The sequence below is a fragment of the Oenanthe melanoleuca genome, chromosome 5, assembly GCF_029582105.1.
Source record: "Oenanthe melanoleuca isolate GR-GAL-2019-014 chromosome 5, OMel1.0, whole genome shotgun sequence".
Taxonomy (NCBI): Eukaryota; Metazoa; Chordata; class Aves; order Passeriformes; family Muscicapidae; genus Oenanthe; species Oenanthe melanoleuca.
The window spans coordinates 45,488,631-45,776,988 of record NC_079339.1 but is presented as its reverse complement, the minus strand read 5'-3'; the positions used below and the strand labels follow the sequence as shown (position 1 = coordinate 45,776,988).

Genomic DNA, 288,358 nt, shown 5'->3' with positions numbered 1-288,358 from the left:
GAAATGTTACTGACAGGTTTTAGTTAAGAAGTAACAGGTAATGAAAACCTATGACTCCTACTGTGAGATCTGAGATAACATTAAGAGTGTCGGCAGTGTCTTATTATGAGAGAAAAAGTGCATGGAAAATCATACAAATACTGACAATAAGATTCTTATGAGTCTTTTAAATAAGAATTTAAGATGAGGAGGTCCTGCATGAACATAGTGGAACCTGTTATATTCATGGGATAACTTCTGGAGATGAGGGACTATATCCCTAGAACACTGCAACCAATGATTAGAATTTGCTGTACCTGCCCACAACATATATGGAATGGGTAGTATCACACATCCCATGAAAAGCTTCGAGCTAACAGCCAGAGTTACAGCAATTGCCTGAATGAGATGATTGCTTTGGAAGCCCCTTTTAAATAGAAGTATGTTTAAGCTGTGTCAGATGTTGACTGATGATTCAAGGGTTTTTGTATGCAGAGTGTAGGTGCAGATCCTAACAGATAAAGTGAGCCCTGAATGCAGTAAACTGAAATTGATATCACATCACAGTGATTTAAATTAATAATGTGCTGAAAGTCTGATTTTGCTTACGTTTCAAGATTTTGACTCTGCCTCCCTTTTTACCTTTGATGTTAATGTTCACTGCAGAGTGATCTTTGTTTTCTCCCAAGCACTTTCATCCTCTGCCTCAGGCCATCCCATGTACATGGGAGGAGATCTGTGTGAAAGGTTTTTTCAAATCCCTCATTAAAATTAATTTCTGCTATGAATCTTATAAGCAATGATAAGCTGCTGCTGTTTGCTGTGCTGCATGTGGTGTTCACCTCATTACTCACCACTTTCAAAATAAAGGAGCCTAATGTGCCAAAGTGTTACCTTGGTAAGACCAGTTCTGCTTCTGTAGACCTTTGCAGCTGTCTGAGGATGTTAAAGCATAATCTGGCTATGAAAATTACGTTTTAGGGTAAAGAGATGCCTCTGAGGCTTTGTTGGGACAGTAAGCCCACCAATTACTTCTGTGGAAGAAAAAAATAAATTACTGTCAGATCCTGATAATTTTCCCCTTGGTGTTTGATTCTCCTCCTAGTCACTTTCTAAAGAGTTATTTTATTTGACCTGTTTAGATTCTAGCCTAGCTCCTAAAGTAGTTTGTATATTGCTATATGGATAGCACCCAGCCTTGTGGAATAACATCTACTGGCAGTCCATACCCTGCTGAATTACACCTGTGCTCAGGAGAGACCAATCCAGGATTAGTCACGGTGATCAAGTCTTTTATTAGAGCAATGGAAGTAATGCAGCCAAGCTGTTACATCACTGCTTGGGGATATTAACCTAATTCCAAGAGTAGTACAGATATTTAGCAAGGTGCTGGGCATTTCTTTGCAGCACACCAGAGATGTACCCTTACATTCCTACAGACTGTATTCACATTCAGTCTAGAATTCTCTGCAAGCAAACATTGGAGGTAAAATGACTGTTGCAGGCAGAAGACAAAAATGCCAAAGACCACCAACTGGAATGGATGGCCTGGCTCTGGACTGGACCCAGGATTACAGTACCCTCCAGAGTTGAACATGGCAATTACTTTGTGATGCTTACCCATAACAGCAGAAAAAGCCAAAAGATTTTGTGTTCTTGAGACCTCATGAAAAAAGATACAATCCTCTGGTGATTTTAAAAGTAGGCACAGTACATTTATGCAAATTGGATGAATGGGGGTACTGACTGGCTTGCTCTTGCAAGCCAAAATCTGATAACAATCAGCTATTGGGATGAATTTTTTATTGTCTTGTCCAAAATCCAGTGTGTTGAATGATCATACCATGGGTTGTCTCTTCCCTCTGTCTGGGTTGGCCCAGTGCCACTGCCCTCAGTTGTACAATGCCAGTTTATACCAGCTGGGACTCCCGACTGTGATTTGCTTGTTCATCAGGTTCCAAGGGAAAAATATACATAAAACTTAGCTCTCATACTGCTCTTAAAAAAAAAAAAAAAAAAAAAAAAAAAAAATTCATCTACATTTTAAACAGAAAAGAAAAGTGAAATACTGTTCAAGGTAAAGTACCGAAATTTTGGTGTCTGAAAGAAAAATCTGATATTGTCCCACTAAAATTGATAGAAACACTGTCAATGGTGGATGTAAGATAAATCTTCAAATTGTCATAAAGGCTCTTTAGGAAAGGCTTTCAGAGGAATTCAGCATTTCATTGCTTCTATCACTGTTAGCAATATATTGATTATTTTTGTGATTGCAAAAAGGGCAGCAGCCAGTTTGGGTCTTCACCACCTACAGAAATACCTGCTGGAAGAACTTGCAAAATGCTCAGCTTTTCTCAAAGCAGTTGCTTTGTATTGGATGTGAAACAGAATCGGAAGCAGAAAGCAGCATCCTCCTTATCCTGATGGTGCCTGCACTTCCAGGAAGCACATTTCAGTGTCTGGGGGGTCAGCCTGCCTGTCAGCCCCCAGCACACCCAGGAGCAGCCAGCCACACTGCACTGTACCATTCAGAAGCTCAGACTTTCAGCTGGGTCTTTGCTGGATTTAGCTGTGCCAGAACCGTGGGAGAAATCTTAGCCTAGTCATGTTAAGTAATCCCTGTATCCCAGCTCTTACACCATTGACTATTGTTTGAGCTTGCAGAACAAAAATGTTGTATACTGCATACAGCAGCCAAAAGCATGGCAGAGAATATCTTTTGTCCAGGTTTCAAGCAAGTTTTAAGTTGTTTCTCGTGCTACTTAACAAGTGGATAAAAATCTTATCCTTCAGTAGACCAAAACTAGAGCAAAGTCATTGTACACACAACCAGCTGTAGGTAACTGAGCCTGCTTGGTGTTGCACAATGAATTAGTGCCATCTACAGTGTGAAATGGGTCTTGAAGATGGAAAGCTGTCAGTGGTTTAAACTACACTCAAAGCAAAATAGCGTGCACAAAAATTACCTTACAATTTAAAAACAAATAAAGACATGATAAAAAGCCAGAAGAAATTAAATGAAAAGCTTGCAATGTATTAAAATAGCAATAGAAAATTTAACATTGTTTAATAAAAGTTTTGCTTTTGAATATGCTTGATTCCAGCATAGATCGATGTATTCATATGTTACAGAATTTTTTTCTCAGCTTGTTTATTTTTGTTATTGTTGATCTAACTGAGCTTGAAGTAAATAATAAAATGTCACCTGGTGTCCCTCTTAATAAGCTTTATGCAATAGCATGTCAAACCTGCTCTGGGTCCTCTGGTGTCATAGGTATTTCTTACCCACACTTCAGGAGGAGAGAATCTGAACTCAGTCAAGTAAATTTCATATTGTGTAATTTTCCTTGTTAGTGCAGTTAATCAAAACCTAAGAGCATGTTGCCCTTTTGAGGTGCTGTTCCCTTGATCAAGGCACATGAACTTTTGGTTGGGCTTTAGCTATTCACCTGGGAAGTTGTCTCCATTATCTCTTCTGTGCTCTGTTCAGACAGTAAACTAAAAGGGGGGATTTTATGATGATAAACTGAATTATTCTTTTCTTTCTTCCCTTGTACAGTCTCACAGCAAGAGGGCTGAGCCTGATTGCTCATCAGCCTTTACATGCCATAAATATAATTTGGGATGGAGAATGAGTTTCTGACGAGTTTTCTCTGGATGTGGAGTTATCCTAAACTCTTACACAAATTGGCAATCAGGTTCTGAAGGCAAGAGCAGTGTCCCAATTTCTGCAGTACCTCAGTGCCTAAGTGGAACCTCTACAATGATCTCTGAGAGACACCAATAGAAATGGACTTCTCCATTTGCCACTACTGATATTTCTACAATTAAATGGATTTGAGAATAGGAACTGAGTAAACAAGCTCTTATCTCAAGGTCCCTCACCACCTTCCTCACTACTCCCCTCTCCCTCCTTTCCTCTTTGCTCACATTTCTCCTCAGTATTTATATGTCTTTGCATTTGGACCCACTGTTTTCTTCTGTCAGTGATATTATGTCTATTTTGCTTAGGGTAATACATGGCAAATTCAAGAACATACTTTGTCCTTTTTTATACACCCTATGCATAGCAGACTTATTAATATTGAAGAAATACATGCAGTAATATAATGTACCAGCCATTCTTTCCATGAAATTCATGAGTGATTGGAAATACCCATTCTCATTTATGAGTATGGATACTCATAGATCCATTCAGAGAGCCCACACCAATTGTGAAAACCCTGTTTGTTTTTCTGAGCCTGGGAGCAGTCAGGCATCAATTCATGCCATCAAATGTCACTACTGAACCAAGTTGTCTTTGTTAGGAGCAGAGCCTCTCTCAGAGTCAGTAGAGGAAAAAGGCAATATGCATTGTAGATTCAGATTTTAGGGGCACAGTGGTAGAAAGGGAAGAAGATCTATACAATTGAAGAAATCAAAACAATGATAGAAAGAATTTATGGTGTCCATACTCCTAACTTAGATACTCCAATAAAGTCTAGGGGATTAATCCACTGGGACAGGATCTGAGAGGAAGGACACTATTAATTTTCTTTTCTTTTAGAATCAAAACAGCTGTAGAATTATGAACAAGAAGTCTGTTATGTCTGTGTTCAAGGACATGAGAATTAAACAGCTGTTTTTCTTAGAACGATTATGTTAAAGAAATACCTGCTTTCAATTTTTTCTTCTGTTCAGAAACTGTAAAATGTCAAATACTCAGTAAATGCTCAAGGCAAAATGCTATCTATAATTAGCTTGTAAATGGTTTGTTTATTCAAAACACAGTGATGACTTCAGTATTATTAAGCCTGCTTGGGCAATGCGCTTGAGCAATATGTATTCCAGATTATTAATATGCAGCATGTGATCCCAGCATTTGGCTTTTCTCTCTGATACATTCTAGAAATTCATGAGAAACTTCACTCAAGGGAATGAGATTTTCCTTTGTGAAACGGGAGCGGGGCTGAGCTCTGCTGTCCCCAGGTGGCAGAGTGAGCCCTGGAGAGACAAAAATGCCCCGTTCACAGCTTGGGGACACTCAGAGTACCCTGCCTGGGGGCTCCCTTCACCTCGCCAAGTCCTATTGTTGCATTGAAAAAACCCACTTCCAGCCTTTTCTTTCAAAGGTGCTTCCCATACAGCTTAAACAAATGTTCCAGTGAGGTTCAGAACGAAAAGGTCATGAATGTTTATGTTATAACTCATCTAGATTGTGTCTATTGCAAAGCGTGTTGTTCTGTATCTAAAGAAGCAGATCACAGTAGAATCGCCACCAAATCTTCTGTATTCTACTATAATTATTGAGTTGCAATTTGTGGAAAAACTATTACTGTTATCAGGCACATTTGTAAATGTCAAATGTATTTCATTTTATTGAAGGCAGTTTTAAAAAATGTGTCCAAGGTGTAGAAATAGAATCTATTTTCTTGCAATATGAAACTTATTCAGGGCAGGTTAAAATGCTGAAATTTCTCATTAAAAGAAAATAAACCCCAGCCTTCAAAAAACTTCAAGATAATTACAGTTGCTTCATTTTCAAATTCTTACATTTCACCATAGTTATACATGTTAAATACTATCATCATTACAATTTTCCTAAATTTATATTGCTGTAGGACTCATCTTTTTGAGTTCTTCCGTATCTCAATGCATCTTTAACCTTCTGTGACAGTGATAGTTCAGAAACTTGTTCATTCCTACTGAAAATGTTTTCTTCTGTGAAAAAACAATCACAAATAGTCTTTCAAATATAACATCAAGACATTTATTTGTAGGAGGATTATTATAGACAGAAAAGGGAAAAAACCCACAAACCCCTCAATGGTTAAAAATTATCCCTCCAATAATGTAATTGGAGTAATTTTATCAGGACTGTGGATCTGAAGATTAGTGATAATGAGTGATAATTTTCAGAGAAGCTTTAACATGTGTTTAGTTCTGTATGTTCTATTCTCTTTAAAATAAGGATTTCAAAGTTTATGTTCAGGGAGGGTTAACAATTTATGACCAGCATTAACTTCCTGCACACTCAACTCACCTTTTTAAATAAAATAAACAAGTAACCTCATGCAGAAATCAAACTGCTTGAAGAGCCTTACACTGTTATCCACAATCTTCCCCAGGAGCAAATGAGGGAGAAAATGAGCTACAAAATCAGGGGGTGGCTGCTGTCTCAGTGTATTAATTGAAAGTGCTTTGCAGTGGCACTAATGGGAATGTTATTGCCTGCATCCCTGTACCAGTGGCTGGAGAACCTGCCCTAGGACCTGCCCTCTCTGGGAAATGAGGAAATGAGCTAAAGAAAAGGGACCTCAGCAATTCAAAAGCAAATTATTCCAATGACAGCAGTCTGAAGAGCAAATACTCTTAAAAGCAGGGCTCTGAAAGAGTGAAGGAGCAAGGAACCACCCTGTGGGATTTGGGAAAATCCCACATATTTAGGGAAGAATACAGAATGTATTTTCATGGTAGGCAAGATGAAGAAAGCACCCAGATAAGCTGTGCCAGGGGAGCTTTGACATCCTCCTGCCATTCTGAAGGGACCAATAACAAATCTAGGAAGAGCCAAGGGCTTTTCAAATCTAAACCTAATGTGAGAAAGCTCCTACTTGTGTTCACAAGTGTATAAGTACTGTCTGGATGGTTGGCAATGTGAGTATGGGGTTGGAGCAGGCTGAGCATCCCCAGGCACTGAATGAGACAGACTGAGAGAGGAACAAAAGGGCCAGTGCTGAGCCAAGAAGAGCTGAGCCTTTGGGGGGCACTTTTGGCAAATATTGTTCAGTGCCATGTGAAAATAGCAGTGGTGTGGCTGTCAGTGCCAGGTGCAGCACTGTCTGAGCAGGGGCTGTGGCAATGGGGAGCAGTGGTTTGGATTTACAGCTCAGTTAGTGGAAGGTGTGTGAACCAAATACATGCAGGCAACACCAAGGTGACCACAGCTCATAGCTGAAGTGGAAAAAATAGATTTATTCCATCATCTCACTGGCTGGAGGATTCCAAAATCAAACAGAGACAGATTCTGCTAAGTTCATTTTAGCAGGGGCTAAGTGTGGCTAGGCCTGAGTCCCGTGTTACAGGAAAAAAGGGTCTTGGGCATGCACAAATCTTCCCCAGGCCGTGCTTTACAATCTCTGAACTCTTATCACCCTTCCCCCTAACAAAAAGGCCGCCAGCCTGTCTGAGGAATGTTATGTTTGTTAACAACACTTTGTTATCTGGGTGAGAAAGCTCTTCTGCAGCAGACAGAAAACAGCCCAAATACAATTCAAATTCATGAGTTGTCTCTCGCTGTGAGAAGTATCTCCCAGGTGCAAGGTCATCTTGGAGCAAAAGCAATTCTAGAAACAACTTATTTTCCTTTCTCCTTGCCAAGCTTACATTTTTAACCCTTTCATCCTCACAGAAGATTTGATAGAAGAATAAGATTATATCTCATCTTCTAGTGAATGTTCAGAAAGCTGAAAAACAAGTGCCAAGCATGGCAAAATTAATGAGGCACTGTTGCTATTGTAGGATTTCATTTTAATAGCTAGAGTAATCTGAGCAGGACATAGAAAAGAGAATCTCAGTATAAATATATGAAGTTTCCAATCCTCACAACTATAGAGAAAAAGAAAGTCAATGCAGAGAGCACGAAACACAAAAGCAAATAGCTGAAAACAAGTAGCAGAACTCAAACCCTATTATTTTAAAATCATGTATCATATATCTAGGACAACCTCTTGCTAATAGAGGGTCTGTCTCAGGAGTTTGGTTGCTTAGGGTTATCCACCGTGTGCTTAGCTGCAGTTGCCTGAGCTGATGAATGTAAATCAGTCTTTTGCTTTCTGCTTACTTTAGACAGGTAGGATATTTACTGTTTTTTGAGAGAATTTACAGGAAAAAAAAAAACAAAAACTTGTTGTCTCATCCTCCATAAAATAAAGCAATTAAATTTACCGAGATAACAAAACCACAGCTCTGGCAAATAACATGCCAGATATGTGTATTTAATCACTGATCCACTACTGTTTGTTTCTGTAGACTTCTAACTTCTTGCTCTTCACACCTTGCTAATATATTCTGGACATCATCAAAAACCCTCATGCTGAGGCTCTCCCCACCATCAGGGTGTTGCAGACTGTCTTGGAAGTGAGCTTCAAGGGTGTACTCCGACAAGAAGCCTAGAGAAGGATGCTATAGTTATATGATTCAGGATTTGATAATTAAAAGCAGGAGAAAGCACAGCAAAAATTAATAAAATGTATTTAGAAATGGGCAAGGAATCCAATAAATCACCTGTTTACTGCAGCTGAGCAAAAATCTTCATGTCTGCATATAATGAGCACAGAATTTATCTATCAAAAATGTCCACAGTCTATAGCTGAGGGAGGATTATTTACTTCCCTGCTTCTCCACCTCTAAATGCACAAGTGACACATTTTAAACATATGCACAGACTGTCAGATGTCTGATTGCTATGGCTGAAAGCTGGCTAGCTATAAACCAGCCCCAGTTTGCAAGATGAGTTAACCAGCACAGTGCTGGTTCTGGGCTAACAGCTCCTAAGCTTAGGCCCAGTGCCATGGCACTGTAGCTCTGCAGCTCTGCAGAGGAGTAGACTTGTCCATCTCTGTGTCTGCCCAGCTACTTGTGTGCTTGAATAATCTCCTACCAGAAATGCTGATAACATTTTTCTGCCTCTGTCTGTTACCCAATCACACATTTTGCTTTGATGCTGAACCCAGGCAGGTGATTCAGATTTCCCTGCTGTGGAAGGCTGTTTTCTCAGCAGGGAAACCTCACAGCTCCACTGTACAGATGGATTAATGATGGTTTGGGTAGGGTGTGCAGGAAGGAGATATCCTCTGCAGTGGGAGCAGGGAAGCATTTTATTCAAGGTACTGTCATTTATGGGTCAGTATGAATGAAAGTAGTAAGTGAACTGCAAGCAAGAATTCCAGAGTGTGTAATTGGGGTGCAAGCAATTTGTGTGGAGACACATATGTGAAGGAATGCTGGAATTGTCTCTACAAACGAGCTGTGAATCTGCTGGTAGATAAGGCTAGCACTGGGAGATAAAAGGAACAATGGGATGGATTCCACTGATTGATGAATGGAAAAAGATATTTGCCTTTACAAACAAACTGTAGGTTTGCTGATAAACGAAATTGGATATTGGAAGATGAAAGAAGCAAAGGGGAAAAATGATGAATTCTATAAGAATTAAAAATTAAAAGGAAGGGTTATATATATTAGAGGGGAATCTTAGGTGTCAGGCGTTCCGGGAAGTCTGTGCCTCTCGAGTACCTCAGCCAATGGGGAAAGGGAGAGGGAAAAGCGGCCGGGAAAATAAGATAAAAGGAGTCCTCCAAAAATCTGAGAGATCCCAGGGGAATGCCCCATGGCCTCTCCCTTTATTCGAATAAAGCAAAAAGACTCCTCTGTCTACTTTTTGGACATAAACCTCTGGTGTTTTTGGATTAATTTTCCTGACATATGTATAGGGGGAAAATGACTTTTAAGGTTCTTGTAGGTGGGAGGACAGACAGCTTTCTCCATTTTGCTCCCCGAATCAGCAGAGAGACTCCTCCCACCCCTGGGCTCAGCACAACCCAAGGGAGGAGGCTGCAGGTCCCCAGGTGTCCTCCCAGCCCCGAGGCACAAGCACTCCTGCTGCTGCTGGCCCAGGGACGGGCTGGCTCTTCTCGCACCCAGCTTGAAAAAGAAGGGAATTGACTGTCAAGAAGTCTTCATTGAAGAGAATCCAGCGTTCCACAGGCTTTGAGGGGTAGAAAATAGCGAAGGACTGACATTCCCGGCAGCAGTAATCCCTCCTCAGTCAGGACATCCCGGCTGCGCTCCCTCCCCAGCGCTGGAACGATGGGTCCCGTATCGCGCCCCGTGTCGCGACTGCTCCGCTCCAGGTCCGCCCGCGGCAGCCGCTGCATCCACAGCTCCCCACCTGAGGACAAAGTGGGACTGATGGTGAGTTCTGTCTTTGAGCCTTTTTTTTTTTTTTTTTTTTTTTTTTTTCTTCCTCATGCAAGTCCATCTCGTTGGAAGAGCTTTCTCTTGCTGTTCTTTTTCATGTAGAAAATATTTGTTTTCTTCATCCCGACTAGAAACCAGCCCTCCCCAGGAACTCCCTCCACTCCTCAAAGAAGTTTGTTTCCTCCTACTTCCTAGAAGGGAAATTTGTGCCTGAGAGGAAGGGAATGCTGTCATAGCATCCTACAGAGACGTGTCACAAAATTCGTTTCTGTGGGGTGCCTTTCATAATCTTTGATTATAGTCCCCAGCACAATTATTTCAGCATGTGATTATAGAACACCAACTAAATTTATTTAGCTAAATAATTTAACTAAAAATTTTGTAGCAACTCTCTGCTCTATTGTATCAACTCCCAGTGTTAGTAAATACCCAAAGATATTTTATCTGAATAGTGGTAAGCTGTACTACTTTAACTGTTAAGCAAATAATCCTGTTTCTATGAAGATTTTATTTATGAAAAGCTCAAGAAATAGGCACAAAATGTACTGAATCTGTAGGAAAATAAGACATTTGCCTAATATCTTTTAATGCGCCTTTTATTGTTTTAAATGTGGCTTGTATAAGCATGTTGGTGCCTGGAATGGACTAAGATACTTTTTTTTTCTGCCTGCCATAGATTGCTAGTGCTTTTAGTTCAAACATGTAAAATAATCCTCTGTGGATTATTTTTCCTTTAGAATCTGTCATATCTCTGGAATTATAGCTGCAGAAGTTCAATAATACCACATAATTTGCTTGGCAATAGACATTTTAGTCTGGGAGCATTTCAATTTGTTTAGCTTTATTTAACCTTATTTCTTTAATTTAGGAGACAATCATTGGATTCTCAGCATTTTCACTGGCAGTTCTTGGACCAGCTGGATGGTTCCTGTGCCACCTTTCAAGCTATAAAAAGAAATAGAAAACATCCCTTCAAAATTAAGATCTAGAGGCTACAAATACTCCAATAATACTCCAAACTTGGACTCTCTTCCCAGTCCCTGTTCCCACACTGTCACTTATCCCACAGGCCAGGTCCCAGAAAGCTTTTGCAGATATTGTAGAGCTGGACTTACAATGGTGTAAGGATACAAAATAGTTGTAGGTGCACTCTGCCATCACCTGCTGCCTTGGACCAGTCTGGATCTGCCACCAGAGAAATCTGCTGTGAGAAATGGAAGATTGATGAGGAGAGCTGTACACACGCTCAGCTGACCTGCAGTTTGGCTGCTGAAAAACACATATATCATACTAATTGTTGTTGGACCTTGTGTTTTAGACACTTAGAACATCTGTGCCTAGGAAACATAGGCCTGGGGTAAACTTAGAGGCACCTATCAAACGTGCTTGAGAATCCTGCCCTCCTGTGGGCAAGATCAAAGCACGGTGGTAAATTATACTTGTGTGAATCCCTGAAATACAGGAAAAAGCAGCAGGCTTGCTGGTACTCCATCAGGGACCAAGCTTTGCAGAGCCTGTGTTTCCACTTGTGTGCCTCTCCTGTCTGCTTCTGTGGGGATCCCTGCTTGGTGAGGTAACAAAAGGGAGTTTACTCTTTGCCATTCATCCATGGTTTTGTCATTGTTCCTGTGTCCTGTCTGCACCAGCTCATATAGGTATCATCAAAAGTTTAAAGTAAATGGGAAAAAATACAGAAAAAAAATTATAGTAATCTCAGACTAAACCTCTGAGAATTTAGGGTGGTTTTCTTTAGAGTTTCTCTTTAATCTTTACATGTATTCTTTTGGTGTGTTCCTCTTCCACCAGGATAAATGTTTTTCTGTGGGCCATGATTGACAGATGTTTCAATTTATTTTCAGTTTTTAGATTAAGATTTTTGACCTTTGAGGCATGATAAATACTTTGAAGTCTAGACTAAATTTGAGAAAAGTATAGTAAATAAAACTTGTTATGCCATGTTGGATGTGTAATAAAAGAATGTCTTCTAATGAATTCAGTCTGTCTTGCTAGAAAATACAGAATATGAACCTTTTGTGATGCTTAAGTATTAGTTGTGATGTTTATGTATTAGCAGAATCTAATTTAAAATTCCATTAAGTAATTTATAATATCAAATATCAAAACAGATTCTGAAAGTAGGCTGTGAAAGTGTATATTCTTGCTGTACTTCTAAAGTATGATTTTCAGATAAATTGTTGGAGTTCCCTTCAGCCTTGTAACCGTGCCTGAAGTTTTCAGAGCGAGAATGGAGACATTCATCCTGTGTTTAAAGAAAGTCATATTGGTTTATTTTTTTCCCAGAAATGATAGCTTTGCCACTTAGTTGAACAGTCTGATGTGAAAGGCCAGTTGTGTATGTGGAAATTTCCCATAGATTTGAATAAGTGTTGGATATGTGCCTGCATTCCTGGTATCCAGAGAAAAAGCAGTGCCAGTAACTGAAAGGCACTTGGATAAGCAATCTGCAGCTTTGCTCCTGCACACTGGGAGTGCATCCTTTGGAATAATAAGGCTATTTTGCAGAATCTTTTGTAAAAATAAGGTTTGGACATTTCAGTGTATCTGCTTGTTCTATATCTGATTTCATAATCCTTTTCTCACCTAGTATTGCTTAAATAAATCTGTAAGATATTACATTTCAGTTGTTGCACCTGTCCTCTTAAATTATGGCAATGAGTAATAAGATTGCCTGCTTATAATACATACTTGGGGATGTGATAAAGCACTGAGAATTGTGTTGGGTGAGATGAGGTAACAGATATATAGGGGTGTTTCTATTGAAGCAGTGATAATTTTTAGAAACACTTACCTGAAGAGCTCTTAAAATTTAAGTGTTTTATGCAAATACTTTTTTTTCAGATTTTCAGTCCACTTCAACAATTTCTTCCTAAAAGTACTAATAATTACGTTTTACTGGCATTTAAAAATGCTTCAATCTTCATGTAGCCCTCTGTACTGATTGCAAATGGATTTTTAACCCTGAGACTGGAAGCTCTGGGGAATGTGGTGCATAGAAAACCAAGATTAAAAGGAGAGAAGCCAGGTCATTGCAGGCACCTTTACTGCTGTTAGTGTGGTGTGGATGTGCAAGTGTGTTTATTTATTAGTCTAAACCAGCCAGAACTGGGCTGATAAATAGCCAGCTATGCCCAGGGGTCTGGCTCCAACAGCTGTTTTTTTTCCTCAGGCTTCCTACGTCTCCCGAAGGTGTTTGGTGAAAATGGTTGGTGGGTTTTTCATTTCACATCAGTGACCCTACCTGCAGCTTGATGGGTACCACTCAGGCTCACTGAGTGATGCTGAGTGCTGTGGTGGACATCAGTGGAGTCCTTGCAAAGAAAGGCAAGAGACTCCCTCCTGTAATTCCACAGATGGGGAGCACCAAACACGAAATGCTTGCCCAAGATAAGGCAGCAGGGTAGCAGGAAGTGGAAACAGAGAGCTGGAGGATGGTTCCCTGCCATGCTTCTCATGGTATCTCTACATCAATGGTTTGCATTTCTTTGCTGGGCCAAAGCTGGTTTTAAGCTGACTATAGGTAGCAGCACAGCTAACACATATATTCCTAAGGGGAAGTGGCTGAAGCATCTTCCATGGGAACACAAGTAGCCATTCCAGGTAAGGCAGAAGATCTAGCATTGAACTAAACTTTGTAACATTTACATGCTTCGTGATTATGGTACAATTAAGCTAAAATACTCATAGTTCTGAGTAAGTGGAAGTGTCTTTCAGTCACTCTGTTGTCTCTTCTTAAGAATGGATGCTCTGGATGAGCTTACACTTAAATTAAAGGCCGAGTAGTGTTCAGCTTATGGTCCATAAACACTCTGGGTCTGCAAAAATTAGTTGGGGAATATTATGCAATTGTCAGTACTCCTGAATTTGGAACAGATAAGACAATTTGAAAAGATCTGTAGATGAGAAAAATACATCCCATATAAAGTGCAGCAGCTTTCCTACAGGCTGCTTTAGGAGTGTCCCAGTTCCGTCAATTCACTTCACTTTCTGTTTCCACCAAGGTTCCTGTCTCAGATAGTCCACCCTTTGTATGGTCCTAGGTTACCCCTCGACTCCTGTGTGGAGCAAACCAATTTGGAGGAGAGATTAGGCAGCTCACTGGTCCTAGGGAGGCAGCCTCCAGATAGGAGCAAGGTCAGTCAGCTTTAGCTGGTCTAACCTGTGACCCTGGCATGGGTCACAAACTTGGTACCAAGGGCCTCAGCAGCATTGAGTGTCACATGCTTTCTCCTCACTTCCCTGTGGAAAGTCTCACACCTTTTGCTCTCTGTAACTGTTTTTGTCCAGCAGAGACATTTTATAAAGTTTTTGCTTGACCGTAGGAATACTGAAGCAAAGTAAATATCTGGTTTTCTTGATTTCTCTGTTCATTTCTCTGCCTTTGGGCCATGATGCTGTGATAGGTTTAAGAAGGCAGTATTTTGACACTTGTCATTCTGATTCCAAAGCATTGCTACCACTACAATGTGCTTTTATTTTAGCCATGTAGGTATGTTGTATAGTCAATTCTGCACAAGTCCAATATTAAAGGTAAGGAAAAAACTCAGCTTTTTGTGGGAAGATATAATTCAGCCAGTTCTAATTTCCATAAATTTGGCATGTTAGCTGTCACAAAGACTGTGCCTCTTAGAGCAGTATATCCAGTCTCTGATTTTATTATAATCTTAGTGCATGCTTCTCAAATTTGTGCTAATTCTTTATCAGGTCACCATGTATTTCTCAAACTCCACTGCTATAGCAACAAATTAGGTATTTTGTTCACTTAGAGGCTAATGACATTACTCTAGAAGAGAAATTGAGGGCATTTATCAGAGTTTTTTACAGTGACAGATGCTGACAAATGTAATAATAAAGCAAACATCCACAGACTTAGCTGATGTAATTATCAGAATAAGAGGAAAATTACAGTTTTGTAAGTACAATCAAATAACCACTGTATTTCTTTGCGACATTTTGTTTTTCCAAAGTCTTAATTATTCTAAACTGGGGAAAGAAAGAACAAATATCAGCATCACGGTCTGGCTACTCTGTTGGAACCACAGTACTAGCAGTGAGACACAGAGCCCTGTGCTGCTTCATCTCTCACTTTAAAGCAGCCCAAGCCAGTGATGACTGAAATGAATTTGTCACATGCCAGATGGCATAACTGATATGGGTCGGTGGCTTCAGCCAAGCTTCTGGTCACATCACCATCACTTCTGCCATTACTGCCAGCTCATTCTCTATTCTATTCTAATTCTCTACCCCATCCAAATGTCTATCCTACTATACACCTTCCTTCTCAGGAGAGTTACTTTTCTGCCCTCCCACAGGAGGAAGGTCAGTTCATATTTTTTCCTGTACATAGTGCTGTGTGAGAGTATCACTAAAGGAAGCTTTCCTTTCATCTTTAAGTCTCAGCACAGAGGCTAAAATTAGATATCTTCACTTCAGAAGAAACTATTTCCTTGCATGAGAATCTACAAAATGACAGTAACATTGTGTTACTTTTGTGCAGACATCATTTTCTGTGAGCAAGAAGAGGTGCTTTTCCTGTTCACTGTCTCTTGGCTCATGCTGGTTGATCCAGTTGTCAGAGCCCTGAGGAACTGCTCCAGAAACCATCCTGTGGCAACCAGGATACACGCTGTAGCCTATCTGAGCTAAGCCTAACTGTTCTGTTTAATCCCAAACAGACTTTTTCTTCAAGCGATTATATATTTTACAATCATTCATGAGGATTAATTCTTACACAGAGCAAAGATTTAGAGACAAATCTAATTTAATATGGTGTAACTATTGCTCTGAAATACACTCATCTGAGCTGAGGGACTCCATCTGCTGTTTGAATCTGACAGGGAGGAGGTTGGTCCCTATGCAGGAGCTGCTCAGGGGCTCCAGTTCCACACCAAGACCCTTTCACTGGCATTAGTTTAGCCTTGTAAGTATCCAGAAAGCACCAGGTGGATTGAAAAATCCCAAAAGCCAGAGGAACTTGCCTCTTCCTGTTCCAGTTCACTCTGTTTGGCTTTTCTTATTCCAATTACCCTTGCCTCCCTCCATGCCACAGCCTTCAATTCAGATAGGCTTGTCGTGATTAAAGGAAAAATTTGAGACATTTCAAATTTGTCCCCAGTACTGCAGTTTTTAATATCCCTGTCACAATGTAGTTACTGATAATCTCCTGCCAAAAGTGGTGAGGAAGTTTAAAAAATTGAGGCATTGGCTTAAAATAAATGACATTGGAAGTTAGCTGTTTGTTTTGTGTTTTGATAAACTTACAAAGCACTTAGGTCCTTGCCTTTTATTCAGGCACTGAAATCCTCATTTCAAACATTGTTTGTGTTGTATTAGAGTCTTTGAATATGTGAGGCAAGAACAGTTTTTATTTAAAATTCAAATAGAGACCCAGTAATTGCATAACTCAGGAAGCTGAGCCTTTAAGGAAAACACCATGAGAATGTTTTAAGAGTTGGTAAGAGTGAACATGTCTGGATAGAGATGTGCACATATATATCCCTGTAAATGGATACATTGATTAATTTGTATGCGTGTATGAATTCATCAGTTTATGAACAGTTTAATAAATTTTCTGTACATGATTCAAGGTAGGAGGGCTTAGGATTTGTATTTTTCAGAAAGGATTACCTTTCTAAAAGTAGATTTGCTAATGCTTGGAGATTTAAAAAAAAAGGAACAACACTAGGCTTTGTCTTTTCAGACCTGAATACTTGAAAATGTAATTCAAAGTGACAACAGTCACATAAATAGTGACTTCTGCTTTTGATTACTTCTTTTCTCCTTACAGGATATTTCATTAATTTATTCCTGAATTATTTTGTAACCACACTACACACTCTTAGGCAGGCAAAATTTAGTTAAAAGCTAGCACAATTCATAGAAAAAATATGTTCCACATCCCTTCCACACCTTATCTACTTTATACTTCAAAACTCACATTTCAAAACAACCAGACATACATAAGTCCATGGGACATGATAGGATGCATGCACGAGTGCTGAGGAAGTCGGCCAATGACACTGTAAGACTAATTTTTATTATATTTTGAAAAGGCCAAAGTAACAGGGAGTATCCTGAGAAATAGAAGAAAGCAAGTGTCACTCCTATTTTCAAGAAGGACAAGCAGGAGTATCTGGGAAATTATAGGTCATTTATCTTCACTTTGATCCATGGGGAGATGATGGAGCAAATAATCCTGTGAACCACTTTCAAACACATTAAGGACAGGAAGGTTATTTGGAGTAGTCAGCGTGCATTTGCAAAGGGAAAACCATGTTTGACCAACTTGATGGCCTTCTGCAAGAAAATTACTAACTTGGAAGAGAAAGCAGTGAAAGTTCATCTTTAGCAAGACTTCCATCAATGCTTCCCATCACATCAGCAAGGAGAAACTGATGAAATATGGACTAGGCAAGTTGACAATGATGAGAATTGAAAATGGCCAGACAAACTGCCAGGCTCAAAGGGTTGTGTCAGGGCTAAAAGTCCAGATGGAAACCAGCTGCCAGTGCTGCACTGCAGGGGTCAACCCTGGGCCAGTGCTGCTTCATGTCTCTGCCAGAGATCCAGGTGATGGGACACCCTCTGCAGATGATGCAAAACTGGGAGAAGCAGTTGATGCACCAGCAGCTGATGGTTGTGCTGCCATTGAAATGCATCTTGGAGCTTGGAGATGTGGGCCAACACAAGTCTCATGAAGTTCAACAGGTGACAATCCATGTTAAGCACATCAGAGGGAATAACTAAGCACCAGTACAGGCTGGGGCTGAGCTACTGAAAAGCAGCTCTGCAAAAAGTGACACAGGGGTCCTGGTAGACACCAAGTTTTCTTTGAGCCAGCAATGAGCCTTTGTGGAAAGAAGGCCATCAAGATCCTGGGCTGCAGCAGGAAAAGCACGGCCAGATGGTCAAGGGAGGTGTTTATACTCTCTACTTGGCACTGGTTAGACCCAGCTGGAGTTCTGTGTCTGGTTCTGGGCTCACCAGTATAAGAAAGACATGGCTATACTGGAGCAAGTCGAGGGAAGGGCTCAGTGATGAAGAGACTGGAGCACCTGTCATATAAAGGGTACTGGGAGAGCTGGGAGTGGTTAGCACCAAAGCCAGAAGGTTTGGTGTGGGGAGTGCATCTTGTCAGTGTGTAAAAATACCTTAGGAGAGGGACTAAGAAGATGGAACCAGGGGAGCTCAGTGACAGGACCACAGGCAATTGACACAGACTGAAATACAAGAATTTCCACTAAAACAGAAGAACTTTCTACTGTGAGGATGGTGAAACCTTTGGACAAGTAAGTTGCTTAGAGAAGCTGTGGTGCCTTCATGCTTGCACATATTTGAAACCTGGCTGGACATGGCCCTGAGCAACTTATTCTACTGACCTTGCTTTGAGCAGGAAGTTAGAGTAGGCAAACTCCAGAGAGTCTTTTCAACCTTGAAGATTCCACAATTCTGTGAAATTTCCACTCATGAACTCAGTTGCATTTATTCTTTCAGTTTTCATCAGCTGGAATGTAAATTTTCCACTCCCCATTAATTTAATGTTAAAAATATTTTCTTTCATTAATGATTTGTGGGCTTTAAGATGCCTGAAGCTTTTATGTGTTCTCTTAACTGAGTCTGTGCAGAGGAAAAACCATATGGACATAAACCTTGGCTGCTTAAAACGGTTTCCAGTGGAGCACTGTACCCATTTGGTTAGGCATATTCATGAGGATCTTGCTGAGAAATTATAACTTTGGTTCAGCCCAGAGACTTGACAAATTAATTCCCACAGTACCACATTTCTGTATTTGCGCCTTAATGACATTTGTTCACAATTTAAAGTGTCAGTCTCTATACTTGAATTAACAAATTAGGCAACCATTAAATTGTTTGACTGAACAACAGACTACTTGTATAGGATTTATTTAGGGCTTAGACATTGATTAGACAATGCAGAACGACTCATAAGCAACAAATTGTTTACCATGAACCTGAACTACATGCTGTACTATTGTTCAGTAAATGCAGACATAGCTGCAATTTTCAGGCACTTAAACCAAAGAAGAAATTTTACATGAGAAATGAATTAATATTTTCTCAGTATACTTCTGCTTTATCAACCTGAGTGTTTTTAATAAGCTCACCAGTCTGGTATGTGAACACTTGGTATATTTCAAAGATACTTATGGAAGCTCAGTTCCCCTCAGTGCAGAGAGTTCCCATTGTTCAGTAATGAGCAATAAAGCAGTTCAGATTGATTTGTTGCATCAACAGACAGAAATTCAAAGATGAAACCTGTCTTCAATATCTTATTTCAATTAAGTCTGAAAGTCGTTTGTCTGTATTTTCATCACTTATGTTCCATGTTGTGAGACATAGGGTTAGGGGAAGCAGGTTTGTAACACCACATGACCTCTCTGTGCACTTCACTAAATAAAGCTTCTAATAAAAGAAAAAAAATTAAATATTTACTCTCAAGTATTTGAATGTAAGAGAGAAACAGTGGTAAAAGTTGGCTTTGCTCTATCTCTGGGGCTTACAAGCAGCAGGGAGTGTGGAAAAACTATGGCCTCCAGTAAGAGCTCTGTTTTGTACCTAATTAAGTGGTGTTGAAGAAACATTGCCCATGCACTATTTTTAGAAAATTGCTTTCAGTAAAAAAGCTAACCAGTTAAATGCCAGTGAACAGCATCTGCCCCTTCCTCGTGATTCATGGCACGGAATGTGCATTGTCCCCAAATCAGGGCAGCAGTAATTTAGATGTTCTGCCTTGTATGATGAATAGCAAAACATACCTATTTTCCTCCACCTCCACAGCACAGTTCTCTTTGGCTGCCACAGGCCTACTTACCTTATACAGCCCAGCATTTTGAGGAGAGTAGGTTGCAATGAATTTTTTTTTTTTGTGTGTGTGTAAACATCAAGACTGCCATGTCCTGGCTGATGAAATACTGCTGCTTCCACATAGCTTTTTCAGAGGTGTGAGGTTCTGAAAAACTGGTATGGAAAGTTTCAGAAAAGGAACTCATAGCTAACCATTCATTTCTGAGACATGGTAAGGTCAAGTCAGGACACTGGGGAAACTGACAGGACGCACAGCAGTGAAATAATTTCTCTTGGAGCAAATAATTTTATTGTTATTGCTATATTCCCTCCACAACTGGACAAAGGACTTATCCCACCTCGGTACTGGGGCAGTCAGCATGCTGGGATGCGGTGACGGAGAGGGACACAGTGGGGCTGAGCGCAGCCCTTGTGTCCTCTGAAAGGCGTGGCGGTCCCGAGTGCGGGAGCACTGTGGAACCAGGCGGGAAAGCGGGGCCAGAGGCACTGACAGCCCGCCTGGGTGCACAGCTGGAGCCCAGGAATGGAGGGGAGTACGCCAGGGAGCAATTCCTGTTCCATGTCCAGGATCACACGGAGCCTCGGCACGGCTCCTGGCAGTGCTGTCCCGCTCCTGCAGCTCCCGCGGGCACCGCCAGCCCCTCCGCAGCCCCGAACGCCCTGGGGCCCCGCCGACGCTTACCCAGACCTTGGGCTCGGCAGCTCCCAGCTCGATGCTGTGACAAACCCGGCGGGGCGGGCGCCCAGGAGCGCCCCGGGGCCAGCCGGCCTGCCCGTCCCCACACATCCCATCGCGTCCCAGCCCCCCGTTCCCGTCCCGTCCCCCCGTCCCTCCCGAGGTGCTGAGTGCCGCGGCCGCCGGGCGCGCTGCCCCTTTAAGCGCGCTCCCGCCCGGTGCCGCCCGCCGCCGCTCCCCGGCCCGCAGCCCTGCGGCACCGGCGGCGCACGGCAGCGGCACCGGCGGCTCTAGCGGGCCGGGCCGGCGCTCCGCGGGCACGGCGGGCCGGCAGCATGTCCACCAAGGCGGAGCAGTGTGAGTGGGGCCGGGCGGGGCCGGGCCGGGGTCTGTCCGAGGGGAGCGGAGCGGGCCGGGGGCGCGTCCCGCCGGTGGCGCTGCCCCGTCGCCGCCCGCCCTCCCTCAGCCCGGCGGGGCAGCGCTGCCCGCGCTGCTGCCCGCGCTGCTGCCGGCTCTGCGGCTGGTGCGGGAGATGCAGGCGGTGCAGGGGGAAGGGGCTGCGCCGTTCTGGCTCTTTCTGTCGGAGCCGCCGCCGGTGCTGGCGGCCGCAGCGCGGGAGCCCCTCGCTGTCCGGCGGCCCGCGGCCACTCAGCACCTCGGGAGGGACGGGGGGACGGGACGGGAACGGGGGGCTGGGACGCGATGGGATGTGTGGGGACGGGCAGGCCGGCTGGCCCCGGGGCGCTCCTGGGCGCCCGCCCCGCCGGGTTTGTCACAGCATCGAGCTGGGAGCTGCCGAGCCCCAAGGTCTGGGTAAGCGTCGGCGGGGCCCCAGGGCGTTCGGGGCTGCGGAGGGGCTGGCGGTGCCCGCGGGAGCTGCAGGAGCGGGACAGCACTGCCAGGAGCCGTGCCGAGGCTCCGTGTGATCCTGGACATGGAACAGGAATTGCTCCCTGGCGTACTCCCCTCCATTCCTGGGCTCCAGCTGTGCACCCAGGCGGGCTGTCAGTGCCTCTGGCCCCGCTTTCCGCCTGGTTCCACAGTGCTCCCGCACTCGGGACCGCCACGCCTTTCAGAGGACACAAGGGCTGCGCTCAGCCCCACTGTGTCCCTCTCCGTCACCGCATCCCAGCATGCTGACTGCCCCAGTACCGAGGTGGGATAAGTCCTTTGTCCAGTTGTGGAGGGAATATAGCAATAACAATAAAACTTATTTGCTCCAAGAGAAATTATTTCACTGCTGTGCGTCCTGTCAGTTTCCCCAGTGTCCTGACTTGACCTTACCATGTCTCAGAAATGAATGGTTAGCTATGAGTTCCTTTTCTGAAACTTTCCATACCAGTTTTTCAGAACCTCACACCTCTGAAAAAGCTATGTGGAAGCAGCAGTATTTCATCAGCCAGGACATGGCAGTCTTGATGTTTACACACACACAAAAAAAAAAAAAATTCATTGCAACCTACTCTCCTCAAAATGCTGGGCTGTATAAGGTAAGTAGGCCTGTGGCAGCCAAAGAGAACTGTGCTGTGAGGTGGAGGAAAATAGGTATGTTTTGCTATTCATCATACAAGGCAGAACATCTAAATTACTGCTGCCCTGATTTGGGGACAATGCACATTCCGTGCCATGAATCACGAGGAAGGGGCAGATGCTGTTCACTGGCATTTAACTGGTTAGCTTTTTTACTGAAAGCAATTTTCTAAAAATAGTGCATGGGCAATGTTTCTTCAACACCACTTAATTAGGTACAAAACAGAGCTCTTACTGGAGGCCATAGTTTTTTCCACACTCCCTGCTGCTTGAAGCCCAGAGATAGAGCAAAGCCAACTTTTACCACTGCTTTCTCTTACATTCAAATACTTGAGAGTAAATATTTAATTTTTTTCTTTTATTAGAAGCTTTATTTAGTGAAGTGCACAGAGAGGTCATGTGGTGTTACAAACCTGCTTCCCCTAACCCTATGTCTCACAACATGGAACATAAGTGATGAAAATACAGACAAACGACTTTCAGACTTAATTGAAATAAGATATTGAAGACAGGTTTCATCTTTGAATTTCTGTCTGTTGATGCAACAAATCAATCTGAACTGCTTTATTGCTCATTACTGAACAATAGGGAACTCTCTGCACTGAGGGGAAACTGAGCTTCCATAAGTATCTTTGAAATATACCAAGTGTTCACATACCAGACTGGTGAGCTTATTAAAAACACTCAGGTTGATAAAGCAGAAGTATACTGAGAAAATATTAATTCAATTTCTCATGTAAAATTTCTTCTTTGGTTTAAGTGCCTGAAAATTGCAGCTACGTGCATTTACTGAACAATAGTACAGCATGTAGTTCAGGTTCATGGTAAACAATTTGTTGCTTATGAGTCGTTCTGCATTGTCTAATCAATGTCTAAGCCCTAAATAAATCCTATACAAGTAGTCTGTTGTTCAGTCAAACAATTTAATGGTTGCCTAATTTGTTAATTCAAGTATAGAGACTGACACTTTAAATTGTGAACAAATGTCATTAAGGCGCAAATACAGAAATGTGGTACTGTGGGAATTAATTTGTCAAGTCTCTGGGCTGAACCAAAGTTATAATTTCTCAGCAAGATCCTCATGAATATGCCTAACCAAATGGGTACAGTGCTCCACTGGAAACCGTTTTAAGCAGCCAAGGTTTATGTCCATATGGTTTTTCCTCTGCACAGACTCAGTTAAGAGAACACATAAAAGCTTCAGGCATCTTAAAGCCCACAAATCATTAATGAAAGAAAATATTTTTAACATTAAATTAATGGGGAGTGGAAAATTTACATTCCAGCTGATGAAAACTGAAAGAATAAATGCAACTGAGTTCATGAGAGGAAATTTCACAGAATTGTGGAATCTTCAAGGTTGAAAAGACTCTCTGGAGTTTGCCTACTCTAACTTCCTGCTCAAAGCAAGGTCAGTTAGAATAAGTTGCTCAGGGCCATGTCCAGCCAGGTTTCAAATATGTGCAAGCATGAAGGCACCACAGCTTCTCTAAGCAACTTACTTGTCCAAAGGTTTCACCATCCTCACAGTAGAAAGTTCTTCTGTTTTAGTGGAAATTCTTGTATTTCAGTCTGTGTCAATTGCCTGTGGTCCTGTCACTGAGCTCCCCTGGTTCCATCTTCTTAGTCCCTCTCCTAAGGTATTTTTACACACTGACAAGATGCACTCCCCACACCAAACCTTCTGGCTTTGGTGATAACCACTCCCAGCTCTCCCAGTACCCTTTATATGACAGGTGCTCCAGTCTCTTCATCACTGAGCCCTTCCCTCGACTTGCTCCAGTATAGCCATGTCTTTCTTATACTGGTGAGCCCAGAACCAGACACAGAACTCCAGCTGGGTCTAACCAGTGCCAAGTAGAGGAGTATAAACACCTCCCTTGACCAGCTGGCCGTGCTTTTCCTGCTGCAGCCCAGGATCTTGATGGCCTTCTTTCCACAAAGGCTCATTGCTGGCTCAAAGAAAACTTGGTGTCTACCAGGACCCCTGTGTCACTTTTTGCAGAGCTGCTTTTCAGTAGCTCAGCCCAGCCTGTACTGGTGCTTAGTTATTCCCTCTGATGTGCTTAACATGGATTGTCACCTGTTGAACTTCATGAGACTTGTGTTGGCCCACATCTCAAGCTCCAAGATGCATTTCAATGGCAGCACAACCATCAGCTGCTGGTGCATCAACTGCTTCTCCCAGTTTTGCATCATCTGCAGAGGGTGTCCCATCACCTGGATCTCTGGCAGAGACATGAAGCAGCACTGGCCCAGGGTTGACCCCTGCAGTGCAGCACTGGCAGCTGGTTTCCAGCTGGACTTTTAGCTCCTGATCACAACCCTTTGAGCCTGGCAGGTTGTCTGGCCATTTTCAATTCTCATCATTGTCAACTTGCCTAGTCCATATTTCATCAGTTTCTCCTTGCTGATGTGATGGGAAGCATTGATGGAAGTCTTGAAAGATGAACTTTCACTGCTTTCTCTTCCAAGTTAGTAATTTTCTTGCAGAAGGCCATCAAGTTGGTCAAGCATGGTTTTCCCTTTGCAAATGCACGCTGACTACTCCAAATAACCTTCCTGTCCTTAATGTGTTTGAAAGTGGTTCACAGGATTATTGCTCCATCATCTCCCCATGGATCAAAGTGAAGATAAATGACCTATAATTTCCCAGATACTCCTGCTTGTCCTTCTTGAAAATAGGAGTGACACTTACTTTCTTCTATTTCTCAGGATACTCCCTGTTACTTTGGCCTTTTCAAAAATATAATAAAAATTAGTCTTACAGTGTCATTGGCCGACTTCCTCAGCACTCGTGCATGCATCCTATCATGTCCCATGGACTTATGTATGTCTGGTTGTTTTGAAATGTGAGTTTTGAAGTATAAAGTAGATAAGGTGTGGAAGGGATGTGGAACATATTTTTTCTATGAATTGTGCTAGCTTTTAACTAAATTTTGCCTGCCTAAGAGTGTGTAGTGTGGTTACAAAATAATTCAGGAATAAATTAATGAAATATCCTGTAAGGAGAAAAGAAGTAATCAAAAGCAGAAGTCACTATTTATGTGACTGTTGTCACTTTGAATTACATTTTCAAGTATTCAGGTCTGAAAAGACAAAGCCTAGTGTTGTTCCTTTTTTTTTAAATCTCCAAGCATTAGCAAATCTACTTTTAGAAAGGTAATCCTTTCTGAAAAATACAAATCCTAAGCCCTCCTACCTTGAATCATGTACAGAAAATTTATTAAACTGTTCATAAACTGATGAATTCATACACGCATACAAATTAATCAATGTATCCATTTACAGGGATATATATGTGCACATCTCTATCCAGACATGTTCACTCTTACCAACTCTTAAAACATTCTCATGGTGTTTTCCTTAAAGGCTCAGCTTTTTTTTCCTGAGTTATGCAATTACTCGGGTCTCTATTTGAATTTTAAATAAAAACTAGTTCTTGCCTCACATATTCAAAGACTCTAATACAACACAAACAATGTTTGAAATGAGGATTTCAGTGCCTGAATAAAAGGCAAGGACCTAAGTGCTTTGTAAGTTTATCAAAACACAAAACAAACAGCTAACTTCCAATGTCATTTATTTTAAGCCAATGCCTCAATTTTTTAAACTTCCTCACCACTTTTGGCAGGAGATTATCAGTAACTACATTGTGACAGGGATATTAAAAACTGCAGTACTGGGGACAAATTTGAAATGTCTCAAATTTTTCCTTTAATCACGACAAGCCTATCTGAATTGAAGGCTGTGGCATGGAGGGAGGCAAGGGTAATTGGAATAAGAAAAGCCAAACAGAGTGAACTGGAACAGGAAGAGGCAAGTTCCTCTGGCTTTTTGGGATTTTTCAATCCACCTGGTGCTTTCTGGATACTTACAAGGCTAAACTAATGCCAGTGAAAGGGTCTTGGTGTGGAACTGGAGCCCCTGAGCAGCTCCTGCATAGGGACCAACCTCCTCCCTGTCAGATTCAAGCAGCAGATGGAGTCCCTCAGCTCAGATGAGTGTATTTCAGAGCAATAGTTACACCATATTATATTAGATTTATCTCTAAATCTTTGCTCTGTGTAAGAATTAATCCTCATGAATGATTGTAAAATATATAATCGCTTGAAGAAAAGTCTGTTTGGGATTAAACAGAACAGTTAGGCTTAGCTCAGATAGGCTACAGCGTGTATCCTGGTTGCCACAGGATGGTTTCTGGAGCAGTTCCTCAGGGCTCTGACAGCTGGATCAACCAGCATGAGCCAAGAGACAGTGAACAGGAAAAGCACCTCTTCTTGCTCACAGAAAATGATGTCTGCACAAAAGTAACACAATGTTACTGTCATTTTGTAGATTCTCATGCAAGGAAATAGTTTCTTCTGAAGTGAAGATATCTAATTTTAGCCTCTGTGCTGAGACTTAAAGATGAAAGGAAAGCTTCCTTTAGTGATACTCTCACACAGCACTATGTACAGGAAAAAATATGAACTGACCTTCCTCCTGTGGGAGGGCAGAAAAGTAACTCTCCTGAGAAGGAAGGTGTATAGTAGGATAGACATTTGGATGGGGTAGAGAATTAGAATAGAATAGAGAATGAGCTGGCAGTAATGGCAGAAGTGATGGTGATGTGACCAGAAGCTTGGCTGAAGCCACCGACCCATATCAGTTATGCCATCTGGCATGTGACAAATTCATTTCAGTCATCACTGGCTTGGGCTGCTTTAAAGTGAGAGATGAAGCAGCACAGGGCTCTGTGTCTCACTGCTAGTACTGTGGTTCCAACAGAGTAGCCAGACTGTGATGCTGATATTTGTTCTTTCTTTCCCCAGTTTAGAATAATTAAGACTTTGGAAAAACAAAATGTCGCAAAGAAATACAGTGGTTATTTGATTGTACTTACAAAACTGTAATTTTCCTCTTATTCTGATAATTACATCAGCTAAGTCTGTGGATGTTTGCTTTATTATTACATTTGTCAGCATCTGTCACTGTAAAAAACTCTGATAAATGCCCTCAATTTCTCTTCTAGAGTAATGTCATTAGCCTCTAAGTGAACAAAATACCTAATTTGTTGCTATAGCAGTGGAGTTTGAGAAATACATGGTGACCTGCATAAAGAATTAGCACAAATTTGAGAAGCATGCACTAAGATTATAATAAAATCAGAGACTGGATATACTGCTCTAAGAGGCACAGTCTTTGTGACAGCTAACATGCCAAATTTATGGAAATTAGAACTGGCTGAATTATATCTTCTCCACAAAAAGCTGAGTTTTTTCCTTACCTTTAATATTGGACTTGTGCAGAATTGACTATACAACATACCTACATGGCTAAAATAAAAGCACATTGTAGTGGTAGCAATGCTTTAGGAATCAGAATGACAAGTGTCAAAATACTGCCTTCTTAAACCTATCACAGCATCATGGCCCAAAGGCAGAGAAATGAACAGAGAAATCAAGAAAACCAGATATTTACTTTGCTTCAGTATTCCTACGGTCAAGCAAAAACTTTATAAAATGTCTCTGCTGGACAAAAACAGTTACAGAGAGCAAAAGGTGTGAGACTTTCCACAGGGAAGTGAGGAGAAAGCATGTGACACTCAATGCTGCTGAGGCCCTTGGTACCAAGTTTGTGACCCATGCCAGGGTCACAGGTTAGACCAGCTAAAGCTGACTGACCTTGCTCCTGCATCTGGAGGCTGCCTCCCTAGGACCCAGTGAGCTGCCTAATCTCTCCTCCAAATTGGTTTGCTCCACACAGGAGTCGAGGGGTAACCTAGGACCATACAAAGGGTGGACTATCTGAGACAGGAACCTTGGTGGAAACAGAAAGTGAAGTGAATTGACGGAACTGGGACACTCCTAAAGCAGCCTGTAGGAAAGCTGCTGCACTTTATATGGGAATGTATTTTTCTCATCTACAGATCTTTTCAAATTGTCTTATCTGTTCCAAATTCAGGAGTACTGACAATTGCATAATATTCCCCAACTAATTTTTGCAGACCCAGAGTGTTTATGGACCATAAGCTGAACACTACTCGGCCTTTTAATTTAAGTGTAAGCTCATCCAGAGCATCCATTCTTAAGAAGAGACAACAGAGTGACTGAAAGACACTTCCACTTACTCAGAACTATGAGTATTTTAGCTTAATTGTACCATAATCACGAAGCATGTAAATGTTACAAAGTTTAGTTCAATGCTAGATCTTCTGCCTTACCTGGAATGGCTACTTGTGTTCCCATGGAAGATGCTTCAGCCACTTCCCCTTAGGAATATATGTGTTAGCTGTGCTGCTACCTATAGTCAGCTTAAAACCAGCTTTGGCCCAGCAAAGAAATGCAAACCATTGATGTAGAGATACCATGAGAAGCATGGCAGGGAACCATCCTCCAGCTCTCTGTTTCCACTTCCTGCTACCCTGCTGCCTTATCTTGGGCAAGCATTTCGTGTTTGGTGCTCCCCATCTGTGGAATTACAGGAGGGAGTCTCTTGCCTTTCTTTGCAAGGACTCCATTGATGTCCACCACAGCACTCAGCATCACTCAGTGAGCCTGAGTGGTACCCATCAAGCTGCAGGTAGGGTCACTGCTGTGAAATGAAAAACCCACCAACCATTTTCACCAAACACCTTCGGGAGACGTAGGAAGCCTGAGGAAAAAAAACAGCTGTTGGAGCCAGACCCCTGGGCATAGCTGGCTATTTATCAGCCCAGTTCTGGCTGGTTTAGACTAATAAATAAACACACTTGCACATCCATACCACACTAACAGCAGTAAAGGTGCCTGCAATGACCTGGCTTCTCTCCTTTTAATCTTGGTTTTCTATGCACCACATTCCCCAGAGCTTCCAGTCTCAGGGTTAAAAATCCATTTGCAATCAGTACAGAGGGCTACATGAAGATTGAAGCATTTTTAAATGCCAGTAAAACGTAATTATTAGTACTTTTAGGAAGAAATTGTTGAAGTGGACTGAAAATCTGAAAAAAAAGTATTTGCATAAAACACTTAAATTTTAAGAGCTCTTCAGGTAAGTGGTTTCTAAAAATTATCACTGCTTCAATAGAAACACCCCTATATATCTGTTACCTCATCTCACCCAACACAATTCTCAGTGCTTTATTCACATCCCCAAGTATGTATTATAAGCAGGCAATCTTATTACTCATTGCCATAATTTAAGAGGACAGGTGCAACAACTGAAATGTAATATCTTACAGATTTATTTAAGCAATACTAGGTGAGAAAAGGATTATGAAATCAGATATAGAACAAGCAGATACACTGAAATGTCCAAACCTTATTTTTACAAAAGATTCTGCAAAATAGCCTTATTATTCCAAAGGATGCACTCCCAGTGTGCAGGAGCAAAGCTGCAGATTGCTTATCCAAGTGCCTTTCAGTTACTGGCACTGCTTTTTCTCTGGATACCAGGAATGCAGGCACATATCCAACACTTATTCAAATCTATGGGAAATTTCCACATACACAACTGGCCTTTCACATCAGACTGTTCAACTAAGTGGCAAAGCTATCATTTCTGGGAAAAAAATAAACCAATATGACTTTCTTTAAACACAGGATGAATGTCTCCATTCTCGCTCTGAAAACTTCAGGCACGGTTACAAGGCTGAAGGGAACTCCAACAATTTATCTGAAAATCATACTTTAGAAGTACAGCAAGAATATACACTTTCACAGCCCTACTTTCAGAATCTGTTTTGATATTTGATATTATAAATTACTTAATGGAATTTTAAATTAGATTCTGCTAATACATAAACATCACAACTAATACTTAAGCATCACAAAAGGTTCATATTCTGTATTTTCTAGCAAGATAGACTGAATTCATTAGAAGACATTCTTTTATTACACATCCAACATGGCATAACAAGTTTTATTTACTATACTTTTCCCAAATTTAGTCTAGACTTCAAAGTATTTATCATGTCTCAAAGGTCAAAAATCTTAATCTAAAAACTGAAAATAAATTGAAACATCTGTCAATCATGGCCCACAGAAAAACATTTATCCTGGTGGAAGAGGAACACACCAAAAGAATACATGTAAAGATTAAAGAGAAACTCTAAAGAAAACCATCCTAAATTCTCAGAGGTTTAGTCTGAGATTACTATAAATTTTTTTCTATATTTTTCCCATTTACTTTAAACTTTTGATGATATGAGCTGGTGCAGACAGGACACAGGAACAATGACAAAACCATGGATGAATGGCAAAGAGTAAACTCACTTTTGTTACCTCACCAAGCAGGGATCCCCACAGAAGCAGACAGGAGAGGCACACAAGTGGGAACACAGGCTCTGCAAAGCTTGGTCCCTGATGGAGTACCAGCAAGCCTGCTACTTTTTCCTGTATTTCAGGGATTCACACAAGTATAATTTACCACCGTGCTTTGATCTTGCCCACAGGAGGGCAGGATTCTCAAGCACGTTTGATAGGTGCCTCTAAGTTTACCCCAGGCCTATGTTTCCTAGGCACAGATGTTCTAAGTGTCTAAAACACAAGGTCCAACAACAATTAGTATGATATATGTGTTTTTCAGCAGCCAAACTGCAGGTCAGCTGAGCGTGTGTACAGCTTTCCTCATCAATCTTCCATTTTTCACAGCAGATTTCTCTGGTGGCAGATCCAGACTGGTCCAAGGCAGCAGGTGATGGCAGAGTGCACCTACAACTATTTTGTATCCTTACACCATTGTAAGTCCAGCTCTACAATATCTGCAAAAGCTTTCTGGGACCTGGCCTGTGGGATAAGTGACAGTGTGGGAACAGGGACTGGGAAGAGAGTCCAAGTTTGGAGTATTATTGGAGTATTTGTAGCCTCTAGATCTTAATTTTGAAGGGATGTTTTCTATTTCTTTTTATAGCTTGAAAGGTGGCACAGGAACCATCCAGCTGGTCCAAGAACTGCCAGTGAAAATGCTGAGAATCCAATGATTGTCTCCTAAATTAAAGAAATAAGGTTAAATAAAGCTAAACAAATTGAAATGCTCCCAGACTAAAATGTCTATTGCCAAGCAAATTATGTGGTATTATTGAACTTCTGCAGCTATAATTCCAGAGATATGACAGATTCTAAAGGAAAAATAATCCACAGAGGATTATTTTACATGTTTGAACTAAAAGCACTAGCAATCTATGGCAGGCAGAAAAAAAAAGTATCTTAGTCCATTCCAGGCACCAACATGCTTATACAAGCCACATTTAAAACAATAAAAGGCACATTAAAAGATATTAGGCAAATGTCTTATTTTCCTACAGATTCAGTACATTTTGTGCCTATTTCTTGAGCTTTTCATAAATAAAATCTTCATAGGAACAGGATTATTTGCTTAACAGTTACAGTAGTACAGCTTACCACTATTCAGATAAAATATCTTTGGGTATTTACTAACACTGGGAGTTGATACAATAGAGCAGAGAGTTGCTACAAAATTTTTAGTTAAATTATTTAGCTAAATAAATTTAGTTGGTGTTCTGCAATCACATGCTGAAATAATTGTGCTGGGGACTATAATCAAAGATTATGAAAGGCACCCCACAGAAACGAATTTTGTGACATGTCTCTGTAGGATGCTATGACAGCATTCCCTTCCTCTCAGGCACAAATTTCCCTTCTAGGAAGTAGGAGGAAACAAACTTCTTCGGGGAGTGGAGGGAGTTCCTGGGGAGGGCTGGTTTCTAGTCGGGATGAAGAAAACAAATATTTTCTACATGAAAAAGAACAGCAAGAGAAAGCTCTTCCAACGAGATGGACTTGCATGAGGAAGGAAAAAAAAAAAAAAAAAAAAAAAAAGGCCTCAAAGACAGAACTCACCATCAGTCCCACTTTGTCCTCAGGTGGGGAGCTGTGGATGCAGCGGCTGCCGCTGGCGGACCTGGAGCGGAGCAGTCGCGACACGGGGCGCGATACAGGACCCATCGTTCCAGCGCTGGGGAGGGAGCGCAGCCGGGATGTCCTGACTGAGGAGGGATTACTGCTGCCGGGAATGTCAGTCCTTCGCTATTTTCTACCCCTCAAAGCCTGTGGAACGCTGGATTCTCTTCAATGAAGACTTCTTGACAGTCAATTCCCTTCTTTTTCAAGCTGGGTGCGAGAAGAGCCAGCCCGTCCCTGGGCCAGCAGCAGCAGGAGTGCTTGTGCCTCGGGGCTGGGAGGACACCTGGGGACCTGCAGCCTCCTCCCTTGGGTTGTGCTGAGCCCAGGGGTGGGAGGAGTCTGTCTGCTGCTGATTCGGGGAGCAAAATGGAGAAAGCTGTCTGTCCTCCCACCTACAAGAACCTTAAAAGTCATTTTCCCCCTATACATATGTCAGGAAAATTAATCCAAAAACACCAGAGGTTTATGTCCAAAAAGTAGACAGAGGAGTCTTTTTGCTTTATTCGAATAAAGGGAGAGGCCATGGGGCATTCCCCTGGGATCTCTCAGATTTTTGGAGGACTCCTTTTATCTTATTTTCCCGGCCGCTTTTCCCTCTCCCTTTCCCCATTGGCTGAGGTACTCGAGAGGCACAGACTTCCCGGAACGCCTGACACCTAAGATTCCCCTCTAATATATATAACCCTTCCTTTTAATTTTTAATTCTTATAGAATTCATCATTTTTCCCCTTTGCTTCTTTCATCTTCCAATATCCAATTTCGTTTATCAGCAAACCTACAGTTTGTTTGTAAAGGCAAATATCTTTTTCCATTCATCAATCAGTGGAATCCATCCCATTGTTCCTTTTATCTCCCAGTGCTAGCCTTATCTACCAGCAGATTCACAGCTCGTTTGTAGAGACAATTCCAGCATTCCTTTCACATATGTGTCTCCACACAAATTGCTTGCACCCCAATTACACACTCTGGAATTCTTGCTTGCAGTTCACTTACTACTTTCATTCATACTGACCCATAAATGACAGTACCTTGAATAAAATGCTTCCCTGCTCCCACTGCAGAGGATATCTCCTTCCTGCACACCCTACCCAAACCATCATTAATCCATCTGTACAGTGGAGCTGTGAGGTTTCCCTGCTGAGAAAACAGCCTTCCACAGCAGGGAAATCTGAACTCACCTGCCTGGGTTCAGCATCAAAGCAAAATGTGTGATTGGGTAACAGACAGAGGCAGAAAAATGTTATCAGCATTTCTGGTAGGAGATTATTCAAGCACACAAGTAGCTGGGCAGACACAGAGATGGACAAGTCTACTCCTCTGCAGAGCTGCAGAGCTACAGTGCCATGGCACTGGGCCTAAGCTTAGGAGCTGTTAGCCCAGAAACCAGCACTGTGCTGGTTAACTCATCTTGCAAACTGGGGCTGGTTTATAGCTAGCCAGCTTTCAGCCATAGCAATCAGACATCTGACAGTCTGTGCATATGTTTAAAATGTGTCACTTGTGCATTTAGAGGTGGAGAAGCAGGGAAGTAAATAATCCTCCCCTCAGCTATAGACTGTGGACATTTTTGATAGATAAATTCTGTGCTCATTATATGCAGACATGAAGATTTTTGCTCAGCTGCAGTAAACAGGTGATTTATTGGATTCCTTGCCCATTTCTAAATACATTTTATTAATTTTTGCTGTGCTTTCTCCTGCTTTTAATTATCAAATCCTGAATCATATAACTATAGCATCCTTCTCTAGGCTTCTTGTCGGAGTACACCCTTGAAGCTCACTTCCAAGACAGTCTGCAACACCCTGATGGTGGGGAGAGCCTCAGCATGAGGGTTTTTGATGATGTCCAGAATATATTAGCAAGGTGTGAAGAGCAAGAAGTTAGAAGTCTACAGAAACAAACAGTAGTGGATCAGTGATTAAATACACATATCTGGCATGTTATTTGCCAGAGCTGTGGTTTTGTTATCTCGGTAAATTTAATTGCTTTATTTTATGGAGGATGAGACAACAAGTTTTTGTTTTTTTTTTTCCTGTAAATTCTCTCAAAAAACAGTAAATATCCTACCTGTCTAAAGTAAGCAGAAAGCAAAAGACTGATTTACATTCATCAGCTCAGGCAACTGCAGCTAAGCACACGGTGGATAACCCTAAGCAACCAAACTCCTGAGACAGACCCTCTATTAGCAAGAGGTTGTCCTAGATATATGATACATGACATTTTAAAATAATAGGGTTTGAGTTCTGCTACTTGTTTTCAGCTATTTGCTTTTGTGTTTCGTGCTCTCTGCATTGACTTTCTTTTTCTCTATAGTTGTGAGGATTGGAAACTTCATATATTTATACTGAGATTCTCTTTTCTATGTCCTGCTCAGATTACTCTAGCTATTAAAATGAAATCCTACAATAGCAACAGTGCCTCATTAATTTTGCCATGCTTGGCACTTGTTTTTCAGCTTTCTGAACATTCACTAGAAGATGAGATATAATCTTATTCTTCTATCAAATCTTCTGTGAGGATGAAAGGGTTAAAAATGTAAGCTTGGCAAGGAGAAAGGAAAATAAGTTGTTTCTAGAATTGCTTTTGCTCCAAGATGACCTTGCACCTGGGAGATACTTCTCACAGCGAGAGACAACTCATGAATTTGAATTGTATTTGGGCTGTTTTCTGTCTGCTGCAGAAGAGCTTTCTCACCCAGATAACAAAGTGTTGTTAACAAACATAACATTCCTCAGACAGGCTGGCGGCCTTTTTGTTAGGGGGAAGGGTGATAAGAGTTCAGAGATTGTAAAGCACGGCCTGGGGAAGATTTGTGCATGCCCAAGACCCTTTTTTCCTGTAACACGGGACTCAGGCCTAGCCACACTTAGCCCCTGCTAAAATGAACTTAGCAGAATCTGTCTCTGTTTGATTTTGGAATCCTCCAGCCAGTGAGATGATGGAATAAATCTATTTTTTCCACTTCAGCTATGAGCTGTGGTCACCTTGGTGTTGCCTGCATGTATTTGGTTCACACACCTTCCACTAACTGAGCTGTAAATCCAAACCACTGCTCCCCATTGCCACAGCCCCTGCTCAGACAGTGCTGCACCTGGCACTGACAGCCACACCACTGCTATTTTCACATGGCACTGAACAATATTTGCCAAAAGTGCCCCCCAAAAGGCTCAGCTCTTCTTGGCTCAGCACTGGCCCTTTTGTTCCTCTCTCAGTCTGTCTCATTCAGTGCCTGGGGATGCTCAGCCTGCTCCAACCCCATACTCACATTGCCAACCATCCAGACAGTACTTATACACTTGTGAACACAAGTAGGAGCTTTCTCACATTAGGTTTAGATTTGAAAAGCCCTTGGCTCTTCCTAGATTTGTTATTGGTCCCTTCAGAATGGCAGGAGGATGTCAAAGCTCCCCTGGCACAGCTTATCTGGGTGCTTTCTTCATCTTGCCTACCATGAAAATACATTCTGTATTCTTCCCTAAATATGTGGGATTTTCCCAAATCCCACAGGGTGGTTCCTTGCTCCTTCACTCTTTCAGAGCCCTGCTTTTAAGAGTATTTGCTCTTCAGACTGCTGTCATTGGAATAATTTGCTTTTGAATTGCTGAGGTCCCTTTTCTTTAGCTCATTTCCTCATTTCCCAGAGAGGGCAGGTCCTAGGGCAGGTTCTCCAGCCACTGGTACAGGGATGCAGGCAATAACATTCCCATTAGTGCCACTGCAAAGCACTTTCAATTAATACACTGAGACAGCAGCCACCCCCTGATTTTGTAGCTCATTTTCTCCCTCATTTGCTCCTGGGGGAAGATTGTGGATAACAGTGTAAGGCTCTTCAAGCAGTTTGATTTCTGCATGAGGTTACTTGTTTATTTTATTTAAAAAGGTGAGTTGAGTGTGCAGGAAGTTAATGCTGGTCATAAATTGTTAACCCTCCCTGAACATAAACTTTGAAATCCTTATTTTAAAGAGAATAGAACATACAGAACTAAACACATGTTAAAGCTTCTCTGAAAATTATCACTCATTATCACTAATCTTCAGATCCACAGTCCTGATAAAATTACTCCAATTACATTATTGGAGGGATAATTTTTAACCATTGAGGGGTTTGTGGGTTTTTTCCCTTTTCTGTCTATAATAATCCTCCTACAAATAAATGTCTTGATGTTATATTTGAAAGACTATTTGTGATTGTTTTTTCACAGAAGAAAACATTTTCAGTAGGAATGAACAAGTTTCTGAACTATCACTGTCACAGAAGGTTAAAGATGCATTGAGATACGGAAGAACTCAAAAAGATGAGTCCTACAGCAATATAAATTTAGGAAAATTGTAATGATGATAGTATTTAACATGTATAACTATGGTGAAATGTAAGAATTTGAAAATGAAGCAACTGTAATTATCTTGAAGTTTTTTGAAGGCTGGGGTTTATTTTCTTTTAATGAGAAATTTCAGCATTTTAACCTGCCCTGAATAAGTTTCATATTTGCAAGAAAATAGATTCTATTTCTACACCTTGGACACATTTTTTAAAACTGCCTTCAATAAAATGAAATACATTTGACATTTACAAATGTGCCTGATAACAGTAATAGTTTTTCCACAAATTGCAACTCAATAATTATAGTAGAATACAGAAGATTTGGTGGCGATTCTACTGTGATCTGCTTCTTTAGATACAGAACAACACGCTTTGCAATAGACACAATCTAGATGAGTTATAACATAAACATTCATGACCTTTTCGTTCTGAACCTCACTGGAACATTTGTTTAAGCTGTATGGGAAGCACCTTTGAAAGAAAAGGCTGGAAGTGGGTTTTTTCAATGCAACAATAGGACTTGGCGAGGTGAAGGGAGCCCCCAGGCAGGGTACTCTGAGTGTCCCCAAGCTGTGAACGGGGCATTTTTGTCTCTCCAGGGCTCACTCTGCCACCTGGGGACAGCAGAGCTCAGCCCCGCTCCCGTTTCACAAAGGAAAATCTCATTCCCTTGAGTGAAGTTTCTCATGAATTTCTAGAATGTATCAGAGAGAAAAGCCAAATGCTGGGATCACATGCTGCATATTAATAATCTGGAATACATATTGCTCAAGCGCATTGCCCAAGCAGGCTTAATAACACTGAAGTCATCACTGTGTTTTGAATAAACAAACCATTTACAAGCTAATTATAGATAGCATTTTGCCTTGAGCATTTACTGAGTATTTGACATTTTACAGTTTCTGAACAGAAGAAAAAATTGAAAGCAGGTATTTCTTTAACATAATCGTTCTAAGAAAAACAGCTGTTTAATTCTCATGTCCTTGAACACAGACATAACAGACTTCTTGTTCATAATTCTACAGCTGTTTTGATTCTAAAAGAAAAAAGAATTAATAGTGTCCTTCCTCTCAGATCCTGTCCCAGTGGATTAATCCCCTAGACTTTATTGGAGTATCTAAGTTAGGAGTATGGACACCATAAATTCTTTCTATCATTGTTTTGATTTCTTCAATTGTATAGATCTTCCCTTTCTACCACTGTGCCCCTAAAATCTGAATCTACAATGCATATTGCCTTTTTCCTCTACTGACTCTGAGAGAGGCTCTGCTCCTAACAAAGACAACTTGGTTCAGTAGTGACATTTGATGGCATGAATTGATGCCTGACTGCTCCCAGGCTCAGAAAAACCAAACAGGGTTTTCACAATTGGTGTGGGCTCTCTGAATGGATCTATGAGTATCCATACTCATAAATGAGAATGGGTATTTCCAATCACTCATGAATTTCATGGAAAGAATGGCTGGTACATTATATTACTGCATGTATTTCTTCAATATTAATAAGTCTGCTATGCATAGGGTGTATAAAAAAAGGACAAAGTATGTTCTTGAATTTGCCATGTATTACCCTAAGCAAAATAGACATAATATCACTGACAGAAGAAAACAGTGGGTCCAAATGCAAAGACATATAAATACTGAGGAGAAATGTGAGCAAAGAGGAAAGGAGGGAGAGGGGAGTAGTGAGGAAGGTGGTGAGGGACCTTGAGATAAGAGCTTGTTTACTCAGTTCCTATTCTCAAATCCATTTAATTGTAGAAATATCAGTAGTGGCAAATGGAGAAGTCCATTTCTATTGGTGTCTCTCAGAGATCATTGTAGAGGTTCCACTTAGGCACTGAGGTACTGCAGAAATTGGGACACTGCTCTTGCCTTCAGAACCTGATTGCCAATTTGTGTAAGAGTTTAGGATAACTCCACATCCAGAGAAAACTCGTCAGAAACTCATTCTCCATCCCAAATTATATTTATGGCATGTAAAGGCTGATGAGCAATCAGGCTCAGCCCTCTTGCTGTGAGACTGTACAAGGGAAGAAAGAAAAGAATAATTCAGTTTATCATCATAAAATCCCCCCTTTTAGTTTACTGTCTGAACAGAGCACAGAAGAGATAATGGAGACAACTTCCCAGGTGAATAGCTAAAGCCCAACCAAAAGTTCATGTGCCTTGATCAAGGGAACAGCACCTCAAAAGGGCAACATGCTCTTAGGTTTTGATTAACTGCACTAACAAGGAAAATTACACAATATGAAATTTACTTGACTGAGTTCAGATTCTCTCCTCCTGAAGTGTGGGTAAGAAATACCTATGACACCAGAGGACCCAGAGCAGGTTTGACATGCTATTGCATAAAGCTTATTAAGAGGGACACCAGGTGACATTTTATTATTTACTTCAAGCTCAGTTAGATCAACAATAACAAAAATAAACAAGCTGAGAAAAAAATTCTGTAACATATGAATACATCGATCTATGCTGGAATCAAGCATATTCAAAAGCAAAACTTTTATTAAACAATGTTAAATTTTCTATTGCTATTTTAATACATTGCAAGCTTTTCATTTAATTTCTTCTGGCTTTTTATCATGTCTTTATTTGTTTTTAAATTGTAAGGTAATTTTTGTGCACGCTATTTTGCTTTGAGTGTAGTTTAAACCACTGACAGCTTTCCATCTTCAAGACCCATTTCACACTGTAGATGGCACTAATTCATTGTGCAACACCAAGCAGGCTCAGTTACCTACAGCTGGTTGTGTGTACAATGACTTTGCTCTAGTTTTGGTCTACTGAAGGATAAGATTTTTATCCACTTGTTAAGTAGCACGAGAAACAACTTAAAACTTGCTTGAAACCTGGACAAAAGATATTCTCTGCCATGCTTTTGGCTGCTGTATGCAGTATACAACATTTTTGTTCTGCAAGCTCAAACAATAGTCAATGGTGTAAGAGCTGGGATACAGGGATTACTTAACATGACTAGGCTAAGATTTCTCCCACGGTTCTGGCACAGCTAAATCCAGCAAAGACCCAGCTGAAAGTCTGAGCTTCTGAATGGTACAGTGCAGTGTGGCTGGCTGCTCCTGGGTGTGCTGGGGGCTGACAGGCAGGCTGACCCCCCAGACACTGAAATGTGCTTCCTGGGAAGTGCAGGCACCATCAGGATAAGGAGGATGCTGCTTTCTGCTTCCGATTCTGTTTCACATCCAATACAAAGCAACTGCTTTGAGAAAAGCTGAGCATTTTGCAAGTTCTTCCAGCAGGTATTTCTGTAGGTGGTGAAGACCCAAACTGGCTGCTGCCCTTTTTGCAATCACAAAAATAATCAATATATTGCTAACAGTGATAGAAGCAATGAAATGCTGAATTCCTCTGAAAGCCTTTCCTAAAGAGCCTTTATGACAATTTGAAGATTTATCTTACATCCACCATTGACAGTGTTTCTATCAATTTTAGTGGGACAATATCAGATTTTTCTTTCAGACACCAAAATTTCGGTACTTTACCTTGAACAGTATTTCACTTTTCTTTTCTGTTTAAAATGTAGATGAAATTTTTTTTTTTTTTTTTTTTTTTTTTTTTTAAGAGCAGTATGAGAGCTAAGTTTTATGTATATTTTTCCCTTGGAACCTGATGAACAAGCAAATCACAGTCGGGAGTCCCAGCTGGTATAAACTGGCATTGTACAACTGAGGGCAGTGGCACTGGGCCAACCCAGACAGAGGGAAGAGACAACCCATGGTATGATCATTCAACACACTGGATTTTGGACAAGACAATAAAAAATTCATCCCAATAGCTGATTGTTATCAGATTTTGGCTTGCAAGAGCAAGCCAGTCAGTACCCCCATTCATCCAATTTGCATAAATGTACTGTGCCTACTTTTAAAATCACCAGAGGATTGTATCTTTTTTCATGAGGTCTCAAGAACACAAAATCTTTTGGCTTTTTCTGCTGTTATGGGTAAGCATCACAAAGTAATTGCCATGTTCAACTCTGGAGGGTACTGTAATCCTGGGTCCAGTCCAGAGCCAGGCCATCCATTCCAGTTGGTGGTCTTTGGCATTTTTGTCTTCTGCCTGCAACAGTCATTTTACCTCCAATGTTTGCTTGCAGAGAATTCTAGACTGAATGTGAATACAGTCTGTAGGAATGTAAGGGTACATCTCTGGTGTGCTGCAAAGAAATGCCCAGCACCTTGCTAAATATCTGTACTACTCTTGGAATTAGGTTAATATCCCCAAGCAGTGATGTAACAGCTTGGCTGCATTACTTCCATTGCTCTAATAAAAGACTTGATCACCGTGACTAATCCTGGATTGGTCTCTCCTGAGCACAGGTGTAATTCAGCAGGGTATGGACTGCCAGTAGATGTTATTCCACAAGGCTGGGTGCTATCCATATAGCAATATACAAACTACTTTAGGAGCTAGGCTAGAATCTAAACAGGTCAAATAAAATAACTCTTTAGAAAGTGGACTAGGAGGAGAATCAAACACCAAGGGGAAAATTATCAGGATCTGACAGTAATTTATTTTTTTCTTCCACAGAAGTAATTGGTGGGCTTACTGTCCCAACAAAGCCTCAGAGGCATCTCTTTACCCTAAAACGTAATTTTCATAGCCAGATTATGCTTTAACATCCTCAGACAGCTGCAAAGGTCTACAGAAGCAGAACTGGTCTTACCAAGGTAACACTTTCTGGCACATTAGGCTCCTTTATTTTGAAAGTGGTGAGTAATGAGGTGAACACCACATGCAGCACAGCAAACAGCAGCAGCTTATCATTGCTTATAAGATTCATAGCAGAAATTAATTTTAATGAGGGATTTGAAAAAACCTTTCACACAGATCTCCTCCCATGTACATGGGATGGCCTGAGGCAGAGGATGAAAGTGCTTGGGAGAAAACAAAGATCACTCTGCAGTGAACATTAACATCAAAGGTAAAAAGGGAGGCAGAGTCAAAATCTTGAAACGTAAGCAAAATCAGACTTTCAGCACATTATTAATTTAAATCACTGTGATGTGATATCAATTTCAGTTTACTGCATTCAGGGCTCACTTTATCTGTTAGGATCTGCACCTACACTCTGCATACAAAAACCCTTGAATCATCAGTCAACATCTGACACAGCTTAAACATACTTCTATTTAAAAGGGGCTTCCAAAGCAATCATCTCATTCAGGCAATTGCTGTAACTCTGGCTGTTAGCTCGAAGCTTTTCATGGGATGTGTGATACTACCCATTCCATATATGTTGTGGGCAGGTACAGCAAATTCTAATCATTGGTTGCAGTGTTCTAGGGATATAGTCCCTCATCTCCAGAAGTTATCCCATGAATATAACAGGTTTCCACTATGTTCATGCAGGACCTCCTCATCTTAAATTCTTATTTAAAAGACTCATAAGAATCTTATTGTCAGTATTTGTATGATTTTCCATGCACTTTTTCTCTCATAATAAGACACTGCCGACACTCTTAATGTTATCTCAGATCTCACAGTAGGAGTCATAGGTTTTCATTACCTGTTACTTCTTAACTAAAACCTGTCAGTAACATTTCATTTACCTCTGAAATGCTTTGTGGCTTGGTGTGGAGTTGCAAATCCCCCTGGCACCATCATCACTACTACTGTCATGAAGCAAAACAGGTCAGTCCCACCTGTAGAACAGCCCACACTGTTTTCTTACACACGTCTCAGTCTGAAAAAGCAAAATATCTTCAGTCAATGCTTCAAAGCTTCTTTCTTTCCAAGACTTGAGTCTTCATGAGATGAGGAAGCCTCACCAGTTTATTGATTATTTCCTCATGCTCCTAATCTACATGAGTGCCAAGGATACTGCTAGAAGAGAGAGTGAAGGGACAGGAAGTTACTGCAAGGTGCAAAGAGTGAGGGTGAGGCAGCAGGGGAGTCACCTTGAATTCTTTTTATTCTTCCAGTTGTGATTTAAGGGCAAGAGAGTGAGAAGGACATCTCGAAAATGAGCATTTGTCTGCATAAATTGTAGCAGCAGAAGAGCTTGAGTTCCTGAAACGCTGTTCTACAAATTACTGGATAGATGTTCAGTCCACCTTGTCAAGAAGTGGGGATCTTTGCTTTGCTTTCATAAGGGTCATAAGAAGGCTGCAAAGGACAGTGAGTCAATTCCCTGAACATCTCAGATATTTGTTTATTAATGCAAGAAACACAGGAAAAGAACAAGAAATGCTGGGAATCTTAAATACAATAAACCAGTTACTACTGAAGTCACACAACTGAGAGAGGAATAATCCATGTTACTGTAATATTAACATGTGCATAATGACAAAAAGGAAATGCACAAAGGGTGGGATCACAGAAACACTAAACCGACCAGATGATGCAGACAAGGATTTTTGAGACCAGCTAGCAGGTACAAAGTTGTAAGCTATGGAGATTTAGTATCTCCATATTTATTAAGGAAAAAAAATATATAGAACAGATTGTCCAAAAAACTCATAGAAGATGTTTAGTGATATGTTTATTCTGAATACAGGTAGAAGAGCTCACTTTCCATTTGATTGCAAGCAGTAGAGAGAAACTGGTTGAGTATGTAGAGAAAAGGTAGCTGAGACTAGGATGTAAAGTGTTCCTTATTTTTGAGAAGAGGATGAGGAAGAGCAGCAAAATAAAGACCATAAAGTGTGCTTTCTATGAAAATCAGTGAACTCACAAATCCTAAGGAAAATATGACCAATAGGAAAAGAAGTCTCAGAAAATTTGTACTTACTCAGAATAACGTGAATGGCATAGTTGCAGGGTAATGCAAAGAGAGACAGAACAGGAGGTGTGTGTAATGAAGCCAACTTGTCTCAGCCACAGGCAATGCAATATGAACAAGGAAAAATTTGGACAAATAACAAAGGACAGAATATTCTGCACCCAGGATAACTGATTGCACAAAATACAAGAAGGTAAAATATTGGGAGATCTACACAAAAGCATCACCTGTGAAGCATTTGAAGGAATCCCCTACAGCACATGCTACTGGTATAACCTGCACTGCAATCTGGCATCTAGTTTGGGACTTGGACTTCAAAAAAGTTGTGAACTAATCACAAAGACAACAAAGAAGTGTAAGGAAAACAACTAAGAACCACAACATATCCACAGGGAAAAGCTGAAGAAGTTTGAATTATTTAGTCTAAGTACAGAAGGAGGGGAGAAGGTGACTTATTTCAGACTTATACTAAGACAATAACCTGTTTCTTGTGTTTGCTGTTGACAAAACAAAAAGTAGTGAACTTAAATTGCAGTAAGGAATATTTACATTTTCCTAGGAACATGGATTATTGTGAACTTGGCAGTGCTGAGTTCATAGCTGGACTCAATGATCTTAAAGATCTTTTCCAACCTAATTGATTCTATGATTCTATGCATAGAATAGAATGCTTTATCTGCATGTCATCAGTTCTTGTACAATCAGTTAGTTATTTGATCCATACATTAAATACATAGACAAATTCCAGTCAGTGCTACAAATTCAGCTGATGCTATGTAATCAAAAGCTGTGTCTAAGTTCCAGTGGAAAACTATTTTTAACATCAGTAACTGCACTTTATGACATCCAGATCCAGCTGGGCCATAGCAGAGTCTAAACAGATAGATGATTTATAGGATGAAACTATTCTGGGTATAAATCAGGGGTGCATATTTTTAAAAAAATGTCCATAAACATATGGTCTTTGGTCAGCATGCTGCAGAACTTGGAAGGCACAGATGGCACGAGGCAGGAAATTTTAGGATGAGGAATTACTGTCTCCTAGCTAAGTGCTCTCCTGGGAATCCAACCTTGCCTCTGCCAAAAAATAACATTGTAATAATCAGCTTTTACTTGAATTTCTCATAACTTGTGGTTAGCTGTTTGTTCTTCATGTTCTGAGTGCTTGACTCGAAATCCTGGAGCCAAGTTTGCAGGAGGGCAGGCTCACAGCTGCAACTGAACAGAGCAGGACAGAAGCCCTGAGCACAGCAGGTGCTGCAGTGCTGCCCAGAGCCCACAAGGGCCTGGGTACCCAACTGAGCCCCTGCACCAAGCAGATTCTCCATCTGAATAATTCTGTGCCACATGTCATAATCTACAGGGTGGATATAGAAACTGATTTTTGAAAATTCATTAGTGTTTGTGAAGGGCTTTAGGAAGGAAGCAACTCTGCATTTAGGCTGAAGTGTGCTGCAAAGTAGACATAGTGTCACACTGAAGTGTGAGGAGTGATCAGTGTATTGAGTAACTGCTCATTCCACAAACATCTTATATTGTGTACACTGCCCAAGAAACAGGGGGAAAAGCACCATTTGATAAGTACTGCATGGCAGGAAAAGACCAGCGCAGGTTTACACAGCAAGGCAAGCAATTGCCTCATCATCAGTGGTTTGGTTTTGGCATCTTTGTTTGTACTGAGGAATTACAAAGAGTATTTACCAAAGAATGCAGCCACAGGATGAATGATTATACCCTCACCAAGATCATCAGTGACACTGTAGCATCAGTAATAACAACCAATCCCCTCATGTACATATAACAACCTCCAAGGACCCAACTAAAGGTTGATCCAATTGAAATTTGGTTACAATAAGGCAACATTGCTTTCAGGAAATGCTTTGGTGATCAGAGTGAGAGATATTCTGTTAATGTGCAGAATTTAGCTACATAAAGGTCACATAGGCAAGCCAATTAGTTTTGTGTGCTTAAATTTGAGATCTTTATTGTACCTCCCAATGTAAGTTTGTCTAAATATAATGACCATGGGCTGCCCAGCATTGCTAGCCCATGGACTCCAAAGGCCATTAATTCTGTAACCTTCTGGCAAAAATCACCACCAACCTTGTCTTAATTTCTTAAGGTGCTGGGTTGTTCCACAGACAGCCACTTATCTGCAGATCTCCTCATTTACCTTGGAATCTGATGCTCCTTCTTTCTCTTGTGGTCCTTTAAAGACCCGTGATGTAAATGTCTTTTCTACCACAAGCTTGGGCCAGGGCCTGTTTAACATCTTCATGGCAATAGTCTGCGCTACTTTTTTCCTGCTGGATACAACTCTCTCACCTCATTCAATTCACCAGACTCCCCAGCAGAGCACAGTGGCTCTCTGCCCTTCGGCTTTCCCCTGCGCATACTGGGAGGGAATTCTCTTCATCCCAGAGCAGGCAGAGAGCTCATAGCACATCCCAGTTACCTGCCAGCCTCCATCACAGATGCCCCTGGGCAACCTCCTTCTCTTCTGCTAGCAGCAAACAAAATCATTTACCCTCACCTTCCTTCCTCAGCTCTCTTGCCAGAACACAGGGCTCTCTCTGGCTCTTTGTGAGGATCTGGTGGTAGAAGAAACGAGCAAAACCAGGGCAGGAAGAGCATTTCTGTTACTGCTGTGCTTCCACAGCACCTATTTCACACAAGGAAGCACAGGTCTTGCTCTGCCATCACTGGTTACAGAAAGTCAGTCACTGTTGCTTGCACGTCAACTGCAGTCTGTTCTCTCAGCTGATGTGTAATGAGCAATGTGTATATGAGAATGGCAAATAACTGACCACAAAATTTTAAAGTAGGTTCAGATAGCGAGAAAAGCTCATATAGTAAGAAAGGCAGCAGACAAAGAATAATATTAAATAGCTAGTTATGGTCCAGATCTATATATTTGCAGAATCTCATCAACACCACTGATAAAAAGTAAGCCTGTTTAGAAAAATAAGCTTCAGTCTTCAATCTATTTTTCAGCCCTTGAACATACAGTTATTGTGGAACAGTTACCAACAAACAGATAATATTTTAAATATTCTGAGCTTTTCTTTAGCCATTTACATTTCACTCAGTGCTTTAAAATTCAACTAAAATAAAACTAATTAAAAAATCAGGATAAACTGGACTTTAAGGATTTTATCTTTAATGACAGAAAGTCACACTTGAAATGGGTCATGAATAAAACCATGTTATTTACCACAAGACAGAACCATATTTTCTAACTAATGCAACTGCCATTATTTCTGTAGTAGGCATGTACCTAGAGGTACCTTCTGCAACATGTGGCATGACCCAGCTCTCACTGAAAATTACACACATCTGGTTTTCTCACTGGTTTGCAGGAGGTACTTTCCATGATCACATCTTCCAGTTAACGAATACATTCTCTAGACCATGTACTGTGATCTGTGTTTGGCATACACAGAACGACCCTGGGTTTGATTACAGCCTCCACACCACACACCAATAAACATGTTATTAATAATCACAAACATTACACATTTGGGATGAACATCAAATGAAATATCTAAAAATCTAAGAAATTAAGCACAGACAAAAAATGAAGCAATGGAAGTGAATTGGTTGGAGTTTTTTTTTTCAAGTATATTTTCTCTTCAATGAACTCTGATAAATATCATCCAAAGGGCATTTCAAAGCCTGATCTTCCTAATGCAAATGAAGGGTAAGTAAACTACAATAGACATTGGGGTTGGTTTTATCTTTAATAAGTCGTGGCACATAATCAATTTTTCCTAACACACTTGAGTTTGTAGATAAAATGCACTGTATATGTACAGTGATTATCATCAGCAAGTATTTTATAGAAGTCCCTGCAAAACCATGAATAAAGCACTGAATCATTCTGTATGAGCAGAGGTACTGAGAACTGTTTTGCAGCTCAGACAGACTCTCACTCTGCTCTCTGTTCTAAAGAGGAGATGACATTTTACAATATTTAAGGCATATATAAGATCTTATTCATTGGGACATCAAGAGATTATTTTAAATTGATCAAACCAAACATATTTCAATCCTGATAAAAACAGAAGATGAATTTATTTCTCAGAATGTGGGGTGAGGATTATAACAAAATGATCAGGGAAGTGATGTGAGTGCACATGCTCTTGGGGGTGTTTGTCAGACAGTGTGAATCTCATATCCTCTCATCTCAGAAAACACATTACCTGCATGTAAATGCAATTAGCTTCCGTTTCCCACTCCTCCACAGCAAGTTTTGTAACTCAGTGTTTTATAACTTGTCTTCTGCACTAAGATCTCAGGTGGCAGAAGGACTTAGTCAGCTTACCTTGGTGTGCTTCCAGCTGTCTAGTCCACGAGACCACACAATCCTCAAAGACAGTGACAGTGTGCTGCAGTCAAGGGCACACTGACCTCTGTGCATTAAACTCTAAAGTAAAAGAAAGCACATGGTAGCCATCCTCGCTTCCAACCTGCCAGATGTCTCCCCTAAACTGTTACCCAACACACTGTTTGTCTCTGAGTCATAAGAAAGAAGGTTTATTTTAGCTACTAGAAGGATGACTATAGCAAAGCAAGATCTTTGTACTTTAATCTAACCATTCATTTTGACTCCATTCTAGTTAATGGTATTAGAATACTAAAAAAAGGCTACTAACAAGACAAACATTCAGCCTGCAAGACTTGTTTTTCTTTCTCATTTTCATAACCTATAAGATTATGAGCCAGGTTTGTGGAGAATTGACTGGTCTTTCTCACCCAACAACAGAACTTTGGGAACAAATTCATGAGTGGTTCCTCTCACCTGCAAACCAAACTGGTGTACTATTTCCCTTCAGTCTAAGAGCTCTGTGACTTGAACTTTACTTATTTAACTTCAATTTCAACTTTGTTCTTACTTCTATGCTGCTCTCAGTAAACCACTGCTATAATTGTAACAATGATATTGTAAATCATGAATGACATGGAGAGGCTGGGGTTGTCTCACACTGTTCATATTTAAGAACCTCATCTGCAACAATTTCTCCTAACAGATATATTTAAATTAACAGTTCCATGTGTTTTAAAACTACTGCAGTTTAATTTTCAATTGTTTCTGTCTGTTGGTTGCCTGACTTTGGTGGCTCAGCTTTTCCTGAAGTTGCAGTGTGCATAAGGACCCAAATGAGAAATGGATCAATGAGTTAAAAATATTTTAGCACAGAGGTCTTAGACCCAAATCCTTATCTGTCCAGGCAGGCAATATGAACATATATAACACAATTCTATTAAAAAACAGGGTAAAATAAAACTAAGGTGAACACTGTGTATATGGTATTTCATATCAAGGCTCCTAATAGCAGGAAATGGAAAGCAGGCTCAGGGCAGGTGCAAGAAGAGAGACAGAAATAGAAGGTGGGAAGGCTCTAGTAGGCACTAGCTCACTGAGCTCTGCCTGCCAGTCAGTTTTATAAGCTCTCATGACAACAGCAACAACAGGAACAACAGCTTGCAAAGACATCCCATTTACAAGAAATAGCCCCCCTTGGACAGGTACAAGCATAACCCTGGCTGCATGAACTTCATCGATTAAATTCCAATGATAAGGATTCCTTCATCTCTGGTACTGTGCAGATATGGAAGTCAAAGTTTGTGAGGCTCTGGTATACTACAATATCAGAGAACATATAAATAACCAAGATGGTTAAAACCCTGAGTACATAATACTGCCTATAAACCCAACTGCATTTTTCCTCTGTTTTTAAGCTGAAACAAGCAAGAAAACAGACTAATATATGGGCAAATATATTAGAGGTTGTTTTATCCTGAGCTTCTTGGTAAGCTGCTGAGCACTATGGGATGCTATGCCAAGTGGTAGTTAGGGAGGTCTGCAGCTTTCAGGCAAGTTAATTACAGAGATGGAGGCCAGCAGGATGCCAAGTGGGAGGAAGGCTTTCCTCCAGAAATGGACTGTCAGCAGAATCAGGAGGGGATGTGATCAGTCATAGCTTGCTTTTACCAACCAGGAATGATCACAGATTTGGCTTTCAGCTTGCTGAGTATTTTCTAGCTTGTGATTTAATCAGATTTTTGGCCCATGAATGGAACTTCTCTCAGACCTTCTCATACACAGACATGTGGTGCTTCATTCTTTTAGCAGGCACAAGTTGTTCAGTTCACTGAAGAGTTTTTATGGTTATAATAAAATGCTGATACGTGTTTTTGGTCACTCTCACTGATTTAGCAAACAGTGATTTTACAGACATGGTAGTAGATATGTGCTGAACCTTACTGCATCAACATGCACCTTTCTTTGGAGAAAATGTAGTGTGCATGGTACCAGCAATGGTGGGAACAGCTAAAAGCGTTTTTACTGCTGGCACCTACTTTCACCTAGACAAGTGAAATACTAATTTCTCATGCTAAGGTTATCAGAAGTTGGAAAGGTGGTGGGAGTTTATTTCCAGGTGAGCAGTATATATTCCTAGTATGAACAAAAGAACTGGAATTGGACTGTGCCCTGCCTCTAACAAGCTCATAGCAGTTTGGCAAAGCAATGAGACAGACATAGGCTTAAAGTAAGCGGCTTACGTTAGTCTCAAGGACAAAGAACATGTGCTGACACACCATTTACACTGCAGACACCTCTGCATCTGGGCATGGCAACAAGCCTGGGAGATATGTCACACAGAGCAGGCAGTGCACGTTGGAATGGGGACCGTGTAGAACACACGCTGGGCTACGCTTTTCCCCTCACCAGTTGTGCGGGAAAAAGAACCGAGGCTCCAGAGCCAGCTAGACCCGCCCCCGCCTCCCGCCCCGCGCCGACCCCTCAGCCCCGCCCCGGCCCCGGCCCTCCCCTCAGCCCCGGTGCCCCGACGCTCCGCCCCTCAGTTCCGGCCCTCCCCTCAGCCCCGCCCCGTGCCCCGCCCCTCAGCCCCGCCCAGTCCACCCGGACCACGTGGCTCGCGCTCCGCAGCGCCGCGGCCGCGCAGGCGCCGTGCGCGCTCCCGCTGCCCGGCCGAGCCTGGGGCTCGGGAGCAAAATGGCGGCGGCCGGAGCGGGGCCGGGCGGGAGCGGGCGGCGCTGAGCGGGAGGATGGCGGCGGCGAGCTGCTGCCGGAGGTGAGGCACCGCGGGAAGCCGGCTAGGTGGGGGACGCGGGCTTGGTGTCACGACGGCGGAGGGGAGGGGGCAAGACCGTCGACGCCCCCACGGCGGGGCTCGGTGCGCGCCCCGGCGGGCCGGCTGCGGGCAGCTTGTCCCGCCGCGCCGCTGGCAGCCCGCAGCTCCGCGGGGCCGCGGGAAGGAGCCTTGCTCCCCGTGCCGCTCCCGGCCCGCAGGGTCCGCCGTCCGGAGCGGCGGCAGCGGCCTCGGCTGTGCCTGTCCGCGCTGTCGGGTCCTGCCTCGCCGCCCCTTCCCTCTCTTCTCCCCTTCCTTCTCTCCCTTCCGCCCCGGCGCAGCTCCCGCGGGGCTGGAGAGGCGCTCGGAGCCGCCGCCCGCAGGAGCTGGCGCGGGGCTCGTGCTCCCGCAGCTCCGCCCGTGCCGGGCCGGTGCGCTCGGGGCTCCCGCCGGTGCCGCTCCGCCCGTCCCGTGCCCTGGCCTGGAGATCACTGTGCCCCGGGATTCGCGGGTTTTGTCCCGCTCCTCTCTGTACAGGTGTTACCGCGCTGTTCCTGGAGAAACTTGGAGAGCTCTCCAGGTGATGTGCTCGCTCGTGCCTCTGGAATATTCCTGCTGCCAGAGGGATAAGTGCTTTTCTCTTGGTTCGTGTTTCTACTTGCTCTTCCCCGCCATCCCATTTGAGGCCGTTGGGTGAAAGATGACACACATGTCGGCTACTAACATAAAATACGATAGTAGGATAATAAAATACGTGTTGATGCAATGATAGTTTGTGTGAGAATTTACCTTAGGCAGTGTAGCATCGCTTGAGGCTTTGCTTCAAACCAGTGTAATATAATAACAAATTTAAAGTGTTTGGCAGATACACCATTGGGATTTGATCACCTCAGGTTTTACCACATATTGCATGCTCTGTTTTCATTTAGGAATGGAGAAAATAAAAACAGTAGCTCAGATAAAAAAATTTTAAACCTTGTAACTCGTGTTGAGACATTGAAAAGCTTGAGCAGGTAAAGCTTTACCCTCTTTGTCTGAAAGATCTTAAGGAAGAGAATGAGTCTCCTAAGCTTCACCTTTATTGTTTCAAATCTTTCATCCTAGTTCTGTATTAGTATCCTCCACACAGTGTGGGGGGGGGGAAATTTCTTCTTAGATCCTTCTCCATTTAAACCTTTTGCTAAAGAATTCAGTGAAAATACTTCTTCCTCCACCCCTTGTTGACTAAGATTCTACTGCCAATGTAACAAAAATTATTCTGTAGATATTATGTGTGAGGATGTGGAACAGAAGTCTGTTAGTAACGCAGAGATTTGTGGACCGTGATGTGTACAAGGCAAGGTCTGTGTGCTTATTATGTAGAATATCTGTATGAAGATAATGTACTGGGAAGGTATGGATTGTGATGTTTTCTCTCTTTTTGGAATAATTTATATATAATATATATAAATATATATATATAATATATATATATATAATAATTTATCAACAGATAGCTAGTCTCAGTTGATGGACCAAAGCATTATTGGGCCATTTAAGAACTTGCTACTTTGCTGTGTCAATTGATGTCCTGTAAACAGTACTATCTGTTCGTGCTTATATGTAAACATGTGATGAATGTCTCAGTAAGCCGAGCTTGTATCTTAAGTTACAACACAAAGCTGCCAATTGCTCACTGGCTTGTATTCAGCTCTAAAGTCAAACTTGCATAGTTGGGCTGCACACAGGTAATCTTGGAAATGGAGCTCAGTGTTTTGTGTTGAATGTACAGCTAGTGCTTGTTTTTGTTCATTGGAGGTGAAAACAGCTGTTGAATCCTTTGTATTTCAGCTCAGCTGCATTAAGCATTGTTTTACTTGCTTTCAAACTTTAGCCAATCTATGAATGGATTTGACATTCTAATCTAGTTTGTTTGCTTAAACATACAAGGGGCACGGTCACAAGTTGTCTTGGTTCATTTACTGTGGCATTGTTGTAATTGTTGCCATTTTAAAAATCCTTACATTAGGAAGTGAATTCTCTTCATGTGTCCAGATTCCCTTGCTGAGTCATAGATAAAGTGGTGGTATAATGCTTATAGCTGGCATGGACTTTGCAGACTCGTACATGAAAGAATAGAGCTACATTTATAAGCTCTCCTGAAAGACTTGCAGGGATTTGTCATAGTGATTTCTAATTTTTTTCCCCTCTTAGTTTTCAAGCTGAGAAGCCTGAAGTCTGATGAGCTCCAAACTTTGTGTTGTGAAGCTATGTTGCTTGCTGTTAAATTGGAGTAGAATGTGCTGCCTTTGCAGACAGCTTTTTAAATTTAATTCAGTGAAACTGCCAGAGCTTGATGAATTAACAACAAAATATTGAGTCTTCGTTGAGACCTTTCAAGTTGTTGCATACATAGTGTCAGGTTTACAGATTAATTGTCACTGATGACAATTAATCTCAAGGTTTGTTGGGGATGAATTTTAGGCTGGGACAACATCTCCTTCTGTCCTGTTAGCAAGCTGCATTGGTGGTGTGGTGTCTTGGGGTCCTGCACATGGCCATAGGAGGAGGTGAGGCACTAACCCTGCTTGCTCCTCTGCCATCCTGATACTTGTGTGTTCTTGATACACCAGACCACATGAGGAAAAGGGGAGTTTGTTCTGATGTTTGGGTACACTGTGGTGATCAAGATAGTTGTGGCTGGCTGCCTTTCAGAGGCAAACTGTGAGATGAATGAAAACATCCTATGAACATATTGATGGGCTATGTGTAGTTCACATTAATCAATAAATAGATCTATAAGGAAACTGGGATTGCATTTAAGATGAAATAACTATATTCCTAATGATACTGATGAGAATCTGCTCTTACAGCAAATTTTGATAGAGAACTGCAAGTTTTAGTATTAACTCTAAATTTCTTTTTGTTTGTTTGCTTTTTATTAACATATTTACATGGCTTTTGATTTCTGTTGCCATTATCAATGGCTTTTCACATTTTCTCACACTGGTACTTATTGTACATGCAGTGGGGACCAGGAATCGTAGTTCAGATGTGTTAAATGAGCTTCCAGTGAGTCATCTAGCTATTGCTTTGTTTCATTTCCCAGGTTCTTTGAAGGATAAGTCTTGTGAATATCTTTAAATCTTTGGATAGAAGCTGTAGTGGATTTTTAGAATGCTCTTTCCTGTGTTGGCTTACCAGTGTGCCTGAGCTATAAGAAGGGACTGCACATGCCACATTTGATTCTAGTCTTGCATTTTACACCCATCCAGTCTGTCCTGCATGTCTCCCAAGGAGGATACAATCAGTAATGATGCTTTCTATGTAATGAATGGATGCTAGAAGATGTAAATTGCTATTATAATATGATTATTATATTTTGGTTTATTTCAATTTTTAAACTGTCCTTATCTCAACCCATGAGTTTTACTGCATTGTTTTTTCTTTGCCTTCTGATTCTGTTCGCTCTCCCACTGGCAGAGGGAACCCACAGTAGTAAGGACACCTATGAGGCTCTTGGTAGATGCTTAGTGGCAAAATTGGTGGTTTAAACACTTTCAGTCCACTGCTGCTTTTCCTTACTTCCTGCACTGTCCCCTCAGCTGTGTTGGTAGGGTTGTTTACATGGTTTCACTCGGAAACATTCAGGAAATTGATCTGTATGAAAAATAAACCACTAAAGCACAAAATAACTTCATGTCAGATCCTTCATCTGGGTCAGCACATTGCTGTGGGAAGTCAGTTTGCTTGCACAGTGTAGAGCTGAGGCCAGGGAGGTAAAGGGGATTGGGGTGGAGCTGTGTTGCTTGATGTGTTGGATTCAAGTACATACCTAACTATGTACTTAGTTAAATTTAAATCTGGTTTGTTTGCTCCATTGTGTGCAGGTGTTGTGCAAGCTTACACCAGACACTACTGAATATGAACTTTAACTGCTGGTGGCCTTGCAAACATGTCCAGCCTGTTGGGGATTTTCTATCATCGGTGGTTTTGAACTGGTTATTTAGATTTTTGAGTCCTGAAACATGCAAGAAAAATTTTAACAGCAGTCAAAACTGATTAAGAAGAAATTTCAGTAGTAAGTGTGGAAGTATAGTGTTTTGGGCAACATCTTCTTAAATCAGTTTTGTGTTGCAGAAGTATCTTCTAAGTGATCTTTGTTTTTTGAACTTTTGAACCTCTATAACTGACTGTTTTCTAAATCCTATGTGATCTTTGTCCTCAGATTTTGTCTGAATTCATCCTGTATATTTTTTATGGCACTCAAACATCATTGTATGTTCAGTTCTTCCTGTATTAAAAAGACTGGATGTTTTGTATTCATCCTTGCTTTTCTTTCCTGTTGTACCCTGTTTCCAACCCACTGTAGTAAACAGTGAAGGGTAGAATTTAATTTTTTAAAATCTCTTTTAAAGAATATCTTTCTAGTTCTGCAGTTATTATGATTCCCCTATTGTTAAAGAGCCTTTTTATCTGTACTTTCTCCTCTTTCTTACAGGATCCTTTCATTATGATAACTTGTAGCTTTTAAGATTAATCTCTTTTTCTTCATTGTTTCTGATCTTTGTCATTATCTAGTGGGAAGTGCTTTGGAGAGAGATCAAGCTATTTAATGATATGCAGGATTCCTCTTGTTTGGAAACCTTGTCCAAGATCTGTTAAAACCTAGTCTGATAACTATCAGGACATTTTACCATTCTGCTGATGGTAACAATGGCTAAACTCGAAGGAGTTGATGGAAACAGTAATGTAATAAGTGACTGCTGCTTGGTTCCTTAGTTTGGATTATTATTTTGTGACCCAGAACCTGCAGAAGCTCTGTGGGTTCAGTAGAGCTGCAAAATGTATCTGTGTGTGCTTGACTGTGTATTTAAAATTGCAGTTTGGGTGAGAGAAGATTGTTCTCATATTCTGCCGCTGAGATTTTAATCAAGGTTTCATATACAAAGAGTAGTAATACCATTGTCTTGTGAAGGCATCCAGCATGAGTAAAACTTTATACCTATTTATATGAAAATTGAAGTATTTTTGAGTGACTGAGTGATCACATTGTATTAGTGAGAAACTAAAGTGCTGCTTTGCTTATCATTGCTACTTCAGATCTCTGTACTGCAATGAAGAATATAAAACACTTCTGTAAATGGGTAGGTTATTTTAAGTACTTTAAAAATAATCAGTATGAGTGACAAAAGTTTCTTTTCATGCTTTTTTTCTCCTGACCCCAATATTGGAAATGCTGCTTGAGAGCTGATTAAAAGCGTTCTAACTTAACAAATACAATCAGAATGCAGCAAGACAGTATTTTGTGGACTGGTGCTCCCTTATTCTTTGATCTCTTTTGATCTTCTGCTTTAGCTTTTTTTCAAATGATGATTCTTGATGTAAAGGTGGGGGAGAAATGGTTCGTTGACTTTTAGAACTGGGTTTGCTGTGGATTTGGTGATTTTTTGACTTTGTCTAGAAAGATATCTTATTTAAAGCCTTCCTGCTGCTGTGATAATTATAGTGCTTATCCACTTAAATTCTGCAGTGTATAGGATGAGGTTGTGCTGAAGTTCTTTTTACATGTGGGGATATTTAAAGATTTTTCTCATGTACCCAGATGTATGTCTTAAAATATATAAATGGCTAATAACCTCTAAAGCTGCTTGTGGTACTTAACTGAGTGACCAGAAGATTTCATCTTGAAGAAGGAAGGAGTGTAGGCATATACACAGTGGAATTTTGTATTACCCATTTAAAAAGCCCCAACAAATCCCAGACTAACGAAGCACGTGAATATACTAAAGGCTGCTGTCTTGTACCTCATTCTATACTGGACATCTCAATTTCAGATATTCAGATATATGCATTTCAGAAATGAAATGCATATAAAATGTCTAGCATGCAGGTAGAGAAGATAATAGGTTCATGGATTTCTTCACAGTCGTTCTGATAGTGACTGCTGCTCCCTGAAATACATCAAATTGCTTATACTGTCATTTTAAGTTGAAAATATGTTTGCCAGTCTATAATGAGGTACTTCTAGGGAGTCTTTGAAATGTTTTTTTTTATTATACCACAGAGACAAGCAAGGTATAAGAATGCTGAGTTGACAAAATGCATGCTGGAGATGGGAAGCTTTGTGTTACTCAGTGTAGTGATGGCCTTGGTACTGAATGAGGAATAATCTAAGCTGTGTAGGTACTGAGAGGCAATAGTTGTTACTGGTGAGCTGGATGTAAGCACTGGAATTTCTGCAAAGGGATGCATGTGACAGCATGAGGAGCTACTCAGTGTCCTTGTGAGCCCCCCTACACTCCCAGTGTATCAAGTGGCTCCATCTTCTCTGCAATTTATTTTCATGAGAGATTAGCTTATCTAAATTTTGGATAAGAATGCGTGTTTACTGCTTTAAATTCTCAAATACTGGCTTGGCAAATAGTTTTCATTTTTAGAGGTTTTTTTGTACAGCCAAAGATTATGTCGAAGAGAATAATTTGATGTATCCTTTTTTAAAAATACATTAAAAGGTACATTATTTAGGTCAAAAAGTACCTCCTGCTTATTTGGTCAATAAAATCTCTGTGGGGCTTATTCCTCCATTAAGCACTCCTGGAAATGTATATTTGGACTTGAAATGCCAAAATACCCTTCTAACACAGTAAGGTTAGCATACAGTATATGACCTATCTAATGGTATTTTGTAGTTCTAGGCATGGATCTGAAGAACTGGTAACCTCTGGTAAAGTGTCTCCTATATGTATTTCTGCACTGCATCAAAGCTGCTTGTCTTTAATTGCATTTGACCACAGTCTTTGATGTTATAACCAGAGCAGTTACTACTTGAAGTTGGTTTTAAAGCTTAAATTACATGTCTTCTGAAAATGATATTAATCAGAAGCACAGTCTTATTACAAACTTTCTGAAATAGCTGTTCATACTACTCAGGGCTTTTCCAAAAACATAAAATTTGTTGTGTCTTGTTCTAAGTTTCTCAAGACATTTGAATTTCTCCGCTGAGAAGATCTGAGGTAATTTTGTTACTGCATAATTTCTCAGTTAATTTTTTGGCTCTAAGTTTCACCTTTGGATTAACAGATTTGTGCCAATCTAGGTATTTCCCCACCACTACCTTGGGCATCTGCTGTCCTTTCTCCTTCTTCCCTTCTTTTCTCATTCTGTTTTTAGTACCAGCTTATTTTTGCTGGGGAATTAATTTGGAAAATGCCATATTTTGTGACTGAGTGTTAGCTGCATCAAAGCTTGATTGTATTAGGTACTAGCAATCTTCAATGAGGGTGCTTCTATTTAAATATCTTGTGGATCTGGAGTTTCATCCTTGTTTTATGTTTGGAAGGAAAGAGAACTTGCCCTTTTTTCCACATATACAAGATTAATGTGTTTCCTTATTGAAATGAACCTTTTATTTTTGTTAATCTGAAAACTGATCTAGCTGAGAACTATTCTGTTCACTGAACATGAATGGAGAGTTGAGTGGGAATGATCATCTAGGTAGAAAGGGAAGGGAGATTTTTTTTTTTTTGTGGTAATGTCTTTTTATCTAAATATTAATGAACTTTTCAAATAATGGAAGAATCAAAGGAAGTTTGAGAAGTAGAGCACAGACTGGCAAAGTTTCTTCACTTTCTTTGAATGTGAAGGAATTTTGGTATCCAGGACAGTTGAGTATGAGAGAGAAAGATGAAAAAAAAATTGGTCTAAAATTACATTAGGAGCAATGGGTTTCTTTAATGGAGCAACTTCTGTAATTTGTGCAATGCAACAGACTTTTGCTTTTCTTCTAAAAGTTTTGTTTGATTTCTTTGAAAAATCTTTTTTTTTTATTATTTTTTTTTTTTTTTTTAGTGTTCTGGGACATCTGAAAAGCTTCAAATCTTGTGGGGAGAGAAGGAAGAATTAAGGCATATCAACAGTCTGCTCAAAGGGCAGATTTGCCTTTACAAATAATTAAACAAAAACCACTCCATAAGCTTTTCTAACTCTGCAGCCTTTAAAAGTCTGTGTTCATGAGTTATGTGTAGATGTTGCTGAATTAATTAAATTAAATGTGTACATGATTGGTGCCTGTGTTTTCAGAAACAACGTTATGTCAACATGTGTGATGTTCTTTTTGACTGTTCTGTAAAACTTGCATATTCATGTTACAGAACAAAAAAATGCTTTGGGAGTGCAGAGAGAGCTTGTTGCAGGAAATGTGGAAGACATAACTTCCTTTTCTTGCCAAGGGGAAAATGTAAACAAAGCTCCAACTTAATTGTAGGCTAAGTACTAGTCTGGTTTTCTGACTAAGCCTTTCCTTCCTTAATTGATTCCTTTTATCATTGAGAAAGTATATTTTCTGAAATGAATTCCTGTCATTTTGTGCAGGACATTCCTTAAAGTTTTAAGCATTTAGTTCTTGCTACACTTCTATAAAACTAAACATAGGTATTAATGAAAATAACTACTGAAACTGAAGCTACTAGTGTGACTCTTGAGGGTTTTGAGGGGAAGTATTGCAATATTAATGTATTTTATTACTATCTTCAAAATGGCTGAAATCTTTGAATATACAGCACAGAAAGATTTCTTGGCATCAGATGTTATGATATAAATGTTAGTTGGTGAAATCAGTGTGGCTCTTTAAATTTTCTGCTGAAGTTAATGAATGTAAATTAACCATGCAGAAGAGTCTAACCAAAGGAGACATCTTTTAGATGTGTAGGTTTTTAAGTAACTGTTAAAATCCTAGTATATACTGATATAATTGATTTATAAGAACAGGTATAAGATCATTGTGTTAGCTGTGGGGGCGTTGTCTTAAAAACCTCTAAATAAAGGAAAATGTTCTTTGGGTTTGACCAGGAATTTCACCCATGCTCAGGGAGGCAGCAGTGCTTAACCAGTTTACGTGGTCTCAAATAAGGCAACTGTTGTATAAATACCATGTACAATCAATTTTAAAATTTGATTTTCTATTTTTTCCTGCAGCAGTGAGCAGAATAGACTTGGGAGTGACTGTGAATATTAGGAGACAGGGAAGATACAAGTGTCAACACTGGTTCGAGGCCAGAGTGACATGAAGAGTCACTCAGAGAGAACAGAAAAGATGACTACAAGGGTGTAGTTTTGTAGAGTTGTGAGGTAGTCTAATAGGAATAGTCTGCTCTCTTCATATTGAGAGCTGAGAGATGGTGTTCCAGTTTTAGCTGCCTGTAAGACAAACATACTGGAGTTCCCTCTTCCTGTGTGTTATCTGCTGCTCTCCAGCATGGGGTGATGGATCAGCCATTTGAAATAACTTAGTTTGTAATAATAATCTCTGTATGTAGTGTGAGAGGAAACAAGAAAACCCCTTGGCAGGTTGGAGTGTGAAGGAAAAGTACAGTTCCCCGTTAGTTTGACTTTAATGGTGGTACCAGATCACCCTGATGTACCTGTGAAGAGCTGACAGGCACTGAGTCCTGCATGCACAGTTAGTTTAGCTTTCCCCTGTCAGAGGGCATGGCATCATCTTTTCTCTGGCATCATCTGGGTTCCTTGAGCCATTTGGTAAACTGGTGCATGGAACTAATTGGGGAGAAAAAAAAAATCTCACAGGAGAAATATACCTATGTTTAGTTGCTGCCAAGATAAAGTAGCTTTGGGGAGATGCTGCTGGTAGCTGTGGTGAGCGCTGGTGCTGAGGAAATGTGCATGGAACCAGTGTTGGAGAACCAGCTTGGGTTTGTATACATCAAATAATGTATTCTGAATCCAGATTGTAACTGTGGTTTTGTTGGATGCCAGACTTGTCGTGGCTTGTGGCTTGCTGTTGAAAGTATTTAAACTGTAGCTGTAATGAGTCAATTTTATGGCTCTAACTTAATGTCTTCAATGAGGAAAATCAGTGTTCCTTTAGTAAAATTCCTGATGTCTAATGAAATGACTGGACTAGATTGCATTTTGAGTTCTTTACCACACCTTTTCATGTTTCCCCTTCTAGTTTTTCTGTTGTATATGGATGTACCCATTAGTGTTAAAAGTGTAAGAAACTATGGTAGCCAATACTTCAAAACTGTTTTGTCAAAGAGAAGATTCTGAATGGGTGAAATTGCTGTTGTGTGATGATGAAGGACCCACAGAGAGGAGGGTGTACAGAAAAAAAGGAATAGTGGTGTATTAAGGCCTAAGGTGTAGAGAAAATTGTTTTGGATGTATGGCAATATTGGTAATAGCTTTTTTTTAGCCACAGGCAGGGGTTTCAGTGGAAACAGGTAAGTTGTGTGTTGTTACCAAGCATCTTGGAAGCTTGAGTATAAAGGAAGAGTATTGTATAGAAACACTGTAGTCATGAGGAATGATATTCCAAGCAACAAAAAATACCACACCATGTTGTTACTGATGCAAGGACTGGCTGGCAGGATGAAGAGTTGATTGCAGCCAAATTAAGATAGAAATAATTTTTCATCTGATCTATTAAAAGAGGCCACCCCTATGGAAAGGCTGATCAGTATCTGGGTCCAAGACTTTTTTTGTTTGCTTTCATGTTGGAGCTATTGTTGTGAAAACCTCAAGCAGTGTCATCATCAGAGATGACTCAGGCTGTGGAAGTTAATAAGGGAACTAAAGCTGAGTGATCAAAAGGTTGCTTTTTTGAAGATGGGTTGAAAATAGTAAGTCATAAGATAGGATGGAGTACTGCTTGCCTGCTTACACTGGTACAGAGCACAGTGTCTGGATTGTCCTACTGGTGACTCCAATGCACTCTCAGAGGCAGCGTGCTCTGAGAGGAAGTGTGAATGTAACTGTGCACTGAATTTACAAGCACTATTGTGTACAGGAAGCTCCCACGTCCTCATTCAGAGTAAATGGCTTTCTGTGAAATAATTGGGTCTGGATAAAAAGGGAAAATTACTCCAGTATGAGGAAAACTGTAGGGTGTATAGGTCTTCCATATGATTGGGGTTTGAGCCAAGATTTTCCTGTCTTAGTAGATTTGCTAATTGAAAACAGGATTTTGTGTTGTGGCTGGATTACAGCTTGAGCAGGAGGGGGAATTCCCTTTCTTAGAGAAACAGGGATTTTTGGGGGGTGCTCTTAGACTAATTAGAATAAAATTCCATGGAGGTAGAAGACTGCAGAGATGAAAGACTTCTCGCCCTATTCCAGATGAAGCAGCAATCCTGTTGACAGATAAAGGGTACAGGGATAAGAAGCCCATGAAATAACACTGTATAAAGGTGGTAGAGCTTTATGTGGAAGGTTATTGCTTCTGCTCCACTTCAGCCTTTTCCAGGGGGAAAAACGAACAGGTGACCATGGGTATTGCTGAAATAATCTCCATTATCTGGAAACAGATTGAGGAGGGCAGTGGTCTCACCAGACCAGTATTTCATCTCAGTATCTGAAGCTGAATGTAGCTGAAATCTCCATGAGTTAGGTCACTGCCTGACAAGACACAGTGTTAGCTTGAACTTAGATGGAAAGAAAAAAACCAGACTATTTTTAAAAAACAAAAATTAAAAAAAGTCTGTTCCTTTTTCTGAGGTACTTTTCGTGTAATTTGGAAGTTCCTTTTTTAACCAACTGATGTGTTTATATATCTAAACCAAAGAATATTCTTTTTAAAAAAAAATGTGGGTAATTTCTGCTCAGAAGAGGCCTTTTGAAACACATTTAGACTACTCAAAATTTATCACAGTATGTCAGACTATGCTGCAATTATTCTAGATTTGCTAAAATGAATTATCCTCATTTTCCCGTAAATGGATACGTTCATACCAAATTACTCTGTTTAGTGATATTGATAAAGATTTGGTGAATAGGATTTCTCTGATTTTCTTATAAAGTAGATTTAATGATGTTTTTTATCTAAATCAGATAATGTTCCTTTCAAGTTAACTTGTGAAGAAGTGGAGAGTTATTGAAGAATACACGCTGTTATTTCACTTCAAGAGAATCCTAGAGGGTCATAAATGAGCTCTTGCTCATTTGACTGAAAGAAGTATTTTGAATTCATCTTCAGGAACATTAGTTAAGTCTTTCATATGAATGTTATCAATCAGAATAGACTTCTGGTAAATTAGTGTGTTTTTGCAACCAACTGGAAGAATCACTGATGTGGAGAGATGAAAATTTATTTGCCAGTATATGAAGACATTTAAGTTGCTTGGGAGGAACAGCCTATTCCATGCTGGATTTTACTGCTGTAATTCAGTTAGTCACGGTGTGCTTTATGTGTTTGAATTTTTTAGCTGCTGGAATTTTTTGTGTTTAAATATGTTGATGTGCCCTGCTTCCACACTGCTGTTAGTGATTTGACCTGTCAGTCCCTGTTAATGATATTGTTTATTTGCTTCCACAATGTGACATGTTCATATCATGCTTGAAATTGCTTTGCTGATCATCAGAAATACTACTTTGAGTGCTGTTTTCAAAGACAGCATTGAAAAGATTTTTTTTCTGTAACTTCTGTGGGTTTTCTTCAATTGTTGAAATGCTGCTCAGTGTTTTCAGTTTCTGAAGTGTGTGAATCTTCAAGACTACACACCTGTGTGCTCTGTTTGAGCATAATTCTTTTAACTTTCACTCTGATTCCTCAGAGAAAACATTGAAAGTCACTACAGATTGTTTGTTGGTAGGTTTTCCCCACTAAAACTCAATCCCGACTAAAACTCAACTAATCTAGAAATAAAAAGCTAGGACTATTGGTCATGTTTTTATCACCTCCATGTTGAAAGAATGTCTTGATGGAGAAGCATACTACTTCATGGAAGAGAAAATGCTGTAAATTTCATGCTTAACTGTAAGAAAGGGTTCTTTGTGATAGCTGGAACACATGATTCTCAGCAAAGCACTGAGTAATGCAGTCACTTTCGTAATCTAGTTATATCTGATTTTTCTTACCCTCTTGAGCTGGTAGCTGCTGATGTGGCTTAAGTTCTCGTGTTTTGCTTATTGGATATTTCTTTCTTTCCAGTGCAGTGAATAACAAAATAACAGAGATTCATTAGCCCATGTCATAAGGAATATTACCCGTTTCTTATTTTTGTACAGAACTGATCCAAACCACAACCTTTCAGCTGTTTCAGTTGCATCTTACTATTGTATCATCCAGTTAATTTTGAATAAAGGTTGATTGCTTGACTGGATTATAAAAAAGAGTCGAAATAGGCTTTGCTTGGATTTGCATGTGTGTCAGGCATAATCAACTGAGCCGTCAAATTTCAGTTGTTTCCTTTGAACAGAAATTCACTTGCCAGTTGCACAGTTCCTTTCAGGTACGCTGTCCCATATGCATTCAGTCCTTAGCGTGTATGTTTCTGAGATTGGAGACTCTACCTCCACAAAATCTGACAGTGTGCCAGTACCTCTGAGTGTCTCATCCGTGGGAAAAAGAGGAAGGTCAGGACAGGTTGCACTTAGTTCTTGTCAACTCCTCATACTTGGACAAGCACCTTCCAGTAGCACAGTAAGAAAAAGGAGGTAGGTATTCCATGCACATCTGAACAAGGAGTTGGAACTCCAGCCACAAGCAAGTTTGTCTTCATTTTTAAGAGCTTGTGCCTTCGGATGGTGTTGACTTGTAATTCCAGCATTGTACTGCATTACAACCAACGTGGCCAGGGCTAGCTCTGGAAACTTCTCAGTGGATAGGAGCTTCCTTCTGTTCTTCTGAGCATGGGATTGTTCTTGAATCACTTTGTGATGGCTCAGAGCTCTCTGTTGGTCACCAGACCACTGTTCTGCTGGAGGCACATTCATGATGTTAAGGAATGCTGGTGGGATGTATTTTGGGCATGATAGTCCATTTTGGGCATGATAGCAGTAGTCCATTAGCATGAGTTCTTTCTGTTTTAGTTATTGATCTACCTAGCTTCTATGGAAATAAGTTTGTCCTTGCTGAAATTTAGTTGATGTGTTTCCTTACTAGGGTTGGTGCTTTTTACTGCTGGATCTTGTCATCTTATCTTGCAGTAAAGTTGTGCTTGTTACTTGAAATGAGCTGTTTGGACAAAATAGCATAGCACTTTTGGTCTGGATAAAAATCTAAGCAAACGTGGATAAGTTATTCCTATGATACCTGGGTTGTAATTTACTCATAGTAAATTTAAATAATGTTAGGTAAAATGGGAACCTGAAATACTGTGTTGTTACAGGTATGTGCATGTACTTGGTATAATTTCCTACTTTGTTTTTAGTATTATGCTATTGCATAATCCTATGGCAGCAACTGCAAAACTTATTAAAATTTTACTGAGGAAAAATAAAATGGTAGTAAAACCTGTTGTAGCACTCCCTACCTTGCCCTTTTCATTAATTGAATCCCAGTGATTTACAGGAAATTTTATGAAACGTTTGTATTGAGTGATGATATAAACAAGTGTCACTGTTAACCAAAGTCCATTCTGTGCAGAGACTTTTTGCTAAATCAAAGTTCTCAGTCCAGGAATACCTGGCTGTCAGCCCAGATACCTCAGATGCATGTCATCTGGGTTCTTAGGATTTAGGTTCAGTGTGACAAATATTGGGTTTCAGGTACTGAAACCTTTAACCAGACTTGTACTTATTTTAAATTTTATTGTGTATCAGTATAATCTGAAGGTCACTTTTGTATTGTTTTGTAGGATTTGGGGTGGTAGTTTTGGTTTCTATTAACTTCCTTATTTCACATAGCTCCATGTACTTCTTCTGCAGTACAGGCTTTTTTAAACAAGCTTTGACATAATTTAACACTTTTCCTGTGTATGTGTGAATGTTCATAACACATTTGTGTGTGTGTCACTACTCAACAACTGGTTCAGTTGGTCAGCAGATGTTGAATTTAGTTTCATTTTGATAATGCTTGTGGGGATGTATGCAGGCTTTTAATAAAAAAGAAAGAAAAAGTTCACCTGATGGTAATTTTTAAAACAAACAAAATTCCATGGCTGTATTCTGAAGCTAAAATGCAGTTTAAAAATTCTTCAGATAAGCTGAAATAAGGGAACTTTTGGTATGCAGGATAACTTCTGGAAGAAAAGATGAAATCATTCTTTCCTTTTGCAGCTAAAGATCTAATTGTTTGTGGTTTGGAGGTTTTTTTTCTTCATTTATATGTTCCTCTCCTTTTACAAGTGCCTTTCACAGTGGAGAAGCTGCATTCTTGACTTGGCATTTTTGTGGAAGCTGAGTTATATTGACTAGACTCAGCTAGTTATATGCTAGACTAACTGCTGTTTGGGTAGGCTATGTTTAGTACAGATGCTGGAGTGGACAACAACAAAACAAACAAAAAAAGGCATCTGAATCTAAGAGTGGTTCAAGTGCACTTTGCTGTCAAAAGACAGAGTTGTGCAAGTATTCATGTGATGCTGTAACAAACAAATTGGGTGACTCATACTGTTTCAACTTTTTGTTTAGGTTGGCTCTAATGTGGGTCAGTTTATCTGGTTTACAAAACAGTTGGGACAGAACAAACAAGGTAGAAAAAGTGGTTATTAGAATGAAGAGAGGAAGGCAAGGCTTATTCCAGGACAGAGTTCATCACTGATGCTAGCAGAAGTGTTTGGGAAATGCAACATGGATTATATAATATTGGCTTGTAACGTTTAGTGGCATATTAAAAAAGAAAAGAAATGTACTTTTAGGTTAAGGACAGTAGTGGAACTAAAGCTATGCTTTATGAACTACAAAGTGCTCAAATTCAAGATGTCAAATACTCTTAAGAAGTCAGCCTGCACACACATGGCTTAGCAGTGCGTGGAAGCTATGTATTCTAAATTAGTGAATTTGTTCTGCAGGATACTTATTTGGGCTTAATATGTAACAATGTTATTGTGGTAAACCTTCAAATAAAATAATTTTATCTGTTGTGTATTTTAGGAATCTTTCATGGTGTTACTTTTTTAGTTTATGTAAATCCTGGTTTGCAAATTCAAGCATTGACTACTAATGGTATTGAGCAGTTGCATATATTCCTTGATTGTGTTCCTTCCATCTTTTGGCATGTATTTATAGCCAAGTGGAAGGAGGTGGAAGGTATTAACTTCAGACCTGGGACTTGGTTCTATATATTGAGAGCTTACTTATTTAAAAAAAAAAAAAAAAAGCCCAACATTTATTTTTCTTCCCTCTTTTACTTAGCTCCTGGGCTCTTTCCTGTGTCAGGAAGAACTGAAAACTATTGTGGACATCTAATAGACAAGTTATCACACTGCAGCGAAATGCAGAAAAGTGGAATAACAATGACATTATTCCAGGACTCAAGTCCAAATGAACTAAGTCCAATTTTAGGTGAGAAAAAAGGAAATTGTTGGGAGCAAGTTAGCATTTTAACTGAAAGGTAACTTTTATCTTCATAAGGTTTGTCCTGGGTGTAACTAATTCCATCTAGAAATTTACACCACATTTAAGCAACACATTCTTGGTGCATACAGAAATCACTTGGAGTGTCACTGTTTTAATGAATTTCTTTTCCCAGTGTTTTTTCTTAAGTCAGTGAAGTTTTTCTTAAATGAAGTAGAGATCGGCACCATATGGATTCAGTAATCTTTGAATAGCTTATTTCTTCACATGGGAGAAAATGAGTGCATGCTAATGGCTAAGACTGAGCTGATCTAACAGCTTGTGTTTGCTGAGAGGGTTTGCTGGTATTCTCTGGTGTGATGTTGCCTGTTTTGCGTGGGCTCTGGTTCTATCTTCATCCCAAGCAGGCTTCTGTTCATGTAGGAGGGTATTTTAGCTTTGTTTCCTGGTGTGTAGCAGGCTGAATCTGGAGACAAGTTCAGGATTGTATGCAGTTGAGATGACCTGGCTGTCTCACTGGGGAAGGCAGGCATGGGAGCTCCCTTTTCTCATTTACAAGCCTGTGGGTTGGCTCAGGTTGGCTTGAAAGCTGCTGTGGTGGTTTTGTAGCTGTCTCCTGCCCTAGCAGAATACCACTAGTGCTCAGCAGGCTGCAGATGTGTGAGACCACCCTGGAATATGCACATGCCAGGGCAGAAATTCTGCCTGATAACCATGTCTGTAAAGCCAGGTTTTCAAACCCTGCTCTACTCTTCCTCCTCATGTACCCAGCCCTCAAATCCTGGAGCACTTGTTCCCCTCCACTCTGTGGCTACAGCAAATTGCAGCCTTTTCCTTCCTGGCCTGTCTCTCACTCTCTGCTCCCCAGGAGCTGCACTGCACATTTCCTTGAAACATGCACTTTGCATGTCACTTTCTTGGCCAATTTAACATGCCAGAGACTACCAAGAAAGTAAAAAAATTCATAAGCATATAACAAATGTGTTTGTGTTCACTATATTCAAGGGAATCTAAAACATTCTTAGTATAGATTTTACCTTTGTATCACTCTTTATCTTCATGTTTGTATTTTGGAAGGGGGCACAAGTGTTCAGTTGAGAGTAGCAGTTCTTCATGTGATAACATTAATTTTTCAGTATTAATACTTTAATGCTGCTAATATTGGAATAAATTAGTAGGTCTTTGTACATTAGCAATGAATCCTGGTTCAAATTACCTCAGAACTGGTTTCTAAGATGTTTTCGAATGCCAAAAGAAAAAACATTTAATGAATCCTTAAATGCCTTATTTTTACTACTTCAGATGTACTTCTAGGACTTTTCAAGTCTCAGTTTGAGAAGCAGTACTGAATGAGAACTATGTAAATGTTATTAATAATAATGCAGCTGAAATCAGCGATGATGGTATAATCTCCAATAGGACTGGCTTATTTAGCCTTCTCAATCAGCATAATTCAGTTTGGGATTTTTTTAACCGTGTGGGAATGATATAAACAGGTATGAAAAGTCTTTCTTGGTATAGTCAAAGGAGAATACTTAGTCTAGACCAAGTTCTTTAAAATTTCTTTGCTAAAAATTTTATAGCCATCCTGTTCCATGTTGCAATTTATCATATGATTTGTGAATGGTTTAGAAAATTGCAGGTAATTGTGGGGAAAAAAAATATTTCTGATCTTGGTTGAATCATTCAGATAAATGGCTATCTTGAAAGTATTTTAGGTTTTGTTTTATAAAAATAACTATGTGCTGGAAGCTGAGATTATTTTATCTAAATGACTTAACATTTAGTGACAAATAATGAAGTACCTTATTGGTGTTTTTGTTCTTCAGAAATGGAGGAACATAACGCTGGACCTGGGATTGAAGATTTCTAAAGGATTATGGGATTATACATTGAAGAGCCAGCAGGCGGAATGCCTGAGTGACTGAAGAAAATGGGTGCTAATGCATCTAACTACCCTCACTCGTGTTCCCCAAGGGTAGGGGGGAATTCACAGGCACAACAGACATTCATAGGTAACTCTTTTCTGTTATCTTGTCACTTGGGTAAATGATATACACTGGATTTGATTTGCTTGCAGAAATGTTATGGAGAGCTTCTTTTTTTCTAGGTCACCAGTTTGAATCCATTCAAGCTCAATCGTGCATGAAATTCGGGACTGTCCATCTGTTTGGCCTATGTTTGCAATGAGTTGATCTGCCTTTTGCCAGTAAACAGTTGCCAGGCTATTTAAATAAAATAAGTGGAGTTTTTTATAATTAAACTATGCATGCTAGTTTGCCCAGTTCAAGAGCAATTGCATTCTGTTAATACTTACACTATTTTCTGCTCTTCCTCAGAATTTGTGTCAAACTGTGTCAGAGCATGTAAAATCCTTGATCGTCAGTATTCATTGTAGTATTGACATTGTGTCTAAGTGAATTACCTCCTTATTGCTAGAAGGGTTATCTCTAGTAATAAACTTGTTAAAGTAACACACTGGCTTGAAGACAGCTTCTCTTCCTTTTCCTGTTTGTGTAAATGGGGAATGGAGGTACTTAGTGTTCTAACAGTATTATTTACAAGCCAGGACCTTGCTTAGCTGGGACATGTGCTGAAGTGCCCTTAAAAAGTATTTTCTCATCCTAATCGTAACTGGGGCAGGCATTACCTTTGTTGTGTTTTTCAGTCTAGTACAAAGAGACCTCAGTGTAGATCTAAGTACTGTCACACTATAAATAATAAACAGCTATGTTATGAATCTGAAAGAAGGCAGTCTCTGAGGAAAAAAAAAAACCCCAACCCTGACAGCCTGAAGAATGATCTTAGCAGTAAATAACATCAATAGTTTATAAATGCTTTTCTTCTTTATGCCTCAGCTTGCAACACTGCATAAGTAGTTATTGATATTCAGTGTTGCTTCTCTTTTTAATCACCACTGAAAGCAGAGTGATATCCTTAGCAAAGGAAAAATAGACTTTGTACATTTTCTCTTTTTTTCTCATCTTTCACGGCATTTCTCACTCTGAGGTCTCATTTGAGGACAGACCACAAAATGTTACATTTAAGGATGTGTGTGCTGTCACAGTATGTCAAGGAAGAACTTTTAGTCCTAACATCATGGATATCCATGGTGTCAAGTTCCTCTTGAGGGTTTATATATTTTCAGTGTATCATAGCTGACTAGTAAAAGATTTGCTCCAGTCTGCATGTATGCTTTCTAAAATTCAGCTAAAATGCTTTTCTTACGTGTCTTGGTGTTTTTTAATCTGCCACTATATTGTGTGAAGAGAAACCCTTAGAGACCTTGAAACAGGCAGATTTGTAGACTGAAACACCTTTTGAGCAGATTTGAAGAGATTTCCAAAGGCTTCATTAAATTCCCAAGAAACTTTCTGAATGATATGTGGAAGGTTTAGTTGATGCTCTTCATTATTAAACTCAAAATAGAAACCCATTATGTAGTATGTCACAATAAATTTACTGACCCCCATTACCTATGGGAAATTGTGGCTGAGACTCTTTTTGAGGAAAGCCTGAAAGAGCATGCTTGTCAACTTAGGGAAGGCACATGAGCGTTTTGGGTGAGATTCTTGCTGAAGTACCCTGATATTATGGGGTTCCATGAGTGTGCTATCTTCATCACTTGAGTACATCTCTTCTTCCCACTTTGTGGCATTTGGCTCTTTCTCATTTCAGTTTTTATGTCTGTGATTGATTTTTGTAGCTGTCTCACTAGAAGATAGGTATAATCTAAAATTGATAGCTGATGTTTTCATCACTTGCCAGAATAATAATGTTTTATCAGCTTTTACGTGATTGGGGTTTAGGTGTTTAATTCATTTTTTGGGGGGAGGGAATGTCTCTTTATTTTTATTGTATTGTGTTTTTTTTATGTAGAAGGCATTACATCTATTTACTGCCCTAAAGCAGAACTAGAGTTATAATAGAGTTATAATAGCTACATAATTTGTATTAGTTGCCTTATTCCTGGAAACTGGAATTAGGTCTGTGGGATTGTTTTAAATATGCTGCTTTACCATTAAAGCACTGCACCATGTTTCATGCTAAATGTGGGATGAATGCTGAAGTCTGACAACTGATATGGCAAAGCACAGGAGCCTCATAGCATTAGCTCCTCTTGTTAGTTGACTTCATCCTAGTTTGCTTATAGTTTATGAAGAGGAGATAAATCAGTAAAAATAGTGTAGTGTGCTTACTGGAAAACAATACTTTTGTAACTTATCTAGTCATCTTCTTGCTGTTTTGTCTGCAGCACTCAAGAGGAGGATTTTACACCATTTCCTAGGGTGGTACATCTGTTCAAGATGTTTGCTTTTTAAAATAGAACTCTATAATTGGATATTAAAATGTGTGGGCATGCAAAGGACTAAACAGATCCCATTTTTCATTGTTAAAGTTCCCAAGCAGCTCCCCTTGGCAGTCATCTGTTTGTGTAAATATTTGTCCCAAGCTGGGTATGGTCTAGGGGCATGAAGTAGCAATTGCTTTTGAACAGCATTTAATAGATTGGTGGCTTTTAGTATTGTGCTGAGGAATAATTTATGTTTTTCCTACTTTTAATGCTGCTGCTTTATGAAGGAATACAGGTAGCCCAAAAGTGTTCTCTTCCATGTTCTTTCTTTGAGGGATATGGAGCTTCCAGCTGTTGTGAACCCAGAGAGGCTATGGTGGTGCATCTATTTCTTACAAAAAGCAGTTCTGTGGTGCTGCTTTTGCAGCAGTGCTTTATCTGTTTGTAAGGGTTAATAGCACTGTTTGCAGTACATCCAAAGTTAAATCTTTTAAGTAGCTCAGGGTCCACAAAGGTTTGAATGGTGTTTTAGCATTTTGTGGTGATTCATGTGCAAGTAATACCTCACAGCAGCCTTCCGGGAAGAAAGAAATTGAGACTTGCACTGTCCTAGTTTTTCTTTAGTGGAATGTTAGAGAATGTTCTGCACTCAAATTTGCCATTAGAATCCAATGTACTTCAAATAGAAATAAGCTGGCATGTTCTCTGGAAACAGAATCTGTCACTATAGAGTGACCAAAGTGTAATTATACTTTTATTGTGAAATGTACCTCTTTAAACGAAGCAGAAACTCTACACTTGTCTTTATCAGCATGAGGCTGAAATCTAGTCATATCTCATATAGCATGTGGAAGGAATTTTTATGGTGGATTTTGCAGAACCTACCTCATTATTGAAGTTGTCTTGAGTTACTCCTGTTATTTTCACTTAAATTTATATTCACTTTTTGAAATATCAATATGATTAATAACATGTGGCCTGATCAAGCAAATTTTAAACTTGCGTGAGATGGTTAGATGCCTTTCCTCAAATAAAGCAAAGTTCCTTCTCCAAGTTTTTATTAATAGTAGAATCATAAAACCTCTTCATTGTGTGATTTGTAGGAGTTTTAATTAGCTGACATAAAAGCCACTGTGTAAGTTTACTTAGTTATTGAGGCTTAAACAAAAAAAAAAATATTACAGAACTGTTAGATTGCTACAGCTGCCTTAGTTTCAGATACAGCTTTGAATTGCTCCTCTATCTTTCAAATTCAAGAAATACTTGAAATCCCATGGTAACTAAATGCCCTGTTTCTTGTCCGACTGGCCCATAACATCATTGTTGAAATAGCATCACAAAACAGTATCACAGTGAATCTGCCTGAAACAGGTGGAGCTGTGAGATTGCAGTGATGGAACAAGTTGAAAAAGGCCCCAAAAGCTCTGGCTCTAGGATAGGCTTTGGAAGATTAAAAAAAAAGACAGCAGGTAGTAAATCTACACAAGTGTACTGAAAGAAGGATGAACTATTCCTGACAGAAGACAGACAAATATTATTTCAGACGAATCTGTGCCTGTTATTGATCTGTGTAGCATTTGCAAATGTTTTCTTCTCATTCTTCTTTGGTCCAGAAGTGAGAGTTGGGTTTATGTACTTTCTTTTCCATTTTCTTGTCAGGTCTGAGGTTCTTCACCATCTGGCTTAGAGTGAAAGCCCTGTAAACAAACTTAAATTAGAAAATAACCCTTAAGTATGACTCTCATCTTAAAGGCATATTTTTTTAACTCCTTTTTTTTCTGACATACTACTTTGGTTTTCCATTACTTGTAGAAATGCAGATTCTAATTGCTTTTATTCTCACTGAATGGCTGAATTATTAGTTCATAAGATAATTTCCCTATAAATTATTTTTGAGAAGAAAAATAATGATATGTATACTTAAATTGTATACTGCTTTGTTCAAAAGAAATCTTTAATAATGCAGTAAAACTCTCATTCTCCATATTTTTTTTGACGGTGTGTAGTTCTGTGGAAAGGAGCCCATTTTATGTTTGGCATTACTTGATTTTCAAATGACAGGATTTTTACTTTTCTTGCAAAATTTGCTCTGAAAATAATCCCTGAGTGTTTTGGTACTGTGTTCTCTTTTTTTTTTTTCTTGTGACTGTAATTGTCTGATACCAGGTATGTATCTGTTGTTTTAATGGCGCTTAATGCTAGAACAGAATTTGAAAACACTTTGAAGAGGAGATTGCTAGTATTTCACTGAGATAGTAGGCTTAGAAAAAGTTAATACAATTACACTTTTAATATTACAACTGCAGTATTCTCTTCCTGCTTAGGTAAGAATACAATATGCTATAGAGCTGTATCAACTGGCACTGCTTGATTCTTAAAATTGAATATATTTTTTTAAAAACTCAACCTAACAAAACAAATTAAAAAAACAAACAAAAAAATCCTGAAACCCAGAAAACTATAAACTTTGTAGATGCAAATAAAAGGCTTTGTTCTTAATGGCTGGAAAAGTCAGGTTTTCAGTTGTCAGATTATCTGATGTGAGGAGAAGGAAAAACTATAACTTACAGAATCATTGATGGAGTATTTACGTGTTATGGACCTTCCTGTTAAATTTAAAGAATAAATGTGTTCTATTTTCCTCTTTGCCTTTAGGGACATCATCCTACTCTCATCAAGGTTTTGGCTGTGAATCAAAGCTGTATAGCCTTGACCATGGCCATGAGAAACCTCAAGACAAGAAAAAGAAAACCTCTGGCCTTGCCACCCTCAAAAAGAAATTCATTAAGCGTCGGAAATCGAGCCGATCTGCTGACCATGCCAAGCAGATGCGCGAGCTCCTCTCAGGCTGGGATGTCAGAGATGTTAATGCATTAGTAGAAGAATACGAAGGAACATCAGCCTTAAAGGAACTTTACCTACAAGCTAATTTGGCAAGACCAGAAGCCAGGACGCTACAAAAAGACATGGCTGAACTTTATCAATACAAATACTGTACTGATGTAGATTTAATATTTCAAGAAACTTGTTTTCCTGTGCATCGTGCGATATTGGCGGCAAGATGTCCATTTTTTAAGACGCTGCTTTCTTCCTCTCCAGAGTATGGGGCAGAAATAATAATGGATATTAACACAGCTGGCATAGATATGCCTATGTTTTCTGCTTTGTTACACTACCTTTATACGGGCGAGTTTGGAATGGAGGATTCGAGGTTCCAGAATGTCGATATTCTCGTGCAGCTTAGTGAAGAATTTGGAACACCAAATTCCTTAGATGTTGACATGCGTGCACTGTTTGATTATATGTGCTACTACGATGTGGTTCTTAGCTTTTCATCCAACTCTGACCTAGTTGAAACTTTTGGTGGTAATCAGAACTGTCTAGATGAAGAGCTCAGAGCTCACAAAGCGATTATTTCGTCCCGATCTCCCTTTTTCCGTCACTTGCTGCAGAGGAGGATACGAACTGGTGAAGAAATCACAGACCGAACTCTACGGACTCCAACTAGAATTATATTGGATGAATCTATCATACCAAAAAAATATGCTAAGGTCATTTTGAACTGTATGTATACAGATGTGGTGGACCTCTCCGTTTTGCACTCCAGTCCTTCGGTGGGCAGTTTAAGTGAAGTTCAGGCTCTTGTAGCAGGAAAACTGAATATGACTAGGGCTGAAGAAGCTATGGAGCTTTATCACATAGCACTGTTCTTGGAGTTTAACATGCTTGCACAAGGTATGTAATACTGTCCTCGCTGTAGAATATATGACCTTATCAGAACAAGTTTTAGCAGTTTTGCACTGTAGGGATGCTTATTGTTAACTGTCAATGGCTGACAGTTCCTTAGAGATGGAATTTGTTTTCCATCTGTAAGTTGTCAATAATGCATCTATTTTCTAGGGACAGAAGAAATGCCATGCAAGAGATTTACTTGTATAGTGCGTCATTGTTGAAGCATGTTAATTTTATCAAGTATGTATAACTGGTCTGGATATTTCTAATGCTTTCTGTCATCCATTTTTAGGTAATTTTTCTGTAATCCAAAATCCAGGTGTAAACTACAGAGATCCTTGTTGAGAGGAGGAAATATTTAGACTTGTTTAGGAAGTGTCTGTATGGTAACGAGGCTGTAAACTTGAATGACTATTTCTGTAGTTTATGTCAAAGATACCAACCCTGCAATCTTGCTGTTGTGGAAAGAAAACTTAAATAGCTTAATTGCACTAGTCTAGGTCTTTAAAGTGCCCCTCTATGAACAGAACAAGGCAGGCTCAATCAGTATTTTCAGACATAGAGTTTAGAAAGTTTTACTACTTCTATTATTCTTGAAGATTATTCAAATCTTGGTTATATACAATCTCCTGACCTGAATTACTGCAATCTTAGGTGAGGTGTCCAAGCACTGATAAGTGAAGTAATGGTACTTCTTGTGGTGGCAGCTTTGCCTGCAGTTTTGTCTGTTGGTGTTTGAGCTGTTTAGTGGCCATATGATGTATAATGAAGTATGGGAATTGCTTCAGTATGGGAATAAGAATTTTACTTTTGAGCTGAGAAAGGGAAAATGGAGCTCACTGGTAACACATAATTTGTTTAAACTAGTTTAATTTTTTTTAACAAAAGTAACTTTTTACAGTAGATTTGTACATCCATAACTTCTAGCTGTCAAATTTAATTTGACAAGATTGAAACTTTATATTGTAAGCTATAAAGTAGTTCTAAGTAAAATAGGAAACTTGATAAAGAGATGGACAGGAAAGAGCAGTAAAAGCACTGCAGGAAGAGGTCATATTTTTAATGGATTCTCCTAATAGTTACATGAAACGGAGAGTGATAAGGATATGAGAAACTAATAGAACTACTGTAGCTCATGTGGAGTTTGCCATTAGGAAACTAATTTTCAGATTGTGATGAAAGCTGAAATAATTGTACTGCAATAAAACTGGCCTAGATCAAAGGGCATGTGTTTTCTGAGGCAACATGCTACAGGATGTAATTGGGCTCAGAATCATCCAATCATAGAGCTGCCCAGGACAAAAGAGGCCTCAAAAGATCATAGGATCCAACCTGTCCAAATGATAAATGAGCCTAGGTGAGATTGTCCAGCATTCTGTCCAATCACTTATTGAAAACAACCAGCAATGGGGACTGTCCTGTGTCCCTGGGGACATTGTCCTGGTGAAGTGATTGTTCTCATTGCAAAAACATCTTGTGTTGACATGTTTTCCAGTGTAGCTTCAAATACTTGTTGCCCCTTGTTCTCTTCATGTGGCTTCTTGTGAGAAGAGAACCTCTGTTCTCTTCAGCTCTGGAGTAGCTCAAGGTCTGGGAATACTCTGACAAGGTCCCTTGGACCTTCTGTTCTTCAAGAAGAGACCTAACTTCCTTCAGTCTTTCCTTGTGGGCTGAGTTCTCCAGTACTTTCATCAACATCATGGCACTCCTTCAGACCCTCTCTTGTCTATCTGCATCTTTCTTATTTTTGTTGTTTCCTTCTCAGTACACCAAGAAATTTAATGTTTCAGAAGGAGCAAGAAGTTTTACTATAGTTGAACTATGATGTTAAGTTAATTTCTAAATGATATGCACAAGGTAATAGTACTTGAGAACAACTCTGTAGATCAGCTGAAAGCCAGAAAGGAAAATGGGTTTAAATTAAGTGCAGTAATGCAGTTTCTCAATTTTGGTCCATGCATATATACAACAAGTGCTAAAAGGATTTAACGTGCTCGGGGAATACTAATGAGAGAATTAAATGGTGAGTGAAACCCTCAGTGAGACACTGAATAATTATGCACTGTTACATAAATGAACAGGGTGCTATTCTTTTCCTCAGATTGAAAACCTAAACTGGAATAACTGTGATCTGGAGGTGCTCTGATGAAGTTACAGCAAAGCAGAAAAACAATGACAGATAAAGAACTTACAAGAGAAACTTAAGTAAACTTATAGATAGGAAGATGGCTTTTATTTTCTATGTTAATAAATACTGAAAAATGAGCTGCTATTTTATTTGGTGCTGAGTTTGTTTCTTCTTGCTTGAAGTTGAGCTTGCTTGGATCAGTAAGTCCTAAACTGATACTCTTTTCAGTAATGCACTACAGAACAGTGCTGCTCTGGAATGTATATTCCATGAGTCAGTGGTAACAAGATCTCCACTTTTTCCTGGAAGTTTTCCCCCAGTACTACCTCTGAGAGAGTAAAAAGAAAGGCAGCAGCAGGAGTTGCACTGAAGCAAGTGCAGCAGTGCAGGCATGGTCTTGGTGACCCTCTGGATGAACTGGAGCTGTAGTGTTTTGGGGGTGGTCATAGGAAGAAGGTAGAGGGATGTAGTGGCATTCAGGGATTTTCTTCATTCCGTAGTAAATCCCTTTCTGACCACAAAAGTAGTGAGATTAAGGGCTGGGACTGTTGTTACACGTAGGGGAGAAATGCAGTAAAATCAGCGACTGTTGAAATCCATTAAATTATCAAATACTAGAAAATGTAGGTTTGGCACACTTTCAGATATTGAAATTGTAGATGTTAGCTTCACCTAATTAGGATTTCACAAATTGGTGCTTCATTCCCTAGCTACAGGAGAAAGCAGTAAGCACTCTGTAGATCTGTATATGCCAGTGGAGTCAGAATCTAATAGTTTCATACTTAATTTGCAGAGTTCATGTTTAGGTCACTGGTACTGTGCAGACACAGAAGAACTGTTCTGGTATAATCTGGTATAATCAAAATTAAAAGGAAGCTTATTTGGTCAGGGAAAACTATATGCCTGCACATGACATGAGATCACTTAAAGAGATGCTTTAGTCGTGACCACTGTTCTTGTTTCTGACTCATTTGTAGCATCTTGTCCTCACTTACTGCGATACTTAACATGAGGTAGATGGGAGATCTTAATTTCAGTAGTGTCCATCCATTCCCTAATTTCACAGCTAGCAGACTTGTATGCTGGAAGCTGTCACTCAAAACATCAGACTTCTGGATGTTCTGCAGAGTGATGTGGAAGAGACAGCATTGTGTAGGTGTTGGAGGCCACTGGAGAGGCAGTTCTCCTGACATCTCTCAGTTTGGACCACTGGCAGTGTTTTTCCACTCTGTAGTGCAGCAGGTGTCCAGTTCTGGCCAAGTACTGACTGATCCCATCAGCTGGCTTCCCAGTAGCTGATGTCTTAAGTTTCTTCTCTGGATTTCCACACCCTCAGCTAAAGTTTTTTGTTTCAGCTCACTCCTGCTAGCCAATTGCAAACTTGCTAAGGCTTGTTTCCCTGGTTTCGTGGAAATATTTTGGGCTTATGTTTTTTAAGTTTGGATACTCTTTCCAATTCATTTTTCTCTATTTCACTCAGTTTTGCCTGGGTGTTTGTAACTGAGTGTCAAGTGAAGTTGATGTATTTTAAAGCTTCTGATCAGCTGTTTTTATTTTCAACAGATTTTAGTTTGATTTGTCTTTAGGGACCTTTTTAAGTATCCAGATGTTTTAATTTTTCTTCGGTTTCAGCAGATGATTCAGCTTTGACTATTTCCATGGAAATTTTCCCATTCCTAACACAGTGATACTCCTTTTTCTGACTATTGTAATTTAATAGATAGTTTCCCTAAGGTGAAGACTGTGATAGTGTGAGTATGTGCAGTAAATCTTTACCATCCAAATAAAGCAGGACAACCTTTATTTAGAATTTCCTCTGCCTTCATCTTGATTTGTTTTAGCTGAGGATTGTCACTTTTGTTTCAAGAGAAACTGAAATGGATCTTTGAGCTAATTTGAGTAAATGAACTAATCAGCAAGTATATCTGGTCAATAGAGCTGATCATACTGAAACCCATTTGTACCTGGTAGAATTGACACTGCTTTTAGGGGTGCTCTGGTAGTTGTTACTGTCAAAACTGAGACTCTTCAGGGCTTTCATAGAGGTTATGAGGATTAGAGCCCTCTCCAGGAAGTTGGAGTGCATCCCTTAGTGGAACATTTCTGTGCTCTTTCTGCCTGTTTCTGCCCTCTGCTGCAGTTTTTCTGTCTTCATGCTACCTTGCTGCTCTCTGTCAACTGTACTGGTGCAATCATTTTAACACACTGACTCACAGAGATTGGGTTTAATATCACTTAACCCTTGCTCTTCTGTAGGACAATTACTAAAACCAGATTAGTTCCCTAGTCCTATTCATCACACACTGTTAAAATATTCCCCACTTCCAGTCTTACTGTACTGCCCTGCTGTTGCAGGAAAATTTGACTTCAGGCATGTCAGTTTTATGAGATAGCTGTATTACATATGTGAATCCTCTACTGCATCTTGATCCTGTTGCCCATTGTCATGAATAGTCCCACTGAGGTGGTGGTACAGAATGTTTTGCTGTGATAGGCTTTTGGATACTGGGACCTTATGAAATAGTTTTGCCTGAGAATCTTTTCTGTCACCTGATTCAAAGAAGTTTTCTAAAGTAAGACTGACAAAAAATAACTCAATTTCCAACTTTTTGCTTTCCTTTACTTTTATTTTAGGTGTTGAGTTTACTCTTGACAAGTATAAGAACTTAAAACTTTATTGTAATGCCATATTCAGCAGCACAGTGTTTGATCCAGAAGCAGATACTACCTGACATCAAAAGTGCTCTTGATCTTAGGAGGACTGAAATACTGAAATGCCAGGGATCCTATGGTAGCAGTATTAAATCCACATTCAGAAAAATTCAAAAACTATGGTTCATGTGATTGCCAGCATAGTCTCTCCTAATGTGACAAACTTAAAAAATTCTAAATTCCAGTTTAGCCGTAAGATGAAATATTACCACTTTTTTTTTCATTGACTCCACTGGTGTGCACATGTTTAGGGGGAAAGTCTTCACCACAGAGTGAGTTATATCAAACTAACAGTTTTGTAGTAAAAACTTTGCTTAATGCCACTTTTGCTAATTGTTGAAGGCAATTATCTTGTCTTCAGTTGGTCTGTCAACTGTCCAGATCCCAAGCCACTAGCTAGAATGCTAAACATGGGCTCAAGCTATTTCTGTCTAGAAGGACTGTGAGACTGCACTTGAGAGACAACTGCAGCAGCAGACAGGACTTGATGGTAGGCAGGGTCTATTGGCATCCAGCAAAAGGAATGCATGGAATAGCAAAATTTGTGCAAAATGATACTTATCTTTCCTTTTTGTAGATTCCAGGTTGAATCTCTGAAGGATAGTAATGGTCACAGAAGCCTGTGGGACACTTGAGATGGATCTTGGGAAGGCTGTTGCTGCCTGAGTATTAAAAAATAGTATTCACATGAAAAAATGTTCTATTCCACTGTGAAGAGCAATAATGTGGCTATTAGATGACTACTTTTTTTGCCAAGTGGCTGATTGTTAAAGCAGAAAAAAACTTCTGCCAAAGAAGAAAGGAAATTGGATTCCTTCCATAGCTAGAATTGGGTTGCCCCAATTTATTTAGGAGCTCAAAAAGCACTTTAATTATTACCTTATGCTTACTTCAGAAGAAATACTTTTAATAATCCCACACTTCTGACCCATTGCTAAAATTACTTGGGAAAAAGACTGTTTTATTTGTTAGTCATCCTTAATGAGCCTTTCACCTGATGTTATATTATTATTGTTAGTTGTGCAATAATTGAACTTGACAGAAGAATTGAGACTGAGCTGATGCACTGTTTCTATAAATCGGTGTTGCTCAGATCTTTGGAACTGCATTTCTGGTGTCTTTTCAGGGGGCAGGCATCTTTACTTCAAAAATAAATGTCAGATGAAATACTAGGAATGGCATTAATTTTGAGATAAGTCTCTGCTCTTGTAGTTTGAGTTTCCTGGTGACTGATTTCAGTGTGTGGGTTTACTGCCTTTGAAATGGAGCAGTCTTTATGTGTGATGTTAGAGTTCAGGGGAATGCAGTTTCTGCTGAAGTCAGCTTGCATGCAAGCAGAATAATTGCATGGAAAAAAATTGTGTTAGGATTTAGCAGGGAAAGGCTGAGTGCAGATGACCCTAAATAATAGTTTCAAACTATTTGTTTTCTTATTCATGGGAGTCAAACTCCTCTCTTAAGCAAATTGCAGCTAGTCACTGCTTTCATTCATGTGCCAGGTTTGTTGCTAATTTAACATTTTCCTTTCTTGAGCCCCAAAAGGAAAGCTGAGAAACTCGCATGACAAAGTTAAATGCAATGTCAGCCCTTTGCTGTTTGGGTAAAAATGGCTCCTGAAGTGGAAAGCTTCAAACTTTACTCATGTTTCTGACATATGCTGAAGTATTTTGAGCTTTTTTTGATGATAAGTTGGGTTTTGGATGGTTGTTTCTTGTTTGTTTGTTTAAGACTGTTTCTCAGATTCTTGACCAGAACTTTAAAGACTTAAGACTTCATCCTTTAGGAATCTGGGGAATTCCCCTATCTAGAGGGGGCAGTTTCACTAACCTGTACCTCAACCCATGGAGTGTATTTCAGAAGCAGTTCTCATCCTCTGCTCTTACTGTACTGGTGGTGACTGGAGTGATGTTCCAGGTGCCTCCAACCCATCTTTGCTGCCTGTGCACTATTCACTTAAGGCCAGTGCTTGTTAGAGGTCAATACCTATGAGGCATCTATTCTTACTGGTAGTGGTAATGATAATGGGTAACCTCATGGAGATAGGTGGTTCTGAGAAGTACCATACTGTTTCATTAATGGTGAAGGACAAAGCACTTGTGTTGAAACATGACTCACCACTCATCCCTTTGTGAGAAGCAAATGGAAAGTCTATCTGGGGATACACAGTGTAATGCTACATGTGCTGCATTGGTCAGAAATGTGTGTGCTTTGTAGCCCTTCTGTCAGTGACTGCATTCACTCTTCCTTTTCTCAGGTGAATCAGAAGAGAAAAAAAAATCGTCCAGTTGCTTGTTGAAGAAAGTTTTACTTAAATATCAACTGGTCCAAAACTCTGTACATTCAGGCATATTACTGAAAAGCTTAGAAAATTTTATTGATAGAGTATTGTTCTTACAGTTACCACATTGTAGTTGTTATGGTATTGGGTATAAATATGTGTGTCAAATAGGACAGGTAAATTTATAACCAGTCTCATGCTTAAACTGTTGCTATCTACTAGCTTCTTAACCTTCCTGTTTAAATTCCCATTTTAGTGACTTCTAAGTAGTAGCTCCTTTGACAGATTCCCTCCTACTTGAAGAAGAAGCTTGTTCACTTTTTACTACCTACTCCTTAAAAACATGTATTTCACATTATTAGCTACAATGGAAATGGAATGAACGCTGTATATTCTGTATGCTGTCCTATGTAGAAAAGTAAGATTTCTCTTTTGTTTTCTCTTGTTGCTGGTGTGTTTTATCTGTGTATGCAGCCAGTGCAAAAATATTTAGCATCAGGAGAACTGTCTTTGTCTTGACTAGGATTAAGATTGCTGTGTTAGACAGTTTTTTACTCAGCTTTGTTCAAGAGCTCAGTAATGCGATACATATCCCTAAAAAATGAAGTTTAGTTTTTAGGTATCTTTGAAACTGAGAGAAAAGTGGTGATGTATAAGAAGTAAAATTGCAGTGTAGATATGTAGCTCTCAACTGTCTGAGGACCTCTTATAGGCAGGCATAAGCACAGCTGTAATTTTGTGGCTGTAGTGGGTTGAGACTGGAATGTATAATTCTGAGAAATTTTCTTTAAATTGCTATCTTTGTGCTAAACCAGAGGTACAAATGAAATCAACAAAGTGCTGTTGGGAGACTTCAAGTTACCAACATTGTGGTACCATCTGTCTTAACTCCATAGTCCCAGGTACCCATGTTTTCAGCCCTCCCAAAGTATGTCTTCCCTCATTTCTTCCAAATCAGCTCCATTTCCCTTCAGGAGTTTTAACTATACTCTCTCTCATTCAGAAGATATGTACACTCTGAAAAAGTAGATCCTAGTAAAGCAGTGGATAGGGAGGGAGCTGTAGCAGACTCCATAAATCTGGCTCCCTTCTGCTTCCCTGTCAGAGAATGTGCTCCCTGTTCTGGCACGCTCTGTGCCTTGCTGGATACTGAGGCCATTGTGGTGGACTGGAGCAGCCATCCACTGCTTCCTGCCTTCTCTGTGAGTCAGAAAATGATGCTTTGCTGCCCTCATCCTGTACCAAGTAGCTGAGTACCAACACTGTTACAGCTTGTGTTTCTTCTCCTCTGGGTGGTCTGTCTCAGGAGGGTCCATGACCAAAGTGATACAAGTGAAAATTCCACCTTTGTTACAGTGCGTGGGTTTCTGTGACTCTGCTGCAAACAATAGTGACTCAAATTTTCAATGTTAAAAAGTGTTAAACGTTCAGATAACCAAAGGGGGCTCTGATTGGGTTGAACCAGCTTTCCAGTTGTTTACCCAGGCATGCCAGCAGCCATGATGCTTCATGTGCCTTTAGAAAGTAAATAATGTATTTTGGAATCATAAACCACGGTTAAAATGATTGTATTTTTAGTCAAAATATAACCTTGTTTTCAACCTTGACCTGTAGGGCACCTGTCTTTACTCTCACTGGGTATATATAACCCTTTCTGTTACAGATATGCCCACATGTATTATTCCTTCAGGGTCAAAGGGTCTATGTAACAGCACTGTTGATTGCTGCTCTTGTTCTGTAGGTTGTGAAGATATAATTGCTGAGAGCATCTCTCTGGACACCTTGATTGCCATTCTGAAGTGGAGCTCTCAGCCGTACGGTTCCAAGTGGGTGCATCGCCAAGCGCTGCATTTCCTCTGTGAGGAGTTCACCCAGGTCATGACTTCTGAGGTCTTCTACGAGCTCAGCAAGGACCACCTGCTCACAGCTATTCAGTCTGACTATTTACAGGTAACCTGCAGTGCAGAATACAGCTGGTCCTGCTAGAGGCAGGATGTTTTGTACCATTGCTTGGAAATGCTTGGGAGTAGTTGCTTTTAAATTGTAGGCTGAAGAGAGTTTGTATGCACTAAGCACTCCTTCTGTAATATGTGGAAAAATGAAATGGAAGTGGTGATTAAGAAAATAGTTTTGTTCTTGGCTTGTAACACAACCCAAATGTGGTATATGCTGTTGCTTACAACTTTAATAATAGTTTATAAATGGATGCAAGTTATTTTAAACAAAGCATTTCTGAACCTAACATTTGCATTGCCTGTTTAAGAGATTTATAAAATTATATGGTGGGAATAGTTTTGCTGTAACAGCACACATGCTAATTTGGGGCAGTGGGAGCTAATAAACTAGAAGTTATTCAGAAAACTCAATTTATTTTCATGGAGAGAGAAAAATACCTTCTCTGACAAGTATTGCAGAATTTTTTTTTTTCTCTCTGACTTGCCTTCAGTGATTGTGTGGTTCTAGGGGGAGAGAATCATACTGGCTAACAAAGATTCTGAATTTTTGCTGATATTGCTCTTCAGGGGAGACATCTGTATAATGATGACCACCCTTTAATAGCTTAAAGATTACTATTTTTTTAACTGCATTCATCTCAATTTCACTTTTTTGTAAGAGTTAAGTGCTAGAGATTATATAAAGTCTTTTATAAAAAGTTTTGTTCATTTGAAACACTTCAGAAATTACAGTTAACAGTACTGTTGATCTTCCACAAGAGCTTATATTGCTGAATTTGCAATGGTAAACAAAAGCTTGAAATACTCAGAGGTGGAAGTGCCCCCTTTAATTAAATTTAGTAATTAAAACTTTATACTGTAAGTTTCCATACTAAATAATTTTTTTCCTTCTGTACAAAACTTCTTCCTCTTCCTAGGGATTCAGTAAGTAATGTGTATCTAGAAATTATGGTGGTGATATACCTGTAGTACAACTTAAAATATTAGGAGAAATTGGAAAGCAGATCATAAAGTGCAAAAACGTCATGCTTAGGTACAACTGTGTTTCTTTAGAGCTGTGAAAGATCTGTGGTTTTCTTTTCTTTTGTGTGTGTGCATGTGACATTAAGCATATATAGATTACTGACTTTCTTTTTCTACAGGCAAGTGAACAAGATATTCTTAAATATCTGATTAAATGGGGAGAACACCAGTTGATGAAGAGGATAGCAGATCGAGGTGAGGATCCTTTAAACCATGCAGTACTAAACCTAATAAACCAAAATTTATGGCAGTTCTGTTTTGTGAGTCCTCTGTAACTTAGGGAAATTCAATCTACTTTGTCCATAGTATAGTAAAAACAAAGCAAATGCTCTTGCTTTCTTTAAAGGTTTTGTTATCTAAAATGAGAGCACAGCATTCTGAGGAAGATGGGATTGTTTAGCCTGAAGAAAAAAAGGCTTAGAGGGGATCTTAGCAGAGTCTATAAATATCTAATGGCAGGAAGCAAAGAAAATAGAACAGCACTTTTCACTTGGCACCCAGGAGAAGATAAGAGGCAATGAGGCATTAACTGAAATACAAGAAATTGAGAAGGTGGTCAGACACTGGCACAGGTTACCTGGATTTGTTGTGGGGTCTTCATCCTTGGAGGTATTCACATCCCAGCTGGATGCAATGAAAGGCAATGTGTTGTACCTTGCCTGGGGAGGTGTAGGAAAAGGCAATTGGTTGTGACTGAACCAAATTTGTAGAGGTCCTTTCAACCTCTATGACTGTCTGATTTTGAAGTCTGGTTTCCTGTTGTCTCAGAATTATTTTTCTTGTAACTAATTAATCAGATAAAAACCCCCTGCAGTATCTTGTCATGCAGGCTTCTCACAGTAGTCTTATTCTTAGTTTACTGTGTCAGCCTTTCACTTCAGTTTTGAGTGTGTTTCTGACAGGAATCTGTGGTAGTGAGAAACAGCCAACAAGTGGTACCAGTGTTTTCCCTAAAGTAGATGTAAATGTATTTTCATGAGCCTAGATGCACATTGTTGCTATAGTGGCAAATAGCAAATGCAAGGATCTTGTAGTTCATCTGCTCTAAGTGTCAATCACACAGTGCCACGAGTGGGACAGAAAGGAAAGAACCTGCCTGAGTGAAAACAGAGCAGTCCTGGTCTAACTACTGTCTTGGGAAGCTGGCCATGGTTTTGAAGTCCACTGTTATTGCTTGCAATACAACTGCTTTGTCATGGATATGTTTTATGAAATATGACAAAAAGTTAGTTCAAGGATGTGCTTCTATTGTCCTGAGTACATATTTACCTATTTCCAAAACAGGATTGACTTTCCAGGTGTTTGTCCTAGGGCACATTGGAGCGTAATGGAGCCAGTTAAACAGTAACAGACCTGGGCTGGGACAGAAGCTGCTCCTTTGGGATCACTGCACAGCTTCTTGCTCTGGAATTCATTAAGTAAACAGCTCACATCTCTTATCTGGGATCGTTAGATAACACAATGAACAAAAGCAGAAATAGACGCCAAATTCTGTCAGATTAGGGCCAGACTTAGTCTAGTAATTTCATCCAAATTCCTCAGTGACACTCCTTATATTGCAGCTCTGAATGTGTGATGGTGTCACTAAAATGCCACAAAGCATTAGAGAATGTAGTGAGCTGTGGGCAGAACTGGAGCTGTGTGTACCAAGGGAGTGTGGGTATACTTGACAGGTTTCCTCAAAAAGGGAAGCTAGTCAGTCAAATTCAGGTTAGGCACAATGCCTAAAATACACAGGGTGGGCTCTGTGACCATCTTGCTGTCTCCAGAAAGATGCCACCTCTGGTACAGATAGGTATCCTGTGACCATGAGAGCAATTTGACTGGGCTTGACACTCTGTTACTGAGGTGGGTTACACAAGAAGCTAGAATAATGTATCCCTGAGGACTCTTCAGACCTTAATTTGTAGAAAGTCTAAAAACTGCTAGGGAAGAGCAGAGGAGCTACAGGAAAGAGTCCTTGGGGGAACTGCTAGCAGGAAAGTACAACTGCTTTCATAGCATAGCTCTAAATACAGCTTTCCAAATGTTTATTACAAATGCTATGTTTGTATTTTCTGCCTGGCTTACACTTTGAAACTGGCAGCTGTGCCAATGAGCTGTGCTGGTATAAACTGAACCTATCTCTGAGGATGCTTCATTTAAGATTTTAAGGTGTGAGGTAGAATTATAGAATCCTTTAGGTTGGAAAACACCTCCAGGATCATGGAGTCCAACCTTTGACCAATCCACCACCCTGTCAACTAGACCATAGCAAGTGCCATGCTTGGTTGTTAGTTTTGTGGAACAGTGCTGATGAGTGCTACTGATAAATAAATGAGCATTTTCCTTCCTTTTCGGTAAGCCCTGTACCTCCCACTGTCCTCTTTAAACTTCCTGATGAAAACTTAGCATGTCTTATTCCTTCCCACAGAGCCTAATTTACTCAGTGGTACTGCTCACAGTGTGAATAAAAGGGGTGTGAAGAGGAGAGATCTTGATATTGAAGAGCTGAGGGAGATCCTGTCTCCACTTCTACCTTTTGTCCGCATTGAGCACATCTTACCCATGAATAGTGAAGTACTGAGTGATGCAGTAAGTCAGTAGTCTCATACAAATACCATCTCTGGGTTCTTTGTACTTCACATGTTACTTCACATGTTTGGGTGTGAGGGTTTTTTTGCTTTGGTGGGTGTTGGTTTTTAGTTATTTTAAAGATGAACTTCTAAAATGTTATCATTGAGAGTAATAGATGTATAACATTCTTGTTCTGGTAAGGTTTTCTGTTCTTTAAATCTATCAAAAGGGTAAAGAAAAATCAGTGGTGTAAGGATTCAGTGTAAAAAATGCATTTATTGCAACTTTTTACCATATCAATATTTAAAAACCCATAAAACTCTTTCTTGATTCTTAAAGATGAAGAGAGGCCTGATTAGTACTCCTCCTTCAGACATGCTACCAACATCAGAAGGTGGAAAGTCAAATGCCTGGCTGCGGCAGAAAAATGCTGGGATATATGTGAGGCCAAGACTGTTCTCACCGTATGTGGAGGAGGCTAAGGTAATATCAGCAACACTTGACTGTTCTCAGATTGGAGTCACAGGGGGTTCTGTAAACAGGGAAAGATTTTGGGATGTTTTGTGTCTCTTTTCATGTACTGGCCTAAAATACTAACATTTTCAGTTTAACAAGACTTACAAGATTGATCACCAGGCTCAAGTCTCTAGAACTGGTCAGAAAAATTTCAACAAAATTTTTTTTGTCGAAATTGAAATGTTTGCAAGACAGATCTTGATGAAATTCCACCGGAAACAAAGCAGCGTTCTGAGGGAAACCTCCCTGGTTTCCAGCCAGTTTGCCGGCCCAGCTCCTCGGCAGCCCTCCCGGCAGGCGGATGGCAAGGTGAGAGCCTGGGAGTCCCAGTCTGCAGCTAGTCAGCAACCTTGGTGCCAGCTCTTTCAGGCTCCCCAGCTCCCACCAGAGCTGGGTGGGGAACTGCTGTTCCACTCAGCAGAGGACCGATGTTTCATCTTGTTTGAATCAGAACATACCCAAAATCTTGTGATCCTCCGCAAAATGGAATAAATATCCTGTGTCCAAGTTGAATGAAGTCCTTTGTTTCCCTCTCAGGCAGTCCCTTCCCTATTTCATTTCTTGCATGAGCACTGTCAAACCAAAGATCTTGTTGCATCTCTGGTGGCAGCGTTTGTGGCAGGGTGGAGATGGTGCTGTGTGGGGCAGGAATGTGCCACGTTCTGTTTGACAGATGGGAGCCTTTTGTGTCACTGACCAATGCCACCACTTCAGGTAGCTGTGACTTGAGAGCTTGTGGGACCCAGCAGAGCAGGTGACAGCAGAATGAGGGTTAGGCGAAGCTGTGTACACCACATCACCTGCAGACTCTGACAGCTGCTCTGGTCAATTTGGAGCTTTTGCCCTGTGCCTAGGAGAGAAAATGTTTTCTAAAGGCATAAAATGTTGTTGATGTCCTCTGTGAGGGAAGGCAAGAAATAAAACTATTTTGCATTTTGGGCACAGCGTGTAGGGAGTGCCAGGTGGCACTAAAATAGCAAAGGAGGACTAATGGTTAAAATGTTCTCTTTGTGTCTTGGATTGCTAAAACCAACAAAAACATGGTGAAAGCTTTGATTCTTATTTTTCAGGTATATGCAGTGGGAGTACTTTAGTATTTATCCAAAGTAAAAAGTGCATTCTAGCAACCCCCATGCCCCTGTCAGAATTCTACTTGATAGTACTGGTTTCATAGGATAATGTTTAATATTTTTTAAAGCATTTTAAGGCTTTTTAACCTTAGGGAGAGGACTCTCATATGTAGTCTCTGGTAACTTTACTGCTCCTATAGATAGAAAAAATTGTGAATGAGTAACATTTGATTTTTTTTCACTCCCCTGTTAGTCTCCCATTTTTTGAAATAAATTTGTTTGATTTTAATTAAGAATCTTCAAAGGCTAGGCATAAATCCTCTTGTATTCTTTAAGATGTCTGAGGAAAACATGTTTCATTTTCAGGCTAGTGCCTTCTGCTCAATGGCACAGAAAATTGAGACTCATAGGCAGTAATTGTTTTAAGTCCAGAGGGGGTCTGGCCTCAAGAATCTGACAGGTTAAAATAAACAAAGCATCCTTCCCAAACCATTCTCCTACCTGCTCATAGCTCTGAAACTCAGCTGTGATCATGACTGGAAAACTGAATAGAAAATGCTGCTGCAAAGCCAGATGTTGCTTGTGAGTGACAGAGTTCCTGTGGTGTAGGCATGGCTGGACTAGTGTCGCTGGGCTGTGCTTGCAGCAGGGGCAGGGCTGTGTGCAGTGCCCTGATGAGAGCCTGGGCTGTCGTTGCAGTCGGTGCTGGATGAGATGATGGTGGAGCAGACAGACCTCGTTCGCCTGCGCATGGTGCGCATGTCCAACGTGCCCGACACGCTGTACATGGTGAACAACGCCGTGCCCCAGTGCTGCCACGTCATCACCCACCAGCAAGTCAGCACCAACCAGACCAGCCCTCCCTCAGTTATAGCCAACGAGATCCCAGGTGAGCTGCTGACGGCTTCCTGTGCATGTGTGGGTGCTTGGGCCTGGGGGGAGAGAGTGTTATTGAACATCATCATTTCCTCGGAGAGTAATTCTGCACCAGCAATAGTCGTTTTGCTGTGGTCTGTCCTAAAGACCTTAACTGGTTTTGGAGGGCAGAGTAACTAATTAGAGAACAAAACCCTTGGACTGGTTAAACAGTAGAACACTTGCTGGAGCCTGGCTCTCTATTCTCAGAATTTTCTACAGGATTCTCAGTTATCTGCAAACCGATCGTCTGCTATAGGTAAGATCTGTGAGTCTGGAGAATTTATTTCAAAAATCAAAAGCTAGAGAACATAATGTGAAAGGAAATCTGCTGAACTCAGTATGCCAAAAAAGTACTGGAAGTGGGCACTCAAAACACATTTACTTCAATTTACCAAATCCACTTTAGCTTTGAAGCCAAACCAACTTAATTCCTTGTGGAAAAATGTGTCAGAGTACATTTTTATAGGCTCAAGTAAATATGTCCTCTCTTGACTTCAGGATGATTGGTGTGACATTCCCCACAGGCAAGCTAGGAAAATACATACTAAATATATTTTGTCATTTATGCACATGATCTTTTTGTGTCAGACTAGAAGAATGTATCTACTGGAGTTCCTAAAGCATCTAGCTCTTCCTTTCCCCTGTCCCATTAATACTCAGTGTGCATAGAGAAAACACTGGCAAAACTTGCAACTGATGACAAGTTGGAAGGGTCAGTGGATGTTTTAGAGTGCAGGATTAGATAGCTAAATGACCAAGATTAAATTTTAATTCAGTGAAGGAAGTGGAAAACACTGTGCCTATGGCATTCCCAATTTTATAAGCTTTTTGTGTATCAATTATGTCTCTCCTCAGTCAACTACATTGAAAGGAGGTAGATAAACTATTCTTACAGAAGCTGGAGCCAGGACAAAAGTAATGGATTGAAATTGCTGCAAGAGAATTTAATTTGAAGTGTTAGGAGGATTTGAAACACTGTTTAGTTACAAGATTTCTAGGAAAATTTGTAAAATGGTTTTGATCTGTTTGCGTCTTGTGGTCTGGGAAGAAGCTTGATAAAGCTGAAAAGGAGCTTCTGAAAACTTCTGTTTGAAAAATTTGATAAAAGTACCAATTGTTTGTTTAGTAATTTGGAGCTCTCAGCAGTTTACTTGGACTTCCCTCCCCATGAATTGAATATAAAGTACTTAACATTAGATAGGGCTTTGATAACACCTTGCTCCATCTTAATTTGCAAAGAAGTTGAGAAAGGCAACAGGTCCTCAGAGGTCTTCAGTGTTCTCATGTTCCTAAAAAATCTGGCTCTATTGGCAAGCATGAGACATCTTGACCAATCTGAAACTCCCCTGCATCTTGGTTCTGTACAATTTAATAGGTAGGAATTATTGCCTGTCCTTTGATTTGAACACAGATATGAGCTCTGAGCTTGGCCAGTAGTTGGAGTGCAGGAATTGTGTCCTGGCAACTGTCTGCTCTGCTTAGTCCTGTAATTAAGCAAAAGAATTGGTTGGTTTGCCAATGCCTTTTTGCTAGAATGGGCAGATGGGACCCAGTTAAGTGAGGAGGTTAAAGGCTGTACAAGCTCTAGCGTGTGCAGGAACCCCTCCTGAAGCTTGGATGGAGCACGGGCAGTGCTGGGGGGAGAGCTGGGCAGCGTCACCTCCGTGTCCTCGGGCCGGGCTCAGGACTGGGGGTTCACAGCTCGGCTGCTGCCCTCTGTCCCTGCCTTCTCCTTGGAAGAGCCCACTGCCTGAGGACTGTGTTTGCACAAACCTGCTGGCAGCATGTGCTAGTGCTCCTCCTGCAGCCCTCTTGTAAAATGAGTTCAGCTGGAGCCTGCTCTGTTTGAGGCCAGGTTCTGCAAGTGGTTGGGTTTCTTTACGCATTTTCCAGTTTCAGTCTGAATTAGAAATGCTGCAACTGAGAGAATTGTATTTTTTTATATACATAATCTTTCTTCCATGTGTTTCATATAAATAATAGTTTATAAAAAAACCCAAAATAAACCCGAGTTTGAGAAGACATTATTTTTTAATGAAAACCTTATATAATTTTTATGCCTACTAGTTTGGAGAACTGCTTCAGACCTCTCTTAGATCCTCTTCTTTAAGTATTAGCAAAATGCTGACTGTAGCTAAACATCTGGCTGCTAAATCAGGATTTTTCAGAAGAATTTAAGTGTGGGGGGTACCATAGAAGACTTATTTACAAGCCTTGAAGGCTGGTTAGAATGAGTTTCTTCCCTCCCCTCTCAGTACAGGAACTCCACTGAGGGGGGGAATATTTTGCACTACATATATTCCTCACGTACCAATGTAAACTTTGTGAAATTGGGACCAGTTGTAATTGTGTGATGTTGGGTTTTCTGCTTCTCTATAATGCAAGTGTCCTTTCACACTCACTGTATGATCTGCTTAATTTTTATGAGTTTTCATTACAGACATCTGGTCATGGTAATACATAACACTTGTAAAGCTGGTAAAGATCAGATGCCAGGACTTAAACACTCAGAGATCTGGATTTGTCTTCCCTATTTATATGCACATTTTCCTTAGGACAGAAACACCACAGAGAAATATAATTCATCATCAAACAGAAGTAAGAAGTGGCATGAGAAAGTTTTGCAATAGGATAAATACCCAAAATTATACATTACTTTCTTTTGGAATGGTTTTTAAAAAATTATTTCAATATGACTGCATAAAACAACATAATTTTAACAGGTTTTTGTTGGCTTACAGTTTGTGTAACTTTTGTAAAATGCTCTTTCTCTAGTTACATGCTGGTGTTACGGTCTTGTGATTGTTGAACTGCGTTAGAAGTATGAAGTATGCCAAAAAAATCAATGAATTCTTGGCCTGTGCAATTCATGAGGGAACTTTCAGTTGTTATTTAAGATATCCTGCCCCCACCTCAAATTATGGAATTCCTGCATCATAAGGAGTTTACAAAGAAAGCTCCATTTGTGGCTCATTCTAGCAGAAGCTGGAGAACTGGTGTATGTTTTTATCATTTGTATGATATGTGTCATCCCATGTGGCTTAATGATGCTCCATGGAACATGTGTAAGTTGAACAGTTCTTGGCAGAATGCTTCTTAAAGAAAAAAAAGCCAATTCAGCCTGATGTTAGATTTTTCCTTCAGAGTAAATCTAACTATTGCAATCAAACTTACTGTCTCACAGTTGAAAAAAAGGACTCTGTCTTACCCCTACCTCCTTCTCTGTCATCCCTGCAGTTCCCAATCTCCTGGTTGTGAAAGAGATGATCAGGAGGCTGCAGGAGCTGCGCCACACGGAGCAGGTGCAGAGAGCCTACGCTCTGAACTGCGGGGAAGGCGCCACCGTCAGCTACGAGATCCAGATCCGTGTGCTGCGCGAATTCGGCCTTTCTGATGCTGCTGCTGAGCTCCTGCAGGTAGGAAGAGTGGCTCTGCAGGACCATGGAGGGACTTGGTTGTGTACTCTGCACTAGGAGGACTTGCTGTGTATACATGCAGGTGCACAATTGCTTTGAAATACCTGCATGACCAGGTGCAAACGCCAGTTGCATTTGATGTATGTGATGTTATAAAGCTCTTAAGTGCAATGTATAAATAGTTTTCTCAAGAGTCATTGTTGTTCAGGAGGCTCTTATTGACACAAATTTTGGGGACAAAATAAAACTGCAAAAGAGAGAGTTGATGAGAAAAGTAGAGCCGTAACTTGAAACCTAGATTATTATTTATTCTTTAAACAGAGAGGAGAAAATATGGTAACTTGTGCTGTAGGTCTGCACAGTACATGTCAGTACTGGGAAACTGAAAATCCCTCTTCTGTTTATACATTCATGCTAAAGCAAATGCATTTGTTGGTCAAATTAGAGTGAATCTGATGCTGCTTGTCTTATTTTTAAAAAACTCCAGTCTATTTTGTGTGGTAGCTGTAGTCACCTTGAGTGTTGGTGACTGGTATGTAGCACAGCCAGGCAGTTACAGTATTAGCATGTTTCTGAGAGTGTTAGTTCAGGAGATTTTTCTAGATTGCTTCCTACTTTGTCTTGTTACATGCTGGGTTTCTTACCTTTGCAGAACCCTCACAAATTCTTTCCTGATGAGCGATTTGGGGATGAAAGCCCACTGCTGACAGTGAGACAGTCTGGACGATGTCGCGTCAACAGCACTCCCACTGCAGAAACCATGTTTACAGAACTGGACTCTTTCGTGGCCTTCCATCCACCACTGCCCCCCTCCTCCACCTCCATACCACCCACCAGCAACTCCTCTTCACAACCAGTTCAAAGTGGGCTGGAAACAAAGGGTGCCAAGTCAACATCCGTCCCGCTCCTTCTCCTACCCGTGTAACCACTCTGTGTTCCACTCGCGGGGCGCCCCCAAGGCGGCGCCGCCCGTTTACCTGCCCGGCGCCAAGGCGGCGCCGCCCGACTGCACCAACCCTGCGCTGGGCCGCCAGACCGTGGCAGCGGCAGTGATGGCAGCTGAGAAACAAGCAGTAAGTGCTGGCATTGCTCCTCTTTGGCTTGTTTCTGGCTGCTCAAAGTACCTCATCGTAGGAGCTGGAGAGAATTCTTATGATGAAGTAACTTGGCTTTGTTAAATAAAAAGAGCGTCTCTCTTGGTTAGGTTTTTTCCCCAAACTGTCAGCATTCTCTGTCCCAAAGGCATGCCCTAATCCCTGGGAGAACAGACATTCCAGGGCAGGAACTTTAGTGGAGGGGCAAATGGCACTCAGGAATCTTCTGAACCCATAGAATCACAGAATATTCTGAGTTGCAAGGGACCCATTCCAGTGCCCAACCACTCTCTGGGTGAAGATCCTTTTTTCTAATATCCGATCTAAACCTCCCCTGACACAACTTCAGGCTATTCCCTCAGTCCTGTCACTGGTCACAAGATATCAGTGCCTGCCCCTCCTCTTCCCCTCACTAGAAGCTGTAACGACAGTAAGGTCTCCCCTCAGTCTGCTCCATGCTGAATAGACCAAGAGACCTCAGCTGCCCATTGTATGACAAATGTAGCTTGCTCTACACTAAAACAAAGCATAAACCAACTTCAGTAGTAGACTGCACACTGTAATTCACTGTAGAATATTTTGGCTATTTACAGGTAAGTAGTCTGAAGTAAACAGGTTACGTTTATACATGTGTGAACAGTATGAAAGCTTTACAGCTGGGAAGTATTTGAAAAGGAATTGGCAAGCAGAAACTGGTAATTGCTGATACAAAGGGGTTTGTTACAGCATTTAAAAGCAGTCATTATAGTTGCTGAACTACAGTGTGATGCAATAAAAACAATGAGCTATAAGATATCCAGTAAAGACATAGTTTTGTGAAGTACAGGAAGTGCTGAATGAAGAATTTGGTAATTTATTTCTGCAGTGAAAAACTGTCAGTGCATAGTTGAGGCCCATTAGATGCAGATTTGATCCTTGATCTTTCTGATTGGAAAAACGGATTTTATTTTATTCCCATTTGCAGTTGTCTTAAATATATTGCACTTCTTTTTCTATTTTTGAATAAAATTCATAACTTCATATTAGAAATGTGGGCCATTGTTTGGTCAAAGGTGGGATTCACAGCATATCACTCTCCTTTGATCAATACTGACTTCCCTAAGGAAACTATATAGTAACCCTTTTCATATCAGAAATATTTCTGCTAGAACGTATCCATAAGTAATGCAAGAGGGAGCATAGGATTAATATAGGTGATATTTTTGTTCTGTATTCTTTCTGCAATTTGTGAATTAATATTAATCAATGATTACTAAAGTTGCTTTCATGAGCAATGATAAATGTAAGTAGAAATTCTCACTCTTCTCTCTGGAAGGCTGTAGAATGAGCAGTTCTGCACTGAGGCAAGCATGGGGTAGGTGAGAAGAATAACAGCTTCCACATACTCTGTGGAACTAGTGAGCCCTCTAACTGATGCTCTCTCAAGCCCTGAAGCTCTCCTGCACATACACGTGTCTGCAGTTTACTTTAAAATGGGGAATGGTAGCAGAAGGGTCCTGTCTGTAGTGATGACATGTGTGAGTTGTGGCTTCCCTGCACTGGAACTGGGTGCTGTGACAAACCATTTGTTAGGCTCTGCACGAAGTACCTGGTTTGGATTGATAACTGTAAGTGGCTTAAAGCAGGCCTGCCTTTAAGAAGTTCAGCATTACAGTGTCCTTCACTGCATGTTCAAGGCAAGATGCATTTAAGAGGAGCTGTAATTGTGACACAACAGCTTCATAAGGGAAAGAAGCAGAAAGGTTGGTGTATAGATGTGCTCTTTAAACAGTGCAGGAAAGTTGTAGGCTGAAGTTGGCAAGACTAAAGTAGATCAAGAAAATGCCATTTTGAGTTACAAAAACCACCCTAAATATAGTTTGTGTTTAGCTCTTGTTTTTGTTTTCATGGACCAGTTTCTTTTCTTTTGCAGAGTACTCAGCCCTTGCTAAATGAACTGATGCCAGACATCGCAATGGGTGTGTCAGCAATGTCTTTGAAGGACAGAAGATTACCAGAGCTCACGGTGGACACGGAGCTGAGCCAGGCAGTTACAGAGGTAGGGCCTGGCCCACCCCAGCACATTTCATGTATTCAGAACAGACACATACCTACTTCTCGAAAAAAACATGCAATAGAGCAAAAAATAGATGCTCGAGAAAATCCGCAGGAGTATCCTGACTTCTATGACTTCTCTAATGCTGCATGCAGACCCTCTACTCCAGCACCCAACAGGCACAGTCCCTCGCCTTCACAAGGCATTTATTTTGGCCCAGATTTGTACAGCCACAATAAGGCATCACCAAGTGGCTTAAAGTCAGCCTATCTACCTTCCCAGATATCTCCTAAAAAGCAAGAGGATTCTAGGAGGGAATACCTGCTCTCACAAGATGGGCATCAACACAGGCAAAAGAATGAGCCAATACACCTCGATGTCTTAGAGCAACCTCCCCAGCGACTGGACTTGGCACTGGCTACCCAGGAAACTGCTGGGAATGGCCCTGTTCATGTCAGGGGAAGGGCAAAAATGGAAACAGATTTAACCTATGGGCTAACCTCCAACAGACCTTCGCTCTCTGCGTACAGCTCTGACGTGCCCGAAGAGAGACCTGGCAGGAGACTGGCAGATGATGAGCCATTGGAACATGGAGCACAGAGAAATGCAGATTTGGAAAGGGAAGATGGAGTAAGCAGAGGAAGGAGGTCTCCAAACAAACCAGACTTCCTGTACAAAAAATCTGCCCTATGAAAGCAATCTCCACTATTTCTCTGTGCCTAAGAGTTGTAAACATCCCATTCCTTGCAACTTTTGGCCTGACTTCTGTCAGAAATTCTTTCATGCCAGCAGAAAAATTCAGCTTTGCTCACTTCTTTTGTACATACATTGCTTTATTAGAGACAGCATGTTATCAGTTTGGTTTTAATGCTGCTTCTGGGTTTATTTTGTTGCAGTTTTTTTTGGAGCAGATTTAATTAAGCCTTTTAAAAAAAACAGAAACTGGTACCTTTTTTCTACAACCTGGTAGCCTTTTGCACCTGTACATCTATTTTAGTGTATTAGTTTTGTACTAATATGTTAAACTTTAATGTCACATTTAAAGGACTGTATTTTCATACTTTTGCATTTACCCTTTCACATGCCGATTCCCTATGTGCATTGGGTTGCACATTATGAAATGTATTTTCTTATGAGATAATAACAATGCGTTTATTTTTTAATTATAGGAATTCCAAAGAACAGCACATCAAAAAACCTACATTTTTAGTTGGATTTTTTTTGTTTGTTCGTTCAGATTGAAATCTTCCTGATTTTTAAGACTATGGCAAGAATCCAATCTAATATTTTGTTTGGAAAGTACTGGCAGCTGGTCTTATCTTTATATACATAGCAAACCCACTTCAATAATTATATTTGGGGTTTTAAGAATCCAGAGGGATATTTAGAAATCCAAATTCCTGTGAAATTCACTGGAATATCACAGTATGAGTCTGTTTACTTCTGTTTTGGCTGTGACCGTGGAGGGACTCCATGGTCACCTAGAAGCAGGGAGCACTTACTAGGCAGACTAGAATTGAATTATTTAGAAATAAACCTAGCAGTACTGTAAAAATTACAGTAATTACTTGTTCTTCCAGCTGCTCACGCGTGGGTGAGCGCAGACCAGGTGAGCGGATTCCTGCTGGCTGTGGAGTGTCAGGAAGATGAGGCAGGGAACCTTCGCTGCTGCCTGAACACGTGGGAGGGTTCCCTCCCCAGCCGTGCTGGGTGACAGCCCCTGGCCTTGCTTTCTGCTGCCTGTGCTTACAAAAGGGCTTCACTCTCAGTGACGTGTTCAGTGTTCCTTACCTGCCTCACGTGGTGCTGGCCCCACAGGTGCAGCTGTTCTGTGAGCAGAATCCAAGTGAAGAGTCACTGCTTCAGCATCACCACACCTGTGAAACCTTGGTGCTTTTAAATTGCACCTCCATTGCCTGATTTGCTTTTTGAAAGCACAGAAATGAGATTCCCCTGTTAACAGGATGTGAGGATGGAAGGATGCTGATCTGGGCTGGCTCCTGCCACTGGGGCAGGATTCAGCAGAGCACCAAGGGAAGAGTTACAGTTATGAACTACATCCCTAATACTGTGCAGTTTTAACACAAATTCATTGCATTCAGGATAGGGATCTGATGCCACTGCAGAGTAGTGATTGCTGGTAAAATCCTGTTGGGAGGGAGAGTTAAATGCAGTTTCTATAATGAGTTTACCTGTAGCAGAAAACTAGTCCCAGGTGTGACCTAAGGACTGCTTTAAGGTTAGGTTGAATTGTTTCTTGCAGCTCAAAGTGCTTAATACTGTTTAACAGAAATCTTGCTGCAACTTTACTTTTGGTTTTAGTTGATGGCAGATACTTACCTAATGTGTTTCATTGAAGTATGAAGGTCCTGATAATGACACAGTGTTACTGAAATATATTGAATACTGCATTTCCAAATTACCAAATAGCTTCTAGATAAATGAAGATGTGGGTCTTCAAACAATAAACTCTGTGTCTCCTGTAGACACATCTATAGAGACCTGCTTCCGTGGTAGTTCTGCAGGTGCTCCTTTTGAGATGCAGCCATGGAAAGCATGGTGTAGGATTGGAGCAGAAACTTGCCTAAACTCTGCAGGTGATGTGTCTTGTGGGTGACAGGAGGTTTTTTTCCTCTGTCAGCATTTTTTATTTTGTTTTTTGCCCAGTCAGGGCAGTGGGTGGTCTGTGCTTCATCACCCATCTGTGGGATTTCCATGGAACTGTGGTGTTAAACATTGTTAAATGCAAGATGTCAATGAGGGGATGGTGCTGCTGCAGGTTAAGGGGCTGAGGCTTATTGGGCTTCTTCAGAAGATTTGAGCACAGTGCTGTCTGACTGCATACAAGGGTCTCATCCTCACCAGCCTGAGACCAGCTCACTAGAACCAGTAACTTCCAGCGCACACAAGAGCCCTGAAACTCCCTGGACTTGTATCATGTGTGTGTTGGCAGCTTAACTACTAAAAAATTATAGCTTTCCGCAGAAAACTTATTATTTTCAATATTTTTGCCTAAAACTGATAGATGTATTTCAGGAAAACTACTTTGATTATCATAGTTTGATGTGGCACTGTGTACTTGGGCAGAGGTGGGACTGAGATCTACAGACAGAACTTTAAAGCTTGAAATTTTAGGGGTGGGGGGTGGCTGATGAAGATGAGAAGTTTTGAGGTTATGGTTTGAGGGAAATCATGAAATGCTTTGGCTTTGGAATAAGCTGGTGAGAAATGCCTCTGGGGAGGACATGTCTGCATTTTAGAATACAAAATTGTTTCTGAAGTCTCAGGAACTGAGCAGTATTTTAAAAAGAATGAATAAAGTGTTTAAAAGTAGATGCAGAATGAAAGACAAGTCCTTCTGAGGCCTCAAAGACAATCAGGCCATGTAGACAATCTGTGTTTTCACTTGCATATTTTGAATTGGGAAGAAGATGGCAGCTGGTTTGAAGTGGAAAAGAAGGATTTCTTGAATTACTGGAAGTTTATTTTTGTACTCCAGAGCAGGATTTCCTACTTGGGATGTGCAGAGGGGTGAGACCATTTTTCATGGCAGCATTATTCAGAAGCCAGTGTTCATCCTGCATCTCTTGCACACCATACACACCTGTGCTACCTGCTACTCCTTGTTCTCTGTCTACTGAAACTTTGGTGCAGAAGCTCCTTGTTTACATGAAGCACTTTCTGATTAGGCTGGAAATTGACACCTTTTCCTCCTGTAAATTAGATGGAGATGATGGATTATTGACTATTTTGCTTGAGGATAGAGATATAAACATTGTTTTTTTGAATGAGGGACAGCCATGCTCCTTGTTCTGTTAGAGAGCTCAGATTTGCATTTAATGAGCAACATACAAAAAGGTCTTATTCCCCTTCCCCCAAACCCAACTTCTCTTTTCCTTAATATGTGGATGAATAACTTAATTCCTAAAACACATTCTTCCTTTGAAATATTTTGTTGTTCACAGAATTATTGTAGTTGTGTATTAGTAACTGCTGTGTTGATTGGCAGTTTCATGTTGTGTTTTCCTGTTCTTAAGGATTCTCACTTAGGAAAATTGAGGCTGTGGCCACCTGTACTTGTAAGCCTTGGGTTTTGGTCCTGGAATGTCCCAAATGTATGTCTTAGGGGTTTCTTTGGTTTGGGTTTGGGAAGGGGGGGCCTAGGGGGATTGGGGTTTTGTGTGGGTTTTTGGGTTGGTTGTTTTGGTTGGTTTTCTGGTTTGTTTTTTTTTTTTTTTTTTTTTTTTTTTGAAAGAACACTAATGCTGTTTGAGGCACTGTTCTTCTAATAGTTCTATGCTTCTATGGTAGAGGTGGTGCTGAGCCCTGCTGAATGCAGGGAACAGCTTAGAGGGAAACTTGTAAAACCGCGTTTGGGGTTTCTGTAATTACCTGTACTGCCAGAAGGCAGCCCTGCCCTCGGCAGTGTTAAGAATTTGTTTCTTGTCCTTGTGTTGTTACTGGTATAAAGTCAAGTGCCTTCAATGCTAAAGGCTCAGAAAACTTTCTTAAACTGACTTCATGTCCTATGCAAGTGTTTTTCTACAACCTGCATAACCAGTACTTTGTAAAACTTGTTTACGCTTCAATTGTACATAGTGTTTTTTTAAAAAAAAATAGTATTTTTATTTAGGTACCTCCAAACTTGAATTCTAGTCTTGTGTGATGCATTGTAAAACAATACATTTCTCTTTTGAGTATCATTACAGTTGTAAAAAGGTTTTCACTGGTTCTATTTTTCTACTGTTGCTGAGAAGCATGTAACACTGACTTTATCCTACGTATAGTTGGCATTTCAAATAAATGGCTTGTATAGAATGTAGTTGTGTGGCTGCTTCCCCTGAGCTGCTGCTGCCTGGCTGCACCCACCACCCTGCCCTGCTCACTCCAGACTGCAGTGACTGGGGCAGGGGAAGGAACCCACCAATACAAACAGAAGGGTGCCCTTCAAGTGTAAAAGTTTTGGGAAAAAAGGTGCACAGTAATGCTGTGAACACCAAAGACATGATATAAACCAGTGTAAAAGAGAGATTTGAAAATGGAGATTTCTCTGATCAGGCAGTTAATAATAGCAGCTAGTAATTCAGCAAAGTACTTCTGTGAGTTCTGTCTAGAGCCTGACTGACTGAAGGCCATGCCTTGTGAAAGGCAATAGGGCTGCTCAGAGCTGGGCCTTGGGGCGCAGCCCTGGCTGCAAGGAAGCGTGTGTTCATTTTCTCATCAGAGCAGCTGGACAGATGTGTTCAGTACCCAGCATTCCCAGCTTGCAGTTTCCCTGCTGACGATTCCAGCTGACTGTTCATTACATCTCTGTCTCCGGAACAAGTGCCTCACTGCTTCAGAGCAATGACTGAGGTTCAGAAGTGTCATCTGGCCACTTGCTGGTCTCACTCTGATGTTCGAGAGCAAAATACTGCAAGTTACATCCTGACACAGAGCAGGTGGGTGAGGAGAGGGAGAGCTGTGTGGTCCCACATGTTAATTACTGACACCTTCACTCCCACACCTAGGGAGAGTTCTAGAAGCTTCCTAAATTAGACAATTTTAACACTTTTTCTTACAGGCTTTCTGTCACTTTGCCACAGTGCTTCTAAGCCTGCCGACCTCAGAGGAGAGGCTGCCTGATGCCACTTTGCTAAGGGGCAGCTTTCACCATTGGAAAGGGGCACTGCTGGAGCTGGGGCCCTTGGGGTGGGCCCTGCTTTAGTACAGGCTGATGCCAGGAATGGACCATGCTCATGGCCAGTTCTGGCCCTGTGCTCTGCAACTGGAGCCACAGGAGTTCCACAGTTGAACTCACTCCTTCCATCACTGCTGTATTTTCTCAAGCACAGCAAGGCTGGTGCTGGGTCATAAAGCATTTCTGTCATCACTGGGGCCTTTCACTGCTCTTTTATTTCCTGTGGAAGACACAATTGCTTCTCCCCCACTCCTTCAGTGAATTACAGATACTGCGACACACAGGAAACATGACCCATCCTGCTCTAAATTGTACTCACCAGCAGGCTGCAATCCCTTGTTTCACACCTGGGTCAGGTAGAAACAAAGATCTAGGAATCCTGGGCTTGAGTAGCCCCCACTATATGCCTTGGTGGCTCGGCTAACAGGCCATCACTGGGCTCCCTGTGTCTGCCTAGATTGTGGATAGAAACAAAACACTACAGCAGCACTGACAGAAAACAAGACAGTACACAGTGAACAATTATTTTAATTTTTTATATTGTAGTTAGATGTGCAGTTACAGTTGCTACCAAAAAAAGAGCATGTACAAGACCCAAAGTTAAATTAAAAGCAACTAGGAAGGGGCCCTGGGGGTTGATGACACATTGAGCATGAGTCAGCAGTGCCCTGGCAGTCAGGAGGGCCACCCATGTCCTGGGGGCATCAGGCACAGCCCCACCAGCCAGGCAAGGGAGGGATTGTCCCATTCTGCTCTGTGATAGGGTGGCCTCACCTCAAGTCCTGGGGGCAGTTTTGGACACCACGATATAAAATACATACAAAGCTGTTAAAGTGTCCAAGGAAGGGCCAGGACCTTGAAGGGCCTTGAGGGGAAGCCATGGGAGGAGTGGCTGAGGTCTCTTGGTCTGTTCAGTCTGGAGGAGACTGAGGGGAGACCCTACTGCAGTTACAGCTTCCATTGAGGATACAGGAGGGGCAGGCACCGAGCTCTGCTCTGTGGTGGCAGTGACAGGACTGAGGGAATGGCCTGAAATTGTGTCAGGGGGAATTTAAGTTGGATATCTGGGAAAGGTTCTTGTTCAAGAAGTGTTTGGACAATGCTCTCAGGCACATGGTGTGACTCCTGGGGTGTCCTATGCAGAGCAAGGAGTTGGAAGTGATGACCCTGGTGAGTCCCTTCCAACTCAGCATATCCTACGTTCTATGAAACTGCTCAGCTGAGCATCTATGCTAAACTACTGTTTGTAAATAAAGAAACAGTTAATAGTGAGAATGATAGTAGAATGTAGCAGAATAGTACCCCATGATATACAAACCCTCAAAAACTAGAACTTTAACCTATGTTTTGGGGTCTAACTACATTAGGATCCAAACTTACAAAATCTTAATTTTTAGTTGCAGCTAAGTGTAGTCTTAAAAGTCAGTGAAATATCTCCTGTCCCATGATTATCACTGTGGTTATAAAAAGAATATTCCATACTGTAGCAAAATACCAGGATGCTGCACTGTTTTCAGCAACATTTATAAGGTAGAAGAATATGTTGTAGGCTAGTTTTTAAAATCAAAGCATATAACAAACCCCCCCATGCTTAGTTTGTAATTTAGTACCTCCTCCTAGCTATTGTTTATGTTCTGAGGAGTGAATTGAGATCATCTGACAATTTTTTTTTGCCATGGAAACCATCCCTGTGCAGTAAGTTTTTTAAATGTATAAAACCAGATGGAACACTGTTGGATCAAGCCTGAGCTCTGCTTTCCCATTTGTGAGCAACCTGGGGAGGGGGAGGCAGCAGCGCTGGGTTCAGCACTGCCAGGGTAGGAACGTGCACCTCCTTGGTGCTGGGCCCTCACCAGAATCGCTGCAGCCCCAAGGGAGAGGCAGAGCCACCCCCGCAGGAAAGCCGGGAGCGTTCCCTGCCGCCGGGGGCAGGGCGGGGCGGGGCCCGGGCGGGCCTAGCAAAGCCACGGCCCCAGTTCCGGGAGCCACCAGGAGAGGCGAACGCAGGGAAGGAGCAGGACACAGCCCCGGGAACAGCCCTCCTCCCCTGGAGACAAGGGCTTTCGCGGGAATGCGGAGTCGATCGGTACTGAAAACCCCCTAAGCGCAATGTAAGGATTGGTTACGTGTTTTAGGTGCTACGAATGAAGGAAGTGTAAGACAAAATCATGATTTTCTTGGACAGCAGATTTTGATGAGAAGCCAAAAACTGAAGATGCCTTTTCTGTTTGCCAGTGAACATTTTCTGCCAGGTGTTCTTTCAGACCCAAGCTCTCTCAGTCTAACTACAGTAGTACTGCATCCTGTCAGTCCGTCGCCTTTTCCGAGACTGAAACTCTTCAAAGAAGTGCTGAATGTCTTCTCTTTTAACCACCTAGGAGAAGCAGTATCAAACCCAAGTAGTGGTGCAAGAGCTTCATTAAAAGATCCTGTTTTATCTCCACACATAATACACAACGCACAGAAAAGCAAACAGCCTAAAATTTCTCTGGTACAGCTTTCCTGTTGCACCCGAAGGAGAGGATTAATGCCCAAATTCTATTGTAGATAATACAAACAGGGAAACGAGTTCCCAAAAGGCAGAACAAACACATGGAGCAAAGCCCCCAATGGTATTTTAATGACTTTGACCTCTGATGCTTTTACCATCAGAAAATTTAACACAAAGCAAGATGTTCACTAGCTCACTTCAGGGTTACCCCAATGTAATTAAGAATGGCAATACATCAAGTCAGCCAACAAAATGCAAGTGTTACTTAATAACAGCATGCAACTTCCTGCAGGAAAACAACTGACAAGACTGACTATCATAATCAGTCCTTATTCTTCTAAGGGTTTAGATTCACTCTAAGAAAAACCAGAAAAGTTAAGAGCTTTTCTTCCTGAATATCTTACCCAGAGCAACAGAAGTTTCATTTAAATGTAAGAACTGCTCTCAGTATCTTGCAGACAGATTTCTGTAAAGTTCCCATTATCTCTCAATAATGTCATTAAGGAATTGTTAAACTCAAATGAAATAAGGGATTTCTGATTTCTACGGCACTACCAGCAACTCCAAGAGACAAGAAAAAGCATTACAACAGAATATCATGGTATTCACCACCCAGCCCTCAACAGTTCTTTAAAACACATTTTCTGGCAAACAAATTCTGGAAGTTGCAGCTTACCGTTCCCTCATCTGCAAACCTCCTGAGATAGTCAGTCAGTTCTGTCTTTAAATCATTGTATTCTGGATGGCAAAGCAGAGGCAAAGAAAAAGATAAGATAAAGATAAAGATAAAGTAAGATACCCAATTTTAGTTTAACACTGGCTCAAGAACACAATTTGTTCTACTTCCTCTTGTAATTTGTTAGGTTTACTTCAGACAAATCTAGGTTTGAATTAGATGATGAATATTAAGAACAATAATGTAAACATGAGAAGGTTAATAATTTATGAGACTAACCTATGTAATCTGAGTGTTTGGGTTGATTTCAGAGAAAGGTATAGAGATCAGTGAGTGAATCAGTACAATTAACTAAAAGACTACCCCTGCCAGCTTCCCCCTGCAAAAGCATGTGTGGGTCGTGGTGGAAAGGCTCAGCCTGTAACTCAGGACTGGGACACTGTCCTCGCCAGAGTGCAGAGCCCTGAAAGGGCAGGAGAAACACAGCTCCAGGTATGAAACACCTGAGCACTGCCTTGTCACTATGCTCTGCAGCACAGCTACAGGGGACGCCTGGCTGGCACTCCCCAGCCAACAGACTGCCAAACAACAGAACAAGATAAGGTAAATCAGCCAGACTGCAGAAGTTCAAACTAATGTTAAAATATTCCTGTTACAACAAATCACTACCATTACAATATCTAAGATGTTAATCAGGGTGAAAGTTCACACACCATCGTGTCTCACTGTAAATTAAAGTTGTAATGATGGGCCAGAGAGGACCAATCCTGACTGAGGTGTGCAACTTGTCACACAGTTCTCTGCATGTTACTTCAAAAATAGTTTGACACTACAGTACAAGGTCTGCTATCAATCACTTGGGGCAAACTGTTCCATTAAAGTGTGTTAAAGCAGATTCTAAAAAACGAAGCTGTATTTACCACAGATGAGTTCCACTTGCTGGACTCTGTTCATACTGTTAAGGGTGTCCATTAAAGGATCTCTCCTCTCTGTCTCTTGGTCACTGGTGCCCTTATTTTCATAAGCCAAAACAGTGTCACATTCGTCTGTCAGGAACTGGACTTCAAGCTCTGAATACATTTTCTGGAGAATAAAGTAAAATTTACTTTTATGTGAGAAAACTTCTCAGATGGAGATGCTCTCCCCCAATCCTTGTTGTGTTCAGTATCACAAATAACAACAATAAAAATAATAAGGTGAATCTGTATCCAGGATTTCAGAATCTCCTCATAACAACTTCCAAGCAATACTGATTTAAGTAGAAAAATAAAATACAAACACTTCGAAGCCCTTTCATGCTATATTAATTCCATAGGATTCAGTGTGAATCTTTATCTTGAGTGAAGGGAGGTTTCAGCGTTAAGAATATTTACACAGATTTTACCTAAAGCTTCTCCTCAGTGATTGTCTGGGAGCTCCTCCCAGCCTCTCCCACATCTGTGATGGTAATGAAGAGAACATACATACCAAACAGTCTTCACAAGTGCATAATTTGCTCCTCCAGTTCGATGGCCAAAAGGTGGCAGTATCTTTTTTCACAAATGGCTTGCTTTGGAGCTCCTTCAGCTTGCAGACTGGCTCCTCGCTCTTAGTAACTACCTGAATTAAAATGAGAGTGTTCAGCACTCTACAACGTCACCTCAAAGAGACCCTGTTCTTTTTTGCATGTTCTTTTCTTTAGGCAAGAATTTTCTTTTGTCTTAAACATACTTATTTTTACAAACAACCTATATTATCATCCACATGAGAATTCTGATGTGGTTTCAGCAATTTCCATGGAAAATTTCTGAAGAAATTTACAGCAATAGCTGTAAGTATTTAGGAATTCAGAGCTGGACCATCATGCAAGTGCAGCTACACCACGTATCAGAACAAACAGAAGTCACCTCAGTGGCTCAGGTGGCTGAGAAGAAGGGACAGATGTAGCCCATCTGCAAACAGACATTACATCTGACAGCCCTGTTCCACAGCCTAAGCTGTGCTCCACAGAGACTGCAGGTCTGAGGAGCAGTGACTTCAGTGACTGAAGAGCAACATGGAACAGACTGAACACAGGTCTGTACTGAGCAAGGTGGGCTTCACTTCAACTATTAGCAGTGTGAAGATGTGCAGGTCAGAAAAGAAGGCACATTTTACCTCAGGACAGGCAGACCCAGAGCTAGTGGATGGTTCATTAAATTGTTCTGATTGCTTTTCCTCTTTTGTGTCATGGTGTTCCACTCCACTTTCTTTTTTTATTTCTTTCTTCTGCTCTTCATTTTCCTCTGCCTTCAGGACAATCCCTGCATCTTCAAGGGAGTTTGCTTTGGTCAAAGGAGGAACTGGAAGACATATACCCACAAGTAAAAACACTGTGCCAGAAAAAGTACAGGTCACTACAGATGTTCTGCTTCTCCTATTCTAAAATCCTCTGCTTCCCAAAATCTAAGCCCTAGGAGAAGAAAGAGGGTATCACAATTTGAGAGTTCTTTACTAAGATGCTTGTCCTTCCTGACATCCCTTGCTAGCTATCAGTTTCAGTAACTGCCATGTGCTTACTTGCTAACTGTGTCAGTGTTTTTCATTTTCTCCAAACACCTCAAAAACACCACCACAGATTAACTACACTACTCTCTTGTTTATTTAAAACTAGTTTCTGTTTTGATGCCAATTGAAGTATGTGATCTGTGACAAAGGTGGTTAGAAGGAGGAAAACCAAAAACATACAAACACCCCATTCTGTACTACTTACATTAGAAGGAAAAGAACTGCAGGCAGCCATCCTTGAAAATACCACTGAAATTTTGGGCACCCAAGAAATCTATCAGCACTTGATACAAACAGGATTTTTTAGGAGACTATGAGAAACTAGCTTTTTCCACAGAATCAAGTCATCTATTCTTCTAAGTCCACAGATCTGAGATAAGTCTGGTATGACAACAGGGAACATGTGTCCTGAGCACAGCCCCAGCCCTACCCAGAGTGATGTTAAACATATTCATTTCAGGTCCCTCTATCATTCACTCTTTGCTGCTCAGACCATCTGTAAGATCCCTTAGGATGGCACTTCAGTTCTTTTATCCAGTTTAGAAATTAAGTTCCTTGAGTCAATTATTAAATTTTCATCCATTTTGTGCTAGACATCTTTGATAAAGTGACTAAAAGCAAGCAATACAGAATTAAGAATGAAAACTGCTTTTTTTTTAGACAAGTTGCTGTCACCCCACACATTCCACTGCTGAAGGTGATTGTCCAATATAATTAATGAGTAACATTTTTCCAGCCACTTAAAACCAGTATTATGCCATTAACCAACCATGCATGAGACATACATGCTCACAAAATACTGGCTCAGATCTCTTAACTTTCTTTACCTGCTAAACACGATGCATAAGCCCATAGAAAATGGCAATGTTTCATGCAGGCCTGGCACACCATCTCATGGAAGTCTCCACTTTCAGGGGGAACTGCACCAAGATGCTGTCAGAAAGAAGAAAGCACACATTAGTGAAGCATCCATATTGATCACATACTAAACATGAGAAGAATTAAGTCCCAAAGCTGTCCATAAATTGATGAGAACTATCTAGGTAATAAAAAGCACTTAGCAACTTTCTTCTGAAAAAGCATTTTTGCAAAGCTCATAGTATGCAACACAACACTCTTCATTCATACTCTTAATACAAAAGAAGTTTATCTACAAGAACCCATAATTGAAGCCAATCATATTTTTTTTACTCTTTGATCCTGCAGCTTCAAACACAGAATTTCACTTTGCCCTTCAAGGCACAAGAGGCTGAATTCTTAAAGCTTACCCATTAAGTAGGGCACTCACTACAGTGCTTGGCTGCTTTCAAAAGACTTCCCCGAAGTCTGAATTGAAGAATGAACAGCACAGTCTGTTCCTTGCTACTTAAAGGAATTAAGAGCTTAAAAGGCATTCTTTTGAAGGAAGAATAATTCAGATAGTTGATAATGATGTGCCTCAGTAGAATCTTTTCCTCACCAACTATACTGATTTGAGTTTTCTAATTAAAGAGACAGTTATAAAGTTATTACTTTATTCTGCAGTGGAAATCTTCAAAAAGGTAGGACTCTTCCCAGTATTTTTTAACATTTTTAACATTATTGAGTGGACAGCACTGCAAGATCAAGACTTTCAGTGCTCCTTTGCATAAGCTGAAAACAAATGCATTGGAACTCATGTAATAATGTCTTCTGAGAACAACAGCAAACTTCCCAAGTAAGAATTACCATATAGACTTAACCAACACCAACTCATTTCTGTGCAAATGGCAGTTCTGCTATTTATAGTTTCCTTACCCTTCCATGGAACCAGTCTTCACAAACTATGCATTGGATCATCTCATCTGGAATCTAGATGAACAATCATACTGTTAGCATAACAGCAACCTCCAGAATTTTTCACAAGTTTCCACCTGCAGTATCATGCAAATCCTGCTCAGTGAATTGCATTTCCCTCTGCACCTCTCACAGGGAGCTGCTGTTAGTAAGTAGTTAGTGCTTTGTTAGTCAGTTTGCTTCCCGAAGGTTCAACAGCACACCATCTCTCATATGACTGAGACTGTGGAAATCCCATTTATTACTACAAAACCAGTCTTCCCAGCAGGGCAAGACTTTCTCACAGAAAGCTGATAAAAGATGATACACTACAAGTATCCTTCTTCCTATAAGCAGAAATGCATGAACAGACAGCTCAGCAGAGGAAAGATACTGATATTCACACTGAAAGATGCCAGAACCAAACTTAACTGGTCACCATACAGGACAGTATAAAGTGCTTTGTTGTGTTAATGATATCTTCAGAAATGTTTTTTGCTGTCTCTGAACTTCAGAGAGGGGAGCTTATAAAACGCTTTTTTTTTTTTTTTTTTTGTATTTGAAAGACTTGTGCCTTCCCTGTTCTTTAAAACACCTGATTTCTGTGTCTACAAACAACAGCACACATGTGCAAATCCAGTGCTGTGTCAGAGAGACAAAAAAGTGTTCTAGCTACCATCAATAACTGCAGCTAGTGCTACAAGACAGACTCTCCCCACCCCAGAAGCCTTGACAGAGCATTGCTGCAGGCTTGGGGAAGCAGGTTCCTAACCATGCAACACATTTATTCTGTACTAGCCACATTTCTCAAGATTCTAACCCTGTCCCCTAGGGGAACTCTGCAACTTCAGGGAACTGCAGCACCATTTTGTCCAAATGTGTCTTGTTCTCCTCATCTGTCTCTAAGGAATAAACACACTTTACCATTAAAAAAAAATATCAAGTAATTACTTCATACAACACATGACAACCAATATGGAACATAAGATTTCTTGACGTAGGATCTTCCTTAAAAAGCAGATCAGTGACCACCCCTTACACAGTATTTAACATGAACACCATCTATGTGTGATTACTACTGGATTTTGTATTTCTTACCTCATCTTCAGGATCAGGGTAAGGTCTTTTACATGTACAGTACAATCCATAGAAATTGTCATTATATTTATTTCCTGAATTCACCTTGACCTTTTCCTAGGAGAAAAGAGAGAAAAGTCTCAATAGACAATACAGTAAAAAAGGACAGTAAAAACATAGTTTCTGATCCCCCTTAATTCCTAAAAGCATCATTACTTTCATCAGCCTGAATATACAGAAAGAAATATATTCTCCAGACACTTCTGCCTTACACTGAGCAGTAGATAGGGCACGTGAGGAATGCTAAAGCTCAAAAGCATAGAAGAAAAACAGTCTGCTCACCTTTGTAACAAATGGTAACTGTGGTGTCAGACAGACTGATATTAATGGACAGATGCTGAAGCTCAATCTGTGTGACTGAATTTTCACTGAATTGAAGCAGAAGGAACAACCATGTGATCCATTTCATTGACTCAAATAAGAAATGGCAACATCTTAAAATTGTCACAGGTGTCTCTGGAGAGATCACTGCACCGTGACTTTGCTGACTAGCTCTGTATCCATTCCAATTCTCCCAGAACAAAACAGGCATACACAAAAACACTGTCTGTTTTGAAGCTTGGACCGTTATTATCCTGGCAGCACCACCGCAAGCGAGCCAAGCAGAATTCTGTTACTGCTTCCAGAAGATTGCCAGCTACTTGACAAGTTCAAAATGCCCAAGTGTAAAAGCAAAGGCAGCTTAATACAGTAAAAAAAACCATCCCATCAGTAAGCTCCAGTGACAAAATATTAGAGCACTAATGACATCACAAAGAAAGGGAACTGTCCCTCTGACAGCAGCGCAGTCAGTTTCTTCAAAACTGCACCCCAAAAGGTTATTCTGAAACAGCTTAAGGCAAATGAGATGTATTAGTGGAGAAACATCACAACCTGCTGGAACTGCACGGATCAGGGATGCAGCACTGCTGCACTCAGGGATGACAAGGACAAAATATTCCTTCTCCTCCCAGCATTTCCCTTTGGTCCCTCAACAGTTTTTATACCTTTACAGCTTTTTTAACCTCCTGGGAAGACTGGAGGCGTCACATGAGTCAGCACTGGCTGAGGCAAGGCATCAACCTCCCAAAACTGTTATTCTGACTCCGAATGCCTGAAACCTGCCTGAACTTACCGGGAGTAACTTGCACTGCAGATTTTTGAACTTGCTATTTCCACAGTCACAGCGGAAATTCCTAGAAAGAAAAGCGTAGCGTTTCAGGGTTTATATTAATGAGAACACGCTGGGTTTTGTATTCTTAACAATTCCCAGCAGTTTATCGGGAGTCACGGGAGCTGTGAGGCTCCCACACGGCCGTACCTCTTGGTGTAGAGCTCGAAGAGGCGGTGGGTGCCATGGCACTCGTAGCTGCAGGCCAGGCAGATGCCCGCGGGCTCGGCGCCGGGCGGCGTGCAGGTGCTGCAGGCGTAAAGCGCCTGCCGCTTCACGGCGCCCTGCGGAGACACCGACCGGCCGCACGGTGAGGGGCGCCATGAGGGGCAAAGGGGGGGGGGGGGGGGCTGCCCCTCAGGCCCCGCCCCGCCCCCAGACCCCGCCCCGTACCGAGGTCACGCCCTCCGGCCTCCGCCCCAGCCCCGCCCCTCGAGCCCAGGCCCCGCCCCCGGCCCCGAGGCTCCGGCCCCGCCCCCACCTGTGAGTAACTGCAGCGCTCGTGGTCGCTGCCCCCCAGCACGGCCCGCGCTTCCTTCTCCAGCTCCTCGTTCTCGGCCAGCACCTCCGCCAGGGACACCACGGGTTCCTCCGCGCCGCTCCCCGGCTCGGCGCCCTCCGGCGCCGCCGCCTCCATCGCAGGGCCGCGAAGGCCGAGGAGCGCGAAGTGAGGCGGGAAACACGGGGCCAAGGAGGCGCCAGGGGGCGCCACAGCGGAAGCGGAATGGCGCGCGCCCCACGTGACCGTGGGCGGTGTGTCACCGCGGGGCGGGGCAGGGCGGCCCGCGCGGGCTGCACGTGACCGGCGGGCGGTGATGGCGGAGCTGGCGGCGGAGACGGAGCCGGGCCCGGGGCGGGAGCTGGTGGCGGAGCTGCGCGGCCGCGACGGGCGGACGCGCACGGTGCGAGTGCCGTACCCGGCGGTGGAGGGCGAGGCGGCTCAGCTGCGCGGGCTCCGGGGGGCGCTGAGCGAGCTGCAGGAGCGGGTGGTGGAGCTGCTGGCGCCGCTGGTGGAGGAGGAGCGGGCGGCGGCGGGCGACGCGCGGCGCGGTGAGTGGCGGGGGAACGCGCTGAGGGGGCTCCGCCCGCGCCCCGCACCGCTCACCCGCGCCCGCTCCAACTCCGGCAGGTGGCGGCGGGGATGACGATGACTACGATGACGAGGAGGAGGATGACGGCGAAGATGAAAATAACGTAGACGCGGCGGCGGGCGGCGATGACCCTCCCCTGAAGCGGACGAAGGTGCAGCAGCCGTGAGGGCGCCGCTGGATGTCTGTGCCTTGCCGGTCCCGTTCGGCTGTACCGACTGTAAGTGTCCCGGGCCCGCCGCACGGGCCGGCTCCTGCGGCGCTGCTGCTCTTGTTTAACCCGAAATGTCCATCTCGACAGTGTTTTTCCGAAAGGATGCGCCTGGGTGTGAGCAGCGTGTTGCTTACGGGGTGCCAGTGTTATGCTGGCACAGTTTTTTGGTAAACTAGTTGACGAGTATAAAACTTTTTTTACAAATCTTCTGATTGGTATGGTTTTTAATAACTTATTCTGAGTCACAGTATTTCTTCATGCGACATCATTCTTAAAATAAAGCAATAAAACCTGAAAACATTTATTTTTTCAAATGTGATCTTTAAAAATACAAGAGAACTTGTGTTTGTATGGAGAAAAAGCAATATAAGACTACTATAAGTATCAAAATTAACAAGCATGTACAGGACTGTGCCTGTTCCTCTGCCATGCTACGGTGGAAGATTATTTTTGCCTGTCATCTACAAGGTTTAGTCACCTATCGATCAAGAATGCCTCTGTGAATAGCTAAAAAACACTCTTGATAGTTCATAGAACCTAAGAGTTGCTCTCTAGCAGAATTCAACTGCTTGAATGAATAGTGCAGAAAGCATTTTAGCGGGTTATTTTCATTTTCTTGTGTTCTCCTGGCAGCTTGTTTATATATTATGGAAACTGAGAAAACCTTGAGACTTACATATGTAGGACAAAGTGTGGAAATAAATGTACTTCTATGAGGACAAAATTGTTGGCATTCTTTTAAAATGCAGGGAGGAGTCAGAAATGAGGTCCAGTAAATGTTGACATTTATGTACTCAGATACACTAAGATAATCTGTTGACAAATGGGATAGAGGCATAATTGAAAAGACCAACTCAAGACTAAGGAGGTTAAGTTGCTGAGAGAAAATTACAGTTACTCTGATCTCTTGTCAGGCTGCAACTTCATAAAGTGATAAAATGCCTTAAGTGTTCTAGGATAGATAATTTATTGCAGGAAGTCTCTTATCAAAATGTCAAAGGCAACACTTTGTACAAGTAGTCTGATAAATGTATCAGAAGAGCTCTTTCACATGATCTGTGTTAAAGTGATGACATCTTTTATGGGCTTTGTTCTGCAGCTTTAGAAGCTTGTTGTACACCTACATCTGAGAGCAGTGTTTTCCCTTCTCCTCCAGACAAACCCTCTAGAAATGCTATGAATATTGTGAGGCTGTAAAACATTTCACATTAGGCAAGAAGTTGTGGCCTTTACCTATAAACTGTATGAACAGTCCACTGGCATGCCATGGGCTGAAAACCTTTAGTCTAAACCAACAGACCTAACTTAGCACAAGAGTAAGTGCAGGTAACATTCCAATAATGGGATAATTCTTTTTTTCTGTCAGGAATATGCTGCACCTGAGCTCAAGAAAATACCAATGAGCATTGAGTCAAAAACTAACACTCAAATTCGTGCCTTTAAAGAATCCTTGCTAGTCCTTATTGTAGCTACCAAAACTTTCAAGTGACAAAAAGAGCACTGGAGCTTCAGGGGACCTTATGCAATTCTAATTTGTAAGTTTGCTTGTGGCAAAAGTGCCCTAACTTCACAGACTTCATTTTTCTGAGGGTTGCTGCGAGGTTACCAGGCACAGGAGGCTTTAGTGTGATGTGGTTCCCTACCCTCCCAATCCCCTGTAGCTGTGTTCTGAACCCCATCTGGGGAGCCCCTAAATCAGCTGTGACTCTGAATTTTAGACAGAGGAGGTAAGCTTCAATGGAAAATGATGCTGTATTCTTCACCTCAGAGAGATGGATTGCTTTTGTACTTAACCAGCCTTCAACAGTCACAGAACAAGCTCAGTTCACCACATGTGCACTGTTCAGTGCAGAACTTGGTTTTACACTGGCCCAAGGGAGCCCAATGGATTTCCTCACTAAACTAAAGGGGAAAATGCTGGTATGTTTGTATGGAATTAAAAGAGCTGATGTAATACTAAATTCTTGGCAGTAGTTAGATGAGAACCAACTACTTTTGCTTGTTACAAAACATTACAACAAAAATGTCAAAAGCATGTCTCCTTCACAAAGACTCTGCTATATACTCTGTTTTGAAATACTCAATTTGCTGGTTCAAACAACTTGAGGCTAAATTCATGAAGGAACTTAACATGTTGCAGTGTTCTGTGTTAAACAAAACAAAACAAAACAAAACAAAAAAACCAAAGCTTTAAGTCTCTTCTGTGAGGGAGAGGAGGCAATCCCATTAATCCCAGTAATTGGGGCATTGTGTAAAAGTGCAGTACCTTTCCCAGCTCCCAGGAGAGAGATCCACAGTCATCATTTTCATTGAAGGATTTGAATGCCATTCACCCATGGCAGCCCATTTAATTCCCACTCACTTTGTCTTAAAAGGTAATTTATATACAAGCTATTATGAGTATCAGATTCTCTGTAAAATACCTAGTAGTCTGCCAGCTGGGACATCATGGGGCTTAATTTGTGGTGATTAGGTTAGCACTCAGCAGTGTGAACACCTGAGCAGTGGTTCTGGGCACATGCACCAGCCAAATGGACTAGACATGGGCCCTGAGGAATGAGTTGAGCAGAAAAACTTTCTTATGGTTGTAGCATGTTCTTTCTTGCCAGAAAAAACCTGCACCATTGGACATCTTTAAGGAGAGCTGAGATAAGTCAGTTCTTAGAATTTAACTACATGATAAAATTATTAAACTGCTTTTGTGCATTAGGTCATTTGTAGAAAAGTGATTTTCATCAAACTGTGATGTAAAAAAGGATTTAAAAAAAAAAAACCAGTAAGAGAAACTAAAAAAAATCTCCTTTTAAGAAAACAATGGATCAGGCAAGAGAAAATAAGGAGAGTTAATACATATTCTGCACCAACTGGAACGTTTTGTTCCAGGGATAAGTCAATCCTCATATTTTTAATTTAAAAAAAAAATTTTAATTTTGATGCTGGATTGTAACTTACTTTTGTCCAAGTTTGAAGGGCTGCAGCCTCATGTTATGCTCTTCATTGGACCTGCTCCCCCATGGCAGGAAGGGAAGAACAGGATCAGTAGCACTTACAAATATGTAGCAGACACATTCCCGAGATAGGAAGGGACTGTCAGATGAAGGTCAAGCAGCTAAAGAAACTGAGACTGCTCAAGTGATGTTCAAGCAGTCTGACAATGCCTTATCTTGTGACACAAATGAATAAAAAGAAATCCAGGTTAAGTGGCATACAGATGATCATTAATCACCCTTGTGTTACAGCTACTCACTTTGTTGGCAGAACATTAAAGCTCAGAACGTTGCAAAACTTCAAGCTTGATTATCCCAAAAGTTTGTAGATGATGTCATTTTCTGTTACAGGCAGGTCTTTGGTGACTCAGATAATCAGCCTTGACAATACCTATAGATTTTCAGAATAATCAAGCTGGAAGTTATTTCACTACTTTTTTTTTTTTTTTAGTAAAAACTAATTTATCATTGATTTTTATAGTCTTTATTGACCCTGTGGGTAAGATTTCACCTGTTGATGTTCCCCTGGTACCAAAAATGCTGGAAGCACAAGCAGAGCTAACTTAGCTCTTCTACTCCCATTGTCTAGTTGTATACCCTATGTTAATAGTTCTCCACTGCTGTTTCCCCTTCCAGCTGAAATCCTTACACAGACAGCATTTGCTTGATTTAGACTGTGTGTTTTTCTGTAGTTAGTTGCAAAGCACATGCCTGTCAACAGCTGTAATCCAAAACTAGGCTTCTGATGGAAATTTCTACGAACACGAGCCTGTTTTGCAGGTCCCTGCCATGCCCAGCACATGTTCCACATCCAGACAGCCTGGGCCACCCTACCAGGCCTGCTAGTGAATTTGCTAAGGGTCACACGCTTGCATGACAGGAAATTAGGCAGTTTTTCCTATCATTATCTATTTTTGATGCTTCCTTTTATGCTCTTGGCTCTTTAAATAATTCCATCTGCACTCAATGTAACTCTTCAGTTTAAAACTACAGCATCAAGTTAAAAACAGTCCAGCTAGAGGCACCTCTCTTACACAAAATTAAAGAAACAAGGGGATTCAGCTTCACCAGCAAGCCCTGAAATTTCAGGCTACAAATGAGTAATTAGGGCACAGAGCATGAACTGAAAAAAAGATGAACTGAACACGTACACTGAGGGAAGGACATGAGCAGAGGCTCCAGCAACTGACCACCAGCACAGCTGTCTGGCACCAAACAAGCAAAGAAAACCCACTAAACCAAAAACAAACAAAAATAAAAAGCTATTGATAAGTATCTGCATTCATAGACTTGTGTTTATAAACATTGAAAAGTTTTTATTTTATAGATAAATAGCATGGTGATTTTGAGAAACAACACAACTTAAAAGCTCTGACTCCCCAAGATACTAACTACTCATCAGAGTTTATAATTTACTCTTACTCCAGCACACTAAGATGGCAGCTTCCTCCTTTTCATATTGCACTTAGAACTCAAAACTTTCTTGCAAAGGCTACATTGTTTTCAGGTCCTAGCACCAACGCTGACAATTGAAACCAGTGTCTCCAAGTATCTCCAAGTGCAAACAGAAAGTTTAGGTGTTGGAACTGCCGTGCTTAAACACAGCAACAACTGAAAATAGGGTTCTCTTTCCAAAACAAGAGAAAGACAACACTCCAGGATTCCCTTAAAGCAGTCAGAAATTGATTAGCATTTGTTTTGATTAGGTATGGACAATCTCATACAGTTGAAGTTATAGTCGAGGAGTTTAGCTCATAATTCTTTTGAGCCTACTGCTTCTGAGAAGTGTATTTTGCACTGTTTTCATATTTGTTACTTCCATCACGGCTGGGACAAAAATTTAGTTATTCTCAGAAGAAACAAAAATGGACAGAAATAAAGAACAGATTCAGTCTTATTCAAAATATGCTATTACAAAATAGCACTGAAAAACAGAGGTTGAAACTATGGCAAAGAAATCTAAGTGGAATTTCAGTATGACTGAAGAAATTTGCATTCATTACAAGAATGAGAAGAAGGTATCTTACTTCTTTGAATTTCTGGAAGAAACATGATTATCTGTCTTACAACCAGTTTGTAGCATCCCCCAACCAGTTCCTTTCCCAAATTCTAAGTTTTTCCTAATATATCAGTTCTCCTGGAACATGGTTTTGCATGATGTCTGGAGTGGAATTAGAATGGTCATAAATTTCAGTAACTTGTAATTTTATCAAGCAAGATGATAGGAGAAAAACACAAAATAATTTTTGTTCAGACTACAGGCCAACACCAGCATAGGCTGCTTTTGATGTCATAGGAACAGTTTAGAGCACCAAGATCCAGGCCTATGCCACTCCTCACTGCCTGCCTACTACAGTGTGGGACTCTTGGGATGACTGAAAATAAGTAGGCTACCAGTGGGAAAAAAAAAATTTCCCTTTAAAGGTTTGCACAAACTTTATTCTTTGCTTCCTGTTTTTATATCTAAACTTATTTTTTAAAAATTCATTAAAAACAGCACTGATGTAGATAAATAAAAGAAAAAGCAAAGAATTATGTTAAGTGCAGCTTTTATAATCACGTTCTTAATTTCTTTTTTCCTTTTACATTTACCACAAAAGAAGTATCTTTCCATTGATTTCACTCCAAGGGAAAACATAGGAAATCATTTTTTTGCACAGAGGAGTAAAGTTGTGGACCAGAAACTTGTTTCCCCACAGGACATTTCAGATGGAGAGTCGCAATTTTGCATCATTAAGGCAAAATGAGGAATACTTCCATCACGTGTCACACAGGGTGCTCCCACTCTGGCCACTTCATAGATCCATAATTAAAAACCTTTGTAGTTACTTGTTTTAAATAGAAAACAGTCACTCTCTTCATTGCTTATCAGTTTGAAAGAAAAGGCTCTTTCCGGCCTTCACTCAGAACTTCAGTCTTGTGATTAGATCAAGCATATGCAATTGCTTCAAATCAGCAACAGAAACTAGAAGTTGAGCTAAGTGTCAATCAGTTGTAATCTACTGATCTGATTAGAGGCCTTCACAAATGTTTGGTGACGATTGCAAATAACAGCCAAGCAGATAGGAATGATGCAATACCCCACTGTTTTGGGGTCAGCTCTTGTACAGGAATAGAGGAACAAGAACATTTGTAAATATGGTATTAAAAATATTATCGTCCACAGCCAAAACGGCAAGGATAGCAGTCGTACTTTTAAGGAGTGTGTCCATGTGGCTCCTTCCTGTGGCTCCTTGGGGTGTTGCTGAATGTGCTCCAGTGCTAGTTTGTTGTAAGTCTCATTGATTTCAAAGACGTAATAAAAAGCTGCAGCACTTGCTAGCAAGAACAGCCCCACACCAATCCAGCCCATCCTCTGGCGGAAGTTCATCATTCTCCATGCTCTGCACCTGAAACAAAAGGTGACAGAAACATTCAGTACAACTTGGAAAAAGAGGGGACAGATGAACCTTGGTTTTTGTAAGTTAACTTTCTAAAACTTTTCATTACACATTAGTGAAAACAGCACACACATCAACGTCTGAAGACCTGAGTTTTTTTTTCTACATCATAGAAAATCATTACTCTGCCAGCAACATAAGAAGCTCCACTGATGGCTCTGGATAGTTTAGGGCCTGCTGGCTATCAGGATATACCTGGCTGAAGCCAGGTACTCAGGGAACAAAACAAAACTCATCAATTGGGTAAGTTACTTACCTCATCTGCCCTCAATGTCTCTAAACACAGAGTGGGGATAATGTAAAATTTTGTATAAATATGTAAAGTTTGGAAAGTTCTTTGATGCCTGCAAGACAAACATGCAGCTAAACAGCCAGTAACAGTACCATCACTGCTTGTCTGTGGTACAGCTACATCCAGTTGTATTAAGCTCTAGCTGAGTGTCCATTTTTGAGCCACAGAAAGGGATGTTTTCAATTTGAACATGAGGTTCAAGAGTTAGGCTGCACTACTGTACTTGCACCCATTAAGGTGCTATAGCCATGTGACTTGCTCCTAGCCACATTCCCGCTGTCCCTGTGTGGACAATTGCCACAGGAACTGAGGAACCGAGCTGCACTGCTCAATGCCTTGGTGCACAACAAACCAGACAATCACCATTGGGCACTCTTCAGAAAAAGCACAAATTATTGGAGCCCCACAGACACTACTGGGCTCCATTTGAACAGCTTCAATTCTCCAGCTGGCTGCATGGCTCTAGGTAACTGGAAAGACAATTCAAACCAGTCACAAACACTACAGCTGGAGTACCACCACATGAATGGTCATCACTTCTTTCCCTCCAAACAGCCCTTGCACAGGGCAGGGAGAACTACTGCTTCTCTGTACCTAATTATGGTTCTCAAAAAAAAAAAGCTTTTTCAGATCTTTGGGCTTTTACCTTTCATACCTTTTCCTAGAAAGGAAAAAAAAGGTAAAATCCATCTATGTAGTGCTGTTTTAAGAAAATACATTGTGCCTTTAAAATACCAGGCAGAAATGCTTACTGAAAAATGAATTGTATGTAGAAAAACATTAACAATTCATGGAAGCATTAGAAAATTTACCATAAATTATACAAACTCATTACACCATTCTAAATCACCTAAATCTGCCAGTTTGATTGGCAATCCTGAAAAATTTACTTCCTGGTTTTACATAACTGAGGGATATCCTCAATCCTGACATGACAGAATCTGGTCAAGGCAGCCCTGGAGAAATTGTTCTGGTCCTCAGACTGCTGCATTCATAGTGACTGAAAGAGTCGAGCATACAGGGACATAAATACCTGAGAAGGAACAGTAAATACCTAAAAAGGAACAGTAAATACTCGAGAAAGCTATTGCAGACTTAACTAATGGCAACTTCTCGTTCAGCTGATCCTTCTATAAAACTCAGCTTCCCTTTATTACCCCGAGTCAATGCGTTTAGTAGGACAACTGAAAAATTCGTGAGGAGCTGTTAATCCACAGGGTACAAACTCGAACCCCAGGTCTGCGTTTACCCGCTAAACAAGCAAGCCGCTGGCTGCTTTATCCAGCAGTTCGGCATATCCGAGCTGGCTCACGAGTTGTCGCCTTCGAGGAAAACAAACAGACACAAGGTATGTACATATGGAAAGCACAAACACTATCAAAACAGCAATAGATTTAAGAAGATAAACACCAGCGCGTTTTGATCCTGCCCTTGAGCAGCAGCGAGAAGAGAAGCCCTAGCTCCCGCTTATACGGAAAGAGGCTGAGGTAACAGTTTTCTCATTGTTATTGTTCGTTCTCAGACCCAACTCCGACTTGCAGCTCTTGGGCCCACCCGCAAAGGTTCTCGGACCCCTTCACCCCACTGGGGCTCTCCTCCCGCGACGGCCCGCGCACACCGCCCGCCGGACCTGCGCTCCGGGCGAGACGCGCTTCGCCGCCACGGCTCCTCCCCGGCGCCGGCAGCTCCTTACCTTCCTCCGGCGGAGAAGGAGGGAGCGGGAGGGCGGCGGCGGGCGGCCCGCTCCCCTCAGCCCGCGCCGCGGCGCCGGGAGGCGGCGAGTCCCGCGGGCCCGCCCCGCTGCCCGCCCGCCGCCATGGCCGCCCGCCGGCACCGCCACTTCCGGCACGGGGCAGCGGCCGCCGGGGCGCGCGGCCGCATCCGGGGCGGGCGCCTTGGCCGGTCGCCATCTTGGCTCGGGCGCGCGCCCCTCTGTGGCCGGGGTGGCCTCGCCCAAAATGGCGGCGTCGCCCTGAGGGGGCGCTCGGCTCCTCAGCGGGGGGACACGTACAAACTCTGGTGTTTTGGCGCAGTGGCGGCGTGAGACCGCCGAGGGAAGTAAAGATAAAGATTACTAAGGAAGTTACAACAGAGACTGAAATAATCCAGCAAATGGCAAGCGCGCAGTCAAACCCCAGAATATGCTTATACATAAACATGACGTAGTGGATTATTTCTAAGAAGTTAAATTAACAGGAAATATTATGTGCTTATTATCTCATGGTAGCAAGGGTTAGGGCCAGATGATCTTTAAGGTCCGTACGTTTCTGTGATCTACTGGGGAAACTTTTAGTGACGCTAAAAGATCATTTAAATTGACAGCAAAATGATACGGTCAGGTGTATTCAATGACAGCGATGATTTTGGAAGAGTTTGTGTGTGCAGAACGTGTTTGCCTGAATTCAGGAGCTGTGGGACGTGAACTCCGTGACAGTTAATGCCGAAATTGCATCGCCGTACATATGAAGTGAAACCTGTTCTTAAATTGTATCCTGAAGTAATGAGAAACTTCTAGAGAAAGCAGCAGTGGTCACAGTTCACTCTCATGCAGCTGTTGTTAAGAACGAGGCTAAAAAAGGATTTTAAAAGAAGTGTCCAATAATAAAAGATACTACAGAATGACTTTTTTTTTTATGTCTAAATACATCGGATCTTCTGCACTTTTCTTTCTGTAGTAGGTGCATGTGACGGTATATAAGAGCTGCTGCTAAATCAAATCTATGATGGTTTATCCTGCTATGTTTGATGTTTCAATGGAGAGCATTAGGGGCTGGTGTTTTGGACTATAGTCAGGACAGCTGAAGAAGTGCACAGAGCTGAAGATATCCGTAGAGAAAAGGAACACTGCTGAGAGCCCCCAAGAGTCAGAAATGCAAATCTGTCACAGAGCAACTTCACCTTAAGTCGTACTGTTTCGGGTTTTTTTTTTTTTTGTTGGTTTGGTTTGGTTTTATTGTTGATTGGGGTTTTTTTTTTCTGTTTTTTATTTTTTATTTTCTGGGGGTTGTTTTTTTTGTTGTTGTTTGTATTATTATTATTATTATTATTATTATTATTATTATTATTATTATTATTATTATCATCATCATCATCATCATCATCATCATTATTATTATTATTACTTTAATGCTCATTGAACTAAACGCCTAAAAGTGACACGAGATGGCGCCCGGCACCACAGGCAGAGTCAGCCTGAGCAGCACCCTGATTCCCACGTCAGAGATTTTACACTTTGCTTCAGTTGAATGAAGATTTCATTATCTTTCCTGAAGTTTAATAAACCATTAGTGTAGTTCTGATGACATATGAATAGCTACATACAGCTAATTACCCCTGGGATACTTCTCTCAACTAAATGCTATTCTTTCCATTCTTACAGGGGGTGAAGTCCCAGTTGATCTAAAAGTGAATAAAGCACCCGTGGAGCTGAGAGACCTTCCTTCCACTCAAGCATGGCTATATTGCATTTTCTTATATTGAGGTTAGATGTAATGATGAACCAGTTTATTTTAAAATACCTACCTAGATGTCAAAGAGAAGGGTTTCAATGTGAATTAGTATGACTTGTGTGAATGTATGGCTTGGCAGTGCATACATATGCTAAGTGTAAAGCCTGCATTTGCACTTAAGATTCTGATGAAAAATCAGTGAAATGTGGAACTTATTCATATTTAAAAAGCCTGTCTTTTCACTGAATGGTCAGAGTTGGGAAGAGAGGATGGTTTAAGATTTACCTGCTAGTGAACCAGGTAGATTAAAAAACTCAACCAAGGGTCTTCTGTGATAATCATAAGCCCAAGATTGTGGCTATAAAGAGAAGGATCTAAAAAATTTGAAGAGTTATTGTAGCAACCACAAGCTACCTTTGAAAGCTAAGGTATAACACCAAAGAGAGTGATTTGTAGTATTTTTAGGCTGGATCTCAATCTGCATAAATTCAGTGTTATGCTTAATCTCTGTCATTGTATAGGAAGGGACAGAGCAAATAGCTCAGCTGAGGGTTTGTTGCTTGGTTTTAGCAGCAGGACTCTGAGGGGGGAGGGAAAAATACCAAAATTAGTATAACAAGAGCCAACTGTTCTGAGCTTTAGACAAATTCCAGTCACAAGTGCTGGTAATAACAAGGGGAAAGAACTCATAACTCTGCATATTGAAATGAGAACATACACCTGGTGAGACTCAAAAGGGTAACATTCAGCTTGGGAAACCAAAGGAGAAGATGGAAGTCTGCTTAATTCAAATGAAATAGTACTTAAGGACAGAATCAGAGAATTAATCATGGGATTTTGTAGCACTAAAAAAAAAGTATTTAACTTAGTTTTGACATGTGATGTATTTTTATAGAAGTATTTGGTTTATTTTGAAGGTAAAATAGAAAAGCAATGGAACTGCAAGAGCTGGCTGCTCTCTAGAGGGCAGGAGCCAAGCATAATAACACAGGTGGTGGGCCAGAGCTTCTCTGCCCAAGCTCAGTCCCACAGAATCTGAGCAAGACAAGCAGGGCACACCAGATTCAGCCAGGAGAATGGAGCATCAGGCAAGTCACAAGGTAGGTCCAAGGCCAAGCTGTGAAGGTAGCCCACAGGCTAGGGTCAGATCCAGTGAGAACTAGGGTCAGACATCATCTAGCAATTGCCATGAAGGCCCATACTCATAAAAAAGACTGAAGTCAAGCTAGGAAGTCAGTCTGTAACTCCATATCCAGCTAAACATGGCTTGGCACAGTCATGGCTGAGCCAGGGGCACATACTGATACAACATAAGTCAGGCATGAACTGAAAGCACAAGGCTTGTCTAAACTGGGGCTCCTGAGCCCATGGGAGAGGTCAGGTGAGGATTATTTGGGCTATTAAGACCTGTTAAGATGCTCAGGATCCTGACAAACTACATAGGATAAATGAGGGCTGACAAGGGGAACCAGAAGGGTTAGTTGTAATATTTCAGTCTAACAAAGTTTTCATAACTCAGTGTTAATAGAAAGTCTTTCCTAGCCTTAGATTTTGGCCAAAATTGAAAAGCAAATGTAGAATACCTGAGATGATTACAAAACCAAAATTAGTTTTCTTTCAAAATGGAAGGGAGAAGCTGAAGGACTGAATGCATCCTTTTGAGTGGATCTTAAGTTTATATTTAGCAGAATTTTATTAGGTTCTCACTAACAAATAATCAAGAAGTGAGAGTCTAATTAACAGAGACATTTCTGTCAAGCTGGCATTTGCCTTCCACTTTGTAGGATGCTGATTTTTGATTCATCTAGAACACCATGTTCCCAGATCTTTTCCTTCTTAATCCTAACTCTAAACCAAACTCTTGGCTAGAGAACTACGATCCTTACAGACTGCATATATGTTGGGATTCCAAGGAGAAAACCGGCATGAATGAGGAGAACAGGGCATGAGCACATGTGTTGGTCCTATGAAGATCATTCCTAACCTTAAGCAAAGAGAGTTAGACTAGTTGTAGGGTAGAGATAAGATTCTGAGGAGTGAAGCATGAAGCACAAAGCTCCTTGAAAATGCTCACTTGCTGATTATGAAGGAGGACAACTGAAAGAAAGAAAGATTTATTCAGACTCTTAAAAGCTCACATCTCTTCCTCGTGCCCCAAAGGCAGGGCAAACTGAAGAACCAGTGCTTTGATTGGAAAAAGAAAACACACATGGAAACCCAAGCCTCACATGACATCTGCCCTCAGCTCCAGATAGGTCAACTTTCCTCTGTGTTAAAAGTGGTGTTAGTGCTGTGTTTGTACAGAAATACAGAAGGGAAAGGTTTTTAAGTGAATCTGAAGTAATACATGAAAAAACTAAGGATGTACATTTGGAAAAGAGAATGTCTTTTTTTTTTTTTTTTTTTTTTTTCCTTAGAACAAAGCTTATATGCTCATGTGAATTTTTATCATGACTGCATACCCCATGTTTTTGCAGCTTGTAGCAGTTTTATTTACTAGATACAGTTACAGTGAGTTTCATAATATCCTGTGTGGTGTAATAAGTTGTCTTGATCAGTTTCTTATAATTTAGTGTGAGTCAAGAACATGAGTTTGCTTCAATTCGTATGTTTTATTTATGATTTATGAATCTTTAGTTTGTGTTTTAGAACTTTTGTTTCTTCTAAAAATAAGGCTATAATCTTCTGATTTCCTTTTTTTCTTGGGTGGTTGTTTTGTCTGTACTGCTGTCTTTCTTTGAACTTTTTTGTTGGAGACACTGTTTTCTTATAGAGTGTATCACAGTCGTTTGAGAGCATGCAAGAAACTTTTCTATTTTTATTTTTTCTTTTTATATTTTTCTAATTTGTTTCTTCTCATTTCGAATTGAAATAGTATATTTGCTTGGTTTGGCTACACTGACCACATGAATGCTGAATGGTGTTCTTTTCCACTTTTGACTTGCTTTGTATACTTTGTATTTTTGGGACCTTAAATTGCCTTAATCTTTAATTCTCAGTTCCTGAAATTCTGCTCCTACCATTTGTATTTTAGCAGCAGCCACATCTGAGTTAAGCTTCAGGCAATCACGTTATTCAGGTTCTTTGAATACCATCCATACTTTGTTCTTAGTTGTAGAAATATTTATCATCTTTCCAACAATCTTTTTAATATTTACAAATTGAATAGTTATCTCATTCTCTCAAAACGTCTACAGTAAACATCTGCCAAAGGAAGAATTACACATTACTACCCTTTGTCAATGTGCCTGTAAAGAGCTGAGTCTTTTATGAAGAAGAGCCTTGGTATTTTAGACTGGCCTCAGTCTTCACTACACTGATGCTCCTCGTTCATTAGTTACCTCTGAATGTACCCCTCATGGCTGCATTGTTCGGTAAAACAATTCCGGCAGGAAAGAGATAAAATCTTTGCTTTTACCTTCTCTTTTTCAGCCAATTATGAAGTGGCTGCAAAGCTGAGGAAGAACTGACAAAACATACTGAAAGAATATGGGCAGAGGTGTCTGGTAGGTGACTGTTCGTCTCCGTGGCATTTATTTGAACAGAGGACAGGTACAATTTATGCAGAAGCAATGCAGATATTGATCTCACATCTCCGGTGATATGACCCAGCATTGTACTGGCTTTGGAAGAAAGAGAGCTTTCCTGCAGAATTTTTGTCAAACCAGTTTACAGGTATAAATTTCAACAAAACCATTATTCATTACAATTTATTGTTTTTAATCAAATCCCCACAAATAATATAATAAACCACCCCAAGTCCACTTCCAAAGCTGCCGTTAAACTCCTGAGAATTCTGCTTTTCCGTGTTTTCAACTAAAGTCAGCTCATATTGCCAGAAAGGAAAAGTTATTGAATTTCCATGCTGAGTTTCCTGCTGTCAACCTGTTTGGTCATATAAACAAGTTAACTGAGAAATGACCCATGTTAAAAAGAAAACAGAATCCTTCTTCTGTCCATATAGATAGAAACATCTACCATCTCAGAGAGTGACTGCTCCATCCTCACAAGAGTAGTGATATTGTTTTAAAAATTCCACTAATTATCTCTCCTTCAGTGGTGCTTATGTGAAGCAAGTCAGTAATACCAAGTAGAATTATTTTGAAGAGATTTAGTGTTTTTCTCTTCTGAGATTGCCAGTTTACAGGGTGTACCTGTCTTGCTCTAGACTTTAAACTGTATGCAGCAGGGAGTATCTACATTTAGATTTTCCAGAAACATAACTTCCTCTTACTAAACAAATAATGAAAGAACTATGTTCTGATCAGGCCTTTTCCCAAATTCAAAGGATCCCAACTTTTTTGCATAGATCAGGATGGAGGTTTGAAAGAGGTAGATAGTGTATTGTTTAAGATTTTCAGAATTTAACCTTTCAAAAACAAAACCAAAACAACAACAAACCAAAAACAAACAAAACCAAAAAAAGCCCCAAAAGCCAACCAAACCAAGCAAACAAACAAAAAATGTCATTTAGGAACCTCTTCCCTCTGTCCTGTTAGAACTTAGGAATTACCCATAGTTACTAACATTAAAATGTATTCCAAGAGGCATATGTGTAAGATATCCACCCATGTAACATGAAGGTTGATAGGTTCTTAGTCACAGAAATGCCTGCATAGATAATAAAAAATCAGAACTTGTCTGAGGCAATGGGAAATCACTGTCAGAGGTAGGCTGAATGACAGAAGTACTTGGTGGTTTATCCAAGCTCCAGACCTGTAGAGAACATCATTACTCATTGAAGTGCTCAATGTCAGCTCAGCTGTCACATGTGCACACTGTCAGCTCTACTGAGAGGCCGGCGTGAGAGGGGAGGCTTTCATGCAAATGTCATCAATTAGAAGTAAGTCTTCATCCTCATCTGTTTGGACGGCTCCTGTTGTTGTCCTGTAGTTTATCTTCAGTGAAAAATAAAATTCACTTTACTGTAGCTGTGAAGCTTTTAAGTACTCACCTAGCCTTATACCTGAATTTGCCTTTTTCTGAAGCCCATGCTAGAGGTCTGTACCAGAAATCAGCACAGAGATCCAGAATAATTTGAACATTTGAACAGAGATATTAACAGCAGTTGATGGTTACTCTCAAAGAGAAATTTTCCAATAATTTATTAGTAAGTATTTGTATTTCATTTAACAAAAGCGCATTAAGCAGTATTTGCAAATCTTTAAGGAAAAAGGCATTACATTTATTCTTTCTGTGTATAATTTTTAAGCTGCTGCTCTGTGCTATATAAAATTTCAGTAATGCCTACTGTCATACTATGTCATAAAATTCCAAGTGAATATTTAAATGTCTCCAGTTTAGCACATTTATTACTGCATTTGTTGGCATTCTTAAAGAGGGGAAATGTCTATTTCTCGACACAAATGTGTGCTTGGTTTGCTTTTCACCAACAGAGTATAAATATAGTCATCATAACAGCATGTAGGTACTGGGAGAGTAAGGAAATGAGCTGCTATGAGACTGTAACAAGTTTAAGTGCATCCAAATCAACACCTCCTCCACATGAAAAAGTATCTGGCTTAAATTAGTGTGTCACTGGAGGTGCATTTCTGCACTGCTTTGTTTAATAGGAGTTAGAGCACCTCCATTCTGAAATGATGCCTCTCCATAGTTCAGAGCTTGTTTGCCAGGAGTTTATGGTGTTCTGGGTAACTGTTACCAGTTGAAGTATTTCACCAGTGAATTCAGCCATAAATGATGATGTTGCAATGGATTGTGACACAAACTTAAACTTATCCTGATCTGGGTGTTGAAGCAGAGGTTACAATTTCAACGTTTTTTCATCTTCTGTTCTGTCACTCTTTTTTCACTAGCTAGAAATTGTAATTCTCAGGTTGTTGCACGTTTTTGAAGTGCTACTTCTAAGTGCTTTGTCAAGACAGCCTCTGAAGGAGTAGAAAATCTTTAGCCTGGTAAAATTAGGCAGTTTGATACTCTTCTGGAGTGGCTTCATACAGTGAAAATTCTTAGAGTCTTGGTTAGCCAGCACTGCACTGGTGGGTGAGAACAGCCACCCTAACCCAGGAGGATCAGAAAGAACAGCAGAACAGAAGGTGTAGATGCCCTTTCTCTGGAAATCTGCACAAATAAGGCCCCAAAAACCCCATCAGTGTTAGCCAGCAACACAGGAGTTTTGTAACTGTAGAAAAGTCTGTGACAGCTGCAAGCTCTCCTTTCCCCAGCTGTGTGGAGTGATAGGAAACCAGTCTTTTGGGGCTATTGTCATTGATAGCAAGTGGAGATGATTAGCAAGGAGTTCAGGTTTGAATTCTCTCAAGACTGAGTAGGTGAGATCCTTTGACAAGACCCACATGCCGATTATTCTTCCCCACTCCAATGATGACTTCATCATCTTCAGAAGATGTCCTACAAATTGTGGTAAATCATTCTGGCAGGTTCTTTTGGTATTGCAGAGTAGCCAAAATCTAACCTGAAACCACTATCAACTTTACTCTCAAGATATCTGGGCTAACTTCTGATTCTCTGCCTTATAAAACCATTTTCTTGAGAGAACTCTATAGTCCAAGTAGCTGAAAAATTACTTAAGTGCTAGAAACACTCTTATGACAGCTCCTTGGCACATCCTGAGGCCTCTGCTGTCTAAATGGTGGCATGAGTGCTTTCCTCTGGTTTAGGTTGTTCCTCAACCTCTTTGATTTCTCCTGGCTGGCCTCCATGTAAAAAAGAATCCCACTTCATAGGCTTGGTGCAAATGGAGCAGAAGTAACCATACACAAAGTGATGAGAGTTCAGGAAGAACATTCTTCTATCTTGTCCTCCATCTTGATTTGTTTTGCTTATTTACCCAAATAAGTAAAAGAGGGAGTGTGTATGTATCTATATTTATTGCACAATTTCAGAAACAAGTACGTAGGCCTCTCTTAGACACTGAGCTTCTATATGTATTGGGACAGTTGGCACTTGAGTAATGGAAATTGGGTTCTGATGAAGGGAATAGGTACGATGCTACCTCATCCCTTATCAAACAATGGGAATATTCATAGGCACAGGTTAGGACAAACTTTTCATCCATGTGAAAGGCTTTGTTCAGAGGTTACACCAGAAAACTGAGGCTCAAGGCAAGCAGTTTTCATCTGTTCAGTCACTAACATTCCTTCCCCTCTCCAGAAGCTCTGAGAGAAGGGAGGATCCCAAAGGGCAGCATTGGCATTTTATGTTCAACTCTAGAGGCTGCTCTTGTACATGCGGTACATTAATATGAAGCACAGAAGTGGCTGTTCAGAACCACTAGGAATATTTGCTGTGATCCTGTCTATGGAAGTGTCCCTTTTAGCTGTCAGAAAAGTGGTTTGGAAGCAATGCCTGTGCAGACAGCTCCATAATGACACTATGGGATTATAACAAGTCCCGCATTCAGATGTGCTCATTGCCTGAACTTTATTTACAGACTGTCAGGCACTCAGTATGTGAGATAATAAATTTAATAGCGCAGTGATACAATAAGTATTAATGGAATTTATAATCTATGCAACTACAGGTGTCTTACAGGATGTAGGAAATCTGAAATGACTGAAAGTCTGTGATTCTAGATGAGCTATCTATTTCACTTTACAAGCCTGAGTATGTAGTAAATGCTCAGGGCTATAACCAAATTGTGGTCTCAGTTGATTTATTCCAGCTCTTTTTGCTGATAGTGGTTTGGCTTGGCTTTTTCCCCTTTTACACTACAGCTGATTAGCTCCTGTTTTCTATAACTTACTTGTCTTCTGAATTTCTAGTTCTTTTCTACATGACCTTTTTCTTTCAGAAGGGCTGCATGTAGCAGGAGGAGAAATGGGATGTTACAGGACAGAGTGTTGGTAATGTGGAGGAGATGTATATGTATAGTTTAATTGTTGGATATGAGACTGATACATGAACAAGAAGGGAGAAAAAGCTTCTTTTGATTATTGAGTGTGGGAATTAGATAATGTTATGAAATGCACTCTGAGTGGGAAAAAGCCAAAGATGAGGGATGACTGGTGGAGCAAGACAGGTTATATTCCTGCCTCTAGGAAAGTAGTAAGTAGGAATCAAGTCAGTGCACCACTGGTGATTAAGTATGAAAGGTTTGCAAGTACAAGAGGAACAGCACCTGACTCAAAGCAGGGTTTTCCCAGCTGTGCCTCTAAATTATCACCCAGGAGCATCTTTAGTTAACTTCAGGATAGTTGTGTCATGTCCAAAAGAGCTCTTGCTTGTCCAAGGGAAGCTCATTTTTGTTAGCATTGGGGTTGTTTCCAGAAGCTTCTCTACATCTTGTTGAGGAAGCTTGAGTTTCATCTGTGTGTCAGTGGCAAAAATGAGATGTGTCCTTCTGCAACATGCTCATGTGCTGGGGATACTGTCAGATGTATTTGGTTTGTTTGTTCATCTGTTTTCTTTAACACACTCAAGTTGGTTGGCTTTGGAATACTGCTGATATGGGCTTTGGAAATGCTTTTCTGCATCTATTCTTTTTGCACTTGTACGACTATACATTGTGGTAGCTTTTGGAAAAGATGGAAATTGCTGCCCTTCCCAGAGAGGAAAACCAGTCTCTGTTGATGGGACTGTACAAAATCAGCAAGCACAATGGCCTGTGAACTGTTGGTGAACTTTAAGGAAGCATTTAAACAAAACAGGAAAAGGGTCCTCAATCACTGCAGCCATGAGCATGAAAAGAAAGTGCAAGTGATGGTGTGGCCCACACCGGACTTGTATCTTTCCTGTTTTCTCAGTTTTAGCAGTTTAAAATGTTCAGCTGTAATCCCAAACAACTGATGGAAGTGGAGAACCACTGGAATGAGACATGTAGGAAAAGGAATGGTGATCCAGATTAAATGGTGATCCAGGTTTAGGCTAAGACTTATATACTTTTGTCAATTTTCTGGGTTTGTTTAAATCCTTCTTAATTCCTGGCTCCCTTATTCTGTTCTTGCACAGCCACATAAGCACATCGACTGTTGTGAAGGAGGGTGTGGCAGAAAGTGAGAACAAGTGGCAGTGTTTGGAGGGACTGTGGCTTTGAACAGTAACACCTGATTTAGCTGACTGTGCAATGACTGTCTGATTTCCAGCTGGCAAGGCCGGTCCTGTGCCAGCTCCATGGGCACCCAGTCCTTCAGAGCAGAGCAGCTGGGCAGCATCAGGTGCTAGAAGGGGGTCCCTCCTGGGAGCTGTGACCAGAACCCCACAATGGGCAGGTGTTATGTGGACCTTGGTGAGGGATAGCCATAGCACATTTGAATTCAAGCATCAGAAATTCGCTTTCACCCCCAAGACTAACCTTCACTGACTTATCATTTAAAAGCTACTGGACAAGAGTACATTCAGAGAAGTTTCCAGACAATAGTTGCAGGTATGTGTTTTGCCAGAAATTAGGCAAAAAACAACCATAAATTGTAGAAATTCAGCTTCTGTCACTCACATTCTCTGGTGAACCACTGTGGAAAGAAGTCCTATCTGTCCTTTTGATGAATCTTGCAATGATGAATCAATTGTAGATGTAGCAGAGACCTGAGGAAATGGCAGCTCACCATGCCTCTCATACATTTCTCTCTGGCTGCCTCACTGGTGAGGACAAGTTCCACATGATGTGCAGCACCTGGACTACTCTCTTTGAATCTCTCTCAAGGCCCAGAAGCTGCAGTGCAGCACATGCAGAGTTTTCCTTGAGTTCTTTCCTACCTACCTCATTCCAGCAGTGCTGTGTTAGCACATGATCTGATTTGGTGTTTAACTGACTGGTAAAAGGGAAGACCTGTTCTGGTACAGAAGACTCAGCCCACCCTCCTGCCCATCCACAGCAGAGTAACAACTATCCTGTAATAGTAAAAAATGCAAATAAAAGTAAAAACCCTAAACTGCAGGCAATGTAAATCACTTCACCACCTTTCTGCTCATTGCAAGACATCCTATTGTGACTTCTGCCAGATGCTGAAAAAATAATTCAAAAAATACTGAGAAAATATACTTTGGTAACTAATTAAGTGGAGATCTCATATTATTCCGAAATGAATTTCCATGGAATTTCACTTACTTGTGCCACACTGCAAGTATCCAGCCTTGTCAGAGCCCCTGTATTTGTTGAAAGGGTTAGAAGACAAGGTGTGAGAGGTTCCAGCTAAACAAGGGAAACCTGCTTTGGCCTGTAGCTGAAGCTAAGATGAAGAGGAAGATAGTTCTGATTGCCAGAGGGCTCAAGATTCTAATCAACCCTCACCCCTTTAATTAGCATGAAGCAGCTCATGAGCTGCAGCTTACAGAGTTGGGCCACAGAAAGTCACAGGAATAGTCAGTTTGCTCCTGATGAGGAATTGCATAAACATTACCCTGGGGCTTCCTGTGGTCGCAGGTTTGGCATTGCCTGAACAAGCTCTGCAATGTAAACAGAGGATTGTAATTTATTTAGCAACATTGTACAGCAAGATGCAGTACAGTGGCACATTGGGTGAAATGTTTCTCACATCTGCAGTTTAAGGGTTAAGATTCAAAAAGTGCAGTTTAAAATGAAGGCATTTACCAGCTTTCTCCTTCCTAAGATTGAACCTGGTCTTTGATATGTCATTCTAGTTTGTCTATATGGGAGCAAAGCAAATTCCTCCTTTTTAGTGCATGTGCTTCATTTCCATAGGAGCTAGGAATGCTCAATACATCTAAAAACCTGCTCTGCATCTGGAAAAAGTACATAAATATTTCTGTCTCTGCAGACTGTGTTTTAGATTGATCTGAAGCTGTTACATTTCTAAAGAAAAAAACATTCAGAAAGAAATAATTCAGGAAATTGGCTTCAATAATTTCATGTTTCAAAACAGTCCTATTCCGATACAAATATAAACTTTGAGCTTAATATACTGGTGCAAATTTTAATAAAGTTTAAAATAAGTCTAGTGAAATGATAGCTGAAATAAAGCACTGATGTTGGCAAAATGAAACACTTCATAACAAGAAACTCAAGTCAATTTGTTTAAGGATTCTTATATTAATTTGATAATGCTTGATAAAGTCTTGTGGTTTTGAGTTAAAAATTTATCCAAAATTACCATGCTCCCATAAAATGTTTAAATATCAGTGAAACATTCTGCAGCAGGAATCATGCTATCAAAATACATTTACTAATTCTAATTACATTAATTAATAAACTGTGAAAAAATGTGTGAATATGATTAAGATAAAGTGTTCTGTAAAATAAAGGTTAGAACATATCAGTGGCAAATAAGATGAAGGAGGAAAAGAAAGACATTTATTCCTCAAAACAATCACAAATTGAGAAAAAACACAATCATATAAATTTTCACAAACCATTGGTATGAGCTGTTTGCAGGTGTTTCCATTCTTTGCCTGTTTTCCAATATACCCTTGGGTCAAGATGACTGCACTGTTCATGTGAGCAATGACAGGAATGTAAAATGCTTTCTACCAACTCCCTAAATCAATTACCCCTTTCATATTTCTTAAGGCTTTCACCCTTCTTTCCTTCCTATGGATACTTCTTCCATTTTCCCAATACTCTGCTGAAGTTATAAAACCACATTTGTTGTGGCACAGTGAGTCAGCAGAACTCGCTGAGCAGTTCCCACTGCACAGGGCTCCAGGGCTGGTTCACAGAAAGCGTCATCATAGAAGCATCATCTGCACCTCAGCTCAGGATTGCAGGTGCTGCAATCCAACCCCTCTGTGAAGGACATCGTTATTGTAAAGTCCATGTTTTCCATTCCAGGAGAGACAGAGAAAAATGTTCAGGCTGAAATCATGATCGTTTCAGATGAAGGGGAAAAACAAAAACAGGGAAATGATACTTGGCTGTGAGACAGCATAGTAATTCAGACTGAAAGATTCTTCCTCTGAAATGAAGCACAGAAAGTCTGCCTCAGTATTTAGGGATGCACAACTGAAAAATTAGAATGTCAGTCCATGTTCTGCCTCCTGCAAAAGAAAGTTAAATAGAGATAGCTAATTATTGCAAAGTCTGTTTAATCCCTACAGATACTTGCAAATGCTGGAAGAAGGAAGATTCTTGGTTTTGCATGAAGACTGATGTTTACTTGGAACCTTTTTTCTGTGAAAGGTGTACTGACCAACCACTTTTAGTAGCACGAATAGTAAACCTAAGTACCGCGTAGAACTGTTCTCCCCTAGGAAACCAGAATGCACGGTGCATCCCCGGGCCACGCCCCCGACCCCCGGCCGGGCCGGGCCAGAAAGGGGCTCTGTCTCTTTAAGGCGGCGGCGCGAGCGCCCCCTGGCGGCGGCAGCGCGGAGGCCGCCGGGCCCCTGGTGCTGCGGCGGGGCGGGAGCGGCCCGGTGCCCGCCCCGCGAGGTGGGTGGGAGCGGAGCGGAGCGGGGCCGAGGGGACGGCCCGGAGGAGGAGGAAGTGGAGGCGGCTGTGAATAGCGGGCAAATGGGGAGCTGAGCCGCTGCAGCAGCAGCAGCAGCAGCACCGCGGCCGCGCAGCAGTAGCAGCAGCAGCGGCGGCGGCGGCGGGCGGGCACGGAGGCGAGCTCGTCGGGGTCCGTGCGTGCGGGCGCTGCGGGCGTGCCGCGGGGCTGGGCGGCGGCGTGGTGCCTGCTCGGCTGGGCACTACGGGGCTGGTGCGGGGAGCGGCTGCTCTGTGCGTCGGCGAGCTGCCCGCCGGTGCGGGAAAGGGCCTCTCGGGGCTGCCCGGCCGCCGGGGGCTGCGGCTCGGCGGGGCGGGCGGGGGGCAGCGCCCGCCGCGGGGAACCGGCTGATCCTCCTTTCTCTGCTTCTCTTGCAGCCGTCGCTTGGCAGGAGCCGAGTGCGAGCGGCAGCCGCGCTGCCCCGCCGCCCCGGACCGGTCCCCTGCTCGCGGGGCGGCACCATGCAGACCTTCCTGAAGGGGAAGCGGGTGGGATACTGGCTGAGCGAGAAGAAGATCAGGAAACTGAATTTCCAGGCCTTCGCCGAGCTGTGCCGGTAAGGAGGCGGCCCTCGCCGCGGGGAGCGCCGGGGCAGCGGCGGCCCCGGGATGGGGCTGGGGCCGCTCCGCGCTCGGCCGTGGCCCGCGCGGTGCTCGGGCGTACCGCACTCGGTGCGCGGCTCGGCGCAGCCGGCTCTGCCCGCGGGACCGGGGCCGCAGGGCTCGCAGTGCCCGCAGTGCCCGCAGTGCCCCGCGCACCCCGCCCGCTGCCGCCGGGCCGGGCTGAGCGCTCCTGCCGCCCGCTCACCTGGGCACTGCCGGCCGCTCCGGGGAAACACCGCCCGGGATGGGGCAGCGTCCCCGTGGGTGTGCGAGGGCCCGGCACAGCCCCTCGATACTGCCCGCCTGCGTGCATTTCTGCCCCCAGCTTCTCGACAGGTCTCTGGTATTCCCGTGAGATGGGGTGATTTGGGATCTTCGCGGATCCTCTTCCGAAGCCGAGTTATTGTTAAGAAGTGTCAAACGTTTGGGAATAACTTTTCTTCAAGTTATATGAAAACACGTAGAATTAGGGTCTACAAACCCCTGAGTAAGCTTGTATTCATTTGGGATGTGAATGAGACATCTGAAGATGGTATAACTGACGTCTGCTTTGTCTGTCCCAGAGGTAAAGGTTAGTTTGATAAGCTGTAATTAGACTTTATCTGAATAGCTTAGAGGATAATTTTTGCAATTTTATTATTTAATTGGGAGTTTAAACTCCATGTGGGTCCAAGGTCTTGTGGCACATGCATTGCAGCTTCTGGTACTGAATAACAGCATTTTCTTATTTAATTATAATTCTAAGTTTATAACAAGGATACTAAGTCAGTTTTGGTAATTGAAAAATATGCTGCAAACCCTGCAGAATATATTGTATGAGACTTCAAATATACTTTTTTTAAAGCATGTCATGCTAAAGACACCGGTCCCTGTGAAATTTCTGTTGGCAGTACTTGCCTCTTTCTGTAAAGATAAAGGAGGCAGAACAGAAAACTTTCAAGAAACTGACAGAAACTTTTACATCAGCTTTTGTACTTGGCATTCTGTATCCCCTCTGTCAAACTTCAGCTATATTTACCAGACTTTTTTGAAGTATAGAAAGGGTTACAAGTTCTGGTTTAATGTCTAATTTCATGTGGTTCTCCAAGCAAAATTCTTGTTGATGAATAAAGCTAAGTTTTGCCCCTGTGTGAGATTTTAGGTTAGTTTTTGTGATGTTCAAAAATATGCTTTTACCTCTATTAGGCATATAAAAATGTAATTTTTAGGGCCTTGATGTTTGGTATAGGCTGTTTTTCATGTCTGGAAACTACAGGGAATCTCAGAAAATCCGTTAAAAACTTTTTGGTATTATGTACTGTACATTGTTATATAGTCTCCAAAATTGACTTTTTCTCCTCCATTGTCCTTGTTTCTCTTTTTGACAGAGTGCTTTGCTTCCTTTCTCTCTACCTTAGAAATTCCTTACACTTGTGTTACATAACATGGACCTACAATTTCTTTGTGTACTGTACAAACTTATTAATAGTTTTGGGTCATCATGCTGCTGTGAAAATTGACCCCAAAGTGTCTCTTTCTACACTTTACTAATTTCTTGGTGAAAATTAGGCTACCTCATCCTATATAGGCGAAGCTCAATTTGAATAGCATTTACGGATGCTGGATAGAGATGGCTGTTCATACATGCTTTGATACTTTGAAAAGCATTATTAGCATTTCTGTACAAGCAGAGTTAAATGTTTGGTTTAAGTATCAGTACAGTCATTGGAGCACATTCTGCTGTTATTTTGGATGCTCTATTTTCATTCCTAGTAACTTCTGTAGATACCAAAGGGAAGCTGCATTCATTTAGGCAAAGATTTCAAGTATTTTATGGATAATATCTACTTAATAACTTGTGTGCTTGTCAGCTTTTTTTTTTTTTTGCTGTAGAAGTCGCGCCAAACTTACCGTACATCTTACTAGAAATCTTGTGTATGGTAAAAGACAAGACAAGCATACTCATTCCTATACAGTGATTCATGTGTTAGAGTGGACTATGTATATCTGTCTACTCTATGTGCTTTATGGTGACTGCTACTTGGAATTTATTTGCCTGTTGCCTAGGGATATACTTTCTGTATGACTACAAAGTTCAGATTTGTTTGTGCGAGTTTGTAATGAAGCAGTTGTATAGTCCAGGAAAGTAAGAGGAGCCTCCTAAGGAACTCCTGAAGCCTGCTGGGTTTAAATCACGGGAATTATTAGGATGGGGAGAATCTTTATTTCTTTACAGTTTGCAAGGGCAGCCACTTCTTGTGCAAAGCACTGACATCCTAAAGAAGTTATGGACAGACATTTCAAAATCTGTTCAACACATTCACTGAGACTCTAAGTGCTCAGCTGCTTTCTTAAGCGTGACTCCAGGTTTTAGGTTAGATTGTCTGAGCTGAGATGAGACATGAGCCAGTGTGAGTGGACCAGAATCTAAGGTGTAGCTTTGGGGTGTAGGCAGTCTGGCTTCAGCTTTCTGCTCCACAAATACTGGGCAGGAACCTTAAATACTTTCCTCATGTTTGTATCCATCTTGAAACTTTCTGTGTGACTGACAAGACAGCTGTTCTGCCTGAACATAGTGTCTTGGGATTTTTATGTTACCTTTTTATCCACAAGGGAATCTTCCTGTTATCAAAGGCCTTTGAGTTCACCTGCACATTTGGTCCTCACTCTGACAGACTAGATATGTCCTACCTGAACTGTATTCCATGTAGAGCATAACTTTGTAGAGATACAGGTAGTGCCTATGGTTGTATCTACCTTCATATTTATAGCCCAGACCAGTGATCCCAAATTTTTGAGTTGCACCCAGTGCAGACGTTAATGCTTCTACATCTCTTTGGGGGTTCTGAGCAGAGTGATAAGCAAAAAGATAGTATGTTTTCACAGGGCCTTTTGCAGAGAATCAGTGATTTCTGAATAGTGCCTTAAGAGCTGTTGACCTTGGATGAAAGAGCACTTGGCCTGTCATCTGGGAAGCCTGGTTTCAAACCTGTGGCTGATGTCTCTCAAGGGAGACCAAGCCTGAAGATGGGCCAAGCTCACTCTGATCCTCTGGCTGAACCTGCTACCGTATATAGAGAGGATTAACTCCCCAGTGCCAGGTTAGTCATTCTCCCTGCTATGTCTGAAGCACTATGGCAAGGGCATTCCTTTGGGATGAGGTGTCCTCAGTCCTGGTCTGTTTCCTGAGGTGGTTTTTGGTTTTGCCCAGCAGCTCTTTTCTATATAAACTGCTTGGTAAGCTGAGGTTGGAGCAAGACTTCTCTGTTCTGTTCCACACATCAGTACAGTTTCAGTGGTGAGAAGAGTTTCTGTCTCAGCCTTGTTGATATGAAGGCATTACTGTTAAGAGTCGTGATACAGAGTTAAGCTCTTTTGCGTGGAACAGGGCACTGGTACATGTTTCTTATACTGTGAATTTATTAGGCAATTTATTGCTATTGCCAAGTTATCTTGTGCTTTCAGTAAAGCTGCTAGAACATGGTGCTTTGTGTTGCACTTGGAATTATCTATATTCTAGCATATATGCTGCAGCTGCAGTTCCCTGAGTGTAGGGTCCTTGCAGGATTGCAGTGTGTAAATGTCTGGTTAGTGCATCTCAAATAGACTTTCTTTATGTTCTGCTCCTCTAAGGTGGCACAGTCTCAGAGCTTTGGGTTGCTGTCTGTTATCAAAACATAGAATATCTATGCCCTGCTGAAAAGTAAAGCAAGGTTTTTAGGCATTCCTAAAAGAGAATTTAGGAGCCTGTGATAGAAGTGTAGTTTAGATGTTGTCATGTGTCCTTGCTGCTGCTGAAAGGAATAGCTCCTGAGTTCCTGCTTGGTCTCATCTTCTGTCTCAAGCTGGGTTTAATGGTTATATAGTTGGCAAAGACTCTCAATCCAATCAGTTCCATGCTCATCACATTGACCTTGGAATGGCTGTCACTGTGGAGGTGCATTAGCACTAATATGAGGTTAAGGAAATGGAGATGCCACACTCCATTATAGAGATGAGAGAGCTGTTGTGTGAATGTCAGATGGTGGTAAGGACTCCTGGATCCCCATGTAATAGTTTTGTAAAATATGCGTGCTGCCGCGTCTCTGTGGATGTTGTGAATGAAAAGACTTCTGTTCATGCCATATGAGGAGTGGCATATATGTGTAAAAATGCATATATCTACTCAGAAAATGAGTTGTGTTTGGCACCATTTAAGATTAGTGATGGGCAGCCATTACAAATGTTTCTTTGCTCTGTAAAAGTCTCCATTTCCTTGGTAGTTGTTCTGCTTGTCAGCTGTTACTATGGTCTCTTCTGGGAGCTCTGGAGATAGGAGGCAGTAAGGTCACAGCAATATGAATAAGTTATAGTAATGTGAAGTGAAATGTGCTTCATTCAAGAGGACATAATTTAAAGTCACCCAATTCTAAATGATAAGCTACTTCTCAGTTATTTTGGACAAAAGAATTCATGTGTGCAGCTTGTAAGTTTGCATGGTAATGTGGTAGATTTTCTGTGTAGCTATATACATTAAAAGTCAGAATTTCCTTTTAATGGCATGTAGAAAACAAATAGAAAAGGAGTTGAAGAATTGCCTGAAGATCTAATTCATGTTATAGTAAATCCTACAGTTTGACTGATAGAAGAGCTGGACTTGAAAGTTTTTCTGGTTTTTGTTTGTTTGTTTTGTTTTGTTTGTTTGTTTTCCGTAAAACAGGGTGAGCATTTGGGAGGACATTCTCAGGAAATGACAGACATGCTAATAAACTCAAATTCTGCCCACAGAAGGCAGTGGAGGCAAGCTGATTGAGTTCTGCCTTCTAGTAAAGTCTGTTTGTCTTGATTTTTAGTGAGCAAACCAAATTGTTATCTTCCCTCGTTGCCAGATCATCCATGACATCAGCATCCCCTGACAGACAGGAAGCTGAGCTGTCTCGGTCCAGTTTGTATTCCCAGGTGCTATGCACTGGTGAAGACTTTTGAAACTTGAGGCCATGTTCTTGAATTGTGTCCTGCATCAATTCAGCAGGCCTGGGATTTAGCACAGAACTTTGGGTATGTAGTTCCAATAGTGCATCCGTCACCTGTGCTGAAGACCATTTTGTTATGACAGGTCTCTGTGGTGTGTTGCTTTGTTGGGCTCTTTTCACTGAGTTATGATGAAGATATTTTGAGGCTGATAACCAGGTCTATCTGCTGAACATAGCTACGAAAAGTTTATTTTTTTTTTCCTACCAAAATATTAGTATGCCTAATTTAAATTTCAGTGTGGCTTGAACTTGTTTGGATTCTTTTTCCTTTTCTTTAGGCTAAACTGATTCTTCAGCTTCTGTCCATTTAATTTTTGCAATGTAGTTAAGTCTTATTTTACCACATGAGAAATCACACTATCTAGTAATCTACCATAAAATGGTAAGCACTGTTGTCAGTGCTGTAGATCTGTATGGTTGTCTTTTTCTCTTCCAAACTTTGTGGTCTCTTGTGTGCCATGTCCTGTGCACAAGAATGTTAACATGAGTTTTGAGGCAGATTTAAGAATAATGCTGGTTTGAGGGTATTAAATGGATCTGTTTCTTTATATAGAAGGCAGGAAGTATATTACATATTTTTTCCAGGAAGAGCTCAGGGGATTTTCTTTAACCCCAATTCCCCACAAAAAAACCTAAATACTACTTTTGTTAAATATCTGGCTTGTGCCAGTTAGCTTTTACAACCTTAAAATCCATAAAAATAAAATGTATGTGTGTTGATCAATAGCTCCCTTTGTTGGTTGTGTTAGTCTGAAATATTATATCATGAGAAGTAACTGGGGGCTAGATGGGTGGGTAAGTTCCTTTGATATCAATTCTTAACAAAGACAACTGGCCTAATGGTAGAAATTATACTAAGCCATGAAAAAGTGTTGAAGATAGTAGCAAAGAAGGGTGTATTTCTTGGAGGAGAAGCTCACTCTATTTCTGGATTCCTGCTCCTTCTTCCTGTAACACATAGACACTTTATGTCCCAGAAGAGCTGGATATGTGTGCATTTCCTTAATCTCTGAGAGCACCTACTGACAGGCATTCTTCTCACACAAAGCTGACGGTGTTATGCTTGCAGAATCATTCCATGGGAACACAGCGCAGCTGCTGGACAACAGAAGTGACTGTAACAATCACCCTTTCATAGCGACTCAGTTTTGTGGTCTAGCAATCATTCACCTCAGGTTCAGGAAGTTTGCGTCTTCCTTATGGCACATCCCTTAACCACAACCTGTTGGAACTGATATGCAGCAAGGAACAATAATAAGCCTGGTCAGGTGACAGCTTTTCCAAGAAAGATCTGCATTCTTTTGCAGATCACAGCCTGAATACAAATTGACAGCGTTGCCAAAATAAGCCCTAAAGAACCCCAAGCAAATGTCATCTTGGGGTGCATAAATTGGAACAGAGCCTGCAAGGCACATGAAGTAGTGTCTCCATTCTGCACAGCACTGATAACACTGCTACTGCAGTAGCCTCACCTACTGCCTTTGGGCTGGGGCACAGCATTTCAGGGAAAAGGTCAATCAGCTGGGAAGTGCCCAAAAGAGAGCAGTGAGAAGAATTGGAGGTTTTGTAAATACAGAATATTGTACTGTGCTGTTCAGCATAAAAAAGAGACTAGAGACAATCTTCACTGTAAAAAGCTGTTGTAGAAAGGACCAAAAACAACACATGCTGTCCCCTCTTCTGCCAAGCATATTCCGCAGTTCAGGTAGAAGAAAAAGTAGTGGCCTGCAACTGGGCCAAAGAGGGATGATAGCTAAGTGTAAAAGATACTGTAATTGTCCAGGTAGCCAGTGAAATTTTTTCTTGAGACCTCTACAACCACCTCAGACAGACGTTGACCTCTCCTGAGGTCAGTGCTGTCCCTGGTTTGGTTCAACCTGTAATAGTGCAGAAGGTACCTTAGATACCATTCTTAGTGGGCATTAAGCAGATTGAAGTCCCTTTACTAATTTGGGAGCCATGACTTGGGAAGTCTAAGCATGCAGTCTAAATGTGTGCAGATCTCTTGAATATAGAGGCTCAGTGTCAGTGGAGTGTCAGAGATGACAGGAAATATTTCCTCTGTCTTAGTGTGCTGCACCTGGGAATTGATAGCATATCTCCTGGTATTGACCAGATAATGTACTATTCATCTTAACAGTTGACACTTTTTGGTGAGGTGACTTTCTTGAACTTGTTCCAAAGAAAGAAGGAAGCAGTGCATGTGAAACACACTAAAATAAGTGTGATAATAGATAAAATAAGCACCTGGGCTGGTCACATCTGTGGCACAATGTTGTAGAACAAACCCTCTCTTGTCTGGTTATCTTCTGTTTTCTCATTTTTGAGTTCAGTGTTCAGTCCTTGAAACAATGGCTTGTTTTGTACTGATGGAATTTAACTCTGCTCAGAAGGAGTTATGTGCTTTATATGATCAAGGATGAAGCTGCTGATACTTTCATACTGTCCAAATACTATGGAAATGCTAGTTAGTATTCTTACTGCTGAGAGAAATCCTATTTGGAGGAAAACCATTGCTCATTAGGAATGGCTTTCAGAATGACTCAGTTTCACTGAAGGAGGTGTCCTTTATTTCTAAGCAGAATGTCCTTACTTGTAGTTCTTTCCTCCTCCAAGCTTCAGTGCTTGGGCTAATTTGACTGGGATATGATTGCCACTTATGTAAAATAATTCCTGTGAATTGGGAAAGCAGAAGTGTGCTCTTTCCCACAGTCAAGGTACTACCGCTGCAGACAGCAGGGTGTGTACGCACATTGAGAAGTTGGTCTGAGGGCTCTCAAGGCTCTGATCTGTAGAGTGGAGGAAAATCATGTTTCCAGATCTAATGGGACTTCTAGGAAAGTAATTGGCAGAGCCAGGCACAGGACTTGGAAGCAGGTTCAGTTCATATTGAGTTGCTTAATCTTCACCCCTCTGATGCCAGTTAGTGAAGATTTGTAACATGTCTTGTAACATACTGCTGAGTCAATTTTCCTTGCTTGGAAGAATTTGGAGCTGGTCCTTCCTCCTCAGAAACAGGCTTATTTTTGCTCTTCATTCTACCACTCACAGACTTTTCTTCCTTCTTGTCAAAAAGACGCATGTCCAGTCTGGGTCCCTAGGCACTGCCTCCTGAAATTGAATTCTCCACAGTGCCACTGGCAAAGAAGGAAAAATAAGTGAATGAGACATGTCTGTAGCAAAATACAGAATACTAAGTCTTGAGCTATGAAGTCCTGATACTCCTGCCTGTCATTCTGAAGGCCCATGATTGGCTCATCAGACTACCACAAACATCCACAGATATTGAGAGAGTTCCCCCTCAGAGAGCATTAATGAGCTCAAAGATCAGTGTTTCGGGAGACGCGGTTTGAGTTGAATGCTTTGGCCATAAGCAACACTGATGTCCTTTTCTGAAATCTGTGTGTTTTAACATGCTGGTCATTCTTTGTACTTTCTGTAATTTTCTCCCTGATGTTAGGTATGGATAAATACATGCAATACTGCAATGTGTTTTATTACAGCAGGAAGAAATAGTTCAGAGGATTCTCTGGAAACCAGGCCCTTGGCACTGAGTGTTGTAGTGCTTAGTAATGACTCTTGCTGCCTAACCTTGATAACTTTATCTTCGTGTTGGGGTTGGGGCAACTGGTTAATAGCTGATAGAACAAGGGATATCTGGGATGATTAATGGTGCTGGAAGGAAATGATACCATAAAGGTTCACTTACAAAATGCCACACCTAGCAGCCACAGTGCTGCAGTCCTTTCTCTCTGCCATTCTGAAATTACTTTTGTCAATTGGTTAAAAATATTGGAGGGATGACTAGACTTATTTCTTATTTCATCACCCTACTTTCCCTACAAGGATGTTAACTGTCATCATTTGTACAGGTGGACTGTGAAATGCTGCCTGCTTCAGCAATAGGGTATGTTCTAGTGAGTCCGGCAGTGACCACTTAAACCCAATAGGCTATGTGTGTTTCAAGGAGAAACTTGGTTATTTCCTTGTAGTTAAAATACAAGCCACAGAGATGAATGTAAATACAGAACACTGTTGTTCTTCAGTTCTATGTGCATGTCATGCAGCTGCACGTAGATGCTGTTTGTTCCAGAACATGCTGTTCCTTTGATTATAAAATCTTGTCTCAGTTTTGGGGAATTTACAGGCGGAGGATCAGACCCCTCTGCCTGGTGTCACTGGAGTCTGGTACCAGTGTGGATGGAATGGGCTCTCCTTGCTCCTGTTTGAAGGATGAGAGGGTGGTGGGGTAATGGTGAGGGTGCTTCCACCCAAGTTCCACAAGTATGCTTTGCTTTGTAACAGAGCCTGTAATTGCTTGGAGCTGTTTGGGGTGACAGGCCAGCTGAAGAGTGTGAGGATGGCCAAACAGACCTGAACCCAGCCAGCCAGGACCTGAAGGGATAGTTATAGCAGATGCTTAGGGAAAGTATGAGGCACAGAGCAGATGTGTTCACCTTCTCCTTGGCAGATCCTCTTCTGTCAGTCACTTCTGGAGACTTTGGTGGCAGCAGTTGTGTCCATGGTACCACATTTAGCAGCCACAGGTGGATCTGCTCCACATAAACCTTTTAGTCCGTTTTTGAGCTCACTTTCATTTATGCCATCACAGGAACATAGGGAGGTTATTTGATTTGTTGGCAATTCTCTAGTTTGGCTGTGAGTAGAAACATTAGCAAATACAAAGTTGCATTTTCTGTGTTGTGGGTTTGTTTTTTTTTAAAATTGGGTTTTGGTTTTAGTATGTTTGTTTTTTAAGCCTATAAAGGTGTAGGTATTACTTATTTTTAAGTGTATGTGTAGGTATTCATTTTACAAAAACACCCTGGCTCTTGACTAATTAAAAAAAAAAAAAATCTTGTTCAAGTTGTCTTGCAAAGTTCAGACGTCAAAAGTTCTTCCCCCAAAAGAAAACACTTTCCTGCTAAAAATAAAAAAGCTTCTAGAAGAGGTAGGAGGAACTAAGATTTGATACAGTTTAGAAGCCATCTTCTAACTTAATCTAGTGCATGGTAATCTGTTACTTGAAATCAACAGTGGAGGGGTTTGTTGAACCTAAAAGCCCCTTGTAACTCAGAGAGTAGTGTCCAGATCCTCCTTTGCTGCCTGACGAAGTTAAGTGCTAGCATAGCAGAGGGGCACTCTCAGAAAGTGAAGCACTGTGTTAGTACTGCAATAGACAGAAACTCTGTCTTTTCTAGCATTTATGCCAAATGTGCAGTTCATTTTTTAAATAAAATCTACACCTGACTTTCATCTCATATTGAGAGCATTGAGTTCTTCTGTCTTCCTGTTGATTTTTTTTTTTTTCAGTTAACATTGCCTTTCTCTGGTCTCAAGTATGACTTTAAGAGTTGCTTCAACTCTACATTCCTTTTACCCTGCTGTCTAAAATGGATTTTCTTTGCCAGTCAGTCTTTAAGCACAGATGTATTTAAAGCACTCAGCCCAGCCTCATGGTTTTAGAGTTAGTGTGCTGTCTGGAACAGGTATGCACTGATAATGTGTTGAGTCATGATGTTTCCAGCATGTATGGCTTTAACATAAGTTTCCTTTGAGATAGATAGTCTGGGTAAACTGTGTTATCAGAGACTCTGTACAAGGCACCCTGGCATGATAGAGCTGTGTGTGAAGCTCAGCATTCAGATACACTTGCTAGTTGGAGGGGTGGGAAGAGAAGGATAGAGGGAGCTTGTTCCGAGGTTGCCTGTGGTGCTGCTCTTGTTTTGTTGACAAAGAGGGAGCTTAATTCACTGGAGCTGTCAATCTGGTAGTTTTCAAGCCTTGAAAGAAAACTCCTGTAAAACTGTGTGTAAGAGGGAGGAAAGGGAAAATGAAACTAAGCAAGACTACTGTTTTGATGAAAGATTGATGATATAAAAATCTCCCAACAATTGTAGTTACTGACCTCTACACTGTTATCTAGTAGAAAAGGAGAAAGCATGAGAGTAAAAGGGAAGTATTATTGCTGGCATATTGGGTTGGAGCACTGTGTGCTGGGGAAAAAGTACGTGATGATAGAATTGAACAGCACCCTTTGTCCCTTGGTAGAAGTTTTCTTTTTCAGAACTGCCACTTTAAAGCTTCTTTAATCTATGGAGAAAATAGTTTGTGCTACACCTTTAGTTGTTGCTGGTTGCATGAACTGCCAGTGGGAACTGGGGCTATAGGAGGAGAAAATACCTATTTGCAAGTGAACAAGCACTGGATGGGGTTATATTTTTTGACTTTGTGGCTTGATGTTTTGGTTCCTTTTGCCTCAAGAAATGGGTCAAAGTCCAGGGATTTTGTCCAGCTTGGAGTGGATTTTGAAAATGGTAGGTCTTTTTTTGACATTTTTCCTAAACCAAAATTTTAACACTCTTTTAATAGAAAGTACTGACTTGCTACTAGATAGGGGATTGAAACTCCATTTTGTTTTTCTTTCTCTTTCTAATGCTATTTTAGGCCCACAGTTTGCAGCATCTGGGAGGATGTGTGCTTCAGATTTTGGTTTCTGGTTTTATGGGCTTTTTCTATGTTTCAGTAGACTGAAAAAATCTTTGGTCATAGGCATCCTCCAGTCTAAATTGCTTTTGTTTGGGGCTAACTTAGTTTCAAGAACTCTCCAGCTAGTTTCCTTTCTGATTCCTTTTTTAGTGCAATGTGACTAGCTTTACTATTTATGTACGCTATAGGGCATTGATCTTCATCCCTTTTGTTGCTTACTAGTGATGCCCATTTTTAACTAGTATTGCACCTCAAAGTAGAGCATTCTTGTGGGTCAGAACTTGCTTTTTTCAGTAAAAATAGTGGATCTTCCTTTTGTTTGGTCTGAATGTAATTTCAAGGCTCCCTTAGATACCTTTAAATACTGACAGGTTATCATTGCTTCTGGATATTATAATCAAACCACATGGATCTTTAGCATATAGCTCATGTCTCCTTAAGAAGGCTCTGGAGAGTAGAGAAGACTTTATTTGATTGATGCTGGTCAGCTGCTGTGTTTTAATTGTGAATATTTCTAGGAGACTGGTGGGCTGTGAGTGCTTATTTGGGTTAAATAGGAGTGGAGCCCACAATGACACTGTGAGGAGAAGTGACTGAATGAGAAAGACATAGGGTCATTGGGGAATTCTGTAATTTTCTCTATGTAAAATAAGCTCAAGTGCATAGCAGAGAATTATGGTTGCAGCTGACAATCGCTTCCAGGTCTTCTGTGCTGGCCACCAGCTCTTGCAGTAAAAGTCTTTCCTCATTTTTGTGCTACTGTGTTCAGTGGTTTCCTGATTAGTGAAGGTCTGCACCTTGGTTCACAATAGGTATTGTTTGGGTGGGGGCTGGCACAATATTTTTGTGTTGTGATTTGATCCCTAGTTTGTCTTGAATAATCTATTAAGATGTAATGCTTTAATCCCCTTCCTTTTTGGCAGGTGTTCCTTTAGTATTTTTAGTAATGAAACAGTGTAGCTCTGCTTAGAAGAGAATCGCTGAAGAAAAACAATATTTTGGGAGGTTTCTTTTATGTCTTTGGTTGTAGAACACAAAGAACAGCCAGAGGCAGAGTAGGTTAGACCTTCAGTCTGAGGCGCTGTGTCTGTTCATATGTTAACAAATAACTTCCCTGATTTTCCCCTGTTCCTTGTTTCTCCTCTTTGTCATTGTGGAAAAGTTCTGTACAAACAGATATTGTGAAGTTTCTTCAAACAGGGAAAAGTGTTTCTGAAATCACAGAACATGGTTAGAACATTTACTACAGCTAATGTGTGTTTTTAAAGTCACTTTGGTACCAGCAAACTGTGGAAAAGCATGTTTCTTCCCTGCCCCCTACCCCACATTACACTAACTGCAATTAGGAGGCCTTAATTAAAATGCTTGGTTCATAGCTTGAGCAAGACCTTAGAAACAAAGTAATTTATTCTAAGACAGCTTTACCAAAGATTTCTTCGAGTGCAAAACTGTTTCCTGGTGTGTAAGATCAAGATCTCTAAATCTTTTCCTTAGACAAATTTGATGGGGCACAAGTTCTTTGTGCAAGTGCTTATTCCCGAAAAAGTAATCCTTGCATACAAATTAGGCTGAGATGTTAAGTTTCTTTAACCTTTTTGGGAGCCAATCATGTTCGCAGATTTTGGCCTAATCCAGCTCCCTCTGAACGTATTAGGAACCTCTCTAGTTGGATTGCTGGGGAACTGGATACTCTGAACTGGTGTTCAGATTTTTTTTTTTTTTTTTTTTCTTAATGGAAGGCCTGAGGGACTTGGAATGGAACAGAAATTGAGTTTGTTCATGTTGGCACAAATTTGATAGCAAACTTGGACCACCATATCGATTTCTTTCACTGGCTTGTTCTTGCCTTGTTGTACCTAGCTACTGACAGCAGACACTTAAAGATGTCATAGCTTGATAACAGTTGATGGCCAAGAATCAAAAACATGGTAGGTAGTAATTAAAACATGCAACCATGATGCCATTGAAAGTACGCTAAGTGCCTGCTTGGCCCAGGGAAGTATCCGGTAGTGTAAGGTTAAGTTTTATTTTGTAGGACCAAGTATAGTATTTGAGTTTCCTGTTACTTGTTAGTGCTGTTGTCACCTTTTCTTATGTTAACTGATACGTGGGTGTGAAAGCTCCCAGGCAGAATAGACTTGTAGCACACTTGCTTCTGGTGGTGAAAACTGAAACACAAAATATTTGTTTCTGAAAATGTGCATGGTCTGTGTGAAATCTCCCGGTTCCCTCTCCTTTTAACTGGAAGGAGATTGCCACTTGTTTAGAGTTGATCAAGGCAGAATGGAACAGCCTAGCAGTGCTGTCAATATTACAGTAAAAGGCTTGTGTTGGAGAATGTTTCTGGTTTAATATTTTTTGATCTTTGAAACAGTAATGTCTGTGCAGGGCTATTTCCAGCAGCTACTTTGGCTTTGAGAGGATAATTGTTGGAGCCTTCTATAAGAGCAGGGATGAAGGTTCTCTTTCAGTAAAATTTTTGATGAATAAAAACTATTAAAAGGTTAACTTTTTCTCATTCTTTGTATGTCTTTGAAAGTGAAAATTTGTTCCTTGGCTTTTTTCCTCCTCTTCAACTCTTCAAGAAATTAAATTATTTATTTGAAATGCCTGATGTTGGTGTTGGATGCCTACAGGAACTCAGAAGTATTTCTTCAAGGCCAATCCCCAAAAAAACCTGAGAGATGGCTTTTTCCTGCCATATATTCCCTAGAATGGGGGTTGTACAGGGAGTTTCCAGATCAAGGAATACTCTCCTATCCCAGAGACTGAAGACCCTTGTATCAGACATAGGCCTGGCAGCCAAAATAGAGTTGGCTTTTTGAGTAGCTTGGCTTTTTACTAAACCTACAGTAGTAGGCTTCACTGTAACTAAAGTAAACTAGTAAATTTTCTAATATATTTTTGCTGCCTGTCTGAAGTAATACAAACCTGTTTGAATGCTGTTCAGTGGCTGAACATTGGCTCTTCTTTGAGATCCAATTATCTATGAGCAATGCACATGCAATGTGTATATTACTTCATCTTATTTTTCAGGGGTTCTTGATTCATATTTAGCTGTTCCAACACACGGTTCAAAATTAAAAATTAAAGTTGTTAAAATTTGTTCTACTCATTGGTGATTTCTATAAAGAAATATCACTGGACCTAGTTGTTGAGGGCACCAAGTTGTTTTCACAATTTTAATTCAGACCTCTTTCAGATCCATTAGCTTATGAATGTTTTCAGTTCATATGTAGAGTAAGTAACTCAGTTTTTGCCAAGCTAAGATTCCATCTGCTTGCATTGACTTTCCTAACTTGGTAACTTAAATTTGTGGTGAAAATAAAATGTTTGAAAAGCAAAGAGGAGAGGAGGAGTCAGGAGGCTGTGTACCAATCCAGTGCAGAAGAGACAGTGATAAGGATTGTTTTCTTGCTTACATTTTGCTGTATTTCTTGTGTGGCTGCCTGAATTCCAAGAAGGCCCTTGTAATTCTGTAGAGCAAGTAGTTGCCATTTTCCAAGTGTGCATGAAACCTGCACAGGAAAATGAAAACTGTGGAAGCTGCAAATAAATTTGAACTTCCACATAAACCTGCTGAGGCTAATGGGAAGGTTTACCTAACACAGGAAATTTGGAAAAAAAAATTCCCCCAAGCAGGAGTCTTAATCTTCTTATAGCAGCTTATCTATGAAGGTGGTATATAACTTATCTAGCTGTGAACTTAAAAAAAAGAAAAGAAAAAAAGAGAGAAATAATGATTTCTCAGAAGTGATTCATTTTCTTTCACATCTGTATGTTGTTTACTGGGACTGGTTCTTCAGGAAGTCTGCACTCCTCTATGTTTATTCTACACAGTTTTACTTGTATTAAACATCTAAGAGGCTCAAATGATTGGCTGCTTGAGGGTTGTATCAGCCATGGTAACAGCCTGGTTTTGTCATGCTTATTTAAAAATTAAAAGATCAGGTATGGTCTTCAGCCTTTTTTTCTAAAAGAAGCTGCTGTTCACCATTGTACCAAGAAACTATTTTTTCCTTTCTAAATGAGGCCTGATCTCCTAGGAGATTTGAAGACTGCATAGTTATTTTCTGAAATATAGGATAATTTGATGCATCTTCTGAAATTGTTTGAGAAATAGCACTACACCTCTTTCTAGTGACCAGCAAGCAGCACACTGCAGTTTTTCAGTCATCCCTTACAGGTGAGGATGTAGCTGTGTGAACCTCTGGCCTCAGATCCCATCCTAACAGTGACAGTGGAGCAGTGTAATCTAAACACTCCCAAGTGGAAAAAAAGGGGGCAGTTGATTTGCTTTAGAAGAAGATCAGTATTTCAAGGTGAGCTCTTGTATGTCAGCTGTCTCAGTCACAGACTGAAAACAGTATGTCTGCAGAGCACAGTGTGTTCAGGTAATCTCTGGGTATGTGGAGGTTTCAAGGAGTGCTCTCATGGGAAAGAATAAAATGCCAAACCAGAATGAAACCTTTATAGACTATGAGGCCCTGTGCCTCCTCCCCTGGCTGCTTTTCAAATGGACAGCTGTGAGCCATATCTGGGAAGGAAGATGGATATGGCAATCAGAGTGGGCTGCCTGCTGTGATGCTCTGAGCTGGTCTGGGCACCCTTTCAGATCCAATACAAGGGTCATGGATGTACTTAAGTTGGGAAGCTGTTTCTAATTCTTGTGAAGAAAGTTCATGTTGTTGAGTTGTCCTGGTGTGAGACTATTTTTTTTTTACCATGATTTTGTGGATTATTTGTGAACAAGTACTGGCTTCTGAAATCGCATCTTTTCATCAGGGAAAGGAGATCCTTACTGCGTGTGTTCTTATTTTATACTCAGACTGGCAGTGTGCCATAGATTTCCCATGCTGTTGATCTGTTGGAGAGTGCATTTCTGGTCTCTCTTCTTGCTTCTGTAAGGTATGATTTTTTTTTTTAGCCTTGATCTCCGAGGTCTTTTCCAACCTAATTGCTGCTGTTCTTCTGTGTGTGATTTGTCCAGTCTGCAGCTGTGTGGTGAGTGGTAAGAGCTGCTAGAGTAGTTTCCATTCTCAGTGGAGTACTTGGTGATGGTATTGGCCCACTGTCCAGCTAATCCAACTGCTGCCTTGAGCATATGAACAGAAGCGATGAAATTGTTCATGGATCATTGTTGCTATTCAACATACCAGTTTATGGCAATGTCCAAAATGCTCACTGATGTTCAAAAACTTTCTACTGGTTGCTTTGGGTAGGAAAGATATGATGGTCCCTAGCAGGTGTTTTTTCCCCAAGACTACCGTGCTGTGGAGGATAGAAAGGACAGCACCACAGCTGCCACCTTTTTCTGTATCACTGCTGTGAGAGAGCAGCAGGAATGGTTGCAGTATTGCAATGCCCTCCCAGGCAAGGGCTGCGAAGGCTGAGGACTCTTTAGCTGTCTTTGGGTCCCAGAATGCACAGGTGTCACATTCAGAGTTTATAAAAACAGTAAATGAAGGCAGTGGTTACTGCAGGATGAACATGGAAGGACTCAAGAGAAGTTTCTTCCTTTTGTGTGGAGTGTAGGATTGATGGGTCTTTGAAAGGAGGTGCAGACATTGCCAAGGTAACTGTTGAGCCTGTGGGATGCATCTCATGGAAGCCTTGGTGATCCAAGTGAGAGCAATGAGGTGGGTGAGAAAGTGAACAGCACCATCAGTAAAAGTGAGGGACAGCATGAGAGCCAGATGTTGCAGTTCTGGCCTCCTGTCCCTGAAATGGGTTTTCATTGAGGCACTGATGGGACTCGATATGCTCTCCTCAGAGGCTGCAGTTTTAAAACCATTTGAACAGTTCATGTTTAAACATTAAACAGAACAGTTTTAAAACCCATTTAATGTAAAACCTCTCCACTGAAAAACTGAATTCTAACTTTAGCTCTTTAAAAATACCTTTTAATCTGGGTTTATAGAAGAAATTCAGACTTCTGCTAGGTGTGTGAAGTGTCTGTCATAGCAAGCTTCACGTCTACAGCTTCTGTTGCCTGTATTTTCTGAGCATGTTCATCATCAGTGGTGGTGTTTGGTACTTGACAGCATAAGCATGCCCTGCCTACTTACACTGCTAGAAAGGTGCAAGACCAGTGATGCTTGGCTTGGTGCCATTAAATTACAGCACACGAACTGTATGGCTGTAGGTAAATACAGACATTAGATCTTGAGCAAGCCAAGCGCTGAGGCAGTGGTAAACTTTCAGGAAGGCTTAAAAGAAACTGGCTTTTTGGTGTTATGTTCTCTCTTGTTTATGAGCAGAGGGAGGAATTTAATGGCAAGTGTAGTACACAGGTTATCTTTGGAATCATCTGTAAGCAATTTTTACTGTAAGATAGGATGCAAGACTTTATGGGTTAGGGCCTTAGTTATAGTGGCATATTTTACAGAGTTACTTGAAGAAGAGAAATATTCCTGCTTTTAACAATATTAAAATTCTGTTTTGTTTTCACATAAGGGCTTTCTCAGTTCATGGCCTTAAATGGCCAAAAATGCAGTTTTACATTTTTTTCTTTTTTTTTTCCCCAATTGTTTGTCTGTAGGCTTTCTTTTTTCACTAGTGATGTGAGTAGAGAAGTTAATTTTCACCAGGGAAAGTCTTCTGTAAAAAGTCTAGGTGTGACTTTATTAGGATTTTTCGAAGGAGAACACCACAATGTGGAAAGACTGTAATCATAAGGAAATGATCTTTTACTTTTCCAGTGTCACTTCTGACTGAATATGCTGAAGACAGACAGGGACATAAATGAAGCTGTAGTGTAGCTCTGTAAGCAGGGTCTGTGGTTTAAAAGTGCCCTGGAGCACTTGGCTGCTGTTGTAAACTCCATTGGAAATTAGTTATTGCAACTGTAGGTGTTATGTCTGACCAGTATGTAGGTCAGTGCCTTTGTCGGTTCAGAAAGTGTGTGCTTTAGTGCTCTACACTGGAGCTGGTCTTCTCTTAAAGCCAGGCCTTGGGAGAGGGTCCTGCTGCAAAATCAAGGCTGGCTGTGATGCTGTTGGACTGCCCTGGTGGGCTATCGTCAGCTGTGCTGGCTGCTCTGCAGCCTTCCAGGTCGGAGAGCTGTCTGTGGCATTGGGGGATGTTTGGCTGGTGTCTGCCTTGGGGCAGTGCTGTGGAGAGAAGCAGGTCAGGCTGGAGGAATTTTTTATGCAACATGCATGTTGATGCTAGAATTCAGATGGAGGCAAAAATGCAGATGTTCACATTATTTTTGCAAAAATATAAGTAACCCAGCAATTTTTAAAATTTTATCTGGAAGTTAGAGAAGATAATTAGGGGTGATGTACATTTCATTGAGATGTGAGGGAGTAGTCCAAATAATATGACAGTTTGCAATCTGTTAAGTGCAACTTTTTCAAGATTTTGATTCTCATTTTATAACCATCATGACATTATTATGGTCAACTGGGATGCTTTTGAAGTGGAATGTTTTTGCTAAATTGGATTAGTTTTTGCACTTATTTAAGGTGATGCCTGTGTATTTGGCACCTTGGACTGTGTGCTGACCAAGCACAAAACTCTGCCAGTCCATCTAGGCAGATAATACCCACCCAGAGTGAAGTCAGCAAGGCTGAGCAACTGCATGCAAGGGGGTTATGTAAAGCTGGGTGTGGAGCAGCCTCCTTCTCTATGAAACACAGCTGGCTGCAGGGATCTGATGTGCAAAGAGCTGTGAAAATGTGCTGCCAGGGAAAAAGAATTCATGGAATAAGAAATCCTGCTTTTGCAGATAGATGTGCTAGTGGAGTGTCCCCACAAACATGAATTCATTAAAATGTTCTGAACGATATTTTTTTTATTTACTAAGAGATTGAGAGGTAAATGTGTACATTTGCAAATTTTAGTAGTATAATATAGTTCAGTCAGTTATATTAACTTGTTACTTGGTGACTTAAGTAACAGCAAATGGGATGAACAGAAGTCATATTACTTACAGTTCAAAGCTCTAAGACATTAGGAATTTTTTACATTTGAAGCTGTTATTTAATGCAGATTTTTTCTTATTATGTAATGATTTTTCAAGTTCTTATATATTTATTTCGGAATTACAGCAGTTTAAAAGTTGTAACAAGTCCTTTTCCTTTATGTTGATTGTATCTCCAATTAACCTGTGATGTAGTTCTGGCAGTATCTTTGAGCTGATCCTGTATATAACACTGTTGATTGTGAAAGCCCTAAATAGGAAACATGGGACGCAGCAGTGTGCATCCGATAAGGAGCAATGTGGAAATCACTTTGAAAACAGCAGAGTAGTGGGCAGCTTCTCCTTGCCTGGTGTTGTGCAGTCACCTATAGGCTTAAAATCCCAGTGCATGGTACTGAAAGCATCTCCACGGTGCTTATCTCTTGTGTCTACAAACAAAAGAAGTGAGCAGGAGAAAATGACTATGCTTGTCCAAGGGAGATTTGTTCTGTGATCATGTGTAATCAAACATGTAATCAAACATTTAATAAACTACTTGTATTTTTCCTTCTAATTAGTTGCTGTCAATTATTGGGATTGAAAGTTGAGTTTCAGGGTGGAGATGAACAAACATAACCCAGAGGAAAACAGCGAGCTGCTACTGTGCCTTAATGTGACTGCCTGTCCAAATCCCTCTCAAAAGCTGGATCAGCTGTTTATATGTCCACCCCCTTAGTGATAAGGACAATGGTAATTTGGTAGATCAGAATAGAAATGCAGCTTTTCCTTTTCCAGTAAGAGGAATTTAGGTTATCTTTTAAAGTCATCAGCATGTTGTGATCACAGCAGTCTTGTAGTGGGGAGGGGCAGGTACCAGAGAATCTAAGTAAGTCCATAAAGGAAAGCAAATGAGAAGATGCAGCTGAAGTGTTGGCCTAAGACTTTTTTTCTGAGAGGGGGAAGTAGGGTATGAGTAATAGAGCTCAGGTATGAGGTAGCATTTAGCTTGTTGAGGCAGCTTCTAGAAATCTGAGGAGGCCCCAGAAATTGTCAGGCTCTCCCTGTTGTGCAATGTAGCAGACCTCCCAGCAAATCTGAATGTGGGCTAAAGCAGTCTGGTTAGAAAATGTATTAGCATTGGGGGGGGGTTGTATATCAGCTCCTGCATGCCCAGGCCAAATTTGGGAAAGTTGTCATCTCAAAACACATGTGTTCAGTCACTGATGGAAATGATGGGTATAACAGCTGCTGTCTAGGCTAAGTCAGGATAAAAAAACAAGGCCAGGATTAGTTAGAGGGCCCTCTGTGTTTGTGTGTACCCCAGAGTCAGTGTGAGAGAGAGGAGCAGCAGCATGTGCCATGGAAGGTCAGGGGTGTGGGAGACAGCAAGGCACGTGCTGTGGGTATTGGCTCAAGGCAGAGCTCTGAAGGCACCTCTTGGGCAAAAGTCACACCTGCAGAAGGGCTCAAGGTCATCAGAAAAAGAATGTTTTGCTCACAGAGATGGGGTGCTCTAAATTTCTTGCAAGCAAACAGGATTTGTGCTGAACTTCTGTCTTTATCATGCACTTCACCTTTCGACAGAGGTATGTTTTTTTAACAGCTTGGATAAAAACCAAGCAGTATTTGTGTTTTATGATTTATCAGAGGGTTGGGTTTTTTCCTCTTACTGCACTGAAGAATCCACTGAAGCAAACAAGCAAATGGGTGTTCTGGCAAACCTATACATATGCTATTCCTTAAAGCAAGAATTCCATGGACTGGAAGAAATACAGAGAATTTTCATCTTTAACAGCGAACTTCAATGTAATCTAGAGTAGATAAAATGCCTGATAAAATAGATGTATTTGTAGCACATACACAGATGAGCTTCTCTGAAATGTTCTAATCACCATGATGGAATTTTCACCAGCTAGGGTGGAGATTTCTTGAAGATACTGTTTTGTGCTTTTCAGGTGCAGAAACCATGGTAAACAAGGGAAACGTTTCATCTCAGTGTCTGATCTCTAGTCCAACTTCAAGTTTGTACTTTGTGACCTTGGCTGATCCTGTGCATAACAATCCTATCCCTGCTCAAAGCTTTTGTTGTATTTCTGTGAATTCTTCATTGTCTATATTGCCTTGATATTAAGAAGTTGGCAGTGGTACCTTGTTCTATATGCTGAATTTCCAGCTCCTCAAACTGCTGCCATATCCAATGAGATCAACAGAAAACTGTTCTCTTACCTGAACATTTTTGCTCTGGGTGTGTGTGTTGGGATTTTTTAATTTATTCTTTTTGATCCCCACCCCAATTTTCACATCAGCTATTGAAATTATTCTGTATGCTTTATAATAAAGAACATTTATTAACTGCTGTCTCTCCATTTAGATACTTTTTATTGTAAGGACTGTACTCAAATATTGCATGTTGCAGAAATTTTATTTAATTTCCAGGATCATTGTTGTCCAATTGCTTCTCAGGGAAGTTGGCCACATGCCAATAAATTGAGTATTTTCAAACAGCATGATCATCACTTCTTGGAAGTCAAGCTTTCATTTTATTTTGAACCTGTCTAGTGAGGGTTCCAAATAAAGTAAAATAATTTTTCTTTGATCCCTGTTGACGTAAAATAGAGCAGAAGAATCAGTTACAGTGGAGGAAAATTCCCATTATTGGTATTGGCATCTGCATCTGTTCAAATGGAGAAAAGCAATTCAATTCACATTTCTTTAATTTGTACTATGTATTTTCTGCTGTACATTTTTTCCTCTCAAATAGAGTACCAGACTGCAGAAGTGCATTTCTGATTCTAACTGCTTGTTTATTTTCCACTGGCGTGGTTCATATAGTGTTTGGGGAAGCTGCATAGCGAAATAAAGGTGAAATCTAGGTTCAGATGATGCTGAACTACTTTCAACAGCTTTTTATTTGAGGCTTAACCAGCCAGTCCTCTTTAAAATAACAGCTGTATTCATAGGTGCCCCCAAAATAAAGGCTGAAGCTTGAAATGCATCTCAAAGGAGCAAACAAAACAGGAGCTGATTGAATGAGTTATATGAGCCTGAACTGATGCAGATTTTGAAGGGAAAAGCTTTTTAGGAATGCTAAACCTTTGCATGGATGTCCTTTTAACCTGCTTGTTATTTGTGCCAGTGTGTTTATCTGGCCACAGTAAGTTCTCTGCATGGGCTCCTGTTATTGGTTATGTCTGTGAATCTATAGCTGATTCCAGTTCCATAGAGGAAAAGTGTTCCTTGCATATGCAAACAGTGGTCATTTGGTGAGTGTAAAAGACAACAAATCACAAGGTTCTCAAAGGTGATGAAACTTAAAGGAGGCTTGGTGTCTGACTTGTACATTGCCAAAACATGATCCCTTATGGAGAGAAAAAAAGGAATTGCAATCAGGTTTCTTCAATGAGCAGACATGCTCACTTTCTCTTATTTGTATAATGAAGTTTTGCACAAAGAAAAGCACCCCAGACACCTATATATCTTACTTGAAGCCTGGCTGGAGATGAATAAACTCATTTTTGTGTGGCAAGTTGTTGAACTTAAATATGTCTGTAATTTCTGCCAAAAAAAATGCCCAATCTGCTTTAGAGATCCAAGAAATGAAAAAAAAATTTTGCACATTTCTCATGCATGTCTCAGTGGTGTCTGGCCTCTATAAAAACTCCCAAAACGTTTATTCAGGGCTGTTTGCCAAAGACTTGGAAAGTTGCAGAGGCTATGCAGCCTTTGGGTTCAGAGTTAGTAGATTAAAAGCCATTTCTAGATGAAAGCTGGTGCAGCAGACATGGCTTTCTCTCTGTACCCCTTGGCTTTATCAAAGTGGATGTGTGCATTTGTTTTCCCGTGTACTGTGCAGGAGATCTGCAGATCCTGCAGTACCAGCCTGGGGCCCAGCAGAGCCTTGTCTCACTGGCCATACTGGTGGTCTTTGTGCAGTGAAGATGAGAGCACCTGAAGCTTCTTCTCAGAGCATCAAGACACAGTTCCAGTTTAGAGATAAAGATGTCATGTGGGACAGTGTCAAATGCTTTGCACAAGTCTAGGTCAATGGCATCAATTGCTCTTCCTTGAGCCACCAAATTTGGCAGGCACAATTTTCTAGCTGTCCCTAATCACTTCTGTATTTTCCAAGAGTCTTAGTATAGTTTCTATTCCGTGATCCTGCTGGTAAGTCCCCTGTGAGCTTTAGGTGTTGTGAATGTGAGGCTGTTCCTATCTGTCTACACAGGGCCTCACCTGCTTGGTCTCCCTGGTCAGGTGGTCTGTGTCAGACCACCACTACAGTGTCACCTGTCCTGCCTCTCCCTCAGTCCTGATCCATAAGGTCTCAGTGTGCTCCTCATCCATTCCCAGGCAGAGTCCTTGCATTCCAGCTGGTTTTTGACCTACAGAGGGTGACTCCACTGCCTGTCCTCCCTAAAGAGCTGGTATCCTCCATTCCAACCAGTCACAGGAACCCTCCCACCATGTTCATGCGTTTCTAGAAGGCTCTAATAGCTTCTGCAGCAAGAGTTTTTTATATATAAAGATGTCTGTCCCTGGAAGAGATGTTGTCTTTTGCCTTGTGATTCTGCTGCCTCTTCTCAGGTCTCTTTGAGCCTTCACTGATATCTTATGACCTTAGAAAGACTTTTGAAAGGGATGGGTCATGTGCTTGCTTTCTGCATATTAAGGGTCATATTAACATTAGAATGGCTGGGGTCATGGGGAGACAAAGGGAACTGGGAGCAGAGAGGACCTGTGTGCTCTTTGCAGTGCTCAAGGAAGCAAGCAGTTTATTGAAGCCAAAGGATGGTGCTAGGGCAATTTAGTCTGCAAATTTGAAGGACTCTGACCTTTGGGAAATTAATGTCTTGTAATGGAAGATACAGTTCCAAAACAGCTTAGTTTGAAGCTGGGTAATAAGGTTATAAAGAGATCATGTGGTATGGCTGCTTGCCATAGCTGGGAACTGGATCTGGTAATGTCTGGTGGGATAAGCCTATGGCTGAAGGCTGAACTCTGCCCAGTCTCTTATAATTGTCATCAGGTACTAAATCCATCTCTGAATGTCTGGTAGGATGAATAACTCATTGCCTTTAACAATTTTTCTGTGCAACTGTTAATCGTTCCTTCTTCCCACTGATGATTCTTCAGGGTTTTTTTTTTCTCAAAAGACTGTGGTTAAAGGTTTTCTGTCCTTGCTGGGAAAGTAGCTAGTAGAGACTCCCAGAACCTGGGGTCACTAGTTCCAAGAAAAGAGTCTGGCAGAGCTCAGTGGCACTGATCCGTCTTAACTGCCTAGTTTAAAAGGAAAACAGATTCTTTTGAGTCTGTATTTACTGGCTTTATGGTTTTTATAACTTGGGATACACGGATTTTATTTCCACACTAACTGGGTTTTTTCTCTGGGTTGAAATTAGGAGCCCTGTAATGTTTCATTAAACAGACTGAAACTTTGTCTTAATATTTAGTGACTAAAGGCAGTTTATTTCCTTTAGTTACTGCTTGCAGTGCTTGTTTTCTTTCTTTCATGGCTTTTTCTGTCCTTCTGCTTGAATGCCTGAAGCATTGATGTTGGATGCTTCACTTTGTCATTGCTCTTTCAGGATAATGGGTTATTGGATTTCTAGCTGTATCTTTGCTGTGAAATGCTAGTGAATATTTGTAAGTGTTATAGTGGGAATTTATGTCACTGCAGGTGAATACCAGAGTGATGCTGCTGCTGCTGCTCTACCAAGATCCTCTCTTATTTTCTAGTTCCCTTCAGGGCACTTTGTTCAGATACAGCACTCTTAAGAAGCATTTTTATGGCTATAAATGGATGATATAATGCTTTGAAGATGTGGAGAGCATCAGAGGTTTCTACGAAATGTCACAAGTGAATGGGGTGATGGTGTGAAAATCACTTACGGTGTTATAGTGTCTGATGTATGATGGCTCCTATTACTTAAACCATTCCCTGTTTATACAAACAAGGAAGAAATGTACAAATGTGGATGCCTTCTGTGGGGTTTTATCCTACTTGAAAGGTCTTCCATGACAGCCCAAAGTCTTAGGGTTTTTTCAGCCTGCCTAAAGAGTACTTGAAGTGAGATGTTTTCTCTCCTGTACTACAATATCTGTACCTACCAGACTGTAAAGGTGCACTCTATTGCCATTCTTCTTTGGAACTATGATGCTTTACATACTGAGGAAATTGAGAACTCCCTCCCCCAAATGCCAACTTTTAGTCCATTTCAGACATAAAACTTTCCAGAATATAGATTAGTGGGGGAAAGCTTGCTAAAAGTTAAGTGTAGTTGGATATAAATTGGTAAAAATAACTGATTAATTGCCTGCTTGATAATCTGTGCAAAAAACCAAACCACAAAAGCTCCTGCAGCTGAGTCTTGCCATGTTTCAGATGCCGTCAGGTAACATCCACATGCACTGATGGCTGTGAGCTGGAGCCCCAGGACAGCGAGCACTGGAGTTGCTGCTTGGTTGCTTCCCTGATAGACAATAAGATGGAATCCATCAGTGATAAAAAATAATAAAAGCAAGCATTGCCACAAATATTTAATTAAAAAAAAAAAGTGGAGTATTCTGCTGATGGAAAGGCTAAGGCAATTGAGCTGAGCTTGCCTTAATGCCAGGAGGCAAATGGGCTGTCCACAAGGTTGTGGCTGTCCAGAATCAGCTGATTTTCACTGTGGTGGAAATTCATAGTGACTGCAGGTTTTTGCTCTGATGTATTAATATTTATGAGCTCCCTTTGATGCCAGTGTATTGCTTTTCTGTGAAAATGTTTTTGGTTTTTTTTAATATCAAAGCAATACATTGTTGTCGTTGTTATTATTATTATTATTAATTTCTTTACATGGAAAATTTTCAAAGTGGTATCTGAGAAAATTAACTTCACTGCATGTACTATAGAAAGATTGCCTTTTACTTTTGAAATTGTAAATTCCATTTAGCATTTCTCAATCTGTCACTCAAACCATACAGCAAAACAATTTGCTTAATTTCACCATGACTATGATATACAACCTGATAGTATTTTTTTCTCTTTTAATTGTCATTCAGTGTGATATTCAGGTCCTAGATGCTGTGGGAATTAGTCCAGACTGTTTACTTTGAGTGTTAAACCCTAATCCCAACCCCAAAAGCAAGGGTTTCAAGGCTGTGGTAAAACATCAATTCAAGACATTGATTAATGTGCTTTTAGTAACTTGATATTGAATTCTTCTTTAAATCCATGCATCATTCTAACTTAAATATGAAGTCAACTAGCATGGTAATTATTTTAATTGCTGTTGCGTACAGGGAGGCTTGCATTATACAGTAGAGTTGTTCACTGGTTTCAGGTGGAGATCTAATAAGTTGGAACAAGCTTTTGGGTTTTATTTGGTTTTGCAGGCTAATGCAACAGTTACTTAAATGTTTCTGGTTTCCCTGTAAGTGTTGCAGTGTGTAGATGGTCTTTGAAATTAAATGTGTTTTAAAATTAGAGAGCTCTGGGAATGTGGTTTAGAACTGACCATTTTTTGAATGTCTATTCAATGGAAGTAGACAGATGATTCTCTTTGACACAGCCTCTTTGGAGGCAGAAGGGAAATACAGCTAATAATGACCTTTCTTTTCTCCTCAGAAAGAGAGATTTGTCAGGAGGAAGCTAGGCCAGCTGGGACTGGGAGCCCTTCCCCTGGTAGGCAGTGGCTCACTTTCAAATTGCATGGGAAGCTAGAAAGTCATGGACAGCACCATGAGGGACACAAGAGTAGTGGTCAGTACACCAGTGAAATAGTCATCCCACCCCTGTCCTGTCTATCATGCCCTGCCTGTCCTCTGCTAAAGAAACAGCCCAAAAGAATGTATAGGAGAGTTGTAGGATGTATTTTTCTTACTGGCTTTTTAAAGCACAGTAGGAAGAAGTGGTAACTGGTTCATGGCTCTGTTAGATTCCCAGCACAGTTCATTCAGCAACTGTCTTGTCTCCATTGTGTGTCCTGCACAAGCAACCCCTTGTTGGGGAATTATGGCCCACAGTCTGCTTCATTCTCTCTGTTTACTCATTTTTTGAAGGTCCTAGAGTTTCTTGTGCATAGGATCATCTTTCTTTCCACGCCTGACCCTAAGCCCTTTCTCAGGTGACATAAGGTAGTTGTGTTGCATGCTTGGTTGCATGAGGGATGTCTTACTGCCCTGAGCCTGCAGCTGTGACCTGCCTGGCTGAAAAGCCTGGAGTCACTGGCTTAGGAAAGAGTGGCAGATTCTGGGCAGAGAATCAGTTAATAACAAAACTGAGGTGTGTGGTGGCTTGATATCCTGGTTGTTGGATACTTCTTGTTTTTAAAATAGCTTATTTTCCAAATGATGGTATTTTGGTACAGGATTTTTTCCCAAATTAACTAGTCCTCAAAATGCTTCAATGGTTTCTCCTCCCCTGGGTTTGAGTAGAAGTTCTCGTATTTCAGGTAACAAAAAGGACATCCTGCTCCCCTCTGAAAAGGGGAAGACCAGTCTACAAGCTAGCCTTGGTAATGGCTTCCTTCTTCCTGTACTTTTTTAAGCATGTGTGGCATTGTACCTAAGAGCAGGCACCCCTTCTCTCCCTGCCTGTGTGCTGTTCTGGCTTCTTCCCTTCTGCTGGGACAGTGCAGTTGGTTTCAGCAAGTCCCAGAAAATTTGCAAAGTTCATTTGTTGGGGGTGGATTACAGAAACCATTTGGACTGATTCTCTCTCAAATGGGTTTGGCATCCAGCTCACAAATATTTATCATCCTCAAAATAGAATAAAGCTTATTTAGTGTGTATGTAGGCATGACAAGAAATGTAGCTTTTGCCATCAGCCACTGTCCTTCCAGGAGTTCTGGTGCAGTTTTGACTGAAGCCTGGTGTATTTCCATGGTAGTTCTGAGTTGTTCTGTTTACTCCAGGGCAGACACAGCAAAAATGTTTGATTATTTTAAATTTTAGCTTACAATACTTGGAATGCTTCTGAGTAGTCTGCTACCCTAATTTACAAAACAACATTCCCCACCTAATTTTTCTGATTTTTCTTGCTTAGCTCTGTGAAACTCATGGTTTCGACAGTTGGTCTATTAACTCTTTCTCTACAAGACTCATATTTTCTTCTCACCACAGAGCTGGAGCTCATCTGGCCAACCTCAGGTGATGATCTGCAGTAGTAATTCCTGCACCATAATGGCAGTATGTTAATCACCCACCATTTACAGCTACTGTTAGCTGCAAGAGGGCTATGAAATTCTTTGCAAGAGGTGTTTGGTTTCATTTTCTCTTTTATTTCCTTGCTGAGCTTTCACAACAGGCTCTCTCCTGTGTCTGTGCATTGAATGCTGCTTCTAGGCCAGAGAGACTCCAGACTGGTAAAATGGAAGAGGGGGCAGTTTGTGTCATAGATGCTGATTGATCGTCTGTCCCTTTGGGCATCTTTGTAATAGCCTCCCAAAAGAAAGACCTACTGTATTGGGGGGAAAACTGGAGGAGCCATTGTGTATTCAGCAGTGTGCAGCATTTGTGACTATGGACAACAACACAGATGCTCTTAGATAGAAAAGCATTGAGGGCAGAGTTAGACAGTCCTGTTCTATGACCTCCCACAAAAAGAGGCTTTGATTTTCACACACAGGGCTAGTGGGAACAACGAAGAGAGATTCCTGTCTTGTGCTTGCTGAGGCTTTTCATTTTAAAGTTAAATTTCCTATGTCTTCAAAGTGAGAAGATTCTAACTTACTTAAATAGCCTGCATGTATTGGGAGGAAGGCATGGAGCAGGAATGGCTGGGCTTTGTGCCAGGGATTCAGTTCTGCTCTCAAGACTAGTGCAGAAATGGTTTGTTTTACTTGATAACTTGTCAAAGGCAGTGACTGAGCATTGTCTGACTGCATGTACCTGAATCTCAATTCTCATACCAGCAGGAGTAAACAACTGTCTCTACAGAGCTGTCTAAGCTGTCTCTATAAATTGCAGTTCTCAGCATTTTGGTGTATAATTCATAGGCCTCTCTAGTCTCTCATCCCTGGCAATTCAGGATCACTGGAAAGATTCACTGTATGGCCAGAGGCTTGGGCCTTTCTGATAACCCTGAGTATTTGAGCTGGGCTCCTGAAGGAATCAGACTGACTGCAAGTCTTTGAACTGAAGTCCAGGGTAGCATCCTGTGTTCCAAGATGATGGGGGTAGAATAAGGCTGTAAATGAGAGGACGAATGGCTGCAAGGTGCTTTGTTCATTCTCCCTGATGTTTGTGCGTGTATCCTTAGTTCAAAATAAGAGATCTGTCAAGCATGCAGAATGTGCTGTGGTGCAATTTGCACACTCTGAGGGCAAATGAGAAATGAAAAGCAAACTAGATCTAATTAAAATTGAGATTCTTCCTCCCTAATATCAGCTACTTCCTACCTGTGCTCACCTGACAGCCCTATCAGTCCCAGTGCTGCAGCTGCTTAGTATTCATCTTGGGTTACTTCTGGGGCCATGATTCAGAATCTGCCAAAGTGCTTCCTTGACAGGGAATGAAACTGACTGAACAAGTGCTTTCTTGAATTTGAATCAGGTTATTAGTGCAGATTTTTACTGTTCGCATTCTAGTATGAAGCAGTGCTTTTCCATTTGTTTTTGTTTTTACATTTTCCCCACATTTCCAACACTAACCTTTCCTTTTTTTTTCTTCCTTTTTTTTCAGGAAAAGAGGCGTAGAAGTAGTACAGGTGAGTAAAAGTTGTATTTTCTTGTAAAGAAGGCTTACTGTTTTTAAATGCTGTCATTTGGATGCCAGTACAACCTGAGCTTAATGATTTTTCTTTCCATTCAGTTCTTTATAACAGATACTGCTTTTGGAAAGAGAGGATTCCCTTTTTGTGAAGCATTGTTGAGCCCACATGCAGTCCAGTTTAATAGGTGCCCTAGTGAAAGTGGGAATGCAGTTAGGCTTTTCTTGTGTCTGTCAATTAATAGGATCTGATAGTTGATTAGGTGATGTTACTCTTTTAGTTGCATTCACAGGCAGTCAAGCTTAACAGAAACAGGATCTGCCCTTTGAAAAAAAGCTATGGCAGAAGGAATGTTCTTGTAACCCTGTGAGCAGTGAAATGATACTGAAGTACCTTCAAGTTGTGGCCCATCCACAGATAACTTCAGGTGTTGGCTACATTTGTTCTTTCCCAGGTCTGAATGGTCATATTTCACAAAAGATGTTACTTAAAGGATGGTGTCAGCTTGTGAAAGGAATTGTGTTACATGTCAACTGTAACATAGAACACTATAAGCCCTAAAAAATGAAGGTGAAGCATGCTCTTTCTTTCTGGCTTATTTTGTGTGCTTAGAAGAGTATAGGTTTCAGTCTTGCTGATAGTTACCTGGTGCTCATTTTGAACTCTGAAGTGGTGAGTTTCTCACTTAGTAAAACAGAGATGAAACTGCCTCAATAGAAGCGACAGAGGAGAGAGGAGGAAAATGGTGTGTCAGCCATGGGTAATTAAGGTTGCTCTTAAATCCATGTGAAAGGTGCTTCTCAACACTAGCAGGGAGCAGGAGAAAAGCACTTAACAAAAAACAAATTGAAAAATCAGGCCATTATATTTTAAAGATGCCACGTCAGAAAAGACTTAGAAAATTCTCCTTGCTAGTTAAAATGGAGAGTATGTATTTCAGTTATGAGTAGTTGTCTGAGAACTGCATTGTGTTAGAAGGACAAAGGGCATATACTTTACTGACTGTATTTAACCTTTCACCACTACAACATAATCTTCCTTACCTGTACCTCCTATTGCTCAGAGCTAAGGGGCAGCTTCTTTCATCAGTTTTGATAATGGCATTACCAGAGTGATAAAAACCAGCATTTGCAAAGCACAGCTTGATCAGGAGCACAGGGAGAAGGCTAGCCTGTGTCACTGTCTAGAGGACATTCTTGTTTTATTAACACCCCTGTTGTCTTAACCGTACATCCCGATATCTTCCGCATGCTTTTCCCTAACTCTCCACACACCCCAGTGTATTACAGTCCAGTGCCTGCATTTTTTATTTGTGCCTTGCACATGCACTGTACATTTAAGCAGCAAGGGGCTCATATGAGATCAATTCAGTGATGTATGTATCCATTAGTAGAGCAGAGGGCAGACACCATTTTACCTGAATTGAAATTGTTGTCCTTCCACAGGTTGCCTCTTAGTTTGATGTTTGTGTAGCTTAATGGCTAGTCATCAGACAGACACAAAATTATTAGAAAGTACTTATTTATTGTAAGAGCATTTTGGAAAACATTTGGACAGAACTGTACAGGACTTTGTTCCCATAAAAACATTTTATGGTCTCAAAATGTATGGTCTCAAATTTGACAGCTTGGTTGAGATGTCAGACTAATCTATACTGGGAACTTGTGCCCCAAAGGCATACCTCAATCACTGGTGCCTGCTGCTCCAGGATGGATGGAAGTTTGTGATCACCCTTTGCCTATCACTTGCATGTTGCTTCATACATCCTGCTGCATGTGCCTGAGCCGGTAGGGAATGTATCAGAAATGGGATCTTTCTTCATCCCTTAATGCTAGAAACCTTTGCTTGAGACACCTTGCATGATCTGTCCCCCTTGCCCTGGTTCTAGATGAAGGATTGTCTTGGTATCCATCTGGTGCACAAGGTTTATTTGACAGAGGGGATACTGTCTTCCTGTGTCAAGCAGCAGCCTTTCTTTGATTTGCTTCTCCTTCTCCCTTAAAGAACCTGTCCTGTTAGAGAGAAACAAGCTCTTAGATCTGACAGTAAGCAAATAAATCAAAACCCAAGATATGCAGGATGTTTACCTAATTTCTTCTTTACCTAAATTCAGAATTTTTCTGAATGTAGACTTGTTTTCCAGTAATAAGTTGGAAGGTAAGGTTTAGTTACTGGCTTCTAGGGAACAAAGCCCAGGGGTCTGGTATGTGCTGACTTCTGTGAACATACATCAGATGATTCTTTTCCAAAGATGTTTCACAGGAGCAGGAAAGGATTTTTTACTCCTAAAGGGAAGTCTTGGAAGTCTTCAAATAAGCACCTGTGTGACTTCTGTTTCCTTCCTGCAGGGAAGATTTAGGATAGTCCTGTCGTTTTTGGCTAGACAGATGAAAATTTTTTTTTTTTTTTCTTTCTTAGAGCTAATTGTGCTGTAACAGATTCAGTGAGCTGCTGCTAGACAGCAATTAACATTTCATGACTTGTGTTCAGGTTTTGTGTTTTGTCTTCTCTCAGACTTCCACTTTCAGCAGAGAGAGTGGTTCCAGCTTTGTATTTTTATTGAGTGGGGAAACATGCACATCCTCCAAAGTGAAATAAAGTAAGAACAGGACTGGCAGTGGGATGCTAAGCAGGCATTTTCCTTTATCTATCAGTAAGACTTTACTTAAAAAACATTGAAAACAAACAAAACCTTCTCAACTTGTGTGGTGATAAATAATTGGGTTTTTTAGACATACTGATTAATTTCTAACATAATAAGAATTCATTGTGAACTCAAGGTACAAGAGCTGAAATGTGCAACATTATATAGTACAACCAAGTAACATCCATCAAGCTAGCTGGCTTAGAAGATGGTACAGTAGATTAATTAAATAAAAAGCTTTCAAGGTTATGAACTTTCTAAAGATAGTATGAGTCTGAGCCTGCACCCAAACATTTGGGACCCTGAATAGGATTAGCTCATTTCTGTTTTTTCCAGTGGGCATGGCAAAACTCTGAGTAGCAGCATCCTTAAAATCTGGCAATGTTTTGGATCTAGATTTTCCTTCTGCAACTTAAATTCAAGTTGGTGGGGCAGCCACAAACCAGTGTTACATTTCAAGGCAAAAAACAAAAAAGTGATTTATTAGCTTTTCAAGATGGGCTCTTAACAGAATACTGTCCTGCATCTTTCACCTTATTATGGGACATCTGCTTGATTTTTAAGCAGGAATCACTTGAGTATCAGGGTGCTTTTTGAATTAGGGTGCTCATTTATTTGTACTCCACAAGGTAAGGAAGCACTCTTGTTCCAGTTTTGCAGAAGGAAAGACTGAAGGATGTGTCCCATTTCTCCCAGGGAACCTGTTGCAGTAGCAGCCCCAGTGCTGTTGGGGTCTGTGCTGCAGGAATTTCAGCTGCAGCTGTCCTGGAAGGGGTGTGGGGCCACTAGCTTGTGCTGTTGTGTGGGCACGAAGGCAAGAGCAATTAAAGGTGGTCAGCAGGGCTGGGGCTGCTGCCTCCCTAGCAGTGACAGGCAGCACCAATTCAGCTGCATTTGAAGTATTCTGAATGCAATGCTCTTGTGGTTCCTGTGGCAGTTCCATACCTTCTCCTTTCTTACTGGCTCTTCCCACCCTTCACAGCTGCCTGCTCAGCTGGCATGGCTTGAGCTGGTGGCCAGAGAAGGGTAGAGGTGCCCTGAGCAGGTGACAGACATGACTGAAGCCCATCTGCCATGGCCTGCAGGCAGTTGCTAGGCAGGCAGCAGCTGGCAAGGCTGAGGCAGAGCAGCTCTTGTGCTGGCATTGGGGTGACTTGCCATAAAATTCTTAAACTGAAGCATTTCTTTATAAATTCTTTCATCACTGTTGCAAGGCAAAGACTGCCTACAAAGCTATGTAGTGAATGGCTGATGAGGTGTTTATTATTGAAAAAAACTACTTTCTGTAATGGAATCTAATAAATAAGGATTTTATGTAGTGTCTAAAAAGTAAAGCTGTTTCTGATCTTATTCAATTTCCAGCCCTCCATTGCTCAAATTAGTGGAGGGCAAAATTTAGGGTTGAAAATTGTCAGTTCTTCTTTAACTAGTGAAGTAGCCAGTTTCTTATGGCTGTGTGCTGGCAAGGGAGAGAAAGAACATCTACCTTGTTTTTCAGGAAAAATCTGTTGGCTTAGTTTGAAGAACGTAAGAGTGAAAACATGTGCATTGAAGTGGAAATCATCACAAGTACCTCTGATAGAGACATGCATTTATTTTTGTTTCACAAGCTATGCAAACCCAGAATAATTAGCTGCAGCCCTTTAGCTTCTGACAAATTGCCAGTTAGGTTTTTGTGTGACAGAGTGTGGAGCCTTCGTATTTCTTGCGACTTCAAAGCTGTTTCAAACACTTCCACACCCAAACTTTCCTAGAGCTAATTCTAAAATAGTGAAGATTTCCTATTTTTGGTGGGTGCTTTTGGATCAAATGAGCACTAATGCTCTTTTATCTTAGAAAAATGTTCTAGTCAGTTGGCTATAAAAGTGGGATTAGCCGTATTTCAAACTGCATGCTTTTTAATAGCAGTGGGATATGAAGGAGAATGTTTTCTGATGTGGAACAGCTGATTGTAGTAGTTACAATGGTCTTGACTGCTGCCTTGTTTTTCCTTTTCCCCCAGCTCTCTGGGAATAGAGATATTTGAAGTCTTTTACTTTGGAAAAGAAGACTGTGCTTTGAGACATGGGTTTTCTTGAAGTCTGCAAAGCAGAATTCAGGGTGCCCTCTGCACTATTAATTTAATTCTTCCATCAAAGTGAAATACTAATGACAATGGTTTCTACTATTTGTTGCCAGGGAACTGTTGTTTTCTAGAAATGAGGAGAGGTTTATTTTCACATGAAGTATTAATGGAATAAGCTTGAAACAGCAGTGTTCTAACCAAGAAAAGGATCTTGTAAAATATGTATTTGATAGCATATACAGAAAGATGTGACTGGAAAGCTTCCAAAGCAAGCAAGGTTGTTGAGATGTTAGAGAGTTGGCTCTCCAGTACTGGGAGAAGAAAGTTTATTTTTACATGCATGCCAGGCCTTCAGTAAAGTGCATGTTTTCCTGAGAATGGCAGCCTGGTTTGCCTTCAGTGCATTTTTGGAAATGATGCTGTAGAGGCCCTCCAGCCCTTCCCAGTCTAGATTATGTTAGGTACTTTGCATGTGTGTGAAGGTGGGGGGCCACTGCTTAAAATCTTGGAAAGATCCTGATACTTTTTAGTGTCAGTGCTACAAAGGGTATGCTAAGCATACAAAGTAGGGTCTTCCAGAAAAGTGCATTAATCTCAGTTTCAAACCCAGAAACCAGAGGAGTGTGGAAGAACAAATCCCAGGCAGAATCTTCCTCCTGGTCCTTCTCAGTAAGGGAGAGTCTTCTGTGTGAGACCTTTGTGATAGCTGAGAAGCAGCATTGCCCATCAGGAATGAAGCCCAGGTTGCAGTGCAGGGAGAGGTGACTTTGGCACAGTGTTTTATATTGCATCAGCACGCTGGTCAGTTAGGTACAGCATGGGCCTTTCTGGTCCACTGGGGAAGAAGAATAAATACACATCTCTTTGGGCAGGGAAGGAAGACAGAACTGTGAAACATTTTCACTGTGTGGATTAAGCAGATTAAATGAACAACTAAACACTTATTCTTAAAAATTAATCAGAGTAAGCCGAAGAAATCAAATTGCATTTAGATTTATTTTCACTTTTGGTGAGTGAGTGAGTGAGCCAAGAAGAAATTTTTCTCTCTCTGAGAGTCTCTTACTGACTAGTTTGACTGCTTTCTTTTGATGGTGAATCCCAGTAGCCTCAGAGAGGTGTGGGTTTTGCAGTCAGCTGCAGACAGCACCTGTGTAAGTGAAAACATTACTGAGATTTAGAAATCTGTAACTAATGTATAATGAAAGGCTGTCAGGTTGGAGCTTGTACTGTTTTGGCCTATGGAACTAGCTCTGCCCAGCCCCTTTGTCTTCTCCCCACTCCTTGGTATATGCAGTGATTCCCAACAGTGGTAAAGGCTGGGAGTTGGGAAGACCTGAGTAAAAATCCAGTCCCTGTGAGACCTCTGCCAAAGATTTTGGTAGCTGTAATGGGACTGAAGTTGCAGTGAGGAGTTGCCTTGCTTTGTCACTTACTGCAGGCACTTTAGGCAAGTCCGTCACAAATTCTGCCTCTGTTGTGTAATGAAGGTATTATTCTACATAGTGCAATGCCATTTAAATTACTTTCAGATATCTGAGTGGATAGATTTAGACAAATGAGTGTGTGAAGGAAAACATGGCTGTTAATTTCTGAAGATTGGTGCATAATATTCTTTCTGTCATTAGCATATGCCTTCACAGATACTTCTGTGAACTGCAAAGCTTCATATATCCCTCATCAAAAAACAGTATGGATAAAAATAAGACCCTCAAAGAAATGCTGGGTTGTAAAACTCTTTATTTGCGTCTTCTTGGAGCATACAATCACAGTCTTTGCACAAAATGACAATTAGACAGTGCTTTTTTGAATCATGATTATTGCAGTGGTGCCTGTTGGCCAACAAAGACTTGGCTTTGAGTCTGCATTAAACAATAGAATTATTTGTCTTACTGGATGCAGGTGTTGTGATATGGTATCAAAACAGGCACATGGAATGTGTTCAGAGGCATGTGACTCAGGAAATGCCTTATTTTAAAACCAACCTGTCTCATTTGTAGTTTTGCTGAAACTGCAGTCAGTGTTGAAGTACAAATATGCATGTAGCTCTTTTGACCTTTTCTTGGAGTAGGAAGGATGGGGAGTTGATATGGTACCATGACAAGGGTGACTGTATCTCTGACCCTGTCCTCTCACAGATGAATGCCCCATCCTTTGTGTATTTTGGGGGTGAAGTCATGCAGTTCTCTGCTCTGTCAGAGTTGCAAGCTCATTCCTGTCACAGCAGTTGTAACCTTGTCTTCAGTCCTGGGGTTTAGTTCCACAGAGGTGTTTCTTAGGAGCAATGACTCATGTATCCACTGTAACTCAGACTTGGTTGCTTCCAAGAGAAGCTTTAGAGAGAGAGTATCATCAGAACAGTGGAGCAGGCTATTTGTATGCCTGTCTTCCTCAGTGAGGGTGCTGGTAGATCTGAACTGCAGAAGATCAGTGGAGCTTGAGGAAGTCTTTTCAGTGTATATTGACTCTTTTCTCCAGCTTCTGCAAGACTTACTCCTTTGATCTGCGGCCTGAGATAATTGTATCTGAAAATATTGCATGCTTGTTTGCTCTTCTGGCACTTCACAATTAAAGGAGATAAACGTATTCATGTTGCAAGAGTGAATGGTTTCCATAAAACCTGGTGCTTTAAGATGTTAAGCCCTAAAGTTTCTTAGGTTTTCCTGTATTTGGTCTTTAGCCTTCAGCTAGAGAAACTCCTAATGCATGTACTTAAGCTGCCTCTACATAAAACAGAGCACAATCAAATACATCAAAAACTGGAAATGTCTTCCTGAGCCTCATTGCCTTCATGGAAATACAGCAGAGGACAGAAGTGTGGCTTCAACTTAATTAGAACAGCTGAACTTCTGCCCCCATCCCCTCCCTTTTTCTCTCCAAGGGGCACTCTGTTTTAAGGGTGATGTCTTGCTAGAATAAGTATTTATTTTTCACTTTAACTCTGCGTTTCTGGTGAAAGTAATACACTTATTTTTTGTTTTAATTTCTTTTTGCAGTAGTGTAGACCTCTTTGCTGCATGTCTAAATAGATCAGATAGAAAGGGTTTTTGCATATGTTGTAGGAGTTTTCTGTGCCTTTGATTGTTATTTTGCAATATCTCTGTAGTGGTTTGAAAATAGCTTGGTTTTTGGTGAAGAGGAAAAAGGATCAGCCATGGAAGTGGCTCTAATATTGACCTTTTGATGGAAAACACTTCTGGATTTTTGACAGTTTATTTTCCAATCAGTATCAATTTTTTTTGGTAAAATTTACTGCTAATGGTAATTATGCACTGGTACCAAAAGTAGTGCAAAAGTAGTGGAAATCGTTGAATCTGGGATTTTACTTTGAGGAAGACAGGATATTACTAAGAGAAATTTAGATTATTATAAGCATAGTTTCTCCAAAATGAGGTAGAAGTGGTTTATCCCAGGTGTGTGTTTCTTTAGCATAAGGTCACAGAGCTGTAGTATGTTAATTTTTGAATTTATTTTTATTTTTTTTCAACCCTCTTCTCTCATATGACTTGTCACAAAGAAGACTGCTGCTACAGCTTTCTAGATGAGATTAGTGTGGTTCTCTACTGACCATGGCAGGAGCAAGTGTGGGTAACCACACTTAATAAATGGATTGAAATAGACATTGGATGCCTAAGGACATTGATCTGCCCTAAGCAGTCCTTTAGCACATGATGGAAGTAGACCTTCCTTTTGGAAAGCTCTTTTCAAAGAGAGGGTTGAGGGTAAGGGTTAACTTTATTCCCATGGACGTGGGGGAGCCTGGAGAGAAGCTTTCTCCAGCAGGTTCCTGTGAGTCTGTCTGTTGCTCAGTTTCTTCAGGGAAGAAACTTAAAGATAGCGTGCTACTGACACAGTAATGAATCTGGTGGTTTGAGGGCTGTTTTAGAAACTGGCTCAACAGAGCTTACAGGTGGGAGAACAGAACCTACGCCTAAATACAAAACCATAGAATGCTTCTGTCATTGCTGAGCAATGGGCTTACCTTACACTGTTTTTTGGTTGCTATTTTAGGATCCATGATTGTTCAGTATCTTACTAGAATTCACTGATCAATTTTTCAACCTGAGCTTCCTTCAGTAAATTATAATTGCCTCATTTAATTTCCCAATTACTTCCTTGAATAAGTTTGTATGTATAAAGTTGTATATACGTGTTTATACATGTATAAAGTTGTTATACATGTTAACTTATACACATTGTCCTTGTTTGAGTGTGTGTTTTAAGGTAAGCATTCAGTAGTTAGTGAGGACTTCTTTGCAAAAAAACTATTCCTCCTTCTGGTACCTTGCCAAAGTGCAAAGGAGTTATTTACAGTGTTTTGACAGAATCATTCCAGGACGAGATGGAAAAGATGCCATTGGGACTGAGCTAATACTGTAAAAGACTGAAATGTAAGGAAAACAACTGTGTAGAGGAATCTTTGGCTGACTTTGCAATATGAGAAGCTTTTTAGCTTTGTTTTTGTGATAAATTGTTGATTGGAGCTAAGAGATTCCTTTACTCAAAGGTCTAAGTGCATCTGAAATAGTTTTCTTGTACAAGAAGCTTTGTTGCACAGCTGCAGTGTGCAACTCAGCGACATAGCCAGTGTTAAATTGTTCATCGCCTTACTGATGGCAAGATTAGAGAACAGGCTAACTGCTTTCTGTAGAGAATTTATGTTGATTGCAGAGGGGTCATTTGCACTCTAGGTTAGCTTGGAAAATATTCTTTCCTGTGACCTAGATAAGCTTATTTTGTAATACCTTTTCCTTTATGATAACAACCTTTAAGTGGCTGAAAAAAGAATGGCAGCTCTAAAGAGGGAAACATAATTTTTTGTTTTTAAGTACGAAGCAGTTTGAAACTGAGTCAAAGCAGATTATATGTTCATGAGCCTGTTGTGATGACTTACATACCATACAAGACTTAATAGATGGTTATCAGTGAACTAAGTGACTAAAAAGGAGGTAGAGATAGCACTTGTTCCCTGCTGATGACAGATCCTTCCACTGCTCCTGATAGTTTTTCCACTTTTGAGCCAAAAAGGGCAGGTTGGAGTTGGTGACCCTCAATGGCCACAGGACCTTTTTCCTACCAGTAAAGGGCCATGTCCTCACACTGATTTCAGTTCCTGTTGGGTGAGGAAACTACAGCCAGGTGGTCGTGGTCGATCTTGTCTAACAGGTGTGTTGAATGCTCAAGTTCTCTGCTTTCTTTTTGACAAATGCTGTGATGGCTTTTCTTCAAAGTAGCTGCCTGCTGGATCTCTTCTTAGCTTCTTCAACCTGCCTGTACAGTTAAATCAGTGCATTTCCACTTTTTCTGTGCTTCCAAAAATCTGAATCTTTTCAAATGAGCCTGCAGAAGTGGATGCACACAGAAGCTGTGTTGGCTCTGTGAGCACTGTGTGCCACATAGGTGTGATTATGCTGTGCCTGAGCAGGCACAGCACCCTCAGGGTCCAGGACAGTGCTACTGCTTGTGCTGTAGCATCCTCAGTTTATACAGTACGGTCCAGGCCTTGCAGTGCCTTTGAAAGGTCTGTTGGTGTAATGTCTTTTTAGTAGTTTAGTGCAGCCAGCCCTTTGTACAGCAGCTCAGTGCATTATATTTACTTCTGTATTAATATATAGAGTAGGTTTGACTTCAGAAGTAAACAGGCTAGTTAGGTACTCTGATGGTAGTGGTGGGTTGGTGTAGTGGAAGCTTAGAAGGCAAGTGGAATTGCAATGGGAGTGCCTTACCCAACTGTAGTCTCAGCAAGAAGCACTAGTGTTGCAGGTGAGGAGCAGCTTGCTCAGTTTGGAGAGGCTGAGTTCAAACCAAAGGCAGGCATGGGCAGCCTACTGTCCTTGAACCACATGAAAGTTTTTCTTATGTGGTTGCCAAGTCATGATTCCAGGAAATGTGGCAGTCCTGAGCTAGTGGAGATCATTGTCAGGTGTCTTGTACTTTTTTAGCAGCTAGTAAAGGGGTCTCTTGGTGTTTTTATAACACATAGCTCTGTTACACTTTTTATGTGTTCTTTTCAAATCTGAATCTGACTGCTTTTGCCTTTTCCCTAAATCTGAATGTACCCAGTTTTGGAGGGTTGTTTTTTATAACTACTGTCCAAGACTCTCCTGGAATGGGTACAGCCTTACTCTGCTTACAGCAAGAGTGATTTTGAAGTAATGCTATGCTGTCTTTTTGTTTAAGGAATTGGAATACAAATGCAGCATAATCATGCATAAAAAATAATCTGTCCATGGAAATGCTGTCTTGATGGTCTACTTTGTTACTGCCCAGATATGTCAGTCTGTAGCCAAGTTTTGGTGCAGTAATACCATCACGTTAATGTTTAGAAGAAGAGCTGACAGAGTTTACTTCATCTTCAATAGAGAGAAGTACTAAGCATAGTTGTTGATGACTGGGAATTTTAATTCCTTACAAATTTTCTTAGGATTGATCTGCTGCAACTTTATTTATTGAGTCTCTCAGGATTGTTTATGATTTTGTCTCAAGAGCTTGGTGTGTTTGCAGAGGATCACTTAGCAACAGTCAATGGCACAGTGACATGCTCATGCTAGTACTATGAAGCATAAAACAATGAGGAAACACCCAGAAACATCAAGTAAATAGAAATTTAAAGCAAAACAAAGCTGAACAGTTCCACATTGATGTGGAGGGGGTTTGTAAAATTCTTTACTTAGATGTTTGTAATATTGATCTAATGATGCTCTCTGCTTGTGTAGATGTCCATAGTCACGAGACATCTCCAGCTGTTATAACAGAGCATCTCCTAAGTATTTAAAATAAAAGGAACTATTTGATATTGAAACAACTAATTAAGTCTTCTTAATTAGTGCTCCACCAAGTAATAGCTAAGGAATAGAAGTTCCCTGTAAGGGTCTGGGATCTAGAGTTCTATTGCAACTTTACAGCTTTGTCTAGTCTTTGTACAGCTCTAAGACTCTTCTGCTTCTAATAATTAATAGTTCTTTTCCTGTGGTGGTTTTTTTTTTTTTTTGCTTAGGTTTGGGGTTCTCTTTGATTCAGAGGAATTATAAGTTCAGGTCTAAATGTCTGCATATTGCAGGCCTTTTGTTACTGTATATTGATACCAATAATGTGCTTGACTTAAATGACTTCTAAGCAGTGCCATGGAAAGGGACCTGGGGGTCTTGGTCAGTGGCTAGTTGAATATGAGCAAGCAGTGCCCTGGCAGCCAGGAGGGCCAACCCTGTCCTGGAGGCATGAGGCAGAGCATTGCCAGTGGGACAAGGGAGGGGATTGCCCTGCTCTGAAGTGGCCTCACCTCGAGTGTTGGGGGCAGTTTTGGACACCACAGTATGAAAAAGCCATCAAGCTGTTAGAGAGTGTCCAGAGGAGACCACAAAGACAGAGCTTTTGAAGAGCAAATTTCAAACTTGTGACCACTCCTTGCATCGTTCTTTGTTCTCCTTCACAAACATCTGCACTGTGGTGTTCAGAACAGGCTGTACTGAAGGACCTGTGTTTGGGGCCCGGTACTTGTACTTGAAAGTTGCCTGGAGGCAAGCCAACTCCTCATTTTAAGGTTGCAGAGTTGTGGTAGCATATCAGAGGACTGGCTTTGTTCTGTATGAGCCTTACTAGCCTCCTGAGCCCTGTGCCACATCAGTGAGGTCAAGCAGCATCCCCAGCAGAGCCAGGGTCCATCTGCTCTGGCTGTGGAAAGAAGATGCAAATTGTGCATGTCTCTCTGCCTGTATGTTACCACAGACTTACCCAACATGAGTTAATCTGTCCAAGTACAGCATTGGAATGCCTGTTTCTGTAGAGAGAGCACTGATGATGAGAAGCCTCCTGCTTTGTGATGAGCTGTTATGTTCCCTCTAAATTTCTTGGTTCCCTCTGAACTCCTCATGTCCCTTCTGCTTCTTGCTAGCTGTGTACCAGCTTACACTGCTGTGTTTGTCACGCCTTGTTCCCTGCCCTGGGACAGGCAGAAGTGTGCCTTGCCACCAGGGTGTGGCTGCAACACATCCTGGGCTGTAAGCTATGGTGCTAGCTCTTAGCTGGAGGTTGCAGCCTCAGTACTTGAGCACTTGCTGTTGCATCCTGCAGCCAACCTCAGTGAGGAGTCCTGCCTCCTGAACCACTGCTGAATTACAGCCTGACTCCAGCTGTAATCTTCTGAAAGACAAACGTGTCAGAACTAAAGCTTCTAGCATTAAATTTTTCATACATTCCTTGACATTTGGAAAGGTGATTTTCTTTTTTAATGGTATAGAAGGTGTAGTGGGAACATGAAATTTGTGGTACTATGGTGGAACTGAGGTGCTCTAGTAAGGGGAAATAATCATTAAAAGATTTTACTAGGTATCAAATTAGCTTCACAGTTAGTGAAAAATGTTTAAAATAATGATTTTTTTATTTTCACAAAGATAAGTATTCTGTCAGGTTGTCAGTTATGATGGAGGTCATGGTGAGGGGAAGTTCTGTGGCTTGGGTCATACGACAAGTCAGATGACTGACCAGACTGGTCCTTCTTATATCTGAAGTCTGAGGTAAGTTGCTAAGTAATGAGCCTGCTTTTCATAGGTGCTGAGCAGCTGCTGAGGTTCACGCAAAAAACCAAATGCTCTAGCTGTCTCCTCAGGGTGTAAATATGAATGCAACAGCCTACTCTGCACAGACGTGTGTGAATCTCATCCCATCTCTCCACCCGTCCTCCAAAGAATCTTAGCTGAAAATTTTTTTCTGAATGAATTCCATTATCGAATGCTGGCAGATTTTCTGGCCATTTTTACTATTAAACTGCTTGTATTTGAGTTGTTCTAGACCTCTTCTGTTGCATAGTGATGCAAATGTGCATGAGTGACTTTTACTTTTAGGACACAGGAAGGCAGAGCCTCTCAATCTGTGTGCTGAAGCTAATCCTTCCCTCTGTGAACATTTCTAGAAATTGCTGTACTTTTTTGGCCATTTTTGAGAGACTTTTCTAACTTGAGAGCAAAATATAATAGAATACAATAGACTGTGTTATTCTTTACAAATTAGCATGATTTCACTATTTGTGTTTCTCATGGCTCTATTTAAAAAAAATACTACATGGTGAATCTGCTGTGAAAATTTGGCTCTATGATCCTTGTGGGTCCCTTCTAATTCAGGATATTCTGTGATATCATGATACTTATTGGCAGTTCAGAAGAAAACTAAAATTACAGGCTTTTAATGTTTCAGTGATTGCACTTATTCCTTTGCAGTTAATGAAATACCACCATATGCAGGGAAACATGCATACTCCATAGGCATGCTAGGTATGTGGTAGGGAAAGAAGGCTTGTAATACTAATTTCAGGATGATTTTTTTTTTTAATGGGATAATTTCAGTATTCAGTGAGGGATTTTGGTTCTGTGGGAACTGGTCAAATATAGCAGACATAAATATAGAAGGCAAGTAGCATGGCAACTTTGAGAACCTCTGCCCCTCTAATGTTAAAAAAACCAAACACACCAACAGCTTATTGCTGCATTTTTAGCATGCTTTTTTGAAAGAGTCTGGAGGGTAGAGGGTGTGAGACTGCTTTCTTCAAAAGTGTAGAGAGACTTCATAAAAACCTTTTCTGTGGTCTGGTACAGCCTGTGACCCAAGGAGGTGGCTCTGGACAGGACCTATGGGAGTGCTCCTATGGTACAAGTGGGAAAGTGAGGTTGCAGGAGCATCCTCTGTAGGTAGCATCTTTTCTGCCTGGACTGGGTGATCTCCTAAAGAGCATGAAATATGTAGTTATGTTGCTAATCTGGACCGAAGTCAATCCCAGTGTGTCCTCCTTTCCTAATTTTCCTAGGAAGATTCGTGTTAACAAAAGTGTGGGCCTGTGACTCAGCCACGCTTCCCATTCCATTTTAAAATACCATGTGTTTTAGATAGAGCAGTCCCAGACCTGTTTTTGAAGATACCACCCATTTTCTCCAGAACTCCAGGACTACTTTCAGATTCTGAAATAGCAGACTAATGTAATGAGCTTGAAATGTCTAAAAAAAGGAAAAACTGCGTAAGAAAAGTTTTATTACGAAGAAAATGAAGGTCAACCTTCCTGCAAGCACAGGATGAAGAGGGGAAACTTAATACTACTGGTAAAAATAATTTCCTTGCTGTTGCTTTCTAAAGTAAAATCCAACCAAATAAAAAAAATCCCCAACAGAGTAAGTGAAATAAATTGTTGCTCTATTGCTGTCACCTTTATAGTAGGTAGTTAGCTTATGTCTAACTGCCTTATGTCAGTCTGAGATATAAATATAAGTGATAAAATACACTTTATTGGATGTGCTGAAAATTAATTGCTGTTAGGTTTTAGTTTTTTTTCATCATGTTTCCCATAGAAGGAGACAGCTTGAAAGGGACCCATTTTTCATGTGCTATTTTTGTTACTTAGAAGTTACTTGAAGCACTTATTTGAGACCTTTATTTTCAGCAGAGAAGAAAACAACTGAATTCTCCTGTGTATATTCTTAGTTTCTGCTGCAAGGTGAATTGTGCTGCAAAGCCCACTGCCATAGTGATGTAACACAGCTGGATTGCAGTGCCTTGGCTCCACCAGTGCCAACTATGTAAACTTATGTTCTGTTGGTTTTAGCCATAAAACCAGTTCCTGCTATATATTACCAGGATTAATTAGTGGTACTTAACATGTTTCAGCTACTTTTCCATTTTGCTTTTATCTATAAAATAAAATACTTAAAATTGAAGTTGCCGCTTTTAGCAGGAAAACCAAAGGTGAGACTTGCCCCAGCATAAAGGTCATTGCCAGTGTATCCTGGAGATGAGTTGGTTACTTTTGGTGCTTTCTGGGGTCATCCTGTGTTGTAGAGTGCATAGAGGGAGGGAGGGGAAGAAAAATTATAGATTGCAGTGAGAATGGAGGACAAGCCTTGAAGTCTTACTGAAGTCATACTCATGGCAGTAATAAATATGACATGGCATCCCTTCTGTGACTTAGCTTTGTCTCTTAGAGCATTTTTGCCGATAGATACTCAGTGTTGAAACGCCTGACTCAGGATGTGCTATGGAAGTGCATGTTCTGTAGTCCTTACTGCCTGCCTTCTGCTGAGCCCAGGTTGCCTCTGAAAGCTCTTATCAGACAGTAAATAAAATACGTTTTGTTTGCAAAGGGAGTTTCTAATTGCGCTGGTAACTTGTTTGGTGTTGAAGTGCACATACTGGAGAGACTATGAACTTGCCGGATATTGAAAACTGTCACTCTTTAAGTTTCTTGGTGAAGAGAAAGGCTAGAGTCTGGGCTGGCTCCCAGATGAGCTGGACTTTTAAAAATGCTGGTTGTTACTAATAGTGCAAGGAAGTGCCTGGAACCACAGAGCACATTGCAGCACACAGCACTTCCCAAAATGCACTTACATTGGTATGTCTCTGCAAATAGCTGCAGGTCACAGCTATTAAACCTGTGTTTGCTCAGCCCCTGCTGCTGAACTCTAGAGCTATGATAGGTCTTTTTGTATTACTAGTGGTATTCAGATGTACTGCTGTCTACTGCATTGTGAATACCACAGAGCTTAGCTGTGTAAGAGCTTGTTAAACCTCAGAATAGATTTATTTGGAAAGCTCTAGTTAAAGCTTGAATAACACGTCTGTAGTAAGCAATATATGAATATTCAGAACATTAACCCTGCAAGCCTGCCTTGGTTAAGGACAAATGTCTGCAGTCTCTACAGAGTGGGGGAGGCCAGTCATTTTCAAATGCAGGAGGTAATTTTCCTGGCCTTAGTTTCACATTTTGCAGGCTGGCAGGGTCCTGAGCTGAGAGGCAGCGCAGGGATTGAAGCTGGGTGGGCTGTGGTCAGAGATCCGGTGCTGCCTTACAGAAAGGGACCATGATGGTGTCGTGCTTTGCTGGGAGCAAAAGTGCTGTGACATGGAATTCCATTCTAGAAAGTTCTGTGTAAAGCTTTTCTGGTTAGCTGAATTAGGAAGGGGGCTCTGCATATGTGGAAATAGCTCTGCTGTTCCCTTGAAGTGAAGAATTACTGCTAATGTTTTGTCTGTTGTTTGGTGTAAGTTTTTTCATAAAGCTTCAGCTGACTGGACTTTCACCAGTTCCTGTGAGAGATTGCTCCATGGTCTAACACATTTGTGTGCCAGCAAGTCTTTCTGTTAATCAGCCCATACATCTCCTTCCTGTCACCCTATCAGTCCTAATTAACCCATTTTGTATGGTGCTCATATTGAGCATTATCTCTCTTCTAGGGCAAAGCACCTCTCAAATGCTGGTACTCTTTTACCTTACCACCTGAAAGTAGGGTTGCTCCACAGCTACCTGGCTTCAGCTGTTCATGAGCTGTAAATCCACACCCTTTACCTTGTGGTAACTTGTTTGCTTGGATGTAACCTAAGAATTTCAAACTAACTGCCTAGGAAATTTAGGTACTTAAAGGTCACAGCTGTGACCTGGAAACCTGAATCCTTGTGTTCTCTTGGGTATCTTATCTATGTTTTGCCTCCCTAGTGGAAATCAAGCCCTTTTGCCTGTTCTGTTTTTTTTTTTTATTTTTCACTGGTCACAATGTTTCTTCCAGCATTGTAGTGCTTTTTTTCCTGTCAGCTTTGAAAATAAATTGCTTCCATTCCATGCATTTTGCAAAGATATCATATATTGACTTAATGGTGTTTTGGAAAGGACTGTGGTTTGCTTTATGTTAAGCTTGATGTCATACAATTGGAGTTTGTTCTCCTTTTTCTACCTCCCTCCCTCATTTGCACTTGAGAAAACTCTCCCAGTTTAGGTCCCACACTCTGCAGCAGAAGGTCTGCATTGCTGGTCTGGTCCTTTTTGTATTGTGTTACTACAAAGGTGTATTTCTGAGGCACCTGCACTTTCTGCTTTCACTCTGTGTATTCATATTGAAGCAGCCACGTGGAGAGTGAACTTGGGTAAGAAATGCAGTGGGGTTTATTATGTTACAGACCAACACAGCATTGTGAGGAGTCTTCTGTTTTGATTCCAGTCATATACCTTTTCCCAAAAGGTGATTTTGATGTGGAACAGGCTTGCAGGTAGTATTATAACTTCAATTTTAAAGCATGTTTTGCCAGTAAATAAATAAATAAATAAGTACATAAAAACCAACTGCTTGCTTGTTTTTCCACTTCCTTTCCCTGCTATTTTATTAAACCCTCGAGAAATTTTCTGCCACTCAGAAGTTTGTTTTGCTGTGTGCAAAAATCCTCCAAAATCTGAGGATGCTCCAAAGGATTCCTACTCACTCTTAGAAAAGTACTGTACTTCCACAAATTTTCCCTCAGTCCAAGATCTACTGATGCCAGGGTTTCCTTGCAGTATTTCAGGCTGAGTCAGGTGAAGCCTTTTTTATGTTGATTCATTTTTATCATCAAGTGAATTTGGCAAAACCATGTTGGCATTTTTTTGCATGCATTTTTGCATGAATTATTTTTCCTGTTAGTTCCTTTCTGAAAAGATTCTCAAAGAGCATTCATCTAACAAAGAGCATGTCATCTTTTATTCTTATGTATTGCACTGCTCCTGAGAGTAATCCTCCAGTTGTAGTGTAGTGCTATTTATCCCCCCCAGTGGCATCCCCAGCTGTTGCTTGCCTCTGGCAAGGAAGACAAATGGTTATTGTGTTCTGGAGCCATGCCAGGTCTTCTGTGTCTCCACTTGGTCAGTATTGTTGTGTTTTATTTAGGAGTTAGCAGTGCTTGAATAACACTGGTTTATTTTGAGCCTTTCCTTCTCTATCTCCCCACACTTCCCTCCCCCTCATTAATTTTTTGTTTAGACACCTGGGCTTAGTAAAGGGATACAGCCCAGCCTGATGAGCTCCTTAGTAACCTGAGAAAATACACTTTGAACTTGAAGGTTTATAATAATGGTGAGGAAAATGTTTAGTTTTTCATACAAATTTTGGAGATGATTGTTGTCTTTTGTTACATTGTCTGGCTCAGAAGGGAAATCTTACCAGTTTTGAGTAAATCAGTACACTCAAATTCCGCTGAGAGAATGTGAATAAGCAAGTCAGCCAGACTTTTATATAAGCCTGTCAATATTTGTTTCAGAGTAAACACACCCTCATCAAAATCAAATTACTTCTGTGTTTTTATTGTCTATCTTTAACCTTTGTCCACAGTGTTCATTTTCTTTGATGATTTAAACAAAATTCCAGCCATGATCCCTCTGTTACTGCTCTGAATAGCAGGTGACTTTACAGGACTGTTCGATCCTCTGCTAAAGGTTGGTTATCCCACACACATACTTTTATAACTCCCTTCCTTGAAAAGCTTGAAGGGCTTCATAGAATCATAGAATGGTCTGGGTTGGAAGGTCATCTTGTTCTAACCCCCCTGCCATAGGCAGGGACACTGTCCACTAGACCAGGTTGCTCAGAGCCCCATCCAACCTGCCTTGATCACCTGCAGGAATGCAGCACCCATAATCTCACTGGGCACCCTCTTCCAGTGCCTCACCACCCTCACAGTGAAAAATTTATTTCTAACATCTGATCTAAACCTGCTGTCTTTCAGTTTGAAGTCAGTCATACCCATAAGTAATAAGTCACCTAAAGAGTGACTAGCAGACTGTCCACTAATTTTCCCAGCAAATTTGGAATGTATCTTGGTCTTCTTCTTATTTGTACATTATGGAAAATGTTTCTGTGCCAGTGTTGAAAAGGGCATGTTCTGTCAGTGTATTTTAAGTAAATCTTGAAGGATGTGAAAAACTTGGAACAGCTGAAATAAGTAAAGAAAATAAATGGAATGGGGGGAAAATGTAATGTCAGAACTCAAGATCCACTGATAATGAAATGACTTTCCTTCTTTTAAATTGCACAACTAAAAATGTCACATTGCATAAATATGTTAAATGTAGCTACAACTTTTCTCTCTCCATGTCTTTATCTTACAAGGATATCTGCTTATGTGTGTGTAGATGGGAAAGGGATTTTAAAAAGGCCTTGGACATTCACCTGAACAACAGAAATGCCTGGTCTATGCCTGCCAGCTGTTCTAAAATGTATTATTCTAATACTTCTAATTTTAACCCTATCACGTGGTTTAAAATGTGAGTTTAGCAGCAGCTGGAGCTCAAATTTTGAAGATACTTTGTATACCAGTATCTTGGTTTACCCAAGGGTATGTGGTGGGTTGAGCCCAGGGGGCAGCTGAGACCCAAGCCAGTCGCTGCTCTTTTTGGTGGGCTCAGATCTCCCACCCTCTATCCACAGGCTGCAGGGGCAGCTTCAGAGGCAGAGGTGGCCTGAGCAGTGTGCAAACCCTGTTCCACAATAACTGCAGCATGGGTGTGTTATCAACACTGGTTTGTCACCAGTTGAAAACGCTGCTGCTGTGAAGAAAATTAATTCTATCCCTGCTAAACCCAGCACAACCAGTAGCTGTCCTAAAGAGTCTTGTTCAGAGATCGATTCTTGCTCTCTTGCAAAGAAGGAATATTTGGTAGCTCTAGGAACTTTGAGGAACTTTTTCACAGAGAAGCAGCTCCAGAGCCTTCAGCATGACTTTGGAGCTGGTCAGAGCTTTCAGTATTGCCCTGAAGCTGGGAAATAGACTCTGCTCCTGGCTAGTTGAAAAAGTGGAATAAAGAAGCTGTGCTAAACACAGCACTGTATCAAGCTGCAGGATCCTTGACTTCAGCTGATGTTGCAGTGACCTGAAAACCTCAATGAGTTGAGATATGATGGAAGAACCTGGGTGTCAGTTCTGTTCTTGTAAGGCTCACAGCAGCTGTAGCTTCATAAGCATGTCTCTGATGTCCTGATCAATTTTTTAACAACAGAGTAAAATGGGCTAATGATAAACATGCCTGGTAGAGGAAATAACTTGGAAGGGCTTAAGTGAGAAGAGCTTAAGTGACCTCTTGGATGGTGAACTTCCAGGTGAGAACACAGCAGGTACTCCAGCTTAAAGGAAGTCAGTCTGCTAAAGCTTATTAAGGTAATGCTGGTAGTAAAGGGACAGAAACCAAACCTTCTTAAGGTGAATCTGATGTTTGGAGGACAGTTTATTATTTCAGTTAAAACGTTGCAGTTCCAGCTATAATCCTTGTATTTTTCTTCTGAAAAGCTGCTGTGAAGAATTAAAAATCTTTGAATGTCTGCGCTGATGGGCACTCTCCAGGGCCTACATCCAGGACCAAACTGGTCCCACAGCTATGGGTCAGTAAGAAGCTGGTATGGAGAATGCCTCCCTTGTATTTCAGTCTGTGTGTTTTTCTGAGAACTTGGCTTGGAGTTCAGCACTTCAGGGCATGCATGGAGATCTTGCAGTGCTTCCTGTTTGCCAGCAGTTATGCTTTCAGTGCAGTGTAGCTCTTGTATGAATTAGATACTGCATTGGGCTGCAGTTGTGCACGAGGCACCAGGAAGATTTATCTCTGATTTTACATAAAGATCTCTGCCTTTCCCCACATCAGCTCCTCAACACCCTGCCTCTTGTTCTCATGCAAATAGGGAGAAATAGAGAGAAATAATGGTAAGGTACTATTTACTACACAGTTATAGAAAAATATCCTTTTGATTATACAACATAAAACAGAAGTTTCCTGGCACAGGTGGCTTTCTGATTCATAGTTCTCCAACATTCCCTGCTCCAGCTCAGACAAGTTGATTATTTCCTCCTACCAGCAGATGTAGATAGGAGCAATTGGAGCTGTGATGACTTTATCTTTAGTAGGGGCCAGCTGGGTCACACACCTTCTCTTTCCTGTCTGTAAATAGCAGCGAGGGGTGGCCCTGTGAGCTGCTGGCAGGGACTGGTGGCCTGACTGAGCTGACAGGAACTGACTGGAGAGGAGGGAGATGCCAGTTCAGCAGTCATCCTCAGCTGCTAGGGACAGAGGGAAATAAAGGAGGCTTCTAGAGAGATGCAAAGTGGAGAAGTCATGATCAGAAACGCTTTTTAATGTCTCTGATAAGGTGAGAATAGGGAATTGGACAGCTCTGGGTCACCTGCCTTCTGCTGGGGGTCCACTGCTGAAGGCATCTGTACTCACATTGCAGCACAGCTGAGAGGAAGCAGCCTTGGGAAATTGCCTTACCAGCTCCTGCTGGGAAATAGTTTTTTCACCCTGCTGTGATGTGGAGGGTGAACTTAATCTGCAGGGACTCTTTTTGCCAGTTGTCTGAGGTTTTTAAGTTAGCTTTTCAGTTCCAGTGGGTTGAGCAAATACAATAAGACAGGTGATGCAAACAGGGAAAATTTGGCTCTGTTTTTCAGCATGGTCCATTAAAAGCCTCATTAAATAGAAGTTTTCCCTGAAGATATATTAAGATAATTCTTCTGTGACTAATGCCATAAATTAAAATGGAAACTTTGTTCACATCTTTTGTTTTTAATAAGAAAAGGGGGTTTCATTTGGAAACACAGATTTATCCTGAAAATTGCAAGTGTACTTGTTCCCAAGAGGTTTAAAGATAGTTTGCTTAGGCTAAGAGCAAAGACCAAATGCTCAGGAAGCGTGTGGAGGGATTTTGTCAGCAACAGGCTCTTTTTGCCAATTGGATGTGAAAACTTCTGGGTATAAAAGCTGTGCCAGTAATGATACCTGATTTCAGTTTTTCCTGCTCAGAAAACTTGAAGCTGACTGGTTATGGTGAGATGCTTGGCTCCCAAGTGGAACAAGGAAGGAGTTTGTGTTCATGTCATAGGAAGAGCAGAGGTTGAGGTAAGAAGGGTAGAAAAGAAGAAACTAGAATTATGAACTTGAATTCCAGTTACAATGGAAAACACAGGGGAGGAAGAGCAAAGTATCAAACTATGGCTGCTGGGAATATCTGCTGCAGCAGGGCCTGGGGACAGACAGGAGCTGGGACCTGGCAGTTGACAGAATGGGTTTTTCCCAGGTGAAAGTGGAGAACTGATGCTGTGGTGAAATTTGGGAAATTTTGAAGCTACCCCTGTGCAAAAGATTGGAGAAGGAAAGAGAGAGCAAATGAAGCATCATCTGTACTGATGCATGAGAAGCAGTGGAGGGCATCTTGATAGCTGAGTGACAGGCAAGACAAGCACCTTGAAATCAGAGCTCAGGGAGGGAGTGCGTGCAAGCACAGTTTGAAAACTAGGTTATAGCATGAGACCTTCTAGGAGTGTGTCTGCACTCTGTCCTGCAGTTGTAAACTACACAGCCAGGCTTTTCACACTCTAGCTGTGCACTTATATTTTAACTATTTTACCCCCTTCCCATCTTTGCCTGCTAAAATGAGTAGGAATAATGAAGATGGGATTTGGTGTCTGTGGAAGGCATACCAAAAATTTATAGATTCCATTTTCTTAGGATTTTTTACCTGTTGCTATGACAGGAAGGCTTGAGATTCCTGTAAGCAGAGTTGAGTGAGGAATAAAAAATGCAATTTTAGGTGTTCTTTTTCCAGCTTATTTAATTACCCCAGCATTCACCATCTTCCCTGAATAGGAAGTAATTTTCCTGTTCAAAGAGCAAAAAGGAAAAGAAAATTAGTAGTGAGGGGTGGATTATGTCATTTTAAAGCCCCAATAGTCAGATGATAAGCTTGTGAGACAAAATCTGAAACTATTATTGCTAAATTAAAATGAAGTTTTGACCTACTTTTGTGTCAGTGATATTCCTGTAAATTGGCCCAGCCATCTCAGTGAGACAAGGTATCTGCAGGATCCTTGCAGAAGTCCAGCATGGCCTGGCTGCCTTGCCAAGGGCAGAGCTACAGATTCCTTCTCCTTCTGGCAAGGATTGCTTGTCACTCAAGTGCATGAGGGAAGACACCAGAACTAGGGAGTGTGCCAGACTTGATTTACAGGCCACTGACAGTGCTGCTTTGCCTGCTTCTTCCTGAGTGATGTTTCTGATGGTCCTTTTTAATCTTGCCTTTGTGCTACTCTCTTAGTGCTCTGTTTATTAAGTGGAATGCAAGTTTGAATAATCTGAAACCTGAGATTCTTCTGTTTCATCTCCATTGTACCTTCTAGTTTTTTTGTTCCTCTGAGAATATTTAGAGAACTCCAGGAACAAATGTGTTCCTGGGTAGCAGATTTCAGTTTGTGCTGTACGCCCCAGAATGCCCATTTATAGCATCAAATCAGTCTGTATTCCAGTGCAGCAACAGTATTTATGATTGAGGTCAGCTATTTCTTGCCAGAAGGTGGTTAACACTCTACAAATCTGCATTAGGCCAAATGCTCCTATTCATAGTTTATAAGGATCTATGGCCATAGAATGTGTGGAAGGGATTTTCTATGTTCTTGAACCTGTAACTTCAAAAGTTTAGTTGAATTCTTAAGCCTTTTTTTCATTTTGATTTCCTGCTTCTAGTCATGGATGCCCTAACTGGGTGAAGCTGTTCAATAGGGCTCTTAGCAGTGCCTTGTTCAGTAGTTTACCTCCTAAAAACTTCAGGTAAAATACCCTGGTCCTGGTGAAACTGAGTTTATTTTTGTAATGCCATCATCATTTTCATTTTGTATTTACTCAGTGTTGTTCTATTTCTGATTCTCCCTTCTGCATGATACTGCTAAGTGGTGGAGCCACTTACATGGTGTAGATATTAAGGTCTACAAGTAATCTACTTACTGTGCTAAGACTACTAATGAAGATCTTAAATAAAATGGTCAGAAAATCATTGCCTGGAGAATGCCACTAGCACAGCCTCTCTGGTTTGCCATTGCTGCTTTCAGCATGCAAGCCATTGTCAGTTTCTCTTTTATTTAAACCTTCATTCAGTTTCCTGTGCTTCTACGAGTCCTTGTCTTTCTCCAGTTCCACCTGCCAGCATGCTTTACTGAGAAAGAAAAAAAGAAAGAAAAAAAAAAGAAAATGCTTTACTGCATTTTCTCCATCTAGAGAGTCAGTGGTCATACAGCCAATTAGGTAGGTCTGGTCTGTCTTTTTGAGATTCATGTCACTTTTTGCTACTTTTTTAAATTTATGACTGAAGATCTGAATATTTTTTGGCATCTTCAAATGTACTGAAATGCTGTTATACTGCTAGGTCAGATGAACAGTAAGTAGCCTTTGCTTTTCCCTCTTCTCTTTCCCCGATATAGTTGCCTCATTTTTTTTTTTTTTCTTTTTTTTTTAAATCATTTGGAAGCACTGTATAAAGGATGCAGTTATTCAGAACCTTTGTATGACCATCCTCTGATCTCCTATGTAATGTTTTGTTTAGCTGAATTTTAATTTTGTTTTCTAGAGATGAGGAGGGGTGTTTTTGTTGGTTTTTGGGGTTTTTCTTAAGTATCCAGTATGAGAGAGACACAGTTTCCCTTCACCTCAGCACATTAAACTCTGAAGAGTCATCTGACATCTGTGCCACTCCACTAGGCTCCTTCTGATCAGGCATATTTCAAGTGTGATTCCTCTTATTCTAGAACATGAAAGTAAGGCCAAATGAATTTGAAATGTCAAGGTGTTTATTCATTTCTCTCTGACTCCAGGAAGAAACCTGAAATTAATGTAGTTATTGGCTCCTGTGAATCTCACTCCGTGTGTTCTGGCTTTTGCTGCTGGTACCCATTGGTGTATCCATCTCTGTTCACTAACTTTCCTTGCCCCCATGATCAGCTTCTTTATTCTTTTTGAAAGCTGAAGCCAAACGTTTGTGTAAAATTTGCTGCTATTTCTGTATTATCTTTAATATTAACTCTGTGCTTGCTACATGGAGATCCTAATTTTTCTTCTTTTTTGAGTATTTCAAAAATACGTTTCACTCTTTGGCATGCTGGCAAAAAATGCTAAGCATCCTTTATTATTAAATCCTGGAGCTTTTCACAACTCAGCAGTCTTTACTAATTATTTTCTTTATACATTTGCCATCCTGAAGTCATAAATCTGCTTGAATTGCATGCCATTTTATCCTGTAATTTAAAATATCACTAAACTATAGCTTGATGTAATATCCTTTGTATTAGTAAATTGTGTTTTAGTTTCCCTGCTTCCAAACTGCCTCAGAAGGATTGTCAGATGATCTCAGCACAGCAAAAGCAAGACCTTTTATCATTCTCGTTTAAAAGGAATTTTACTTCAAATACTCTGCCTGGGTTATTGATCTCCGTATATGTTGGGCAGGTGCTGCATTGGAAGACTGTTCACCTGGGTGGGAAAAAATGTCTGGTGTGTGGCTGAGCCATGGACCACTTGTGAAGACTTCATCAGACATGGTAGAAAGTAAAGAGCAAATCTGTTTTGCAGTTGTTGCAAAACAATCTGTTGGCCATTGACTATTGGTCATTACCTCTGTGCCAGGGTATTTGCTGGTGCAATGAGCCAGACCCACTGAGGCTCCAGTTAGAGCCTTGCCTGTGTCCCAGCCACCTTCTCCTGACTTCACTTTCTGCTCCTTTCTCTGATACCTTCTAGCAGTGCAGCACCGGGGAGGGATGATGGTAATCTCCACCTATGCCCTTCCTCCATTTGAGAAATGAGGAGCTGTTTCAACTTGCAGCTGTGTTCATTTCAGACCATTTCAAAAGGCTTTAAATTCACCCTTGGAAGGGATAGTTTCATCATTTTGTCTCACTGGTAGCAGTGGTTTCAAGTTGAAGTAATGCTTTGTAATTGAAAGGCAACTTCATTCTTCCATAAATAATAGTTGCTGGAACAGAATGGAAGGGAATGCCACAGTCTCTTCAATCTCTTCATGATCTCTCTTCTGATTTCTGCTCATGCAGCATAGGAATATGATATAGGTCAGCCTAAGCATGGCCTTCTCTGTGTTTAAGAGCAACCTTACTCATTTTTATTTTCCCTTTAGGCTAAGTCTTCTAAAGCTTTTGTGTTTCTTCCCTGTCTTATTCCAGTGTACTTCCTCCTCCTCCTCCTCCTCTATCCTTTGCAGTTGCTCAAGCATTACTAGCTATCCAGTGATCATGAGCAGTGCTGTAAAAATGTGTTTGGATGAAGGAGGATTTTTTTAAAGAGAAGTATGTTTCAATTTTGGTTTGTTTTTCAGAAGGGATCCTAATTAGTTTAGGCAGGGGGTGAATAAAGAGCATGAAAACTTTCGACTCAGACAGCCATTGCTCCCTCCACGTGTATTTAAATTTCCTAGTACACAATAAAGAGCACATAAATTCAGCAAAGTGATGAGCAGACTGGTTTAAATGTACTTTGGGTGCTACCTACATTTGCTTACAACTTGGCATCATCCAGAGTCTCTTGAGAAAGGGAAATGCACCTACAAAAACAGCTCTCTAGGGGCTAGTAACTAGCAGAAATGAGGAAGGTTCTGGCAGCCTGGCTGTGCCAGATGGGAAGCTTTGTTGAAGGGAGAATTGAAGCAGAGATACAGCAGAGACATTGGCAATTTCATGGGAAGTACAGCTGCACACACAGGAGCTCTGACTGCTCTTGATATTTGACAGGTGCTGCTGCAGAGTTATCCAAAAGCTGAGCCTGGGCTGTGTGGTGTAAGTCCAGAGCTGAGCTTTGTCAGCCCTTAGGACAAAGGGTAGCAGACAGGCTTTCTGGGAGATGTTTCTTAGGTATCAGCTTTTCTGCTTACCTAATTCCATGATCAAAAGGAAGGAAGTTGGGCAGTAGTCCGTGTTTGTGTGTCTTCAAGAGAAAATTTCAGGATATGCTTTGATCATCTTAGCATCTCTGTATCCAGTAGTTATTAAAAAAACAAAAGTATTTGTTGTAATGTTTGATTTGTAATTTGTTTGATTCCAATATGGTGATATAATTAAGGGTTGAAAATGTCAGACTAGTAAAGTTCATCACTCTCTGCCCCTCCCTCTGCTTACCTGGGCTGTGCTGGCTGTAGTGCTGCACTGTTTCTGTATTCTGGATTAGCTAGTGTTCTCCATGAATAGTGTCTCCATTCCACTCCTTCTCTGCTGTCTGCTCTCCTACAGGGTTGATTGAGCTGTCAGTTCAATAACTAGACTACAGCTGACCCAACTTGCTCAGAAAATCATTAAAATTCTACTGTGTAGGGTTAAAAGAGGAAGGGTTTCTGGGTCTGATTTGCCTGTTCCAGAAGTGAGCCAGAGGTTTTGTCAACCACTTAGTAATTTTTCTATACCTTCCACTTCTGAGATTTCCTCTACAGCCTATTAATCTGCTACACTGAATATTGCCTATTTCCAGGAAGTAAAGCAAGGCAGGTTATGCTGAATGCCCATTCTCCTGGGTTCTTGTTTTTCTGTAACTTGCTTTCATTCTTTGGGGCACTAATCCTCCCATGTCACACATTTTCTGTTCAACTTTTCTCCTCTGCTAATCTGTGGATTTGTTCTGCAGCCCTTCTTAATCCACAGGAGCCTTGGTGACCTCAGGAGACACCCTTGGCAAGAGGCTTTTCTGGATTTGGGTAACATTGATTATTTCTCTTGCATTGCTGAAAATCAGCATTTGCTTTTCAAACCGTCCCTGACTAATACTGAGCTGCTTAACCACTTGCCTACAAAAACCTGCTCACTGCAGTCCACTCCTAATGAGACATGAGGTCTCAGTCAAATACCATGCTCAGCTGTTCCCACATCTTGGCAAGTTCTGGAAAGAACTTTTTGCAACTGCCAAAGTATTATACGGGAGATAAACCAAGTTGTTAAACTTTACTTGCTAGATTTATTTTTGTGTATATGTTGGGCTGTGAGTCTAAAACAAAGTTTTAGTAACAATGTTCTAGTCCTGGGTAAAATAGAAAGTCTGAAAATGGTTTCTGTAAAAAACTTATCTATAGCCCAAACATGGGATTTCTTGTCTTGCTTTTAAAGAAGTGAAGGGGCAAAACTTAGTGCTAACAGGAGGATGATGCTCAGTGGAAATATGTATACCAAGGTCAGAGGAGTAAGGAGGGAAGTGAAGGGAGCAGTGGGAGAGGTTTGAGAAACTGGAGTGCAGTAACTTATCCCAGTGTTACTGCACAGGCAAGAGCAGTGGTGGCTCACTCTTTGCTTTTGTGGGAGGAGGCAGAGGAGGCTGTGGGGAGGTGAAGCTCACCAAAGTCCTGGGGGATTTGCATTACTTGGGGACAAACCTCCAATGTACAAGTACTAGTCAGTTTGTGTAGTAGCTGGGGAAGTGATCCATTAATGGTGTCTCTGTGTTAGCATGGGTATTGTGAAATATGCCTATGAGCTTCCTTTTCCTTCATTTTATCTAGAATGCAGCTGGAAGTGAGAACTTCCCAGATGTTTCAGACATCATACCAAGCTTCCAGGGGAGCAGCTGTGTGCAACTCCTGAAAATGTGCAAAGTGCTCACACATACTCTCTGGAAACTTGTGCCAAGCAGAATGCATTCTTGTGTTTACTTTTGCAAGAAAACACAAAGAAACCATCTGTTAAACCCAGAATATTCTGTGGTGTTAAAGTTTTAGGGAATATGGGAACCCAGCTTCATAGGCTCTGTTATGCTGCTCTTCACTCGTAGGAATGTCTTGATGCCTGGGATGTCACCGATATTTGCCTGAGAGTCTGCATGACATCTCACAGTGTGGGACTTCCTTTCCTTCTCCTTTGGTGGTTCTTTGAAACTAAGCTGGGCAGAACAACAGCAGATTACCTCTAGTGTCCTGCAGTGGTAGCAGGGTAAGCCCTTGGTCAGGTAGGGTATTTTCAAGGTGTTTCCTTCCTGCTTGGGAAAGAGTTCCCATGTGAGGTGGTGGCTGTTACCAATGCCCTCTCCTCTCCTCAGTGTGAATGGGGAGTCTCCTCACCACAGGAGATTTCCTTTCTCAGATTGCAGCTGCTACAACAGGATGTGCAGGTTAATGCAGTGCTGGGCAAGGGGGGCATGGAGAGACAAACCAGCACCTCTTGGTGTAGTTTTTGCTCTTTCTTTACAGCCTTTGGTGTCAGGACTCTGTTTGCCCTTTGCAATGGGACAGAACTGGTGTTTGTTCCCTAAGGGAGTTCATGTTCTCCTTTGGTATTCTTTGGCCCCATTAGCAGCACCAGCAAGTGCTGAATACTTCTTCACTATCTGGGTGTGATGAAAGCCCAGATAACTTTTTTTTTTTTTTTCTTTTTTTTTGGTCAGAGAGAGAAATGAGGCAAAAATATCCTAAATATACAAATATTTATTTAGTTACCATACATAGGTATTTTAGGAGCTATGGGGAGCCTGTATACCACTGAAAATGCCAGGTAGCATGATGTCTTTCCTCTTGAGGAAATGTTTAGTATACATACTTTGTTACCTTCCATGGACTTTGGTAGGGAGTCATTTGTGTCAGTTTTGTGCTGCACAGACCTGACAGCTGCTTTTTTGAGTGTATAGTCCCTGGAGGGACAGGACAGGAATGGACTGCTCCTGAAGGATTTAATTCATGAAAGAAGCATGTGCTGGTCTTACTTGTTCATATGGATTTTTTGTGGTTTGTCCCAAGAGCAGTCAGGCTTCTGTGCCATTCTGTTCTGTTGCTGTGCACAAGTGGATCTTACATGTATGGATGGACATGCACAACTGTTTTCCTGATTTCTTTCAGGAAATTTTCCCACTGTCTTTCAAAAGCACCTTCTCTCCTGTAATTAGAATATCTTCTGTATTTTTTGGTTCACTTTTTACAGTAGGGTGAAACAGTGGACTTGACAGTATTGATTTTTGCTGCTTCCCTTCCCTCTCCAAAACGCTTAAGATATTTTTAGATGCTTTCTTCAAGCTTTTTGGGAGGGAACAGTGCCTGCCAATAGATCAGCTGTGAGGGTTCAGCTTTGGGAAGTCTTGACTTTTTCATCTGGAACTTGTGACTTTATTTCATTGTGACTTGCTCAGCATTGATGCACAGCACAGGTAAACACTGGGGGTGGGGTTGGGAGAAGAATTCAAAAAGCTTTATTTTACAAGCCTTTTGATATAAATGTATATGATGAAAATACAGGGTAGAAAATAGCCCCAGAAGTGGAAGATGAGGGCTAAAATCCTGTAGGTTTTTGTATAGTGGAGTTTAAGAAGCTGAATTAAGATTGAAATAAACAGCACACGTCTTGGGACCGATACAGCTTTAGTTGAGTATTTGAATATGAGAATACATTTGCATAAATTCCATATAGTCTCAGGAATCAAGGAACAAAGAAGTCAGGTCAGGCTGAAGTTGAATGTCCAGTTCACAGGGAGGAGAGTGGTTAGATTACCACAAAGAGACTTTTGGACTGTGATTTTTGAAATGTGTAGCAGAGCATTGTCAGGTCCCTACCAGAAAGTTAAATGGATTTTTTTCCCTTTTGTGGCATTTTATTAAGTTTTCTAGCTCTTGAGATAATGTCCGATGATTTGGTGCTATTTGCCTGTTGAGAAGGCTTAGATTTCTAATTTACCTTCTGCCTTCATTTACCTTGTTTGGCTGAAAGTTTCATGAACATTTTCTACCTGCAGCATGACAGGCTGCTGTGAAGGCATGTGCACTACTGTTCTAGGGTGCACATCCTAGAACACTCCTGTCCTAGCAGCACATCAAATGATAACATAGGAAGAAGTTAGAGCAGCATCCTGGTGAGTGGAGTTTGTTAGTGGATTGGAGAATGGGAGCAAAATGTTTGAAGAATAGCTGTATGTGTCTTTATTTTTAATGAAAATATAATAAAAGTGAGGATAAATAGAAATGTAGACTCTACATTCCTCAGGGATATAGCAGTGGATATTACTGTCTTTGGTTCAGATAAAAGAACAGGTTGGTATTAAAACTTCATTTCATGTGAATACTAATCAAAAAACTATTTTGGAAGAAGAGCTTTAGGAAAAAAAAATTAAAAATCACAAATCCTAATCAGGCAGATTCTGAAATACAGCTGATTATACCATGGACTGGAAACACTGAATAAAACAAAAAATACACAACTATTTTTAATCATTATTATAAATTATATTTCTTTTCCCTAAATCCAGTATTTGTAGTTGTTTGGCTTGGTCTTTTCCCCTGAGTGAACAAATCCAGATTTTCTCCACTTGGACATAGTTTTATTTTTAAACACTGCTTCCAGAAATGCATTTGTGTGGGATTGCAGTTGGGACCAGTGGAGAGCCATGGCACTCTGCCAGGCACTCGTCCTGTCCCTGCAATACAGATGGATTGCCAGGGTTCTGGAGAAAAACAACCCCAAAACTTTAAACAAATTATGCTTAATGGAAATAAACATTTTTTGCCCTTCTCTATAATGATTTGGATAATGTGCTGGCTGTGTGTTTCTGGAGGACAGAGGAAGGGGAGAGGAGGGCAGGGACGGAGCTCTGTGTGCCTGTAACTTGCTCTCCAGTGGATTCTCTGCAAAGCAGGTGGGAGGAGTGTCGTTTCCAAGACTGGAGCGTTTTGTAACTTTCAGCCCATCCTTCTATTAAAAGGTGGGCAGGCTGGCTGTACCCAGCTATGATAAGGGCATTTATCTACTGGTTGAATTCTTCCATATATGGATTTGCAAGACCAGGGTAGGCATACAGAACCATATAATCATTTAGGTTGGAAAAGATCCTTAAAATCAAGTCCACCAATAAACCGCATCCCCAAGAGCCACATTTACACATCATTTAAATACCTCCAGGGATGGTGACTCCACCACTTCCTGGGGCATCGTGTTCTAATGGTTAGCTTCTTTCAGTGAAGAAAGTTTCCTTAATATCCAATCTAAATCTCCCCGGTGCAATTTTAGGACATTTCCCCGTGTTTTATCACTTGTTACTTGGGAGAAGAGACCAATGCCCACCTGGCTACAGCCTTTCAGGTGGTTGTAGAGAGAGATATGGTCCCTCCTCAGTCTCCATTTCTCCAGGCTGAGCACCCCCAGCTACTTTAGTCACTCCTTGTCAGACTTATGCTCCAGACCCTTCCCCAGCTCCATTGCCCTTCTCTGGACATGCTCCAGCCCCTCAGTGTCTTTCTTGTTGTGAGGGGCCCAGAACTGAGCACAGGATTTGAGGTGTGGCCTCACCAGGGCCAAGGTGGTGTGCGAGTACAGAGGGACAATCCCTGCCCTGGTCCTGGTGGCCACACTATTGCTGACACAGCCAGGATGCCATTGGCCTTCTTGGCCACCTGGGCACAGCTGGCTCATGTCCAGCTGCTGTCAAATGGCACCCCCAGGTCCTTCTCCACCAGGCAGCTTTCCAGACACTCTGCCCCCAGCCTGTTGCGCTGTGTGGGGTTGTTGTGGTGACCCCAGTGCAGGACCTGACAGCTGCTCTTTGTTGACCTCGTACAGTTGGTCTCAGCCCGTGGATCTGGCCTGTCCAGATCACCCTGCAGAGCCTTCCTGCCCTCCAGCAGATCAACACTCCTGCCCAGCTTGGTTTGAATTGCTAAAAGCAAGAAGAATGGAGATTAATTTAGCTAGTTATAGGGTCTTTTAAAGCTAAACAGTCTAATAAAGAGTTAACACTTACATTATTTATACTTTTGACCCAATAACCAAACACTTGTGACCTGTAGCATAGCACTAACTATCCAACCAAAAACTACTACCTGAAACTGAGAAGAAGGAAGAAAAAAGAGCCAATGCCCAAGAACGTCCATCTTGTCCCATACCTATTACTATATTCTAAAACCCCAACTTTCAAATCCTTTACCATTTGAAATTACACACTTTCATTCTAACTACACACCCATGACTCTATTAAATTTGGAAGCCTTCTCCAAGGCCTTAAGTCAAAAGTAATATTTTCCTGGGGGTCAGTGTCAGAAAGCACATAAAGTTCATAACTCCCAGGCTTCTGGGTTCCAGTGCTGGTTGGGTTTGTTTTTTTAAAATAAAGGGCAAGCAGAGTATGCTGCAGGCTATAGCCTACCTCACAGAAGAAAAGGCACCATAGATGTATCTTTTCTCTCACTTCTGTTGCTATGGTGTTAGTTCTTTGCAATAACAAACCTTTGGGTGATCATGTCAAATGCAGAGATCACTCTAAGAGAGAGATTCTGAAAGGGAAGGGGAGTAGGAGGGCTCAAATTCCAGCTGATGAGAAACAGTGAATCAGTGTTTGTCTCAGCAGAGGGCCATCAAAAATTTTGTACTTTACTTTTGCTAACTTCTTTTTGGGTCTGATACTCCACTTGAAAAGGCTTCTTTTTACCTTCTCAAATATTTTTTTTTCCTTTCTACTTTTACTTTTTTTCCTTAGTGCATAAAAGGAAGGTGGATCTCTTCCAAATTCCACACAGCCCAGGAATATTTGCTTTCTGCAGCATGGCTCTAAACACAGAGAACTTATTTTTGCAAATGCTTTGATCCTCCAATCCACAAAATACTAGATCAAATTTTGAAGGTTTTTGTGGTTGAAATGTACCTGCTGTCCTTGTTGAGGAAATTGAAGTGGTCACTGAACTTCCTTCCAGAGAAGCTTTACCATGCTGTCGTTTCTCACATTGCTTTACTGGTGAATGGGAAGCAAAAAAGTGTTACGGGGGAGTCTTTTTAATGCTTTTCAGTGTGCAGAGTATGTGCATTTGGTTTCATTCTCAAAATATGCCTGTTGCGTTTAGCTGGCACAACTGCTGGGAAGAAGTTATCTTGCCCAGATGTCTTATGCTTGTGGAAAACACTGTGCTGGAAATGCCTGGATTTGCCTTGAAGGCATACTTCTATTCTTGGGTCAAGGCTGAAAGGGAGGACTATTTTCTTGTTTTCTGAATGTTTCTGTGCAGATTGAGTTGAAAGTTCAGGAAGGATGTAGAGGGGTAACCAATCTCAAGTACTTACTTGCTTCTTACTGCTTTTCAAACTGCAAGTCCTGAATATGAATTAATTCAGAATGTTGTACCTTGGCAACCGTGAACTTTCTGACCTAGTTAAATAGACCCTTTGTTTTGCTGTTTCCTTCCAAATGTGATGCGCAGATGGGAAAAAATCAGAAGGAGCAGTGTGGTTGTCTGAGATTTCTTTAAAGGATATTAACTGATTTTTCTGAAACTTGGTTGAAGAAGTTAATTTTCTCCTTCTGTGTCCTTTAGCCAAACTGCAGTTCACTTTGTTTTGCAGGTACTTAGGCTGTCCCCTAGCCTTTGTGCTGCAGTACTTGTGAGAGTGAAAAATGTCAGAACAGCCAGACCTTCTGTGAATGGCCTCACTGGCCACAGCTTGCTCATCCCTGAGCATCCACATCAAGTCTGTCCTTCTGGTCTCTTGGCTTGTAGGGAGTGACTGCTCACCTGTGAACAGTGCCTCTGTTTGTCTCCGTGGAAGTGACACACACTGTGTTTTCCAGTTGTATTGGAATCTGCATAAGGACTTCAAAGGGGTCTAATGCATAGCTGCTAGTAGGAGCATATAGTAATGGGCAAGTAAAGGTGGTCTCTGTGGGAAGAACTGGCAATCTTTCAATTTGTTTTTGTGCCATAGGTACCTTCAGTTATTCTGCTCAGGGAAGCCTGGCCCAGATAAGAGTGCCTAAACAAGAAAAGTAATTCAGCTCATGGATCAATTACATTATCAACTAGCAAATTAATATAAGGTTAATAGATCTCTGCTGGTTTAGTTTTATTGGTTTGATCCTGTCTTTACTTTCCTTAAGGCACTCACTCCTTAATTCAAAGCAGGGACATTTCTGTAGGGTGGGAAATTTTAGAAAGACAAAACTCAAGCTAATGAGAGAGAAAACAGCATCAGCAGCAGCCTGTTCTGCCCAGTGGTCCTCTCCCTCTTGTGCCTCTCACACCCTTCTTTACCAGAACTGAATAAAAAAGAAAATAGAAAAAAATAGAAAGATCATGCAGGTAAAATCAGATGCTAACTACAGTGAGCACACATTCATCTTTCCTCTCAAAGATGTTTCTGGTTTGGCATTTACAATGTTAAGTTGCCATTGATGCAGTAAGTCTCACAACTGGTTGGATTGAATTTCACAGCTCTTGTTCTGTGAGCAGCCTGGTGTGTTGGCCAGAACATGAGCCAGTTCTGGCACTTACACTCAACTAATGTTAAATCTGCTAAGTAGCTTCATGGGATCATTAAGTTCTGTGAGCATCTTAGGGGTCTGCAGTACATCATCTTCATCAAACAGATCTGGCATTAAATTTAGACTAAGTTGCTTAGGGCTTTGTCCAGACAGGTGTTGAAAATCTTGACGAATGGAGATTCTGCCACCTCTATGGGACTCTGCTGTAACCAGACTGCCCTTGTGGTACATTTTTTTTGGCCTGATTTAGTTGGCATCTCGATAGTTTTGATTTATATCCTGATAAATCCAAGCCCTCACAATAACACTGGCCAGCTCTCTTAGGATTCTTGCATGCATTTCATAAAGGTCCAATAGGGAGATCAATTTCCACAGATCCTGAGTCACTTGCTTTTGTCTTACCATTATTCATGTCCTGGGTGCAGTTTTGTGCAATCCCAGTGGGTGAAGGGCACAGCAGACCTTCCTTTTATTAGTGGTGTTAAGCCTTGTTAGCTCATTCCTTTTTGCATGTATATGAATGTACCAGGAAACTGTGTGAACATACTGGGAAACTGAGCCTGAAGAGTTGGTATAGGGTGGAGAAGCACAGGAAGATGTTTGGATGGAAGGTGCTTGCTGGTGACTTTGCTGTTTTTCATAGAATTAGAGCTATACTGCTGAGAAATAAGTGTGTGAGTAAAGTTTTCTAGCATTCAATAATGTGAAAATTCTCAGTGATTTAGATAATATACCAAAATAAAGGCACTGTGTAAAGTAAACGCCATCTGTGTGGCAGCAACACCTTGGATGGTGGCAGGGACAAGAGCTTGGATCCCCCATATATTAATAAAATGTTTCTCTCTGATTTCTTCAGCTTGATCTTAGCAAACCCATTGAAGATCAGGGACCTTTGGATGTGATCATACACAAACTGACAGATATAATCCTTGAAGCAGACCAGAATGACAGCCAATCACTGGAGCTGGTTCACAGGTTCCAGGTAAGTGGTTTTTTCTGCATTTCAAGCAGGAGGATAATTTTGGTGCAGCAAATTCAGTCTGATTACTGTGCACTTTGTAGGGGTTTGATGAAAAGAGCTGTCTGGCACAGTGTTGCCTTGCTACTGATAGCCCAGCAGAAGTGATTTTGTCAGTTTAAAATGGACTTGCACCTTGGGAAGTTTTGTTTTATATCTGTAAAGTTAGTTAGAACTGTTTTCCCACCAAATGTTCTTATGGAATTTCAAGAGTATTAGTTCTGCTCACAGAGGAACAGGTGTTTGCAGATCAATTTACGGTGCATCTCTCCATGACAGAACCTTTGAATTAGTTTGGCCCAGTTCTGTCTTGTCTTCCCAGTTCCTGGAATGCTAATTTGTGCAACATCAAGATTACTGTGAGTGACTTTGTCCTCTAGTGCTGAAAATCCTGTTATATATATTTTCTTTTTCCCTCAAGTTTACATTCAAGGTCACAAATATGCAAGGTGTAATGGTACAGAGAACTGTTTTCCCAAAGAAAAAGTGCCTTAAGAGATTCTCTCCCAGTGCCTTCCAAACTTTTGTATTTTGGAAGATAGAGGATGAGATAGAGGGTATGGCCCCTGTGAGCAGGTGTCAGAATTATATCCTCTCTCCAATAATTAAGACCTTAAGCTTTTGGTTCTGCAGGAGACTGAGTTGTGCCACATCTCTAGCATGCAGGAAGTTCTCACAGTAGTAAAACACATAACCAGGAGCCAGTGGTGCAGAGCACAGACCTTTCTGTGTTGAATTACATGCCAAAATGTGTTTTTAGAGTGTACTCTCGTGTAGTTTTGTAGCCAGGGCAGAAACTATCTGGAAATTTTTGCTATCTGCATCTGTCCTTCATTATTTTTAAGATGTTGAGAATCATTAGAAATTAAGAGAAGCATATTCCATAAGAAAAAGAAATTGTAAAAATACTTTTGTATAAAGTGTGTGGGATAGGGTTGTTGTTTTGGGTTTTTAAAAATAAAATCAATGAGCACCCTAGAAAAGGAAAAATGACTTGTGAGAAAGTTTGTATGAGTAAGGTGTTATATAAGCATTGTGGTATTTCTGGCACCTACACACAAGTGGAAATAGTGTGGTTCCCTTATTGTTGATTAAGTTGACTGAAAAAGTACTGATGATCTTAACCAGACCAAACAGTGCAAAATTCATTACGATTTTTTCCTGCTGTTGAATATAAATGTGACAGCAAGATGATACCTGGCAGCAGTCTTAGTGTTGGCTCCATAAAGCAGTCTTCCAGGAAGCAAAGAGCAAGGGATCCTTGACCATGGGAGGAGGAACAAGCTGCCAGACTACATTTATGACCTTTTTAAGAATGAGATTTTTTCAAGTCTATGTTATAGGTGCCTTGACCATATAGTCTGCAAAGAGCTAAGGAGGAAACTGGCTTCATATTTACATGTTTCTGTGTCCCTGCTCTCTGGAGTCTGTGATGAGCCCTTGTAGGGTCTGGCAGAGAGTGCTAATAGAACAGGAAGCCTCTTGGCATGCCATTGTATGGCTGTTTGCAATTGCTTTGGAAAAAAAAATTACAGGAGAATGAAAATGCTATGGCGGAGCTTTCTTTTGACAGTGGCATTTTTAGCTCCAGAAGACATTCAGGGCTGAGCTTTCTGAGGTCTTTGTGCTAGCTTGGATGTGGTATGGACTGCAGTTTCTCAGGAGAATACTGGTGGATACAAACTGTTCTCCATTGCGCTGAAAATCAGCGATGAGTGCTGGTGATCTCATCCAAAGCCAAAACAAAGACTTCATGCAGCACCTAGTGTAGTGGATTAAAAGATGAAAAGTGGAGAAATACTGTTATTTGCTTTTTAGGACACTTAAATCCTTGTTTTGGAGGAATGCTGATTATTTGTAGAGATGATGGTCAGTCTCCCTTCCTACCCACAGTAACCCAGGGCTGGACTGATTGAACCCAGGTAATTAGTTAACTGAAAATTGATTGCAGTCCTCAAGGGTTCCTTCTTGACTAGAGATACATGGAGGGAAGTCAGGTGAAGAGACAGAGTCCCCAGGGTGCATTTCACTTCGTGATGCTACAGTTCTTGCCTTCTTGGTAAGAAAGAACACTAACTACCCCAGTTCCTGCCTTCTAGACAAAGTATATGGCTTTGAAAACTGAGTATGTTTTGGCTCATGTAAGACACTGGGGAATTTTTGTTATGCTTTCATTAGAGAAAAATGCTCTCTGTGCAGCTGCCTGTCAAAGCTGTACAGGGGCTTGAGTAGCTTCATTCATTGCAGCTTCATATTGCATTCAAAATGATGGCTAGGGTGATGGAAAATCAATAGGGTTATTAATTTGTCTTTCAGAGCTTTTCCTGAACAGGTTCTCTTTGCATTAGCCTGTTAAAAAGACAGATCAGATGCAGATTTTATGCCTAGTCTTATTTCTATCAGGTTGATGAAAATTTAAAATGTTTCGTCTCCTGCTGCCCTGCAACTCTTGACTCTCCCACTCTGGAATTGTCCAAGATGGGCTCTTCTAATCTTGACTGAGAAACATTCTTAGAAGAGTTTGGGACTGAGAAGAAGGAAAATGAGGGAGATATTTTGGAAGGGAAGGAGGTAGGAGACTTCTCAGCTGAGAAGAGGCAATCAAAAAAACAAAGGAAAGTATTATGTCTTAGTGATTCTTTTCTAGCTGGGGGGACAGGTTAATGCAAAATTGAAATGGTCCATTTGCACCTGAATTGCCAGGCAAATGCCTGTGTTTTATCCATTTGAAAAATAATGATGTCTTAAATTATTGGAAGAGCCTCATAAACAGCAAAATTAACTAAAAATTTGTCATTCAAGTGCTAGGGCTTAGGGTTAGCTTCCTGTGGGTAGGATTTGCAAGATGAAGAAACAAAGGCCTTTTGAAGGCTACACAGGGCAGCTGAGTACTCAGAAAGTTTCTTTGAGATACAGGGAATAGAAATGTAACAGAGAAGATCAATTCTCTCTTCCCCTTGCCACACACCTCATTCCTTCTAAATGCTGCAGAAATTCTCTTTCAGATTTAGAGGCAATTTTGAGGTGAGTGTTTGTTGAAGACCCAAAACGCCTTCACCTTTTCTTTTGGAAGGAGATGTCTGTGAAAAGAGACCATCACGGCCTGAGACAACAAAAAGGAACTTTTAAGTCCGAATCTGATGCAAACACTGTAGACAAGCTTGTGTTTACATCTCTTTCTCCCTTGGAAAATGTTGACATATTTTTACAAGCAGTCATTGTCATGTTTCTGTATGTGGGAAAACACAAATCCAAATGGCATTATTGTTTCTTTTGCTTACTGTTTTCTTTTGGAATATTTTTAACGGAACTTCGTTTAATATTAAACAAAAACATTATGTAAGTTTTATTACTTAGTAATAAAAGCAAGTCAAATCAGTGAATCAGTGAGTCTCTTATCTAATGACCTATTATTTGCTATAGATACTGTATCAAATTTCTGTTAAAATGTTTTTAAAAATCATTAGCTGCCTTTTTTTGATAAAATGACAAGCTCTTTTTTCATCTATACACAGGCTTCTCAAGGAAAGTTGGGGGTTTTTTTTCATTGCTGGGTTATATCCAGAGGTATATAATAGGGAACATGAAATATTTGGTCTCCTGGTTTCAAGTTTCATTGCTAGCCTTCTGCCAGTAATGGGGCTGATACAAAGCCTGACTTAACACCAGGCCTGGAATACAAGCAAAAGAGGTTCTGCTAAAATTCCTTTTTTCTTCTTGTTTGCTTTTATTATATCAAAGATTAGAAGGAGAAAAACATAGATGTTGTCTGGGTCAAGCTGAACTGCAGCCCAAGGACAGAGCCCTTTCAATCTATTGTTGGAAAGCCTAAATATCTTCCACATTGTTGCCTGGGTGGTTGGAGTCTGCTGGTGGATATCAGTCTTCAGTAAATCCACCAAAGTAGAGAGTGGAGTTGTTTTGCTGGAAGTAGGAGAGAAGACTTGAAAGTTCAAAGTCGAAAGATTATGCTGTACTGAAGAGAGTACTGCTGTACTGTCTTGGCTTCAGTGTTTCACTTTTCCATATTCAACTGCTTCATTTTCAAGTTCATGTCTATAGTAGCTCATCTACTTTCAAAACAATTAGGCAGAAGCCCTTCATGTTTATGCAGATCTCTATTTCTGGTAGTAGAGCCTCTCTGTGCCATGGGAAGTGGGCTATTACTTAGGCTACATCAAGAGTTTTCCAGTCTCTTAAGTGATCTTCACAGGTCACTTACTGGTGCTACAGTACTGCCTTCTTGGTAAGAAAGAAAACCAACTGCCCCAGCTCCTGCCTTCTAGACAAAGTACCTGACTTTGAAAACTGTAGTACATGATGCCTGAGTGTGCAGCAGTTTCTAGTAAAGAATCAAAGTTTAGAAAGGTTTCAATTTTAATAGTTCCTGTGAAACTAAAAGAATTGACTTTTCTTATTGTCATTTCCTGTTGTAGAGAATTGGTGTAAGGTTCATATTTTTAAATTGCTTATTTAAAGTAGTTTTCTGTGTTTTCTATGGGTATTGAAACTTTCTTTTGTATGTGTTGGTGATGTACTGGTGAGAGGTGTGGGAGACTGGGAAAGTGCTGGCAGGCTAAAGGCCCAAGGGGAAGCTGGATGATTTCCTCTGGGGATCCCGGTGCAACTGGATGGTTTTGTTTTTGAATGCAGAGTTAACTCTTTGTGATGAAAGCAACAAACAGCGTGTGAGAAAAAAAGCAGGGTTGTGAGGACTTGAGTGCATTTTGATGCTCCTGTCCCCTGCACAGATTCAGCAGTTAATCTCTAGCTGTGCTCAAAGAGAAAGGACACATACAAATACACTGACCTTGTTCTCCATGGAGAGTCTTTGAAAAGAGGCTGTTTCTGGATTCAATCAAAAGGAGAGATGTGTGGTCTGTCCCCAGATTAGCTCTAGGAGACATTTCAGGTTCAAGGTCTTTCTTTAGATGACACAGATCTTCACTGCTCTGAGTTTTGCCATTCCTGTCTGAGTTCCTAGGTCTGCAAATGGAGAAGAGTTGGAGAATAGTACCTGACATAGATTTAATGCTGACAAATTTCCTCATTTTGTAAAGAAAGCTGATTTGCTCAAAGCTCAAAAGCCTTTGTGTGTGTTTGAAAGGGCTTGTACTCAGTAGAGTTCTTCTTGACATTAGAGCAGTTTGTTAAAGTTCTCCAGACTCTAAATGGCTTTTGGAAAATAGCTCCCACCTCCTTCATCAGTTATTTCATGCTTGCCTTACAGAGTTTTTTGGAGGCTCCTTAAGGCAACAGGATGAGAAATCAGTCACTGGAAAGTCAGCTTAGATGCTCATTTCTCTTGACATGTTGACTGGTATAGAATGGCCTTGAGATGGTGCCTTATTCCTGTTAAATTTCATTATGCTGTGGCAAGCTTAGTGCTTGGATGGTCTTTAAATACCATTAGGTTTAGGGCTATTACCATTAGAAATAAAGCACTGTGAGGTTCTCTTACAGAAAACATAAGAAAGCCAGGCTCCCTCTGGAAATACTTAGAATAACATGAGCCAAATTAAAAAGTAGAATACATGAATCCCATGGAAGCAAGGATAGTTCTCAATGCTGAGGTGAGCATCAGGAAAATTCAGGAAGGCACACAAGGAGCTAAGAGACAGAAAAATCATTCCCTCCTTGGAGGGCAGTAAAGGTGATGGAGTCCACAGGTAGGAGGAATGTGTGTGTGAGAGGAAGGATCAGTACAGGCAGAGTAGGGGCTAGGCCAGGCTGGAAGTCCAAGGAGCTGGAAGTCAAGGTGGAACCAGAGGCTGTTCGAGGGTGATGTGTGGTCACCACAGTGTAAAAGGAAGAACTCATCAGAAGTGCTGCAGGAGGCATGCTGTCAGAGCTCTGCTGAGGCCACATTTCAGAGCTGTGACATGTTCAGTCTGGGTGCTGTGCTTGCTTGCTGCCCCATCAGGGTATGGGCTTAAGGAGCTGGGGAAGACACACAGTGTGATAGCTCCCTGTATTTTAAACAGAGGCAGAGGGACTAAAGGAGCTGCCTTGTTATACTCTGGAGATGCTGAGATACTCAAGCAGAGTTTCACTATCAGCGAGTTGAAGCTAATGCCCTAATCACTGGATCACACTAGTTAAGCTAACAGGGTGTTTTAGGCACTGCATAGAAGGGCACATATGCATAGACATGTGTGGGTGTTTAAGAGGCATTAGGTAATAAGATACTCCAGCTCTAAAAGAAATAAAATCTCATCTGTATTTGAAAGCTGATTGCTCTGCTTAAGATTCTGGAAGTACTAGGGGCAGGAGACTCATGAAAACTGTATGTTCTGGGGTTTAGTGACCAGAAATAAACCCAGCTTCTGCTCCACTGAGCTGATGAGGCTTTTTATCCAGGCTGTACTGCAAGGGTGAGACAACAGCTGGGTCTGAGAGTCTTGATAATCAGCTGTGCAAAAGGCTGTCCCTTACTTTTCCCATGAGGCAGCAAGGTTGAATGTATCTTTGGGGAATTAATTCTTTGTGTTCTGCAGGGATTACTAAGTATGTCAGACATTACTATTGCCACTGAGGGGTACCTCATGCCCTGTGAAGGAAAGCTGCTTGTGTCTTGTGGATGATGCAGTAGGTTCATTAAACCCCAAAGCTGGCTCCTCTTAACCTCAAATGAATAATCTCCTTTCAGCAGCCATCAGTTCAGACTATGTAGTCATCAGAAAGCAGCAGTTTTCCAGTGCTAGGGTGGAGAAGTCTGCATCCTCAGTTAGTATCTGGAGCAAAATCACTTTCTGGGAATAGATTATGCTATTCTTTCCTCTCCAGCAAAGTGCATCTCCTGAGGCCATCTCATCATACTCTGAAGTATCTTTTGTAGTATGTTTTCTCCTTTGAAAAAATCAATTTAAATGAAGTAGAACTTCGTGGAAGTCTATTAATTGTAGGAGCTTTTGCATGAATGGATTTAAAGAAGTGGAAACATTAGGATGGCTTTGGGGAGTTAGGTGAAACAAAGAAAGATGCTAACTTTGGATATATTTGTCTGATTTTGAGTAGAATAAGATGGATGCATGTTTCCTACTTTATAGAGCCAGGTTGGGGCAATGATGAAGGAATTCAGTTTCTGTTCTAAGAAACAGAAGGAAAGGTTTTGTTTGGTTTGCAAGGCCAATACCTGGCAGCTGTGTCTGTGTTCCTGGCCAAGATGCAGTAGTGCAGTCATGACCTCAGTGAATGGGGAATTGAGTTCCCAAGATGAAGATCCATGAGGTCATTAACTTTACTTTGTTCTTGTAGTCAGAAAGGGAGAGTATGAACCCAGAGAAGTAGCAAGCAATGAAGACACAATGAAGCAGCAATCTCTTCAGCTCTGCCAAAAAATATTTCAGCCCTTATCATCCAGCCCTTAACACTGTCTTCAGCACAGCTAGAAGACAGCAATAAAAACAACATAAAAGAACACAGATGTATTTCTGAGCCTAGTTCAGATAGTTATGATGTTCACATGCAGTAATTGAATGCAAGGATGACCCCCAAGACAGCTGTGTGCCATCTTTCTTCTCCTAATGGCTTTTCTCAGCCCTGCTCACAGTTCTTACTATGGCACTTGGCCACTTGGTCCCTTATGAGCTAATATGGTTGCAGCACAGGTTTTGCTTCTGATAGAGTCTACAGGAGGAATTTGCCATCTAAACCAGTTAGCTGTCACATTAGTGTTTGTTTCAAGTGTCAGTGTTTTGACTGTTTGGGGACTTTCTGCATTGCCAAAGTCCGTTTGGCTCCCTTTGAAGAGAAGTTGGACTTTTAACATTATGTATTCTCCTTCTCATTATTTTCTCTTCTCATTATTTTTCTACACTCTTCAACCAACCTAATGCCATTTTTTTGGTACATATTGTTTTGCAGGAGTACATTGATGCTCATCCAGAAACCATTATCCTGGACCCTCTCCCGGCTATTCGTACACTTCTGGATCGATCCAAGTCTTACGAGCTAATTCGGCAAATAGAGGCATACATGCAAGGTAGGAGAATATCTGTGCTCCCTGGAGGATTTTATTGTGACTAGAGAAGAAAGCAGCTTCCTTCTGGAGGCTGGATGTGAAGTTTGAAGTAGTGGTTTTGGGCCCCTTGCGTTGTCTCTCCATGGGAGCACAAACACTGAAGCATTCCTGTGTCACAGGATTGCCCTCTGGAATCCTGTGCTCTTCTTTTTCCATATACACAAAGGAGGTTTGTATCTGATTAAAAATACGATGTGGATTTAATGGGGAGCATATTTACCACAGTGAGCACTCTCAGAAATCTTCTGGAAAACATTGTCTTCTTGTTTTGTGCTGGTAAATTGAAATGACTGTACAAAGTCAGCAGCTTGTAGTAAGAATCCTGAGGCCTGAAACTGAGGCAAAAGAAGAAAAATTGTTTTTGGAGAGGACCAAAAGAAATTAAAATTTAAATAGAGCTAAGGTCCTTAAGAAGTACTGGAAACCTATTGCACAGGCTAATTGCTAGGAGGAACTTAATGCACATCTGGTGCTGGCTTGTTACCTGACTTAAACTATTGTCCTTAATTGGTATCATTTGTGCTGTATTCCACGTTGGGAGTCATGCCTTTTCAACCTGAATGATTCTATTACCTTCTCACTTTAACCATTGCAACTGTTGGGTTAAGTTAGTCTTCTATTTCCCTTTCTACTTCTGCTATCATGTTATTGAAACTTTTATTGGATTTTGAATTTAAATCTAGAATAGCTCTGAAGTAACTGTTTCATATGTTAGATGACTATAATGGGGGCAAATTGCATTTATGAACTATGTTCTAATGGGATGTTACTGGAAATACCATTGAGATTGTGTTATCACTGTCTTGATGGGCAGGTAAGAAGCTCAGCAAATTGTATTTTTATAGTTGTGGATTTATGGACATATTATTTGTATATAACCTCCCTGGCCCCAATGGCACCGTTCTTATGTAGGAATAAGACTAATAATTCACAGCACTCCCCCTTGTCTTTTTGAATCTCTTAGGGAGAAAATCCTCAATTAGTTTAGAAGGATTTGTTCTGGAGTGGCTATTGCTGTTGTGAATGGGAGAAAGGTGCTAAGGGAAACCTGTGGTCTGAGGGAGTGGTTGGGATTTTGTTCTAACAGCAGAGATATTCAGTAGAGTTTGGTTTTGTTCTTTTTTTTTTTCTTAAATTGCTATCAGTACTATTGTTATCCCTATAAGAACATTATGTTTGGGAGAGCATCCAGTTTTTGCAAGTAGTTTGTCTTCTGTATATTTCAGTCTCCTTTGGTCAAACTGATGAGAAAAAGAAATAAGTGCTTAAGGAGAAAAAGAAAAAGGAAATTTGTATTCAGGTAAAGCTGGCAGTTTCTAAAGAAGCTGTTAATAAAGTTGAGACATGAAGTTGCTATTGTCACTGGCTGCTGCAGTGTGTGCTGACCATATTTCCCCTGATCCTCTGTTCCCCTCCCCCTGGCACTTTCCTCCCCAGTCTTATCTTATTTCTGTCTCATAATTAGAAATGCCATGACCAAGACCTTGAACCAACTCTGTATTTAGCAGGGGAAATCTCAGGAGAGATGAATAATCGTCTAACTGCTTGTTCTGGCCTAAGTAGATCAGCCTCTGTATTCCTGCACATGATGATCTGCACTAAGGGAAAAGTTACACCACTCTAGACAGTGCTGTGGGTTTTTCTCTCTTTCCTTATTTTCACTTGCTAAGTTATGTTTCCTCTATTACAGCTACCATCTCATATCCCAAGGCCATAAGCACTTGGAAAACCCAAACAAGAAGTAATACATCTGTGAATAGCATGAGCTCTTAGGAGCCACATCTTTATTGTTCTGGAATTTCATTATGGAAATAACTACTGAGAAAATAATATCCTAGTCTTTAGCTGTAACTAGAGAGCCCTTTTTATCACACACTACAAAATTAATATGATGGGTTAAGTTCAGTGCAAGAGATTGTCTCTTCCAAAGGAGTGCTGTAAACTCAGGAGGGTTGAATTTATATGTAAGAAGAAGCCTTCTGCTATTCAAAGTCCTTCAAAAGAAAATTCAGTTTTTATTTGCAGATCAGTTTTGGATTTCAGTGATTATTACCACTATTTCAATTATGTTTTAAAGTAACTATAAATGAAGTATAGTCTTTATTTATAATCTTCAGTCAACACCTTATTTTAACCCTGTAGACCTTAGAACAACTATATAACTAAAGATTTGCACCAGTTAGGTTAAAGAGAGGGTGACCACATGCTCTGCTGAGGTGACTGTGTTCTGTAGCAGTAGGGCTCCGTGATCTATAGACAGTTAGGTTTTAACTCTAATTATTTTTCAGATGTCCAAGTCAAAGTCCTTTTGACAGAGATTTCTCCATGCTTCCTGAAAAAGGGAATCCCTGTTTGAAGTATCTAGATGTGGCACGTGGACATTGTTAGGCTTTCTGAAAGTCCCAGGTCTTGCTCTTTATGGAGTCAAGTGTCTGAGTGATAAGTACTTTGATGCTGCCTCCTGGGAATGCCTTACTGAGACACTTTGTGGCTGACTCTTTATCTCTGCTACCAGTCTGTGGCCACTAAAACTGAGGTGGAGGAGAGCCAGAGTTGTATCCTGAGGGAAAGCACGGCATTGATCCAGGGCTTTCCATGTCCTAGAATGACACATAACCACTCAGTTCTTGTGGAAATAGAAGGTTCACAGACCTGCCCAATCACTGAAGTTGGAAAAGGTCTCTTGAGAATATACAGTGCAACTCCCTGCTCAAAGCAGAATCTCTAAAGCAGGTTCCTCAGGTCCATGTCCAGTTGGGTTTTTGTGTTTCTCCACAGATGGAGACTGCATAATCTCTCTGAGCAACCTACTCCAGGATTCACCTTGAACTTGTGTGCTAGCATGCTACTAGCAGTGCTGAGGTGATTTGCAGGGATTGTCTTCTGAGGAAAAAAATAGCTTTAAGAGATTTTAATACTAATTTTTTTGGATTCTGTTTTGGAGCCAATAGTCTGGCTGGAGCTGTGACTTCCTCTTTTTCTTGGTCTCTCTTATTTTGAATGCAAGCTCTAAGAGAGCTAGTTATTCTGCAGCCTCTGCTTCTGAATCTTTTTTTAAAAAGACTTGAAAAAATAAAGGTTGCATTCCCAGCTAGTGTCCTATATAGCTGGCAGGTCTATGTTGAAACAAATCAGATTTTTTTGGTGTCACAGTTGTTCTCTCAGCAGTTGTATTGCTTTGTTTACTTTTCTCTGAAGAATTGCTTCTTATATAAAAAGTGTTCTTGATAAATTTTGGTGATGTTTGGTGAAAGATTAGGAGCATTATTTAATAAAAATTTCATTTTTACAGGGTATTGTGTGGTTGGAACTGTGTCAGCCTTTTTAAAGCTTTAATCTGATAAAAATAACTAAATTTTCTGGTGCTGTGTTGAAAAGTTGTGGTCCTTCAGGTTTGAAATTCAAAATCTGACACTTAAAATTATGCTTAAGTTGGTTGTAATGGATGATCACTGTGACTGGGCACTAACTAAGCTTGTCATGGTGCATTTTTTGTTTAAACATTAAAAGCTTTTGAAATTCCCTACATATCTTACAATAAGTATCTTCCAATACAAGTAATAACCCAGAAAGTAAACATGCTATTCACTCAGTGTGCTATCTAGTTAGTGTTCCCATCTGCTGCTCAGCTTCCTCTTTTGTCTCAAGTGACTTACTGGTTTCTCTGATAACGTTTGAACTTGCAGACGCTGAAGTTAATTTCTTTAACCACTTGCTCCTGGCTTTTTCTTCCATTGTTTTAAACTTTTGTTTTGTTGTTCTTAAGTTTAGCTCCAAATCTAAAATTTGTACAGACAATAGCTTTTGTGGAGCTCTCCTAGAAAAGAGAACTCCTGCATGAGCTGAGCTGCAACTCCTTAATTCCTCTCTTCCTAGCAGCTGTCCTTGAAGTATGGGAGCTGTTTCCTCAGGACACTCTAAACAGTATATACCCCTTTAGCTTTGATATTTTAATCCTGGCATGTAATCAGAATCATTTGTGTTTATATGAGATGCAGTTGTTGCTGTATGTGCTTCTTTCTCATTTTGGGGGATATTGCAGAACAGATCACAGCATCCCTCTCTATTCTCTGGATTTCTTTTTATCAGATTCCGACTTAGAAATACTCCTCTCACAGCTGCATGCATCTTTTGTTACTAGGAGGCAAACTCAGTATAATGAAAGGCATTTGATTTGGGGCTTGGAGTTTTCTGCTTGGTGCTGGTTCTGCCTTGCTGTGTGATTTTTGGACATACCCCTGTGCATCTCTTTCTTCTTCTGACACTCATCTGCCTGTCAAGATGCCACATTGTTTCAGGCAGGAACTCTTCTCCAGGTGTACAAACACATACTCTGATGCAGCAAGTCTCTGTGCCAAGCAAGCTGTGTAGTGTTCTTCTAACAGAAAGTGTGGACCAATTGTTGAGTAGAAAACTGCATCTACAATTCAGCACCAAAGCAGATAGTCACGGGAGGGTTTTTTGGACATTATGGGCCGTGTACATTGTTGGAGCAGTGCATACTTAGAACTTCTCAAAATCAGGCCACCCAGTTAAAAGTGCATGAAAATAGCTGTATATACATAGCTTTAGGCATTCACCTTTTGAAACTGTAGCCTCTTTTCTCTGTGGCCTACTTTTCAGAGCTGTTTTGGTCAGAGGGGAGAGAAGAATAGTCACACAGATGTCTGTGAACTTCAGACACCTCTTAGTTTTATCTGAAGCTCATATTAAATTGAAGTCAGATTTTTCTTTTCACTTTAAAGCCTCTTAATCACCCACCTGGTGCTCACTTCTTTATGCAGGGACATATCAGTAAAATATCTTTAGTTAAAGGGCTGGTGTCAGCTACTGTAAATAACCACACCAATTTTTGGGTGCAGAAGCCTCTCTTGTTGATTGTATACTCTCTTTCCACCAAGAACACATGCAGATAGATGTCTTGATAACTCAGTCAAAATGTGTGGTGTATGTTCACTCACTGGATTTTAATTTCTGTCTGAAAACTAGTACACCTGTGTGGAAGAAAGGAGTTAGAATGGAATCTGTGACAGTAAGCAGTTTGTCCAAAGTGTTTCAGCTCACAGCAGTGTTGCACCTGGCAGTCCTCTATACCCAGCTGCCAGCACTTGGTAGGTCTCAGTCCTGCTCTGTGAAACTGGAAGCACACTGGGACATTTGCCCCAGGAAAGTGCCACCTGACATCTTTCTCATAAAAGCTCATTCATTTGTCTAGGAGAATGATAACGAAGAGACATCAGCATGTTGGTGTTATGATAACAAGCCCTGGCTTTGAAATTTAAACTAGACAGCTGCTTCCAAAGGACTAGTCCTGTCCTGAGAGAGGTGGCAGGAAAAGAAAGTGGGAAGCTCCAAAAGGAACCTGGAATCTTCTGTCTTGTACCATGTCTTGCTCTTATTACAGCAGTTTATGAAAGATTTTCGAAGGTAAGACTGTTGAAAGTTAGCCATTTCATTATCAGAAAATTTGAACAGGTTCTCCATTCCCTTCCTGCCTCTCCTCTCCCCCTTCAGATTTTCATTATTTTGAGCTGTGATCTCTGTCCCAGCATAGGTAGGAGGGAGCTGGGGGCATCTGTGGATATGATGGGCACAGTCCCTGTTCTCCCAGCCAGGAGTGGCTGTCAGCCAGCCTGCTGCCACTGGCCTCCTGAGATCCATCAGCTTGGGGCTGCTCAAGTGACTCTGCAGGCCAACAGGCACAAAGCCCAGAGAATAATACAGAAACATTTTTATTGTTTTGTCTCACAGTGTGCCAGTCAGAACTACTTGAACCAACAATCAATCTTCATCTTGGATCCTAGTAGTCTTAATGGCCACTGAGCTTTCAAAATAATCCTGCCTGTAAAGTTCAGATGTTATTTTTGGGTACCCTCTTTAACTCTTGTGTGCTTTTTTGACCAGATATGAGGAATCTGCACCCTACTTTCACTCTCTTTTGCTTATCTGAATCTGAAAAGAAACAAGGCTGGACTTTTTATCCATTTATTACATACCAGTGTTGGAAACTTCTGTTTTGCATCTACATGCATGATTTCAAAGCATTTTTCTACTTGATAAAGCTGAAAAAGTGGAAGGGTTTACATCTTCTTAAGTTAGAGCTTCTATGAATTTTATGTTAGGGGCTTGGGTGAATCTGAGGATCAACTGAATATGCATTTTATGGGGTAAAGATATAAGCCATGACTGCACTCTGTGGTCATAGGGTATTCCTAAGACATCTCCAGTTTGGGTTTTATGAACAGAACATGGATTAATTCTTGAGGATTATTGTTTCTGTAGAATTAGGAAAAGAGGAGCAAGGATTCTTCTTGTCATGATGAAGTCTTCACTGAATAAACTACATGTTTTAAATTCCAGCATGGTTGTGTTTCAAGTTATTCTGATCTCTTGAGCAGAAATTTTCTTGGCTGACATCCAAATTTCCCAAGTATCTACAAAAAGTAATGAAGGAGCGTTGAAAGATAAATTGCTCGAAGTATCAATGTAAAAATTAGCTGTGAATACTTTTTGCAGTAAGTGGTTTTTCACAGTGTTTCTACTCATATTGTCACAAGATCAAAGGTCAAGAAATAAGTCTTGAAAAATAGTACTTTTCTGAGTTGGAAACCAGGGTTTGGCTGATAGAATATTACTCCAGTTCTGGCGTAATGTGTTTATGTCACTTTGCTGCTGAAGAAGCAGTTCTGGTGTGGACAAGAAAAGTAGCATCCCTTACATTTTCTCAGATAAGTATTTAGCCAACACGTGGTAAGCCTGGTTAGATTCTAATCTCTCCTCATGCAGAGTCCAGCAGGACCTTAAGGCTTAATCAGGGTTGCATGGAATCAGCTACTGATAACATTGCCTGGGAGGATGCTTTCCTTTACCACTAAGGCCACTAAATCCTGTCTAAAATCACTGTTGGCTCCCATTTCACTTATCTGCTGGCTTTGTGCAACTGTTCCTGCTGAGTATATCAGTAAAGAAAATCATGAAAGCTTGAGTGCATTTATGTTCTTGACGTCAGTAATTGGGTCTGTCTCATGAATTTTCCAAATGGCTTTCAGAAATTAGAGTGGATGGAGCTGAAAATGTTGATTAGAAGGACTTGATATGAATTTCTTGAATAGTTTATGACTGAGTGGAACTAAACCTTTATGGTCAGTTGCATGATAGTCTTCCTGCACAAGGTTGTTTACTTGTCATTGTCATTTGATACACTACACTGCTAACATCTTGCTTTTCTCTCTGTTTGTGACACCCTTTTTACAGTGGTGCTTGGGAGGTGCTGATATTTTGTTTTTCTGATGTATAAATGCTGCATATGGGGTGGAAATGGAGTTCCCAATGCATTAATGGGCTGATACAGCTGTGTGGAGACATTTGGCACCTCTGGAGTGTCAGTAATTGTGGTTCAGGTCACTGCATTTGTGTAAAGGAAACAAAACTGATTCAGCAGGAGACAGCTTTGCTCCATGAAGACAAAAAGATGCTATGCTGAGAAAAAAAGCATACTGTCACAGCCATGTGTTGCATCCCTTCATATCCTGTTGGTGGGCAAGGTGTACGTGGAGCATATTTCAGAACTCCTTCCATTTGTAGGGAAATATACGATCTGTTTAGTTCTGTACACTGAGAGTGAACCACTGCTTGTTCAATTGGATTAAAATCACAGAATCATGCAGAATCACTAGCTTGGAAGAGACCCTCAAGATAATAAAGTCCAACCCATGCCCTAACTCCTCCAAACCATGGCAGTCTTTTTTTTAAACACATCCAGGGATGGTGACTCCACGACCTCCCCAGTCGGACCATTCCAGTACTTTATCACTTTTTCTGTAAAAATCTTTTTCCTAATGTCCAACCTAAATTTCCCTTGACACAGCTTAAGACTGTGTCCTATCATTTTGTCAGTGCTGCCTGGAAAAATAGACCAACCCCCACCTGACTACACCACCTTTCAGGAAGTTGCAGAGAGTAATAAAGTCACCCCTGAGTGTCCTTTTCTCCAGTCTAGACAGCCCCAGCTCCCTCAGCCATTCCTCACAGGGTTTGTGTTCCAAGCCCCTCACCAGCCTTGTTGCCTCCTCTGGATATGCTTGAGTGTCTCAACGTCCTTCCTGAACTGAGGGGCCAGAACTGGACACAGCACTCAAGGTGTGGCCTCACCAGTGCCGAGTACAGGGCAAGAATGACCTCTCTGCTCCTGCTGGCCACACCATTCCTGATCCAGGCCAGGATACCATTGACCTTCTTGGCCACCAGGACACACTGCTGGCTCATGTTGAATCAGCTGTTGACCAGCATCCCCAGGTCCCTTTCTGCCTGGGCACTGTCCAGCCACACCATCCCCAGCCTGTAATGCTGCTGTTATTGTGGCCAAAATGCAGAACTCAGCACTTGGACTTATTAAATGTCATCCCATTGGACTCTGCCCATGCATCCAACTGTTCCAGGTCTCTCTGCAGAGCCCTCCTACCTTCCAACAGATCAACACACGCTCCCAGCTTAGTGTTGTCTGCAGATTTACTAAAGAAAAACTCAATATCCTCATCCATGTCATCAATAAAAATACTAAAGAGGACTGGCCCCAGCACAGACCCCAGGGGATACCACTGGTGACTGGTCACCAGCTGGATGCAGCACCGTTCACCTGCACTCTCTGGGCCCAGCCATCCAGCCAGTTCTTACCCAGCAAAGAGTGCTCCTGTCCAAGCCATGGGTTGCCAGCTTTTCCAGGAGTGTGCTGTGGGGGACAGTGTCAAAGGCCTTGCTGGAGTCCAGGTACCAACATCCACAGCCTTTCCCTCATCCACCAGGTGGGTCACCTGGTCATAAAAGGAGACCAGGTTGGTCAAACACAACCTACTCCTCCTAAAGCCATGCTGGCTGGGTCTCATACCCTGGCCATCCTGTAAGTGCTGTGTGATGACACTCAATATAAACTGTTCCATAACCTTACTGGGTACTGAGGTCAAGCTAACTGATAGTCTGAATAATAAAAATTGTGTATCCCTCAAATGGCACTGTCCATGTTGCTTTAGTTTCCTCCAGGCCTTTTGGCTGATTAGAGTTCTTGGAAACTGTCAGCTTGAAATTGGATAGCTGAACACAAGTCAGCATATTGAAATAACTTAAAAAAAGAAAAAACTCCTCAGAAGGTAATCTTAAACTGAAACATCAGAAAGTGCTTGACAGAGACCAAAGGCATGGAGAAAATAAATAAACTCCTTTCAATGTGGCAAATCAAGTATCCCATACTAGTGGCATTTCAGGACTTGTATTATTAATGCTGGAAAAGGTAGATGAATACAGGATACCAGTTTTTTCCAGACAAAGGGAGACTGCAATATCGGACAGGTTTACCAAAAGACAGTGAAGAGTCAGTATAATGATAAAGCTACTTTATAGCAGTCTCTTGGGCCTATAAAAAATAATGTGAACATGCATTGTTTAACTTCTGCATTGACTCACTACTCAGGACAGACCTCAGTGTCACACTGGGAGCTCACTGGAAACTTCTGCCCCCTCAGCCTCAGTAGTCAAAAGACAACATGCCAACAGAATCAAACAAAAAGATTATGGTGGCCAAAAATAGCATTGAAGACACTGAACATACAGTTGTGTAAATAAAGAACTTTCTTTTTCCCAAAGACTGTTTTCAATTCTGCTTTCCCGAATTTAAAAATATCCATTGGAAGTGAAAGGAATCCTTGAAAAATGGACGTGGTCAATGCCAAGAGACTGCCACAAGTGAAGAGTAAAATCAGTCTCAGGCTAGCAAAGATGGAACAAAACTTGAGCAAACAAAACAGTATAAGTGGAGAAATGTTCCCCTTTTTCTACCTTGTCAGAGTTAAAGTTTCATTGAATAGCTGTGCAGTTGCCATACTAAGATCATAGCTGGAATGAAAGAGGTAGGACATATTCACAGCTAGGTTTGAAAGGTTTACAAACCATTGTGATTGGTGGTATATAGTACTGACTGGTGGATGTTAAAAAGAAACTCCATGATGAGCTAAGAACTCCAGCTTGGGACATTTTGGGGGACAATATATAGTCCCTTTTCTTTGATTTGAAACCCACTGCCAAGTTGAAAAGATGGAGATTACACGGTGTCAGCTTAATTGTGTTCTTATTTGGTTTGATAATTCCAGTGTTCATTTCTCATCTCCAGGGAAGCAAGAATGCCTGGAAGTGCAGTGAGGATTTAAAGCACTTTCTCTACTCCATAACTTTTAAACCCCATGGAAGGAGTGATGCTTCAGAGCTTTCACTGTCCTGTGAATAAAGTCTTGGTATTTAATATAAATCATTATGAGCACGCAGCATGTTAAATGGCAACTCAGATAGAGCCAGATGTGTTTAAACTATTATTCTTTCAGAAATATGGCTGGATTATGTGAGTATGACTTTTTTATTTGATAGCTTTCTCTTCTACTGCATTAAGACCCTGTAAAGCGAGACAAAGGATTCTGTTCATGAGAGGACAGAACTGAGGCATTGTGGGACAAGCCCTTGTAATGCATGACAGGGAGGGAAACAGCACTGAACACTCTTGAAGAAGTTTTTTTATCAGGTTATGTTCTACTAGAGGATCAAGGAGGTCACCCTCCAGATCCCAGTGGTGCATTGTCTGGGACAGGGTGTTACATAACACACTGGGACTTTTCAATTTTTAAAACATTTTGTTTCATTTCCTGTCTTGCTCCCTGGTGAAATAATGAGGAAGACTGACCAGTTGCAAAGTTTATCTCCTATGAAATTATGGAAATGATTGAGCAGATAATGTTTCACAGTCTCACCCACCTGCCCACCCTAACAAGCCTACTCCATGATCAGAATAACTGCAGCTTTTTCCTCCCTGCAGTGCAGCTGCCAGCTTCTGTGGTGTCTGCTGGGGCAAGGAGGGAAGGGAGCACACAGCTGTTACTGAGAGTGTTAACTTTAGATGTGGCATTGGGTTTCCTACACGAGGGAGCGTTCATATCTCAGGTCCTTCCTAATCAGCTTGAGGATGCCATGTGGGTGTTTGCTCTGTCTCTGATTGAGTGCCAGCAAGCAGCCAGCAGTGAAATCTTTCCTGCAGAGATCCAAAGTGTCAGTCTTGCAGACATGTACCCACCACCCATCTGCTGACAAATGAATATTCTGAATGAGGTCCTTTTTTTGGCAAGTGACGCTAAAGGTACTATGAAGGCGATGGAAGATGTTAATGTTCAGGAAGAGCTTTATCTTTTCTGATCTGCATTTTTTTAATGTTTGTGGGTCCACTGAGATCTTGGTTGTGTGGGACAGTTGAGCTTTACTGAAGCAATTTGTTCACTTAACACTGAGAGCTTATTCTATCACATCACCTCACTTAGGCACTGGTGTGTTGACAAGACATCCATGCAGATAAGTAGCAGGAACACTGAGTATGAGCCCCATCTTGTGCCATTCTGGTTTGCATGCAATGCAATTAATCTGCATGCAGCATTGTGGTCAAGGCATGGTCTCTGCAATTTAAAGGATCTGTAATCATAGAATCATAGAATGGTTTGGATTGGAATGGACATTAAAGGTCATCTAGTTCCAACCTCTCTGCCATGGGATGGGCAAGAACATAGAGTGCCTGCAGGGGCTCCTTCCACTAGCTGAGGTTACTCAAGGCCCTGGCCCTCTGACCTTGAACATTTCCAAGGACAGGGCATCCACCACTTCCTCTGTGCAGCCTGTTCCAGTGCCTCATCAAACTCACAGTGAAGAATTTCTTCCTAATACTCTAATATCTTATTTGTTGAGATTCAGGGCTTTGACAACAGCTCTGCTTATTCTCCTGATCTCTAAAATGCCAGCCAAACCTCCCTCCTCCCTCAGAGGAACCTTTTGAGGATTAGTCAGTACTTGGGAAGCCTGTGAATGTTTAAACTGTTTAAGAAGCTGTTTAAACTCTGGTAGAAGGGGTAAGTATGGGTAGGACTTTCGCTGTCAAGGCTGTTGTAGTGCTGGGACAAACTAATGAGTAGTTATGAATCTCCTGTACTAGAGGCTTTGGGAACAGATGGAGATGGAGATGAACATCTGCCAGTGTTGGTGTTATGCACCACACTATTTCGTGTTTTGAGAATGCAATGGGACTGGGGTAGGTAACCCAGTAGCCTTCCCAGACCAGTACTTCTTGATGTCAATTGTCCTTCAGAATGAAAAACATCTATTACTGGCAGTTTGAGCCAGGGATCTTAATGTGGTCATGCTGAATGTTAATAGACATCTGTCCTTTGCAGGGCCAAGACACAGGGCCTTCCACAGAGGAAGACCCATAGCACAAATGTTTACCTGTGCTGCCATAAGAGTTAAGCAATCTGAGAAGTCTTGGGCTTCCACTGAGGCAAAGTTTTTGTGGGTCAGTGCAGCCAGATCTGGATATGATAGGCTGTGCTCCTATAAAAAACCAGCATGTTTCACCTGGACACAGTCCTCTTACTTTGGCTGTTTGACTTCTGGGCTGAAGTTGGCTTCATTCTGCTTTTTAGGGATGCCAAGAGAGGAGTAGTGGGCTTGCTGCACCTGTTCATATAGATGTGGTGGAGCAAGACCAAGTATTTCCTCCTCAGTGGAGAAATCTGTGGAATGAGTTTGTCACTTGCTTCACAAGGGTGAGGCAGTTGAGCGATGCATTCCTAAATCAGCAGGCTCCTCTTGCCTGGGGCATTCTTCAGCAACCACACATTAAATCTAAAGCTATAAATTGTATAATTTGCATAAGATATTAGACAGAGAAGCACAATGGGACAGACGCTAATTGCTGATTTGGGAAGCCTCACAAGCATTTGCTAGGAGATAAACTGCAGTTACCTCAGTATTGGGCAATTAGTGTTGGTTTCTAAGAGGAGAGAAGTGGATCACACCAACTGATTTCTTGTACTGTTTAATTTTCTGATTTCATTGTTGCTCTTGGGGACAGTTTTTTAGTTCCTTTTTAAGACAATATTTTTTAAAAACTTGCTGGTTTTGACAAAAAGGCAAGTGCAGTTTGGAGGGGATTTTCCCACCAGGAAAGTTCAATTGCACACTCCTGTTTTGCTGCAGGAAAATTAATTCTACCATAAATTCTTTGGCATTTCGTAGTTCTATCATAGGTTGCCATGGAGGTGCACCATATTGCAGATTAGGAAGTTTTGGTTGATTTTTGCTGCACTGCATTTGCAACCCAGAATTTGGTATGATTTCTGGGAGTAAATTTTCTGCAGGCATTTTATTGTGGTTAGCATTAATTTCTAATCAGCTGTTGTTAGGCTGCCAGTTAGTTAAACATCAAAATTTTAAAATGTGTTCACCTAGATATCAGAAGTGCTATGGGAAATGTAGAGATCTACATTTGCTAGGTTTTGTAGTCACTCTGAGTGTTGTGTCTTCCAACACTGCCCCACAATGTTTGTATGCCTTCTGCTTTATGAACTGTTAACAAAATACAGACAGTTCTCTGTATGTGATACTTGCTTTCAAGGTCCTGCACCGGGACATAATCGCTTTTAGTTTTCAGTATTTTGAAAGAAAATAGTGTTAGAAGAGATCTGAAAATAACAATTTTATTTTCACTGAAGAAAAGATAATTTATAATGAGTCTAAAAGGGGCAGTGGAGAGAGTTAGCATTTTTCAGATTTCAGAATTTAGAAAAGAAGAGAAGAAAATAGCTCTTTTCCTCCCCTTCCTCTCTCCCCCTCTTACTCTACATCTCTCTGGCCCAAAAGTCCCAGGAGGAAAGGTGACTTATTCTTTTGGACACTTTATTTTATGTGAAAGTAAACAAGCTTTGCTTTATGTTTATGCTGAAAACCATTTTACTTTGTACCTTGATGAAAGTGCAACCACTTGCAGGCAGTTTGGCCTGTCCAATTGTTTTGAACTTAACGTTAAGGACTAGTATAGCTGTAAACTAGTTGAATATGAAAGTAAAACACAAGCTGCTCACACCAGTGGGGGTCTAGATTTATAGGAGAGTCCCATCTAGGAGATTCTGTGGGGTGTCTTCATTAGGTATGTTGCTTTTCATTCCTTCCAGTGAATGACAGCTCTGATGTGGATGCTCTTACTCAACTTCCTGCGTGGGAGGAGGGATGAACAGTACCAGAAGAAAGCAGCTTTATAGTCCTTATAACTACATCCATGCAGGTGTTGGGGCAGGGTTACCATTCCAGATGGTAATTGTACCTTTGGCAGTAACTGCTTCATGGATGCAGCTCTTTGCAAGTGCATGCCTGTCTAAAATCATGCCATGTTTTGCCGCTTCCCTCTTGCCTTACTCCTTTAGAGTGATTATTTTCAAAGTCACTGTTGTGAAGTAGAAGAAATTCTTTGAGAAATAGGCTCAAGATGTATAGCATGCATTTACCTGGTTAGAAAACTTTTAAAATTATGTAACCAAATAAATGAAACTGTAGTGGAACCTGTGCCAAACTCAGGCATGTGTTGGTCTCTGGAGGCAGGTATGGGTGGAGGGCTTTACACAGTTGGTTTGTAAAGGTTTGTCTGCTTGGGATTAGATTCATGTGCTGGATGCAACAGTAGTAGCCACCTAAGGTATTGCAGAGGTGATAGGAAAAAAAAAGGCACAGCTGAGAAAGCTTCAACACTCCCACCCAACTTGGTATTGGCCATGAATTTACTAAGAGTACACTCAACCCCTGTGTCCAGGTCATCAATAAAAAGAGATAGGACAGGGGACAGGACAGGACAGGACAGGATAGGACAGGACTTCAGCCAGTACTGATCCCTGGAGGACACCACTAGTGACCAGATGCCAACTGGATGCAGCACCATTCACCACCAGTCTCGGGGCCTGGCAATCCAGCCAGTTTCTTATCCAGCAAAGAGTGCACCTTTCCAAAATTACCAGCTCTGTGATTATCCCCAGTATCCAGGTCAGACTGACAGACCTGTAGTTCCCCAGATATTCCATCTGGCCCTTCCTGTTGATGGACAGTCCATTTGCCGGCTCCTTTTGTCTGGGACCTCCCTGGTGAGCCAGAACTTCTGATAAAAGATTGGAAGTGGACTGCTGAGCTCTTCCACCAGCTCCTGCTGTCCCCTCAGGTGGATTTCATCCAACCCCATAGAGCAGTGTGTGCTGTAAGTGGAGCGGCAGGTTGATGACAATTTTCTCTTGGATTAAAGAGCCTTTATTCTTCTCTTTGTCCCTGTCTTTCAGCTGGCAGGTGGCTCAAGAGCCTGGATACTTAAACAGCAGAGAATCCTTTCTAATTTCAAGTCCAGGTTTACAGGTTTACCCACAAAGAGAAGTAATATCTTGTAACAACACAAATTTCTGTGTGAGTTGGCTGTTTTACAGTTTGTTGCAGCCTGAACATATGCACAAAGAAAGCCAGCTCAAATTGAGACAGAGCTGGGTTCAAAGCATACTAGACATTTACGGTATGAGAATTACATCTAAATGTGCACAGACTTCTGTGAAGCTGGCAGTGCTTGTCTTGTCTTTCCTACTTATATATCAGATTTACCACAAGAATTTTATCATAAGGGAACAAAAATGTCCTACTTCTCTATGTAATCCTACAATCAGGGTAGGGTTTTTTCAGTCCTGATTTAGGAATAGAAAGGAATCCTTAAACAAAATTTATCTCCTAAATAAAAATATACCAAATTTGAGGTGCATTAGTAACCTTTTAAGTTAGTGAATTGCATTGTTTCATTAGTGTTTGTTTAGTTGCAATGAAAGTCAAAGCCTTCCTGAAACTGAAGAGTAAAACAAATGCATTTCAAATTCAGTATCATGTGTATCATGACATGCAGATGGTTTTGATTCATTTCCCTTTTGTGCTCTCATTCAGTCTTTTTTTTTTTTATATTACTTTGTCCAAAAGAATTTCTTTTAATAACTTTCCATAGTTGCTTAGCCTTTATAGAAATTAATTTTTCCTTTTGTAAAGGTAGACCTATGTGAATGTTTGTTCAGGCTTACGGAGAAATTTTTTTTTTCTTTGAAATCTAAATGTAAGGAGGCTTCCCCTTCTTTTTTGACTTGAAAAAAACAACTGATTTTTGCAAAACATTTTCTGTTTTGTGCTCTGGTTGTGTCTTTTTTTTTTTTTTCCTATATATACCATGTACTGCAACTTCTAAAGACTGAAGTGTTGATATGTGGTTTAAGTGGCTGTAGGGCTCATAGTATTAATCTAGGAACAGCACTGTCAGTATCTTCATTAAAGCAAGGGTACTGTGTCAGCCAGAAAGTGCAGAGAGACACTGAAGCTGTTACATCTTGTTGAAGATCTGCATCCTGCTAGGTCTGGGAAGTCTTGATCCTGTTTCAAGACTTAGTGATGGTGCCTGAGTAGGTATTACTAATCTCTCCACCTCCTTATTTCTTCATTTCATCAGTCCTATTTGGTTTGAAACTTCTCTGAGGGGGATACCACCTATTATTGTGTGTTTTGCACAGGGCTCAAAACACAGGCCTTGCAATGATGTGACACAAATGATCCTGCACTGTTAGCAGAAGATGGGAATGCTTCCATGGTGTCCAGATAGGTTTTAACTGTAACCATGTACAGAGGAAACCCTTTGAAACTGCATTTAGTGGAAACTAAATTCTGAGCTATGACCTGGTTTCTTTAAACATTCAGGTTTTGTCATTATTTTGAAGCCTTCAGTATTTGATGCTAAAAATACACTGTATGGAGCTTCCCACATGTAGGTGGTTATATAAATCTTGCCATAAATAATACTTGTTCACTCAATCATTATAGAAATGTCTCAACATGCAGTTCATAAGGGATTTGCTCAGAGCAAACCAAAATTCAGTAGAAAAACACAGATTAGAATGAGAGTTCCTAGACCTATTTAGATCCTGCTTTTATAGCATCATTTCAATCATTTCATAGCCTAGTTTGTCATTTTTCCAATATCTAGACAAAGCTGAAGAGGGCTAAGGATAATCCTTTTTAATTTTTCAGTCAGCTGTGAAATGTGACAGGCTGGTACTGCACCTTTACAGTTGCACATCTTGAAAAGGTGTAAGTTAAACATTATTTTATCATATGTAACTTAACAGTATTTTATCAGTAGAAGCATAGGATGGAATGCTGGATTTCACAGCCATTTTGTAGAAATGCTTCAGACTATAAAACTAAAGCACTGAGTAGTATGAAAGTCCTGGTTGTTGATAGTTATTGGAAGAAAGTATATTTTGTAAATAGGAGGGGAGAAAGCATAGAAGAACTGATGGTATGCAAGGCAGCATTCTTCAGTCTGGCCAGAGAAGCCAAAGTGGATTTGAGCTTTAAAAAAAGAAAGAACTTATCGGAGCCTTTCAGTACATAGAGGGGGCTTCCAAAAGGGCTAGAGATGGACTTTTCACAAGGGCATATGGTGATAGGATAAGAGGGAATGGCCTTAAGCTATGGCAGGGCAGGTTTAGGTTAGATAATAGGAAGAAACTTTTTACTGTGAGGCTGGTGAGGTACTGGAACTGGACTCACTGTCCTTGGAAACATTCAAGACTGGTTTGGGGCTCTTGAGTAACCTGGTGTAGTGGAAGACATCCCTGCCCACCTGGGCATTGGAACTAGATAATCTTTATGGTCCCCTCCAGCCTAAACCAGCCTGTGCTTCCATGAAAAAAGATTGGTGCTGAAGGGACAGGTGACAGTTACAAAAAGCAGCTCCTAGGATATCACATGTAACTTGCAGGTATTAGCATAGTAAAGCAGAGATTAAAACATTAACGAAGGGGCAACTTGTACTAAGTAAACTGAAGTGAAATCTGAGATGAGAGTGAATGGTGCAGTTGAGCTCTGAAAGAGTATTAAGTAGCAAGCATATGTCAGAAATTCTTACTGGAATCTCAGGATTGATTTAATTAGGAAGAAAATGTTTTGACTTAATTCTCAGAAATGAGCAATCCCTACTCACATGAATCCCAGTTTGGCCTTAGGTTCTTCTGCCAAGTGATAGATGTCACCAGTGCCCAGCCTACCAGTCCCTCAGCCTGATACACCACCTTCCTGCCTTCCAGTTTATTTCTGCACATCCTGCTTCAAGTTGAAAAATAAGATTGTAAAATCGTTGTACCAGGAACTGTGGTGAAATTTGTTTCTGCAAAGAAACAAAATTGCAGTTTGTTAGACCTATTATGAACTCTGTAGAATCCAATTCAGACCTCAAAATAAACCTTGAGAGCGAAGAAAATTACAGTGCACGGAACAGCAGGGCAGAATGTTCAGACAGCTCTGGGGGAGACAGACCTGTCTCCCATGAAGAGCAGATGGTTTTTGATGCCCAGCTCCTTCTCTCCATGGAAGGGCCAGCTTCCATGCTACCCAGGACCCATGCAGAGCCTTTTTCTTGCTAGAGCCCTGGAATTGGTAGGAACAGGGAGTGATTTTAAGCAGCTGATGTAAAAGTTCACTTTAAAAGTATGTCATTTTTTTGGTGGGTCCAAATCTCATTTCTCTTCCTGAAGTGAGAACTGTGCTTAGCTCTGCTTTGAGTTACCCCTGTTCTGGATGCAGTAATTTGTTGTTTTGCAAGTGGAAGATGAATGGAATTACCCAGGTCATCCTGGTTTACCTCCAGCAGTTCTCATCTGGCCTCTTTGATTCTAACTAACATTTGTGGGTCAGATCTGTGAGTTCGCTGCCTTTTGATGTAGAATGATGTTGCTAAAGAATTTCTGAAAGTTTTCTGACCTTTTGTTGTTCTCTCATTTCTCTGCCTCCCTTTTTCATTCTGGCTACATGATCTGTGAATGTAAGATTGAGCAGGGATCTTTTCCAGGAGGATACTCATCTGCTTCCTTAAAAAGCAGACAGGGAACATGAGTGAGAGAAGGTAGATTGAGAAGAAAAGGAAATTGAAGCAGTGTAGTGGGTTGCATTAATAACCATGAGAATAAAGTACTCATACTGTTTTTGAAAAGGATATTGCACAAGAAGTCAGTACTAATATTTAGGGAGTTTGGATTTTTTTTGTGGGGTTATTTAAAACTTATTCTACAAAGTATTAGCTATCACTTAATGCAAGTTAGTACAAAGTATAAGAAAACAGATATTGAAACAGGAGAATTTTCCTGCCAGGGCACGACAGGAAACAGTTAGACTTTTAGGAGAATAAACAGTGAAAAACATTTTTTAAAAATCTGCTTTCTCTATCCATATCAAATAACATGCTAAAAGAGGATACCAAGAACAGATGAAGCAGTTTGTGATTGTTTATCTTCAGTTCCAGGTGACATCAGTACTGGAAGCAACTCTTTTCAGTACTGCAGCTCTCTTTTCACCTAGTGAGAAGAAAAACATGATTAGAAAACATATGCTATAGTTCAGTGGGTGCAAGCATCAAACAAGATTATTTGCAAGAGAACCTAAGGCCACTTAATTCTAGGTTTTACACATGTACAAGACTAGAGCAAGAATTCCACTGGAAAGTGCTTATTCTTAGGAAAAACACCCAGCAAAATGTTCCAATATGTGAATGCAGTTGCCTTATCCACATGCTAAATCTGGGTGTGGAGCTTGACAGGTACTGTTTGTCTTCCAAGTGTCTGGAAATGTGTGCTCATTTTTGTCTTCCCATTTTATTAACACTTAGTGGTGCCAGGGTCCTCACAGAGGAGGATTTCTGACCTGCTCACTATTTGCCAGTTTAAAAGCATTGTGAGCATTATAGCACAAGCCTTGAAAGGCTGATAGTGTTTAATAAAATTTTGGGATTAGTTTTAATCTGTTTTAGCAGGAAGTAGCTTGAGTGTACCTGAGGTTGAAGTACCTCCCAGCCTAACCACAGATTTCTGTGTTCAGGTCACCTGGGTAAGACTGTTATCAGAGTGAATGCACAGCATGCATGTGTCCTTCCATACCAGCAGTAGATCTGCACTTACTCTGTAGCACTGTATTATGCCTGGTCTAATGCCCAGGCTTTTGATTTTTTGGTAATTCAGACAGGGATGTTTTTCTCACCCTTGCAGAATACTTCTGACAAGCAAGAACAATAAAAAGAGGTAATATTTAGGCTTCAGATCCCAATGTCTCCAAAAGCAGTAGGTTTTTTCCCTCTCCTCATCTGTCAACATCTCAAAAATTAGTGTCCTGTTCTCTTCTGTGCAGAGCCCTTCACTATTTAATTTGCCTCAAGTGAAGTAAAAATCTCAAGTGTTTTTATATGACACAAATGGCTCAAGAGATCTGATGGGACCCCTGGCTACCTAAATTAAGGCTGGTGTCAGTGCTGAGTTTTTGATATCTGAAGAGAGGTTATGGAAATTCGATATAGGCAGTCATTCAAGTAATACAAAACTCATTTAAGAAGAGCCACAGGGATTGAGTGCGAAGAAATTTGTACAATGAAACACTTTTCTTACACTAGCTGTCCACCCTAACTCACTCTCCTTTCACCAGCTAATCTCCAAAAGTAGTTGTGGGCTTTCAAGTTTGATCAGATTGCAAGAAGCAGTCTCTTGGAAGAAGGGATCAGAGAAAGATTAACACTGCTGGGAACTTGGTGTTTAACCTTTCAGTGGTGCAATTTAACTTTCTGCTTTATCCTGATTGTTATAAGGGTTAAATAAATGTCATGGCTTTTAAACACAGTCCAGAAGAGTGACACTGCTTTGTAGTTTGAAACAAAACATGTCTTTGAGCCTGGGCAGCATATCCAGAGTTGAGATATCATGGTAATTAAAATAATGATAATTTAATGTAGTGATCCTTATCCTGTAGGAAGGCTTGTTTGCTCAAAATGAAGTATTACATATGCTAAAGTCAGAGTTTGATGTCGGGGAGTAAAAGGGCTGCCATGGGTTGGCAGCATGACAACAAATGTAGCTCAAATAAACCAGACTTTATATTTGTGTTTTATTTAACTTAATAGATGTGTCTGTGAAGGGCTGCAGCTAAACTTTGGTAGACTGAGTTGACTAGAGAGTTGCTGTTCCTAAAATAGGATTTATTTGTTATTTTTTCTATTATATTTACCATTTGAGACATCCCAAACTGATGGCTGAATAAGATTAATATTGGGACAAGTCTGCTATTTGTCACAGGGCTTCCTGAAGTGTCTTTTGCCTGTACTGACCTTTATGGTACACAATGATGATGTCCTTACTGAAGGATTTTTCTGAATGGGAAAATGCCCATCAACCAAATTCTCACCATCATCCAGTGAACGACTCTCCTGGGAAACTCTGATGTAATTACTAGTTCAAGTGCAATTTCCAAGATTAGAGACATCTGTTTGCTTTGATTTTCAGTCTCACAGTGCCCTGAAGTACCGTGCTGGGCTGGAGCCGGTAAAGCCTGAAGCAGCAGCAGTGCTTCTGCTCACTGTGCAGAGTGTGCTGTGTGCTGCTTTGCAGGGAACAGGTTATTTCTGTGTCACACTTGGATCTAGCCACAGGCATTGCATCCTGCAGGAGAAATGTACTTTTCTTCCAGACTGTACCTTTTCCCAGTAATGGAGTAGCCCTCATTGCCAAGTATGTGCTAGCTCAGAATCGTAGCAGCCTCTGAATTGATGGCTTCTTTTCAGGGTAAAAGGAAGAAGATGGGCTATGGAAGGGTGCTATTCAGATCTGATGTCTTTCATGCTGCAGGGAACTGGGGAAGCCTGTGTAATCAGCTGAACACATCTCTTCTGGGAGCGGGTAGAGCAGATATTGTATGGAGTTTTCTGGATTTAAAATCAGCATCTGAGCATGTTAACCCTTTGAGCTGAGCCCCACACCAGACACATCTACTGTTACAAAGCAAATAAAAACCCCCCAGCCTAATCCAGCTATAAAATCAGATTCTCGATTTAAAGTTAACCTAAAATTAAAGCTTTTTTCCAGCTATATATTACTGTCTATGTTCTCGAACTGAGACTGAACAAAACATGTATAATATGGCATTTTAAGTTTTAAATTAGGTAAGTGTTTTCTGATGGGGCAAGGGTATATGTGGTGTATTTGGGTGGGAATGGTGTTAAGCAGTCTGATTCCCTGCAGGCACCTCACTTGAGTAGTGTACCCTACCTACATGTATGCTAGTCTTTGCAAATATGTATCTAGATGCAATTGTGGATGAAAGTCAGAGTCTGACCAGCACTACCAAATTCTGAGCAGGCCCTGCAGTGATATTTTGGAGCAAGACTCTTTGCCCTCCTTCTGAACACAAAGGTGGGAGGGATTAAAAGCTTACTTAACTGCATAGATATTACATAATATCTCTTTGATGATGGCCTCTGATTAGTTTTCTAAGTCACACAAAAGGAATGTCGTATATTTTTAATGCTCTGTAACTGCATAAGTGCATCTTGCCAGCTTTATTATAACTCTGTTGAAATGCATTCCCTTCTAAGACAATCTAAATTAAGAACTATTTTTTAATTATTTCACATTCTTTTTAGATCAGTTTCTAGTTCTTAATAACTATGAGTTTTTCGTTTTAGTGCACTTTAATATGAGAGATAGGGACTTTGTGTAGGAGACTATGTTCAAAATCTGACCTGCATCTACAAGCATAGTATTTTCTTGCATTTCACCGACCTCTTTCAACCAAGTACCTCATTTTGTTTCAGAAAGTAGCTGCTCTAACCTCACAAAGACTGCACAATAACCTAGTACATTGAAACACAACCTAAATAGCCTAAAGTCCCAAGGCACACTTACAGACGTATGTTTTTTGTTTTTTCTCCAAATCCTCCTCAATGAATACAAAATTCTTTGATTGCTTGTGCTGTGGAGAATCTCTACTATTGACTCAGTGCAAGCCTTTGTAGGCAAAAGTTTATGATTTTTTGACAGAAACCTGCACTGTGTTACTGAAATGCTTCATTATAGCAGACAGACTCTTTCTTTTCCATCCCCAGTACAGCAGCTTTACTGGCAAAGGGTTTGATTGGAGTGAAATGAAGAGTTCAAAACTTCTTGAAGCAGCTGAGAGGGGAGGGAGCACAATGGAGGCCTGTGTGAATCGGGAGCAGCATGCTGATGATGAATGGGAACAGCAATGTGTTGTTTCTTCTGGTAAATATGAAAGTAGTAGGTGGTAAGCTTGAAAAAAAAACCCCAACATTTTCACTATCCTACACTGCATAGCTAAACAAGGAAATTCAGTGCCACAGAGTGCTGTGAATGCTAATTTGTGTGCATTCAAAAAAGCAACCAGTTTAATGTCAGAAAAACCTGTTGAGAGCTGATAAACCCTTTACTTTCCTGAAGTCCCTAAAGGGCTGCTGCAAGGGTCTATGACAGGGACAATGTCCTTGTAAGCTTTTGTGGTTTTATCCTCTTTCCTGGACACCTGCCACTAGTCTTTCTCTCTGCTAATTTGTTTCATTATGATCTGGCATTGTCCTGATACTGGAAGAAAGTCCCTTCAGTAAAGGATACTGAAGTTCTCCTTGGCAAAGACAAAAAGAAAAGGGGGAGAGGGGGAACCGAAGGAAAAACTAAAATACAGAGAAACAAAGTGAATACTAGGAACAGTTTTTGTGGGAGAGTGTGAACATGTACCCCATCACTACAAATATACATCTGAGTTTCCATTTTTTAGAAACACCACAGGGGTCCACAAACCTGGTAATGCAAAGCGTTAATCTCATTCTGGGGAAAAAAAAGCACCTTCCTTATCCTGCCTGGATGAATCTTTTTGGTGTCTTAAAAAGACTAGGAAATCTAAAGCTGGTTTGTTTAATACAATGTGTTTAAGTCCTGTCCCCTCTCATTCCCTCTATTGGTCATATCATGGTCAGATGGATGTTCAAATAAAAAGACAGCTGACATTTTTCCAGGCTTCTCTAATGAGTAGCTGGAATGAAATACATATGAAATTACTTTTAAAATGTTGGTACTGGTGCCTGCAGGTTTTACCTGCTGGATAGGGTGGGATGCTACATCCCACCTTGTGCTGAGGAGCAAGTTTTGAGCCAGTCCTGATCTGTGTTCTCCTGAAAAAGTGGTCTGAAATTTGTCTGACTGCAGTTTAACCCTGGATTTCGGCAGCTCTGTATAAGGCAGAACATAATGATTATTAGAATATAAGTGCTTTTGAAATGGGATGCAAAGGTTAAAGATGAAATGAAACTAAAATACTTGGGTATTTTTTGAGAGAAGCTGAAGTAAAATGAGTAGAGGAACGAGTAGAAGTGGTCGTGAGCTGTAATAAATGAGATTTAGTGTTAGAAATCTTAAGTCACTTCTTAGAAAGATACATTATTAAATGTGGTCTTTGGGATTTCCTGCTTAGTAGAATAAACAGAAAGGGGTGAGGAAGAGTTAGTAACTTTATTTATACCTAATTCAGATTCTTGCTAATGAAGAGCCAGTACTTTCTCAGTTGGCAACTACGTGTTTGAAATGTTTCATTTTTCACTGTGCTACATGAACATCTGTCCTGCTATTTGCCTTTCATATAGAAATTAATTTCTTCTTGTCTGAGATAAGCTTGCAAAATATTTACAAGGGAAAAGCTATGAAAGTGTATCAGTATTAGGGGAAAAATATGAATGTATTGGTTTCTTGGCAGGGATATGTTTATAGAATATTCTCTTACTCAAGTCGACTTAAGAAACAGGCATTGAAGACGGTGTTTTCTTCAATCACAGACCAATAACTATTGCCAAAATGAACATAATTACTCTTTCATGGTATACAGGGCAGGGGTCATCCTGCTGATTTGAAAGCAAATTTAAATCAGCATGTAGCTCAGCCTCATGGTGAAGAATGTGAACTGAATAAAGTACATAGTATAGAAGAGCTAAAGTTTCAAAAGATGCTGAGATACCATCTCTGTGCCCTGAGCGTGCCTGGCTTCAGCTTTGTTTCCTCCTTGGGTCCTCACTATGTTTGCCTTCCATGGCATGGTGTTGAATCCTCCTAGGAAGAAGGCCTACCTCTGCTTTCCTTTACAGTAGGATTCAATCATGAGGCCTCAGGAAGATTAGGCTTCCAGCTCCTCCAGCAAGGTGGTTGCATTGGTTCCCCTCTGGTTGTTCAGTGGCACATGCACATGGTAACTGCTGTACTGTCATGGCTCACTTATGACTGAAATAAGAGTGAATGTCACAAGCATTCTGTTGGGCCCTGAACTGTGGGACAGTGCTTGCCTTCTTCACCAGCCTTCCCCTAGAAAAATGCAGGTGAATGATGAGTGTTTCTTGGGAAAGAAGGGGCATTTCTGGTTTTGTGGTTTCCTCACTTACCAGTCTTGGAATGACACCTTCCATGAGTCTCCTGGAGTGTAAAGCCTGTGTGCTTGTGCCTGAACAGGGCTATCAGAAGAAAATGAAGGAGTTTGGTTCCACAAGGGTGCATTTAGTTAATACAGCCCCTAAAGTCCATAATGACAGTGCTAAGTGCTGTGAACCAAAGTCATGTCCTCTCATTTAGAAGGAGCAGCAAGCTCCTTGAGTTCAGCAGGGTATGAGTACTGTTAGACTTCATTTCCTCTCTGTTCACAACTGCCTGTTTCTGCCTGGAAGCCTGAACTGTTGCTCTCAGGTGAACAGAGTAGACAGGATGCCTCCCTCTTCTGTGTATTTGTATGAAAGGGGTCTGCAAAATCAAACAGGGGTAGTGACAGAGTGAGATAGGCTTACTGGCACGTGCTCTTTGCTGCTCTGCTGTCATGTTGGATGTGGCTTCCTGGCACTTTCAAAAGCCTGTCAGGGTCACAGCTGTCCCATTGCAGCATTACACAAGGCATGATCATCTTATTTTCACAAGAAACTTGGCGTGTTCTCTGCTTCCTCTTTTAGTAAAGCACCAAATCTCCCAATGGTTTCCTGCTTTTGTACTCTGCTGTATGCTGTGCAGACAATTCCTAAGGAACCTAAGGAGACTATAATTAAACACTTGATGGAGGAGCTTGAAATATTGATGTTACATGCCTGAAGACTGGAAAATATTGACACCTGCTGTGATTTTCTAGTTCTGAACACACTTGTGTTTTTCCTCACTTTTTCAGTTACATGGTATAATTGATACTTGCAACTTCTCTTCCTGTGGGGGCGTTTCAAGGAGTCCTCAGGGCATTTCCTCTTCTTGTTCTGCTAAAACTAAGAGTTTTCAAGGACAAGCATGATGTAAGGCTGAACTGTGGTACATTCCTGACCTGTTTTCAGGTCCTGTGTCACCTCTGACTGCTGGTACATTTTTGGAGACGAAATGTCACCCCTACTCTTGGAGTGAGAACCCCCTTCTTTAACTGACAGTATATTGTATTTTGGCACAGGATGAATGTGTTTCTGGAATTGCCTGTACAAGTTTCCTACGTCTCACTACAGCATTTGGCTGCTGCAGACAGTACATAGATGTGACTAATAGTCAGACTTACTGGAACAAAACAAATGCTGGTACTGCCTGGGTTGGTGTCCTGGTAGGGTGCTAACATGTCCTTGTTTGGGAAAACAGAGCATTCCTTCCTGAGTGCTTTCCCCTTCTTGCTGAGCTGAACTCAGCAGCACTGAGAAATAACAGCATCCTGCTCCACATTCATCTCAGAGAAAAGCTGCTGAGGTCAGGTTTTGAAGTCTGTCCCTTAAGAGACCAAAGGTACATCATTCCTGCATTTTAACACAAGTGTTGAATTTTACAGCACCTTATCTGCAGTGACCTAATGTCTTCTGTTGCCCTTTTCTCTGGTAATGTGAGTAAATTATCCAGAAAAGATGTATGTGCACTGCTTTGCTGCCTAATACATGGTATTCAGGTTTTTTCTAGCAAATGGCACCAGTGCTGGCCTCGGGGAAGAGGAAGGAAAGCTGAAATGTTCTTGTCAGGGCAGATTCATGGTCTCAGAAGTCCTCTGTTTGCATAACTTCATGTTCTCCACATGTGAGTTCAAGTCAGGAAGAACAGCCTCTCCACCTCAGAGAACTGACATGTTTGTACAACCTGTGTCCTTCTTGTTTCTGAAGTTCTTTGAGCACTGACGTGCAGATCGTTGTGTTTGAGAGCCCTACAGAAATGAGCACATTTGGAACCTGCACGGTGCTGGTGGCACAGCTTACACTTAGATACAATCATCCATGGGCACAAGGACCAAAATAAGCAATCACTAATCATTGCAGCAATGCAAGAGCACTAAGTTGAAACCCAGCAAGTGGACAGGAATATGAGCTTCCAGACACACAAGGAAATCTCATATAAAGCTTCAGCTATGTGTCTGTGTTATGTATCTTTGCAAATCCTAATCTTATTAGGGATCACTTTTTTACTTCAGTATTTTTGCATCTTTATTTCCTTCTCTCTATTTAAATGCCTCAAACATTGTTCAGCTGTTGCATTGCCAGTGGCTGGTGTTTCAGAGCAGACCCAGAACTGGTTAAGTTCTTGGTTCAGATGGAGTCAGTCGCAGAGGATGAGGCTTTCCACCCCTGCTCAGAGGCTGTCTCTTGATGAGCCCTTCTGCGGTTTTGTCTCTTGCTTTCACTGCTGTAAAATGGATTGGTGATGAGTGCTGCCTTTGTAGAAATGGGAAGATCTCCAAACCAGGAGTGCTTGTTTGTCAGCATGAGACAGTTGCAGGTATGGTAGGAGTGAGCCTACCACCAAAACTGTTTTCATCAGTTCACTGAGGGTCTGCTTCAGCTTCCCTGGCAGTAAAACGAAACTGCTACTGGATAGCCAAGGAATGAAGGAAGAACCTTTGATACAGATGGAACCTTGTGTATTTGAAGAGACTTATATAAATAAAATACATCAGTGATAGTATGATCATATTTTTTATGATCATCCTTTCATCTGCATTTAGCTAGCTGAAAAGTCTAATCTTAGTCTGTGCTGTGTTTTATTTTTTTCAATCTTTGCAAATACAAGCGAATAATTTTCATCTAGTAAGAAGCAGATAGTAAAATTTTGACTGAAAGACATGAATGCACGTCTCAGAAATCTACTAACTGCCCTCGAAGTATTTAGCTTTCCCAGATCTACAGGTATGTTCCTCATTTTAAAGTGCTCTACCTGTCAGTGATTTCTGTTGCCCTGACTTTTTTACATCATTTTCCGAAAAATGAGCACCCAGATTCCCAAAGCCTGGAAAAAGGTTATTAAATAGATCAGACAAAAAGGAAATAGCATTTCTACTAAATCAGAGACTTTTTATACAAACCATGGGTCATGCTGAGAGCTGTCTAACTTGTTGAGCTTAGAAATGTTTCTCTTCTTGAAGATTAGCCAAGAATGTAGCTCTTTCCATAACTTTCTAATCCACCTACAGAGCAGAGTTCAGATCCTACAACTGGTATGGAATGCATCTGACATTCTTCTGACTGAGTAGCCTTTAAAACTTTTTTGATTACAACATGATTAAGAATATAGTTTAGTCTGTGATTTAAATTCTTTTGTGCAGGACATATATTGTAGAGCATAGGATTTTGACATATCTTTGCAGCATTGGCAACCACCAAAAAGTGAGTTGGAAGATAGGTACAAATCAAGTTTTTGCAACTATTTACTTCTCAAAGAAGTGCATTTTCTGAAGACACAGGACATTCCTTTTCCTTTGGGTAAGGATCTGTTGAATACTGAGAATTGACATTGAACATGGGGAACTTTTCACTGATCTCACAGATACTCTGAGCCACAAATTATGGTGTTGTTTTTACATGGATGTGTCTGTGTGGCTCAAGGCATCTTCTGTCTCTGAGTCACTGTCATGTGTCCTGTCACTGGCTGTTATGAAAGGGAAAATCCTTGTTCTACCAACTTATAGGGACCACAGCCCCTTTGTGTTGGACAGCTAAGGGGTGGATAGGATACAGTCTGACCTTCTAGGAGCCTGCATCCCCTGTATTCCTTGGTGTAGGTGCAGCACTTCTAGGGAACTAGGGAAAGTTGACCAGAATTTTGAAGAGGCTGTTACAGAGTTGCTTGCACCCACTCAGCTCCTGTTTTCTGAATGATCCAGTCTGTGGCTGTGATATACCTCAGCTTTCTTCAATCCATCCATGATATTTGAGGCTTCTTCCTCTTGAGGTATTACTTGGCTTTTTCATATATACTTCACTGAGGAAACTAATAAATGTAACACATTTCTTTAAAACTTTAATTCACTAGGTCACTTATTGAGTAGAGATGTAAAAATGATTCAGCCATCAGGGGAAAGGAAAAAGCTGTACAAGCTTGAGCTTAAAACCAGGAAGGAGATGGTGACAGGATTGAGTTAGAAGAGGTGATGGACAAATGGACAACCAGCAATGTGCTGTGGAAGACTTGTGGACTGTCCTCTGATTAGAGGATGCTTTTCTTAGAGGGCCTAGACAGTGAATGTTTTGCTGCGTTCATCAAAGTGAGGGGATAAAGAAGAGAGAAGTGGAGACATGGACATTATATGTAGAAAGCACAGAAAATTTTAGAATGCTTTCACTTTTAGGGAAAGCACCTCCCATGTGCCTTAAATCCTAATTGGAGATAACTGTTGTATCAAATCTTAAATGGATAAACCAATGGGGGAAAAAACAAGTATACCTCAGTACAGCTGGTCTTTATGTCAGCAGATGGGAACTACTTGCAGAGGCAGCTACAACTGCTCCAGCCCAATGCAGTACAAAGAGATTAAGAAGAACTCCATACTAGTTAGTTTGGAGAGAGCAGGAGGTGTTACAAGCTAAGGTTCCTCAGCAAGCCTGTGCTGAGGCGGCAAGACAAAACCAGAAACACACCTACAGTCAGGTGGTCCAGGCAGTATTTGCACTCCATTTTAAACAATAAAATTATACTACAAAGTTTATTTGGGAATTAATGTTTGCCAAAGTAGAGGATATGATTTAGGATTCGTCCTGGCCAGTGTTCCTACATATAAACTAAGGAAACGTTTTAGAAGGGCATGTAGTTATAAGATAAAGGGGAATGGCTTCAAACTGGAAGAAAGTAAGTTTAGATTCAATATTAACAAGAAATTCTTCAGTGTGAAAGTGGTGAAGCACTGGAACAGGCTGCCCAGAGAAGTTATGGAACTTCTTCCCATCCCTGGAAGTGTTCAAGGCTGGATGGGGCTTTGACCCACCTGGTCCAGTGAAAGATGTCCTTGCCCATGGCAGGAGGATTGGAACAAGATGATCTTTAAGACCCCTTCCAACCCAAGCCATACTGTGATTCTATTAAATTAGCCAAAAGTTATCTGTCCTTTCTGGACTTTCTTGCTGGGTGTTTCTGCATGTGGACATCTCTTCCACCTTTGCTGTCATACTTGACAGGAGATAGTAGCAAGTTTATGAATCAGGAGTTAGTGTAGTAACTGAAGCCAGAAAATTATAGGTATTTCTCTGTGTATTCAGATTATAGAGGTCAGCATTGTTCCCTGCAAGACAGGAATGCACATTTCAGAAAAACGGGAAGATTACTCTGCAGCAGCAGTCCTTGTGGAGGTAATTGTCGGGCAGCAAAGGGCAGTTTATTGCACTTCACATTGTCTAGCTAATATTTACATGTGTATGCAGTACTAGGAGTTTACAAACAGTGGGTAAAGATAGATTTGTCCAGAAGTTACTAGTTTTAAACTGCTGAATGTGTAAGGTAAAATCACTGTCCAAATGGGCCTGTTTCCATTGGCTTTGCTGGTGCAGAGACACCTTGCAGAACCAAGTTGGCTGGAGCCATGTGAGATGAAGTCCTCTTTCTGGCACACGACTTTTGGGAGCTCAGCCAGACTCAGGAGGCTCCTTGTGCTGCCATGTGTGCTGGCACATCAGTAAAGGACTCCATTCTGGTGGAGCTGTCTTTCCTCTCTCTGCCTTTTTATTGCCATCCCCCTCACTCCCTTCCAGGTGTTATTGAAGGAGATCAAGTGCTGATCTTGCTGCTTTGAAGCACTGAGGGTTTTATGGAATAAATGGCTTCTGGCTGCTGCTAGCTGCTTGACATGCCCAGTGCCAAACCAGGAACACAGGCATTGATTGCACCAAAGATGCAGCCAAAGACCTTATCTTACAGTACCAGAGAAAACAGAAATAGAAACCACTTTGCCCTGGATTTTGCTGGAAGTCTGGCATCTTAGCAGATGACATCCACAGAAATACCAAGCTTGGGCACATGCCCCTTCCAGTTCAACAGCCACTACCTCTTCTCCATGATGCCAGAGAGAATCATGCAATTCAGGATTTTCTACTGACAGTCTGTCAGCAGCAAGGAAATAGTGTCAGCTTCCTACACCAGCACAGTTTCAGGATAGTAGGTAAGGACTGCTGGTCATTGCCTCCTGATAGTTTCTCACAGGTATTGCCAAGTGTTTTGATGAGTGTTGGGATCTGGTGTGGGGTCCCAGAGTGCTTTGCAGTTGTTTATGAAAAGAGACCACAGAATATGCTGAGTTGGAAGGGACCCATAAGGATCATTGAGTCCAATTTGATGGCACAGCACCACCCCCAAGAGTCACACCATGTGCTTGAGAGCATTGTCCAAGCATTTCTTGTATTCTCTCAGGCTTGATGCTGTCACTACTTCCCTGGGGAGCCCATTCCAGTGCACAGCCACATTGTGTGAAAAGCTTTTTTCTAATATCCATCCTAAACTACCCTGACACAACTTCAGTCAATTCTCTGAGCTCTGTCACTGTCACAAGAGAGGAGATCAGTGCCTGCCCCTCCTCTTCCCCTCACTAGGAAGTTGTAACTGCAGTGGAGTCTCCCCTCAGTCTCCTCTCCTCCAGCCACTCCTCACTTGGCTTCCCCTCAAGGCCCTTCACCATGCTCATTGCCCTCCTTTGGGCACTCCCACTCTCTAATAGCTTAATATTTACAGGGCTGTCTGAAAACTTTAGCAACAGAAACTAGTCCAATGTAAACAACATGGTGTGTGTGCATTCCTTTGCTATAGTTATACTAACATAATTAGAACAGAAAAATATACACTAACAAACCTTTCCCATGTAGATAGGTCTTTTTCTTCATGGTGTTTAAAATACTCATAGCTTGTTTGTCTCAGGAGTTATTTTTTCTCATTGATTTGGAGTGGGCCCAATCCACCTCACTTGGGAAAATTAATCAAATTGTACCAGTCTCTGTAGTAGGCAGCAGCCTTGGTTTCTGTGGCCTACTGCAGTTAAAGCATTGCAAACAAGTGCAGAGCAGAATCTTTTAAGGCCACAAGAAGCGTTTCGGTTATATTTTTCCAAAGTGCTGCAGGACTGTCTATATGATCTTCAACTGAAAATTATAAAAATGTTTCTAAATAAAAAAGCCTCTTCATTTGAGTTTGTTCCTTCCATGGCACAAAGTGCAAGCTCTGAATGGTGAGCAGTGTAGAAGGTAAAAGTCCCACGAGCATTGGGAAAGTTTGCTAACCTATGCAAGGACAGTGTTAGAGCAGGGCATTAGCTTCTTGTTTCCCATGTTGCATACAAACTTGGGACCATGATCATTTGCTTGTGTTGTTGAGATGATAGATAAGTCTGTGCTTAAATATCTGCAAACAGTTCTTTCCACTGTTGCTATTGAAATGCCACATTCTTACATTTCTCCCATGGCACAGGAAGAACTGCACTGCAGTTGTGTAGTTGTGCTCTGAGTGACTGCTTTACATAAAAGAACTCAAATTAAGTGGTCACCAAATGTCTGGCAAATCTGTTTGCCTTCACAGCACAGAGATGGCCTCCCAACACAGGTGACAACCACAGGGCTGGCTGGCAGCCTGCTCAGCTGTGCAGTGACAGTGATGTGTCTCTCCCCTTATTCAGTGTTATCCCGAGATCTTGCTGTGTTTCTAGATCTATATGTAAACTCTTTCACTTACTTTGTGTTCACATACGTGTGGGCTGGTAAAGGAATAAAAGGCAGGTGTTTATTCACATTTCCTCTGTCATTGCTGGTATGGTTTGGAACAGGAGCCAAAGGACACGTTCCTCTCTGGCTCGAGCTGGGGCACAGGTACTGCAGGAGTTTTGCTATACTGAGGGGGCTTGAGCTAAGCATTAAGTGATTCTGTCAGAGCCCCTTCCAGTGTGTCCCTGGGATTCCTCTGCCTTGGAGGGAGTTTTGTCACTATTTTGCACTCCTTGTGGGCTGCTGCTTTGCCTCTGACACAGCATGGGTAGATTGGAAGTGGTGTTGGCTGAAAGCCTGGGACATGCATTGTGTAGTATCTCCCAGGATTTATCTTCCAAAAGCTCATTAAACTGATCTGGTTAAGGGTCATCAGCTCTCTTAGATAAGAGATACAAAGAGCTCCAGAGCTCTACTCATCTGGGTACTCTAATATCTTCAAATGAACTCCATCATAGACAAGAAAAAGCTGCCTACGTCATGTCTGCCATCATGGCCCCTGCCATGAATGCATTTTCTATTTCATTAGACAACATACTCTGTATAATATAGGAAAAGACTGATTCTTCAACTGAGAGGAACTAACTGGTTAAAGTAAGTAGAGTTACATACAAATAAATGCAGTAAGGAGTTCAGCATTGGGTCTTCACAGCTTACCTTAGATTCCTGGGAATGACGAGCATCTCATTATATGGAGCAAACTGGTGCTCTCTGCCATCAACTTCTCATCTGAATCAGGTGTGTACAAGGTGTGTACAGGTGAATTCACACCACTATCCATTCCTATCCACCATCTAGGGCAGGGGGATGCAATCCAGCATCCCAGCAGCTCCTGTCCTGAAACTGTGTAGTTTGCAAGCAGAAATTCAACTTGGAAATTGTTTTGTACTAGTCTAAGTAATGTCATACCTCAGTATTTGGGAGAGGAAGCATAAAAAATTCTGCATCTGGGCCATTATATACCTTCTGTATTTCATGGAAAAGGGTCGTATTTGGACACTGGCACTTGGTTCTGACACTCCTTTATCATTCTACACAATAGGGTTGTCTGTGTTGGTAAGAATACTAAAATTGGGCACATTTGTCACTTGAAAATGGCAATGCTAAGTATTATTCCTGTATTCAATAGACATAGGTAAGCATATGAAGCAGCAAATACAAATTCCTCTTTAGAGACAGCTGAGGTGGTTTTAACTGGTGTTCAGGTATTCACACTGAATCTGATATTTGCATTTTTATGTAGAGCAGACATGCAGAGTATATTTGCATAGTCTGTCTTCTTGAAATGCCTTTGGGATCTTGCAGATACCAATACTTTCAGTGCCAGTGTTCTGAGCAGGACATTATTGGGGTAAAAATGCAGAAAAGACTTCTTTGCATTTGACAGCTAATCCCTTTCATTTTTTTCCTTGATGAGGAAAATTGCTTTCATTCTTTCCATAACATTGGAAACACTCCTGCCTGTAAAGTGAGTCCTGAGGTTTTGATACAGCTTCAATATTATAAGGAATAAATGTTACTGCTTCAACAAAAGCTGTTCCAGCAGGTTTTCTCCACCTTCTTTATTACTTGTAAGAGAGTTTTGCCTAACATTCTTATCTACAAAGAGTCTAAGAAGCACCTGAAGCTTTATTTCCTTCTTCTGGACAGCTAGTTCATTTGCCTCCTTTTTCTGTGATGAGGTATGCTTGGTTTTTTAAATTCAAATGCAAAGCTTCTTGTCCCTTGCATTTGTAAGGTTGTGGGTAATCCCTTTTACCTGCTGAAAAATGAGGCTATTTGATGATGAACACCCATCTCCCAGCCTTTACTCTGTCTGCTGAATGAGATAATTTTTCACCATTTAAACTGTTACTTGTAAAAGTAAAAGAGAATCTGATACAGACCATAGCTTTGTGATATGGTTGTCTCTGAGGAAGAGTTCATCTGGGAGAAAAAAAGTCCATCAGGCTGGCTTTAGGAAGATCTTTGCATTTATTTCTTCTTCATGCTTTATACTTTCTCTTGAGTCTAACTGATTTCATCATGCTCAAAACCCATAATTAGCACTCTGAAATTGTATGGAAATAACAAGTTATTGTGAATTTTTTTGAATAGTTTCAGATTTATATTCAGCTGTGAGATTTCCTCACTCGCTGCCCAGATGCTTCAAAATCCCTGCTTTTTTAAAAACCAAGACTGTTGCTCTGCAGATGTTCCATTTAACTCAGCTATTCTGTGTGCAATTCCTTGTATGTCAAGCTAGGTTAAGCTTGAAATTGTGCCCTCAAAGCTGAGTCTGCTCTGCCCTCTTGTGTCTTTGGAATGTGTTGCCACGTGTTCCCCAGATACAGCTGCTTTACCCTAAGAACTGGAATTTTCCTCTCAGAGACTAAAAGGGTGAGATGCAAACACATGGATATTCATATATGTGATGATTTTTTCAGTGATGACTATAGCTCAACATATGTTTGAACTAAATCTGTTCTGCCAATATTCCTCATGCACATGCATTTCTGAGGGGAAGGGAAAGCAACTCAAGAGTATTTTTAATTCAGCCTGAAAGTGCTGAAATAAACCTGTTAAAGTTGTGGGGTTTATGAATAAAGCTTTTAGGTTTATGAAGCTTCCACTGAAAAATTATCTACTAGAGGGAGGAGTGAAGAAGGGGTTCTTCCAGTTCATAGGGACTGGGCTGCTGTGAAGTTGGGGTTGGCTTTGCTTGACTGACTCCTTGATGTAGCAACTTTTGACCTTAGCAGAAGTTACAGTCCAAAGCTATAAGTGTACAGTCAATAAAGGGATTCAAAGGGCAAAACACTCTGTCATGTAGTGGCTTACGATACCTTTGAGATAAGATTTAGCTGTATGTGAAAAAAACCTTGCTGCTTCTCTGTGTGGTTGGGTTTTTTGGTCGAAAATGAACTCAGCAGGCAGGGGTGAGCTTGAAGTTCAGATTTCCTCCCCTTACTGTATTAGGAGAAAAAGACATTGCCCTGGCTGTGTATCCTCTCTATTCCCACAGGACCAGAGTGCCACAAGCTGGTGGAAGCTACAGTGAAACACAGTTTACTGAAAATATATTTAGTTTTGAAGAGTCTTAAATGTTTCCAAATCACAGTGCAAACTATTCTATTAAAGAGTAGATTTTTTCTACAAGTAGGAAGTTTAGAGTTTGTTCCCACCTGCTGCAAATCTTTCTAATAGTTTAAGGCTTAACATTTGCTCCTTGAGTGTTAGATGATGAGTCCTGATTTCGACATGGATGGTTTTGTGGTTTTCTTAAGGGTGTTTACAATAGAGACCAGCACTTTTCAAACCAGCTTTGTCATTTTTCTGTGTAATGCATTGTTGTGTGATGTGAAGGCTGCATACTCAGTCTTTTCAGGAATAGTACTGACAACTTTCCAGGCACAGAGAGCAACTCAGGTACAAGCTGTGCTCCATTTAGAATTGTTAAGCAGAATTAGGGGATCTAGGTGTGCCTAGTCTGTAGTTCCATCAATTCTCACTGCCAGAAAATGCTTTTGCCTAGCCCGTTTTCAGTCTGCATCTTTCCCATCTTCACTTTCCCATCTTCACATCCCATTGCTCCTGCCACTGTTGTTGAATTCCATCTGGGATAATCTCCTCCTGGCACAGACACCCTGGTTTGAGTGCTCTTTCACCTCTCTGTTGTTAGTTAGCTGAGTTACTCATCCTGCAAAAGTGCCATCATCAGTCCAGCCCTCATAGTAATGTTGTTGCTCCATAGGAATGGAACAACAGTCTGACACAGCTCACCCCACAGCAGAGTGTGCCAGAGCTGACTGCCCTGATGCTGTGATTGCTGCCTGTCACCTGTGACCTGCTAGTGCCAGCTTCCTCACTGTCCTCAGGCGTCCCACTGCGAACACTCCCCCTGAGCTTGCAATCAATGTGATCCCTCCAGCCATGAGCTCCATTCCAAGGTGATGGAGGGATAAAGTGTAGGTAGCACTGAAAGAACAGAAATAACAATTGAAAAAAGGAACAGCCTAGATGGGAGATGGGGATGTAAGTGAGAAAAAATACAGAAAGTAAGAAAGAGGAGAGAGAGCTCTGAGATCAAATAATCTTGAAGAAAAGGAAGAATATCTAAAGGAAAATATGGAAAACAGATACCATGAAGTTTGTGCTAAGGCATGCAATAAAAATGAGGACAAAGATGGGGGAGGAAGAGAGTGACAGAATTTTGACTTTTAAATTTAATCATAATATGTTGTTTTTAACAACAAAAGTGCTACAGATACTTTTGGTACTTGTCTGAAGTGAAAGCTGAACATTCTGATCTGAAGAATCTTTCCTTGTTGCTGTTAAGTTGGCAATTCGGACCTGACAAGGTTCACCTGGAGTCCTGGCCATATTTCAAAGGCAGGACTCTCAGAAACAACCAGGTGCTTGGAAAATAAAGAAATACCATTCTCTAAATGTGCACTATAGCAATGTACAGAATCTTAATTCACAGCAGTCTATACAGTTATGGACAGACTTTTCCTGCCAATAGCTTCAGTCCAGCACAGGCTGCATGAAGGAAGATAGGGTTAATAATTGTGGTCATCTGCTTATTGTGTGATGCAATGTATGCACCCAGAGGGAGGGAGGGAGGAAGTAACTGATTTTTAGTTTCAGATCCAAAATGAAAAGATGAGAAATTGCATACATAATAATCTCTTGGGATTTAAGGTCACTTGTGCATAGCCAAGGTGGAAGATGAGGCGGAGTCTTTTCCAAACTTAATGTTTTGGAGGAAGACTTTTCCACTCAGCAGCATCTCAGTGCACAGCACAGAGCTGAGTAGAAAAGCAACAGCATCAGCTCCTTGCTCAGGTCCTGGGTTGTATCAGGTCTGTGTCCTGACAGAGTCCCTTCTGCTAGCGGTGTATGGCCAGTGCAGCTGCACAGGAGGGGTGACATGGCTGTGGCCTCATGCTGTAGTAGTTCTCAGACTGCTTTTATTAAAGTGCTTTGTCCTGGGCTCTCAGGTGCAAATGAGAATAGTGCTTGGTTTTAGATTGGAGGGTTAGGCTGGAGCATCAATACAAAGGGTAAGCAGTGGAGCCAGAATCATGACACCCTTCTCATCTCTCGACTGTTATGCTTACTTGTTTGTGCATATTTACTATTGCTCTTTCTGGCTATGGTTTCCCATGGTGTCTTGTCACTGTTGGTTTGCAAAGAAGGGGTGACAGTGCCAAGAGTCCAGGACCTGACCACAGCTCAGTAAGTTCATACTAAAGCAGCTTACTCAGCAGGAGGGGAGGGAAGGTTCAGTGTACCTCTGGGGGTCATTTTCACTATGTAGGTCACATGGTGTAGTTCCAAGCTGATGTAAATCAATACTGAATTGACTCTCAGCCACTGAGTGAGGTCTGTCCTGGACCTCAGTGCAGAGAAGGTGTGCAGAGACTGCTGTCATTCTGATAGTGGGAGCTTGGTGATGGGAGAAAACTTTAGCATGTGTTTGCCACCCTGGGAAGGAGGAGAGGATGATTGCTGGCAGCTGGAGGACTTTTTTTTTTAACCTACAGCTATCTTTAGAATTTCAGTGTGTGCAGTTAAACTCAGAGCAGCAGTTTTCTAGCTGTAGGCTCTACTGGAATCTTGTGTTGAGTTAGGATTTATTTGTCCCCAGGTCTGGCTGTAAATTAATGGTATGTATTAGAGCTTTCAGTGGGCTAGAATTGCCTTCTTGGTAGAGAAAACGCCAGTGCTGTGCAAACTCAGCAGGAGCACTTTGAGATGCTAAGAGTCTTCTTTGCTACTTTTTGTTGATCCAGGTGGTCTTTTCTAAGTACAAAGTCAAAGAAATTACTATTTGCCCATTCCTTCATCTCCCCATGCAAGTGTCATGTAGTTAGCAGGAACACTGAATCTTCCCTGTCTCCCATTCCTGTTTGCATGAAAGAGAAACAGAGGGAAGGAAGATGGAACCATGCGTTCCTCTACATCTGCACTCTGAAGGCAAAGTTATTTGTGAGCCTTAAGCATGTGGGTGGGAGAGCTGCCAAGCCAAAGTTGTTCCCAAGTATCTGTAAACTAAATCTTATTCCCTAAATTCATCCAACTAAGGAACTTTAACTCTGGCAAAGGCTTGTAAATATTACAGTACCTGTCACTTTTGGATTCGGCTTTCTGTTTTCATAGCAGCAAATTGAAAGCTTTGAAATCTAGGATGTTTTGTTTAGTTTTGTTAAGGTTGACCTCAAAGCATCAATCTTACTGCTCCTTTTAGAATGCATGAAAATAGCCTTTTCTCAGAAAACCTCTTGTAGTGACAACACTGTTAATGAACAGAGTTCTCAGATATTCCAAAACTTTGGGGATGTATTTAGAGATGCATATCAAAATACAGTTTTGCATTTCTGTTACTTTCAGTTATTCAGTTTTCTTTATATATATACTTAAAATGAAGTGAAAAGTATTAATATGAACAATGCTTATAAAGTGATTTCTGAATGCATGGCTGTCTCAAGAGTTATGTTTAGCTTTGCTGGAGTTTTAGTTCACATGTACTTTTCAGTTTCTGCACCATCTGCACAGCATGGTCTCCACCTGTTTGGATTCAGCCATGTTTTGCTTATTTTCAAGACAAGTTGCTGTTTGATATAAACCTGTGACTTGAGTTTGCCAGATACAGTTGCTCCCACCATTTGTATTTTTCTCCAGTTGCTTCTTGGAGGAAGGTGTCATCCTGTTTCTCTTGAAATGTCTGAAAAGTGAGTCTTGGCAGACCCATTCTGAATTGTGTTCAGTACTGTGCTGCTAACTCAAGTTATAACTCATTTGTGGCTCAAAAGTTAACCTGGCCACAGCTCAAACTCCATGAAAGTAGTACTTTTTAAAAGCTCTGCTCACTGAGGAGGTAATTTAAATAGTCATTCATATTGGCAGAAACACTCTGGAGCAGACCTGCTCCATTAAATTTTACCATGGTTTTCCTGATTCTTCTCTTCACCCAGAGCTTGCTGAGCAGTCCTGACATGGTAGTGTCCCAGCAGTGCTCTGGTTGGCTTTGCCAGACCAAATGGACACTGTTTTCATGGCAGAGCCATCCCAGTGAACAGCAGAATGTTCTGGCACCTTGTCTGAAGTAAATACACACTGGAATCTGTACCTGAGGAGCCCTACAGGAGATATGGCTCTGTGAGACTGCCTATTCTAGTCACATTTGCAGACCATTCTGTTATTTTGTAAAATGCTTTATAAAATTATGTTTGAAGGCATAAAGTTAAGAGCTAAGATCCCAATTGCTTTTCACCTCACTGGCTAAGTCTTGTGCAGCTATGTGTTCCTAAGCAGGTGATCATTTTTGCTGCCTGTGAAAATACTGGCTTTATATTGCCATTTAGATTGTCTGAAAATTGAGCCATTCATTTTCTGAAATGTTTCCAGAAACCCAAATTCAGGCCTGGTTTACAGTCCTTTTGGGTGCTTTAATGTAAGCTGAGTATCAAGAAGAAGTTAGTATGGAGAGAGCTGTTAATGATTCAGCTGAGGAGCTAAACCCCTCATCTTCATTTGAGTCTTTTTATTTTCTTGCAGATGAGAGGATCTGTTCACCACCCTTTATGGAGCTGACAAGTGCTTGTGGAGAAGACACCTTGCAGCTTATAGAGAAGAATGGACTGGCATTCCCATTCAGTATGTACATGGGCTTTTCTTTGGTGCTTCTAGTAGGTTCTAAATACTGCATATGCACTCCCCAAAAATATCCAGCATTGTAAGAGTGTGGGTTTCACTGCCAAAAGTGTCAGGGATATTAAAACTTTCCTGAAACAAATGCTCTGAGGCAGTCTGCTTGGAATGTGAACAAACCCCCTCCCTATCAGCTTTTACTTTGCCTTTTATTGATGTTCCTTACTTTCAGCAACTCGCTACAGTAAACATGCATTCCTGGGAAATGCTAATAGTTCTAACAAAGTTAGCCTCTTGCCCTGAACTTGTGCAAGATGTTTCTCCTGCCAGCTGCATTCATTGTTTTTCTTGAGAAAATCACTGCCTTGCTGACTGTCCTGTTTTTTCACCCACCTCTCCCTTTCCCTGGTCCAGGGTACAAATATAATCTTAGAGGGTAAAAGAAAGAGGGTTAACACAGATAACAGACTCCAAGGGCCCACAGCTCAAACAGCTGCTATGAACTGTTTGTGCTTATAGCAAGTTTCATTGCAGGGCTTGTGCTTTAATTCGCTCCTTTATTTGATTCCTTGCAGTATAAAGTGAGCAGGATCGTTAGTCGGTGTTTGTTCCCTTGGTGCTTGCCTCATTTGTAAGGTTCAGAGGTAAAGTCGTGTGGAAAAAGCATGGTTTGCCCTCCCTGCCATCGCTTTCCCAAATGAGGCAGGTCTCCTGAAGTTAGGTTGTGAAGCAGTGATTCAAATCCCACTAAATGACTTTCCCTCCTCTTCACATTGTGATCTCAATACAGACTGACCAGTCCTCAGTAGTCAGCAGCATATATTCAGGAGGTCTGAATCAAACCCACAAAATTATGATGAAATTACAAAATAGCACTGAAAATTAATATACCTTGTTATTCTGGGAGTGTTTTTTCATTTTCGTGTCTCTATTTATATTTTTTCTTAAAAATGGTCCAGCTCTCCAGAGCATATGTCTGTGAGACATCATAAACCACTTTCTGAAATTTCAAGTTACCAGCTTATTTTGGATTCTAGTGCAGGTTATCTCCCTTTCATAGCTCCCTGTCCTCTTGCCTGGCAATTTGATTCTTCCAACAACCTGCAAAGAAGTCTTGTCCTATTCACCCCCTCACTACTTGCAAGTTTTCATCTCCTCTGCTTAACACATAAGTAACATCATCTCTAGTCATTGTGTGCATCCTGGGGTCTTCAGCTCTTCTCTGGCTTCATAGTAGAAGGAGCATGTTTCTTTCCTCTAACTGGTTTTACTCCTCCTCTTAATCAGGATGGAGGTGAGAATCGGGATATACAGAGCAGATTAATGCGAAGGAGAAAGAAAAACTGCTAGGCTTTCTGCCTTTTTCTGTCCCCCTCTATGGCTGCCTGTGAAAAATAAGTTGTATCTTAGTTTGGTTCAGCCCATTATATTTCCTGCTCTTCCCTGAAATCAGGGAGGTAAGAAAATAAGTTGGTTTTGATTGTGTCCCAGTTCCTTTATTTTAAGGACAGTGGTTTTTTGTGGTAACTGTAAAGTAGCTCTAGCCTCAGAAAAAAATTACATAGTTGTGAAAATGTTCTCTGAGTAGACAGGATGGCAATCCTAGTTCTAGTACTAACTTTTTAGCTGATGCTTTGCAACTCTGTCCAGTCCTAATAAAGATCTGTGCTTGCACCTTAGTTACAGGGAGGAATTGAGAGAGTAGAGCTTGAAGCAAGCCAAGCTTTGCAGTGATTGAGGACATTGTTCAAGCAAGGACTGTCACTGGTGTCTATTACAGTCAATGCCTTGGTCTGGTGGACTCCAGTGTTTGCATGTGTGGGTGGGAACAGGATTATAAAGGGTTTGGGTGTTTTGTTTCAGTGGTGGATTGTTTTTTCTTTTTTATTTACCCAGTTTGTAAAACCAGAGTGGCCCATGGAACCAACTCTCATGAGGTGAGTTAAAAATTTTTGCAGTATTATTGCCCTGGTTTGGCTGATGATTTCCAATCCTGTAGTGGGTAGAATGACAGCTATGCCCAAACAACTTTTATTCCCCACCTCTCCCTCATGTTTGATTGTACCATTATTTTTTCAAAAATCTGAAAATAAGTTAGCTATGACTTGAACCTTTTGTCATGCAAGTTATTTTTAGCAGTTTCTAGCTTCTCTCATATTGTTGCTTCTAGCAGTTTGTAGTCTCCAGTCAGCTTTGTCTGCAAGAAATCTCCTTCAGTCTCTCCTTTGGTAAGAGTTTGCTAAATAAAGTTTCTGTCCCAGAAAGTTACTTTTCCAATATGTATGTGGTACAGATGAGAAGTGGGTTTGTGCTTCAGATGGAGCAGCTGGCTCCTTTCCTTGAGGGGGGAAGGGAGTAAGAAATAGAGATGGTTTCCAGGCAATGTTCAGTTGTAATAACACAGGAGGATCTGTGGGGAGAACAGGACTGTAGAACTTATCTGCCTTCCTGTAAGGCAATTGCAGCTAAAATGGTTGTATATTCCTGGAAGGAGAGCATTACCTATGAGACTAGTTTCCTCTAAATTTAAGTGAGTTGAGTCCTGTTTTAATTCTTTTCCATTTGTGCTTCCTGCCTTCCTGCTTACTGCAGATCAGTTTTGAGAATCCAGCCCTTGCTGCTGGCTCTCCTAACTCCTGGCTTCCTTTGTTAACATCATGGCCATCAGTCCAGGTTTCCCAGCTGCTCTTGAAACATGCATGAAGAGACATTGCTGCAATGTCTCTAAGAGCTGAAGACCCTGAAGTAAATTGTAAATCTGAGATGAGCAGAATGGCTATGGCTGAAATCTTGACTGACCAGCACTTCCTTTTAAAAATGCATTGAGATTTTTCAGGCAGGCCTTACCTTGGCTTATTCACAAGCCAACAGACAGTCCTGTTAGTTTGCTGGAGCAGCTGCTATAAATTTTTGCTGTCATTCCTGAGAACACTCAGGGACTGGATTGTTAATGAATTTAATACTCCAGTTTTCCTGCTGATTTTTCTGTCAAGAGTTCCTCTGCAACTGCAAACTGAAATGCATGACCTCTCTGTTCTTGTCCAGTTAGGCTTGGACTTTATTTCCCTGGTGAATCTTTCTTTGATCTTCTTTCATACAGTGCAGACACATCTAAGCCTCCTGCCAGAGCAAAAATTAGACTAAAATACAGCCATAGTCTGCACTTTATCATGGGAACTGATGACTAGAGCTTAGGAGGACCCCTGGAAAAAAGCCTGAAATAGTAGTCACTTTTGGAGTTGCTGAGCTCCCAGGAGTGATCCAAAACTATATTTATGATCAGAGTGGAACTGTTTTGGAATTACTTATGGTCAGTAATTACAAAGGAAGCATAGGATAAATACTTGCTTACAGTACAGTCTGTCTAAAAGATGGATCATAGGTCTAGAAGCAAGAAATTGTTGCCTGTTTTATTAATGACTTCTTGTCTGGCTTTTGGTAAATCACTTCATTTTTTGTGGATATATTTCCAATGCAGAGCTGACACTGAAACTAGAGCTGACCAGAAACCTGCTTTTTTTCATGAGATGGCTATTAGGAAAGTTCAAGTACTGGCTAACAAGGACAGCTTAAAATGCAGGCTTGAGTTTAAGTTTGCTGTGTGAGTTTGGGTTTGGTGTGTGAGTTTGCCAGGCAAGGCTGGCAGATTCCACTTTTTTCATATGAGTACATGCTGTTGTTAAGGTGTTGTTGAGGTGGTGTCACTCTTTCTGTGGTTCTACATGGCCTCTGCACTAGCAATGGCCTCAGCATCTCAGCACTTGACCCCCAGTTTGGTTGAACAGAGATGATGGCTAGAAGTTGTGCTTCCTGGCTGCCAGTAGGTCAGAACATAACTAACCTTTGGTAAAGCTGCCATGAGAGACCCATAGCCTGAAGAAATGTATTCAGAATTCTTTTTTTCTGAGTATTTAAGCAGACAAGAAGGAAAAGGCAGAGAAATCACTATGTTTTTTCCTTATGGGCGTTGTCAGTAAAAATTCTTGGTGCAAATGTTTTGTTTTGCCTTCAAAAGCACTCTGCATTTATAATGAGAAATGCTATTTGGAAATTATGATATCAAATATTGTACCCACGTTACTGCCAGACACAGCAGGTCTGTGCTAGATGACAAAGAACAAGTGCACCCTGGAAGCAAATTCTTGGAGCTCTATTCATGCATGTTAAAATCCATGAGACATTGCAGTGAACCAGCATAACACAACACCACAGGAGTTTTATGGGTTGTGTGCTATCCCATGGGGCTGCCAGCACAGAGCTTTGCAGAAGAGAGGCTTCGCTTAGCTTCCAGTAGTCCAAGTCAGTGCTGTGCTGAGAATATAAACTCTGGCTTTCCACACTTCTAAAACAGGCTGAACTTGTTCATCTTATGTTTATTTGTGGGAATCAATTAACTAATAGTAGAAGAGAACACTATAGGAAGAACACAGTTCTTGCCAGCATGATGTTGTAGATACTATAGTGCCAACAATCCACACAAGAGGAGAAAGAGAGCAATGTTTCTTGCCACCAGTTAGAGACATATGAGGTATGATGTTGTTGCTATGAATCATCTTGATGGATGATTCTGTCTGTTATAGAAATTTGTTGCACAGGTTGTTACCACTCACAAATTCACTCTGTGCTGTGTAATAGAGACAGCAAGAATATCAGCTGCAAGTAGGTATTGAATGCACACACTGACTTGAACTCCGAAAATGTTAATCTACTGAGTTATTGTGCATGTGTGCAGACAGTTATTTGATCATTCATAATGCCCAATAAATGCCTTCCTTTCCAGCATACTTATTCCAGTACCTTCAAGGGGACTATTTGTTTGGAGAAATGGGGTGAAACCAAGCAGGAAAATTGATAGGCCAGCATTTGTTAGCTTTAAGAACTACTAGAGTCTGAGAAATGTCCTTTGATGGTGTGGGTGAAACCCTAATGCTTAGTCTGTTGCAACTGGTTTGAACCAAATCAGGGGAATAGAGCTGTGGGGAAGAATTTCTGTAGTTATTGCACAGAACTGTTCCTTCTGTTGTTCTCATGATACAGGCTTGTATTCAATACAAACTTTGTCATCTGTCTTGGTCAGATGTTTTACCCTTTTGCTGTACCTGCAGCTGCAGGAGCTTCCCAACTAAAGGCAGCCAATGAAATTGCAAAGAGCTGCGAAGAAATGAAAAGCTTCACTGCTAGTAGTGTTTGCAGAGCTGTGTGTCAGTAAAATGAAACATAATGAAATAGAGCAAGATGCAGAGAAGGAGATGTTCCCCCTTGTTGCTTGTCAGGTGTGGGTAAGCATGAAATTATTGCCAGAATTGTGCACAACCATGTGTGTGTGTTTGCAGATGGCGATCATCTTCAACCAGGAAGGCCTCAAAGCCGTTCGCCCCCCCTGTGTCATTCAGAGCTTCATCAATCACAATGCTGTGCTCTATAAAGTTTTTGTGGTTGGGGAATCCTACACCGTGGTGAAAAGACCATCTTTAAAGAACTTCTCTGCAGGCATCTCAGGTACATTGCATTGATTTAAAAGAAAATGTTCTTGCAGCCTCAGCAAGAAACATCTCCAAGGAAAATATCTGTGAAAAAACTGCTGAAGTAAAGGCATCTGGTTTGGACATACCATGCTTCCTCTTCTGTATTATTTCAATAGGAAGGGAGATAACTCACCTGCTCTGGAATATGCATGAATGGCATTCATATAGTAAATATTTATGCAATGGTAACCTGAGTCTTACCTATTAGATACTGTTTTATGTCATGAAAGGGGGAGAGGGAGAGAAGTTCTCTCCTTTCATAGTAAGTTCACGTGTCATTTGTTCCGGAGTTTGTTTATAAATGTGCTTTGGAGAGAATTTCATGGATTCCATCATTTCAGCACTTCCTCTCCCTATTTTTACCTTGAATATGTATGGGTTTTAAATTAAAGATCACTTGTGCTCTTCCCTAAACGAGCCTCCCTCTTCATGTGAGGCCCAGTGTTGAAAATCTTGGTGGAAGATGTCCTTTGGTTTGTAGATATCAGCTGTGTTGGGGAGAAGGAGGAATTAATTTGTCAGTGAGAAGAGTGATTCTTCTGTATGTCACTAGAGAGCAACACTTGAAGGGTTTTTGTTAAAGATTACTTTGATTTCCTTTATGGAAAAAAGCTTCTTTCCAGAGAACTGCATTCTATGGCCCACCAAAAGCATAAAAAACGTAGGAGCACATAGATGGGAGCAGGCATGATCTGATAGCAACAGATAAATTCAGGAGATGACGATGGGATCAAAGTAAAGGAGATGAATGAACAAATACCAGGTTTTTGTCACTTTTCTTAGTGTTTTCTGCTAATTCTAGTATGTCCATGTATGCTCAGCACTGCATTTCACACACAGATATATACTTTGTTAGTATAGGTGTAGTAGGATGCTGGTAGAGGTTCTTGTCTGTAGCTATGTGGGGCTGTATTTACATTTAGATCTGCTCTATGTACTGACCAAATTCAGTATGCCTGAATCTATGTTCATATAAACTGTTAGGACAGTTGGTCTATACTTTTGCTAGAAGGGAACATTTTAAGGCATCTTTCTAAAAATGCCTTAGCTAAAGCCTCATCTATTAGTGTAAGACTTGAATGTTGTCTGGAAGTACACATAAAAATAAGTTTTGTTGGCAGATTAGGGTAAGTGACTCTCTCTCTCTTACCCACATCAGGAGAGTTTGAAGGGGCTATGCCACAGGAACCTGACTTGGCAGATCTGATGGTTAAACAGATCTGGTGGCAGTGAGACACTGAAAGAGCTGAGTGTCTGAAAGTACAAGATCTTTCTAAACAAGAGGAAAGACAGGAAGTTGTTTGGTGGTCAGACTGCAGAGTGGGCTTGGATTTGCTTTTCACAGCTTTCCTGTCTTTATTGTATGTGGCCCTGAGACTGCTCTTGAATGTCCAGTCAGAGACCAGCATAGCAGAAATATTCTTGCTGGTGCCACCGTTGTGCTTGGACTTTGGTCCAGGTGTTCTGTGCAGGTTGTCTCTATGATGCCATCAGTCTGCTGTGGTGGGAATCCTAAAGGGAGACATGGTGGGGGATTTCTTTCAGCCAGTAAAACCTTCAGCACAGAGGAAGCAGGGTGGGAAGTGCTACTGTAATTCTCTCCATGGTTTCCACTGTGTTTCGGTAGTGGCTTCTGTCACCTCAGAGTGTCTCCTGCATTCCTGTGGTGACTCCAAAAGAAGGACATGTCCTGGCCACAAAATGTATTGCTTTCTGCCATGGTGACAATGCTCTGCCCAAGTTCACAGGACTCTCAATGTATCCTGGGTGCTACCAGCCTACTACCTGCAGTGATTGCATCTTCTCCCTTCTGTCACACACCTTCCCCTTGGAACTGTCACTTTAAGTATAGCACATTAGTAAAAATTAACTTAATTATCTGATTGAACTTAGTTAATTTGCTCTGGTGAAGGAAGGAAAACTGATTTCTGTTCATCCAGTGTGTGATTCTATTTTCTGTGGTCTGAGACCCGTGGGTGATCTGTCTGTGGATCCCTGCCTGTGCAGGCAGCCCCGTGCCAGCAGGCAGGAGAGCCCTGTGGGTGGGGTGGATGGTTGAGACCAGGACGAGATTAATGGGGCTGCACTGCCACCTACTGTTCCTTGCACTATTCCTTTGGAAATTACAATCTGGTATAAAGTTATTTACAACCTGTTTTTAATTGCAGACAGAGAATCAATATTTTTCAATAGCCACAATGTTTCCAAACCAGAGTCCTCATCTGTCTTAACAGCGGTAAGTACACTTGGTCTTCTTCTCTTTAGTGCAGCTGCAAACTTATCTAATCCTTTCTTATGGAAGTGTTAGTAGCTAGTGACTCTCTTTCACAAGCTGTCTGCTTCTGTGTTGCAGGCTGAGGTCTGTTTGGTACCACGAACCAGCATGACTGTGTCCCACTCTGGTTTTCCTTACCGAGCTCCGGTGAGGAAGAACTTGTAGCAGGGATGTGCTGCTTCCCAAACTACCCAAGGCTAATCTAGGCAAAGGGAAGAAGGAGATTCTGAATTCAAACAGCTGCCTTTTTCCTGTCCAGAGAGATTAATAAGCATAAATCATCCTTCTAGGACTCAGTTCTGTGAGGAAAGACAAACTATGAAAATTAAAGCATAGAAATTGTGCTGGCACAAGGCCACAGAGGGCCAGTAGTTGTCTGCTATGTGAGCATGCCCAGGCTGTTACCATTTCTGGGTGTCCTTCAAGACCAACAGTGCCAGCACACTGCACAGTTTCATGCTAGTATCACTAGTCCTTTTAGTAAGATTTGGACATATGAATCCTAACAAGTTCTTGGGCACTTGACTACTGAGAAAGTCACTTTACAGCACTGGGTCCTTTCAATCTTTTGAGTCTTGGGATTCTTTTCTGTTTCACAAGCTCTACTGGGGACTAGTTTCATATTTGATTTTGAATTTTGTGTAGAGCGCTGATAGGCATGGTAAATATTAAACCTGTAATTGACCTAGTCACAAGTCCTTTTGTGGTTATGTTGAGGGAGAAGCCATTACTAAAAATTTACTTTCAAACTTAGAGAATGTGCTCCTGTAGTTCACCTGCCATCTCACTCATACAAATACTTACTCCAGTCATGCTTCTGCAGGCATAACAGCATACTTTTGCTGTGTAATGTTGTTTAAAAAGCAAAGAGTGCATAAGTAACCTCCAGTCACTCAATAAATACTTACAAAATAATTTGTACATGAAAACCCTAAATATGAAAGGTATATTCTGCCTTAAGATATCAGCTGAGTTGTATTGTATGACAGATTAAAGTAACAGCAGGAGTCTGTCCTGTCAGCTCTTTAACATAGACCTTGATCTACACTGAAATAATAATGATAGTCAGAACTTTTGCAGCACAGGGTTAAATATGCCACCTGTATATGTTTTTTTAAGGTGCAGATCTAGTACTTAAATAATGAGTCTGATTCTCCATTCATCCCTACACTGCTTTGCTTCTGTAGGTTCACCAGTATGAAGAGGAAGAGCTAGATGCTTTAGAGCAGATGAATTTCCAATTTAGGAGGGATTTTGAATAATAAAAGCAGTTTCTCTTTGGTGTCTTTCTTGATTTCATGCCACTGGTTCTCTGCAATTACATTTGGTGGATATGCACCTGGAAACTTCTGCAAATCAATCTTTCCACTAAAAAGGCTGTTTCAGAGTCCCTTAGTAATGTGTCTTTTTCCATTTTAGCTGGATAAAATTGAAGGAGTATTTGAGCGGCCAAATGACGACGTCATCAGGGAAATCTCTAAAGCGCTGCGGCAAGCTCTGGGAGTTTCCCTCTTTGGAATTGATATCATCATTAACAATCAGACTGGGCAGCATGCAGTCATTGACATAAATGCATTCCCAGGTAAGACAGGCCTTTCCTCTCCTGCTTTGTGGAGCAAGTTTTACTGCTGTTGTCTCATATTGCTTCCCATGCTGGGGGTGGGACAGCAGCAACCAGATGGTTTTGAGATCAAATACAGGTCAGTCTGGGGTGGGAAGATCCCTAATCTAGATATGGAATTTGCAACTGAAGTATTAGCTCTTAGAAGATATGGTCAAATTTTAGTGGCCAGTTGTAACATAGTTGTTGTGCCCTCCCGTACAAAGGGAAACTCAAGAACTGCAGTGTGGGATTGTGTGCTGGAACCTTGCCTTTCTGAGCCTAGCCTTCATTCTGAAATGAAAAGAATACTAAATTCTATTTTAGGAGAGCCTTTTTTTTTTATTTTTTGACTCTGTACCATTAAGAAAAATGAGGGGGTGGAAGCAACAAACTGTTCCCTTGAAAATTTCTTCCTGTGCAAATAGATTCCCCACAAAAAGACATTTGTGCACAAAAGCAATACCAGTAATCTGAAGATGATAAAATTGTAGGTGCACAGAAGTTGCCAGAGAGTGTTAGTGTCCTTGCAGCTTCTCATAAGTGTGTCGTGGAGTGGTGGAGAGAAAGCATGGAAAAGTGGGTAAATTTGTCCTCCACTTTTTCTAGTGCAACATATGTTTTGGAAACAACTAAACAAGCTCCTTGATCACCAGAATTGTTAAAAGGAGTTGTAAGTGTGAATAAGGGTGAGGCAGTAATGGTCTATCACTTGTGCTAAATTCAGTAGTCTAACCCAGGAAAAGAATACATCATCTCATTTGTTGCTGTTTTGCAGGGTGGTTTTCTTTTTTCTTTTTCTTTTCTTTAATTACCTGAATGGGAGTGTTTGTTTCCAGAGACTTACACAGGCTGTTGTGTAGTTTCTTTAACCTGTCATTGAAGACTTTAGGTTTTCAGTATGGCTGTGGTGTCTTTAAATATAGAGGTCTTGTCCTGAGCTCCCAGTCTCCTTAGTTTTTCAAATCAGGTCCTCATTCCTACTGCCTGTAGTGCCTTGTCTGTCTGTCTCCACAGTGACTGGCTTCCCATTAAAGCTCAGCTCTGCTATTCTCAGATCACTTCCCAGCATGGTTCTACCACATGGTATTATGCAATTTGCAGACCTGTGAAAACATTCTTCTCCCCAGGGCAGTGAAACAACCTAAATTGGGTGTTAGATGGAGTCATATCAGTTTTACGAATAGGATTACATTTCAGACATTGGGTCTTGAAGTCAGTGATACAGGACATTCTTTTGCAATCCTGTATCCTGCATTTTGTTTTGGTGCTTCATATTTTCAGTTTGGGGTGGTTTTTTTTTTTCAAGTATTATTTTGGATTTGGTACTTTGCACAGACTGAAATTCTCCTTTTCTTGAAATGTTGAAAAGTCCACGTTGGGGAACAGCAATGTGGCAAACTTATACTTAGAGAGGACCAATGCTTTCTTGTTGTCACTTAAGTTTGCAGAACTGCTCTGCTGTGCTTCTGCCATAAAGCAGTAGTTTTCAATATTCAGCCCAAGTCCTGTGTTTCAGTCTGCACAGTAATTTGTCTATGAAGGGACTTTGAATTAATAGTGTTTTAGTCCTTGCAGGAGACTTGAGAGCACAGGGAAGTTTCTTATGCATTGATCTACACTGTGTCTCACACAGCAGTTTTTTTGGTGGTGAACATGTGGGTTGTGATGGAAACTACTGACTTTATCACCATGGGATAGATTGAAGACCAGTTGGAGAAAAACTAGAGGATAGCAGCAGGGCCTAGAGATACAGAAGAGAAGGCAGGGGAGAATAAAAACAGGCTTCAGATTTGTAAAAGGTAGCAGAACTGAGATGAGCCCTGTTCTCAAGGTCTGCTGAGGTCAGAGAAGCAGCAGTGGGGTAAAATGCAACAGAAGCAAAGTTACACCTCAGCACAGAATATGCTGTTGCTCAAAAGCATGTTCAGCACAGGTAACTGCATTTCCCTCCAAGGGCCTGAAGAGTTACAATGATTGCCTTCATTGACACCTTGCTGGTGAGAAGTTCAAACTCAGCCCACCTTAAAAGAATCACCAGTGGGCTGCATCAGCAGTGGGATCTCCCTGTTCCTGTGCAGTGCCAGGGAGTGCCCTCCTTTGCTTTTCTTCCTTAAATCATCGTAGCCTTCAGGAGTTGTAATAGAGCCAAACTGGAACCAACCCTCCTGTGCATTATCTCTGCACCACTGCTTAGAAAAAGGGAGGGAAGAGATGGCCTTTAAAGAGTATTCACAGCCTCTTTCATGGAACTCAAGCCATGGCTTAGGGCCAAGCCTGACCAAAGCCTTGCCCAGAGGCTTGCTGCCTTTCTTGTGTGCTGTCTTCTGTGTTTATGGGGCTTGAAGCTCCTTTGAATCTGCCACTCCATGTCATCTGAGATGAGTTTAATTGAAAGCAGGTGTACCTGTAGGAGGATGTTGTCTGTTATCTGCTCCATTAGCACCAGCAACTCTTCAAAAAGATTTTAAAGATAAATGTCTGAAAGGCCTATTGTGTGTTTTGTTCTGTGGGGAACTACTGGTACTATATTTAGTTACCAGCTGAGATATTGAACAGTAGGCACAGTCACACAGCCTGTGGGAGTCATGTTTATCTGACCTCAGATAAGTGAGAGAAAAGGTTCTATGTAGCCTGCTGTCCTGTATCTGTGGCTGAGCTCAGCCAGCCCCAGCAGCTGCAGGCTATCACCATGCAGGTGAACTGCTGCCTCTGGTGAATCTGCATGGTAGCTGGGAGCATCAAATCTGAACGTGCATTTTGTGTGTGTAAAAACATGCAGGATATGGGCTGTCCATTTCTTTCTGACCAGGGAAAATGCAGAAAAGCTGAGTGTGCCAGACCAGGGAGAGTCTCTGAAAAATCAGGCAGGCAGCATCTGTAATACTTGCTTAAATACGCTCATAGCCATTTCTTGCCTCAACCAAAGCTCACAGAGGTGGGCACCTGTTTACAGATGCATTGCTGGTTGGTCATCTTTCCTATCCATGCTCAGCCAGAGGACTCTGGAGACTGCTCTCAGTATAGCAAAATTCAGGCATTTCCAAAACTGTTTCAAGTGGGCAGTGCTAGGATAGCACCTGCTGGAGCATGATTCATGCTACTTATGTTTCAGGCATGCAAAAGTTATATCCTCCCACTGATTCCCTGTGCGACACGAATCCCAAATTCACTGCCAGTAGTTTCTGAAGGTGTAATTTAATCTGCACTTCTTGATTTTGTTATCATTGCAGCACAGTGGTGTCCCACAACTGGCTAGTTTGAGAAACATACAGGAGCCCTAGGTGGGCCAGGTGAGGCAATACCCACAGTTTGCAGTCTTCTCAGGTGTCCTGTGATCCGAAGGCTGAGACAGCTAATTCTCTTCCTCCCTTCCTTGTATTTTTTTTTTTTTTTTTGCAAGTTTGTGAAGTTTCTTCTGAGTGACCAGGCAGAATTACTTGGGTGTTTCCCCCCCGTGTGCAGAGGGCTTGTACAGACAGAGCCTGCCTGTTACATATAGCTTCCTTTCACTAACATCTGCTGATATCAGGACAGGATAATTGGCCATCTTATTCCTATTAAATATTCAAAGCAACTTCTTTGTGTGTTTGCCAGGTGCCCTCCTACAAGGCTAGTTTGTTTTCATCGAGCAGACACAGAACACTCTGGGGTACTGTGGATCTCCTCTCTGAAAATTAAAGCTGTTACTATGGAGATGGCTTATTCCTGGGGTGTTTGAAGCACTCTGAGTAGATTTGAAGGCTAATCCCATGGCTTTTACATAAGCAAGAAAGCGTAACAAGCACTTCTGTGCAAGGGGTGGAGATCCTGTTCTGAGTCCCATGGCCAGCCCTAGGAGTTTAGTTGCCCCCTGCTGACCAGTGGATTATCGTGCGGGGCACTGGGAAACTCAGCGTTTTGAAATGAGAGATTTGTTTGGTGAATCCCTTCAAGGGCCTCTGAGAAAGGAAAACTGCGAGCTGGTGTCTCACATTGCTGATGTTTTATGTGACCTGTTAAGTAACTGAAGAATTGGGACCAAGTGCAATAAAATCCAAAGTAATGTAGCAGCCAAAATAAGAGTTAATTGGTTGGCATATGGTTTATAAATACACCATAAAATCCCCATGTTTATTATAGGTGAAATTATAGTCTTATTTCATGTTTTCCAGGAATTTGGTTTTTTTTATTGCCTAAGGAAGTTAGTCTTTACAGGAGAATGGAAATTAAAATTCAATTAATTATGGATCTGATGAACTCTTCTGCCCAATAATTACATTACTAAAAGTGTTTTAAAGTATGCATTTACTTTGTGGTCTCTGGTTCTGCTCATGTGCTGCTGTGTGAATGTCTGCTATTCACATGGGTCTTTTAAACTTACTTACTGCTTCAGTCTCCTGTATTAATACCAGAACACTTTTATAGACATTTTAAAACAATCAGCCTATCTCATTAAATAGCACTGAATGTCATATGTCACCTCTAGATACTAAGGCAAACTGATAACAATTTCAGGTAATGCAGTAGCAGTTAAGATCCATTTCAGGACATTGTACCCATATGTTGCATGTCTGGTTCAATTTTAAAATTAAATGCAATGATAAAACTGTGCCTGTAGCACAGTGTTTAAAATAGAAGCTCTGTACACCTGCCACCCTTTGTGTCACCAAAAATGTCATGTCTCCTGGTATTTGAGCAGCTGTTTTAACGAGGAAATTTGTTATTAAACTGCATTGTAAATTGTCTGGAATCACTTAACAGAACACACAGAAAGGTGGTGTCAGTACCAAAATAAATGATTGATGTTTCTATCAAATACTGTGTCATTGATACACATTTCCTGTCCCTCAGGTGTTTATTCAGACATAGCAGCAACCCCGTTTTAAGTGTCAGGTTAGGTTTGGTTAGACAAGCATCACATTGCTTCTTGCTCAGTGGGAAGCTGCCTTTTCTGTGGGGTGTTAAGCCAGCCCTGCTGTCCTCTGAGGTTTCCCTAACTGAGGGAATTGCTGGGCAAATTCTGGAGAGGGTCCAGACCCTCAAGGAAGCTCTGCATTAGAGCTACTTGCCATAGTAAACCTGGAAATGGTATGGAAAAAATCAGCATTATACCAAAGAGTTTGTAACTTGGTAATAAATGATAGAATATACCTAAAGGTACATCTACATATATGTACTTGGGAGGAAAAACTGGCAGCAAATCTGAAAGGCAATTGTTTTTCTCATTGGAAAAACACTTTTTATTGCAAGAGTCTCTGTTCCTCTTTATGCTAATCTCCTTCTGCTGTCACTTAAAATGATGTCATGGAGAAAGCCGTTTTTTCATTAGTTTTATGATCAGCTTTTTTATGATCAGTGGAGGGCAAGGCACTCCAAGAAACAAACTGTTAAAAGAAGCCTATCAAAGAACCTAAGGAAATTACTTAATTGCCTTTTTTTCTCTTCTTCATTTTTTCTCTTTGCAGGTTATGAGGGTGTTTCTGAATTTTTCACAGATCTGCTGAACCACATAGCTGCTGTCCTGCAGGGTCAGGTACCTGAGGTGACCCAGCTAAACCGCAGCAAGCTGCTGGCAGAGCAGAGCGCTGGGATCATGGACGAGCGGATATGCTGTGCTAGCACAGGCTGCCTCAGCGTCATGGGAAAAGACTCCTCCTGGATTGTGGAGAGTGAGACCAATAGCTCAGTGAAACTGCAACACCAGAGACTAGGCTGCAACTCAGCAGTGTCCCCCAGCTTCCAGCAGCACTGCGTCGCCACATTGGCAACAAAAGCTTCTTCTCAATAACTTGCCAATGCCATGGACTGAGAAAAAGCCCCAGGGATACAAATTGTGGTCCCAGAACCAGATCAGGCTTTAACAATACAATTGACAAAAAAATGGGAAAAAAACCCCACCATAAAACACAACACAAAAAAGGAAAATAAAAAAACTTTCCATTTGATTTAATCTAATTTGCTGATGAAATGGACTGAAAGGGGAAGAGCGAGAAAGTGATCCAAATCCATTTCATCAGATTCCAGTTGCAAATTTTTAGTGAGTTTACACACACGTGTTTTAACACTAGTCCTTTCATTGTGGGAGGGTTGCTCTTTCGTTTCTATTGTTCTTTGTAATCAGTGGTGACCAGCATTTTAAAATCGGACCTCATGGTGTCAAGAAGATAATAATGTTGAAATGCAGTGTCTGAATGTAACAGTGCTAGAGATTTTTGCCTAGAAAACTCCCCATTCCTCCTTTTTCCAGGTAGGCCATTGCATAAGAAAGCTAAGACAAGAAGTTGTCTTAGTATCACTTAGTATCACTAAACCAAATCTCTTGAAATGTTGACCAGGCGTGATGTTGGCAGGTTTGCTGTGAAGCTGCTGCACTTTGAGTAGGACAGAGCAGCTTGCTTCTTTTCAGGGCACAGAATGAGGTGACCACTCTTGTTCCAGCTTTGCAGTTCTCCCCCCAGGCCTCACTGCTTCACTCAAATGGGCTTCTAACCATGCTTGCCAACAGCAATACATTTCACCCAGAGAGGGTGCCAGTATTTAGGCTGAGTCATTTAGTAGATTAAATAACATGCTTTCAATTGTCTGCTAGTGCTGAAATCCTAGAAGAGTTAATGGGAGCATCTCGTCTCTGAGCAGGGAGTTTAATTCTCCCTCCACTGCTTTTGTGAGCAGTCTGAGACAACTCTGGGAAAAGGCTGGCAGAGCTGTGCATTTTCCTTGGAGCAGCACACCTGACCTGGGTATCCTGAGGGGTAACAGTCGCTGCCTTCCATGCTGTTGTACATTTTTTTCTGTAAAATAGAAACAAAATTGTGTACCTTCACATAAGGTAGAAGTACAGGACAGCTCTAGCTTGGAGACCCCATTACTTTGTTGCAAGCTGCCAGGCGAGGCCATATGGTAATTTACAACAGTGCTTTATACTATTTGTAAACTATAGCACAGCCAATTTGTATCTCTTCAGATATCTTCTACTATGGCAACATCTTCTGCTGTTGAGAATTCCTGCAACTTTTGCCAGTTCTGAACACTATATTGAAAATATCCAAGTGCTAAGAACAGAAACACTATTTTGGTAGAAGTGGCCTTCTCTTCCCCTTATTAGCCCTAAAATATTTTTAAGAAGGGTGGTGTTGAGAAAATTTCCTTAGTTAAGCTCCTAGCTTGCAAATACAGGAATTTCTGTCTTTTCTATAGCACGTGTTCATAAAGCATCTGTCACTGCAGCATTTAATACCAGTTTGGTTGGTATCATGTGTTAGATGGCTACTCAAAAGGAAAGGGTCTAGAACTTAAAGTCCAGGTAGATTGGGTTTAAAGAGGATTAAACTGTGTAAAAGATGTCACCGCCCTACCTGATGGTACCAATCCTAGAGAGGAAAAAGTTTTGAAGAGTTTTATGTAGCAGTTCTTTTATGTAAACAATGCTTTTTCCATAGGAGAGATTGGTCTTCTTCCAAAATGCCGTTCTTGGGAACATCCTGTAGCCAGGATTGAATTTTTCAGGATGATTTACATAATAGAAGATAATTCCACTTCCAGAGGGAATACTAACTTTAAAATATTTCTATAGGGACTGGAAGAACCTTATGAGTGTGGTATCAGTCAGATCCCAGGGTGCACATAAGCACAGCCAACTTCTTCAAGTGCTGCAGTTCTGTTCTGAGCTGGGCACTCTTCAGAACCCTTGTATGCTTTGAAGCTGCTGGATGCCGTGTTGTCTGCAGCTCACAGGTCTCGGATGGCTGTGTGTGAGTGAGTCAGATGTACATAGGTATGGGTTTGTAAAAGTATTCGTGATAGACCAAACTTTCATAAAGCCATGACTAAAATAAAATTGTCATCTACAGTTTGGGGTTTGTTTTAGTTTGTTTAAAATAAAAAGTGTTTTTATCTTACATGTGTAACAAAAGATGCCCTCAGGAAGGAACTTGCCAGTGCATATTTTTGTATGGTACTTTCTTGTAACCAGCTGGTGGAGTGTTTGTAGACTTGCCTGTTGCTCCCTTTATTACAATGGCTTGGGCTTTTTTTGGTTTTTTGGGTTTTGTTTCTTTACTGGGTGGTGGGGATTGAAGCAATGATGTTAGAACTGGGTTACTGACTCAAGACCTTTCAAACTAAGTATGTTTACATGAATCTGAGCGTTGGATCCAGTGGAAATGTCTGTATGCTGTTTCCTAGTTAAAACATCAAATAAGAATTTTATTTTCCTGGCTGCCTTCTGAATTTTGGTTGGCCTATTTTGCACTGCTTTTTTTCTCCAAAATAAACTACTGAAATATAATTGTGCATTTTAAACTTGTTTACAAATGATTGTTAGAAGTTTATTTTGTAATTCTCTGAATGCTTGCAGAAATACTATATTTAAATATTACTCCAGACCTTGGCAGTAACTAGAAAACAAGTTTAGGTCATTGGTGTGATCAGTGACATTTTTCCCATAGTCTGTAATTTATTTTTTATTTATCGAATGTATTGGTATCACTTTAATTTACCAGGTGCAGTTATGCAGGTACCTGTTGTGATGTGGCATTACAATAGAGTTTTGACATAAATTACCATGCATTTGCTGTAACTACTATATTTCCTTGCAGAAATTAAGGTAATGGCTCATGTACTAGAATGTTGCTAAATCACAGAGGCAAATTGGGAGACCAATTTGTATAAGCCAAAACTGTAAATTACCAAGTATCCAGACATACAATTACGTTCTTGCAAAATATTTGAGCATGAGTATGTTATTAAGCTTGTGCTAAAGTGCTTTTCTGAATTGCTGCCTCATTTGGTAAGTTCAGGATAGTTTTAATTTAAGATAAGCTTCACAGTAAGTTAGTTAATATTCTGTAGTCTTGTCTTTCTTTGTAAAAGTAGAGGAGTGTAGTAACATTAGACCATACCAGAATGCCCTTGCTCTTAAAATTGCAGACAATCTGAGGAGATTTTCCGTAATGTCTGAATTCTTTTTATTGTGGGTTAGAAAAAGATTCTTCTGTGTTTTCAAAGGCATAGCTGTTACTGCTGTGCTGATGGGAGCAATTGTATTAAAATTACATGGTCACCAGTTAGCTTTATAGAGATTTATTACTGTTCTGCTTCACTGTTTGAAATCCACAAGAACATCATTAGCTTGGCTGGAATTTCTCCAGGTTTTGTGTCAGCATGATGGAGATGAGACTCTGGTTTCCACTGAAATTATGTAATTAGCTTTCCCTGTTGAAGAGAACTTGAGTGGTATTACTGCTGCCTGTGATATAAAGTCACCCTTTTCTCCCTCCAACTGACTTGGCTGCATTGTGCCTGATTCTGTATCCTGTGCCAGAACATCCTGATCATTATGTGAAAGCCAGCTGCAGAAATGCAACCAAACCATCAGCATCAGTGGTAGCACTTGTGGTTTGTGCAATGCAGAACCACTGGGCCAGAGATGTTTTGCCTTTGGTTGAAGTGTCTGGCTGTACAACCTTTGTGCTGAGAGCTGGTCAGCTGAGGAGCCCATGGGCTGGGCTGGTCGATAGGTAGGATAGATTCATTGTTACTATTCAGTTACTATACTACGTTAAAGCTGTTTAAAGATCTCCATCGTCAATGTGGGAACGTTTCTGCAGAGGAGGTCTGCAGCAGGTTGCACAGACTGAAATCTACCAGTTTAATTTGTTTTCATTGTAGATGATTACAAGCTAAGAACCCAACCCAGCGACATCACGAGGTAATGAGGATTGCTCAAGATAAAGCCTCAAGTTTTCTAGATTAACTGTGGGCAGTGTCCAGACAGGGAACAACCAGGTGGAGGAGTGGTTAGATAACAGAGGCAGAACACAGTTCAAATGCAACAAGACTAAATGGGGCCAGAGGTGTTGGAATTGCCTGGCAAAAAAGAGCAAAACAAGAAAAATGTACCTGTTGTTTTTATCCAGTTTTAAAAATCCAGACTTATCAGTTCTTAGACTAACACTGATTTCCTCAAGTCTTTGCATGGCAGCAGTGACAAGTGAGTCAGGCTTTTCCACACTAACTTCTAGCCTTAACTTCCACAGCTGAGCAGAAAATCTTGGATTTTGGTTTTTTTAGTGAACAGAGTCTGAGTTTGTAGCAGTCTCCCCATGCACACACTTGTGGGAGTTCACTTGTATTACCCTGCTAATTTTTCCCCCTCTCTCCTTTTTAGTAAGAGATGTATTGATTTCTGTATTCAGTATACAATTACTTTATTGTGTGTGTTTCGTAATTAGGAATATGTGAAAATGCTTTATGTAGATTAAAATATTTCCTTTAATATAATCTCCTCTCGCTTTCATAGAAAAATGGACATGCCATTGCAGATCACATTGCTGATTTTATTTGTAATATTGCTTTAATATCTATTTCAGAGGAATGTAACCTCCAGAAAAGTACTTCCCACATCTTTACTACCTTCCCTTTCACTGTTCACCCTATATGGATCCAGGCCATCAGCACTTGATGAGCTTTTGAGTGGATGGGTTTCATATCCTCCATGGATTCTGCCATAGTTACATGGCCACAAAAGTTACTTGAGATGGTTGAAGTTTGGGAGGATCCAGGCATAAATGGAGATGTTGGTGCAATTCCTCAGCAACACAAGCACAGTAGCATTTGTAGCAAGCAAAGGGAATTGTTTTTGCTCTGTGTGTGCAGTTGGCTCTTGGGGTCTGGTCCACCCTGCTCTTGGGGCAGCTTTCCTGTGGAAGTAAAAAAATCCATTGAGAGAAAAACATCCTTTATCTGTGATGCAGAAGGAAGGCAGGGAGGGTAGGGCTTGGGAGTAAAATCCTGGCCAGTGGACATCACGGTACCAGTTGTCCAGAATTTCACTCTGTGTTTTTTAATAGCAATCTGGGGTGATGTTTTCTTTCTCTCCATTCTTACCCTGAATCCACTGGGGCTGATGATAGCAAATGCCTGTGGCCCACACAAACTCATTAGCAGGTGACCTTACCCAGCATGTCAAGAGTTTGCAGAGGGCTCCCGATGTGTTGGGAAGTTTTTGTTGATGGCCAGGAAATCTCTTGAAACTCCAGAAATAGCTGAAACAGCAAATGGAGTTCATGAAAATCAGGTCTTCCTCTTCCAGCATTTTTAAAGAAACCCACGTTTTATTTCTTCCTTCATTCTTTACACAGTAGTTTTAGATATAAATTATTTTAACTTTTTTTTGTGTGTGAAAAGTCATATATACATATATAAAGTTATTAAAAGGTTGAGAATATGTTGAGTATAAAATAGTGACTTCTTTGTTTCAGATGTTAGCAGCCCCTAAAAATGAGTTGTTTATCCTCTTGTAAAGTCAGTGCTGTAAAAAATATTGAAAAATAAAAGATGTGTTAGATGTATCTTTTATTATTTATTTCTGATTCAGTATTTGATACAGCTTGTGTATACCCTTGTGACAACCACATACTAAAAACACTGTTGTTCTTAATATGGAGTAACAACAATTCCTTGGGATCCCAACAATTGTGAGAGAATTAGCCCTCTGGGTGTGAATAGTGTTGAATATTGTCCTTCAGTCTCCAGCACTGCTTCCCACCCAAGCATGGCTGAATCTCGGGGACCACTGTGTGCGTGTGCTCAGTTTCGCAAGTTCATTGGTATCTGTGTTCAAATCCAGCTGTACAGTGTTAACAAGTGTGTCTTGTGATTCGCTTCAGCCTGGTTCACTGATTTCTGAAACATAATTCCCATTTTGTACTTAAATTTGTATAGAATTATATAAACCCTAAAAAGAACATGGCTTACTGTAAAACCCAAAGTACTTGCTATTTGGCGTCTTCAATTGCATGACTGATCAGATCAGACAGTGGAGATGGTGCTTTCATCTAACAGCATTCTTTTCATTGGTAATATATTAATTTCTTTTTGTTTGCCAAGCACCTGTTTTGGACAATGTTTTGGTTTCAACAGTAAAGCAATATGCAGTAGGTATTGTGGCATTATCTCTGTAATTGTTTTGAAGAGGGGGTTGTCCCTTTCCAACACATAATGAAAATAAATGCCTTATAACAAGTTCTAGTTTGCTTCCTCTTTCTCAGTAGATAGGGCAGCGAGGTGAGCAGTTCATTGGGGGAGGCTTGTTTTCATGGGAATACAATGTTCACATCCTTTCCAAGTGCAGTTGTTTGCAGCACCACGCTCAGGCCTTGAACACCGTCTTTCCATCTGAAGAAAGTCCTTGGATCACAAATATTTGTGCTTATTTGAATATCCAATTAAGGCAGTATATACAGTAGCCCATCAACATTATTTTTCCTCTTGTTGATTTTGTGTCAGGTATGGACAATTTCTGTCTGCTGCTGCCATCTTTTGAGGGAAAAAAAGCCTGTCTAACTCCTTTGGATGTGGCTGCATTTCTGTGAGGGTTATTTGGTTTCTTGGGTTTGGGGTTGTTTTTTTTTTTTTTTGTTAAGTGGAGGTTTGTTTGTTTGTTTTGGTAAAGGTGTGGTGAGGGTCTGAGGGTTTATGTGAATTTGTGACATGTAGGCCTGAGTTGGCAAGGAGTTGCATGGGTGCTGCTACTGGCAGAGAGTCTGTCACCAAAAAAAAGGGAGAAACTAAATCATAAAATATGTCGAGTTGGAGGGGACTTATCAGGATCATCAAGTCCAACCCCTGGCCTGCACAAGACACCCCAAGAATCACACTGTGTGCCTGAGAGCATTGTCCAAATGCTTCTTGAACTCTGTCAGGCTTGGTGCTGACTACTTCCCTGGGGAAACTGTTCCAGCTATAAATACAACATACTTACAATATACAATATTCCGATTAAAAATACAATATTCAAATTAAAATTTAGGTGAAGATCAATGTGTAAAATGTGGTTTCTCTAGGTGGAGTAACTCCCTAATTGCCATTTTAGTACTGTTTCTGTGCAACACCTTTGGTTTCATTTTGGTTCTTCCATGTTTCCCTGAGGTTAAAGAGAGTGTGATCTCAGGGTAGAGTTGAAAGACTCCCAACTTGCTCCAGTGCTCTTTCCCCAGTCGGGCTCTTGCCCAGTGCTGCAGGTGATGGGAGAGAACTGCAGAACTTCGGACTGGGGGGCTGGAATACAGCCCTGGCCGTGGGTGGTTCTTTCCCTCTCCTCCCAGCGCACATAGAACATCTAAAATATGATCAGCGCGCAGAGATTTTGGGGCCAGCATCCCTTGGCCCTCCATCTCCCTGTGGTCTGAAGCCCAAAGGATGGAAGGTTGTGCCTGTAAGCACAGTGCCACTGTCCTCCATGCCAGGCCCCGGAGGGCAGCAGGGCTGGAGGGAAGGGAGGGAAGGGAGGGAGGGAAGGAAAGGAAGGAAGGGAAGGAAGGCCCATGGCGGTGTGTCTGTGGTGAGGGGAGCCCTCCGTTCCCCCTCTTTGCAGAACCCTTCAGGCCCTTCAGCGTGCTGACAACTGACACTGAAACTACCAAAACAAAGGAAGGAACCCACTGCAATTTTATTTTTCCTTAGATAAATCTTTTATATAGAATATATTACAGTCAGAGTTCTCAGCTTTTAATCAAAAGATAACAAGTTATTGCAGTTTTTTAATCCAGTGAAACTACCGGTGAAAGAACTTTCTAGAAAGCTGTCCTGTCTTTTTAAAAAAAAGAGGGAGAAAACCCCACCCAGACAGAAAATACACAAGTAGGTTGCACTTGGCACCCACGGGCGCCCTGCCGGGCGTGTGGGCATCCGTGTGAGGGGGAGCGTGAGGGGAGGCGGCGGGATGGGCACAGCACTATGGCGGGGAGGCGGCTGGGCGCTAGCGGGGCCGGTGCTAGGCACGGTGCTTCTGCTCGGCTTAGCTGCTGTTCATCGGGCGATGGAGGCGCGGCGGAGGGAGGCGGCGGCGCTGCTTCGGCCGGCACGGGAGCGCTGGGCCTCAGCCTCGCCTCAGCTCGTGCAGCTTGTGGGCGACGCGCTCCAGCTCGGCCTCGATGGCCGCCAGGCTCTCCAGCTCCTGGTCCTGCAACAACACCCCAGGACGCGTCAGTGCCCACGGTGAGCAGCCCTCGCCCCCAGAGCTGCAGACAGCCTTGCCTGCCTGCCCCATCCCTTCAGCCTGCATGTGTCCCTCAGGACAGGTGTGTGCTCAACACTGATTACTTCTGCCCTAATGTTTAATTACTGCCCTAGTGATAGGGATAAGATGCAGCTGCCTCCTTCCCCGACCCTGCCAGGCAGGGCAGTCCCCAGCGGGGCTGTGTCTCCTGAACACGCCGGGGCCCGGGGCAGGCTCAGCCCAGCAGCGCTGGGTCCCAGCTCTGGCTCAGTGGTGTCAAACCAGCGCGGGCACCGCTGCTCCACCTGCGGGAAGTGCAGCATGTGCAGCGCTTCCACCCTGCCCTGGGTCACTGCTTGCACCTCCACTATCGAAGGTACTTTTTCTGGGAAAATAGTGACTGAGGAAGCCATTGGTTCAAAGGCTCAAGCTGCCCATCACTTGATGGTCTTTTTGTACTGGCTCCTGTGTATCTATGCTGTCACCTGTAGCTGCTTTATTTAGTGCAGGCACTCAGATGCCTGACTGCGTGGCTTTGCCTGAACTCAGAGTATACTCAGCTGGACCTGCCTGTCCCTCACAGCTGTGGTCACTGGGCTCTCTGCAGACCATGCACTCAGCGTAGCAGCAGCAGCAGGCTGTGTGAGCAAACTTGGTGCTGTACCTTTTCCCATTGGCAGAGCCGAGGTGACAGCCCCTCTCCTGTGTCAGAGGAGCAAAGCCTTGCTGCTGCCTTCAGCAGCTGCCAACCACAGGTTGACACTGCACTGCATGTGACTGGTGTGAGAAAAGTATGTAAAAAATAAGGAATTTTTTTTCTCTTCCTAAACTATTTTCCTCAACAGGGAAAAAGGGCCCCTCCACTGGGCCCTTGGCTCAGTCCCTGGGAAAGCCCTGACTACAGCAGGGTGCCTGCTGCTCATGGTGCCTGCAAGCACCCAGGGTGCCCAAGCAGCTGTTCCATTTTCTTTGAAGTGGGTCAGAGAGCAGCTGGCTGAGGCTTACCTGGAGGAGAACTAGGGGTGCAACTGGAGCCCCCAGAAATGGAGAAAAATAGGTTCTGAAATCCTCTACAGCACCCAGAGTGAGCTTGGTTAGACCCAAACCATTGTGTGTGTGCTCTGGCTTGCATCTACCTGACCCCACATGCTGGACCTGGAAAGTGCAGGGGACAGCATTCTGAGCCCATATCTGTACCCATGCTGGCCTCACTGGCCAAGCCACACAGCCCTATGGCCCAAAAATAAAGAGAGGAGACAGGACAACGGCCAGGGCCTGTGCCTTCCCTCACTGCTGCTTCCCTCACTGACTCCCAGAGGCTCTCACCTAGTTTAAAAAGCCAACCAAACAAAAAAGTCTTGATGCATCTGTAAACACAGCAGTTTTGCAGCTCAGCAACCTCTTTTCCAATCCCCATTTGCAGACAAGGTGCACCCCAGAGCCCCTCTCAGGAGCAGTGGGGAGCAGCCTCCCTAGGGGACAGGTGTGGGATGTGAGCAGACAGCAGTGGGAGGCAGATGGGGCAGCCCACCCCACTGCATTCCTGTTTCCAACTGAGATGTTTGGCTTTGCTTTGAACCAACACAACTGGAGATGCTCTTATGGGAGGGGTGCTGATGGGCAATTTTTGGCCAATGGTTTGGTGCATAACTGAGCCAAAAGGGGTGTTTTGGAGGCAAGAGAGCCAACTGGCTTCACTCACCTGCTGCTCCAGCCTGTTACCAGGCACCTGATCATGGCCTGTCCCAGGCCCACAAAGCCCAAGCCCAACCTCACTGCCCAGTCTCCTCCATTATCCCAAATTAACTCTGCCTGGAGCTGGGCCTCAGCACAAAGGTGAACCCACCAGCAGTTCCTGGCTGCTGGGGATGTACTGAGCTATTACCTAGCATCACACAAGGTATCAGGGAGGGAGATCTCTGACTTTGGAAGCTTGGCTCAGATGAATTTCTGTATCTATCAACCATTTCCACTCCAATGCCTCAGGTCTCCTTCTACAGCTGTACCCCTGACTTAACCTCTGTAGGCGTTCTGACAAGACTCACTCTATCCCTGAGACAGGGAAAGCATTCCTTTTGACTTTGAAAGGCTTTGGGTCACAAGGACTACCCCTAGGCTCCAGTTATAGCTCTGGTCACTATGTCCAGCACAGGCCAGTGCAGAAGTCCTGTCACTGGAGTCATGACTAGGGGGCAGGGAATGCTTTTGCACTAGTCACTAAAACAAGGATAAAAACCAAAGCCACAACCAGGTGAAAACTTGAATAATACCTGAGGCTGAATGACTAGAAGTTCACTGAGCATCAACTTAGTGTCACAGAGGACCACTGCTGGCTACATTAATGCCAGTATGCCATCCACATTTCCCAGTGAAGTTTGGATAATTGGGTGGGATTTATTCTTAAGCCTGTGTACACTAACCTCTGTTCTCCTGTTAGCACTGCCTTCCTCATCCTTCTTTTCTTCAGGCATGGGAGCAAGTGGAAAGCCTCCTTCACTGCTGTCCTCCTTCGAGTGATGCTTCCATGACCTTCTCACACCTTCCTCTGGACTGCTGAAGGTGTACTTGCGGGACCTGAATGCCTTTTTCATGGACCTGTCTGGCTCTTCCTCACTATCGTTTTCCTCCATGCGCTTCTTTGATGTCAGCTGCTTGGCCAGCTCATCCATTTTGTTCCACCTCTTTGTTTCTTCCCACTCCCTGGAGGAGTCCTCCTCCATCTCATCACTTTTGGCATCCCTGGGCTGATAGGTGTCCTCTTCTCCCTGCATCTCCTCATCCTCCAGGTGATGCCTTCCTCCTCTCAGTGCCCTGGGTTGCTCTTCCTCCTCCTCTTCCTCCTCCTCCTCAGAGCTCCGCACATCTTTTCCAAATCCCAGCTCGTCATCGTTATCTGAAAGAGCATTAAACAAAGCAGTGAGCACAACTGTTAACATGTTTAAGGTCCACCTTTGAACTGAGCCTTCAGTGATGTATTTCTTGATTTAGACCTGCTTTCTCAAGATTCTAGGGAACCCACCCTCACCTTTGCCATGTCAGTAATGGGGCTTGAAGGCAGCAGTCAGAACCCCTGTAGGAAGATCAGGGAAGATGAGTTAGTTGTCCCCAGGAGCTATGAGAGCTGAGCAGCAAGGCAGCTGCAGGGCCTGTGTTACCTGCTGTGCATAGGTCTGTGTGTCAGATGTTTGTGGTGGGGTCTGGGTGGCTGCTAGCCAGTGTGTTTGTGTAAACCCAGTAAGCACCTGCCTCAACTTTTTGGCTTTGTGTCTCAGTGCTCTCAGCTCACCCCAGGAAGGCATCGATGCAGTCTGGGATACATACTGTCACCCCCCTGCATCTCCTCAGCCTCCTCGTCCTCCTCAGCCAAATCGAGTGATCTCTCTGCTTCAGTAGGGTCCTCCTCTGCAGCTTCATCTCCATCATCCTCCCGCTCCACACGCTCCCCTGCTACCTCCTTGCTGTGCTCCTTGCCCTGCCTGGATGGCTCTTCTCCCTCATCTTCAAGCTCCAGGCTGTCCCTAGAGCCTCTGGGTTCCTCCTCTTCATCTCCTTGCTGCTGCTGCTGCTCATCCTCATTGAAATTTTTGCCAATGTGGTTGTCCAAAACTTTGTTCCGATGGGTATCCTCTGTATCCCTGATGTCATTGTTCTCAGCTTCCTCCCGCTCCTCTTTCTCAACAAGGTCGGTATCCCGTGGCCTGGGTTCCCTCTCCTCCAGGCTGTTTTTTCCCTCCTCTCTCGAGTCTTCATTTTGCTGAGGATTCTGTGCTGCCAGCTCAGCCAGGGATCCTGTGGGCTGCTCCTCTTCAGGGCTCTCCCCTTCTGCATCTGCAGAGGGAGAAACAAGGAGAGACACCTCTGCTGAGAGCTCACTTCACAACCAGCAAAGGCCAAGCATTTCTTATGGAACTTCAGCCCTGCTCAGGAGTCTGCTTAACCAGCCCATGGATCCTTTTGCAAGTCACTTCAGCATATGTTTGCATTCAAGCAAGGCAGTGTTCTTTCTGGTGCCTGTGTTCCTGGAGAGACTTGCAAGGCTGAAGTTAAACATATGCTGAAGTGTTTTGCTGCAGCACAGTCCTCATCACCATCTCTTGAGATGCCAGCCACGAACTCACCCTGCATGAAACCAGACTGCATGTAAAATGAAATTATTTAGAAGTGTAATATGGCACTTGCACAGCTCTCCCTGCTCTGACTGCTGCACTCACATCACATCCTTATTTCTCCCACCAGGCTGAAAAGGCAGCCAGTCCTGTTCACAGGGTGCTGGAGGGAGGAGGGGTGTCTGCTTCTGCAAATGAACTACTCAGCAGGAGCTTAATGTGGGCTGAGTATTTCCTCTTTCTCAAGGGAGACTGGCCTCTTTTAATACTGTTAGCCAGAGAAAACACTCTGCAAAAGAAAATATGGGAGCTTAAAATCCAGAGATGTGGAAAGGTAAGTGCAGCCCCAAGGAGGGCTGAGGAGTGTGCCAGGATGAGGGGATGCAGCAAGCTGGCCGCATAAGGCTGATGGCCACCAGTGACACCATGCTGGTGTCACCAGACTGTCAGTGAGCCTGGATGGCCCATGTGCCACATTTCATCTTCACTTCATCTTCCTCCATCTCCCCACTGCTGGACCAAGAGTTTCAGGTGTATCTTGGCAGTAGGGAGATGCAGTGCCACCATCCTACCTGTTGGATTTTGGTGGTGCTGGCTGTAGCAGCAGCAGCCCCTGGGGGTGTCACTCCTTATTTCTCTAAGCAGCTTTGGACTGGTGTCACAGCCATGCTGTGCTGTTGTGGGCCAGCCATGTGCCCCAGAGCTGCTTGAGACCCTCTGTGGGTGCCCAGCTGCTGCTGGACGAGGAGTCACATCACCCCACATTGGCATTGTGCCTTCCTGACAAGGAAAAGGGAAGGGGCCAACCCCTCCTTTCTGCTAAGCTGCATGTCTGTAGTAAGGCCAGAGAAATAGTGACAAGGGGAAATCCCAGCTGAAGGTGATCTTTCCAAGATACACATGTTTTGTGTGGGTGTGTGTGCTCTGTGTGTTTCAAATTTTCCCTTCACAGATTCAATATCTTAGATTCCTGGAAGCAAGGGTGACAGGCAAAAACCCAGATCACCCTTGCCTGTATCACTGACTCTTTCAGTGCAGGGGTTTCCCTGGCTGTGACTCATTTTAAGTGTTACAAGTGAGTGAAAGTGTCAGCAGCAGAGTGGAAAAGTCATTATCACTTCGGTAACTTGACCATCACCAGGTACTATTGCTCAGAAACTGCATGTTTTTTGAGCTGGTAAATAAGAACAAAGCAAACACCAGGTTGCTTGTGTGTGTCAGCAGCAGCATCAAAGAAGATGCCCAAAAGAGAAGCAGATGGACATGGAGGCTGTTTGAAAGGAGATCCTTGTTTACAGCCTGACCTGGATTTCCCGGGGGTGGAGGCTGACACTGACCTCTCTGCTTGTTCTTGTCGTTCTGACTTTCAAGGACTTCAGAAAGTTCATCTTCAAAGCCACTATTTTTCTTCTGCTGCTGAGTTCTCTCATTGGCACCTGTGTTAAGTAACAAAAAGTAGGGGAAGGCAACAGTCCCTTCTGTGTTTCAGAAAATAGAGGTAGGAAAATAGTTATGTGCCCTTTATATTTGCTACAGTGGGAAAATCTACCTGGGAGGAGTGAGATTGAAGGGTATGTGAATCAACTGCAGTAACAAAACCACAATCAAAAACCTCATTTTCAGGAAAGAAAATGGTCTCTAAATAGAGACAGAAGGTTGCCAAGAAAACTAATATTGATGGAGAGCTAGGGAATAAGAGATGCTGAACTGCAGCACACTGAGGGCAACAAAAGACTTCATCACCAGAGTACTGAAGGATGAAAATTGCCTGCTGCCAGATTCTGCCTACACACCTCTGTTGAGGTGAGCACTGAGAGCTCCTGTATCCTCCAGCCTGGCTGGGGGCCCCCCTCTCCCATGGGTGCTTGGAGGAAGAAGCAGCATTCGTTCCCACTGCAGGGCTAGTCTGGGGCTCCAAGGCCCCACATCTTACCTCTGGAATTATGGAGCCTGCTAGAAAAATACAACACCCTGGAGAGAGAGAGGTGTCTGAAGGCAGCATGAGCTGGAGGTCAGGCTGCAGCTGGCAACCAGCAATGGGATCTGCAAGCCAAACAAGCCCTGTGTAACCCAGCTCATGCCCTGCTTCTATGCCTTAATGCAAGAGCCAGTGCTGCCAGCCCAGTCCTCTCTAGCCCAGAGCTGAATGGTGTGGGCTCTTCAGCCTGAGCAGAACCAGCTGCACCAGCACAGAGGACACCACAATTTGCACCTTTGCTTTTCCCTTGGTCTACAAGACTGCTCCACACCCAGTTTCTGTAATCTGTAGATTGGATCTCATGTTACTCTGGGACTAAGTGGTGTGATGGGCTCAGGCTGAGGAAAGAGTGGAGCAAGGTGCACCTCCATGAAATGAGTCCTTTCATTTGGACTCCATGCTGAGTGGCACAGTGAGCCTGTCAGATCTCTGAGTGCTCCTTCTCAAATCCCTGGTGTGCCTGGGCAGCCACATCCCAGCATACTGAAGAGACCATGTCTTCTTCCCTCTGGATCACCAGAGCATCCAAGGACTCCATCTGAGGTCACTGAGCATCTGGCCCCTCCACTATTTGGGTAGTGACTAAAATATGGATTTGGGAGCTGCATGAGACTCTTTCCCAACTCTGACTTCCTGAATTTTACCTCTCTGTTCTCCCTGTTGCCTCTGTGGCATCCTTGCTCTGAAAGCGTTCTGGTGGCACTGCCTTCCAGCCACCTCTGGAAGACTTGCCACACAGGAGCAGGGCACAGGGATGCCCTAGTCATTGTCTCTCTGGTGATGCCCAGTTATCCCCTGGTTACCCCAGGGAGAAGGAGTAGGGAAGGCCAGGAGGTGCTTTCCCTGCACCTGGGGCGAGCCTGTTGCAGCCTCATCCAGACAGAGGGATCTGGACTAGCTCTGAAGTAGCCTTGCCTGGGATCTGCATGTTAGCTCTGGGCAGCTGGGCGTCTGAGAATGTCCCTTTCTTCCCTCAACACCCTTTGGCACAGTTCCATGGTGCTGTTGCTGCTCCCATATTGACCAGTGGTGAGCAGCTTGCACCTCTCCAAACCAAACTCACATTTGAGTTAAGGAAGCCATCAAAATATACCCATTAGCTCAAGAATATTTTCACTGGGGTCTTTTAGGTGCAAGTCTTACTGTTCAGTGGGGCTTCCCTGCTGCCACATCTGGATTTAGAGCTAGACACCAGCTACACAGACAGTGGAGATTTTCTTACTTTTCATTCTAGTTTGGGAGCTGGTGATTATTTGTTAAATTAAATTACAGTGTTTCCTTTTAGAGTTCTTCCACCTCAAAATGTCCAGACTCTACATCACCACCAAGTTACACTGATGGCTATTGAAATGATCAGATACATATTGGAGTTACTATAAACAAAATTCCTGTCCCCATTCACACAATCTCTACTGAAAATCTTGGAACTACAATTCCTAGGGCATGCTTATATGATCTCGAATTAATATAAAATATAAAAACAAACACAAAATGAAACAAGCAATAAAACTGTATAAGGGACTACAACAGAAGAAAACAGTCTTCCCTACAGTTATATTTAAAAAAATATATACTAGCACTGTACCTTGAGCAGCAATTTCCTGAAGTTCCTTCAATAAATTTTGGTGGCGAAGGATAGAAATAATTCGTTCATCTGCAACAGAGGAGACTTAGTACAGAAAACAGTGAAAACAAACCTCCTCCAACCCCAGGAAATCAAGAACCCCAAATGCCACTCCTTCATATGCTCTTTTCTTTCCCTTGGCCTGATTTGCTCTCACGTCTCTTAACCGTGTGATTAAGACAACAGCAAGGTCCTATGGAAACCAGGCAGTTTGGTGTCACCCAGCACACCCCCGTGGCCACAGTGCCAGCACTAAGGCATGACCTGGGACAAGCAGTGGCTCCATCCCTGCTCCTGGGGCCCAGTACAGCCCAGTGGAAGAGAAAGGTGAATGTGTCAGGGACCCCTTGACAGGGGTCCAGAAGCCAGGGCTCAGTTGGTCAGGGCAGGACCAGCCCCTACTTGCCAGACTTGCTTTTGCTGATACCCAGCATTAAGTCTGAGGCAGTACCTCCTCGGAGAGTTTCTAGGCATTCCTCACTGATCGGCAGGGGGTTTGGCTTAGATAAAGTGTCAGAAATTACTTCTACAATGCACTTCATCACCTAGAAAGAGACAAGAATACAAATTAAAGAACTGGGGTTTTTTGTCTTTTGTTCCTATTGTTGCCAAGGCTAAAGTACAGCAGATGATGGCACAGTTCTTGCTTTTCTGGTCAAGCCAGAACTGAATGTTCAGTTCTTGTTTTTCCTAATGCAGGAACAGAAGGTACCTCCTGCAACTGAGAAGTGAGCAAATTACACATGACAATGGAAAGAGCTTCTTCCACATGACACACAATTCAGTGAGGATTGCACAGCTTCAGACCATCCCAGAGTCTAAGCACATCTGGACAGTAAAGGGTATCCGAATATATGCATAGAAAATCCAAAATAATCCTCTTTAGGTTAATATATCTCAACCTGCCTCTCAGAAAAGGACTTTTGTGGGAGGTTGTAGAGAGCAAAAAGTGGTCATAGCTATTCAATATATGACCTTGAAATATTAAGAGCTCTTCAAACCCTGGGAAAAACATCATAGTTAGATGAAAGGTGAGGTGAGGCAAACTACTTTCAAACACAGATGAGAAATACTGCTCTCAAACCCTAGAAAGGACAAGATGCTCTGGAGAAGTGTTTGACCTTGTGTTCTGAGTGTTCAAGCCATCCATTATAAACTGGAAGAGCTCTATATGATGGCAGGTCATCTGAAAGCAAAGAAGTTCTGACAGCTTCGCAGACAGGATGAGCTCTGAGCCCACCCTTTCCAGTAGCCAGGAGTGTTATTTATCTAATTTGTCACCTGCACTGAGTTTGCAGGCATCCTTGCCACACCAATACACACTACTGGGAGCCCTAGTGTGTAGCCATGTAGATCCAAATGATCACACAGGACAAAAACATTCACTGCAGTCTGGTGCTGATTAGTAATGTAGAAATCAGGCTGCTTAGTTCTAAAGGATGATTATTTATAAAGCAATCTAGGAAAATGCAAGGCTAACAATTGCCTGTGGAAGAAAAGAGAGGCTAAATTGAAAAAAAGGATACAAGTTAAGCCTTGGAGGCAAAACATTCACTCACTGCACCTCTTTCTCCTGATGATTTCAGCAGGCAGCCCCGAGAGCCCTGACCTCCCTCACAATGTACCATTCTCAGGAGAGCAGAGCACTCTGGCTGCAGTAGAAATTAAACACAAGTCAGCAGTCCCCAGTCATCCAAAATGCTGTTCATTCAAGCAGTTGGATATATTCACTGGACAGCTGGAATGGGAAAATTCTCACCCTACGTAAGGAGAGAATTCTGCTTTTGCAGATCACAGCCATAAAATGCTGAACTATGTGCCTTACATAGTTTGAGGGAATTGCCTAATGGATTAAAAATGCTACAGGAAAGATTAAAAAAAAAAAAAAAAAAGTAAGCAGGGGAATTTCCTGGTATCATTCTATATCATAAGCATTCCATTAATACTGATTTTAGATGACTTTGAGTCACTCTAAATAGAAAAAAACCCTCCAGATTCTGATATTTTCCTCTCATGTTTCCCAACCTCTGGACCCATTTATTGTAGCAGTATTTGATGCAGCTTCAGAAGTAAAGACTTTCTCAGCATGAAAAGTAAGACTCTGGTTCAATGAAATATTCTATTCAAGCTTTTTCAAGACTTCTAAGCTGATCTAAGGTCTTTGTCTGAGAGACACATCACTCACCACAGAAATACATTCAGCTCTCTGGAGGAGCTTTGTAAAGTAATGAAATGAAGAGTGCAGTCATCCCACAACACTGTCCTTGTCTTTTTGTTAGAGGAGGTCTTGCAGAGTGAGACTTCACAAGGTCATGAAACAACAACCTGCATCAGGAAATGGAGGAGATCCTTTCCAAATGGATGTAATTAATCCAGTGCGGAAACTCTGACTGGAATTTTGCCACAGCTATCATCTAACCATGAGCATGTAACTAGATCCTTAAGAGCAGCTCATAGAATCTCCAAAGGGTTGTACCCTTACAAGGACAGAATTCTCCATATCTGAGCTCAGTTATGCCCTCCTAAAATGTATGGTTTAAGTGAGAAATAGTGTCCTTCAAGCACAAGAGTGGGCAAATACCAGAGACACTGTAAATGCTTTGGTCTTGTTCAGCTCCCTTTGGAAAGCCCTTGATGTAAGGAAAGTCTGATGAGCTGTCCAGGAAAGGCCTGCAGGAGCTGGCTACTCGTTACATAGACCTGAACCAGTCACAAATGCTGGTGGCACAGAGCATGGTGTGTAGGAAGAGCTGCAGTGCTCATTGCTGTATTCATGTGTTCATCCCTGCCCTAATTTGTTCCATAAGACCGGGAATTCCTTCCCTGAAATGCTGTGTTTCGGAGGATGGTAAATGCAGGGAAGCCCTAATGGCTTCTTCCAGTTGCAGCAAATTCAAAAGAAATTTGATTTTGCTCTCAGCTAGAGCCTGTGTCAGTGTAATACCCAGGGAAGGGGGGGGCAGTCTTGGGAAAGTCCTTCCTTAGTGGAAGCATTTCCATAGAGTTGCACCATCTGCCACAGAAATGCTATTTTGTACACATAGAATGTACTGGGGAATAGACCTCACAAGGAAAATAATATGATTAATGGGTTGTCCCAGTGGACACCCACACTGGCATGGAAAGTTGAAGCGGTAAGTGCCTGTCCCTTCCTGCAGCACACAGCCTGAGGAAGGCACCCAGTGTGAGCTCATGGCTCAGTCCCAGCAAGGGCTAAGCCAGGCTAAAAGTCTTAACAAAGCAACTGCTCTCCAGTCCCAGGCCCGTTTCCCAGGACACAGGGAGGTGTTGCTCGTGGCCCACATCCTGCAAGTAACCTGCAATGGAGCCTGTGGCATCAGTGTGCCCTCCCCTGCTGCTGCCTGGGGAAAAACATTATGTGGCTACAAGATTTCATAACACAAAATGGTTCAAGAAGCAAAAAGGAAAAAAACTGGCGTTCCCTTTATGGACATGAGCTTCCAAAGAAATTTTAATTTGAGCAGCCAAGAGATCAGCTTATATGAAAGATGGGGAAGGAGGGGTCAGGGAGTCGTGTCTGACATAGATAAACACAGGCAAACCCCCCCCCATCCAAGCATTTAGGTGCCAAAAGGCTGTTGGTAGTGCATATGTTTGTGAAGTGCAGCTGTAGATGTTGGAGGGTGTGACACAGATATGTGCACAGAAGCTTATAAAGGAGGGCTGTAGAGGTCAGCCAAGTCCTGCACTGCTCATAGCCATCCAGACAGGCTGAGCAGGAGCTGAGGATGGATTAGCAAGCTGAGAGTACCAGTTGCCTATTTTTCCAGAGCACGCATGTTTAAGTAGCACACATACAAACTCAGATGTATACACCCCCAAACACGCACAGTTCCTGAATCACATCTCCCCCCACTCTCCCTTGAGTCACCTCCTGTTGGGAGCTTTGGAAAGCTGAAAGTAGGAGGACTGAGGAGAGTTATACCCAGCCTCCATTTCCTCTCTAAACAAGCTTGCCTTATCCCTCTGTTACATCCTGAGGGACTTCCTTGGCTGCCCAGAAGTGGGTGCACAAAGGGTAAATTCTGTTAGGAAGGGAGCAGAGATCAATCCTGCTGTAAGATCTCATGCAAATTCCTGTCACTTCTTCTTCCCCCTCAGTGGGAGCTGCCCAAAACCAACCACCTAAGTGGAGATGAAACATCCCATCTTTTCTCTTAATTTGACCCTTTCACTACAGGCTCATCCTTACCTTTGTGTCGCCCTTGTTCATGTCATTTGTCACAGGAAGGGAGACGGCTGTAAGGTAAGGGGAGGGGGAAAAAGAGAATTTGTTATTCATCTCATTTGGAAGACAAGCAGAGAAACATTATTCTGCTAAAATGGGAATGGAGAAGTGGGGCATCTCTCTCTGAAGATCATCTTCTCCCTAGAAGTGGTCTCTGAGTGCAGCAGCTGAATGTGTGCACTGTGCCCCTCGGGAAGGGAAGGTGCTCGGGCTGGCAGGGCCCGGCTGCGCTCGGCAGTGACCTTGCGGCGGCCGCTGTCCGCGGTGCTGAGGGGCCGGGCCGCCCCTGTCCGCGGTGCTGAGGGGCCGGGCCGCCCCTGTCCGCGGTGCTGAGGGGCCGGGCCGCCCCTGTCCGCGGTGCTGAGGGGCCGGGCCGCCCCTGTCCGCGGTGCTGAGGGGCCGGGCCGCCCCTGTCCGCGGTGCTGAAGGCGCGGGCGGAGCGGGGCCGGGGGCAGCGCTGCCGAGGGCCGGGGGACCCAGGGGGACACGGACCCAGCCCAGCCCCACTTACCCGGCACGGCCAGGAGCAGGACGGCGAGCAGTTCAGGCCGGCTCATGGTGCTGGCGGGATGGAGGCGGGGAGAAAGGGGCAGAGGGCGATACTGTCGTGGCGGGGGGCTCCAGGCGAGGTGCCGGGGGGAGACCAGCACGGAGCGTGTGTATCTACGCCAGTGCCCTGGCTGAAGATCCCAGATGGGGCACTGCAGCAACCGGCTCATTTATATATCTCAGCCCTCGGAAATGGCGTCAGGAGGAAGCCGCCTCCCCCTCTGCCCCCTCCCCTCGCACACAGGCTTCCCATCAGCCTCCGTCGCTCGCCGGGTGTCGGAGGAGCTCCGACCGCCCCGGCTGCACATGCAAAGGTGTCAGCCCCTGGCTGCTCCATTTTCTCTCACTCTGCAGGCACAGGAAGGCTGTGAGATGTGTTTCCAGGATACCGCTTTTCAGCACCTCAATCTGGGCACCGGCAATCTGCATCACCTCTGCAGGTGTGCCCTCTCTGTATGTACCTGTAGCCAAAGGCGAGGCACCTCATGTATCCCGGCCAGCATTGCCGGGAAAATGCTTTTGCCCCTTCAAGGCCCCCTTGTCTTTCTCTGATCATGGAAGTTTAGAACAGGTGGTGACATTTTTAGATGTCTTTTAAAGGCTCCACTCCAGGGAACTGGTCACGATGAAAAGGGCTTGCTAATGGAAGTGGCAAGTCCCAGCAGTTCTATGAAAGGTTTGTTAGTAGGATGTTATTCGGTGTAAAGATCAAAGGCTGGTGCATCTGTCTGTGACTTTAAAAGCAAAATTTTAATAGGTTGCTACCCTTTCAATGTTTTATAACACTCTTTAGCAATACCCTGCACTCCAAAGCTGAAATAACCAAGATTACCTGGCTGCCAGTTTGCATTGACAAGAGACAGAGGAAACAACAAATTGTATCATTCTCTTAGTCATAAGAATTTCCATGCTTTCGAAAAAAAATGGCTGTCTATTCTTTGGATGAAACATCTGTCAGGTCAGCCTGGATTGTTTGTTTAAAGAGTCTCCAATGCTTCTTTAGGACAATGCTTCTTTAGGAATAGCAGCTCTGCTATTCTATTCCTCAAGCAATTTCAGAGGTCACAAAATGCAGGGACTTAGACTAGAAAACAAAATTCAGGAAAATTCATCATCTTTCTTCCCCCACCCTGCCTCATTCTGCTCATTGGGGAGTCCTGCACTCAAAGAATTGGGGAGAATCTAAGCGGTCATCACTTGCCATTTTGTCTAAGATGTCAAGAACTTTTCTATGAGACTAGACAGTACAGACTGCACCATTGTTTTCCCTTTCTCTTCCCAGGTGCACATGGAAATGTGTTCCCAAGTGTCCTCTAATGTCTATCTGATTAAAATGCATGCTTCAAAAGGCACATTTGGATTGTAAAAGGCCATTCATTTAAAATCAAAGCTCCTCTTGTCTGTTGCACTTTCTAGTTAAATGCAGAGAAAGATGGAAATAAATTGATCTTCTGAACAGTGCTTTGTGGATGGCAGTGATGGATAGTTAAATGCTCATAAGCCTATGAAATGAACACTCATGACAGTTTTTCCATGGAGAACCTCCAGGAATAAGAGATATCCTTTCTTTCTGATTTTTGATTGTTGTGTTGTTTAGTTGTGGTGAGGGGGTTTTT

General features: G+C 41.5%; 6 protein-coding genes across 11 annotated transcripts; 3 read left to right on the top strand and 3 right to left on the bottom strand.

Moving 5' to 3' along the window:
- Nucleotides 1–49,896: 49,896 nt before the first annotated feature.
- BTBD7 (BTB domain containing 7) lies at nt 49,897–100,815 on the top strand. Its single transcript, XM_056493080.1, is given in 12 exon segments — nt 49,897–50,040; nt 68,100–68,285; nt 73,220–74,299; nt 83,156–83,364; nt 84,512–84,587; nt 86,806–86,966; nt 87,288–87,431; nt 89,234–89,423; nt 92,690–92,868; nt 93,521–93,673; nt 93,675–93,941; nt 95,875–100,815. Coding segments are annotated over 11 exon segments (3,357 nt in total). The 5' UTR covers nt 49,897–50,040; nt 68,100–68,203; the 3' UTR covers nt 96,691–100,815.
- A 1,372-nt stretch (nt 100,816–102,187) lies between these two features.
- On the bottom strand, nt 102,188–112,240 carry UBR7 (ubiquitin protein ligase E3 component n-recognin 7). Its single transcript, XM_056493535.1, has 11 exons — nt 111,933–112,240; nt 111,602–111,735; nt 111,416–111,476; nt 110,263–110,358; nt 109,147–109,200; nt 108,198–108,303; nt 106,981–107,165; nt 106,312–106,443; nt 105,765–105,927; nt 104,845–104,906; nt 102,188–104,051 (listed from the first exon to the last, which is right to left on the bottom strand). The coding sequence occupies exons 1-11, from the start codon at nt 112,086–112,088 to the stop codon at nt 103,959–103,961; spliced, it is 1,242 nt and encodes a 413-aa protein (XP_056349510.1). The 5' UTR covers nt 112,089–112,240; the 3' UTR covers nt 102,188–103,958.
- Nucleotides 112,241–112,266: 26 nt separating this feature from the next.
- GON7 (GON7 subunit of KEOPS complex) lies at nt 112,267–113,055 on the top strand. The gene is made up of 2 exons (XM_056493538.1): nt 112,267–112,501; nt 112,581–113,055. The coding sequence occupies exons 1-2, from the start codon at nt 112,267–112,269 to the stop codon at nt 112,706–112,708; spliced, it is 363 nt and encodes a 120-aa protein (XP_056349513.1). The 3' UTR covers nt 112,709–113,055.
- A 5,102-nt stretch (nt 113,056–118,157) lies between these two features.
- Nucleotides 118,158–121,548, bottom strand: LYSET (lysosomal enzyme trafficking factor). Of its 2 annotated transcripts, none has more exons than XM_056493536.1 (2): nt 121,166–121,548; nt 118,158–119,129 (listed from the first exon to the last, which is right to left on the bottom strand). In XM_056493536.1, exons 1-2 carry the CDS (start codon nt 121,380–121,382, stop codon nt 119,110–119,112), a joined length of 237 nt encoding a protein of 78 aa, XP_056349511.1. In that variant the 5' UTR covers nt 121,383–121,548; the 3' UTR covers nt 118,158–119,109. The 2 variants fall into 2 exon arrangements, with proteins under 2 accessions (XP_056349511.1, XP_056349512.1); XM_056493537.1 differs by lacking the exon at nt 121,166–121,548 and adding an exon at nt 120,722–121,140.
- Nucleotides 121,549–135,307: 13,759 nt separating this feature from the next.
- Nucleotides 135,308–272,261, top strand: ITPK1 (inositol-tetrakisphosphate 1-kinase). 5 transcript variants are annotated; one of them, XM_056493530.1, is made up of 12 exons: nt 135,308–135,415; nt 135,661–135,839; nt 165,937–165,961; nt 202,317–202,442; nt 210,345–210,462; nt 250,763–250,861; nt 252,752–252,792; nt 256,189–256,354; nt 258,549–258,616; nt 258,734–258,802; nt 260,075–260,237; nt 265,703–272,261. In XM_056493530.1, exons 2-12 carry the CDS (start codon nt 135,745–135,747, stop codon nt 266,023–266,025), a joined length of 1,293 nt encoding a protein of 430 aa, XP_056349505.1. In that variant the 5' UTR covers nt 135,308–135,415; nt 135,661–135,744; the 3' UTR covers nt 266,026–272,261. The 5 variants fall into 5 exon arrangements, with proteins under 5 accessions (XP_056349505.1, XP_056349503.1, XP_056349504.1 ...); XM_056493529.1 differs by lacking the exon at nt 135,308–135,415 and adding an exon at nt 135,462–135,539; XM_056493532.1 differs by lacking the exon at nt 135,308–135,415 and adding an exon at nt 135,592–135,595.
- A 1,407-nt stretch (nt 272,262–273,668) lies between these two features.
- Nucleotides 273,669–286,965, bottom strand: CHGA (chromogranin A). The gene is made up of 8 exons (XM_056493527.1): nt 286,705–286,965; nt 286,158–286,204; nt 282,396–282,489; nt 281,906–281,974; nt 279,680–279,778; nt 277,558–278,064; nt 276,657–277,129; nt 273,669–274,200 (listed from the first exon to the last, which is right to left on the bottom strand). Exons 1-8 carry the CDS (start codon nt 286,910–286,912, stop codon nt 274,117–274,119), a joined length of 1,581 nt encoding a protein of 526 aa, XP_056349502.1. The 5' UTR covers nt 286,913–286,965; the 3' UTR covers nt 273,669–274,116.
- Nucleotides 286,966–288,358: the final 1,393 nt, after the last annotated feature.

What these genes read in the sequence shown, in the direction of transcription:
- UBR7 (XM_056493535.1), bottom strand. Translation starts at nt 112,088, where the DNA reads ATGGAGGCGGCGGCGCCGGAGGGCGCCGAGCCGGGGAGCGGCGCGGAG. An exon ending in TGCAGTGCAAGTTACTCCCG is followed by an intron (nt 110,359 to 111,415) that starts GTAAGTTCAGGC and finishes CTTTTCTCCTAG; the next exon opens with GAAAAGGTCAAGGTGAATTC. An exon ending in ACCCTGATCCTGAAGATGAG is followed by an intron (nt 109,201 to 110,262) that starts GTAAGAAATACA and finishes TTGTTCATCTAG; the next exon opens with ATTCCAGATGAGATGATCCA.
- GON7 (XM_056493538.1), top strand. Translation starts at nt 112,267, where the DNA reads ATGGCGGAGCTGGCGGCGGAGACGGAGCCGGGCCCGGGGCGGGAGCTG. An exon ending in GGCGGGCGACGCGCGGCGCG is followed by an intron (nt 112,502 to 112,580) that starts GTGAGTGGCGGG and finishes CAACTCCGGCAG; the next exon opens with GTGGCGGCGGGGATGACGAT.
- LYSET (XM_056493537.1), bottom strand. Translation starts at nt 120,768, where the DNA reads ATGCCGAACTGCTGGATAAAGCAGCCAGCGGCTTGCTTGTTTAGCGG. An exon ending in GCGGCTTGCTTGTTTAGCGG is followed by an intron (nt 119,130 to 120,721) that starts GTAAACGCAGAC and finishes CTTTTGTTTCAG; the next exon opens with GTGCAGAGCATGGAGAATGA.
- ITPK1 (XM_056493530.1), top strand. Translation starts at nt 135,745, where the DNA reads ATGCAGACCTTCCTGAAGGGGAAGCGGGTGGGATACTGGCTGAGCGAG. An exon ending in GCCTTCGCCGAGCTGTGCCG is followed by an intron (nt 135,840 to 165,936) that starts GTAAGGAGGCGG and finishes CTTTTTTTTCAG; the next exon opens with GAAAAGAGGCGTAGAAGTAG. An exon ending in GTTTTCCTTACCGAGCTCCG is followed by an intron (nt 258,803 to 260,074) that starts GTGAGGAAGAAC and finishes TTTCCATTTTAG; the next exon opens with CTGGATAAAATTGAAGGAGT.
- CHGA (XM_056493527.1), bottom strand. Translation starts at nt 286,912, where the DNA reads ATGAGCCGGTTGCTGCAGTGCCCCATCTGGGATCTTCAGCCAGGGCAC. An exon ending in CCTAGAAACTCTCCGAGGAG is followed by an intron (nt 281,975 to 282,395) that starts GTACTGCCTCAG and finishes CCTCTGTTGCAG; the next exon opens with ATGAACGAATTATTTCTATC. An exon ending in CGACAAGAACAAGCAGAGAG is followed by an intron (nt 278,065 to 279,679) that starts GTCAGTGTCAGC and finishes CTCCCTCTGCAG; the next exon opens with ATGCAGAAGGGGAGAGCCCT.